Source organism: Oncorhynchus mykiss, chromosome 1, assembly GCF_057628025.1.
Source record: "Oncorhynchus mykiss isolate SJ-2025 chromosome 1, ASM5762802v1, whole genome shotgun sequence".
In the NCBI taxonomy this organism is placed as follows: Eukaryota; Metazoa; Chordata; class Actinopteri; order Salmoniformes; family Salmonidae; genus Oncorhynchus; species Oncorhynchus mykiss.
This window is the reverse complement of record NC_143022.1, coordinates 80,388,051-80,625,792: the sequence shown is the minus strand read 5'-3', so window position 1 is coordinate 80,625,792 and position 237,742 is coordinate 80,388,051. Positions and strand designations below refer to the sequence as shown.

At 43.1% G+C, this 237,742-nt stretch overlaps 3 protein-coding genes across 56 annotated transcripts; 2 read left to right on the top strand and 1 right to left on the bottom strand.

Annotated features, from left to right (window-relative positions):
* Window positions 1–22,642: 22,642 nt before the first annotated feature.
* On the top strand, window positions 22,643–30,089 carry tmem26a (transmembrane protein 26a). Its single transcript, XM_021612553.3, has 6 exons — window positions 22,643–22,920; window positions 23,642–23,738; window positions 23,840–23,929; window positions 24,686–24,894; window positions 25,326–25,405; window positions 26,523–30,089. The coding sequence occupies exons 1-6, from the start codon at window positions 22,727–22,729 to the stop codon at window positions 26,915–26,917; spliced, it is 1,065 nt and encodes a 354-aa protein (XP_021468228.1). The 5' UTR covers window positions 22,643–22,726; the 3' UTR covers window positions 26,918–30,089.
* A 3,869-nt stretch (window positions 30,090–33,958) lies between these two features.
* LOC100136692 (Cdc2 kinase) lies at window positions 33,959–39,868 on the bottom strand. 5 transcript variants are annotated; one of them, XM_021606416.3, is made up of 8 exons: window positions 39,666–39,868; window positions 39,140–39,182; window positions 38,776–38,932; window positions 36,863–36,986; window positions 36,121–36,291; window positions 34,949–35,112; window positions 34,570–34,711; window positions 33,959–34,325 (listed from the first exon to the last, which is right to left on the bottom strand). In XM_021606416.3, the coding sequence occupies exons 2-8, from the start codon at window positions 39,174–39,176 to the stop codon at window positions 34,212–34,214; spliced, it is 909 nt and encodes a 302-aa protein (XP_021462091.1). In that variant the 5' UTR covers window positions 39,177–39,182; window positions 39,666–39,868; the 3' UTR covers window positions 33,959–34,211.
* Window positions 39,869–69,505: 29,637 nt separating this feature from the next.
* Window positions 69,506–232,589, top strand: LOC110529831 (ankyrin-3). 50 transcript variants are annotated; one of them, XM_090241779.1, is made up of 50 exons: window positions 108,007–108,617; window positions 163,864–163,965; window positions 164,432–164,530; window positions 165,245–165,343; window positions 167,960–168,058; window positions 169,386–169,571; window positions 170,090–170,113; window positions 172,122–172,220; window positions 172,860–172,958; window positions 173,574–173,672; window positions 173,905–174,102; window positions 178,372–178,470; window positions 178,681–178,779; window positions 179,053–179,151; window positions 179,277–179,474; window positions 181,311–181,409; window positions 182,439–182,537; window positions 186,377–186,574; window positions 187,233–187,331; window positions 188,071–188,169; window positions 188,467–188,565; window positions 188,911–189,006; window positions 189,925–189,997; window positions 190,226–190,282; window positions 195,620–195,743; window positions 201,775–201,877; window positions 202,942–202,992; window positions 203,522–203,628; window positions 204,396–204,428; window positions 205,387–205,611; window positions 205,735–205,889; window positions 206,033–206,244; window positions 206,515–206,722; window positions 206,908–207,004; window positions 207,700–207,928; window positions 208,047–208,172; window positions 208,598–208,720; window positions 209,227–209,256; window positions 210,323–210,404; window positions 211,336–217,164; window positions 219,339–219,413; window positions 220,904–221,035; window positions 222,762–222,905; window positions 226,116–227,058; window positions 227,324–227,510; window positions 227,831–227,905; window positions 228,406–228,489; window positions 228,672–228,794; window positions 229,717–229,787; window positions 230,641–232,589. In XM_090241779.1, the coding sequence occupies exons 1-49, from the start codon at window positions 108,498–108,500 to the stop codon at window positions 229,765–229,767; spliced, it is 12,186 nt and encodes a 4,061-aa protein (XP_090097905.1). In that variant the 5' UTR covers window positions 108,007–108,497; the 3' UTR covers window positions 229,768–229,787; window positions 230,641–232,589. The 50 variants fall into 50 exon arrangements, with proteins under 50 accessions (XP_090097720.1, XP_090097716.1, XP_090097771.1 ...); XM_036985806.2 differs by having other exon boundaries at window positions 227,828–227,905; XM_090241526.1 differs by having other exon boundaries at window positions 211,336–218,496; window positions 227,828–227,905.
* Window positions 232,590–237,742: the final 5,153 nt, after the last annotated feature.

The window sequence follows — 237,742 nt, the reverse complement described above, 5'->3', positions numbered from 1 at the left end:
TCATGAGAAGTGGTTATTGCTGATTGAATGGGTCATTCATTCATCGACTCCAGCTGCCAACTGTTTTTTCATTCGTTATCCACCCTTGCCCCCCTCGCCGGGAATAAGATCAGAGCAACAGCGACATATGACAACGGCTATTTTTAAGCGCAGTTTTATGCAGTAAACTCTTTGAAATTATGGAGGCAGGGCGTATTGATCCCATTCCAGTTAGCAGCATTACTTTTGTCCTTCTCAGAAATTGACTGATTTGGGGAAAGTGACTTAAAGCTTTTAGTCAGTGAGTGCATAAAAAAGACACCAACAGATAAAATGACTGACATTATACAGTATGCAGTCCTACTTGTACTGTTGTTGACCCACATTGTTCACATTGTTCCCGTGACACAAAATTCTTTTTTTAAGTGTTGCTGTTAATTAGACAATAATAAACATGTTTATGACTACCTTTGATTTCAATGAAAGGTTGCAACTTCTCTGGGAAGACATAATGTGAGTTTTTTGCAGTGTTTTTACTACAGTGTAGGTTTAAATTGAATCATGCCCTCAGTCTCACTATTCACTATTATCTTTCCTGAATCTCCAACCATTTAAATGACAAAATCAATGGACCTTTATTAACGACAGAGGACATAATGAAGTTCCTGGTCAATCAATGAGACTACTTTGCCCCTTATCTAGTAATTGAATGTGCATGTTGTCAATAGAGATGACTCAACAGTGATCACCACAGTGTAAGACAAATTCCCAGTTTGATTTGCTTTGTAATGAAATTAGTCATAAATGTAAATCTTTAATCACAGTAGTTATGAATAATGACTTGAGAGGCAAGATACATTGAAGGGTACAATGCTGCCTTATAACACTTTTACTAATAGGATACATTCCAATCTTAATGTATTCACACTGCCTAGGGGTGGCATAGCGTTTAAGACAATCCCCGAGCCGACTAGGTGTAAAATCTTTCGATGTGCCCTTGAGCAAGGCACATAACCCTAATTGCTCCTGTAAGTCGCCCTGGATAAGAGCATCTGCTAAATGACTATAATGTAAATGTTTTTAAAAATTGTAACATAACACTAATGGTTATAGAGACTAATTGAATTGTGGAATCACCATTAGAGACATTGACTTTTGGACATTTCTACCATGCTGGCAGAACATATGATAGCAATCATACTGTATACACAGTGCATTCAGAAAGTATTCAGACCCCTTCCCTTTTTCCACATTTTGTTACAATACAGCCTTATTCTAACATTGATTTAAAAAAAAAAATCCTCATCAATCAACACACAATACCCCATAATGACAAAGCGAAAACAGGTTCTTAGACATTTTTTAAAATGTATTAAAAATGCTAAACATAAGTATTCAGACCCTTTGCTATGAGACTCGAAATTGAGCTCAGGTGCATACTGTTTCAATTGATCATCCTTGAGATGTTTCTACAACTTTATTGAAGTCCACCTGTGGTAAATTCAATTGATTGGAGATGATCTGGAAAGGCACACACCTGTCTATATAAGGTCCCACAGTTGACAGTGAATGTCAGAGCAAAATCCAAGTCATGAGGTCGAAAGAATTGTCTATAGAGACAGGATTGTGTCGAGGCACAGATTTGGGAAAGGGTACCAAAAACAAACTGTAGCATTGAAGGTCCCCAAGAACACAGTGGCCTCCATTGTATTTCCATGTCCTTGAGTGGTCTAGCCAGAGCCCGGACTTGAACCCGATCGAACATCTCTGGAGAGACCTGAAAAAGCTGCGCAGCGACGCCCCCCCATCCAACCTGATAGAGCTTGAGAGGATATTCAGAGAAGAATGGGAGAAACTCCCCAAATACAGGTGTGCCAAGCTTTTAGCGTCATACCCAAGAAGGCTTTGAAGCTGTAATCGCATCCACAGTACTGAGTAAAGGGTCTGAATACTTATGTAAATGTGATATTTCCATATTTTTTTTTGCAAAATTTCTAAAAATCTGTTTTGCTCTGTCATTATGGGGTGTGGTGTGTAGATTGATGAGGATTTTTTTTAAATACATTTTAGAATATGGCTGTAAAGTAACAAAATGTGGAAAAAGTCAAGGGGTCTGAATACTTTCTGAATGCACTGTATTCTCTAGAATAGAGTATGGGAGCTACCGAACCCCACAGTACCTTCTTCAGCATGTTTCACTACAATAAGATGGCACCGTACATACATGGTTTACAGAGTGGTTTATAAAGACGCATGATTTGATAGCCTACTTTATAACACATTTGGGAAGTTATTGTATGGTCTTTGTAGTGCCTATATATTTTAGATTGAACAACTCTTTCATTCAAGGACCCTACAGAATCGGAACATAACTTTAAATCACTTATGTCAATAACGGCGAATATGCTACTGCTACTGCATCTGTATCTGTGCTGGGTGTTGGAATAAGCTGACATTTGCATTCATGAATTATGAATGTGCGAGGTAGTTTAGGGCCATGCCCATGACACTAAATTGTTTGTCATTGACAGCTAGTAGCTGTTATTATACCAATAATAAGCATCACATAAATCACATACAGTACATTTACATCAATCTCGATAGTGATAGTACTGTGTTTACATGCATTGTGATGAATGTCAAATTATAGCATTTGACAGGTCTCCATTGTGAGAATAGGTTTATATTGGAGTTTGGTTTATAAGTATCTCCCTCTCCACACAGCCTCATTTATAAATGCACTGCTGATTAGATATCCCTTTACAATGGGCGCCTGTTTCAGTTTAGGACTATCATTAAAAATCCATCAGGCAAATTTGTTCCTCCACACACGTTCCAGCTGTAACCATAGACTTGGCTTTGTGCTTGCATAATTAAATGACAATGGCATGGGTCAGTAAGATGCATTCAGAACAGGTAACAGGAGACCTGAATAGCATTGCAGGCTAAGTTTAGCACATAAGAGCTTCATTATGAGGTGGTCTAGCATTTCTTACTCGATCATATAAGACCTGTGCATACAGTCTCACATTCCCCATCCTTTGCTTTGGGGGCAGCATGATGAATTGGATTGATATAGCTAGCATTTTCCAAGTGCTAAACATGTTTTGCACTGGGGTAAGGGGCGTGGTCTCATCCACCACCAAAGTACATTGCTACATCTGTGTGTTATCCATTTTTGCCAAGTCCTTCAACATACAAACACAAACCCACTCACAATCAAGTTGAATTATGTTTTGCCATTTTAGATTGTGTTTAGGTTGTGCTCCTTGTACAGGTGTTTAACCTTGGTTGACATTACATACTCATACTCAGACATTACAGATTCAAACAACTCAATCTACCATTTCCTACCTTAAATAATACATTACTTCTGCTTGCATTTCCTTTTCTTAATCATATAAATCCATCTCACTATATTTCTCTGTTAAATCCACCCTTGGAAGTCAACATGGACACCCTCCAGCCACATTTTCACCAACATGTGACCTTGGGTCTATAATGTTCTATCTGTGCAAAGCATAGTCCTGAGATATTGAGAATCCAAATTCTCACATCTCAGAACTGTTTTGTAGTAAATTATTTTTTTCATAACCCATTAAGGTACTCACTTTTTAAGTATCCAAATCCTGAGACATTTGTAAATCCTTTTTTTTAGAGGGTGCAGTAGCAGATAGAACCTTATGGCTCTGAAATGTCAATCTGGGTTCAAAATGTTCTATGTATAATGATCATCAGATTAATTACTGTCATCACTGAACAATGATGTGACAACATCATTTACTTTAAGATTTCTGCCGGTGTTGTTTTTTGCTTGCATGTCATTATTGCTGGCTAGTTTAGCCTAGACCATACGTAAGAGGGAGATGGGGTAACGCTCGTCCTCTTCTTCTGACAGAGAGATCGGACCAATGTGCAGCGTAGTAAGTGTCCATACCGATACTTTATTTACATGAACACTAAACTACAAAATAACAACGTGAATAACCGAAACAAACGAAACAGTCCCGTGTGGAAACAAACACTGACACGGAAAATAATCACCCACAACTCAAAAGTGAAACCAGGCTACCTAAGTATGGTTCTCAATCAGGGACAACGATTGACAGCTGCCTCTGATTGAGAACCATACCAGGCCAAACACAGAAATCCCAAATCATAGAAAAAGGAACATAGACAACCCACCCAACTCACGCCCTGACCAATAATAAACAAAGACATAACAAAAGAACTAAGGTCAGAACGTGACAGATGGCAAAGACATGTGTTCTGATTGGTCCGTCTGTATTTGTTCAGGATTGTAATTGGATTGCAGATATAACTTTTTTTTTTTTTTTTTAACTTAAAATGTACTTTAAAAAAAAAATCTAACTTCACAGACATACGAATATCTATTATATGTGACTAACTCTTTCGACACAAATATCAGATAGAACCTTATAGTCCTAACATCTCAAACAGGTCATTGCATCCCCATTAGGGGCCGTAGTCAATGTTGTACGTCTAAATGGATCTTACTTATCATCATTTATAACATAAACATTGGATGAAATTATTCTCAAATGTGGTCTGAATGGCTTCCATTATAATGAATTCATTGACTGCAAAATACAATTTAATATTCACAGCCCTTATTACAGCTGAATTGTTTGATAATGTCAAGTGAGTCATTTTATTAAGCGTCACAGGAATGTAATCATGCATCACAAAACACATATTCTAGTGAATATAAGTGTTAACATCACTGCAGATGTATTGCAGCGATATAATATGCAAATTACATCAGGAATGAAAGCACTGCGTAAATCTGAATTTGCTAACTACCTACAGAATACTACCCAACCATACACAGTGTCTCTCCATCTGAAATTGGGATTAGCGGAATAATGAATAATGTATTATGCAAATATCTGGTGTTTAACTCTAGAAGAGGAGAATGATTGAAGAAGGTTGTTGCCTTGATTTACAGCTGCTGGTAAATTGATAATTTACAAGACCCTGATGACTCAAAGACTTCTACTGTGAAAACATCATTAAAAGGAACCATCAAAGTTGACTTCTGAATGCTGCCTTAGTTGTATATATTTAGCATTTTTATTACTCTCTGGCAGCTAATATAATACAGTATACTGTGTATAGATCGTCAGTAGTAGAACCAAAGTCCTGGTGAACTGGTAGGTTGTGGGATTTGAATTGGACTTTAAATGGGGTCACTGGTGGCGAGATTCAATGTCTTTTCATTTCTACACTGAGTGTACAAAACATTAAGAACACATGCTCTTTCCATGACATAGACTGGCCAGGTGAATCTAGGTGAACTATATGATCCCTTATTGATGTCACTTGTTAAATCCACTTCAATCAGTGTAGATGAAGGGGAGGAGACCGGTTAAAGGAGGATTTTTTAATCCTTGAGACAATTGAGACATGGATTGTGTATGTGTGCCATTCAGAGGGTGAATGGGCAAGACAAAATATTTGAGTGCCTTTGAATGGGGTAGGGTAGTAGGTGCCAGACACACTGGTTTGTGTCAAGAACTGCAACGCTGTTGGGTTTTTCAGGCTTAACAATTTCCCATGTGTTTCAAGAATGGTCCACCACCCAATGGACATCCAGCAAACTATATGTGGGCGATGTGAAATGGCTAGCTAGTTAGCGGTGGCGCGCGCTAATAGTGTTTCAGTCGGTGGCGTCACTCGCTCTGAGACCTAGAAGTAGTTGTTCCCCTTGCTCTGCAAGGGCCGGGGCTTTTGTGACGCGATGGGTAACGATGCTTCGTGAGTGACTGTGGTTGATGTGTGCAGAGGGTCCCTGGTTCGAGCCCAGGTTGGGGCGAGGAGAGGGACGGAAGCTATACTGTTACATATACACAACTGTGGGTAGCATTGGAGTCAACATGGGCCTTGTAGAGTAGTCCATGCCCTGACAAATCAATGCTGTTCTATGGACAAAAATATTAGGAGGGTGTTCTTAATGTTTTGTACACTCAGTGTATATTATACATTATGTTCAATAAAGTGCAAGTGATAAAAATGAGTGGCCTCCTCAACTTCAATAGTCATGTCACACCTCTGTAGGAAGTCTTTATGCAGAATCAATTAAGGTTTTTGTAATAGGTTTAATGAAGGTGGTACATTTCATAGGGAGTGACAGTGATGAGGAAACAAGTTATGAATTATAGCTATAGTCCAAATGCAGAGGAAATGTGAAAACAGTGTTCAGAACAAAGCACATAAGCAAACCACTCAGCATTAATAATTTATCCATTTTATATGGCAATTTAGAACTCACTTGAAGTTGCTATGGTGACAGGGTATTTTGAGACAGCTAATGACCTATGCAAAAACCATTCACTGTAAACTTCACTCAAGCTAAATTAGATGGTAGTACTGCTGTCTAATTGGTTGAGAAGAACATAATCCCTGCTAAGCTTCGGTTTTTCAACAGAGGGCAAATTTAGATCGTTAATATCAATGTTAAACATCTGTGAGCTGTTTACTGTGAGGGAACATGAGCCAAGTAGCAACCCTGAGCCTTGTTTTGATTTCTAATGCTGACAGTATAAGAGTTGTCAAATTCATAATGATTCAACAAGGAGTAAAGGAAAAATGTACATGGAACGAAATACATGGAACACTATTCTTTACAGCAAATCCCCTCTCTGTCTCTTTATTTCAGATCCCACATTTGAAAAGCTTTGAGGAATAGCTTTGAGGCAAATTATATTTGTCCAATAACTCTGGAGCCAATGCAGCTGTAGGGCTCGACGAATGAGTCATGTGTTAACCATTTATGTCCAACTTCTCCCATGCAAATGCTTGACATGTGTTACTTTATACAGTTTAAACAGAGCCCTGTGACTAGGCAGAAGATCAAGGCCAGTGCAATCAAACCATTAATGCCACCTGCTACCCCTTGACCCTGCTGTTTAAAGAAAGGCAATATAGAAGCAGCCTATTATCTTTACGATGTTTATTTCAGGACATCTATCATGAACCTAGTTCATATAGAGCTAGACAAACGGATAGATGGTTCACTGTAAGGATCATCATTATGACAGGGTCATGTGATCCTTTGTAGCTCAGTTGGTAGAGCATGGCATTTGTAATGCCAGGGTAGTGGGGTTCAATTTCCAGGACCACCCATACATAAAATGTATGCATGCATAACTATAATTCGCTTTGGATAAAAGTGTCTGCTAAATGGTGTTTATTATTATTTGTTGTTATCATTTTCAAACGTGTGCTCTAATCTAGATGTCCTTCCCTGAGAAACAGATGTTGTTCATAAATATGTCCTCAGAGAGCTTATTGCTGGCACAACAAATTCGCATCAAACCAACTGGCAAATGTGTTGTGGAGTGCTTTGCTGACTATTACATGACAATCAATAGAATTTAAATGAAATAACTCCCATTTAACAACCACTCAATATCTACATGTTTCAAGCAGACAGACCGTCATAGTCCCTGTGCCCAAGAACACCAAGGTAAACTGCCTACATGAAATGCTTTGAAAGGCTGGTCACATCAACAACATCATCTCAGACACCCTTGACCCATTCCAATTCGCATACCGCCCTAACAGATCCACAATGACGCAATCACTATTGCACTCCACACTGCCCTTTATCACCTGGACAAGAGGAACACCTATGTGAGAATACTGTTCATTGACTACAGCTCAGCGGTCAACACCATAGAACCCACCAAGCTCATCACTAAGCTAAGGTCCCTGGGACTGAACATCTCCCTCTGCAATTGGATACTGGACTTCCTAAGGGGGCGCCCCCAGGTGGTGAGGGTAGGCAATAACACTTTCCCCAGCGTGGTGCCAGGACAACAACCTCTCCCTCAACGTCAGCAAGACCAAGGAGCTGATCGTGGATTACAGGAAACGGAAGGCCGAGGACGGCCCATTCACATCGAGGGGGCGGTAGTAGAATGTGTCAAGAGCATCAAGTTCCTCGGTGTCCACATTAATAAGGATCTATCATGATCCACACTCATCAACACAGTTGTGAAAAAGGCACCACCATGCTTCTTCCCCTTCAGGAGGCTAAAAAGATTTGGCATGATCCTTGAAAAGTTCCACAGCTGCACCATTGAGAGCATCTTGACTGGCTGCATCACCACTTGGTATGGCAACTGTTTGGCATCTGACCGCAAAGCGCTACAGAGGGTAGTGCGTACAGCCCAGTACATCACTGGGGCCGAGCTCCCTGCCATCTAGGACCTCTATACCAGGACATGTCAGAGGATTTCTCTAAAAATGATCAAAGACTCCAGCACCCAAGTCATAGACTGTTCGCTCTTCTACAGCATGGCAAGCAGTATTGATGCACCAAGTCTGGAACCAACAGAACCCTGAACAACTTCTACCCTCAAGTCATAAGACTGTTAAATAGTCTGTTAAATAGTTGATAAAATAGCTACCCAGACTTTCTGCAATTACCCTTTTTGTAAAAACTTCTTAACTCATCACATACGCAGCTGCTACTGTTTTTGATCTATCCTATTGCCAAGTCACTTTATTCCTAGTTATATGTACAGTACCAGTCAAAAGTTTGGAAATACCAACTCATTCAAAGGTTTTTCTTTATTTTTAATATTTTCAACATTGTAGAATAATAGTGAAGACATCAAAACTATCAAATAACACCTTTGCCTTGATGACAGATTTGGACACTCTTGGCATTCTCTCAACCAGCGTCACCTGAAATGTATACTACCCCTACCTTCTGTATAGCACATCTACCTTGTCACAACACAACTGATTGGCTCAAACGCATTAAGAAGGAAAGAAATTCCACAAATTAACTTTTAACAAGGCACACCTGCTAATTTCAATGCATTACAGGTGACTGACTACCTCATGAAGCTGGATGAGAGAATGCCAAGAGTGTGCAAAGTTGTCTTCAAGGCAAAGGGTGGCTACTTTAAAGAATCTCAAATATGAAATATATTTTGATTTGTTTAACACTTTTGTGGTTACTACATTATTCCATATGTGTTATTTCATAGTTTTGCTGTCTTCACTATTATTCTACAATGTAGAAAATAGCAAAAATAAAGAAAACTCCTTGAATGAGTGTATGCAAACTTTTGACTGGTACTGTACATATCTACCTCAATTACCTCTGTATGTCAATTACCTCTGTACATCTCTATTTTCTGTCTCTCTGCATTGTTGGGAAGGGCCCGTAAGTAAGCATAAAATGTTTCTTGATTTGACCTTGCAGACCCCTTTCCTAAAAGTCAAGGAAATCACTGCCAGCTGTTTGATCACAGAACAGAATTGTATGCCTACCGAGTGGCGCAGCGGTCTAAGGCACTGCATCGCAGTGCTTGAGGCGTCACTACAGACTTGGGTTTGATCTCAGTCTGTGCCACAGCTGACTGGGAGACCCATAAGGCGGTGTACAATTAGCCCAATGTCGTCCGCTTTAGGATAGGGTTTGGCCAGACGGGATTTCCTTGTCCCATCGCTCACTAGCGACTCCTGTGGTGGGCAGGGCGCATGCTCGCTAACTTCAGTCGCCAGTTGTATGGTGTTTCCTCTGACACACTGGTGCGGCTGGCTTCCGGGTTAAGAGAGTGTTGTGTCAAGAAGCAGTGCGGCTTGGCAAGGCCATGTTTCAGAGGACTCATGGCTCTCGACCTTCGCCTTTCCTGAGTCCGTAGGGGAGTTGCAGCGATGGGACAAGACTGTAACTACCAATTGGAGAGAAAAATAGTACATAAAAGTGAAGAGAATTGTATGTATTTTTTTATGTTTTTTTTTTATGTTATGTATTTACATTCTCCAATCATAATCGGATATGCTATTGAGAATTTGTCATCAGAACTCTCCCTGTAATATACCAAAATATAATAATTTAACAGTTACACAGTTATAACATCAGTACAAAAACATCTGTGCAGATTGATAGATTCTACTGCAATTCAAACCTCAACAAGTATATTTTTCTGAACTACCCTGGCCAATTCCCCAGAGTTCACACAGTATCCCACAAGACCTCAATAAGGTGGAATCTCCCAGGATTTTTTCCTTGGGGCAGAAGCCCTTGCACACAAAATAAGTTAGGTGGATGCCCTTTGCTCCTTTATGCAAGATCATTCAGTTTTTTTTCCCCTGACACAGCAAATGACAATCTTCATTAGTGTCATTATTATTAGTAAATGAAGCACAGAAGCCTTGTTATTGCAGGCGGGAATATTGGCAGCTGGGAAACCTATCTCTGTTTACATATCAGTGGTTTTGTTTCTTTGCTCCGCTCACGATCTCTCCCAAGGAATTATCTGGTCCATTCCAATGGAAAGTACATACCAGTGCTAAGTAGCTACCAGACAGGGAATGGGATATCACTTTAGACTAAAGCTAGATGGGGATTTTGTTCACTAAACTGTAACATACAGTACATTTCACAATCCAAAAAGAATCTTGCTGAGATCCTCTATACAAAACAAATTGGAGCTTTAATATTTCTTTTCATTTACAAAGCATTTTACGTTTATTCTCAACCCTGTTGTGAATATTAGCAGATGGGTAGTTTGAATGCTCCCATCCTCGTGGTGTTGCAATTATCATTGTAATGTCATATTATGGAAGTTCAAGCAGACAGACAATTTGGAACAAAGACAGGAAAAGTCTGTCCCGTTTCCAAGGTCACTACCCTTCCTACTGTTTCCTCTTTCACTGGCAGGGAATTGATTTGAATTAGAATCAGCTCTGCAGCCAAATAGGCAAAGAGAACATTGCATCCTGTGTGTCTTACCATCCCTCGCTGAATTGAAAGTGGTGAATAATTTTCCTTGGGAGCTCTACCGATATTGAATTTGTGTTTGAATATATCAAATTGTAATCACAGTCAGAAATATCCGTTTGTATATATTATTCAAATTTGGCTTCAAATATTAAAGGTTCAGATAGAGACATATTTTGTTATTGGAGGAAAACCCATCTAACCAAGGGTATATTTGTTGTGTTATAAGTGGTTTAAATATGTAGGCCGTATACAGAATGTTCATGCATAAAAAAATCGAATTAATCCAATGGACCAAAGGGACTTCATCACTTTAAAATAATGATTGCAAGCCGTTGATTTGAATCAAAAGTCTGTGTCTGGTGCATATATTTACGGATGTCTCAGTCTTGCATGTTGTATTTTGATGAATGATTGTATTTCAGGCTCTCAAGGCTGGAAAAACATGAATATTCTTGCACTGTAACGGTCGTCGTATGAGGAAGGTGTGGACCAAAGCGCAGCGTGGTAAGTGTTCATGTTATTTTTATTTAAACTGAACATAAAACAAAATAACAAAGAGAATGAACGAAAAAGAAACAGTCCTGTCAGGTGCAGAAACACAAAACATAGAATGCCCACCCCAACTCACGCCCTGACCAAACTAAAATAGACACATAAAAAAGGAACTAAGGTCAGGACGTGACAGTACGGGAGACTCCGGCAGTGTCGGAGTGAAGGGCGACTCCGGCAGCTCTGGAGTGAAGGGAGGCTCTGGCAGCTCCGGGGTGACGGGCGGCTCTGGCAGCTCCGGAGTGACGGGCGGCTCTGGCAGCTCCTGACTGACGGGCGGCTCTGGCAGCTCCTGACTGACGGGCGGCTCTGGCAGCTCCTGACTGACGGGCAGCTCCGGCAGCTCCGGACAGGAGGGCGGCTCTGGCAGCTCCGGACAGGAGGGCGGCTCTGGCAGCTCCGGACAGGAGGGCGGCTCTGGCAGCTCCGGACAGGAGGGCGGCTCTGGCAGCTTCGGACAGGAGGGGGAACCTGGAAGCGGCAGACAGGCGGGAGAACCTGGGGGAGGAGACGGAGAGACAGCCTGGTGCGTGGGGCTGCCACAGGAGACCTACAGGAGGCCTGGTGCGTGGAGGAGGCACCAGATGGACCGAGCTGTGGCGGAGCACTGGCGCTCTGGTGCGCAGCCTTGGCACCACTCCTCCAGGCTGGATGACCACTTTAGCTCGGACCCTCCAGAGTGCAGGCACAGGTTGAACCGAGCTGTGGGTGAGCGCTGGAGATCTGGTGCATACCGCTCGCACCTCTCACTTAGGCTCAATGCCCACATTCGCCCGGCACGGGCGGAGCGCAGGCATAGGGCGCACTGCACCCTCCCAGTGCCCCGGAGACACAGCACGCGGAGCCGGCGCAGGATACCCTGGGCCGAAACGGCGTACCGGAGACCAAACGCGCTGAGCTGGCACAACACGCCCTAGCTGGATGCCCACTCTCGCATGGCACTTGCGGGGGGCTGGCCTATAGCGCTCCGGGCTATGAGCGTGCACTGGCGACACCGTGCGCTTCACCGCATAACACGGTGCCTGACCAGTACTACGCCTCTCCAGGTAAGCACGGGGAGTTGGCTCAGGTCTATCGCCTGACTCCGCCAATCTCCCCATCTCCCCGTCTCCCCGTTTTTTGGGGCCTGCCTCTCGTGCCTGTTGCGCTGCCTTACCTCATATCGCCGCCGCTCAGCTTTCGCTGCCTCCAGTTCTTCCTTGGGGCGGCGATATTCCCCAGCCTGTGCCCAGGGTCTCTTAACCGGCCAATATCTCCTCTCAAGTCCAGGAGTCCAGAACCCTCTGCTCCTGGTTACCACGCTGCTTGGTCCGTTTGTGGTGGGTAGTTCTGTAACGGTCGTCGTATGAGGAAGGTGTGGACCAAAGCGCAGCGTGGTAAGTGTTCATGTTATTTTTATTTAAACAGAACACAAAACAAAATAACAAAGAGAATGAACGAAAACAAAACAGTCCTGTCAGGTGCAGAAACACAAAACATAGAATGACCAAACTAAAATAGACACATAAAAAAGGAACTAAGGTCAGAACGTGACAGTACGGGAGACTCCGGCAGTGCCGGAGTGAAGGGCGACTCCGGCAGCTCTGGAGTGAAGGGAGGCTCTGGCAGCTCCGGGGTGACGGGCGGCTCTGGCAGCTCTGGAGTGAAGGGAGGCTCTGGCAGCTCCGGGGTGACGGGCGGTCAGAACTAAGGTCAGGACGTGACATGCACATCATGAGCTGGGCCGACTGCAGGTGTAAGCAACATCAGCAGTCGCTTAGGGCCCTATTTTCACATAGTATGCTCAGATAGCAAATACAGCCTGATGGTCACAACGAGATCCAGTTGTTTAAGTCGTTCATTTCATAATTTAACAGTAAATAGGCCAGTTATTTTCTTCATTTATAAAGGCATTGACTGGAAAAGGCAAGTTTAATCACACACACTAAAAAGGAATACTGTGCAAACATCTTCATTAGATTATTTTAATAAGTCTGTAATACCAACATGTTTTAAACAGACCATCATAATTCCTGTGCCCAAGAACACTAACGTAACCTGCCTAAACGACGACTGACCCGTAGCACTCAAGTCTGTTGCCATGAAGTGCTTCGAAAGGCATGTCTCACACCATTATCCCAGAAACCCCAGAAACCCTAGACCCACTCCAATTTGCATACCACCCCAACAGCTCTACAGATGATGCAATCTCTATTGCACTCCACACTGCCCTTTCCTACCTGGACAAAAGGAACACCTATGTGACAATGCTATTCATTGACTACAGCTTAGAGTTCAACACCATAGTGCCCTCAAAACTCATCAATAAGCTAAGGACCCTGGGACTAAACACCTCCCTCTGCAACTGGATCCTGGACTTCCTGACGAGCCGCCCCCAGGTGGTAAGGATAGGTAACAACACATCCGCCACGCTGATCCTCAACACAGAGGCCTCTCAGGGGTGCGTGCTTAGTCCCCTCCTGTACTCCTGTACCCCTCCTGTTCACTCATGACTGCATGGCCAGGCACGACTCCAACACCATCATTAAGTTTGCCGATGACACAACATTTGTAGGCCTGATCACCGACAACGACGAGACAGCCTATAGGGAAAAGGTCAGAGGCCAGGACTACAACCTCTCCCTCAACGTGATCAAGACAAAGGAGATGATTGTGGACTATAGCAAAAGGAGGACTGAACACCCCCCATTCTCATCGACGGGGATGCAGTGGAGCAGGTTGAGAGCTTCAAGTTCCTTGGTGTCTTCATCACCAACAAACTAACATGGTCTATTCCCTCTCAGGAGACTGAAAAGAATTGGCATGGGTCCTCAGATATTCAAAAGGTTCTACAGCTGCACCATCGAGAGCATCCTGACCTGTTCCTGGTATGGCAAATGCTCGGCCTCCGACCGCAAGGCACTACAGAGGCGAACGGCCCAGTACATCACCGGGGCCAAGCTTCCTGCTATCCAGGACCTCTATACCAGACGGTGTCAGAGGAAGCCCCTAAAACTTGTCAAAGGCTCCAGCCACCCTAGTCATAGACTGTTGTCTATGCTACCACACAGCAAGAATGTACTGCAGCGCCAAGTCTAGGTCCAAGAGGCTTCTAAACAACTTCGAAATCCTGAACACCTAATCAAATGGCTACTCAGACTATACCTCAACTAACCGGTGGCCCCGCACATTGACTCTGTACCGGTACCCCCTGTATATAGTCTCGCTATTGTTATTTTACTGCTGCTCTTTAATTACTTGTTACTTTTAGTTTTTATTCTTATCCATATATTTTTTAAACTGCGCTGTTGGTTAGGGGCTCGTAGGTAAGCATTTCACTGTTATATTCAGCACATGTGACTAATAAAATTAGAATTGATTAGATTTTTATTAAAGCACAATAATGTATGTTTATATGGTCATATCCAAATACTTCCAACGTTCACTGCTAGAATCAATTACTTGTGGGTTGAATTGTCTGTGCAGTATATAGCATGTGTCTGCCTCAATCTCCCAAAGGTCCTGAAATATTCAGGCCTCAAATTATTGCAATATGTCTCACAGAACAGCTTGTCCTTTAATATAGTCCTATGCTTTTTCCTGTATATAACATTCTAAGTCACAGGAAATGAGCACATCTCTATTTCATAGTTGAATGTATCAGTGACTAAGATATGGAACATAGGCCTAATCATTTCTTAAGAACGCCATACTGCAGATGTAATCAGATAAAAACTTACATTTGGTTATTATGTTAGGTCTTTCTCAATGTCCTCTCTTCCCTCTGTCCATAAATATATTTCAAAATACACAGACATGGTCACCTTGAGGGGGCCTAGGCTACCTCACTGGAGCAGAGACCATGGCCATCGTTAATTAAACTCGTAGATGCCAAAGTTTAATTTACGTTCAGTAGTGTGTCTGTAAAGTGGTAAACAAGTCAATATAGATGTTTATTTATTTATTTTTATTGCATGTTAATTTTCAAAATCATCTGATAAGCATTTCCAGTGAATATCTTCTGTGTTATCGTATTTTCCTTTGAGCATGTGTATAGCCTAATTGAAATACATCTATCATAATCAAATAATTTATTGCCTAATATAAAATATATATATAACAGTAGGCATTTTACATTTTAAGCCCTGCAATGCTGCCCTCTTCAGTACAAAGTTGCACATTTAAATCCCTGACAATTCGATCAAATAAATAAATAGCCTTTTGGTTGCGTACACAACATGTAGCCTAATTGTGTTTGGCTGCATTGGATGTCACTATTGTCATGCAACACGTAAATCAAAAACGAGACCCCATTTTGGGGAGGAGTGTAAACTTTGGCCGCTGTGTGATTACCGTACTCCTAGCAGCAGGATATGCTGGCAGCACGATCGTGGAATTTGTTTTCTCAAAATAAGAGTCCCACAGCAAAGACATGGTAAACTTAGGAAATATCGATATTTTTTGCACTCTAGTTTTTCAGAGCACTGCAACTGTCTTTAAAAAAAAATGAATGGATAATTTGACCCAATTATTTGTATATATTGTATCAGCATTTATTTTGTAAGTTGAAAGCTATTGTGTAAGCTATATTTAAAGAAATACACTTCTAATAAAATACAAATATATGTTATTAAAATTACTCAATAGAGTCTGCAAAACTTAAATGAGTCTCTGGTGACTCCTTACTTCCACCCACACCTGTCAATGCTTATTGGCTTGTAGAGAGAACTTTTCTACAGGTCTCAACTAAAGCGGGGTATGACATACTCAGTAGGGTCTCTACTAACCAAATATGGTTCATTTTTTAAGGGGGCTGTGTTGCACATCCGCAGCAGCACTTTGTTCTCCAACCCCTCCATACAGACCCCAATGCAATACACTTTAATACACTGAGTATACAAAACATTAGGAACTTGTAGAAAATGGTAAAAATACCTGTCTCACTTAAAGTGGGGAGGGAAATACTCAGAAGGGTCTCTACTAACCAAATATTGTTAGTTTTGGAAGAGGACTGTGTAGTACATATCAAAGGCTAATGACTATCAAATCTCTATAGAATCTACAAACATTGAGGACACAGCAGGAGTTTTTATGAATAATGTAATGACGGCTTTCACAGAACCTCTGAAATCAGTGAGCAAGTACAGTCCTGTGAGTCAGATTAAGATATTTATGTCATGCATTCGGAAAGTATTCAGACCCGTTGACTTTTTCCACATTTTATTACGTTATGGCCTCATTCTAAAACTGATTAAATAAAAAAATGTCCTCATCAATCTACACACAATACCCCATGATGACAAAGCAGAAACAGGTTTTTAGAAATGTTTGCAAATGTATAAAAAATGCAAGACAGAAATACCTTATTTACATACAGTACCAGTCAAAAGTTTGGACACAACTACTCATTCAAAGGTTTTTCTTTATTTTTTACTATTTTCTACATTGTAGAATAGTAGTGAAGATGTTAAAACTGTGAAATAACACATGGAACCATGTAGTAACCAAAAAAGTGTTAAACAAATCAAAATATGTTTTATATTTGAGATTCTTCAAAGTAGCCACCTTTTGCCTTGATGACAGCTTTGCAAACTCTTGGTATTCTCTCAACCAGCTTCATGAGGTAGTCACCTGGAATGCATTTCAATTAACAGGTATGCCTTGTTAAAAGTTAATTTGTGGAATTTCTTAATGAGTTTGAGCCCATCGGTTGTGTTGTGACAAGTTAGGGGTTGTATACAGAAGATAGCTGAAGACAAATTCCATATTATGTCAAGAACTGCTCAAATAAGCAAAGAGAAACGCCAGTCCATCATTACTTTAAGACATGAAGGTCAGTCAATATGGAACATTTCAAGGACTTTGAAAGTTTCTTCAAGTGCAGTCGCAAGAACCATCCAGCTCTATGATGAAACTGTCTCTATTGAGGACCGCCACAGGAAAGGAAGACCCAGAGTTACTTCTGCTGCAGAAGATAAGTTCATTAGAGTAACCAGCCTCAGAAATTGCAGCCCAATAAATGCTTCACAGAGTTCAAATAACAACAGACAAATATCAACATCAACTGTTCAGATGAGACTGCGTAAATCAGACCTTCATGGTCGAATTGCTGCAAAGAAACCACTACAAAAGTACACCAATAATAAGAAGAGACTTGCTTGGGCCAAGAAAAATGAGCAATGGACATTAGACCGGTGGTAATCTGTCCTTTTGGTTTGATTTTTTTGTTACCAAGACGCAGAGTAGGTGAATGGATGATCTCTGCATGTGTGGTTCCCACCGTGAAGCATGGAGGAGGAGGTATGATGGTGTGGGGATTCTTTGCTGGTGACACTGTCAGTGATTTATTTAGAATTCAAGGCACAGCGAATTCTGCAGCGATACGCCATCCCATCTAGTTTGCACTTAGTGGGACTACTGCCAATTTGATTCAAAATACGACATTTCTGAATTTTAACAACGAAAATCTGAAATCAACCTTTTTTGTCATTTATTGTGTCAAAATTGGACATGTAATAAACAGCAACAAAATCTATTAAATTTGGGGATTTTTGTGTTTTGTTTTGTTCATAACTGGAAGTACACAGCCCCTCATCAAATATTCACGAGGCTTGAGGAGTGTGTTTACTGCTTAGTTTTGCAGCACAAAGAATGGATTCGATTGTGGGAGTGTCATAGGAAGATAAAAATACTCATGTTATCTAAGATGCAGGAGTTTTGAAGCAAGTTCTTAAAATATGAGCAAATTCACTGCCCATTTAACAAAATTCAAGCAGAAACTCACCCCCAACCTAAATGAGCATTTCTTTGCACTTTGCTAATAGAAACTAAAGACAGGAAAAGACACCCAGATACTAATCTAATCAACTAAATTGAAATGATAGGCGCGTACCCCTGTATTGCTCCTCTTTGAACTAGCCACCGTCCAACTAACAAAATAACACAGTTTCCCTGTAACAATACATCCATAGCACTTACTGTACAATAAAACATATCAAAATGCTTCCATCTGGCCACTCTACCATAAAGGCATGATTGGTGGAGTGCTGCAGAGATGGTTGTCCTTCTGGAAGGTTCTCCCATCTCCACAGAGCCCATCTCTCCGCAGAGCCCATCCCATCTCTCCAGAGTTCTCCCATCTCCACATAACTCTGGAGCTCTGTCAGAGTGACCATCGGGTTCTTGGTCACCTCCCTGACCAAGGCCCATCTCCCCCGCTCGCTCAGTTTGACTGGGCTCTAGGAAGAGTCTTGGTGTTTCCAAACTTCTTCCATTTAAGAATTATGGAGGCCACTATGTTCTTGGAGACCTTCAATGTTACATAAAGTTTTTGGTACCCTCCTTCAGATCTGTGCCTCGACACAATCCTGTCTCGGAGCTCTAAGGACAGTACCTTTGACCTCATGGTGTCACACCCTGATCTGTTTCACCCGTCTTTGTGCTTGTCTCCACCTAGGTGTTGCCCATCTTCCCCATTAACCCTGGTGCATTTATACCTGTTTATACCTATTGCCAGTTCCTCTTGTCTCGTCAAGCCGACCCGCTTTTTTCCCCGTACTCCTGTTTCTTGTTAGTTTCTGTTGTCTAGTTCTCACGGTTTTTGACCATTCTGCCTGCCCTGACCCTGAGCCTGCCTGCCGTTCTGTACCTCTTGACACTGCTCTGGATTACTGACCGCTGACTGCCCTGACCATGAGCCTGCCTGTCGTTCAGTACCTCTTCACTCTGCCATGGATTACTAACCTTTACCTGCCATTGATCTCAGTAACCAAGCTGTTATCAGCGTGTCTCTCCCGGCCACCCTGGCAACCCGGCTTACCTCCTCCGGAACACTTCGCTGGAGAGTCGGGAACCTGTCACGCGTTTCTCGCTCAGTGTTCCCTCATCTTCGAGCTGCAGCCCTCCTCCTTCCCCTCGGACTGCTTGAAGATAGCGTACCTCATCACGGTGATTTCCGGGAGTTACTCCAGCAAGACTCCAGCAGTGTGGCAGACTATGCTGTGGATTTCCACACATTGGCTGCTAAGCCTGGAACCCGGAATCTCTGTTCGACATGTTCCTGCACGGATTGTCGGAGGAAGTTAAGGATGAGCTAGCAGCCCAGGAACTACCAACGGATCTCGATCATCCGGATCGATGGGCGGCTATGGGAACGTAGGAAGGAGAGGAGGTCTGGACTCTGCCCTGGATTACTGACCTCTGCCTGCCCTTGACTTGTCATTTGCCTGCTCCCTGTATCATTATAAACATGTGTTATTTCGAACTGTCTGCATCTGGGTCTTATCCTGAGGTCTAATACATGGCTTGGTTTTTGTTCTGACATGCACTGTCAACTGTGGGACCTTATATAGACAGGTGTGTGCCTTTCCAAATCATGTCCAATCAATTGAATTCAGCAAAATGTATTGGTGAATTATATTAATCATGCATTGAACTGCATCCATCTATTCTGGCAACAATGCCTTACTATACATCATGGACTTTTGAGTAAAATAGAACCTATTTTTAGAACCTCTTGCAAAGTTTGCTTTGTAGCATAAACTGGGATTTTGATATTTTTTTACTGATATTATAATTGTCTGTTTCATATCTGTAAGTACACTGAAAAACAAATATAAATGCAACATGCAACAATTTGAAAGTCAGTTCATATAAGAATATCAACAAATTGAATACTTCATTAGACCCTAATCTATGGATTTCACATGACTGGTATAGATATGAATCTGTTGGTCACAGATTCCTTAAAAATATAGGTAGGGGAGTGGATCAGAAAACCTGTCAGTATCTGATGTGACCACCATTTGCCTAATCTCCTTCGCATAGAGTTGATCAGGGTGTTGAATGTGGCCTGTGGAATGTTGCCCCACTCTTCTCAATGGCTGTGTGAAGTTGCTGGATATTGGCGGGAACTGGAACACGCTGTCTTACATTTTTTTTTTTTTAAGTTAACTTTTTAAAAATGTAACTAGGCAAGTCAGTCAAGAATGGGCCAATTGTGCACCACCCTATGGGACTCCCAATCACAGCCAGTTGTGATACAGCCTGGAATCAAACCAGGGTCTGTAGTGACACCTCTGGCACTGAGATGCAGTGCCTTAGACCACTGCGCCACTCTGCCCAGAGCATCCCAACATGCTCAATGGGTGACATGTCTGGTGTGTATTCAGGTCACGGAAGAACTGGGAAGTGTTCAGCTTTCAGGAATTGTCTACAGATCCTTACAACATAGGGGCGTGCGTTATCATGCTGAAACATGAGGTGATGGCAGCGGATGAATGGCAGGACAATGGGCCTCAGGATCTCATGACGGTATCTCTGTTCATTCAAATTGCCATTATGCCTGCCCATACATAACACCACCGCCACCATGGGGCATTCTGTTCACAATGTTGACATCAGCAAACCGCTTCCCCACACAATGCCATCTGCCCGGTACAGATTCATCCATGAAGAGCATGTGGCCAATGAAGGTAAGAATTTGCCCACTGAAGTCGGTTACGGTGCAAAACTGCAGTCGGGTCAAGACCTTGGTGAGGACGACGAGCACGCATATGAGCTTCCCTGAGACGGTTTCTGTGCAGAAATTCTTTAGTTGTCCAGGTGGTTGGTCATAGATGATCATGCAGGTGATGAAGCCGGATGTGGAAGTCCTGGGCTGGCTGGGTTACACGTGGTCTGTGGATGTGAGGCCGGTTGGACGTACTGCCAAATTCTCTAAAACAATGTTGGAGGTGGCTTATGGTAGAGAAATTAACATTAAATTCTCTGGCAACAGCTCTGATGGAAATTCCTGCAGTCAGCATGCCAATTGAACGCTCCCTGAAAACTTGAGACATCTGTGACATTGTGTTGTGTTCCAAAACTGCACATTTTAGAGTGGCCTTTTATTGTCCCCAACACATGGTGCACCTGTGTAATGATCATGCTGTTTAATCAGCTTCTTGATATGCCACACCTGTCAAGTGGATGGATTATCTTGGCAAAGGATAAATGCTCACTAATGGGGATGTAAACAAATTTGCGCATAAAATTGGAGAGAAATAAGCTTTTTGTGCATATGGAAAATGTCTAGGATATTTTATTTCAACTCATGAAATATGGGACCAACACTTATCCTGTTGTGTTTATATTTTTGTTCAGTGTAGTTAAAACGCTGTCACTTCCACTTTACGTATTGCTTTTTGCGCTTCAGAGGGGGCAGAGTGAAAAGCCAGCAGCAGGCCGTGCAACACAATCCCTCTCCAAAACTACACATATTGGTTAGTAGAGACCCTCCTGAGTATTTTACACCCCACTTTAACTGAAACAGGTAGAAAAGTTTTCGATCTACAGACCAATATTCTCAACATGTATGTCAACATTGTATTTTTTCATTATTGGTCTATTTTGAAAACAATATTTTTTTATTTGCTTTCATAAATTACCTATAGCATTTTCTTGGCACAATTAAAGTGGCCATTGATTAAAATTCAGTATCATTTGAATGCGTTATCCACACTCTACTCAGCAAACTGGATGCAGTTTATCACAGTGCCATCCGTTTTGTCACTAAAGCACCTTATACCACCCACCACTGCGACTTGTATGCTCTAGTCGGCTGGCCCTCGCTACATATTCGTCGCCAGACCCACTGGCTCCAGGTCATCTACAAGTCCATGCTAGGTAAAGCTCCGCCTTATCTCAGTTCACTGGTTACGATGGCAACACCCATCCGTAGCACGCGCTCCAGCAGGTGTATCTCACTGATCATCCCTAAAGCCAACACCTCATTTGGCCGCCTTTCGTTCCAGTTCTCTGCTGCCTGTGATTGGAACGAATTGCAAAAATCGCTGAAGTTGGAGACTTTTATCTCCCTCACCAACTTCAAACATCTGCTATCTGAGCAGCTAACCGATCGCTGCAGCTGTACATAGTCTATTGGTAAATAGCCCACCCATTTTCACCTACCTCATCCCCATACTGTTTTTATTTATTTATTTTTCTGCTCTTTTGCACACCAATATCTCTATCTCTACCTTTACATAACCATCTGATCATTTATCACTCTAGTGTTAATCTGCATAATTGTAATTATTTGCCTACCTTCTCATGCCTTTTGCACACAATGTATATATAGACTCCCCTTTTTTCTACTGTGTTATTGACTTGTTAATTGTTTACTCCATGTGTAACTCTGTGTTGTCTGTTCACACTGCTATGCCTTATCTTGGCCAGGTCGCAGTTGCAAATGAGAACTTGTTCTCAACTAGCCTACCTGGTTAAATAAAGGTGAAATAAAAATAAAAAAAAATTGCAATGTTTTGGAATGCAGGCTTTTATTTTGAAGTTTTGATATTACCATACTAAAATGACGTCAATTTTTGTGCTGCTGCTGGAGTACAAGTGGCTGTGTGTGGGAGTTTCAGGAATAACGGGACACTAGCTGTCGAATCTTTACTCTTAAGTATTATGGCGTTTGTGGTCAAATTTTCGTGTGCGGTAGTTACTAGGTTGCTTTTCATTCTTATCTCACTCATCGGAGTTTGGAGAGTGACATTGGTTAAAGATGACAATATCTACTGGTTTATGACATTCCTCTTTCTACCTCTCGTTGTCGAAATGATAATAACTTTGAAAAGAAGAAAGGGAAAAGATTATAAATGGTAAGATGTTGTTCATTTATTTAGTCTTCTGAGTAGGCTTCGTACACTGTTTTGCACATCATCATACTGTGCGTAATTTGTCAAGTGCAGGCTATCCAGATATTTTAATCTTAAAGACATAACAGACTAATTAACAAGATAAAGTGATAAATTATTTTTTTCTGGGGAAGAACCCAATTCATTTCTTTTTTTACTGTACAACTGACTACATCCCCCTTCCCCCTCCCTAGAGAGTCCTTATCCAGCTGCTTATCCCATTGTGCTAATAAAATGTCCTGGGACAAATTAGGATAGGGTGGTACCCCTAGACTGAAGAATGACATGTCTGTCTCCCACATCTCCCTCTGAGAGAACACTTCCTGTGCTCCCAAAATAATATGTGATTGTTTTGTCAAACATTATGATAAAGTCATAAAGAGGATAAAGTGGTTAGGAATATTTTCATTCTGGCATGTGTTGGTTCTATTTGGTGTTAATTATTTTACCACTGTGTTTTTTTATTTGCACTTCACATTTTTTGTTGTAATTTTACATGCATTTTTTTTTCTCACTGCGTTATCATTTTTATGCTATTCTGTGGGCATAAGATATAAAAAATATATATACACAGAATATTGACCATGATTTGTGGATCACTTTGGATAGGTGCGTGAATCTCTAAAATGCATGTGAATGGAATAGAGAGTTAATAAATAAAGTTCATTTTCTCCTCCAACCCGAGGTTCTCGCCAGCCATTATGTTGTTCCTTGTCAGTATCATTCCATCCATCTGGATTCTGGAACTACATCATCAGCATCACAACTCTAGTGACCTCCAGGTACAGAAAACAGAGAAGGAGAGAAATCCCACAACTCCATGTTCAATGTATGCATGACAGTTATCAAACATTTACTTACAACTTCACTTATCTAATTTCAGTGCAAGAAACTGGACTCATGGGAAAATGTGAGAAGCATGATTTCTCTGAACGAAACGGTGGGGAATTTAACGGTTCAAACCTATCTAAAGGTAAATACTGGAACTGGTTTTAATTTCTTGACTATTTTGCCTTTTACCCTTTTGTATATACACTACATGACCAAACATATGTTGACTTGTTAGAAAAGTGGCATCCTGTGACGGTGCCACTTTGAAAGTCACAGAGCTCTTCAGTAAGGCCATTCTACTGCCAATGTTTGTCTATGGAGATTGCATGGCTGTGTGCTCGATTTTATACACCTGTCAGCAACGGGTGTGGCTGAAATAGCCGAATCCACTCATTTGAATGGGTGTCCACATACTCTTGTATATATAGTGTATATTCTGACCATTCACTCAATATTTCATCATAGCATGAATCAAGTGAGTCTTATGATGTTGACTGTATAATGGGAAGCCTCGTGTTTGTCATGATTTCTAACTAAATGTTTTTTGCCATTGTGCGTACCCAGAAATGCTTGTCTAGTGCAAATGTTTCCTTGCAATTAGGGCCAGGACCCTTGACCTTAATCGAGAAATAAACGTGCAAATATTCAGAAGACAAGTCCTTATGAAATCTATTCAGAAGGCCTTTCTGCACAGATGTATTTGGGAATACACAGTCAACAAGAGTGACATCTAAGTATACTTTTCGTTATTAACATATAAGGTTATTTCTATGGCAGTGACATGGCTCTTAGGGGGTAATTAGCGGACTCTTCTTCCCTTCATAGGCTTTCCAAAAGTACATTTTCTAGTGCTTATTATCTGTGGTTTGAACCTCTGTTCCTTCTCTTGACATTCAAGGGTCTTGACCAACTCTTGTCCACGGTTTGTCCCAACGACTGGATCCTGGCCCTCCATCAGGTCCTTCTAATCCTACTCATCATAGGGAAGTGGCTCCTCCCACTGGGGGGCGGGGTCACACGGGAGGAGCTCTCCCAGCTCCTGCTCATCTTCGTTGGCACAGCAGCTGACATCTTGGAGTTCACCAGTGAAACACTGTCTGATGTCAAGTAGGTGTCCGACCTTTCGATTGACTTTACTGACTGAGGCTAAAAGCTTGTCAGAGTATTTAAGAGCCTTTAGCAGACTTTACTAGATCCCAGTGTTCTCACATTAATCTGGTGACCTAACTGCCTTTAGTGGTGTGTTGAGTTTTTGACTCCATATAGATTTTTGTATCACAAGGAACGACAATACTGCAGTGCTACTTAAATATTTACTAGTTACACACTTACTAAGTTACTACTAAGTGCGCATGCAACGTTTTACTTACTAGCTACTAAATTGTAGCAGTAATGTAACAACCAGCGGTGGAATTCTCTCAAAATCACTCTGAGAATTCATCAATGTAAAATCCTAGAATTTACCTAAAGAACTAAAACCGTTAACAACAGTGGACAGGCATTGACTTGTTGAGCTGTATGTTCCGTATTCCTCCCAGGGAAAACAGCCCTCAGCTGGTGTACATCATCTTGGCAGTGTGGACCTGGAGCATGTTACAGTTCCCTCTCCATCTGGCCGGTGGGTCTCTACATTTCATAATATTATTAATATCAGCAGTGAACTTAACTATCCTTGACTTTTGGCCAACAGACACAGGCTATCGGGATCTGTCTGAATGTTGAGGTTCGTATTCTTTAGGGTGAATTACAGATTTGATGTATTTTATATGCTAATGCCAAGACGTTCATGGCGGGTTTGAGGGTTCATTTTGAGTGGTACAGCCATATCATAGACAACATTGTGGATGTCACATCTTTGAAGGCAAACCTTTCCTTCTCTGTCGTAGACATAGACCTGCAGAGAGCCTCCCCCCATGGCCCCACCAGCTTTCTCAAGTTATCTGTTTGTAGCATGACTGTGGCCAGAAAATACTCTTGTCAGTGGAGTATTGATAATGTTTTAGGTAAACTCAATATGGGATCTGTTTAGACTTTGGCTAAACATTTGAAAGGAGGCAAACTAGCTCTATCGTAGCCATGTTGTTACATAAACAGTTGAGCAGATTTGTTTGCTATCACCATTTTTACTTCCTACACAAACTGAAATGATCTCACCATTGATTAAAGCAAACTTTATTTAGTACAGTCGGAAACTCAGTTTTATCATCAGTATGGCTAAAATTGGAAAATGCAGCAACACATATGGACTTTTATATTGCGTACCGTACAGTGATTTGATCTGTCAGCTTTATAAACAGATTAAGGCTCACTTCTTCTTCGGTTCTTCATTGCTTGGCGGATGGATTAGGCTATTGACAGGCAAACTGCCAATAACCCAGACCTCCTGAAATCCATTATAGCCATGTGGTGAAACAATTCAGGGTTGAGGATCATAAAGAGTTCATTGCAGCCTCCCTTGTTCTCAGACCTAACCTTATCTACTGAATTATTCACAACCTGAAATGATTTACTAGAAGCGGATATGTAACCATCCACTCAACACACATAATATTAAGAGGTTGCACTTAGAATATGCAATTCTATATATCTACAATTAGCCTGTTGAAGAACTCAATGGAAAATACTTCAGGCCTTCAGCCCTAGTTTACAACAATATGTGAAAATAGTTTTTGAAACTCAACTCGTGTGTGTGTGTGTGTGCGTGCGTGTGTGTGTGTCTGTGTGTGTGTCCTTAGTGGTGAACTCAAAGCCAGAAAGCGAGGGTGAAGGCCAAGGCGATTCCCTCCTGACCAAGCACAGCACAGACATATGGAGCATCATTGAGAGCCTATTCATCCAGGATGGCCCTTTCCTTGTGGTCCGGCTCACCGTCATGACCTACTTTGATGTCTTCCACCAGATGTTGGTGTTCTTTACCATTAAAAACTTCCTGGTGGTCATCCTGAACTTCTACCGGCTGGCCGTCATATGCCAGAACTACAGACCTGTAGTCAGGTCCAGAAGCAGCAGTAACATCCCTGATTGTAGTAGGGTAGAGGTGGAGAGGAAGTATGGGGAGGGGAGGTTGGAGAGAGACAGGGTTCCTGCCTCTGCTTTGGAGGAAGTTAATACAGAAAGTACCATTACGTAGTGCACTGTTTATACAATGCACAAGTTCAATATTGGACAGGATTTGTGAGTTCAAAAGCTGGAATTAATTATCTGACTTGACATTTCCATGCGTAAAGAGAAGGAGGGACAGAAACCGTTTAAAAGTCACAAGCATATATTCAATTTCAGCTCAGCTGATTTTCTACAGTATTTTAACTTTTTTGTAATGTTTTTACCCCTTTGACAAAAATGACATGGCTTAGAAGTTTACCCCCAAAGGTATGTGAAATAGAAGAAGAAAAAAATTGTTAGCAAACAAAGAGTATGACTGTAAAGGTAGGCAGCCAAATGTAACTGTCCACAGCTGACAAAATCTACCCAATTTTGTTTTCCAATGGGTTGCTTTTGACGATGGGAAAAGGTGTGATTATGCAGTGGATTCGGAAAGTATTCAGACCCCTTCCCTTTTTCCACATTTTGTTACGTTACAGACTTATTCTAAAATTGATTCAATAAAATATTCCTCATCAATCTACACACAAAACCCCATAAGGACAAAGCAAAAACAGGTTTTTAGGAAATACCTTATTTACATACGTATTCAGACCCTTTGACTCGAAATTGAGCTCAGGTGCCTCCTGTTACCATTGATCATCCTTGAGATGTTTCTACAACATGATTGGAGTCCAAGTGGTAAATTCAATTGATTGGTCATGATTTGGAAAGGCACACACCTGTCTATATAAGGTCCCAGAGTAGACAGTTCATGTCAGAGAAAAAAATCAAGCCATGATGTCAAAGGAATTGTCCATAGAGCTCAGAGACAGGATTGTGTCAAGGCACAGATCTGGGGAAGGGTACCAAAACATTTCTGCAGTATTGAAGGTACCCAAGGTACAGTAGCCTTCATCATTCTTAAATGGAAGAAGTTTGGAACAACCAAGACTGAGCAATCAGGAGGGAGGTGACCAAGATGGAGATGGGAGAACCTTCCAGAAGGATGGTCACTCTGACAGTGCTCCAGAGTTCATCTGTGGAGATGGGAGAACCTTCCAGAAGGACAACCATCTATGCAGCACTCCACCAATCAAGCCTTGATGGTAGAGTGGCCAGACGGAAGCTACTCCTCAGTGAAAGGGACATGATAGCCGCTTGGAGTTTGCCAAAAGGAACCTAAAGGACTCTCAGACCATGAGAAAAAAAATTCTCTGGTCTGATGAAACCATGCCAAGCGTCACGTCTGAAGTAAACCTGGCACCATCCCTACAGTGAAGCATGGTGGTGGCTGCATCATGCTGTGGTGATGTTTTTCAGCATCAGGAACTGGGAGACGAGTCAGGATCGAGGGAAAGATGAACAAACAAAGTACAGAGAGATTCTTGATGAAAACCTGGTCCAGAGTGCTCAGAACCTCAGTCTGGGGTGAAGGTTCACCTTCCAACAGGACAACAACCCTAATCACACAGCCACGACAACACAGGAGTGGCTTCGGGCCAAGTCTCTGAATGTCCTTGAGTGGCCAAGCAAGAGCCGGACATGATCCCAATCCAATATCTCTAGAGAAACCTAAAAATAGCTGTGCAGCGACATTCCTGATCCAACCTGACAGAGCTTGAGAGGATCTGCTGAGAATGGGAGAAATAAAATACATCTGTGCCAAGCTTGTAGCGTCATACCCAAGAAGACTTTAATTGCTGCCAAAGGTGCTTCAACAAAGTACTGAGTAAAGGGTCTGAATACTTATGTAAATGTGATATTTCAGTTTTTTATTTTTAATACATTGGCAAAAAATGCTAAAAACATGTTTTTCTTTGTCATTATGGGGTATTGTGTGTAGATTGATGAGGGGGAAAAAAACAATTTAATCAATTTTAGAATAAGGTTGTAACATAACAAAATTTGGAAAAAGTCAAGGGGTCTGAATCCTTTCCGAATGCGCTGTATGTTACTGTACTGTAATACGCCTGGTTGAATTGAGCTTAGAATTTCATAGGGGTGAAATGGCAGGCAGTTTCATTTGTATTTTCTTCGTTTAAATGTATTCATATTCTTTATTTCCATGCAGGTAGATTGAAATAACGTAAAATACAAAAAACAATAATTGAAAAAAATGTATTCAGTGTTTTATTCAATGAACATATTTTAGACTTGACCATTTGTACTATCTGGGTAGTCAACATACAGCAGATTTGGGAGGTCTTTATTGTTTGCATTCATTTTTAACAAAAGCTGCAAATCAATCCAACGTCAAGACCTTATCAATTAAGCCTCATTGTTGAGCATTGTTTCTGGGTGCTTGTAAGTGTCTGTCCCTATTCTTCCACATCGCCTAAGAGCCTGTACGTTATTTATGATGAGGGATACCTGGAGAATGTCGGACCTCTCTGAAATAATAATATATGGACTAATAATTAAAACATAAACTTGACAGCAAAATACATGCCTATTGTTTACCCTCAACCCTAGGACAGACCAGAGCATTAGATATGCAGTTTTAGAACTGTTTTTGTTTTTTAAGCATTACATGGCAAAGTAACCAGAAGGTTGTGGAGCTGGGACACCAGGTGGGTGCAAGTCATTATCATGTAGAACAGAAACCCTATGAGGGCTGGAGCCTGCTGGTTAAGAGTTGAATACACATGGCCTATAGCATCGGGCACACATTGAGATATAATAAGCAACTTTGAGCAATATGACATTTAATTGATTACAAATTACATGACCCTCCCCCTCCTCTGACTCAAATTGAGAAAGCATGACATCCCCCATTTTCCTCTGGGTAACAATGTTGTACATTTCGACCACTCCCTAAATGGGGTCACAGCCTGGGTTATCTTTACATCACATAATGACTGTACTCTCTCTCTATGGTGTCCTCAGTGAGAACATTGCAGTCAAACTAGGGGCTCTATTCAATGCATATCACGGAAGTTCAGCGTTACAGCGTGATTGAAATTTAAAGCCAATGTTCTCGGCAAAGGCTGTATTTGTCAGCTCAATTGGAAATGATCTTAAAATATCTATCGCGCAATCTGTAACGCTTCTGGGTCTGAAGTCCAGATACTGTATGATAAATGTAACGTTGTAGATATCGCTTCACATTACATTCATGTTAACGGCTCGTCAGAATGTAGGTCAATGTATAAATGGCATTTTATTCTGGGTGAGGATGATTTATGAGAAACAAACGGAATATATTCAATAGAAATACATTATTCTATGCCTCATGCAGCAGCCTTTTGTTTTTAAATTGAAAGCCTGTTGTTTTATTTTCAACACTTGCCATTTATAAACAATGAGTGACAGGCCAAGAATACAAAAGACCAAGCATCTAGAATGCCACATAACCAATCAGTATTCATGTGAATTCACTTCACTCCCACACAACTGTGCTTCTTTGTTGGAAGTGCCTGCAGTTTAGCCCAATGCATGAAGGAAACGAAGAAAATACCTCTTCCTGCACAACAGTGATCAATTAGGCACAAGGGGAGCGTTCCAGATAAACAAATTCTGAGGAAAATCAGAGATTATTTTATAAAATTCCTACACTTCTCTAGGCATTGTCCAATAACCTGCCCAGTCAGGCACAAAATGTGTATCTGGAAGACAGACTATTTAATTTATCCTGATATCGGAATTACACTAGCATCACTTAACTAAATATGGTAGGATACAATGAGCTAGTCCACTTTAGAACATTGCTTAACCCAGTGCAGTCAACATTCTGTATCATATTGTACAACAGCTGATGAAACACTGTAAAAGTGTGAAAAAAATGTGATCTGTGTTATTTTGCATGGATGGCGTTTTGGCTTGCCAGGTGACATCACCAGGTGGTATAAGTTAATAGGCCAATAACAAATACAGTTCCAAACCGCTCTGCCAATAGAACAATTTCACGGCCGTGTCATGAAAAGTTGCACCAGAAAGGGGTTTACATTGATGTGAATAGAGAATCCTCCAACCTCAAATGCAGCTGGTGCAAATTAACACTTAATTCGATGGTTATGGTCAACATCGCATATGTCATCGGAGGATTGATTACCTAGCAAGTTAGCATGCCAGCGAGGCAAGAAATCACTAACAGAGGTAGATAAACCCAGAAAAATAATATACTTGAACATACTGTAGCTATAGTCATCACTCACTTAAGTTTGTGAAGGTCCCGCAATCAGCATTCACTATCCTGCTAGTTTAGTGAGAATGCGTGCTTGTAAACAATATCACATTTTTATAAACAATTACGGAAAAAACTATTAGAGTAAGGCACTTGTCATCCAGAAACTATTTGATATTGAGAACCGCTACAATGGGCATTTGATGCTATTAAAATCAAATGTGGTCATTTCCTGGTCTCCAACTCATCCTTTTACAGTTTTTTTGGATTGCTTAAGCACGATTTTCAAAACAGGGCCCGTGTTTTCAAAACACTACACACAATTAGCACAACCACACACCCAAGTAGCAAAACACTACAGATCCTTTGCTAAATTAAACACTCTTGTAAAAACTATACACTTCTTTTTAAAAACCACACTTTGTTACCATATGAAACACACACGTTTCACATTACTATACTCTGTTGACACGAGTTACACTCTGCTGTGATAAACCTAAAACACTTTTAGCACTTCTACTTCCCTATGACTAGAGTAGGCTACTATCAACAAAGTACAAATATAATGTAAATTCACCAAACACTACACCAGACCAATGTTGCAGACTGAAGAAACTCATTTATTTCTCAACACGCCCAAAATGTTGACATGGAGATTCATAATACTGTAATCAAACGTCACTTTACATATTGTAAGTTCAAAAAAATAAATAAAAAAATAACTAGACATTGTCTCTTCGCCTAGCTGGATCTGGCCAGAGAATTTCATCAACATCGCAGGCAATGTTGTCATTAGCAAGACACCTTGGAAAGAAACGTCTTGAATGACGAATCCATCCTTGCATTGAAGCTACCGCCATCTGGTCACAGCCCTCCTCCATGGCTTGGATGAGGGGTACCTCAGCCTGGAGACGGAGATCATATACCTTCCACCGCCATGCCGAGAAAAAATCTTCTATAGGGTTGAGGAATGGAGAGTATGGTGGAAGATATAGGACGGTGAAATGTGGATGTTGCTGAAACCAGATCTGAACCAGAGCAGAGCGGTGGAAAGACACATTGTCCCAGACAACAATGTATTGCATATGATCGATTTGATTTGCTGCTGTTATGTTGTGCAATTGGTCCAAGAATGTAAGTATGAGGGCTGTGTTGTAAGGGCCCATATGAGCATGGTGGTGGAGGACCCCATTCTGGGTAATGGCTGCACGTTGCCCTGGGACATTGACTATAGCCCTGTGGCCAATGATGTTTCTTCCCCTCATTCGTGTTCTCGTCAGGTTGAACCCAGCGTCATCTGCGTAAATGAACTCATGCTGGACCTCCTCTCCATCCATTCGTAAAACAGTGTCAGGCAAAATTGTGTAGTTCAGTGTAGATCTAGTATACATATTACAGTACAGTAAAAGATTGTGAGACAATATGCAAGATCACACTGCTAAAGTGAATACAAACCACTGCATAATCATGCTGCAGTCGTTTCACCCTTTCGGAATTGCGCTCGAAAGGCACTCGATAAATTTGCTTCATTTGAATATGTTTTTTTTTAGGATGCGTGCCAGTGTTGAAAATGGCGTGGTTATTGACAATGTTAGCTTGGAGCTGCTTGAGTGTTATAGCATTGTTGGCCAAAACCATGTTTACTATCTCCCTCTCTTGCTGTTCTGTGAACATAGGAGGCCTTCCCCCTTGTCGTCCCTGACCCTCAATCCTATGTAGAAAAACAATACAATACAATACCTATTTTCCAGTCGAAATGTTCTCATCACACTTGCCACTGTATATCGGCTTAGATTTGGCTGTACTCGCAGTCCAGCCTCCCTCAGTGTCAGGCCGTGGTTGAAAACGTGATCAACCAGTGTTGCGCGGATCTCATTTGTCAGATTCGGTCCTCTATGAGCACCTTCTTGTCTTCCTCTTCCTCCTCGTTCTTCTCCTCGTCCTCCTCCTCATCTTCCTCCTCCGCCTCGTCTTACTCTTTCTCTGACTCTTTCCATTGTGCTTGAAGACCGATGAACTCACCTGCTGCTTTTTATAGTGCCTGAGTGGTGTCTACAATTAAGCAAACGAGTGTTTGCACACCTGATGACTGTGTTGAACCAATTGGTTGGACGGTGTGGTAATTTGACAGTCAGTGCTTTGGTATTGCAAGGACGTGACTTCATGATAGATTTTTGTGTGTAATGTATGTTAAGTGTGTTTAGTCTTTTGCAAATCACTGTGTGTATAGTTTTGCAACAAGTGTGAGGTTAACAATGTGCTTATAGTTGTGCAAATATGGGCTGATGTTTTGATTCTTGAGTGTAAGGTTTTGATAATAGTGTACTACTTTTAATTTTAGTGTGTAAGCAATCCAAAAAAACTGTAACATAGGGGACCCTCCCCGGGGGAACCCCCGTCCTGCCAGGGAAGACATCCACAACTGACCACCGTTAAGTGCATCGCTTAAGGGCACAGACAGATTTTTCACCAAGTCGGCTCATGGATTCGAACCTGCAACCTTTGGGTCACTGGCCCAACACGCTTATATATGCCGCCTCAATGGAGGACCATGCATGACATCAAGTAAAACCATGCAGGATGCACACAGACTTAATTCCAGTTTGGGAATATATGCAACTGTCAAGAAAAGCATTACACAACTTTAAAACAAATGCAGTATAGGTTGGCCAACTAAAACTCGCTCTAAAAAGGAATCTAACAGAGTTTCCTTCTACCAGCCAGACAAAAATACTGTGTTGGAGGAACAGGTAAAAAAAAAATTATCCCAGTATAATACATTTTCTTACTCCAGCTCTTAAAACAAATGGTTTGGTACTGGTTTTAAACAAGTCTAGAGGAAGAATGTTAAAACCTGATACGGTATGCCTGGTATGCCTACGGTATACACTTGAAAGCATCAAACAACGCAGGAATCCTGCAACAGTTATTATTCCCAAATAAAAAAAATTACAAACACACAACTTAAAAGTAACAGATCTAGAAAAGTGCACTTTATTGAAAAAAATACTACTTTTGAATGTAACCTTTAGTACATGTCACTTTAGATCCAAACCGGTTTTGGTTTTTTTAAACGCTATTTACAGAATAATGATTAATATTACCGGTAGACAGAAAAAGGACAAACAAAGAAAAAACATACAAACAAAACCAGACGATCAATATGCTTCCATAATTGTACTATTTTTCAGGTCCTTTGAGTCGAGCTGTGTGGCGTTTACATCTTGACCGTGCTGGCAGGTAGAGTGGTTTTGTCCAGGTCGTCAAAGTATGGATGGCTCATTGCCTGTCTGGCAGAGATCCTCTTGGGTGGGTCATAGATTAGTGTTTTCTTTAAGAGAGGGAGAAAAAACTAAATCACTTCATAACCTTCTACAGAAGGTGGGACATGGTCATATGTATATGTATCCTAAAGGTTACTGCTGGGCTGATGGAACAATAGGTCACTTCAATATCACTAATGCTATCCAAAATAAAAACACAACCAGCCGCTTGAAAAAGACACGTGAGCACAGGGCTTCTACAGCAACAATGTTTCAATCTAAATAAAATCAAGGAGAATGGTGAAATCTTACAGCGAGCAGATCAATGCCTTTCTTGTCCAGGTTCTTCACCATGGAAGACAGGTTCCCAGACTTCCACTTGGGGAACGTGTTCTTGTAGTCAGGCAGAGACTCAACCTCTGGCCAGATGTCATTGTTGGGAGTACCAAGGGTCCTGAAACAGGAGGAGACAATGATGCTTGATAAACACTTCACCCAAGCCAATGTGGTATGTCCATCATGGAGCAATCGTCTGTTGACTGTCTGTGTGTCAATAATTTGGGATGGCTCATTGCTCACAACAGATCAAGCAAATGTCCTAATCTAGCATCAAACATTGATTAACCAACCTAGATGTTGCTACTAGTAGGATTGGGTATATTACAGATGGTATACTCGTATGCAAATAGACCTGAAGATCCTGAAAAGCTGGTCTATCTCTGAGTCTCCGTGGAAAAGTGGTTTCTTTGTAGCCAACTCTGCAAAGATGGTCCCGATACTCCAGACATCCACAGGGGTGGAGTACCGTGGGGCCCCCAGCAGCACCTCAGGAGCCCTGTACCACAGTGTCACAACCTGGACACAAAGACACAGTTAATGACCTTATTAACGTGTGCATACACCCCTTATGATAGCATTGTAAAGTTAAGCTACCTGCTAATTAGTGACGTGCAGCTGGCGGACGATTCATTCTTTTTGAACAACTTTTTAATGACTTGAGACTCCAAATTAATTTTTCAGAGTAACTTGTTCGTTTCAGTTTTTTCGTTGGACCTGCTGGCCGCAATGAATTCTACAACAGGGTTAATATGCGCTCCTCCGCCTCAGTGTCTCCGGAGACATGCTCCGACCAGCAAATGTCCATCATGCGCGCTAGGGGAAATAGATCATGATGCAGGCAGCATAGAGGAGAAAAACATGTTTAGAACTGATACATTCTTGCGCCATGCTATAAGTTATGATATTAATTGATTATTGAATTTTAACTCGATGGACACAGCTTTGTAGAACCAAAATTCACAGCCTGCCTTTGCGCAACACTCGGTTAAAATCTATACTGATTGTGGACACAACTAGACCTCATTTAAAAAAGGTATCAGTAAACAATATATTTTGTATGCCTAGCAATCACAAATGTACATTGTCTGAAGCAAAGACATACAAGTCTGTCACAAATGACAGGTCCAATAACAAGCCACCTATGGTGAACGAGAGGCTTGTAGAATCATGATTCTATCTAGTTTTTTTGTTCATCCTTTGCCAGTAGGGGCTTCTGCGTGCTCTGGGTATTACTAAATCAAAATTGTATTTATTTAACTGACTTGCCTACTTAATTAAAGGTTAACAAATTCTTATTTATAATGACCGCCTACCCCGGCCAACACTGGGCCAATTGTGCGCTGCCCTATGGGACTCCCAATCATGGCCGGATGTTGTGATACAGCCCAGATTAACGAAATTAGTCGAAAGATCTGTTATTTTGACCGAATGAGTTGAAAAGATCTGAGCCAGTAAAAATAGCCCAACTTCCCATCACTACTGCAATTGCTCTTTGGAAATGAACTACGTGGTGTTCTGGCTTACCTCGTGGGTATATACCCGGACTGGCACCCCGAAAGCCCTGGCCAACCCAAAGTCTGCCAGCTTGATCACTCCCTTGTTGTCAATCAGCAGGTTCTGAGGTTTCAGGTCTCTGTGGAGGACCCTTCTACAGTGGCAGAACAGGATGCCTTCCAAGATCTGGTACAGATAGCTCTGGATGGACGGGAGATTGCAACAGAGGGTTAAAATGAACCTACGAGCGAGAAACAATTGGTTTAGTCTGACAACTTGGACTAAAACACTAAGTTGGTATACCGTAAAACTTTCAATGAATAGCCTGGGCATTTATTTGCTTCAATCACTGAGCACAACCGGTACCTATTAAAAGAGTCTTCTAGTTGAGCTAGGTGTCTGGTTTCAACAGTAGGGTGCAGTCTGACTGAAAGCCCAATTTGTCAAGCCAGCCTGTACTAAAAGCAAAGTCAGAGGCCCTACGGTCACTTAGTGGTGTTCCATCTCCTTCGCTTTCACCCTGATAATTTTGTGAGAATATCCGAACTGTGTTCATGGTAACCTCGCAAACAATTCATTTCGACTGTGTTTATTTGCCTAATGTGTGCAGATACCCGGCTATTAAAAGGATCAGGTGGCTATTTGAGACTTTGCGTTTAATTGAAGTTTCACAGTACTCAGTAGTATCAAGAGCAGATAGTGGGGGGAAAAAAAAGACATCAAAACAGGATTGTGTGCCTCATGGCTGTCATGCCCTCAGTTGGGCCCATACCTTCACAAGCATGGGGTCCATGTACTGGCCCGAGGGGATAGAGTCTAGGTATTTCTTCAGGTCCATGGACAGGAACTCAAAGATGAGGTACAGTCTGGACTCCTGCATCAGCACATCTAGAAGCCTGTTTGGAAACAAAACACATGGGAAACATAAACATAGGCTATTTATTTACAGTTGAAGTCAGAAGTCTACATACACTTAGGTTGGAGTCATTAAAACTTGTTTTTCAACCACTCCACAAATGTCTTAAACTAGTTCTGGCAGGTCGGTTAGGACATCTACTTTGTGCACGACACAAGTAATTTTCCCAACAATTGTTTACAGACAGATTTCACTTATAATTCACTGTATCACAATTCCAGTGGGTCAGAAGTTAACATACACCAAGTTGACCGACTTTAAACAGCTTGGAAAATTCCAGAAAATGGTGTCATGGCTTTAGAAGCTTCTGATAGGCTCATTGACATCACTTGAGTCAATTGGAGGTGTACCTGGATGCATTTCAATTCCTACCTTCAAGCACTCTTGGCTTGACATCATGGGAAACTCAAAAGAAATCAGCCAAGACCCCAGAAAAACAATTGTAGACCTCGACAAGTTTGGTTCATCCTTGAGAGCAATTTCCAAATGCCTGAAGGTACCACGTTCATCTGTACAAACAATAGCACACACGTATAAACACCATGGGACCACGCAGCCGTCATACCGCTCAGGATGGACGTACTTTGGTGCCAAATGTGCAAATCAATCCCAGAACAGCAAAGGACCTTGTGAAGATGCTGGAGAAAACAGGTACAAAAGAACCTATATCCACAGTAAAAATGAGTCCTATATCAACATAACCTGAAGCCCCTCAGAAAGGAAGAAGCCACTGCTCCAAAACAGCCATAAAAAAAGACAGACTGCGGTTTGCAACTGCACACGGGGACAAAAATCTTACTTTTTGGGGTAATATCCTCTGGTCTGATGAAACAAAAATAGAACTGTTTAGCCATAATGACCAGCGTTATGTTTAGTGGAAAAAGGGGAATGCTTGCAAGCCGAAGAACACCATCCCAACCGTGATGCACGGGGGTGGCAGCATCATGTTGTTGGGGTGCTTTGCTGCAGGAGGGACTGGCGCACTTCACAAAATAGATGGCATCATGAGGGAGGAAAAGTATGTGGATATATTGAAGCCAGACAGGAAGTTAAAGCTTGGTCGCAAATGGGTCTTCCAAATTAACAATGACCCCAAGAATACTTCCAAAGTTGTGGCAAAGTGGCTTAAGAACAACAAAGTCAAGGTATTGGAGTGACCATCACAAAGCCCTGATCTCAATCCTATAGAAAATGTGTGGGCAGAACTGAAAAAACATGCAAGCAAGGAGGCCTACAAACATGACTCAGCTACACCAGCTCTGTCAAGAGAAATGGGCCAAAATACACCAAACTTATTGTGGGACACTTGTGGAAGGCTAACCAAAACATTTGACCAAGTTAAACAATTTAAAGGCAATGCTACCAAATACTAATTGAGTGTATGTAAACTTCTGACCCACTGGGAATGTGATGAAAGAAAAAAAAGCTGAAATAAATCACTATTATTATTCTGACATTTCACATTCTTAAAATAAAGTGGTGATCCTACCTGAACTAAGACAGGGGATTTTTACTAGGATTAAATGTCAGGAATTGTGAAAAACAGTTTAAATGTATTTGGCTAAGGTGTATGTAAACTTCTGACTTCAACTGTATGTATACACTAGACAGATAAATATGATATGACAAATACTAGACTTGACCTGGCCTTTTTGGCATAACGATGTCTAAGTCTAACTGATAAGACAAACCACATGTTTACTTCTCTTGCTGCCTGGCTACTGTAAACACTTTAAGAACCCCACAGACACAAACAGGCTGTTACATACTGTACGACATTAGGGTGCGCTAGCTCTTTGAGAAGAGAGATCTCTCTAACAGCCGTGCTTGGCACTCCCTCCTCCTCGCTCTCCAGACGGATCTTCTTCATTGCCACCACCTGGCCTGTCGTCTTGTGTCTGCCTTTATACACAACCCCATAGGTACCTGGAAATCACAGGCACAACTCATTCTTTACTATGGTGTGTAGCTAGTAATTGACGTGATGAATAAGGTAGTGAATAGGTTGTCATAACTAAAGAAAGACAATCAAATGACATGCACATAAGTCTAGCTAGAGTTGACTCCGAGTGGAGTTTTGGGGAAAACAAACGAAAGCTTATTTTTTTAACGAACCAAAGTTACACAACTTACCCTCTCCGATTTTCTCTATTTTCACGTAATCGTCCATTGTTCCCTGGAAAAAAACAGGCTAGGTTTGCTACAAAACAAACCAATCATTCCATTTCAAATGAACGACAAGTCAAAAATAGCAAACTGTTTGTTTTTGTTAGCACTAACGTTAGCTATGAAACGTGTTAACTGTCCAACTTAAAAGTGATAGGAAATTAAGCATGCAGTCTGCGAATGTAAAAAAACAGATCTAGCTAACACGTTAGGTGGCTAATTTAACTAACGTTACCGTAGCTAGCTAGACAACTCAACTAGATAGACATTTCATTAACTAGCATCATTATTCGATAGCAAAAACTAAACAGTAAAATCATGCATTACTTTGTGACGCGACACCTTTAGTAATAATTTTAAATATCCTTGTTTTTACATGCTGTGCAAATGTTTCCTCAATGCAAGCGCGTTAGCTAAATTGTAAATGCCATGATGACAACTGCTACAATACAATCGACCAAACAAACCTTGTAGCTAAAAATGTGACACATACATATATAGCTACCTTCCAATATCGTTGTGTAGCTTGACTGTAGCTAAATTAACTAGCTGGGTGGAAAATGAGTGTGGCTCTCTTGCAGTCAGCTACGTTACAGTACTGAGTGGGTGCATTCTTTTCGAATTGGCCGCGGCGCTTCAAGCTTTCAAAACCAAGCAATCACGTCGCTCGCTGTCTTTCAAAAGCACCAATCGGGAGGAGTCCAGCTCGAAGCGGGATTTTATGGTTTCAAAGCGCGACGGTGTCGGGAAATATTTATGGGTTAATAAATAATTCGGATTTTTTTTAGGGGAATGTACCTTCATTTGCCTGATTATTGAAATAACTTGTTAGCAAAACAGTTTTCACTCAAAAGCATTTTGTCAGACATTTCAAAAATAAAAAGTCCATATTGGTTCAACTTCAAATCGTTTGAAATGTAGATTGGTTACCAGTATATTCATTAATTGTTAAAAAAAATATATATAATAATCATCACTGGTCATAGTAAAATCAAATATTTTTTATAAATAACCTCACTATTCTATTAGTGGAAATAGGCTACAACAGCGTTTCCCAAACTCGGCCCTTCCACGTAATATTTTCAGTAGAGGACATGTATTTAGAGCACACAGATGACCCGGAAGTAGGCATACTAGGGATGCACAAGTATGGAGAGCACCGAAATAATTTTATGCTCTGGGATGCTTTTATGGAATTTTTACTATGTTACTATGTTTATATCTTTGCTGCTAATAAATGGACAAAAGACCCAACCAAACAGCTACTTGCATTTATGAACATTTGCAAATTGAAATTCCGTGCTAGAGTGGCTATAGGAGCTTTTGACTAGGTAGCCACTGCAATACCAATTCAATTCCCCCTGAGCTCTTTTGGGTTTACCCTTTTTAGACTATGCACCCTTTTCAAGTAGTCAAAACTATGGGTCAAACACTAGGGCCATGTCCTAACTTGTCAAAAATGCCTGGCTTCAGGAAGTTTAACAGTCAACAAATGGAGAGAGAAAAATGTGACCTGAGTTTCCCCCCATATTTTGAATAATTATTAATCTCTTACAATGACACAAAATGTGAACAATTACATGAAAATAACACTCCATCTGCAAATAAATTATGTTATGCATTTTAGAATGAAGGAAAACATCTTAGAGTTAATTACAAAAGAAGATGAATAAAGGAGTTCAACAGAGCATAAATTATTGTTGCTTTTGGGGTTACATTAATTATGCATAGTGAAGTGCTTTCGAATAACTCATTATGCAAAATGCTCAAGGATAAAACATTAGCTAATGATTAAAACACTCCACACTCAGCCATATGAATAATGGAGATTAATCTTCTGGCTGGGAGCATAGTTAGGAAAGTTCACAGTGGAACGTAAATTATTGTCACTGGTTACCACAGCCACAAAGTCATAAACCCCACCATATTGTATTTGTAGAATTGATCTTCTTAAAATCCGTTTTTTTTGGCCTAACCCTAACCATAAATGAAGACCAAAAAGTACATTTTTGTTTTCATGAATTTGTACGATTTAGCCAATTTCGACTATGACTGTGCTATCTAGTGGAAACAAACATCACATCTGTGTACTCATCAATTTTTCCAGTGACTTTCAAAGTATAAACAACAAGATGGAAATTCAATCAGCAGCATTAGTAGGGTAGTGATCAATTACTTCCAATTATCTGCTTGTTTCTTTATGTAATATGCAGTATTCCTAACCATTGATATAGGTTTCAATGTGTCATGTTTCAGTGGGGATATGTCATATTTCTCACATTCGATGATAATTATCTTATAGGAGGGAAGGACCAAGTATAGCTTATAGGCTAGTGGCCAATCCTCAAAAAGCACAACCATGTTTTTCCATATCTCGAAGGTCTCCCATATATGAAATGGATGTTTGTATAACCATATTTTACTGCAAAAGTGGTTCAATTGATAGATATTTTGGCACACTCCATTAACTCAAAACGTGCACAATGATGACTGGCTGGAAGGGGGTGGGCAACCTAAGCTCATGTAACCCAATATTGTAACCTCTGATATTGCTCAAATGTAGAATACAAGTAGTCAGTTGTCTGTCCTACATACACATACAAACATTAGGATATCTTAATGCACCTTGGAAATGTAGACCTGTAAAAACATCGATACAATAGTTAGAAATACCAACTATGTATATTTTTGGTAGCTGTTCAATAGACAACTTTCCAAGTCAAGTTTGCTCTCAATAAGTGCTGTATGCTCCTGCCTGGCAAAAATGCATACATTTATTCAACTAGTGTGCCCAAAGACAGAATAACACAATCAAAATGAACAAGGGCTACTTAGGTGCTACTAAGGTGCAATCATGTTGGCCATATTGGATTCAGGATCAAATTGATTAACACCAACAGTCTTTAACCTCCATCAAATGTTATTATGGCAGCCACATTTGATTTTGGACAACATATTAGATTTGAGGCAAAATATGAAGAGATTTTATGATTGCCCCTTTGCCTTTATTGCAAGACTAGGGGCTAAAGATACAAAATCCTTCAAAGAACCATGGACCCCAAAACATTTCATTTCGATGTCTGAGCGATCCGTGTACCGTTCATTCAATCAATATCCCAACTTAAACAATGAAGACAGATAATCATTTTGACTGCATTAATAGATTTTTCTAATGTCATCCACAATATTTAATTAATGAACAGAGACGTCTGGGCGTTGAGAGGAAGGGCTGCAACAGGATACGTGTGCTATTGGTTTTCAAAGTAAAAACTGTGTGACTATCTGACTATACCTGACCATCACTCCAGCTAGTTAGCTTTCGCCGGGTTAGTTATTCCCACTGGGAATGTATAGTTATAATAAGGGCCACTAACAAGTGGGAGGAGGTCAGCTTATAGGGAGGAGGTCTAGGTCCAAAAGTTCTAGGTCCAAACAGTGTCTACCCCCGAGCCATAAGACTCCTGAAAATAGCTAATAAAGGGCTAGCCAGACACCTCTTTTACGCTGCTGCTGCTCTGTTTATTATCTATGCATGGTCACTTTAACTTGACATACATGTACATATTACCTTGACTAATTACCTCGACTAACCGGTGCCCCCACACATTGGCTCTGTACCGGTACCCCCGCTATATAGCCTCACTATTGTTATTTTACTGCTGCTGTTTAATTATTTGTTACTTTTATTTTCTAGTTTTTACTTACAGTTGAAGTCGGAAGTTTACATACACCTTAGCCAAATACATGTAAACTCAGTTTTTCACAATTCCTGACACTTAATCTTAGTAAAAATTCCCTGTCTTAGGTCAGTTTGGATCACCACTTTATTTTAAGAATGTGAAATGTCAGAAAAGTAATAGAGAAAATGATTTATTTCAGCTTTTATTTCTTTCATCACATTCCCAGTGGGTCAGAAGTTTAATACACTCAATTAGTATTTGGTAGCATTGCCTTTAAATTGTTTAACTTGGGTCAAACGTTTTGGGTAGCCTTCAACAAGCTTCCCACAATTAGTTGGGTGAATTTTGGCCCATCCCTCCTGACAGAGATGGTGTAACTCAGTCAGGTTTGTAGGCCTCCTTGCTCGCACACATTTTTTCAGTTCTGCCCACTCCAATACCTTGACTTTGTTGTCCTTAAGCCATTTTGCCACAACTTTGGAAGTATGCTTGGGGTCATTGTCCATTTGGAAGGCCCATTTGCAACGAAGCTTTCACTTCCTGACTGATGTCTTGAGATGTTGCTTCAATATATCCACATACTTTTCCTGCCTCATGATGCCATCTATTTTGTGAAGTGCACCAGTCCCTCCTGCAGCAAAGCACCCCCACAACATGATGCTGCCACCCCTGTGCTTCACAGTTTGGATGGTGTTCTTTGGCTTGCAAGCCTCCCCCTTTTTCCTCCAAACATAACACTGGTCATTATGGCCAAACAGTTCTAATTTTGTTTCATCAGAACAGAGGACATTTCTCCAAAAAGTATGATCTTTGATCCCATGTGCAGTTGCAAACCCTAGTCTGTCTTTTTTATGGCGGTTTTGGAGCAGTGGCTTCTTCCTTGCTGAGCGTCCTTTCAGGTTATGTAGATATAGGACCTGTTTACTGTGGAAATAGATACTTTTGTACCTGTTTCCTCCAGCATCTTCACAAGGTCCTTTGCTGGTGTTCTGGGATTGATTTGCATATTTCGCACCAAAGTACGTTCATCTCTAAGAGACAGAACGCGTCTCCTTCCTGAGTGGTATGATGGCTGCGTGGTCCCATGGTGTTTATACTTGCGTACTATTGTTTGTACAGGTGAACGTGGTACCTTCAGGCGTTTGGAAATTGCTCCCAAGGATGAACCAGACTTTTCTTCTGAGGTCTTGGCTGATTTCTTTTGATTTTCCCATGATGTCAAGCAAAGAGACACTGAGTTTGAAGGTAGGCCTTGAAATGCATCCACAGCTACACCTCCAATTGACTCAAATGATGTCAATTAGCCCATCAGAAGCTTCTAAAGCCATGACATAATTTTCTGGAATTTTCCAAGCTGTTTAAAGGCACAGTCAATTTAATGTATTTAAACTTCTGACCCACTGGAATTGTGATACAGTGAATTTTAAGTGAAATAATCTGTTTGTAAACAATTGTTGGAAAAATTACTTGTGTCATGCACAAAGTAGAAGTCCTAACCGACTTGCCAAAACTATAGTTTGTTAACAAGAAATTTGTGGAGTGGTTGAAAAACGAGTTATAATGACTCCAACATAAGTGTATGTAAACTTCCGAATTCAACTGTATCTATTTTTTACTTAACACTTATTTTTCTCAACTGCATTGTTGGTTAAGGGCTTGTAAGTTAGCATTTCACTACACCTGTTGTATTCGGAGCATGTGACAAATAAAATTAGATTTGATTTGATATTGACCCCACGCACAGTGAGGAGGAGGGTTTAAGAGGCCAAAAAATCTCCAAGCATCACAGCTGGAGAATTGCAGATGTTAGTTGTGTCTTGTGGTCAGAAAGTCTCCAAAACTACGATCAGACGCCACCAACATAACCACAAGTTATTTGGGAGAGTTGCCATAAAAAAGCCTTTGATGTCATCAAACAACAAACTCAAGCGCCTACAGTTTGCCAAAAGCTACTGGAACTTTCAATGGGACGGGGTTCTATGGTCAGGTGAGACCAAAATAGAGCTTTTTGGAAACAAACACCAGAGGTGGGTTCGGCATAGACAGAAAGATAGCCATGCAGAAAAGTACCTCATCCCCACTGTGAAGTATGGTGGTGGATCTTTCATGTTGTGAGGCTGTTTGTCTTCCAAAGCCCCTGGACAACTTGTTAGGATACATGTTATCATGGACACCATCAAGTACTATCAGATATTAAAACAAAACCCGACTGCCTCTGCTAGGAAGCTTAAACTGGGCCGTGGTTGGATCTTCCAGAAGGACAATGATCCAAAGCCCACCTGAAAATCAACACAAAAATGTTTTCACAGAATCAAGGTTTTGCCATGGCCATCCCAGTCCCCTGACCTAAACCACATAGAAAACCTGTGGGATGAGCTGAAGAGGAGAGTCCACAAACATGGACAAAGAGATCCCTTGCCGTGTGTTCTCCAACCTCATTACGCATTATAGGAGAATACTCAGAGTTGTTATCTTGGAAAAGGGAGCACAAAGTACTGAACATATTAATGAATTTTTCCATTATTTTTTCAACTTTAAAGGTTTGATTTTTGTATATATTTTGAATGAAAGACCAAGAGGATAAACAATAAAGAAAACATTTTCACAGCCGTTTTGCTCATATTTACCAAGGGTGCCGATATTAGTGGAGGGCACTGTAGACAGGTGTGTGCCTTTCCAAATCATGTCCAATCAATTGAATTTACCACAGGTGGACTCCAATCAAGCTGTAGAAACATCTCAAGGATGAAAGATGGAAATAGGATGCACCTGAGCTCAATTTCAAGTCTCATAGCTATGGGTCTGAATACTTGTGTAAATAAGGTATCTGTTTTTTATTTTGAATACAATGCAAAAATGTATAAAAACCTGTTTTTGCTTTGTCATTATGAGGTATTGTGTGTAGATTGATGAGGATTTAATTTTATTTGTAACATAACAAAATGTGGAAAAAGTCAAGCGGTCTGAATACTTTCCGAATGCACTGTACATACCCTCTAACAGAGAACATCAGAAAACACACAGAAATAAAGCTTGTTATATTCTCTGTGCAGACTTTAAGCTTTTCTATGTGGAAATTATGAACGTGTGTGTGTCTGTGTGTCATCCATGTCTATGGATGTTACCTGTAGGATGTGGTCTACCTGCTGCAGCAGCTCCATGTCTATGGATGTTACCTGTAGGATGTGGTCTACCTGCTGCAGCAGCTCCATGTCTATGGATGTTACCTGTAGGATGTGGTCTACCTGCTGCCGCAGTAGTTCCATGTCTATGGATGTTACCTGTAGAAAGTGGTCTACCTGCTGCAGCAGCAGCTCCATGTCTATGGATGTTATCTGTAGGAAGTGGTCTACCTGCTGCAGCAGCAGCTCCATGTCTATGGATGTTACCTGTAGGAAGTGGTCTACCTGCTGCAGCAGCAGTTCCATGTCTATGGATGTTACCTGTAGGAAGTGGTCTACCTGCTGCAGCAGTAGTTCCATGTCTATGGATGTTACCTGTAGGAAGTGGTCTACCTGCTGCAGCAGCTCCATGTCTATGGATGTTACCTGTAGGATGTGGTATACCTGCTGCAGCAGTAGTTCTATGTCTATGGATGTTACTTGTAGGAAGTGGTCTACCTGCTGCAGCAGTAGTTCTATGTCTATGGATGTTACCTGTAGGATGTGGTCTACCTGCTGCAACAGCTCCATGTCTATGGATGTTACCTGTAGGAGGTGGTCTTTCTGCTGCAGCAGCTCCATGTCTATGGATGTTACCTGTAGGAAGTGGTCTACCTGCTGCAGCAGCTCCATGTCTATGGATGTTACCTGTAGGAGGTGGTCTACCTGCTGCAGCAGTAGTTCTATGTCTATGGATGTTACCTGTAGGAGGTGGTCTTTCTGCTGCAGCAGCTCCATGTCTATGGATGTTATCTGTAGGAAGTGGTCTACCTGCTGCAGCAGCTCCATGTCTATGGATGTTACCTGTAGGAAGTGGTCTACCTGCTGCAGCAGTAGTTCTATGTCTATGGATGTTACTTGTAGGAAGTGGTCTTTCTGCTGCAGCAGCTCCATGTCTATGGATGTTACCTGTAGGATGTGGTCTACCTGCTGCAACAGCTCCATGTCTATGGATGTTACCTGTAGGAGGTGGTCTACCTGCTGCAGCAGCTCCATGTCTATGGATGTTACCTGTAGGAAGTGGTCTACCTGCTGCAGCAGTAGTTCTATGTCTATGGATGTTACTTGTAGGAATTGGTCTTTCTGCTGCAGCAGCTCCATGTCTATGGATGTTACCTGTAGGAAGTGGTCTACCTGCTGCAGCAGCTCCATGTCTATGGATGTTACCTGTAGGAAGTGGTCTACCTGCTGCAGCAGTAGTTCTATGTCTATGGATGTTACCTGTAGGATGTGGTCTACCTTCTGCAACAGCTCCATGTCTATGGATGTTACCTGTAGGAGGTGGTCTTTCTGCTGCAGCAGCTCCATGTCTATGGATGTTACCTGTAGGAAGTGGTCTACCTGCTGCAGCAGTAGCTCCATGTCTATGGATGTTACCTGTAGGAAGTGGTCTACCTGCTGCAACAGCTCCATGTCTATGGATGTTACCTGTAGGAAGTGGTCTACCTGCTGCAACAGCTCCATGTCTATGGATGTTACCTGTAGGAAGTGGTCTACCTGCTGCAGCAGCTCCATGTCTATGGATGTTACCTGTAGGAAGTGGTCTACCTGCTGCAACAGCTCCATGTCTATGGATGTTACCTTTAGGAGGTGGTCTACCTGCTGCAACAGCTCCATGTCTATGGATGTTACCTGTAGGAGGTGGTCTTTCTGCTGCAGAAGCTCCATGTCTATGGATGTTACCTGTAGGAAGTGGTCTACCTGCTGCAGCAGTAGCTCCATGTCTATGGATGTTACCTGTAGGAAGTGGTCTACCTGCTGCAACAGCTCCATGTCTATGGATGTTACCTGTAGGAAGTGGTCTACCTGCTGCAACAGCTCCATGTCTATGGATGTTACCTGTAGGAAGTGGTCTACCTGCTGCAGCAGCTCCATGTCTATGGATGTTACCTGTAGGAAGTGGTCTACCTGCTGCAACAGCTCCATGTCTATGGATGTTACCTTTAGGAGGTGGTCTACCTGCTGCAACAGCTCCATGTCTATGGATGTTACCTGTAGGAGGTGGTCTCTCTGCTGCAACAGCTCCATGTCTATGGATGTTACCTGTAGGAAGTGGTCTACCTGCTGCAACAGCTCCATGTCTATGGATGTTACCTGTAGGAGGTGGTCTCTCTGCTGCAACAGCTCCATGTCTATGGATGTTACCTGTAGGAAGTGGTCTACCTGCTGCAACAGCTCCATGTCTATGGATGTTACCTGTAGGAGGTGGTCTCTCTGCTGCAACAGCTCCATGTCTATGGATGTTACCTGTAGGAAGTGGTCTACCTGCTGCAGCAGCTCCATGTCTATGGATGTTACCTGTAGGAAGTGGTCTACCTGCTGCAGCAGCTCCATGTCTATGGATGTTACCTGTAGGAAGTGGTCTACCTGCTGCAACAGCTCCATGTCTATGGATGTTACCTGTAGGAGGTGGTCTCTCTGCTGCAGCAGCTCCATGTCTATGGATGTTACCTTTAGGAGGTGGTCTACCTGCTGCAACAGCTCCATGTCTATGGATGTTACCTGTAGGAGGTGGTCTCTCTGCTGCAGCAGCTCCATGTCTATGGATGTTGCCTGTAGGAGGTGGTCTCTCTGCTGCAGCAGCTCCATGTCTATGGATGTTCTTCTCTACTGAACATAAGCAGGTTGTAAAGGACTGTAATTCTGCATCCAGCGTCTCTATGGAGGATGAAGATTATATACACACAGAGTCAAATGCAAAGCCAATTTAGTTAATTGCACATTACACACTGTCCCTGTCTAGAAAACAGAGAGAAATATGTCATTATACTCTAGTATACACAGAGCCATACCATGCAAGGCAGGGAAGGGCAGCAGTGTTGTGCCAGCCTATATGTCACTGAGTGCCAACACTGCCAGCTTCAATCTCACCCAGTGGTGCAGGTGTAGTGGTGGCCATACGCAGGCATGCGCAGTATGTCCACCTACAGTAATTCTCTACAGATATACTCACCTATACTAACTAATTGTCATTGAGAATAATTGAATGATTGGATGATTGAACATCCATCTTAATTCCTTTAATCTCTGCCATTGTTAGGTGGAGGGAAGGTCCAGCTATAGCTAGCTACAGACACCATAAAGACAATTGCTGATAATTAATTAGTTCTTACCTGGTGGCAGAGAGATGGTTATGGTCAAAACTTGGTACAGTATGTCAAGCCGTGTTAGCTGGGGCTGGATAGGCTTGAACGATCCTTGGACAGTGTGTATATATATATATGTACACACACGCACACGCACACACACACAGTTACACATTTTTCCTAAATGCTTTAAGATATCATAATGTTGTTTGTTTCTGTTTGTAGGGTAGTCACCTGACTACTTGTTTTCCACATTTTAGCAATATCAGAGCTTGCAATATTGGGTTATGTGAGCTTATGTGGCACCTCCAGCCAGGCATTACTCTGTACTCTTTGAGTTAAAGGGGGTGTGTCACAATACCAATATATTTAACCACTTTTGCAGTAAAATATTTGACACAACCATCCATTTCATATAGGGAAGATCTTAGAGATATGAAAAAACATGGTTGTTTTTGTTATACCTCGGGTAGGGTTATCAAAAAAATTGTGGGCCTTGCCAATGGCCTATTCTTATCCAACACTGGTTTCTTCAGTAATCAGTACAGCTTTCTAACACATGGTGTCACCATTGTACCATCAGGAGTTTTGTGACATGTCTGATGTATCATGCTCGATTGGCTATCACTCAGCCATAGCTGATATTACTGTCCTATAAAGGAGATTATAAATTGGGTGGTTCAATCCCTGAATGCTGATTGGCTGACAGCCATGGTATATCAGACTGTATATCACGGGTATGACAAAACATGTATTTTTACTGCTATAATTGCATTGGGAACCAGTTTATAATAGCAATAAGGCACCTCGGGGGTTTGTGGTATATGGCCAATACACACAAATATAAGAACAGCCCTTAGCTGTGGTATATTGGCCATATACCACACCCCCTCGTGCCTTATTGCGTAAATATAGCATGTCATTTGTGCCCACACCTTTAATTAAAATGTGTTTTATAACAGTCTATTCAGTTTTATAATAGCCTAGCAGACAATTTGTTTTGTAGGTGTACATATTGTCATGGGAGAGGGAGGAACCTCAACACAAATCCCAAGGTAAAATGAATATTCTCTACTGTCCTATTATTGTCCTATTAAAAACAACAACCCCAACCCTTTACAAGACCTTCATATGTTATTTCTACCCTCCTGACAGGTCAATTCACTGTTTGATGGAGCCCTGCTGGACAAGCCTGCTAGAGAGAGATAGAGTTTGTTTACCTAATATCCTATTCAGAGAGTGTGCTGTACCTCTCCATCCTGACAGAGAGTGTGGGTGAGTGGATAGCCTTTGGTTAAAGCACAGCTAGAGAGCAAGCATAACATTATGCTGAAGCTAAAGGTTGAGCTGTCAGGAGATCAGATCATTAATGAAGACACAATGGGCTTTGTGTACACAGACAGAACAAAAAAACGCCACATTTCCTACCAAACGTTACTTTTTACTTGTTGATATTCTATGGTAATGAAAGACGCATGAGAAATTGAACGATCAGGAACCAAATGTTGTCAGCCAGACTGCATCCATGTTACATTTCATAGACATTTCATAGACAGGTGAAAATAAAAACACAGGAGTGTAAAAAACTGCCCCTCGACTGAAACTATGTGAGCTCCTCATCTGTTGAATCTCACAGACTGGGACCATGTCATTCCCTCCTCTTTGGAGCTATGTGCTTTTCCTGTTGAGGCAGTAAATCTCACAGACAGCAACAAGTGAAAAGAAAACATGATTGTTTGGTCTGTGTTTTGATCTGCTATTTCACACATTGACCTCTCCACTGGTCCTCTTGTACTGTTCAGCCTCTTACAGCCTGTGGTATTTGTCCTAGACCTCTTTCCCTGGAAGACACTTAGTAGTCTCCTCTTGAGCTATCTGAGGGTCGCGTCAGAGTTTTCTTGCTATGTTGTGTATTGTTTTTGTTTTCTATTTACAGTGTGAGTAGGTTTTTCCACTGTGTTTCCAGATACTTATAGCATATTCATATGGAAAGACCAGATAACAGATAACCCTTTAAACTGTTAAAGGGATATACCTCTGCTAATATCTTCATGATCAAAAATGTATTAAAACAACATGTAACTTAATGTTAAACTCAAATAAAGAATAAATAAATTCAACAACAGTCCTGCGCTACATCATTGAAGGGTGAATAACTGCATGTTCAGTTCCTCTCTGTTTTATGGCATAGATTTTCAAGACCATGTTAAAGATTAAAATGGAAAATGTATTACTGCCAAGTGAGAGCCCATTAGTTATATTGAAATGGTACAGTCTTGGTAAAAGGTGACTAGTCAGAGCGATTAAGTCAACAAAACAATTTTCCCTCGCTGAAGCTAGATGGAGACATTGAGTCGAGTTGGCGTTGTTGTTAAAGTTAGCTGGGCGCAGCGGTCGAAGGTACAGCATCTCAGTGCAAAAGGTGTCACTATAGTACCTGGTTCGAATACAGGCTGTATCACATCCGGCTGTAATTTGGAGTCCCATAGGGCGGTGAAAATTGGCCCAGTGTCGTCGGGGATTGGTCGGAGTAGGCCGTCATTGTAAATAAGAATTTGTTCTTAGCTGACCTGCCTAGTTAAATAAAGGTGAAATAAATAAAAAGGTGCCACACCCACTCAGTCACTACACTTAAGCAAAAAGGCACAAGGGGGTGTGGTATATAGCCAATATACCACGGCTATGGGCTGTCCTTATGCACAACGCAACACTGAGTGCCTGGATACAGCCCTTAGCCGTGGTATATTGGCCATATACCACAAATCCCTGAGGTGCCTTATTGCTATTATAAACTGGTTACCAATGTAATTAGAGCAGTAACAAGAAATGTTTTGTCATACACGTGGTCTGCGGTCTGATATACCACATCTGTCAGCCAATCAGCATTCAGGGCGCGAACCACCCAGTTTATAATAATGTATAAACCCTTACGTTATACTAGAGAAATTGTGTTTGTATAGCTAGGGCTGACAGTGAGACTTGTGAAGAGCAGAATCAACAACCTCTGCATAAAAAAACAGCTGCTTTGTAAGAAGGTGTTAAGTTAACCATTGTTATGTAAATCTAAAAAGTACCAGTAGCCTGGCTTTGGCCCCAAGTGAGAGCAAGTCCACTGGTGCCAGCCCACGTAGATCTAAAACACCGGGGTCAATCATGTATGGAAATGTACCTCTGTAGTGTGGCACCAGACACTTTCTCCACAGTGACTGGAGAATAGATCAGAGGAGACTTAAGCATTCTAGCACCTCCTCAGATCTCTTCTTCTACCTGTGGAAGGGAAATGGCACTTGGAGTTTGTTTTATTTTAGTTGTTCAATGATACTGGACTGAAAAGATGATAATGCTATCCAAATTGAAGATAATGCACAAAAATAACCATTTATACTGTACCTGCAATGTGGTGGTGTAGAATGTTGTAACCTTATGCTTTGCTTGTAACCTTATGTTATGTAACTTTCATTCTTAACTCATTACTTAGCTAACCAGTCACCTTTAAATGCAGGTGTTTTTGTGCTACTGCGAGTTTAAGCCGTACACTTCAAATTACTCAAGAAGACAACTTCATGCCAGCTTTACTGACAATGAACTCAGCCAAGCACTACGAGCTTTAATGACTGTTAAATTGAACAGGCTTAACTAAGGCTGATAATATCTCTTTGTTTAAATGTGCCTCTTCTGTATTCTGTTTAATTAGAAGCTATGGTTAAAAAGCCTTAAATACAGTCATGCTCATTATGAGTTCTCTTTAAATGGAATGTCTGGTTGATATGAAACTAAAAACGCAAGTCATTGCAGGTACTCTAAGTAACCAAATGAAGGAGCTTTTTTAGAGGGTGGGGAAGTATTTTGGCATGGAGGTACAGTATGTGCCTGTATAGAACAACAGTTGGGAGCTTTTTGAAGTGGTGGATTGGTGTAAGGGTTATTGCAAAGACCATTGTGGATTTTTAAGCCTGATCGGCAGCTTTATGAGTGTGAGATATTGTTGTGATTGTAAACATGTCTAGGCCACTCTGTGTTGATATACACTGAGTGTACAAAATATTAGGAACACCTGCTCTTTCCATGACATAGACTGAACAGGTGAATCCAGGTGAAAGCTATAATGCCTTATTGATGTAAGGATCCGCCCCTTTTTTCAATTTTCACCTAAAATTACATACCCAAATCTAACTGCCTATAGCTCAGGACCTGAAGCAAGGATATGTATCATCTTGATACCATTTGAAAGGAAACACTTTGACGTTTGTGGAAATGTTACAATGTAGGAGAATATAACACATTAGATCTGGTAAAAGATAATACAAAGATTTGTTATTATTTTTTTGTATTTGTTTTTCTACCATCATCTTTGAAAGGCCATAATGTATTATGCCAGCCCAGGCACCTGTTTAGATAAAGTCCACTAGAAGGAAGCAGTGTATGTGCAAAGTTTTAGACTGATCCAATGAACCATTGCATTTCTTTTCAAAATGTTATATTAAGACTGCCCAAACGTGCCTAATTGGTTTATTGATACATTTTCTAAGTTATTTCAAGTAACTGTGCACTCTCCTCAAACAATAGCATGGTATTCTTACACTGTAATAGCTTCTGTAAATTGGGCAGTGCAGTTAGATTAACACAAATTTAAGCTTTCTGCCAATATCAGATATGTCTATGTCCTGGGAAATTTTCTTGTTACTTACATCATGCTAATCACATCAGCCTACGTTAGCTCAACCGTCCCGCGGGGGACCCACCGATCCTGTAGAGGTTTTAAATCCACTCCAATCAGTGTAGATGAAGGGGAGGAGACAGGTTAAAGAAGGATTTTAAAGCCTTGAGACAATTGAGGCATGGATTGTGTATGTGTGCCATTCCGAGGGTGAATTGCAATGCTGCTGGGTTTTTCACACTCAACAGTTTCCCCGTGTGTATCAAGAATGGTCCACCACCCAAAGAACATCCAGCCAACTTGACACAACTGTGGGAAGCATTTGAGTCAACATGGGCCAATATCCCTATGGAACACATTCGACACCTTGTGGAGTCCATGCCCAGACGAATTTAGGCTGTTTTGAGAGCAAACGTTGGTGCAACTCAATATTAGGGCAGTGTTCTTAATGTTTTGTATACTTACTGTATGTTACAGGGGTTTCTCCTTACCTGCATGAAGAGTGTACTGCATGCAGTAGGACAGCCTTGAAGCAGCTCTTCAATCAGATGGGCTCTTTCTTCCAGGCCCACTGTCTGTAGCTCTATTAACCAAGACCTATCATGATACATTGTGTCTGGTGGACAACCAAGGCTGTGTGATTATGTGCCTGTATTGTTATTGTAAATTATTTTACATGATTATAAACATCACTTCTAAGCATTCAAAGGTATATTTGGACTCACTTTTAGTTAAACACCCAGTCATGTTTCTAATTTCCTCACAAAACATGTGACAATGGTAAAATGTTTGAGTAAATATTCTTTATTCCTGTCTTTCAGAAAGCCAGAGGCCAGATGGCGTGCACCAGTATTCCCGAGTCGTTTTAGTTGCCATGGAGAGTGCATGCCTTTGAAATGGTTAACCGTTACCATGGGGACTCCCTATCACAATATACCTCAAGCAATGTTATTTTTTTCATTTGAATTTTTATGCCTCTCTTGTTGTTCATGACTCAGGGGACAGTCATTTGAGATCAAATGGAAAAAAAACTCTGTAGGCTTCCCTGACACTGATTTCACTATTCACTCAACGCAATGACACATTCTAATTTCCATGATACGTTTAGGAAAGCTGATGAACAGTTATACAGAACAATCTGCCTCATGCTTATTAATGAGTAGTTTGCCGGGGGCTGCCAGAAAGCTATAAACACCCACTAATATCCAAGAAAATGATTTCATTTAACTTGTTGTTCCATCCAACAATAGTCGTCTGTACATCTCTTTCATATTCCCAGGTTACTGTGTGTGTGTGTGTGTGTGTGTGTGTGTGTGTGTGTGTGTGTGTGTGTGTGTGTGTGTGTGTGTGTGTGTGTGTGTGTGTGTGTGTGTGTGTGTGAGTGTGTGTGTGTGTGTGTGTGTGTGTGTGTGTGTGTGTGTGTGTGTGTGTGTGTGTGTGAGTGTGTGTGTGCATGCTGCTGTGGTTGTGTAGGTGTCATAATGGAATGTGCTGCTCTTCAAACAGAAAGCAAGCAAAAAAAAGTGATGTTTTCTCCAGTCATTTCAAAAGGACTGCACTGATAATGTGGTAGAGCAATTCCCTTCAGATCTGGGGCTTGACATTTACTATTGTCTGCTAGCTTCTATAGTATGTCTGGGTTAGAATGGAGTTTCTGTCAAACCTAGCATCAATAATTAATACTGTACAATCTAATTCTTATTTTGAAGACTACATTGATCTTTAGATAGACCTACATGGTTTATCGCAGCTCTTTGAAGGACCTGACCAGTTAATCCTTCCTTATTTTCCTGACATCTCTCCCCAGTCCTCTGTTCCAACCTGTTACGGCCTAATTAAACAAGCCCGAGTCCCCAGAGGCCTTGTCAAACCTGGCACTTATATGTGCCTCCAATCAACAACACTGACAGGAGAGAGATACAGATCTGGGCTTCACCTTCATCAGGGTTTCGTTGTAGACCATCCTACAAGTGTTCTTCTTCCTGAAGTTTGCATGTTTTACAGTGTGCTGCATTCCTGGCCTGGTTCTTTTTTTTTTTTTTTTAAATGGCCATGTATAGAGTAAGTGAACCATGAAAAGCCATTTCTGTTGACAGGAATGAACATGGCCCTGTATGCCCTTCTCCAATATAATTCCCCTACTTAAACAAGCTCTTACACACAATGGAATGTCCTCGTGTCTTCTGACCTATTTGAAAGGGTGACTTCCTGTGTAATAGTACACACGCGTGGTATGGCATGCATGCATGTTGAGTGTGCTGGTAGATGTATTTATACATATGTGTATGTATATGAGTGGCTGAAAGGGAGCGTACAGTTTCCTTCCTAGGACTCCTCTTTAAGGCGAAGGTGCTAAGCTGACTAGGTGTGGCTTTCCTCTCTCTACAGTGAAGTTGATAGCATCTTCTACCTGCCACACGGCCATTACATCCTTACTGACCACTCTAAACACTTTCCAACATTGACTTGACTGTGGAATTGTCCAGCTGGTAGACATTTATCACACAGCTTATAGCTGAGTCCCACTGACTTTCTGCAGTGTTCACATGGCAAACCACAGGACTTTTCCTTGACTCAACAACTGGGGTCAGCCCATTATCAGAACCCTAGTCTCTCCCTTTCAGACCATTGCTAAATCATGACCCCCCCCCCCCCCCCCCCCTCTTTCTCATTAGCGTTAGCTGTGCTTCTCCTCTGTGGCTGCAGTTCTATTCCGGTCAGCCGTAGTGGACAACACTAGCTCAGCAGTACTGCAGCTTAGATTGGGGGAAATGGTCAGGCACCAATATTGTTTATGGTTTTAAATGGAAGGTCTCGCTGCTTATGATTCCCTTGAGTAAGGTGCTTTACCTGGAATGGCGTCAGTGGATGGATATATCCAGAAATAGAAAGAACAAGGGTGTAAAATGCGAACCATGTAAGTGGCTTTGGGTAAAGGCAAGAGGGAGCGCAAGGGAGAGATATAAAGGGACTGAGTTAGTGAGAGATAGAGGGACTGAGTTAGTGAGAGATAAAGGGACTGAGTTAGTGAGATATAGGGACTGAGTTAGTGGGAGATAAAGGGACTGAGTTAGTGAGAGATAGAGGGACTGAGTTAGTGAGAGATAAAGGGACTGAGTTAGTGAGAGATAAAGGGACTGAGTTAGTGGGAGATAAATGGACTGAGTTAGTGAGAGATAAAGGGACTGAGTTAGTGAGAGATAAAGGGACTGAGTTAGTATTACAGTTTTCTTCCTGGGAAGGAGAGGAGGACCAAAATGCAGCGTGGTTATGGTTGAACATCTTTAATAAAGATGATAATGTGAACAAAATACAGATACAAAACAAGAAACCGTGGAAAAACCGAAACAGTCCTAACTGGTGCAAAACACAGAGACAGGAAACAATCACCCACGAAATACTCAAAGAATATGGCTGCCTAAATATGGTTCCCAATCAGAGACAACGATAAACACCTGCCTCTGATTGAGAACCACTCTAGGCAACCATAGACTTACCTAGAATACTACACTGAACACAACCCTATCAATCTACAAAACCCCTAGACAAGACAAACACATAATCACCCATGTCACACCCTGGCCTAACCAAAATAATAAAGAAAACACAGAATACTAAGGCCAGGGCGTGACAGTTAGTGAGAGATATAGAGGGACTGAGTTAGTGAGAGATATAGAGTGACTGAGTTAGTGAGAGATATAAAGAGACTGAGTTAGTGAGAGATATAGAGGGACTGAGTTAGTGAGAGATATAAAGGGACTGAGTTAGTGAGCGATATAAAGGGACTGAGTTAGTGAGAGATATAGAGTGACTGAGTTAGTGAGAGATATATAGGGACTGAGTTAGTGAGAGATATAGAGGGACTGAGTTAGTGAGAGATATAGAGGGACTGAGTTAGTGAGAGATATAAAGGGACTGAGTTAGTGAGAGATATAAAGGGACTGAGTTAGTGAGAGATATAAAGGGACTGAGTTAGTGAGAGATATAAAGGTACTGAGTTAGTGAGAGATATAGAGGGACTGAGTTAGTGAGCCTGGGTGAGAGAAGTCAATAAGATCCTGCTTCCGTAATGGAGCGGAGATGAGAGTGGGAAAATTGTTAATTTCTCTTAGCCCCAATAAACTATACAACCAATACACAACCAACTATAAAAGAAGAATCCTATTTCTGCCAGAAATAATCTGCTGTCTAATAATGTGACTACTGAATAATTTGGGCAGTGACCACAATACACACTCTTTCATGTTATGGAAACAAACATTACAATGCTCAGAGGCTATATCTTCCTCTGTCTGCCCCCCCACCCCCCCCACCCCCCACCCACCCACCCTTTGTATGACCCCTTCTTTCCCATGAAGCCCCTCTTCCCGGATTCTGTGTGCTCATTCACAGCGCTCTAGAACCCAGCCGGCCCTCTGGATGCCCGTCTCCATGGAGACAGGGGTAGGAAGGAGAGTGATGATGTCGTGTATAACAGCACAGCAGCCTGCCTGGGTCTGAATTAACTGTGTTGTGTGATTGCTTCGCTTCTCGCTCAAAGAGGGCCGGATAATTGGCCCATGGTTGTCTAGCACCATATGTAAGCTACTTCAATCCAAAGACAATTGTTTAACTTGTGAATGCTTGAAATTGAAAACTGAATCATTTTGAGAAGCACTTCACAATTTCTGTCATTGTAGACATGACTGGTGACCCCAGGCATGAAGTAGCACTCATTTTGAAAGAATTCTGTATTCTGAGATCTCAATGCACCAAACAAAACAAGATTGATCAACTGTGTCTTGACGGACCTACCGTGAAGAAGAGCTGTCATCACTACAACACACGCAGTATTAATTTCAGTACCAGCTCTCCCACTGTCATATTAGACAGTGATGACCCAGATACAGGCAAAGATGTGGTTTAGACACGGTGCACCAGTAAGTACCAGAATACAAAGCCCAGCCATTATGTGGGATGATGATGCTCTTCTGTCTTCATTCCTATAATACATTGTGGCCATCAAACGCAGTGCAGAGGAGTCTGAGTCACATAAATAGGAGACAGAGGTTTTATAACGACCTGAAATTGTTGTCAATGATGACCTACCCTCGACCCAGACAACCAAACTGAGGCACTGGATACCATGGCGACAGTGGCTCTGTACATAGAGAGAGGTGATAATAGAGATTAGAGAGGTGGGGTGAAAGGGGGGAGAGAGGGGGGTTACTGGCAGGAGTGGACTGGGACCAGGAATCATCCCTGGCATTTCTAACACACCGTCCCATTTTTTCCTCCAAGGCTCCCACACCGGACAATTCATTTCCTTAAAGCCCCACACTCAACGAGTAATTTCCTCAAGGCCCCACACCGGACAATTAATTTCCTTAAAGCCCCACACTCAATGAGTAATTTCCTTAAAGCCCCACACTCGACGAGTAATTTCCTCAAGGCCCCACACTCGACAAGTAATTTCCTCAAGGCCCCACACTCGACAAGTAATTTCCTCAAGCCCCCACACTCGACGAGTAATTTCCTCAAGGCCCCACACTCGACAAGTAATTTCCTCAAGGCCCCACACTCGACAAGTAATTTCCTCAAGGCCCCACACTCGACAAGTAATTTCCTCAAGCCCCCACACTCGACAAGTAATTTCCTCAAGGCCCCACACTCGACAAGTAATTTCCTCAAGGCCCCACACTCGACAAGTAATTTCCTCAAGGCCCCACACTCGACAAGTAATTTCCTCAAGGCCCCACACTCGACAAGTAATTTCCTCAAGGCCCCACACTCGACAAGTAATTTCCTCAAGGCCCCACACTCGACAAGTAATTTCCTCAAGGCCCCACACTCGACGAGTAATTTCCTCAAGGCCCCACACTCGACAAGTAATTTCCTCAAGGCCCCACACTCGACAAGTAATTTCCTCAAGGCCCCACACTCGACGAGTAATTTCCTCAAGGCCCCACACTCGACGAGTAATTTCCTCAAGGCCCCACACTCGACGAGTAATTTCCTCAAGGCCCCACACTCGACGAGTAATTTCCTCAAGGCCCCACACTCGACGAGTAATTTCCTCAAGCCCCCATTATTAGCCAGATAATTATAATTTTGCACAAAACAACTAAACAAGTTAGACAGACCCACTGGGCAGAAAATGGACCAGCCCACCAGTCCGCCCCTGGTTACAGGGAATTGGTTAGTCACACTGTCAGAGGTGTTTCTCAAAGAACTGAAGAGGGTTGGGGGGTATAGCTGTGAAAACGTCCACTGATCAGAAATGAGCCAGTCAAATGTCTGAGTTACAGCAATGACAGACTTATGGTTACAGCAACACTATTGAATGTAGCCTCTTCTGTACCATTTGTCCCATTGTCAAAAGATTTGTATTAGAGTCCCATGATATAATGCATTTCATTATCATTTAAGACCAGCCAAACCAGAGGAATGTCATGCTGCCAGTCAGGGCAACAGCTGCGGTTAAGTTCTTGCTGGTTTGTGGTGGATCATTTTTGTAGCGTTCCGATGCTGTTGAAGAGATGAAACCTGGAATGATGTGTTGTGATTGCTGTGGTTTGTCTCAGTCACTCTCATTACTGGACTGTATTCTGTCTGTTTGATCACAACTTATTTATGAATACCACTCTCCTCACCATCCTCCGCTTCCCCTTATCTCTCCTCCATCTTACTAAAATAGTTGACTGACATTAATGTTCCACTTTAGAAGGTAAATGTAATGTTGTCAGTTTTCCAAATAAAGTTATGTAAAAATGTAATAGCACATAATGGGTTGTATGGCATGCTGAGTCAGAGTGAGACGTTATCTTTTGTTTCCCAATATAGCATGCCAGGAGGAGTGGCCTAACATTGCCTGATATTTCATGCAATGAGACGAGTAGGCGCTAGGCAACAATAAAGTATCCAATAAATACATAACGCCTTGGTTATTATTGGACACACCAAATTGTTTTGACCAATGGTTTATTGGTTTAAGCATTAAAAACCCCTAACATGAGTGGCTGGTATCCAACAGACATCAACAATAAAACACTGCAGCTCGTTATCCCATTTTGTAATTATTATTTTATTTTGGGGTGGTAATGAATTATCACAGCAGATTCTCACTGTTTTACAAGTTTACATGAGGAAACTGGTGGTGACTCACACTTCCAATAGATCGTGAAGCAGATATTTTGGCTCAACAGTGATTGAAATTCAAAAAGGCTTAGTGTGCTGTTACCTTTCTCTCTCAACAGAGCTCAGGGTCAAAAATAAAATAATGCTAAGCCATTTGTCTGTCTTCTTGATTATGATCCCTCATTTGGTTTGATAGAATGTGTTGTCTGTTTGTGTTGTTGACTTGTTTGTTTAGAACTGTGAGGCGAGGGTGGGGTTGCCAGGAGTTAAGGTTGTATGTGCTGAGTGATGGCAGTTGCATTACAGCTATTATTGTCTTCCAGAGCTTCATAAGGAAACTCTAACACATTAACATTATGAAAAACTAAAAACCAAGAGAAAAGCTTCACTGATCTCATGAGCTACTGCATCTAGTGCTGAAAAACAACACAAACATATCTCAGATGAATGCACTTCAACTGCATGCAGTTGCATTCGTCAGTTTCGCAAGGCCACCTGCACGTGTAACAGTATAACTTTAGACAGTCCCCTCGCCCATACCCGGGCGCGAACCAGGGACCCTCTGCACACATCAACAACAGTCACCCACGAAGCATCGCTACCCATCGCTCCACAAAAGCCACGGCTTTTGCAGAGCAAGGGGAACTACTACTTCAAGGTCTCAGAGCAAGTGACGTCACCGATTGAAACGCTATTTCGCGCGCACCGCTAACTAAGCTAGCCGTTTCACATCCGTTACACACGGTCCAAGAAAATGTCCTTTGCCAAATGTTTTTTTAGTATTTTTGGAAACCAGTTAACCTCCTGCAATTCTACACATTTTGCCATGGGGCAGAGAGAAAAAGTAGCAGTTTTATAGCTAACCCCCTGCAATTCTACACATTTTGCCATGAGGCTGAGAGAAAATGTTGCAGTTTTAAAGTACATTTCCTGCTATTCTACACATTTTGCAATGAGGCTGAGAGAAAATGGTTGTAGTTTTAACCCTTTAACTGTCTTCTGGCCACATCGATGCGTGCGCATAATTGCCTTTCTCTCTTTTTGAGTCAACTACTCACCACATTTTATACACTACAGTGCTAGCTAGCTGTAGCGTATGCTTTCAGTGCTATGTTAATTATCTGATTCTTTGACAACATGTCAGTTCATGCTGCAAGATCTCTGATAGACTGGAGGACGACCATTATTTGGTATAGTTTTACCTAAAAAGGATAACTTTTTAAATGTTTTACAATTTACATTATGAAATTGACTGAGGTGGATTGTCCTCCCCTTCCTCTGAGGGGGTAATTCAGGGGTACTACTGGCAGAACAAATTCATTTGGTGGTACAGTAACCAAAACGTTTGGGAAACCACTGGTCTGGCCCAATCAATACTTTCAGAACTAGGAAATATGTCTCAGCGTCGCCAAGCTATACTCAATAGTTACTCAATACTTTCAGAACAGCAGGAAACCTCCTCACCCTAACAGTGTTCCGTCTTTTTTCAATTCTCAGACAGTAGGTAGTTGGATTTATCATCAATTTTCACCTTTTTGGCATCCCAATGATTTGCATATGGAATATGACTTCCTGTTTCTCAGCTGTCAAGGGATACTCAAAATAATAGTTTTTCTACCACAGCGGGAGTTGTTCATATGCCAATATCCAGAAAAGTACCTTTTTGGTTACTTTTTCCCTTTGTTTATGGAACTTCAGTACACGTTCCCCAGGCCTGTCTAATCCCCACACCTGCAACCATTTTGGAAGGCAGTGAGGCAGACAGTTCTATGCTGTTCCTCTTGGCACCTCTGACACTGGGAGACTGTAGAGTACAGTCAGTGTGATGCTGGACATTGCTGAGTCAGCTGAGTGCACGGTTTTCCTGGTCCCAGATCTGTTTGGATGATTTATCCATAGAGATCCTATTGAAGTGTTCTAATTCCTAATTCTATTGATTTAGCCAACTCCTATGATCATTGTCATTGTCACACCCTGATCTGTTTCACCTGTCTTTGTGATTGTCTCCACCCCCTCCAGGTGTTGCCCATCTTCCCCATTATCCCCTGTGTATTTATACCTGTGTTCTCTGTTGGTTTGTTGTAAGTTCGTCTTGTTTGTCAAGTCAACCAGCATTTTTGTGTTTCAGCTCCTGCTTTTCCCAGTCAAGCTTTTTCTCGCCCTCCTGGTTTTGACCCTTGCCTGCCCCTGACCCTGAGCCTGCCTGCCGACCTGTACCTTTGCCCTACCTCTGGATTATTGACCTCTGCCTACCCTGAGCCTGTCTTCTGTCTGGTACCGCTGCCCCTACTCTGGTTTACTGACCCTTGCCTGCCTTGACCTGTCTATTGCCTGCGCCTGTTGGATTATTAAACTACTGTTAATTCGACGTTGTCTGCATCTGGGACTTACCTTCATACCTGATAGTACAAACTGTCCATGACTGACCCAGCAGACTCGTCCAAGCTGCGCAACGCCATCTCCTCCATTGGTAGGCACAAGGAATTGCTTCGATGTTTTATGGAGGGGGAGGGGGCATTTTCGAACTTCATCCCTCCTCCTTCTCCTCGGATCGCTCCAAGATAGCCTACCTCATCACGCTGATGTCTGGGAGGGCTCTCACCTGGGCTACCGCTGTATGGGAACAACAGCTGGCCATGTGCGTGAGTCTGGAGGGGTTCATAGGAGTGGCGAGAAAGGTTTTTGATGCCCCGTTCTCTGGGAGAGAAGCCGCCCGGAAGCTAATCCGGCTCTGTGTGTGCTAAGACGCCTGCAGTGTGGCCGAATATGCAGTGGATTTCCGCATGTTGGCAGTGGAGAGTGAGTGGAACCAGGAAGCACTGTTCGACATGTTCCTGTACAGCGTCTCGGAGGAGGTTAAGGATGAGCTTGCTGCACGAGAGTTACCCACGGATCTTGACTCCCTTATCGCTTTGACGATCTGCATTGATGGAGGCAAGGCGGCTGGAAAGGAAATTCGATTTCGCTCGCACGTCCAGGGATTTCACCTTGCCTCTGAGTCATCCTAGAAGTCCCTGACAGTCCCATTGCCGAGAGCAGGTTGAGTTGAGTCACCCATAACACCACTCCCATCAACCTACATGTGTCAGTGAATAACAGCGAGACTATTCAATTCCTGCTCACCCGACTCCGATCCCCTCATCAACTGGTCTATGGGTGCTATCATGGGCTGGAGTCCGTTCTGCCATGCCCATTGTCTGAAGTCAGCACAACCTGCCCCGGGATGTCCGCCTGGAGGCTTAGATGTTGCTCAGGACTTCTCCGCCATTCCTGCGGAGTACCAGGACCTCCGGAAGTGTTCAGAAAGTCCCGGGCCACTTCCCTTCCACCGCACCACCCCTATGACCGCGGGATTTACCTTCTCCCTGGCCCCACGCCGCCGCAGGAACGTCTGTACTCTCTGTTGGGACCAGAGACCAAGGCTATGGAGGACTACATTGGGGACTCCCTATCTACAGGATTTACGCGTCCCTCTTCCTCTCCCGCTGGCTCAGGTTTCTTCTTCGTGGAGAAAAAGGACAATGCGCCCGTGCATTGACTACCGGGGACTTAATGATATTATGGTGAAGAACATTTATCCGCTACAACTCATTTCCTTGGCCTTCGAGCTGCTCCAGGGGACCACTGTCTTCTCTAAGCTGGATCTACGAAACGCCTATCACCTGGTGCTGATACGAGAGGGAGACGAGTGGAAGACCGCCTTCAACACGGCCAGCGTCCACTACGAATACCTGGTTCATTTCTGACAGGTTCTCCAGCGCCTTCTGGAGAATCAGTTGTTTGTTAAGGCGGAAAAGTGTGAGTTCCATCGCTCCACCATTCCATTTCTGGGCTACATCATCTTTGTTGGGAGTGTCCAGATGGATCCTGAGAAGGTGAGAGCGGTAGTGGATTGGCCTCAGCCTACATCCAGGGTGCAGCTGCAATGCTTCCTGGGGTTCGCCAACTTTTATTGCCGCTTTATCTGGGGTTACAGCACCCTGGCCTTCCCCCTGTATGCACTCACCTCTACCAAGATTCCGTTCACGTGGTCCTCTGCCGCTGACCGGGAGTTCCGGGACCTTAAACACCACTTCAACACCGCTCCTATGCTGGTTCATCCTGACCCTTCCAGTCAGTTCGTGGAGGGGGTCAATGCTTCGGATGTCGGAGTGGGGGCTGTCCTGACCCAACATTCTTCCCTGGACCTTAAGCTGCATCCCTGTGCCTTCTCCCACTGCCTCAATGCCATGGAGAGGAACTACGATGTGGGGAATCGGGTGCTGCTCGCGGTGAAGATGGCATTGGAGGAATGAAGGCACTGGCTATAAGGGGCAGAACAGCCGTTCATTGTGTGGACCGACCACAAAAAGTTAGTTTAGTTTACTTGCTGAATTGAACCCAACTCTGAAGGGCACTGACATATCAATATCACATAGATAGTCAGAAACTATACTGTACATACACAGTGTAGTACTGTATATGGATGCTTCTATATAGTGTATGCTGTACCGGATCTATCTACAGTATATACTGGTACTATGCTTAAAGTGAAATGAGAAGTCATTTTGAAGGCTGCCCTGGAAAGCAGTCTTTCTGCATGCTGAACATAATAATGCATGACTGTCCTATGGGGAAATACAAGAAAATCAATGGTACCTTTTTCATGTTTGCTTGTTGTATTAATTTACACACTACAGCCAGAACCTTTTTGATTCATACAGAGTGACAAACCAAAGTCAAATTTTTAGAACAATAGTCGGAACAATGGCATACAACAACAGATCAACTTGTCGAGAAATATGTTTCATGGGCTCATATTTACTGGCTTTTTTTCCCGTTGGGATGAATTTCATGAGCAGCTTATATGATCTTATCACTGACTATAAATGCTACTGAACAGGTTCTTAACCACCAGGAATTGTGTGGAGGATTTTGCAGAGATCTGAAGCTCAGGGGAAGCCCAGTATGGCGAGAACTGGAGATGTTTGTACTTTGACCATTGTGTGTATGCATGTGTTTATGTGTGTGTTGAACTGCATGCATTTGTGTGATTTTCTCAATTATGTAAGCTACTGTATGATGATGTGTTTTGACCCTTGTCAGTCTTCTGTGTCGAGCAGGCTTGGAGGGAACTTGAAACACAACAGTACTTGGTGAAGCCTCCTTTGTGCCGATGCCAAAAGCATAGTCGTGGGTTACCATATTGTTCATCAACCAGTCTTGAGCAAATGCATTCTGACTTATTAGAACATCTAAGGTGGCTGCAGGTTTCCTCCTCTCCTCTCTAACTATTATGTAGCTCATCATGTATCATTAATGAGTGCGTACATAAGTCATCCAGTATCGTTGAGAGCTGAGCTAATGGTCCTCAGTGTGCTCCTCTAACAGTCTGTAACTGTACCTTTTTATCAGCAGGGAAACACTTGTCAAGGAGTGACTTCCTTAGTGGGGAAAGTAGGTCTGAGTTTAACCTGCCTTGTGTTTAACTCTCAGTGAACTGACAGAGGCAAATTAACTCCTCGGCTGTAAAGAGCGCTAGCAGCTACAGTAATAGAGCTGTGTGAAGGGAGTGGGAGAGAGGTAGGCTGTACCTCTCTGGAGGAGCTGAGGAGCTGTGAATGTGTGGAGGTGATGGCGTATGTGGGGGGTCTACCTGTCCTAATATTGTTAGACTATGTCTGGAAGCCTTTCTGTCCCTGCTAGCTCTGCAGCTGAACTGTTTCCAGGGTTTCCAAGGGAAGTGCCATCAGATTTGACTTGAACTGCCATTTTCTTGGTCAAAGCCCTTTTCCCTGATTTCACTCACATTTACGTCGCTTAGGTTTAAACACCTCACTATTGAAACACAAGGTCTTAGATCAATGTGTGCACCAAGTCAAATCTTAAAGACATGCCATCTAATCAATACAATAAGTACCGTACAGATATAGGATCTTAATTTGATCACCCTTTTGCAGGAGAACTTTCCTGAAAGGCAGGAAATTTTAAACTTGTGGTGTATCTGAGGTTTAAAAAGGCTTATATAGTTTATAATTTCCACTTTGAAATTTCAGTCTTGATTTCCCCTTATGAAAAATGTGTCCACCACTACAAAAATGTCCATTATTATAATCCACATAATAATTCACATTTCCTGTTCCACCTGGATTATTTTCCTGCTGTAGGATCCTAGATCTCTATGTACTGCCAAGAAGTTATTCATCTAAGTAAAAGGACACAATGTCTCTGCCAAACAGCAGATAAAAGAGTTAAATAATTAGTGCCAATGAAGTGCTACCTTGGCCAATATTTGAGGTTCTCAGTACAGCTTTATGGGTCTTTTAAAAAGGGAGATATTTCATTAATTTGCTTATGAAGCCATAATAAACAAGATGCAGTGGTTGCAGTTGCCTTCAGAGAGCCATCTGATTTTCTATGTTAACACAGAAAAATTATAGTAGCTGGACAAAATTAATCAAAATAAATTTCAGATTAATATGGATTTCAGATAAGTGCAATTTAAGTGGATGTTAAACAAGCCATCTAAATATGAGATTGTTTTGTTGTTGATTGTGCACTGACATCCTCATTGACTTCAGGTTAGGTGAGCTTATTCATTTGAGTTTCATTGGGAGAATACAGTTAATCTAGTGTGATGATTGATTTGTAGGGAGAGCTTTGATTGTATTGAGCCCCTCCAGTCAGTGTTGACTTCAGGCGGTGAAATCCCCTAGTGGGATGTCTGCACCAATCTGCCTGAGTATCCATGGATCGATCTCTGGGCTTCGTTCTAAGCATGACGGATGGGAGAGGAGACTTCCTTGGAGTGGTATGGCTAAGTTTAATGATAACAGTGCACGCTCACAGCTTATGGGATACCTGCATTCAGCCGAAATGTGTCCTCCACATTTAACCCATTCCACATTTAACCTTTGGTTACTGGTCCAACACTCGGACCACTAGGCTACGATCATATGGATGCACTGTTCGATTGGAGTAACTCTATGTCTCTATCAGACCTACAGTATATGAGTGTTGTGTTTTGGTGCGTGGGAAAGACTGTATATTCTATATAGGGGTAAAGAAAAGGATGAAAAACTACAATGGCCTCCCGACAGGCTAAGACATGTAGTGAGGATGTTTTGTTTGTGTGATGGCACACTGTGACCAGTAGAGGGCAGACAGGAGAGTCAGCATAGAAGTGAGGGCACTCCCATCCACAACCAGAATTAAAGAGCAGCAGTACCATGTGACTGAATATATATAATAAATGATCATGACTACTGTAATCAATTACACATGTATTTAAACATTATGCAATATTTTAACATGATGATCCCCTTTAATTTGTGCCACATCATACAATCCACATGTAATGACCTCTAAATCATATACTGGTTGGTCAATTTAAAAATGAATATTTCCATATAGATAATATACCATGTAGTTTTGATAATCTCCTTCCTTTTGAGCAGAGAGGAGTCAGTCTATATTGGAGGGAGTCGCTTAGAGACGGCCTACTCAGTCTGTATGTAGATTAGTCTCCCTGTCTGTCTCTGTATTCCTTTCCAGCCTGCCACGTTATCTGAGGGTGCTACGCTGATTCCGCAATGCCAAGCTCTCACAGGATTACTGCTGTGTGGAAAAATCACCCTTTTGAAATGGAAATTAACATCAAAAACATAAAACCACATAAAATCATGGGATGCGTGTATGTGAGTGCCTGCAGGTAAAGGTAAACTGCCAGATGTATAGTTTTCATGCATCTTCTGCCAGTAAAATACAATTTGCTTTAAGAACTGGATGTTACTCAATAAGAGTAATTACTGGCCTTACGGCAAAATCAATAACCCCTAGTCCGTCTCCCTTGGACTCAGTAAGAGAGGCCACGCCCTTTGACATTAAAACAGTGACAGAGGTAAGATTATCGTCCAAAACACGGTGTAACCCAGCCCCTTTCCCTAATTCTGCCTCTGTCTGTCTCCCTTTCCACCTGAGCTCAGGTCAGCCACAATCTGGATGTAGCTGGCTCTGTGGGTAGAGGAGCGAGGTGGAGAGGGAGATGCTAGTGGTGGTGGCATTATGTCTGGTGTTGTTGTTGAGGGATGGCAGCTCAGTGTTGGCACACTCCCTCTGCTGGTGTAGTGTTTGTGATTAGGGGAGCATGGCTGGTGGAGACTGTAGTAGAGTCACAACCCAGAATAATGAACCTGCTGTTTACTGCCCACTGAAGGAGAACAATCACAACAAACCTATCTCTCTTGCTATCTCTCTCTCTCTCTCTCTCTCTCTCTCTCTCTCTCTCTTTCTCTCTCTCCCTCTCTCTCTCTCCTTTTCTCTCCCACTGTCACTTTCACTCTCCTCTGAGCCTGCGTGTATTTTTCTAACCTACCTTTTCTCTCATCACGCTCTTTATTTCTCTGTTACCTGGGACTTTGTTTTCTTCTTTCTCTCCGTTTCTCCTGTCTTATTAGATGTTTAACTGCTCAAATATGGCTTTCTTGAGGTTAAGAGGGTGCGGCCCCTCTTTCTTTCTCTTTCACTCTCTCTCTCTGTCTCTCCCTCTCTCTCAAGATGTTTTGTTATATGAACATTGCCTCCTGTTGTGGTCTGAGAGAGGGTGGGCTGTCTCTCTCTCCAGTGCTCTCCTCAGTAAGCTGATCCTGCTGGCACAGGGTGTGGGGAGACTTCCTTTTCTGGAAGGACCTGATGCGTCATGTTAATGATCCGCTTCTCACTCCTCTCTCCCCAGCCTGCCAAAGGAGCAGGGTTCTCATTTGATATCGCAGCCCCGTCTGGGAACAACATAAGCAGCCTCTTACCGCTCAGGAAGCACTCAACGCTGGAGTCAACCGTCCACTGATCATTTGGCTCTCTGTGTTCTCTGTCTAGCTTTGTTTAGCTCTCTGTCCTCTCTCTCTCTCTCACTGTTCTCTCTCTCTGTAACTGTGTGGATCACGCCCCCACTTCTCTCTCTCTTGCGTGAGCTCTCTGTCTCTCACTAACTCCCTCACTCCCTCACCCATCTCTCTCTCTCTCCCTTTCTCTCTCTCCCTTTCTCTCTCTCTCTCTCTCTCTCTCTCTCCCTTTCTCTCTCTCACTCTCCCTCACCCTCCATCAGTTTCTCCATCAGCTTCAGTCAGACTAGAAGGGAGTTGGAGGCTACTGGGTCTACTGTCAGATAGGCAGCACTAGATCCAACAACCCACAGGATTATTTACCTTTAAAGGAATATACTCTTTTCCTTGATTCTACCTCTTGGCTTTCTGTCTTCCTTCATCAACATCCACATCCTACTCTTACTCTTCTTCCTCCTCCCCCTCGTCCTCCTCCTGCCTTTCTTTCTCCTGCTTCCACACCCTGCCTCTGAGTGTGTTGGAGAGAGGCACTGTTCACGCGGCAAAGCGGTTCGAGTGGACCTCAGTGTGAGTGTGAGTGTGAGTGTGAGTGTGTGAGTGTATGTGTGTGTGTGAGCCTCTCCAGTCCACTCTCTCTCTCAGTGGAACAGCCCTTTTTAAATGGACTTTTATATTGGTTTGAGACTTTATCACCACTGAAAGCAACACCACTGCCGAAGCACTACTGTACATGTTGGAATAAAAACTGATCAGAAAATCTTTAGTCCCAAGATGAGTGAGGAAGCTAAAGATAAAACCACTGGCAAACCAGCGCATCGTAAGAAGAAAGGCAAAAAGGTATGTAAAGGAACCAGCTTTTGGTTGTCTTTGTAAAAGCTGTGAAATGTGTTTGTATGCAGTGGTTGGTTTACACAAATGACTCCTGCTAGTTGTTTGTCTGGGATTTTAGAGTAAGTTTAAAGAGATCAAAGTGGTATGTTTCATAATAAAACAAGCCTCAAGTAGGATGGTGTGTGTGTCTTCACGCGTGTTCCTGCACGTTAACTTTGGTTAGACATTTGGAGAATGGAAAAATACTTTGTTTGTTTCTTGTTTCTTCAATGCAGAGATCATAAAATGTTAATAAATACATAGACTTATTCAACAACAGAACATATTGTACAAAGCAGTTCTGCATATAATTGTTTTTGTGTGTGTGTGTGTGTGTGTTTGTTGTAGTGTGTATTTGACTCACCAGGAATGCAAAGCCATCATGAAAGGTCTGACTCACAAATCACTCATCGTGACCACTGGTTGCTCTGGTATTTCCAGTGCACCTGATGATCTAAAGCAGCCTCATTATTACCTAAGCAGCCACTGTAAGGATGAAGGGGTAGGGACAGCCTCAGGGTTTGGGTGTAGGGAAGCATCTGTTGTTGTTTCTCTTCAACAGCGTCAATGTGAGTCCACTGCTGTACTTCTGACACTGTCCTTCTGTCCCCAGAGGCCGTGATCAAGCCTTTGGATTAAAGGTGTTCTTAGGCACAGCACAGTGTTCCTGTCATGAAAAACAATATGTTTTTGTGAGTGTGTGTGTATGTGTGTTTGTAAGCAGTACTAAGTGCTGTGCTGTGCTGTGCTCCTGGGGCTCTGTTGTTTTGTCAATGGGGTAAGCCCATGATAAATAGGATGCAGCAGGTTCCACTGATCCCTACAGGGCAGGACAGAGAGGAGGCCTTGGCCCGGGGCCGGAGGCAGGTGACTGGAGACCAGGATAGGGGAAAGGCTAGAGGATTAGGGAAGCTTTGAGGGTATGGCTTTGAACAGTGAACCGGGCAGGGTTATCAGGTTGGGATAATTGTGTTGGTATGAATCTTTTGGCAGGGCCATGGCTGATACTGGGATGAAGTAAGTTCCTTTGTTGCCCCCCAATATCTCTTAGTGTGTGATGTGAGAACTGATATCACTCTGCTTTGTTTTAATCAAAAATCAAATTGTTGTTTTTGTCCCCAAAATACATGCAGCCACATGGGAACAAAATTCGGCTGGCATTCTTCTTGCTCCCTCTAGGATGCGCATATCAATTGCACACACACACACACACACACACACACACACACACACACACACACACACACACACACACACAGGGCCTCAATTTGTAAAAAATCAATGGCCACAGCTCAAAGGGTTTCTAAATCACAGAATGTGAAAAAGCTGGTTACACAACTGAATCACAGGAGAACTATAACCTCTCCCTTTTGAATTTCATAAATGTACCACAAAACTTTCAACCAAAAGAACAGATGGCTTGTCTGCCTAAATTCCTCTGGCCAGGTATTTGATTTGTTTCACATAAGCAGTGATGTAATGTGTAGTAATCATCACAGGAAATACTGCCCTCACAGGAAAAACACATGATTTCGTTCCGTTTTTATTGTTATTGTTTAGTTTCTTATCCTCTTATGTTTGTTGTGTACTAAATATAAAAAAACTATGAAAATAAAAACTTTGATGAGTTGTTTTTCCTGTGAAACATATTGCGTTGCATTCCATGTCTGAAATGTGCCGTATAAATAAAGCTTGATTTGATTTGATCACATGAAAACATGTGTTTTTGGAACACTCCACATGTGAAATTCATTAGGTTTTTCTGTAAGTGTGGTGTTCTATGGCTAGGAAAGCCTTTTACTTCTTGCCAACTATGCATGTCAGTAGTGCTTTGGAGACACGAGCACCTCCCTTATAGCTAGGTTGGCGTCTCTATTCAGCTACTGCATTCCACTCCTTGCCACTCCTGTCATTTGCCAAAGAGACTGAGATTGCCGAAAGGTCAGCCTCTTTGGCAAATGAAAGGAGTGGCAAGGAGTGGAATGTTAGCTAAAACTGTTACCCAAACTCAGTGGCGACCAGTCATTCAGGGCAGGTGAGGCAGAGCCCCACATATTTTGAGCCCCACAATAAATACTTTTTATTTTTTTAAATATAGTTTTTGGTCTTGCCTGTTTTGCATGTTATTTTGGCATTAATACGTGTCACATATCAGTTTGCAAACAATGTAAAAAAAAAAATATATATAATTTATTTAATAAAGCCGCATACAAACATGGTCTCTCTTTTTTTTTTTTTTAACAAGGCAGCTCCAAAATGCAGGTGTGTCAGCCTAGCTCAGTGCTTTCTGTGGTAGAAAATACGGAGCATTGCACTGTGATTGGCTCAGTGTTCTGTCACTCATGGGGACACTATATCACCACCAAGTCTAAGGGTAGAGCTCGAAAATTCTAGTCCCTTGGGTGCTGCCATAGAGTTACATTAGAAATGCCCATCCAAGAAGGCTCAAGGTCATTGTCCACAGATAAAATGACGTCAAATCATGTTATGTACAGTAGCTTTGATTGGACTGATCATGTCAACATCATACTTCCTAAATCTTAGCTAGCAGTCATCATCATGAATCAAGTCGACAATCTACTGGCAAATAATTTTTAATCCTTTTCATATAAAGATAAATAATGAAGAGAAATTATAGATAAAACGTATCGGTGCTCATTGGCCATTGGACATAAACATTACACAACAAGTTGGATATCGCAAAATCAACTATGAGTGGTTTGGAAGGAATCAGTGACAGTGGCTAACTGCAAGCATTGTAAAGCAATCACTAGCCTGCTATTCAGTGGAGTGGCTGTTTGGTCCCAAATCTGGGATTAAGGGGATCTTTTCCAAGTTTAAAATTATAAGCATTCAACATTAGCCATGCTGTCAAAACAACTGTTAACTCGGAACTGCAAAAACTTGACTTCAGTGAGTTCAAGACAACTGGGAGACGGGAATAAACGAGCTCCGACTGGGAAAATACATTTTGTACGGTTATCCAACTCAGAATTGTAAATCCGGCCTCTTTCTAGAGCTACGACCTGAAGATCAATGACGTCATCATGATTCAACCTTGTTTTTTTTCCAAGTTCCCAGTTGTTTTGAAAGCACCATAAATCCTGAGAATGCCAGACTTTGATTACAAAATTTGCCCACGAAGGACTGCCATGCAACCTTCCTGTTCAAGTGAGCACAGCACAACAGGGTGAGTACAAAAATGTATTGTATGCTGTTGCATAAATAATTAAATATGCCAAGGAGATACGTATATGGTAGCTAAGAAAATAATAAAAAGTGCTTGTTGTGTAGTAAGATGTTAGTTGCCCATGTGCCTCACCCTAATAATTTACCCCTATTAATTTTGCCTACTGTTCTGACTTGGTGGTGCACATGTAGCCTATAACCTGTTTTAGAGAAATGTAATCATTGATTATTGTTAGAGCTTTCATTGTCTGCTTATATGCCCCCTTTATTTATCCTATGGTTCTGATTTGGTGTACAGGGTAGAGCACTGTAAGAACGGCCCATGTTCTGAATTCTGAATTCTGTTTTTTTTAAAGGCAGTAAATTAGGCTGAATGAACAGACAAGGCTTCGCTGATAGCCAACTGTAGAAGCGGTAAGATGTTGGGACTGCTGTTGGGACAGCTTTATGTAGGCCGTTTGTGGACACCGTTTGTTACTGTTAAAGTGCAATTAATGTATTTTTGTGTTGTGTTGTGTAGTGGCTTTGCTGGCATGCATCCCACTTTTCTTTTTTGCCCCACCAAGATGCTAAAACATGCTAAAATCGCCACTGCCCAGACTACCTCCCCTACTGCATCTAACCAGACCCGTCACTCCAAATCAGTGGAGGCTGCTGAGGGGAGGATGGCTCATAATAATGGCTGAAACGGAGGAAATGGAATGGCATCAATCACATGGAAATGTCATGTTTGATGTATTTGATACCATTTTACTCATTCCGCTCTAGCCATTAGCACAAGCCCATCCTCCCCAATTAACGTCCCACCAACCTCCTGTGCTCCCAATGTATTCTATGGTACAAGCAAACATCCAGTACAGCATTGATAACACCAGGACCTAAATCTAGAACATTGTCAACATTAGTTACCTCACACCTCAGGATCCACAAATAGGCTCTACCATTGGGAGGATAATCAGTACAACTACTGGTGAACGATCTCTGATGAGGGCATGATACTGAGAATACCTTCTCTACCATATGCATACAAATGTATTCCTCTGATGGAATGTTAAAGTGTGTGTGAGCAGCAGATAAGCATGCCAGATGTGTTAATGATTGTAGCCATGGCAACTACTGTTCAGAGAGCGAGGGATATAGAGGGCGAGAGTGAGTAGAGGGAGAGTGAGCAGAGGGGGCCGGTGTTCTAGTCAACCCTGTAGCGATCAGGCCAAATATATATTTCATGAGACTCCTGATGGGAAATATTCAAGGATGCAATCAAGTACAGTATATTTTAAACGAAGGCTGCTGACTTCGACGATTACGGAAATGTTATAAATCAAACTGAAATGTAATTTGTGTCTGTGTTTGTGTGCAGCTTCAGATCCTAATGCCTGTCATTCAAATGATGTAGGATCCTGGAGAGAACTTCAGTATACAGTAAAATAATGTGATTGATAAATGAAGATTACTAATATGATACTCCTCCCTTCTTCAGCATCTAGTTAGCATTTATTCAAAGTATATTCAATGTATTTGTTCATGTAAATATACTGTACATAGGTGAAGGATGTACATACAGCTGTGGGTTTGCTCCAGACACAGCTCCTATCATTGGAGGACAGTGGGGATATCCTGGCCTGTCACCTCACATTGCAAGAGGGGACAGCAGGTAATCTGTCTGTCTCCGTTGTCATGGCAATGACCCAACTCTGTGATGCTAAACTTCTGCAACTCAGTACTAGAAAGGTGTTCCTAATGCTTGGTATACTCAGTGTATGTTAATAATATAATAATAATAATATAATAATAAATGCCATTTAGCAGACGCTTTTATCCAAAGCGACTAACAATCATGCTGTATGGTTGGTTATTGTCTGACTTTGACAAAGGTAGTGACACTTGGAAATATGTTTATCTATGTGAGACAAAATTATGTTATTTTGTGAGGTCAAAGGTGAGGCATTGGTTTATTTAGGAAGGACAAATATGATGTAGGGGACTGGAATTACTCTGTAGAGTTTTGCCATTTCTTTCTTCCATCTTTTGTTTTAAATGATGGCCCAATGCCTTGCTCCGTGGCAACGGGACTGATAGTGCAGTGCTCTGGTATTTGTCTTAGTGAAATAACTCTGACAGTGACTAAGAGCCCTGTGTTTACAAGATTGGTGATATAATCCCATATCAGAGCATTGTCGATAACAACACAGTCTTACTGAAAGTGCTGACAGAATTCTCCCATGCAATATGTTGAAGTACCAGTCTGTGTTTTTTCTTCTAGATTAAGTTAATGGACCTGGCACAGAGTGTATCCTTAAGCGGAATAGGTTTACGCTTTAGATTAGAAAGTATATCAAGAGGAGCAGGATGTGTGTGTATGTGTGTGTAAGAGAGAGACAGAGAGAAAGACAAGAAGAGAGAGTAGCCCAGACCAATGGGAATAGAATAAACAAAGTGAGGGGGTGTGTGTGTGTGCGCACTGTGACATACTGATGTATCAAATTAATATTTTGTTTTAATGTGTAATGTTAGTAATGTTGTGGGAAAACATTGTTGGTGTGTGTGAGAGATTTTCCTTTTCCTTCTCCTACGTCACCCCTCCACCTCACATTTTTTAAGCTCATGGGTGTGGCATGATAATCATACACCACCGTCCTTAAACGTGTGCACGCAGACACACACACACACACACATCTTCTTCTGGGATCTTCCTTGTGCTCCTCCAGGCAGATGGGCCCCAGCACAGCTGCATGCCCTGGGGAGAGGGCAGAGGGATCAACCTGTCAGCCAGTCAGGAGAAAATCAGACACAAATGAACTGTATCCGTCTCCCACAGCGAGAGAACGAGAAGGAAGGCAGAGCATGGAGAGAGACAGAGATAGACAGACATAACGCACATTACATGGAGAGAGAGAGAAAGAGAGAGAGAGGAGGACAGCAAGATCATATGAGAGAGTGAAATAGAGTGAGAGAAAGAGAGCATAGAGAGAGAGAGAGAGTGAGAGAGAGAGAGAGAGAGAGAGAGAGTATTTATACAGCAGCAAACTGGCACTAAATCATCGTCACGGTGTGTGGGTCTGTTGCCATGGTTGTGGAAGCGTTTCTCTGAAGCGAGGTAGGGGGAGTTAAATAAATCAACATTAGCCTGACCCCCACCCAATGGCATTAGTGCCATTTTCCGCTGTTGATGTAAACCAATTCTAGATCAGCAGGATGGCTCTTTCCTTCTCCTGCACCCCAGGCCTTTAGGGTAGGAAGTGAGCATGAGGCGCTGTCGCTGGTAGCTCTAGAAACCAAACCCCTGGACCAGAAATATGATTATTGTCACACACAAACATACACATATGCACAGAGACACATATCAGACACTCTTAGAAAAAAGGGTTGCAAAAGGGTTCTTTGGATGTCCCCATATGAGAACACTTTTTGATTCCATGTATAACCTTTTTTGGTTCCAGGTATAACTCTTTTGGGTTCCATCTAGAACCCTCTGTGGAAAGGGTTCTACATGGAACCCAAAAGAGTTCTACCTGGAACCAAAAGGGTTCTACCTGGAACCAAAAAGGGTTATTCAAAGGGTTATCCTATGGGGACGTTTTTGGTTCTAGATGGCACCTTTTTTTCTAAGAGTGTAGGTATCCAAGCACATACAATATCAGATGTAATGAACCAGGAATTCCAGGAACAGGTGTCTTCCACCCACAACAGTCCACCTTTTTAACCTGGTCTCCGTTCTCTTCTCCATCAGTGTAGAACAATTCTGAGAAAATGTCACCCTTTTGTGAGTTTCATGGTCAGCACCTGAGAGAGTGAGTGTACCAGCTTGTACTCAGCTCAATAGAAACCAGTGTCTTTCTGTTCCTCTCTTTGTGCATGGTCACAAAACATTAATGCTGAGTCAAGGTATCCCCTGAAATGTTGCTGAATGCTTTCCAAATCCGAGAGCCACAAGGCAACTGAAAGGCCCACATTTCAACCTGTTCTGGCTCAGGCTTTGATGTCTTTGAGCCTATTCCAGAAAGCTCTTTACAGATGTAGGATCTTACTTTTAACCAGTTTGCTACAGCAGGAAAATAATCATACAGCAACAGGAAATAGGAACTATTGTGTGGATAATAATGAACGGATATTTTTGTAGGGGTTGATACATTTTTTGTAAGGGATAATTGAGTGTGAAATTACAAACTTCAGAAGCCTTTAAAAACCTCAAACCATGAAAGTTCTCCTGCAACAGGGTGATCAAATTAAGATCCTATATCTGTATGTGGTCCTTTGGCAGTGTTGCTGAACCTCTGGCATTGCCTCCGTAAGATCATTCTACAAAAATGTCTTCATGTTCAATGTCTTGCTTCTTGCTCACTCCGCCTGCCACCTCATCGACTCCAAAGAACTGTCAGTCCTGGTCTGAGTCACCAGGACGTAAAAACCCTTTTATCAAGTCTGAGATCTTATTTAAGCTCTCCTGAGTGTCACCATGGCAACTGTAAAAGCTATTGAAAAGAATATACTGAGCTCTACCAAAAAGTATTTATTAAACGCTGTACATTGACAGTGAATAATTTCAGCTTCAGTATAATTTAGCAGGGAGCAATGTATGTCATGATATTAGTCAACCTATGCTTTTTTTAAATAATTGCTTCCAACACTCTATGCCCCCCTCTTTTGGGGAAGAGCACATTTGGTTAATATAGGAGTAATATAGGAATGTAGCTATAATCTCGCAACTCTTCCCTGGGGGAAGCTCTTTGCCGACTAGGCCAAGCCAGACAGGTCCCTTCGCTCGGTCCTCAGGTTGAAGGATGGCTGTAATCCCGGTGGATCCCCAACCCACTCCAGAACATCACGTCACGTCTCTGCTTGGAGCCACAGCGTTTTTCCCAGGCTCTCTGGTGTCGGAGTAGGAACCCGATAGGCTGCTCCTGAGACAGGGGGCTGGGGGTGGAGAATGTGGTCTGGAAGAGCATTTAAATGTCCCAGTGCTACCGAGGGACGTAGATCTGGGGGTGACAGCGATGTAACATGACCCCACAGGGAATAACATCACCTGGGACAGCCAGCTCCCACACAGTGAGGGAGAGAGAAATGGTGGAGGAAGGAAAGTAGGGACAGAAAGAGCGAGAGACAAGCATACAGACAGAGAGAGAGCGAGAGAGAGCGAGGGGGGGATAGGGAGAGAGAGAGAACATCTTAAGCAGAGAGGGATGTCAGCATATAGAGAGAAAGGAAGCCGTGAGAGAATGTGAGTTCAGAAGTTGAATTGGAAAGTGGAAAGATAGTGAGAGGTCGATACTCACACCTAAAAAAAAAACCCTCAGTCATGCGATTCAAATTCCCATTGGATTTTATACAGAGCAATGCCATGACCAGCTAATGACACAGTAATGTCACAATATTCATAGTGTTATTATTGCAGACTGGCAGTAGTGATGCTGTTATGATATTTTTAGCTCTCTGAAAACTGAGTAGAACAGGAGAGGAGGTGCCCCTTGTCATAATTTATGGTGTAGTCTAAGTGACCGTTTTGAAGAGCCACACTGAGCCTTCACTGATTCAGCTACTTTACCCAACACTGTGTTTGGCCTGGGTTCACAGACACACACACTCACTCATGCATTACAATTATCTTCACCTCACTATTCATAATAGAATGTGTGTGTGTGTGTGTGTGTGTGTGTGTGTGTGTGTGTGTGTCTGTGTCTTTAATATTCTTTAAAAGGAAATGGATATTCGATTGGCAGATCCAAAAGTTCACTTACATAGCTAATAGAGGAATGAGAAACAGGGTGAGAGAGAAAGTGAGTTCTCTGGTAAGCAGAGATGGTGGAGAAATGAAATGAGAAATCAGAGTCATAGGTTCAGGGTTAGGGTGAACACAGTGCGCTACATCCACTCTATGCTGACATGCTTTTAGCATATAGATGTGATTCATCAGATTTTCCTTTGAGCCTGGGATAGTCCATTCCCCCACCATAGGCTTTAATGAGGAACCCAGAGACGGTTGGTTCTGTTCTGTCATTACTTCCCTCTTTTCTCAGCAACAAATTTGAGATTGTATTGCTTCTGTAAGAGTGTTTTGCAAAAAAACGTACCATTACAAATCTGTTTTAAACAGTAGAAACATGCAATACTGAACTAAAGGCTCAATCACAGAATAGATCACTGAGTACTTCTCCTTCAGTTTATTTTATAAGCCTGTTTTGTGTGACATAGCAGCCTTTTTGAAGAGGAGTAGTCGAGGTTGGACGGGGGTAGTCTCAGTCGGAGGGGGTGTGAAATTACTGCAGGGATAGAAGGCTAGGCCAGGGAGGGCTTTGGGGGGTTTGTAGAGGGCTAGTTTGGTAGTTAGTTGTTGTTGTCAGTGACACATTTCTGGAGCCTGTGGTCAATAGGAGTGTGGAGTGTAACAACCTCCCACCAAGACTGTGTGAGACTGTTAACGAGATACCCCAGAAAGCAAATCAACAGTGGGTGTAAATGCACGTGTGCGTGCATGTGGTGTGCATGTAGTGTGCCGCGAGCATGTGTACATGCGTGAGTGTTGTATGCGTGTGTTTGTTTGCTGTGAGGACTGTGCGGAGTGTGAGGACTGTGAGTATTGTGAGAACTGTGAGGAGTGGGAGGAGTGTGAGGACTGTGAGGAGTGTGAGGACTGTTAGGAGTGTGAGGACTGTGAGGAGTGTGAGGAGTGTGAGGGTGTGTGCTTCTCTATTTATATGTGTGTGTGTGTCAGAGAGATAGGCATCAAAAGCAAGAGGCCACTTTTCTAGGTACAAAGAGCACACCATAGATCTATCCTACTTAACAAATATGGATGCATGTTGCATGTTGGCGTCTTCTGTCAGTGTTCACTACGTCTGTGATCTTACAGACTCATAGATACAGTTTCATCTCGGGGTGGAGATGCCCCCTATTACCCTACATATAGAACAGGCCAGGGTGCCGGCAGGAAGGCATTAGCCCGGCCAATCCCTCAGCCAGACACTAATTGAAGACAGAAAGCCAAGCTGAAGCCAGAGCAACCAGAGCAGCCATCGTAGCTTGTTGCACCAAATGTCCTGAGTTGTGCCTCACACACACATACAGTGAAAATGAATTCTCTCTGACACTTAAAGGGATACTTTGGGATTTTGGCAATGAGGCCCTTCATCTTCTTCCCCAGAGTCAGATTAAGTCATTTATAAAAAAAAATTGTCTGTGGGTCCAGTATGAAGTAAGTTGCTAAGTATTGCTAGCACAATTTCAAACTAGCGTTAAAGCAATGAGTGGAAGTCTATGGGTATCTGTAGCACAATGACTGGAGGTCTATGGGTATCTGCTAGTACGGTTGCAGATACCCATAGACTTCCACTCATTGCGCTAATGCTAGTTTGCAATTGTGCTAGCACTAGTTAGCAACTTCCTTCAAACTGCATGCAGAGACATAAAAAATCTGACTCTGGATAAGTAGATAAAGGGTCTCATTGACAAAATCCTGAAGTATCCCTTTAATGATATGTGATTAATGCGAGCGGAGAGAACAGGGAGGGAGGGTTGGAGGAAACATCAGAGGGGTCTGAAGATGATATAATGGAGGCCGGGAGGGTAGAGTGGATGGGTGAGAACTGGTGGGGGAGGGAGGGAGGCTCTTATCCATTTGTGTCATGAATAAATCTCAGCAGATAGGAGCAGCAGCAAAGCTCAGTTTGGAAGAGAATGGTTGCCTTTTCCCCCCTCAGGATACTGATCACTTCTTAGACCGGCAAGGTCAGCTCTGGATGTCATCTCTTATTGGGATTGGGATTTGGGTAGGATAAACTGATCCTGGATCTGCATTAGACAGGTGACCTTTCCCCTAAGGCAGAGGCTATCCCTTTCCACAGGCAGGCCAAAGGGAGATCCTGGTGGTGCCCGTCTATGAACCTGGTAGAGCTCCAGAAGCGCTCCAGATCTGATGGGTGGCTCTCCAGACTCTGGGCAGAGGCGGTTGGTCAATGGGGACAACAAAAAAGTGAGAGGTGTCAGTGTGGCTGAGTAACAAGTGTAAAAACCTGAGTGGGAACATGGGGAGAGGTCTTTGCATTTAGAAGACCTTCTTGTCCAGTGTGATTTACAAAAATAAGTGCATTCAGGGAGGAGACAACCACAACACATAGCTTAATAATCACCCTCTTCAATATAACACAGAGGAAACACAATGGAAATCTCTGATCTCTGGAATTACCACATCGAAAAGGTGTTACATAAAGCTGTGTGGGAAGATGTGATCAACTCTGAAAGTCAGAGTCCACATGATGAAATACAGTCAGCTAGGAGTACTGCTGTGGAGGCTATGTATCTGCTGGGATTTGACTCTGGGTGTGTGTGTGTGTGCGTGTGTGTGTGTGTGTGTGTGTGTGTGTGTGTGCACGTGCAAGTACAAAATATATTTGGATCTCTCCCTCTAGATTCTCCAGACACGAACACTTTACTAGTGGAATTCTACAGGCTCCAAGTCTGAGCACTTAATAACACACTTACTAGACCGGCAAAGTCAGCACAGCCCAAGATCACTGTCCGGAGGCTGAAACCCCAACAGTGCACAATACAGCCACGACTGTGAGAACCATCCCATACACGCATGCACTCACATACACACACACACACACACACACACTCTCTCTCTCTCTTTCTCTATTACACTACAACCAAGCTTATCTTATACCTATTCTATTGAGTCAAGTACTGTATATCTAGACATGTGCAAATAAATAATGTAAAGGAATAATATGTCAGAGAAACCTCTATGTGATATGTTTTGGATATCTTGGTTTAAGGAAATAATTGCAATAATGGGTGGTTTTGTAATCCAAGCCACAGCTGCGATTAGCTGAAAACCACATTGCTATTGATGGGGCTTCGTCCTGTGAATTGGTAATGTAATGAGATGGTACTGATACTGAGACAGCCAGAGAGGAAATTGAGTTAGCATGAATTCTGCTCACTTTAAAATCAGTTTTAAGTTGGGTTTATGCAAAGAACCTAGGCAGATATCATCAGATCTTCAGACAAGGAAATGTGTCCTTTTAGTGGGTGCTTTGTAAAAATGTCTGTCTATTCCATAATGCTATCTGAACTCTTCCATCATCCTCTCAGTCTGTTTGGGAGGGGATATACTCTGGTCTTTCCAGGGATAAAGGAGGAGAGTGGATCCAGCTTCCATAGTGGGGATTTACCTTATTATTCTAACTATAATGCCAGCTAATTAGAGCTGTCGAGCTGCTGATCATTTGAATTAAGGAACACTGTCTGAAGAGCCGAACAAATGTCAGATTTTCTATAGAGAGACGGTTAGGTCCCAGTTGAGTGTGCTGCTGAGTATCAGGAGATTTTCTATAGAGAGACGGTTAGGTCCCAGTTGAGTGTGCTGCTGAGTATCAGGAGATTTTCTATAGAGAGACGGTTAGGTCCCAGTTGAGTGTGCTGCTGAGTATCAGGAGATTTTCTATAGAGAGACGGTTAGGTCCCAGTTGAGTGTGCTGCTGAGTATCAGGAGATTTTCTATAGAGAGACGGTTAGGTCCCAGTTGAGTGTGCTGCTGAGTATCAGGAGATTTTCTATAGAGAGACGGTTAGGTCCCAGTTGAGTGTGCTGCTGAGTATCAGGAGATTTTCTATAGAGAGACGGTTAGGTCCCAGTTGAGTGTGCTGCTGAGTATCAGGAGATTTTCTATAGAGAGACGGTTAGGTCCCAGTTGAGTGTGCTGCTGAGTATCAGGAGATCACACAAACACTGTTTCACTGTGGATAAAGGCAACCCCAGAATGAGCCTGACAGAACAGGTTATGTGATAGAATTAGATTTCTCCAAACAAATTCTTAGAGTTGACTCTTTCAAAGGAAGAAAAAAAGACATGGATAACAGCTGACGCCTTACGAATATTGTCAAATCTTATCTTAAAGCCCTTCTCACCACTTATCTTTGGCCTTTCACTGAATACAGTAAAAACAATCATCTAAACCTATACCCTCATTCACTGTGTGGGGAAATAAGGGGCAGGTTGCTTCACATCTTATGTATAGACCATGTCATAGAAATACAGTATAATTTATTTATTTATATGGGACCATGTATCGCTCTGCTCTGAGTAGTGCACTAATGAACCAGCATAGTGTTATGAGTCAGGGTCATGGTAGTTGTAGTGTAAGGAATGAAGCTGGATTAGAAGCAAACACTTCATCTATCACCCATCAGAGTGCCTCTGCCCTACTCACATTGACAGATAAAAGAGCGGCGGAACATTCAGCGGTTCTCACATGGGTTCTCACTCTCCCTCATCATCCCTCTCACTGTCTCTCTTGCATATGGTCCTTTCTCCCTCTATCACTCCATACGTCTCTTGCTTTGTTTACCTTTCTGCTCTATCTGTCAATCTCTTACTTACTGATGACTGGGTGACAGACAAGTGAAGTCAGAAGGCAGGATACTCCAGCCACCCTAGTCATAGACTGTTCTCTCTGCTACCACACGGCAAGCGGTACTGGAGCGCCAAGTCTAGGTCCAAAAGGCTTCTAAACAGCTTCTACCCCCAAGGCGTAAGACTGCTGAACAGCTAATCAAATAGCTACCCAGACTTTTTTTTACGCTGCTGCTACTCGCTGTTTATTATCTATGCATTGTAGCTTACCATTACCTACATGTACATATTACCTCAATTACATCGATTAACCTGTACCCCCGCACATTGACTCGGTACTGGTACCTCCTGTATATAGTCTCGTTATTGTTATTTTATTGTTGATCTTTTATTTTTTACTTTAGTTTATTTACTGAATATTTTTCTTAACTCTTATTTTTCTTAAAAACTGCACAGTTGGTTAAGGGCTTGTAAGTAAGCATTTCACTGTAAGGTTTACACCTATTGTACTTGGCACATGTGACAAATAAAATGACATTTTATTTTATTTGAGGCGGGTAGAGATTCTACACACAATCCTCCCTCTTTGTACACATGTACAGCACACACTGGCACACGTCTGTACATCAAAGCCTTCATTATCCTCTGCCTGCCAACAAGTAGGATCAGTGGCCTAGAGAGTGAGAGAGACAGAGAGAGCAAGAGAGAGAGAGAGAGAGAGAGAGGCAGAGAGAGCGAGAGAGAGAGAAAGAGAGAGCGAGAGAGAGAGAGAGGGAGAGCGAAAAAGAGAGAAAGAAAGAGAGAGAAAGAGAGGTACCCCCCTGAGTGTGTTGATAGCTTTAAAGCCTGAGCGGAAGCAATGAACACTTGCTGTTATGTCCGACTCTACATCTATTTCCTCTCCTGGAGACGCGCCACTGAACCCTGCATCTGGAGCATTTCCTGGAAATCTGCTTTAACAAGCTCCCAAGAGTGTATGAAAGTATGATTGTGTATTTACAAATGTGTGTGCCTGTTTATGTGAGTGTGTATGTGCTGAGAGGGTGCACACTGTGTGTGTTAAATGAGCCCTTAATTAAAACGAAGTGAATAGCTTGAGGAGTGATTTGGGTCAGACAGAGAATGGGCTCTCCTGCTGTTGACGAGGGAAGTCTCTCTCTATGACCCAGATAATGATAGTTCAGCTCAAAGCACTAATCAATGTGGGAGTGTCTCATTGCAATGGCATAACCCCATTAACAGCCTGTTTGAGTTGGATAAGTCATCTCTGAACCAACCAACCTCCCCAAATGGCACCTTCTTCATTTCTAACTGAAAGCACATGTCAACTATAACTATACGCATCAGTCTCAACTCTGGAGCAGACAAAAATACCTTAACATAATGTTGAATGTTAATAAGCAACAGTGCTCTTTATTTAATCTCTGTGTAGACAGACAGTCATGGCAGAGAAACACAGGCAAAGAATCCTTTATCATGCCAGCCAGCCAGTGTGTCTCTCTGACTGTGTCTCAGCACAGATGAATCCATTTAATCTTCTAACAGAACTCAAATGCTGGAAATCTCAGACATGAGTGTAGTTCCAATATCAATGTCTGTCGCTGAAAAATGCCAAACACACTGGAAAAGTCCGTTTGTCTTTAAGACTAAGATTAAGAACAGACTCTTTAAAACAAATCTGTAATCACAGGAGATTAAAATGACTGGCAGCCGGGCAGATGCATTTCAGATGTTTTTAAATCTGGTAGGTTTAGCTAAGAATGTGTGCCAAATATGTGTGAATGTGTTTTTTGTAGCTCAGTAGCCTGCCATTGAGGTAGTCTACTCTTCTGTCTTCTATTTGCGGCTCTGTGCCTGCGCGCCCCTGTCAGTTGCCTAGGAGACCGCGCCAGGCGCGCTGACCCCTCCAGACCAAAGCAAGCGCACGCAGAACGTCGGTGTAAACTACAGGTAGCCTAACCTCAATTTGATATGAATTCACAGAGCGAAACACGGCGCATGGATTCAAACTGTTTTACTATTTCTCAACATCTCCTTTTAGTAGATAAACAGGTGGGTCAACTGATTTGTTATATTAATTAATGTATTTTATCCCCCTACTGCCCATTGCTTCATTCATCTGACCCACTGTTGTCTCATGGGTTGCATCCTTTCAGGGTGAAGCTCATTAGTTGATCTCCTAACTAGATTATCTGAGCTGTTGGGTGATTAACTCACTGTAACCCTTATGTCACTTGTTGCTAAAGTGTGCTGAACAGCCTGCTTTTTCCATAATGCCATAGTTGTGTAGACCTTCCAGGTTAGGCTATTGTTCTGTTTGTAGCCTTGTAGGTCTTACAAACGTTGCTGTTGCTTTTCTGTTCTGATATGTCTGATACTGTTGTAGGGGATGTTAGATTATTGTCTTATCTTTTCAGATTCTATTCCCGAACAGAAATTCTCCCTTTCTGTTGTTAGTTTATCTAGAGGCCATACTCAACGGTAGAAGAACCAATGAGATTCCTCTGTGGATCTGTGTTTGAATGCTAAGCTTTGACCTCTCAGCTTTTCATTTCCCCTCTGGCTGAGTAGCAATGACAGTATGGGGTCAGTGGAGAAGGTGAAGAGACAGCCAGGGTGGCTGCGGTTATGGGGATTTAGAGTGATATACACATCGGTGCCCAAATGTTATCTCAGCGTTGAGGTGGAGATGATGACAGCTTTCATGTGGGGGTGGGAGAATGAGAGCGGCGGGGGGTCTTATCCCCCACCCCCACAATGACTCCACTGGAGTGACATTTGAAATGTCCATTTATGTGTGACTGAAGTAGCAGCATTTGAAAGGAGTAAGAGAGGGGGGATGGAGTGAGGAAAGGGAGGGGATGAGGAAGGGTGTTGCTTATGAGGTTCGCCCTGGATCTCATCTCAGCGCTATAAGGCTTGTAGGGAACATTGATAAGTGCCTGCATCTTTTCTCTGGGATATTGTGTTTCAGAGATGGAGAAGATGATTGCATCTCATTGATGTATGACTTGGTTTAATGTTGTTGCTGTGATAGCCCAGCTAGCACATTTGGATCCTTGGAAGTTGTGGGAATGTATGTTTTTCATTTCCCATTCAGGTAGTGACACTATAAGTTTCCTGACCGGTAATAGAATGTTCTCTGAATGTTACTAAAGTTCTTGGTACAATTTGAGAACATTACTTTAAATAGAACCATGAGGTAACCTGTATGCTGAAGTACTGAAATTTCCAAATGAAGAACCTTGTTTCTTGATGTTCTCTTAACTATTTGAGAACATTCCCAATGTCAAACCAGTTGGAGAACGTTCCTATAACATTACCATAATTGAAATGAAATGTAACAGTGTTTTGAACTTTTAGGAAACGTTCTTTTTAAGTAATGAAATCAAGAAAATTATAATATTTAGCTAAGTTCCTTAAATGTGCTGAGAATTTTCCAAAGTCAAGCAACTATCCAGGGCTGAGTTTCCCAAAAGCATCGTAGCACTAAGATCATCTTAATTCCATTTAAACTAAATGGACTGGACGAAAGATGATCGTAGTGCTACGATGCTTTTGGGTAACTCAGCCCTATTCCATTCCCAGAAAGTTGTATGCAAAATAACAAACCGTTATGTGCTAGCTGGGATGCATCGATCACACATTTTTGATCGACTGATGTTTACTTTAGGTCCGTTTTCAGATCCACGTAATGTGAAAACTAAAGTAGAATTGACAGCAATGTGTTTCTTGTAGACCTCAGAGAAGAGGCTATGCTGATTTGCAGTCATTTCTGAAGATCTCATGTCTGGCACTCCTCACTGTGTTTTTCTCGATTAAGGAAGTTGTCTGTGTGGAGATCCATAATTAGTTACCAAAGTGCATGCTGGGAGTTTATCCAATCAGCAGACTCCCTGATTAGGAGTCTTGTTTATCAGTTTTCAATCGTCAAGGAACAGGATAGTCAGGTAACAATTGCTGATACAATTCATACCACGGTAATTCTAAGCATAGCCGTCAAGTGCATCGCCCTGTATTTCATTAGAATAGACCTCTATGCTGATGCAAGGTCTTGAGGCGAAAAGAAGCCCTGCCTGTTCGATCAGAGGCAGAAAGGCAGTGAAGATTTTAAGGCACACACACCGTTGCATGACTTTGCGATACAGCTGGATTAACTTCTCAAAATTGAATTTACATGATTAACTGTTACAATTTATGATATTCTCATTTGTCGTCTATATGAATTATAAGGGCAGGAAGAGGCATAATGGATCCGTATCAGCTACAGTTGCATCGATTCAGTTTGTGTGGATTACAGCTGCAACTGGCAATTGCATTTTCCCTTCATCTGAGTAGTGTTGATTGACTGACACACACACACACTCTGATGTTTGTGTGTGTTATATAAATATGGCCCTCATCCATGGCTCAGCTCTGCCTCCATGTAGGGCTGTGTAGGACAGGGGCTAGAGTTCATGCGAGGCGTGTCAAGTCCCTGAGTCTGGAGGAGAGGGCACGACATTTATGCCACCTCTTGTCTCTCCTCTTATCTCCGTCTTAGTGTGAATATGAGAAAGAGGGAGTGTGTTAGAATGTTTATCACATAGGGTATGCATAACCTTACCCTTCTTAAACGTTGGGCTTGATTGTAGTGTGTTATGGCAACAAATGCATTTTTTTCAAAGAACCTGTTACAATATTGGAATGCATTTTTGTATGCGATATCATTCATTGGACCCTGTAACCTTATCCCTGTCAACGTAAGAGCTAACGTAGTAGTGGAAAAACTACAGCCAGCCTTGGATGGCCAATGTGTCCTTCTTGCCAGTCAGTGAAAACTAAACCTGCATGCCATAGGCTGTCCTATGTGAACAGAAACTAGAGTACAGGCATCTTATGAAGCCTTGGAAGACTTGACATGGCGCTAGTTGGGTTGAAGGTTGCAGGAGTTACTGCCTGGCTGTATTTTAGATGAGTTTGAGTGGTGTCTACCTGCATGTCATCTGCCAAAGACTAACACACAGAGTGATGACTCAATTAAGATCCTCGTTCTCCTACTGCAAATTTGGGGCCAAAGTGAAATCTTTAGGTACTCCCAACTTCTGCTTTCAACTCTTAGTCCAATAACATCACCCCACCCAACACACCCTTAATGGGAGCAGAGCTTTCCTTTAAGGAGAGGAGTAAATGTGTGTGTGTGTGTGTGTGTGTGTGTGGTTCAGGAGTTCTCTATGTCCCTACAGTGCTGCCCAGCTGTTTGCTGATACACTAATAAGGGACAGGACAGGAGTGGTACTTTAGAGGGGAGGGAGTGCGAGAGGCTCCCCAAGCTCTCAGGACTTGGCACCCCTCTGTGAGCCCATCGTGATGGGAAACTCGACACTCAGGATATTCCACTGGCCACTGGCTTAAGCACGCTTATAAGAGTAATAGGTTTGGTAAGGGTACGCCCGCACTTACACATACGCTCTGACATTTTCACAACCGCACACTCTCACAAACTAGTCTGTCTGCAATCATGCACAAGCACCTGCATAAACATGAGCACATGCTTCCACGTACATTTGTCAAATAAGTGTAGGTGCTTACAATTTGAAACACATTCAGACACACACACCATTCTGAACTCGTGACCACACCGTACGAATGAAGTGTCCCATCCACAAGCAAGATGATTGGCACAGAGAAAGCATTACACCAGCAGCAAAAGACATATGGCATTGCAACCCAGTGATGGGCATATGGCGCTGGTGGCTTTTGCTACACACAGTATGCAGGGAGGAAGGTTCTTGTGTTTGATGAGCATCCAAAACCCAGAACAGCGTGGCTAAAATCGACACGGTTTTACATTATGTCATGTAGCTACCAACGATAGTTATCAATTCAAAAGGAATGCATTTGCACAGCATACATCCTCCCCTTTGCAATAAACTGTGCCCTACAGCTTGACTGTGTCCAAAGGCTTGTTTGATCAACGGTATTCTACTGTATGAATTGATTGTCTGAAATGTTTTTGGTTTACTCAAAATAAATATTTTCCAGAAAGTTATTTGCGTAACAGATGTCTTGTTGATTGTTGAGGAACACTAGCTGTATTTCTACATCCACTGGATGGATAGACTGGACTACGGTCAGTTTTAATATGGATTCCACACAGTGGAGCGGAGGCGGTAATGGATAGATAGACTGGACTACGGTCAGTTTTAATATGGATTCCACACAGTGGAGCGGAGGCGGTAATGGATAGATAGACTGGACTACGGTCAGTTTTAATATGGATTCCACACAGTGGAGCGGAGGCGGTAATGGATAGATAGACTGGACTACGGTCAGTTTTAATATGGATTCCACACAGTGGAGCGGAGGCGGTAATGGATAGATAGACTGGACTACGGTCAGTTTTAATATGGATTCCACACAGTGGAGCGGAGGCGGTAATGGATAGATAGACTGGACTACGGTCAGTTTTAATATGGATTCCACACAGTGGAGCGGAGGCGGTAATGGATAGATAGACTGGACTACGGTCAGTTTTAATATGGATTCCACACAGTGGAGCGGAGGCGGTAATGGATAGATAGACTGGACTACGGTCAGTTTTAATATGGATTCCACACAGTGGAGCGGAGGCGGTAATGGATAGATAGACTGGACTACGGTCAGTTTTAATATGGATTCCACACAGTGGAGCGGAGGCGGTAATGGATAGATAGACTGGACTACGGTCAGTTTTAATATGGATTCCACACAGTGGAGCGGAGGCGGTAATGGATAGATAGACTGGACTACGGTCAGTTTTAATATGGATTCCACACAGTGGAGCGGAGGCGGTAATGGATAGATAGACTGGACTACGGTCAGTTTTAATATGGATTCCACACAGTGGAGCGGAGGCGGTAATGGATAGATAGACTGGACTACGGTCAGTTTTAATATGGATTCCACACAGTGGAGCGGAGGCGGTAATGGATAGATAGACTGGACTACGGTCAGTTTTAATATGGATTCCACACAGTGGAGCGGAGGCGGTAATGGATAGATAGACTGGACTACGGTCAGTTTTAATATGGATTCCACACAGTGGAGCGGAGGCGGTAATGGATAGATAGACTGGACTACGGTCAGTTTTAATATGGATTCCACACAGTGGAGCGGAGGCGGTAATGGATAGATAGACTGGACTACGGTCAGTTTTAATATGGATTCCACACAGTGGAGCGGAGGCGGTAATGGATAGATAGACTGGACTACGGTCAGTTTTAATATGGATTCCACACAGTGGAGCGGAGGCGGTAATGGATAGATAGACTGGACTACGGTCAGTTTTAATATGGATTCCACACAGTGGAGCGGAGGCGGTAATGGATAGATAGACTGGACTACGGTCAGTTTTAATATGGATTCCACACAGTGGAGCGGAGGCGGTAATGGATAGATAGACTGGACTACGGTCAGTTTTAATATGGATTCCACACAGTGGAGCGGAGGCGGTAATGGATAGATAGACTGGACTACGGTCAGTTTTAATATGGATTCCACACAGTGGAGCGGAGGCGGTAATGGATAGATAGACTGGACTACGGTCAGTTTTAATATGGATTCCACACAGTGGAGCGGAGGCGGTAATGGATAGATAGACTGGACTACGGTCAGTTTTAATATGGATTCCACACAGTGGAGCGGAGGCGGTAATGGATAGATAGACTGGACTACGGTCAGTTTTAATATGGATTCCACACAGTGGAGCGGAGGCGGTAATGGATAGATAGACTGGACTACGGTCAGTTTTAATATGGATTCCACACAGTGGAGCGGAGGCGGTAATGGATAGATAGACTGGACTACGGTCAGTTTTAATATGGATTCCACACAGTGGAGCGGAGGCGGTAATGGATAGATAGACTGGACTACGGTCAGTTTTAATATGGATTCCACACAGTGGAGCGGAGGCGGTAATGGATAGATAGACTGGACTACGGTCAGTTTTAATATGGATTCCACACAGTGGAGCGGAGGCGGTAATGGATAGATAGACTGGACTACGGTCAGTTTTAATATGGATTCCACACAGTGGAGCGGAGGCGGTAATGGATAGATAGACTGGACTACGGTCAGTTTTAATATGGATTCCACACAGTGGAGCGGAGGCGGTAATGGATAGATAGACTGGACTACGGTCAGTTTTAATATGGATTCCACACAGTGGAGCGGAGGCGGTAATGGATAGATAGACTGGACTACGGTCAGTTTTAATATGGATTCCACACAGTGGAGCGGAGGCGGTAATGGATAGATAGACTGGACTACGGTCAGTTTTAATATGGATTCCACACAGTGGAGCGGAGGCGGTAATGGATAGATAGACTGGACTACGGTCAGTTTTAATATGGATTCCACACAGTGGAGCGGAGGCGGTAATGGATAGATAGACTGGACTACGGTCAGTTTTAATATGGATTCCACACAGTGGAGCGGAGGCGGTAATGGATAGATAGACTGGACTACGGTCAGTTTTAATATGGATTCCACACAGTGGAGCGGAGGCGGTAATGGCCAATTCGGGCTTGGATTGTCATGGCAACCATTGTTTGCCTGCTGCTTCTTTGTGAGTAGGTTCCGGAGTATCCTGGTGACAGTGTCTGGTCCCTACAGTGACTCTGGGGTTTTGTGACAGTTTGTTTGGTGACTCTTGTCATAGAGACAAGTCACCATGGAGATATGCTCTCCGTGAGGTTCCTGAGTGCAGACGTGAACAGCGGTCCGCTGGGGTGTTGGTCATCTGTCGTGAGTGGCTGGAGTGGCGGGGGTTGTGACCCACCTCTCTACTGTACTCCACTCTAACCACTATACCCTTCAACCTCCCCATCGCACCCCTCACACCCCAGTGGCCATTTGGTCCATATTTAGCTTGCCTCCGCTCTCTCCTCTCTCGCTCTCTCTTCCTCCATCTTTCGCTCTCTCTTCCTCCATCTCTCGCTCTCTCTTCCTCCATCTCTCGCTCTCTCTATGAAAAAACCTTGAGCTCCTTGTCTCACAGCTTTTGTCCTTTTGTGGTTCCGACTCTAGTCGAAAAGCAATCAGACAATCTACTTTATGATCGTCATTAGGACATGACTACTGGAAATGACTTGGGTTTTAATGCACTCTGATGGTTTCTCATCTGAATCATCTCTTCCTGGTCTGAGAGCCTGTCCTGGACAGTAGGCTCTGATTTAATTGGACCCAACACATTACTTCTGTGCCATATGGAAATAAAAGTTGTGTAGATGACTTGCGGTTGACTACCACTTTCTCTCAGCCTATTTTATGTTGTCTCATGTTTTATGCATTCAGGTGGTGACAGATTATAGCCGGGTTACTTTATAATGATCCAAGGTATTGGTAATGAACCTCTGTTTCACTGCAGTAGGAACCGTTAAATAAACCTGCGTTTGAATTGGAATTCGACCGTGACATGTTTTATTCTTTTGCCATTTTCATGTGAAACAGACACAATTACCTACCATGCACAGCTAGCAGCAATGGATGTGTCATTTATATGGGCCAGACATGAGCTTTTTGAAGAAACGCTTTAATCGAGGAACAATTCCATGTTTTGTTATTCATTGACTATCCCTTGGGATCCTATAGCATCATACAGAAGCCTGGCTGCGCTAGGGGGAAAACATCTACAAACGGGAAAGGTTTTTCACCAAACCCATTAGACAGTATGACCCACCATCCACTGTCAAAAGACAAACTGTGCTGCTTCAGTTGTTCTTCTCTTCCTATTGACTCATTCCACCCACAGGAGTAGGATGTGGATAGTAACAGAAATCATTCACAGCTAGGCTATGACTTATTCCCCCCATCTGTCCTGTTGACTACAGCAGAGGAGCATCTGGGTTTTCAGATTGTCTGCGACTGTTGCAAATAAATAAGTGAATTCCGTGTCATGTACAACTAAAGATCACCTAAGATCACCTGCTGTTATGTTACACATGTTATGTTACACATCTCCAATATCTTCTTAACACATCTTTTGATGGTAATAATGCTTCAAGAGCCCTTTGCACTGACTACTCTTAGAAAAACGGGTTCCAAAAGGGTTCTTCGTCTGTCTCCTTAAGATAACTATTTTTGGTTCCATGTAGAACCCTCTGTGGAAAGGGTTTTTACATGGAACCCAAGAGGGTTCTACCTCGAACCTAAAAGGGTTCTTCAAAGGATTCTCCTATGGGACAGGCAAAGAACCGTTTTAGGTTCTAGATTTTAAAAAAAAAAGGTGTTAAGACTATAGTTTCTCAGTCTGAAACTTGCCAGAATAATACATTTTTAAAACTCTTCTTTTGAAGATGAGTACTTGTTTCATCTCATTGATCTAACAGTGCTGAGCTCCAGGTATTACGTATCCAGGTATACTAATTCTCTTAGAACATCCACCAATGTGTACATTTGGTCATTCTCTTGAATTATTCCTTGGCTATACAACTGTTAGTTCTGATCCTGGATGCTGACAGTCTGAGAGTCGATATGTCGGCCGGTCATTTTCACAGACAAACAGAATGTATATACTGTGCCTTCAGAAAGTATTCACACCCCTTGACTTATTTCAAATGACATTTTCATCCTGAATTTTAAAATGTATTAAATTGAGATTTATTTAACACTTGCTATATACAATACCCCATAAAGTCTATGTGGACTCATGTTTTTCGAAATTTTGACAAATTAATCAAAATAATTCAGCTGAAATGTCTTGAGTCAATAAGTATTCAACCCCTTTCTTATGGCAAGCCTCAATGTAACCTTTATTTATTTAACTTGGCAAGTCCGTTAAGAAAAAATTATTATTTACAGTGACGGCCTACCCCGGCCAATCCCTAACCCGGACGATGCTGGGCCAGTTGTGCGCCCTATGCGACTCTCAATCACGGCCGGTTGTGATACAGCCTGGAATCGAACCAGGGTCTGTAGTGACGCCTCTAGCACTGAGCTGCAGTGCCTTAGACTGCTGTGCCAATAAGTTCAGCACTAAAGAATTGCTTAACAAGTCACATAATAAGTTGCATGGACTCACTATGTGCAGTAATAGTGTTTAACAGGATTTTTGAATAACTACCTCATCTCTGTACCCCATACTTACAATTATCTGTAAGGTCCCACAGTTAAGCAGTGAATTTCATATACAGATTCAACCACAAAGACCAGTAGGGTTTTTCAATGCCTCACAAAAAAGGGCACCTATTGGTAGATGGATAAAATAGAAAAGCAAGTATTGAATATCCCTTTGAGCATGGTGAAGGCATTGATTGGTGTATCAATACACCCAGTCACTACAAAGATACAGGTGTCCTTCCTAACTCAGATGCCAGAGAGGAAGGAAACCGCTCAGGAATTTCACATTAAAGCCAATGGTGACTTTAAAACAGTTTAATTTCTGTGAGAGGAGATAACTGATGATGGATCAACAACATTGTAGTTACTCCACAATACTAACCTAATTGACAGAGTCAAAAGAAGCCTGTACAGAAAGAGAAAAATCCTAAACATGCATCCTGTTTGAAACAAGGGACTAAAGTAACACTGCAAAAAATGTGGCAAAGCAATTAACTTTTTGTCTTGAATACAAAGTGTTATGTTTGGGGAAATTCCAATACAACACATTACTGAGTACCACTCTGGCTGCATCATTTTATGGGTATGCTTGTAATTGTTAAGGACTGGGGAGTTTTTCAGGATAAAAATAAATGGAATGGAGCTACTGTAAGCGCAGGCAAAATCCTAGAGGAAAACCTTGTTCAGTCTCCTTTCCACCAGACACTGGGAGATGAATTCAGGCCAAATTTACATTGGAGTTTCTGAGTGGCTGAGTTACAGTTTTGACTGAAATCTGCTTGAAAATCTATGGCAAGATCTGAAAATGTTTGTTTAGCAATGATCAACAATCAATTTGACAGAGCTTGAAGAATTTTGAAAAGAATAATGGGCAAATGTTGCACAATCCAGGTGTGGAAATCTCTTACCCAGAAAGAGCCACAGCTGTAGTCACTGCCATAGATAGAATAGGTGAATACTTATCTAATAAAGATATGTGTTTTATTTTTCAAAAATGTTAGTTTTTATTCCACTTTGACATGAAAGTATTTTGTGTATATCGTTGACAAAGAATGACAATTAAATCCATTTTAATCCCACTTTTTAACACAACCAAATGTGGACAAAGTTGTGGGGTTTGAATACTTTCTGAAGGCAGTGTGTCTAAGGAGCTGACTACAGTGGCTGTGTGTAGGCTATACTGTGTGGCTGCCACTCTGTGGGGAAACCTGGGAAATACATTTTGGTCTGATTTCAAAGAGGCCAGTTGTGACATAAATGTAGGTAGGTTACTGGCTTTTAAATGGGTTACATTTCAATTGCATTATTCCAAACGGAAAGGCTCACATTAATAATTTGATATATACATTTGATATATGAAGCTAAGAATGGACTTCAGGAGAAAAAAAACACTTTTAGTAGAAGTGGACCCTGACCTACATTTAGTTCAAGATGACCACAGTGGAAGTGTTAATCATGGGAAAACAGCATAAACAGCAGTTTGCCCTCAGCATGGAGATGACCTGAATATTTCTACGTAATGTATACTTCGTCACTGCAAATGTTGCACCAGAGAGTTGGTGTTGACTGGGTTTTGATAAATATATATATATATTTCCCTCTGTCTCTCTTTGTTAGGTCCCTTCATTTTTCATCTGCCTCTTATTTTTGTGTCCTTTTATTTATTTTATATTTTCCCTTGTCATTAACTGCCCTCCCCCCACCCCCTCATCCTTTTTTTCTCTCCACCAATCAGGTCAGAGTGGTTAGATGTCTAGGTGGATCTAAACTCAGCAAAAAAACAAACGTCCTCTCACTGTTAGCTGCGTATATTTTCAGCAACTTAACATGTAAATATTTGTATGAACATTAGATTCAACAACTGAGACAAACTGAACAAGTTCCACAGACATGTGACAAACATAAATGGAATAATGTGTCCCTGAACAAAGGGGGGGGGGGGGGTCAAAAGTAACAGTCAGTATCTGGTGTGGCCACCAGCTGCATTAAGTACTGCAGTGCTTAGATTTTGGTTTTACAGGTCAGGAGTTTCCCTATAACGTCTTGCTCGGTGGTGGTGGTGGTGGTATAATTACAGCATACCTGAGTAGTGGTTGCTTCAAGCCAACAGCTGAATCGGTTGTTGAGTCTGGGCCAAACTAATTAATTAAGAAGAGTTCTGTTGAAAAGCCCAGTCCAAAACATATTATATAAATTAAATTGGCCAAATTACCAAGTGTGTAGAACTTCAGTGCTTTCCTGGATATCAAAGACAAAAAAACAATCTGGCAGCAGACAGACATGCTGAGGATGTTTACTATTTGCCAGCCTTTTTGACCTTTGACCACTAGAGGGACTCAGAGAACAGAGAGAACACAAACTGCCTTGTTTCAGAGAGCAAAATGTAGTATTTGCTATTACTCTCATTATGTAGTTGAAATAACAATAAAAGTCAATGACCACAAAATATGGTGAGGCATAACAATAGCCATTTAACTTATTTTAATTGAATGGAATTATTTAAATGAATCACACATTTAGTGTTTAATTTAATTAATTTTGAAATGTATGGCAATATTCAAGTGCACTTAATTTGATTTTAAGAAAGCTGGTGGGGGCCTGGAGTTTTTCCTCATGACCTGGTCAGGTAAAACTTTGCGTCCTATTCGTAGGCTATGACAAAATATTATTATTTTTAGATAGCTTCCCTTTTCATCAGGTCATGTGAATTGGAAACACTCCTGGCCTAAGGTGGATCAAACCATCACAAACCTTGTTACTATTCATTCTGAATCTGATATTAAAAGAGCTAGAGACAACAACTTCAATGGACAACATACTCTGTAGTTTAGTGAACTACTGTAGCAGGGCTGAGCGTTATGCAAAGAATGGTTACAATGTCTTTAAATATTAATTTCACTATACATTTAACACTATACACAGTAGACTAACAAAGCAGGGTTACATTTAACACTATACACAGTAGACTTTGTAACAAGGCAGGGTTACATTTAACACAATACCCAGTAAACCTTGTAAAAAAGTTTATTTTTTATGTGTACATTTTTACTTTGTGTTGTCCTGGTCTCCATCTGACATATCAGAGGCTGGTTCCCAGGCCCTCACTGTAGGAACTGATTGCCTGTAAAATCCATATATTTAATCATTAAAGGAACTACTTTCAACATTTTTATTGAGAATAATGTCCCCCTTTTCACAAAGTATATTTTATTGAATGTCACTCATTCTATTGTGTGCTATTCTAACAAACCTGCATTACCAGCTCTTATCAGTAGGTGTCACTACGCACTAGGTAGTCAAAAAAGACTGATGCCATGATAGCGGTCTGTCTCTGTAATTATGAAAGTTATGGTGGTTCTAGAATCCATCAATTTTGTCTTTCTGCATTAGCCATGCATCTTATGGTTGGACAAGTGTGTTCATGTTGTCTGTGTAGACTGCTCTGTGGCGGGATTTGTAGTTTTTAAAACTTTTAAGACTGTGAAATTTGAGTCACAGACATTTGTGAATAATCACCAGCAGTGGAAATAAAATAATATTCCAACATTACTGGACTAACAAACTGACTGACTAACCTTTTCAGGAACTTCAGTATCCGTTGGCCTTGGGCCTTGGGTTGCAGCAGTAGATTGTTTCATCTTCTTTATCTTGTGCTAAACCCATTTATTCAGTAGCTAGGTTTCCATCCAATTGGCAACCGATGTTCATGCGAATATTCAAAAATCTGCATAAAAACAATATGCACATTTTTTCCACCAGAGATGTTTTCATCAAATTTACTTACTGATAAAAGGCTGTGCGTGATGACGTAGTGCACATGAAAATACATTTTGCGGTTAAATACCCATGTACCGAATAAAAAATACAAGTGAAATGGGTTTCCATCGCATTTTAAACTCTACTGATGGTTATATAGCGAGTGTTCCCACTGCTATTGGCACGTGTGCTCTAGCCAACAGTTCACAATACACCTACATTAGTGGTTTCCAACCATTATTCGTTACTGTACCACCAACTGAATTTTACTCTACACAGAGTACCACCTCATGTGAATTTTACCAGTAGGTCTATGGTCTCATGAGTCTTCGTCAAGTACCCCCTGTGGATAGGCCAAGTACCCCTGATTGGGAACCCCTGGCCTACACAAGGAGATTATTATGGACAAAAGAACAAGATCATTTTTATTTGTCAAACGGTAGCCAAGCATTGATGATCATGTCACAAGAATAAGACCCTCAATCTTTATTGGAAAGGAGCATCAAGCTCATCACCTTGAAGTTAATCATAATTTATTTCATCTGAAGCCTAATAAAAACTCATGCTTTCCTGACCAGTCATAGTGGGACTGCACACAACATGTCTTCGCGTGACTCCAAGCTTGCTTCGATAAAATTGTTATTATATCAATATTTGTGCATAAAAACATTTCAACCGACATTTCTCGCATAATTCATTTTATCAACACAAAAATATCCCACCTTGTCTAGTGTATTTTGTTTTTAGACATTTGGAAAGTTTACCAGTAAATGTTCTATTTCCATCAGGCAAGTCCATGAGATGTTTTTATCTGACATGTACTTTACTCACATAAAAAGGTTGTATGGAAACCTGGTTAATGAGTCTAAATCATTAACGTTAGCTGTTTGATTGCATCAACCTAACTTGCCAATGTTAACTAGCTGGCTATCTAGCTAGGCTACTAAACCTAACGTTAGTAGTTTTGTTAGCTAGCTTTAGATTGGATCATTATACCTAATTTTAGATTACTAAACTGCTTTTATTAACCCATACCTTGTTGTCCATGAAAATGTGTGTTTGCCCTGTCATGAGGCAGGCAACCAGGCAGGAGAGGAGTGTGAGCGAAGAAGGAAACCAAGTGGAATTCAGTCAAGCAACATGCTGGTGCAACCAAACATACACTGCTCAAAAAAATAAAGGGAACACTTAAACAACACAATGTAACTCCAAGTCAATCACACTTCTGTGAAATCAAACTGTCCACTTAGGAAGCAACACTGATTGACAATACATTTCACATGCTGTTGTGCAAATGGAATAGACAACAGGTGGAAATTATAGGCAATTAGCAAGACACTCCCAATAAAGGAGTGGTTCTGCAGTTGGTGACCACAGACCACTTCTCAGTTCCTATGCTTCCTGGCTGATGTTTTGGTTACTTTTGAATGCTGGCGGTGCTTTCACTCTAGTGGTAGCATGAGACGGAGTCTAAAACCCACACAAGTGGCTCAGGTAGTGCAGCTCATCCAGGATGGCACATCAATGCGAGCTGTGGCAAGAAGGTTTACTGTGTCTGTCAGCGTAGTGTCCAGAGCATGGAGGCCAAGATTGGCAAATTCGCCACTGGCGCCCTGTGCTCTTCACAGATGAAAGCAGGTTCACACTGAGCACATGTGACAGACGTGACAGAGTCTGGAGACGCCGTGGAGAATGTTCTGCTGCCTGCAACATCCTCCAGCATGACCAGTTTGGCAGTGGGTCAGTCATGGTGTGGGGTGGCATTTCTTTGGGGGGCCGCACAGCCCTCCATGTGCTCGCCAGAGGTAGCCTGACTGCCATTAGGTACCGAGATGAGATCCTCAGACCCCTTGTGAGACCATATGCTGGTGCGGTTGGCCCTGGGTTCCTCCTAATGCAAGACAATGCTAGACCTCATGTGGCTGGAGTGTGTCAGCAGTTCCTGCAAGAGGAAGGCATTGATGCTATGGACTGGCCCGCCCGTTCCCCAGACCTGAATCCAATTGAGCACATCTGGGACATCATGTCTTGTTGCACCATAGACTGTCCAGGAGTTGGCGGATGCTTTAGTCCAGGTCTGGGAGGAGATCCCTCAGGAGACCATCCGCCACCTCAACAGGAGCATGCCCAGGCGTTGTAGGGAGGTCATACAGGCACGTGGAGGCCACACACACTACTGAGCCTCATTTGGACTTGTTTTAAGGATATTACATCAAAGTTGGATCAGCCTGTAGTGTGGTTTCCACTTTAATTTTGAGTGTGAGTCCAAATCCAGACCTCCATGGGTTGATACATTTGATTTCCATTGATCATTTTTGTGTGATTTTGTTGTCAGCACATTCAACTATGTAAAGAAAAAAGTATTTAATAAGAATATGTCATTCATTCAGATCTAGGATGTGTTATTTTAGTGTTCCCTTTATTTTTTTGAGCAGTGTAGTTGTTGAGAGGCGTGGTTGATGAGGCTCTGTAGGTTGTAGCTAGGAGACCACTGTGACCGACAAGTGAATCCACAGCGAGCGTGGGGGCTGCCGTGTGAAATCCCAGGGACAGGGGCTGTGGTTCAATCCCCTTGTCCACTTACCCTCGCCTTATGCCCTTGGGGGAATCACCGTCACCATCTTGGAGGCCGGTCCAAGTGATTAGCCAAGCAAGGGACGTTTGCAATGTAAGCAATGTAATTTTGCGAGTGTACAATTATGTTCAATTCGGGGCCTGAAACTCCCGTGATTGAATTCGTGCCGATTGTACATCCGCTAAGAAAAGCAGACAAAAAATAAAACCTCAACGTCAATATATGGAGTCAACATACAAGTGTAAGTAAAAACTAATGTAAATAAGTTTGAAATTGTGCCGTCATGTGCATTTAGTAACACAAACATGTCTCGTAAAAGTAATTATGTTTTTGTTTGGTTAGCTTTTGGAAATTGTAGAAATAAAGTTCCAGCTAGGCAGGCTAACGTTATTTAGCTAATTAATTTGCTAGCTATCATACAGTATGCGTATATTAATAATTATATATTTAATGTAAGTAGACATACAATCATAATTGACTGTAGCGCATATAAAGCACCCACATTCCTTCCTCCCTCGCCCCAAGCTACCGGTGGCTGAAAACATAATGAACAAGTTACGAATTTCTGGGCAAGGGCAGTCCATTTAAAAATCATTCTTTCGTCCCTCGCCCCTTACCCTGCAAGTGTATACTCGTCAGACGTCATGATACGTCATCAGAAGTTTCCACTTAATTTGAGGGCTGAGGTGATAGGGTGTGTCTTTTAAGTGTTTGGACTGCAGCCAGGGTTCTATTCACTAGACAAAACAGAGGCAAAAGGGCTGAAATTGGGGAGGGTACAGTGTCAACTTGTCCAATAAGAAACGTCTGCTTTCTTTTCCATTTTTCTCAGTTTTTCTATGATGTGGACTATTGAATATGTCTGGTAAACAAGTTTGGTGCTGCTGCTTTGAAAGTGGTGTAAATGCTGTCTCGCTGCACATTTTCTGTCGGCTCTGCACAGGTTGTGCAATAGAGTTACCACAATCCTGAAAGATAATTTCCCTCTGGAGACAAAGGAAACCTGTCATACTAAAGGACTAATGGAACATGTGTAAATGTGCCAGTTATCAATCTGTAGGTCTGTGCTTTAAGAGTTCTGGCATTAGACCAGAGAACAATGACCCTTTCTTCCTTCAATTAGACCTTGTGAACGTATTCAGTGTCAGAAACAAACTTTCTGCCTTTGAACAGTGTCAGCACCACTTTCTATTTAGAGAATGTCTCTTAACCTCAGTTCGACCTACTTCAGTCTCTAACAGATGCACAGTGTTGTTGGATTTATCTTAGCCTGTGGGCTTGGTGTCAAACAGGACAAAATGTTGTGGCTGTGGAGGTCAAAAGGTCAATGCGACTGAAAACAGGGAACAGGGAAGGCTTCTGTTACACCCAGGGGAGAAATCACATGCATTCATTATTAATCAAAAAAAAGGGGGAAAGCAAGCTACGGCCTAAACACCGCTGTCACTCACTGAGGTGCATGTTCCGGTAAGCCTAGATGGTCTAACATATTGGCTTAACCCATACTAAATGACAGGCTGGCACAATTTGTGTCTAGCTCATCAATGGGGGTGCAACTAGTACTTCAGCTGGACACTTTAATTTGAGATCCATACTAATGTTGCCAAGGAGGGCTGTAAAAATATGCACTCATTTATAACAGTGGCTTTCCTGATGTTCAAATCAAGAGATTTTCTTCAAATTATTCTTTAAAGTTTTTCTGTACATCAAATTTATGTTTTCTGTCATAGAGATATTTAGCTGTTCATAACTTCTAGTTAAACTGCCAAAACATGGCATCATTGATTATCCACAAAGCAGCAAGTATTTCCTGTATTTTTTGTTTAGTCGTTTACTGTCCTATTAAAACTCTTCAGTTCAGTTGCTGTATTGATATGGCTTGCTGCCTGGAACGAAGGTGAAATGGGCCTTTTAAAAGTCCATTCCTGGAATCAACCCAGCTCTGTCCAAGGTTGTTTTAGTCTGGACACATTTAGTCTGATGCCAACTATAGACTAATTGGGATTATTGGAGCCCCTATGTGTGACTTTGACCACTGAATACGGGTCTGTGTAATGGTTATGGATGTCATTGTCGATGGTTGTGAAATGTAGGCTAATACAACATTAAGTTCAGTTATTGACTTTTAGCAAGCATTGCATTCAGCAATATCCTCTTTACGCTGTATTAGACTATATTACAAAATATCCTTACAAATGTTATTTATGTTTCATATATCATTCCAGCGCAAGGTTTTCACTGTATGGATGATATTTTCTTCTCCATTGAGAAACATTTTATTTTGAGGCAGGATTTTTAGGAATGGCGGTTGGTTGTCTTGTGATTTCCAAAATGCAACCCCCAACTAGTGTTGTTACCTTTCCACCAGCATCCCCGAGCAACACCATTGGTCCTCACCTAGCAACAACATGATGATTTGACACCCCCTGATGAATGATGGGGAATGAGGGCCCCGCCCCTGAAACTGGTGTCTGCGTTGTTGTTTAAAAATAAAAACATTTTAAAGGGATGAAAGAAAAATTGATTTCACGCTCATATCGTTACATGGCTGGTGTCTGGAGAAAAAACCTGTTCTGTGTCCCATGTGTGTGGCAGCTCTTTCCTTGACAAGAAAGAGGAGTGATCCTTTTCTCTCTCTTCTACTCATCCTCTCGAATACACATACGGTCACACACACAAAGCAGAGGCAGAAACTGCCAGGCATGCGCCGGCGCAAGATCCATGCAGCTACTCAGGTGCTGAAGCACAGACAGAGAAAACAAAGATGGCCGTTCCTTTTCCACGTTGCCATGTTTGACGTGAGCAACGGACGTGAATAACATTGTAAATAAGATGTGACTCTACTCGCTCACTCACTCTTTTTGATCCCTGAAAAATCTAACCCAGTCTATTGTCGTTTCTTACACTACTCTGGATATCCTCCTCTTTTATTCCTTTTCTCTCCCTCCCTCTTCCTCTCGGTCTTTTTAAACAAAGAGCCATTCGATTTGGTGAAACAAATGGCCCCCTGATACCATTTGACCCCTCCATTAAAATGTCACTGGCCTCAGATGAAATAATGACCACAGTATAGGGACCGAGAATCTCAGCTATTTTATAAGCACATTTGATTAACTGATGTAGTTAACTGCTTTCATCAATTTGTTTTCCTCTCAGCATTACCATTAGTATGTAGGTTTTCTCTCAGCATTAGTATGTCAGTTTCCTCTTAGCATTAGTATGTCAGTTTCCTCTTAGCATTAGTATGTCAGTTTCCTCTCAGAATTAGCATATTTTGTCAGTTTCCTCTGAGCATTAGCATTAGTATGTCAGTTTCCTCTCAGCATATGTATCAGTTTCCACTTAGCATTAGCATTAGTATGTCAGTTTCCTCTCAGCATATGTATCAGTTTCCACTTAGCATTAGCATTAGTATGTCCGGTTTCCTCTCAACAGTAGCATTAGTAAGTCAGTTTCCTCTCAGCATTAGTATGTCAGTTTCCTCTCAGCATTAGTATGTCAGTTTCCTCTTAGCATTAGTATTAGTATGTCCGTTTCATTTCAGCATTAGGATTAGTATGTCAGTTTCCTCGCAGCATTAGGATTAGTATGTCAGTTTCCTCGCAGCATTAGGATTAGTATGTCAGTTTCCTCGCAGCATTAGCATTAGTATGTCAGTTTCCTCTCAGCATTAGTATGTCAGTTTCCTCTCAGCATTAGTATGTCAGTTTCCTCTCAGCACTAGTATGTCAGTTTCCTCTCAGCACTAGTATGTCAGTTTCCTCTCAGCACTAGTATGTCATTTTCCTCTCAGCATTAGTATGTCAGTTTCCTCTCAGCATTAGCTGATGTAGTTAACTGCTTTCATCAATTTGTTTCCTCTCAGCATTACCATTAGTATGGAAGTTCTCTCTCAGCATTAGTATGTCAGTTTCCTCTCAGCCATAGGATTGGTATGTAATTTCCCTCACTGCATTAGTATGTCAGTTTCCTCTCAGCATTAGCATTATGTCCATTTCCTCTCATTATTAGTATGTCAGTTTCCTCTCAGCATTAGTATGACAGTTTCCTCCCAGTATTAGCATTATGTCCATTTCCTCTCATTATTAGTATGTCAGTTTCCTCTCAGCATTAGTATGACAGTTTCCTCCCAGTATTAGCATTATGTCCATTTCCTCTCATTATTTGTATGTCCGTTTCCTCTCAGCATTAGCATTATTATGTCCATTTCCTCTCATTATTAATATGTCAGTTTCCTCTCAGCATTAGTATGTCAGTTTTCTCTCAGCATTGGCATTATTATGTCCGTTTCCTTTCAGCATTAGCATTATTGTCAGTTTCCATTCAGCATTAGCATTAGTATATCAGTTTCCTTTCAGCATTATTATGTCAGTTTCCTCTCAGCATTAGCATTTGTATGTCAGTTTCCTCTCAGCATTAGCATTAGTATGTCAGTTTCCTCTCAGCATTAGCATTATTATGTCCGTTTCCTTTCAGCATTAGCATTAGTATGTCAGTTTCCTCTCAGCATTAGCATTATTATGTCCATTTCCTCTCAGCATTAGTTTGTCAGTTTCCTCTCAGCATTAGCATTACACGGAACCCAAACCGGCTGCACGCATGCGCCATCGTGCATACATTTATTTTGTCCCCCCACACAAAATGCGATCACGACATGCAGGTTAAAATATCAAAACAAACTCTGAACCAATTACATTAATTTGGGGACAGGGCGAAAAGCATTAAACATTTATGGCAATTTAGCTAGCTAGCTTGCACTTGCTAGCTAATTTGTCCTATTTAGCTAGCTTGCTGTTGCTTTCTAATTTGTCCTGGGATATAAACATTGAGTTGTTATTTTACCTGAAATGCACAAGGTCCTCTACTCCGACAATTAATCCACACATAAAACGGCCAACCAAATCGTTTCTAGTCATCTCTCCTCCTTCCAGGCTTTTTCTTTTTTGAACTTATATGGTGATTGGCATCTAAACTTTCATAGTATTACCACGACGACCGACAACAGAGTTCATTGTTAAATCACCCACGTGGGTATAACCGATGAGGAGATGGCACGTGGATATCTGCTTCTATAAACCAATAGGGAGATGGGAGAGGCAGGACTTGCACAGCGATCTGTGTCACAAATAGAACTGACTTCTATTTTAGCGCAGACCAGTGTGGATGCAATAATTGAAAAATATAGATTTCTACATTTAATTTGCAATGCTCACGCACGCTACGTGAGCATTGTAGTCAGGGTGTTAGAGTGTCAGTTTCCTCTCAGCATTAGCATTAGTATGTCAGTTTCCTCTCAGCATTAGTATGTCAGTTTCCTCTCAGCGTTAGTAAATCAGTTTCTTCGCAGCATTAATATGTCAGTTTCCTCTCAGCATTAGTATGTCCAGTTTCCTCTCAGCATTAGCATTAGGAAGTCAGTTTCCTCTCAGCATTAGTATGTCAGTTTCCTCTCAGTATTAGCATTGGTATTTCAGTTTCCTCTCAGCATTAGCATTAGTATGTCAGTTTCCTCTCAGCAGTAGTGTGTCAGTTTCCTCTCAGCATTAGTATGTCAGTTTCCTCTCAGCATTAGCATTAGTTTGTCAGTTTCCTCTCAGCATTAGCATTAGTTCGTCAGTTTCCTCTCAGCATTAGCATTGGTATTTCAGTTTCCTCTCAGCATTATTATGTCAGTTTCCTTTCAGCATTAGCATTAGTATGTCAGTTTCCTCTCAGCATTAGTGTGTCAGTTTCCTCTCAGCATTAGTATGTCAGTTTCCTCTCAGCATTAGCATTAGTATGTCAGTTTCCTCTCAGCATTAGTATGCCAGTTTCCTCTCAGCATTAGTATGTCAGTTTCCTCTCAGCATTAGCATTAGTATGTCAGTTTCCTCTCAGCATTAGTGTGTCAGTTTCCTCTCAGCATTAGTATGTCAGTTTCCTCTCAGCATTAGCATTAGTATGTCAGTTTCCTCTCAGCATTAGTATGCCAGTTTCCTCTCAGCATTAGTATGTCAGTTTCCTCTCAGCATTAGCATTAGTATGTCAGTTTCCTCTCAGCATTAGTATGTCAGTTTCCTCTCAGAATTAGTATTAGTATGTCAGTTTCCTCTCAACATTAGCATTATTGTGTCAGTACTCAGCAGGACCTTTTCTAGTTTTTTTCATAATGTATGACCCAATGGAAGTTGTCATTCTTTAATAGACACAGTCAGCAATTAGTATTCCAAAGTTATAGGATCAGCCGTCTGTTGTACATTAACAGATTTTATAGAAAAAAAGGATGGATAGGTATTTTGCCTCTTCCCTTCCCACCTGTGTGAGAGTGTGTGAGAGAGATACAGAAAATTACCATCAGCACCATCCAACCTCCCCCTTCAGTCTGTCCTCTACACTTTCTCCCCTATCCCATCTCTCACTTGGGCACTTCCAGCTGGTGGGTGGGGGAGAAGTACACACACACACACACACACACACACACACACACACACACACACACACACACACACACACACGTACGATCCCTCACATTCCCTCTATCCCCCCCCCTCCCTTCCTACCCCAGCTGGCTCCCTCACACCATTCATACACACAGACACTCACTTACACTCTCTTTCTCTCTCTCACACACACACACACATACATACACACACACACACACAGACAGATCCACGCGGAGCACCGGCCCAGGTACCGCCATGGACCAGGAGGGGAACCTGAAGAGGACGGCTAGAAACAGAGCGTGGTTACCGTAGTAACCGTTTCTCTTCTCTCCACCTCTGTGTCTGGTGATGCTCGTGGCTCTCTTGCTCCTGGATTCTACACTGACTGAGGTTGACACAGAAACAGGAGGAGACGTTTCCTCATCTTTTCTCCTGCCTACCCTTATCCTCCGACACTCTCCTTGTCAGCAGGACGGAACTCTTTTTCCCTTTCCTTATCTTTTTCTCTGAGATCGTTGGCTTCCACTTCCCTGGGATTTCTACCGTTTTTTTGTATTCCGCCATGGCTCACGCAGCCTCCGCATTGAAGAAGAACCGGGACGTGGATGTCAATGCTATCGAGGATGAGAAAGAAAAGAAAAGGAGAATTAAGAAACTAGCGTCCCGGGAACAAAAGAGAAAGGTACTTTCACTGGAGCGAGACTCCCTGCTCAGCCACATCCCCATTGTGTTCATATGGGCAGCACACACACACACAATTCTCTCATGTCACTAAGCTGCCATGCATTCAATGTAGTGTGTGTGCGCTCACGTGCACGTAACCTTGTTGAATTTCACCTGTTAGTTAAGCATCAGCCTGGGGCCTTGTTCATGGTGCGTAGTGGTAAGGTCGTACTTGGCATCTGGCACTTATGCTGTCTAACACTATTGTCTAATCTACAGCTAAACACGGGGCTCCCCCAAATACTACAGCATCTCCGCCACTGTTATACTCCAAAATCAGCATCTCTCAGTGTGCGGATTCAAAAGCCTTGATCTTACAGCTTATCAAATGGACAGGGGTATGGTACTGATCCAAACTACTCCTGGTTCATTAGTGATCCAAAGAGTTCTGTACTGTTCCTGGCATGTGGTTATGTTGTGGTCCAGTCGAGAGCATCTGTGTGCAGCTGGATACACAGACGTCCATATATAATGCATATTTCTGTTATTTATTGATGGAAAAGCTTTCCATATGATGGAGGAGAATACATGTGGGTTAATGCTTGCTCTTGTATCTGCTATATGCACATGGTTCTGGTTTTGCTGGACAAATAGGTTGAAGTCATAAATAGCTAGAGAATGTCTTGCTGGACGTAAAGCATCCACTGCTTGATGTTTACTGGATGCAAGTATTTCACCCATGAGATCTATTCAATAGAACTGACATTTATTGTCTTTGCTTCTATTTATGCACAATATATTGTTATTTGACCCCATCATTGACAATGTATTTTTTTACATCTATGAAAATATTATTTTTGAACAAAAACCTTAAAGGTGACTGATTTAATTTACTTGATTATGTACATTATCTTTGTGCGTGTGTGTGTGTGTTCCTGGTGTCCATGAGGGATATTATTATTATTATTATTATTATTATTATAGAGACTCATATTTCATGTCGGGCTGAGGGAGCTCTTCTCCATTTATTGATTGCCTGCAAGTATAGCACGCTCCATTCAGATAATCAGTTTCCCCTTTCTCCTCTGAGCTGTGTCCTTCCTCATGTCCTCATGCTTCTTCCTCCCTCCCTCTCTCACAAAGAAATGCACAGACACCTCACATGCTCATTTTGTTGCTAGGTAGAAATGGAAATGTGTTAATGCACATGTAATTTTATAATTGTATTTTAGTCATTTAGCAGACACTCTTATACAGTAGTGAGTGCACACAATTTTCATTTTTTGTACTGGTCCCATGTGAGAATCAAACCCACAACCCTGGCATTGTAAGGTCCATGCTCTACCAACTGAGACACACAGGACCCTCAAACCTTTTCTACACTACAGTATTAGCCAGTCTATCTCAGATCCTGTTATATTCTACATTATAAACTGGTTGGTTCGAGCCCTGAATGCTGATTGGCTGACAGCCATGGTATATCAGACAATATACCATGGGTATGACAAAACATGTATTTTTACTGCTCTGATTACATTGGTTACCAGTTTATAATTGCAATAAGGCACCTCGGGATTTTGCGGTATATGGCCAATATACCATGGCTAATAGCTGTATCCAGGCACTCTGCGTTGCGCCGTGCAATATAACCTCCCTTAGTCGTGATTATATTGGCTATACCACACCCTCTTGTTCCTTATTGCTTAAGTACCTGATGGGCTTGGCTGAGCTTGGCCTGCATCATTTACTACTGTCTGGTGGCCCTCCAACAATACCTGATGGGAGAGAGAAAAAGAAGGAAAGAGTGGGGGAGAGAGAAAAAGAGAAGGAGCGAGAGAGAGAAAGAAGTAGTGAGAGAGTTGGTGAGATAGAGGAAAATTGCTGACTGAGGAGCCCTTCTGCCTCTCTTATCAGCCTTCACTCAGTGCTGTACGGGCCTAATGGAATGGAGGTGTCTGGAGGATTGCTTTTGGCGGAGGGGACCACTAACCTTCCTCACCCCAGAAGGAGCTGCTGTGCATGGAGGTATCGTAGCCTGCCAGTGAAAAGAACACCTCCTACTGACACACAGTGAGGGGGATCAGGGGAGAGGTCAGGGTATTCAAGCCCGAGTTGGCACTAGGAGCTAAGGAGGTAGGAGAGGGGTCACTGTTTCCTTATCATACAGGTTATCATACCACCTTTACTTAAATTGTTATTATCTCTGAGACATAGCAAAAAGCTTGCGGATTCCCTAAGAGCTTGGCTACAGCAACAGTAGTAAGAAGAGACTGCTGTAGGTGTTAGAGAGGAGAAAGAGAGGAGGAAGCAGTCTTGAGGGACGACTGGAGGCACTCATCCTCCTCTTACCAGACTAAGCACGTGTAGCTCACAAAATGGGAGTCTCCAATCCTCTCTCTGTCTCTCTATCAGGAATCAAGGTAAGGCCCAGATGCAGACTGTCAAAGTAACACTGTTTATTGTAGCAAACGGGGCAGGCAAAGACAGGTCAAGGCAGGCAGGGGTCGGAAATCCAGGGTAAGGAAAAGGTACAGGACGGCCGGCGGACTCAGGGTCAGGGACAGGCAGGGTTCAGTAATCCAGAGGTGGAGCAAAGGTGCAGGACGGCAGGCAGGCTCAGGGTCAGGACAGGCAAAGGTCAAAACCGGGAGGACTAGTAAAGAGAGGCTGTGAAACGATAGGTGCTGACAGGAAAAATGCTGGTAAGCTTGAACGAACAAGACGAACTGGCAACAAACAGACAGAGAACACATGTAAAAATACACAGGGGATAATTGGGAAAATGGGTGACATCTGGAGGGGGGTGGAGACAAGCACAAGGACAGGTGAAACCGATCAGGGCGTGACAGATTTCTTGAGTTATTTTAGATTAATTTGAACTATTTTCTGTCTACGGTGTCTCAAAATGGACAAAGTACTATTCAGTACAAACTGAAGCATGCTGATGCCTTTACTCGCACACATTTCTCTGTGTTCTGGAACAGCGAAACAAAGGCAGAACTAGCATTCATTCCTCTCTGTCCCCCTCCCCCTCCCACAAGAGACTATAATATGTGTAGAGAGAGAGAATGGTCCATCCTTAACCCGCTATGGAGAATTGCTGTGTGTGTTGTGGCTGATCGAGGACCAGTCCCAGGGGGGCAATTGTGACCAAGAGAAAGCCCTCATCTGTCAAATGGGCAGGCCACTCATCAAACTAAATGCTAAACTGAAACTGCCCCACAGATACACAAACCTCTGTCTAGCACTGCTTTTCAGAAATAGTCTACTGTGCTAGTGTACTTCAACAATTCTGGTTAAAACGAAGGAACCCCTTTATTTGATCTCATCATTGATTGCTTTTGTTCAGTTGCATTCAATATGCTGGCACCTCCAAAGCCCTTTAGCCATTTCTTTACAGTGAACAGTTGACTGTTACCCATGGTCATTGAAATGCTGTTCCTCAATCCTTCAATCTACAATACATCACCCTATTCTGTATATGGCTATCTATCTCACTGCAATATATTCCGTCTCCAAGGGGCCTGTGAGACGCTGTAATAGGGATCATTTTAATTATCGATCGAGCGGCTCAGTCGTCTGAGGGGTCCTGGAGAGCTGAGTGCTGGGGTGATTTACCAGTAAAGATGTAACTGGATCTACACCAGACTGGTGTGTTTGTCCTACTGGGATGGTACGCCATAACCCATGTATTCTCTGTGGTACACTCGAGATTGGAAGTGACTAGAATTGGTTCTGGTGTAGTGGAATAGAACACAGAATATGTTACCATAAAAAATGGTCTATTGTGTGGCTTTCATGTTATCAAAATCCGCCATGTTCTGGGTCTTGCCTCGGAGATGGACAGTGAGAGAGAGGGAGAGCGCGATGTTACTAGGCCTTAAGGTCATTTGAAGGTGATTGGCGTCCTCTTCTTTCTTCTTTTCTCTCCTCTCTTCTCTCTGCTCCGTGGTACGTTGTCATTCTGTTGCTGCTGTCATCACTCTGTCTTGTAGAGGCTGCCTCTGTCTCGTAGAGGCTGTATTGAGCAGGAGATGCTGATGCTGTGTGCGCATAAACTCTGGATCTCTGATGTAAGTTTGGCGTGAGGTGTAGCAGATTTCTGTCTACATGAGAGAGCTTCAACTGCAAGATTCTCCATCTTGTCTTTTTTTTCTTGTTATTTATTAAGACATCAGCTTCCTGACATTTTCTCTGAAGAGTGAAAATACAAACATGAAGTCTTGGCATAATCCTTTAATGATGTGCCCAGGGTCGGACATGATGTGCCCAGGGTCGGACATGATGTGCCCAGGGTCGGACATGATGTGCCCAGGGTCGGACATGATGGGGGCAAGAAAGGAGAGGAGAAAGGAGGGATGGCTGAGGAGATGAGAAGGCAGGACAGGAGAAGAATGGAAAGGTGAAAAGATGAGGAATGAGGAAGAGGTGAAGCAAAGAGAAGTACGGGTGCGGTAGTGAACTGAGGAGAGTAGAAAATGGGGTAGAGGAAATTACTAGAAATGGGGAGTAAAGAGCTGGAGGCAGGCACTAGGAGGGGGCTGCTGAAGTACCATAAGGATGTTCTGCATTTGAAGAGTTGAGCTCCCACACACACACTCGCACTCACGCACACACACACACTCACACATATGAATTCAGTGATGAACCCCCATCAACAGTATCTACCAGCTAAACCCACCTCCCCCACAGCCTGTCTGCCTGCGCTTCCCGGCACGGGTCCCCCAACCCCCCTTTCTCCACCCGCCCTGAAACCCCCTCTCGTCTTCTCTCTTACAAGGACTGCCCTCCATATGCACTCGCTCATACACACACACACACACACACACACCCATACAGAAAGTAAAATCCCAGATCTTGGGGCCATTCATCAGCACCCACCAACGATAGAAGCAGGGCATGTGCACCGATGCTTGTGTTGTAAGTTTCCCTTTCTTCCCCCGCCCCACCATCATCACAAGCATTAATCCCCCATGGTGCATCAAGGCCTCCTCCATCAGGCTGCTAAACATGCTGGCCCAGCCCCAAACACACAAATGCCCTCGACCATGCTCCCCCCATCCCCCTCACTCTCCAGCCAAACCCCTCCGCTCTATTGTGTGTGTGTGTGTGTGTGTGTGTGTGTGTGTGTGTGTGTACAGAACATGATAGTCCCATACCCTCACCTCTCTAATAACCCCTCCTGTTGTAGTTATACTGTCCCTCACACCAGTATTCTGACCCATGGGACACATTCTATGTGCATGGGACACATTCTATGTGCCTGCATTGGTAGAGGCAACTCTATCCACCCCCTCCCCACACAACCTCCCTCCCCACACATACCCTATCCTCCCTCCCCACCAACACCCCACCCTCCCTCCCCACACATAGCCTATCCTCCCTCCCCACAAACACCCCACCCTCCCCCCACACACACCCTCCCCTCCCTCCCCACAAACACCCTCCCCTCCCTCCCTGCCCACACACACCCTCCCCATACACACCCTACCCTCCCTCCCCACACACACCCTTCCTTCCCACACACCCTACCCGACCCACCCCACATACCCTACCCCCCCCCCACACACACCATACCTTCCCTTCCCACACCCACCCTACCCTCCCTCCCCACACATACTCTATCTTTTCTCCCCACACATACCCTACCTTCCCTCCCCACACACACCATACCTTCCCTCCCCACACACACCCTACCCTCCCTCCCCACACATACCCTACCTTTCCTCTCTCCCCACACACACCCTAACATCCCTCCCTCCCCACACACACCCTACCCTCCCTCCCTCCCTCTCCACACACACCCTACCTTCCCTTCCCACATACACCCTACCTTCCCTCCCCACACACACCCTCCCCTCCCTCCCCACACACACCCTCCCCTCCCTCCCCACACACATCCTCCCCTCCCTCCCCACACACACCCTACCTTCCCTCCCCACACACACCCTACCTTGCCTCCCCACACACACCCTCCCCTCCCTCCCCACACACACCCTACCTTCCCTCCCCACACACACCCTACCTTCTCTCCCCACACACACCCTACCCTCCCTCCCCGCACATACCTACCCTCCCTCCCTCCCCACACATACCGTACCTTCCCTCCCCACACACACCCTACCTTCCCTCCCCACACATATCCTCCCCACACACACCCTACCCTCTCTCCCTCCCCACACACACTCCCTCCCAACACACACCCTACCCTACCCTCCCTCCCCACACATACCCTACCTTCCCTCCCCACACACACCCTACCTTCCCTCCCCACACACACCCTACCCTCCCTCCCCACACATACCCTACCTTTCCTCTCTCCCCACACACACCCTACCTTCCGTTCCCACATACACCCTACCTACCTTCCCTCCCCACACACACCCTACCTTCCCTCCCCACACACACCCTACCCTCCCTCCCCACACATACAGTGGGGAGAACAAGTATTTGATACATTGCCGATTTTACATTGCAGGTTTTCATACTTACAAAGCATGTAGAGGTCTGTCATTTTTATCATAGGTATACTTCAACTGTGAGAGACGGAATCTAAAACAAACATCCAGAAAATCACATTGTATGATTTTTAAGTAATTAATTTGCATTTTATTGCATGACATAAGTATTTGATACATCAGAAAAGCAGAACTTAATATTTGGTACAGAAACCTTTGTTTACAATTACAGAGATCATACGTTTCCTGTAGTTCTTGACCAGATTTGCGCACACTGCAGCAGGGATTTTGGCCCACTCCTCCATACAGACCTTCTCCAGATCCTTCAGGTTTCGGGGCTGTCGCTGGGCAATACAGACTTTCAGCTCCCTCCAAAGATTTTCTATTGGGTTCAGGTCTGGAGACTGGCTTGGCTACTCCAGGACCTTGAGATGCTTCTTACGGAGCCACTCCTTAGTTGCCCTGGCTGTGTGTTTCGGGTCGTTGTCATGCTGGAAGACCCAGCCACGACCCTTCTTCAATGCTCTTACTGAGGGAAGGAGGTTGTTGGTCAATATCTCGCAATACATGGCCCCGTCCATCCTCCCCTCAATACGGTGCAGTCGTCCTGTCCCCTTTGCAGAAAAGCATCCCCAAAGAATGATGTTTCCACCTCCATGCTTCACGGTTGGGATGGTGTTCTTGGGGTTGTACTCATCCTTCTTCTTCCTCCAAACACGGCGAGTGGAGTTTAGACCAAAAAGCTCTATTTCTGTCTCATCAGACCACATGACGTTCCTCCTCTGGATCATCCAGATGGTCATTGGCAAACTTCAGATGGGCCTGGACATGTGCTGGCTTGAGCAGGGGGACCTTGCGTGCGCTCAGGATTTTAATCCATGACGGCGTAGTGTGTTACTAATGGATTTCTTTGAGACTGTGGTCCCAGCTTTCTTCAGGCCATTGACCAGGTTCTGCCATGTAGATCTGGGCTGATCCCTCACCTTCCTCATGATCATTGATGCCCCACGAGGTGAGATCTTGCATGGCGCCCCAGACCGAGGGTGATTGACCGTCATCTTGAACTTCTTCCATTTTCTAATAATTGTGCCAACAGTTGTTGCCTTCTCACCAAGCTGCTTGCCTATTGTCCTGTAGCCCATCCCAGCCTTGTGCAGGTCTACAATTTTATCCCTGATGTCCTTAAACAGCTCTCTGGTCTTGGCCATTGTGGAGAGGTTGGAGTCTGTTTGATTGAGGTTGTGGACAGGTGTCTTTTCTACAGGTAACGAGTTCAAACAGGTGCAGTTAATACAGGTAAAGTGTGGACAACAGGAGGGCTTCTTAAAGAAAAACTAACAGGTCTGTAAGAGCCGGAATTCTTACTGGTTGGTAGGTGATCAAATACTTATGTCATGCAATAAAATGCAAATTAATTACTTAAAAATCATACAATGTGATTTTCTGGATTTTTGTTTTAGATTCCGTCTCTCTTTTTTTTGTATTTAAAAAAAATGTTTTACCCCTTTTTCTCCCCAATTTCGTGGTATCCAATTGTTGTAGTAGCTACTATCTTGTCTCATTGCTACAACTCCCGTGCAGGCTCGGGAGAGACGAAGGCTGAATGTCATGCGTCCTCCGATACACAACCCAACCAGCCGTACTGCTTCTTAACACAGCGCGCATCCAACCCGGAAGCCAGCCGCACCAATGTGTCGGAGGCTACACCGTGCATCTGGCAACCTTGGCTAGCGCGCACTGCGCCCGGCCCGCCACAGGAGTCGCTGGTGCGCGATGAGACAAGGAGATCCCTACCGACCAATCGCTCCCTAACCCGGACGACGCTAGGCCAATTGTGCGTCGCCCCACGGACCACCCGGTCACGGCCGGTTACGACAGAGCCTGGGCGCGAACCCAGGGACTCTGATGGCACAGCTGGCGCTGCAGTACAGCGCCCTTAACCACTGCGCCACCCGGGAGGCAAGATTCCGTCTCTCACAGTTGAAGTGTACCTATGATAAAAATTACAGACCTCTACATGCTTTGTAAGTAGGAAAACCTGCAAAATCGGCAGTGTATCAGATACTTGTTCTCCCCACTGTACCTACCCTCCCTCCCCACACGTACCGCACCTTCCCTCCCCACACACACCCTCCCTCCCCACACACACCCTACCCTCCCTCCCTCCCCACACACACGCTCCCTCCCCACTCACACCCTACCCTCCCTCCCCACACATACCCTACCTACCCTACCTTCCCTCCCTCCCTCCCCACACACACCCTACCCCCATCTGGCCTCTGTCTACCTCAGCTTCATTTGTAGCTAACCACCTGCCAGTATCCCATCAGTAGCACTACTAAAGCAAGACTGTTTGTCTTGTAGGTTTTCCTTTACATATTTCATGTGTTATAGCATAATTGGCTTCTCAATTGATCTGTTGTACCACAAGGCGGAGGGAGAAAATAAATCAAAATTGCACTCGCACCATAATACTTGACTAGCCGTCTGTGTTAGAGCCATAAAAGATGATGACAAAAATCCCAAAATATTTTCACTATCTTTTGTATCATTTGAACATTATTTAGACTCTAGACCTATATCTGATCATTTGACCTTGTGCTTCTAAAACCCTGGTTCTACCACCCACTTTTGGTCACCAGAAAAGCCTCTATGTGTGGGCAGAGTTAGCCAGTCGGAGCCTGACCCTGTGTCCTGACCGGGGCTGGAAATGGGTTGTGTTGAGGGCAGATCGATGATAATCATAGAGCAGACACTCCTCCACAGTCAGCTCCCTCTGGGGGGGGGGATCAGAGACTTTCATGCTTAAAGAAAAATGCATTCTGTCTCTTCAGCTACCTCCTTATCTATTACTCCCAGGTGTTTGTGTTGCACAACACTCAGGATGTCTCACACAATGGCATCCAATTTTTCAGTATTTATTTGGTTAGTCTTTGTTTCTATTTTACATATGAAGAGATTGCTTTTCAATTTGATTCTGTGATCCTAGTTCCTCCTAGCATTTGACAGCTTTAAAGGTCCATCCCTATTAATAGATGTTTATTTTTGTATATATTTGTACCACCTTATTCGTTGGTCCTTGATAGTCATGTTGAATAGCGAGCTGGGTCCATTCTGCTTTACATCTATCACGCCCTGCTCTTCACCAGACTGGCTCAATTGATTGGACATTTTTAGGCTATATCATTACCTGGTTTTGAGTTTGTCTCAGACACAAACTTCTGTATTACTGCATGGACAAAAGCTGCCTTTTGTAGACGACAACCCCCTCAGGGAATAAATCATGTTTTCTCTTGGGATACAATTGAGCATGGAATGGACAGAGTCTTTGTAGCGGAGTAATTTGATCCGGCATGGAAATTGTAGCATTTCTAGAATATGTGTCACATGAGAGTACAGCGATAGGTGGAGAAAGAGAAAAGCAGTGGGTTTTGTCGATCAGCAGATAACACTGACCACAGAACTACACTGTGCTCTTCTGCGCTGTAGTGTAGAGTCCCTGGCCAATGCTCAGATTACAACGTTTAAACTTCTCATTCTGTTTTAATGAGCACCAATCTGGTTTTAGCACTTTTCCAGCAGCTACGCTTGTCTATATTGTTTAGACCATAAAAATCATTGTGTTTCCTTATTTATTGACCTGTCGAAGGCTTTTGATACGGTTGACCACTTCTTACTTGTTCATAGATTGTCTGAAATACCCCAAGATCAGGCATCTTGCAATTGGTTCTAGTGCTATCTGCTTTAAAACGTTTAGATTCACTCAGCACTGTTTTTTATCACTGGGGACCATTTTCATACACATCACTGCATTTTGTATAGTTCCGTTGGCTAGAAGTCTCTGACTACCATAAGGGCCCAGCATTTATCTACGTTTTGTATATTAAGCAGTTCTTCAGAGAATCCCCCACTACCTCAGCTCACCTATTAACTGGAGAGCCAGACATTTTCAGTCCGGCTCTCTGGACTTGCTGCTTCTGGAGGTCCCGCGGGTCTCCACTGACCTGGGGAAAAAATGCTTGAATAGACTTCAGGCCACCTTGAAATCAGACTCGCTGGTCTCCATTGGACAGTTTAGGTGGAGGTCAAAGGAGGTGATATGTGAGAGTTGTTTGTTTTGGTGAATCTTGTTGTATTTTCTGTATTGATATTATTTATTGTATGCTCATGTTCACAGGGCTCCTTTGCAAATGAGACCCTGGTCTCGTTGGTGACCCACCCTGTATCAATAAAAGTTCAATAAAATAAAAAGGATTTACTGTTAGGGAAAGGTTGATTATGGCTTCAAGGTGGGAATGGTATTACCATTGTTGTGTATAACGTATTCTTCCTTATGTCATATATCAGTGAAATGAGCCTGTGGTGACTGCAGTGTTCGAGTCCTTACTATGCACACGCGCACACACTCATTCTCACAGTACAATAACCAGCGGGGCTGAACAAATTCAGACAGAGCCCCAGTCCAAGCCTCATCAGTTGTGTGGGAACAGCATCTGCCAGAGAGAGAGACAGAGAAAGCAAAGCACTCAGGCTAATTCATGTTTGATGCTGAATTATTCAATACCAGCACTTTCAACAGATGCTACAGAGCCTCTGGTCAACAGTCAGCGCTTATTGTTTGATGGTGTTGTATCTAAGAAGTGCAAAAACACAGTGAAATAGATGTGTGAAATGACTGTACAGAATCCTTTCTACAAAGTAATGACTGTTACTGAGTATTTACTAAGGAAGGGTATAGGTTCAACTTTTGTATTTTATTTTCATTACAGTAGTTCAAAACAAAGTGCCTGTGTAGACTGGTTCTCTGGTCTCCATAGGCTTGATGGATGTTTGGTTCCTTTGGCTTTACAATGACCAGAATGTATCTTTTGTCTTTGAGTTCAAATGCCCTCTGAGCTCACTGGTCTGTGTTAGGAATCAATCAATGATAGCAAGGGCAAGTATAGAGTGTGAAAAGAGGCAGAGGAACATGAAGGAAAAGACTTGGCAAGAGAAAGGATAGAGAGGGGAGAAACAGATGAAATACAGAGAGGGGAGATGGATAAAGGAAGGGAACCAGGTTGATACAAGGAGAAGGTGAGTATTCAGTATTGGACACCCATACATACAGTGCCTTGCGAAAGTATTCGCCCCCCTTGAACTTTGCGACCTTTTGCCACATTTCAGGCTTCAAACATAAAGATATAAAACTGTATTTTTTTGTGAAGAATCAACAACAAGTGGGACACAATCATGAAGTGGAACGACATTTATTGGATATTTCAAACTTTTTTAACAAATCAAAAACTGAAAAATTGGGCGTGCAAAATTATTCAGCCCCTTTACTTTCAGTGCAGCAAACTCTCTCCAGAAGTTCAGTGAGGATCTCTAAATGATCCAATGTTGACCTAAATGACTAATGATGATAAATACAATCCACCTGTGTGTAATCAAGTCTCCGTATAAATGCACCTGCACTGTGATAGTCTCAGAGGTCCGTCAAAAGCGCAGAGAGCATCATGAAGAACAAGGAACACACCAGGCAGGTCCGAGATACTGTTGTGAAGAAGTTTAAAGCCGGATTTGGATACAAAAAGATTTCCCAAGCTTTAAACATCCCAAGGAGCACTGTGCAAGCGATAATATTGAAATGGAAGGAGTATCAGACCACTGCAAATCTACCAAGACCTGGCCGTCCCTCTAAACTTTCAGCTCATACAAGGAGAAGACTGATCAGAGATGCAGCCAAGAGGCCCATGATCACTCTGGATGAACTGCAGAGATCTACAGCTGAGGTGGGAGACTCTGTCCATAGGACAACAATCAGTCGTATATTGCACAGTGGCAAGAAGAAAGCCATTTCTTAAAGATATCCATAAAAAGTGTTGTTTAAAGTTTGCCACAAGCCACCTGGGAGACACACCAAACATGTGGAAGAAGGTGCTCTGGTCAGATGAAACCAAAATGGAACTTTTTGGGAAGATGGATGGAGCCAAATACAGGACCATTCTGGAAGAAAACCTGATGGAGTCTGCAAAAGACCTGAGACTGGGACGGAGATTTGTCTTCCAACAAGACAATGATCCAAAACATAAAGCAAAATCTACAATGGAATGGTTCAAAAATAAACATATCCAGGTGTTAGAATGGCCAAGTCAAAGTCCAGACCTGAATCCAATCGAGAATCTGTGGAAAGAACTGAAAACTGCTGTTCACAAATGCTCTCCATCCAACCTCACTGAGCTCGAGCTGTTTTGCAAGGAGGAATGGGAAAAAATGTCAGTCTCTCGATGTGCAAAACTGATAGACATATCCCAAGCGACTTACAGCTGTAATCGCAGCAAAAGGTGGCGCTACAAAGTATTAACTTAAGGGGGCTGAATAATTTTGCACGCCCAATTTTTCAGTTTTTGATTTGTTAAAAAGGTTTGAAATATCCAATAAATGTCGTTCCACTTCATGATTGTGTCCCAATTGTTGTTGATTCTTCACAAAAAAAATACAGTTTTATATCTTTATGTTTGAAGCCTGAAATGTGGCAAAAGGTCGCAAAGTTCAAGGGGGCCGAATACTTTCGCAAGGCACTGTATCTGAGGACATTGGGAGATGACATGGAAATCAGCCACTAGGGGCAGCAGTGAGCACTGTTACCTTCAAGTAGGTTTCAGATTTGCTAGAGTGTTGGGGATGGCGGATGGGCGTAAGCATTTGCCTCTGATTCCATAGGTTGCCAGTTTAAATCCAGCAATATCACTTTTTTTTATATATATATTTTTTTTTAAGCCGATCCCAAACCTTAATCTTTACCTTAACCATTCAGAGTTAATGCCTAACCTTAATATTAGGGAGTTAATGCCTAAACTTAATCTTAAACACTCTTGAAATTTGACATTTGGAACAACTTTGAAATTTGAGCAACATGGATGAACGTCTAATTCTGATGTGAGACTGTGAGAGCTTGTTGAACTAAGCACATAGCCAGGAGTAACATTTACAGTAAACCACTCACTATTCCAGCATATAGGCCTAGATGGTGCATCATCTCAGAATGACAATCACGGATGCTATTTTCGGCCCATTCTTTGAGAGTGTGCTGTTTTGGGTGCTGTGGTGTAGCTGTTCATAGTAATGAGAGGGGAATCCAGTGTGAGGAGTATTTGAACCCTGGGCTCATTTATTTCCATTCTGTCCTGTACTCTTACATTGTATTTTCTGTTCCTCCCTCTGGTTATCTCTCCCTTAGCCCATAAGTCTTAAAGGGGCACACACTCATTTAACATGAACATCACAGTTGTTAGACTGTATGGAAGTTAGACTGTGAAGTCCAAGATGGACAAAGGGGGTGCTGTTGGGGCTGTGTTTCTGGACCTAAGGAAGGCTTTTGATACTGTTAACCATGAGATTCTCATCACAAAATTGTCCAAGTTCAACTTTTCCCCTGATGCCTTGAGATGGATGAAATCATACCTTGAAGGCAGAACTCAGTGTGTCAGAGTGAGCAATGAGCTGTCGCCCACTCGTAGCTATGATGTGGGCGTGCCCCAAGGGTCTATACTGGGGCCCCTCCTGTTCAGCCTGTACATTAATGATCTGCCTTCTGTCTGTACTGGGTCTGAAGTTCAAATGTATGCAGATGATACAGTGAAATATGTGCATGCAAAGAGCAAACAACAAGCTGCACAAGAACTCACTACTGTAATGGTCCAGGTTACAAAGTGGCTCAGTAACTCGTGTTTGCATCTCAATGTGAAAAAAACTGTTTGCATGTTCTTCACAAAGAGGGCAACAGATGCTACTGAGCCAGATGTCTATGTGTCAGGGGAGAAGCTCCAGGTGGTATCCGATTTTAAGTACCTTGGCATTATACTTGATTCCAACCTCTCTTTTACAAAGCATGTGAAAAAGGTAATTCAAATAACCAAATTCAACCTAGCTAATTTCCGATTTATACGAAATTGTTTGACTACAGAGGTAGCAAAACTGTACTTCAAATCTATGATACTCCCCCACTTAACATACTGCTTGACTAGTTGGGCCCAAGCTTGCTGTACAACATTAAAACCTATTCAGTCTGTCTACAAACAGGCTCTCAAAGTGCTTGATAGGAAGCCCAATAGCCATCATCATTGTCACATCCTTAGAAAGCATGAGCTCTTGAGTTGGGAAAATCTTGTGCAATACACCGACGCATGTCTTGTATTCAAGATCCTTAATGGCCTGGCTCCCCCTCCACTCAGTATTTTTGTTAAACAGAAAACCCAGACATATGGCAGCAGATCCACAAGGTCTGCCATGAGAGGTGACTGTATAGTTCCCCTAAGGAAAAGCACCTTTAGTAAATCTGCATTCTCTGTGAGAGCTTCCCATGTCTGGAATACACTGCCATCAGACACACATAACTGCACCACATATCACACTTTCACAAAATGCTTGAAGACATGGCTAAAGGTCAATCAGATTTGTGAACATGGTCCCTAGCTATGTGTTGCCGCTTCCCATGTTGTCTGTTGTTTGTAGCTTGTGAGGTGTGGAAACACTTTGTTGCTTTTATGAATTTTGTCTTGCTGCTTTTTGTTTTATGTTGCTCTGTCTGTATGCTACGTCTTGCCTGTCCTATGTTGCTCTGTCTGTATGCTATGTCTTGCTTGTCCTATGTTGCTATGTCTTGCTTGTTCTATGCTGCTATTGTCTATATTGTAATTGTTTTTAATAACCTGCCCAGGGACTGCTGTTGAAAATTAGCCGGCTGCCTAAAACCGGCACTTTTACTGAAACGTTGATTAATGTGCACTGTCCCTGTAAAAATAAAAAAGAAACTAAACTAAACTATTGTGACTGCTACAGCTCTCCCATCATCAATGTACAGTAGCCTATATTGAGTGACACCCTGCTGTGAGATAAACAACCGTATGCTTGGACAACAGTCACTACCACTGTAAGTATGGATGTCGTTCATACAGTGAGATTTGAGTGAAGGCGTTAGTGCGGACTCTGTCCGTGTCAGCTGTCAGCCATCTTGAAGAGTGTGACGGCTCTTGACAAGCAAATGGCTGGGCCAGTAGCAAGGGTTGCATTGAAGATGCTTTAATCACCTAGGTCCTTCTCAATTAAAACACTAACCAGGTTTCCAAGGGTAGAAGAAACACTATAGCCCTCGTGCTGCCAGGAGTTTCTTGTTGATCATTACTGTTGGCCTACTTTGTTGATTACATGAATTTCAAAATGGATCCTATTCTTTCAGGGCAATAATTAAATAATGGCCTGAGATGTAAGATATGAAGGCTGAACTGAATGATGGGGTAATGATCCTAGTGCTCCATGAGTGCCAATGAAACTAGTAACGTTGTTAGCCAGAAGGCTGCCATTTTGAGCACTATGTGTCTGGAGGCTGCAAATGGCTGATTGTATGCGAGGGTGCTGCTGTGTGTATTTCCTATAGGAGACATTTGAAGGTGAGCTGCGATAGGGGTGGGGTAGAAAACAAAACGTGACCTGACAGTTTGAGTGTCTGTTTTTCTGACAGTGACATTATGGTACCTATCTTGATTTAGCAATGATTGTTAAAATGTATGATTTATTGTCATTTCGTTTCTGAATGATGTAGATTTGGTGAGCAGACCCATATAGGCATATGAAGTACAAAAAAAACCTGATGTCAAACGATAGGCTTCATGTGCTTCAGCTGTACTATTGCATGCTTGGCTGGCTGGCTGTTATTAACATGTGAGGTAGTGTTTAATTATAGGCCATTACTCTTCCCTCTCTGCTGCGACCATGCCAGTGTAACATGCTATAGCAGACAGCAGGCAATATGGAAACACATACGCACACACACACGTACAGAGGCATCATACCCATAGAGGGCACCGGAGCATGAGGCCCCTCAGATTTTTCGTGTATGTGTGTGTGTGTGTGTGTGTGTGTGTGTGTGTGTGTGTGTGTGTGTGTGTGTGTGTGTGTGTGTATATGACCTAGAATAAGGCTGTAACGTAAAAAAAAATGTGGAAAAAGTCAAGGAGTCTGAATATATATATATATATATATATATATATATATATATATAGTGCATAAAGTATTCAGACCCCTTGACTTTTTCCATATTTTGTTACATTACAGCCTTATTCTAAAATGGATTAAATAAAACATTTTCCTCATCAATCTACATACAATAAATAACCCATGACAAAGTGAAAACAGGTTTTCAAAATTTTTGCAAATGTATAGCATTTTTTTTATTTTTATACCTTAGTTACATAAGTATTCAGACACTTTGCTATGAGACTCGAAATTAAGCTCAGGTGCATCCTGTTTTCATTGATCATCCTTGAGATGTTTCAGAAATTGCAGCCCAAATAAATGCTTCAGAGTTCAAGTTACAGACATCTCAACATCAACATTTCAGAGGAGACTGCGTGAATCAGGTCTTCATGGTCGAATTGCTGCAAAGAAACCACTACTAAAGGACACCAATAAGAAGTTGAGACTTGCTTGGACCAAGAAACACGAGCAATGGACGTTAGACTGGTGGAAATCGGTTCTTTGGTCTGAGTCCAAATTTGCGATTTTTGGTTCCAACCGCAGTGTCTTTGTGAGATCCAGAGTAGGTGAACGGATGATCTCCACATGTGTGGTTCCCGCCGTGAAGCATGAGGTGGTGTGATGGTGTGGGGGTGCTTTGCTGGTGACACTGTCCATGATTTATTTAGAATTTAAGGCACACTTAACCAACATTGCTACCACAGAATTTTGCAGCTATATGCCATCCCATCTGGTTTGTGCTTAGTGGGACTATCATTTTTTTTTCAACAGGATAATGACCTTAAACACACATCCAGACTGTGTAAGGGCTATTTGACCAAGAAGTGATGAGAGTGATGGAATGCTGCATCAAATGACCTGGTCTCCACAAGCACCTAACCTCAACCCAATTAAGATGGTTTGGGATGAGTTGGACCACAGAGTGAAGGAAAAGCAGCCAACAAGTGCTCAGCATATGTGGGAACTCCTTCAAGATTGTTGGAAAAGCATTCCAGGTGAAGCTGGTTGAGAGAATGCCAAGAGTGTGCAAAGCTGTCATCAAGGCAAAGGGTGGCTACTTTGAAGAATATAAAATATATTTTGATTTGTTTAACGCTTTTGTGGTTACTACATTATTCCATATGTGTTATTTCATAGTTTTCATGTCTTCACTATTATTCTACAATGTAGAAAATTGTAAAAAATAAATAAAAACCATTGAATGAGTAGGTGTGTCCAAACCTTTGACTGGTAGTGTACATACAGTTTGTTTTAACATAATGATTATGGCTCTAGATTGCAGGAAAAAGCTATTTGGGGTGTTTGTAAAATGCAAAATTCTCCAACTTCCGGACCGGGGCCCAGCCACCCTCACGCACTTTGTGCTCCCTCCGATTTTTGGGTTCAACACACACAACACACAACACACAGCTCAGCCTTGGTGACCAGTCAGTTCCCTGGGATGGATGAACTCTCCCAGGGTCATGTTGGGGCAATCTCTGCTCAAAGAGAGAGGGTGTAGCCTGTTGAGGATGTTACTCAGTCTCATAGACATACGGCAGGCAGTGATCCTAATAAATACTGTAGGCAGTCTCACAGAACCGACCCCTACTCTGGCTGAAGAATGGTACTTTCCACTCCTGTCTTATACCATGCTAGAGACAAGCGAGTGACTGACGTCATCTAGTTAGCACCATTATTAGGCATAGGCTAGTCAGCAGCATGTGAGCCTCCGCTTTACTGTGGATCAGGTCCGCTTTGCATTGTCTGTCTGCAAAACAACAGCCAAACAAAACATTGAGGAGAGACTATATTCCTGTATCTCTGTATCGATTTGATCTCAAGTATCCTGAGCTAAACTTGGCACATTTGCAGAAACATTGAACACAAGGTGTACACAGATTAGGCAGACGGATGAAGCCAGCAGAGAGAGCATTAATAATGTGAGACAGGAAGATTCATCCTGACCAAGGCTGTTTCCATTGAAGCTGATGGTCTGTTACTGTTTGGCTGTGGAAGTGCTGTTCAACTCATTGGGTTTCTCTAACTAGATGGAATAGATTGTCGTTTTGGTGCATCCTCTTCAACATATCAGAGTGAAGCTTAGTAGCTTCTTGACCTGACAACCCCTTGACCTGTCGACCCCAGGAATTGTTTGTGTAGATATAATGAGACATCACTGTTACCTCAATGGAGATTGACTGTAGCTTTCGTTTTTCTTTAATTTTTTATTTAACCTTTATTTAACTAGGCAAGTCAGTTAAGAACAAATTCTTATTTTACAATGACGGCCTACCTCGGCCAAACCCGGAGGACACTGAGCCAATTGTGCGCTACCATATGGGACTCCCAATCACGGCCAGTTGTGATACAGCCCGGGATCGAACCAGGGCCTATAGTGACACCTCTAGCACTGAGATGCAGTGCCTTAGACTGCTGCGCCGCTCAGGAGCAGCCAACCAATCAAGGTCTTCTCATATACAAAGGTCTTCTTGACCTTTGTTCAAGTCATGCTCAAAATAGCATAGGAATGGATCAAAATAGATATCTCATGATATGCATATTTGTTATGAGGACAATGCTGATGGAATCCCTTAAAATATATTGTTGTTCATTTTTTTTCTGCTCTTTTGCACACCAGTATTTCTACTTGCAGATCCTCATCTGCACATCTTTCACTCCAGTGTTAGTGGTGAAATAATTACAATTTAGCATTATGGCCTATTTAATGCCTTACCTCCTTACTTCATTTTCACACACTGTATACAGATTTTCTATTGTGTTATTGACTGTATGTTTGTTTATTCCATGTGTATCTCTGTTGTTGTTTTTGTCACACTGCTTTGCTTTATCTTCGCCAGGTCGCAGTTGTAAATGAGAACTTGTTCTCAACTGGCCTACCTGGTTAAATAAAGGTGAAATAAAAAAAATCTTAATTTATTAAATAAAAACTACTTCTACCCTAATAGAAGGCATGATGTTATTACACCTTTGTGCCCCTCCCATCCACAAGCTTATTGTTTTCTGTAGCTTAGGGGCAAACTGTTACAGACAGCCATTATCATACTTTTGTTGCTTTCTGTCCCAGCCAGCACTCATTTCCGTCCCAGGTTAATAAAAAAGGCTGATAACCTTGCCTATGCATTTATGAGAAATACATGGTCATGTAAAGCAAAGTATATGGAAGGTGTGGAGGATACGGTCCTTGTGATCAGTTTAAAGGAAGGAACAGATAAAGAAGATCAATAAGAGAGGTGAAAGGAGAGGTTCACCACAAGTTAATCATCTGTAGTCTGGATGGATAGGAAGAGCAGAGCTCAGAGACAATGCACAGTTGTGTTCACAGTGTACCTATTTTCTTTCTCTCTCTCTCTCTCTCTCTCGGTCTCTCTCTGTCGGTCCCTCCCTCCCTTCCTCCCACTGCCCCCCCTCTCTCACTCTCCCTCTCGCTTTCTATCTCACTCTCTCTCCCCCCTCTCCCACTCCCTCTCTTTCTCTATCTCGCTCTCTCTCTCCCTCTCCCACTCCCTCTCTCTCACCCACTCCCACTCACTCTCCCCCCGTCTCTGTCTAACACACTGAGATAGTAGGCTAAACACACACAGACATGATGTAGTAATTATCTAAGACTAGGCCTAGTTAAGAGCAGTTGAGCTGTTTTGCTCTATGAAATTATTAAATATGATGTAATATCATGGTTTAATATTGGATGCAGATTTTTTTAGCCATTTTGAATGTGTCTTTGTGATGGTAGTGTTAGTCAGTGAGACCGAGACAAAGCAGATTAACTGTGGTGGTGTTGTGGTGAGACAGAGGGGGACAGATGGCTCACAAACCGCTCCCGTCTGCTGCCATATCCCTGCCAAAGTTCAGGGAGAAACACTTGCACACACTCCACTTCATTCACTTTCACCGATCCACATAAGCAGATTTCCACATAGTCGCTGACATGTGTAGGGCCCTATAAAATCTATGTTGTGGACGGAATCACGGAATCCAAATATTTAAAACGGAATTCAACAATATCAAAGAAAAAATTTGAAAATACTAGGAAATCAACTAAATGTATTGAACTTAATAGAAAATGTATTCATTTGCCCAAGTTAATAATTAGACATGAACCAAATGCATCAGTGATTTCTCGAACTCTGCAATCACACGAGCGCTACAGAAACATCGCTAACCCAACAACAGTCTCTAGCTGGTGCGCACTTGAGTTAAAGGGTAACTACACCCAAAAATCTAAATGTCAAGAGTTGTCTCCTGATGTGGTTTAAGCATTGTGTACTTAGAATATCTAATGTTGATGTTTTTCTTTAAAAAAAAACGTGTGATTTTGACAGCGAAAACCTGGAAAAAACTGTGAAAAACGGAAACCTTCAAAATCTCAACAGAACTGAATTTTGGAAAAAATGCAACAGATATTTTAGGGTCCTAGGTGTGCGAAGATTAGCCAGTGTTAAAAGTGAAAGGGTTTTTGGTGGTGGAGTTTCAATGTTCCTATTCTGCTATTATAAAATGTATTAAGCAGTAATTGTACTCAAGGAAAAAGCCTTCAGTCTGTACCTAGATTTTTAGACTGTCAATATCTCAGTCCTGCGCATCTATTTGTCTACTCTATGCCTGCCTTATTTTAGTGGGGAGGCAGGTAGCCCAGTGGTTAGAGCGTTGGGCCAGTAACCGAAAGGATGCTAGATCGAATCCCTGAGCTGACAAGGTAAAAGTCTGTCGTTCTGCCCCTTTTATTTATTTATGTTTTATTTCACCTTTATTTAACCAGGTACCTGGCCAAGATAAAGCAAAGCAGTGCGACACAAACAACAACACAGAGTTACACATGGAATAAACAAACATACAGTCAATAATACAATAATGTCATTCTGCCCCTGAACAAGGCAGTTAACCCACTGTTCCTAGGTCATCATTGTAAATAAGAATTTGTTCTTAACTGACTTGCCTAGTTAATTAAAGGTGAAATCATTTAAAAATGGTGCTGTCTCACAAGAGACTGCTGTTCTGCAACTCCAGACACAGTCGCAGACTTGACATTAAGTCAGAATGCTTCTCATCGTGGCAGTGAGAAGCACGTGATGTTATTTTATGTTGTCCGCATTTTTTTCCACCCCCACTTTCATGCTGGTAGATTCAACCAGAGAATAGCTTTCATTTTTCTGTTTTCCAAAAGGACCAATCATCTGCAACATCACACAGGCTCAAAACAACACAATGACACATTTCTGCATGGTCATTATAAGCAGAGGTTTGATTTTTCGCAGGCTCTCAAAGTTTTTGAAGTTCCTTTCATCCTTGTTTCCAAATGGCATTTCAAACAGAGGAAAATGCCATGCTCTGATGTGGCGTCCTAGACAGCTGTTATGCTTGATGTGAGATGATTGACAGTAATGTGTGATTTGGCACATCCATTTAGCGAGAAGTGATACTCTTGCTTGGCTCTCCCAGTTTGAGTTTCCCCATTAAAACCAGCCAGAGAGGAGCTTTCTTGTTGGCTTTAAAGGACAAGTGATTAGCACCAGACAGACACTCTCCAATAGGAGATAATTGCAGGAGATAATTGTTGCACAATTAGACGGAAAGCCTTTAGATTATACTCTAGTCTGTATGTAGTTAAGTTAGTTCTCTTAATGAGTCTAATGTACAACACTAGAGAGTTTAAGGCTGTACTCTACGTCAACTCGAAGAGGTAAACGGTCTGTTGTTTGACAGAAACAGAGAGATACTGTCATCCTGTAGAGCAGGTATTCCCAAACTGGGGTATGCGCAATGCCATCGGAGGTACGCCAAATAAAAATGTGTTTCACATGTTTTTTAATTTTTTTAAAATCTTCACATTTTTAAACAGTCCATTTCGATTTTCCAACGGGGCTATACATTTGGGTGAGGTTTTTTTCTCGCATGAGTAGCCTCGTTTCTCTGCCAAAAATACAATTAAACCGTCTAGTGTTCAGCAAAATAACAACACAATGTCAAATACGGGTAGCCTAGTCAAATTATTAACAATCAATCACATTAACCGTTACTCTCTCGCGGGAATTTCACTAACGGTCCTTATGTAGCCAAACGTAGCTGCTGCGCATTCCATTTGCTCAAATGGATAAATGGTTTTAAAAAAGTAAGGCTCGCGTCCATAGAGACACATACCAGCTCTACTGGTAGTACTGCTACTACCAGCAGCACTACACCTGCACCTGTCGATGACACAAGTTGTTCTGCTTCCACGAGCACATCCAATGCTAGCATCAGTAATTCTACATTTGTTGTTAGCCCAGCTAGCTTGGACACTGACAGTTGTGAATCTGATGCAGCTGAAGAGCTACTGGCCCGGGAAAGCACCGAACAACAGACATGGACGTTGGACCATCGAAGAGGCATAAATATGATGAGAACTACATTGATTTGGGGTTCACTTATATTGGGAGTAGTGCCTTTCCTCAGCCACAGTGTGTTATAAGTGCAAAAGTACTATCTCACAACTCGATGAAACCTTCACTCTTGCACATACATTTAGAAACAAAACATGCCAATTGAAAAATAAGCCACGCAATTTTTTTGAGTGAGAATTAAGACAACTTTTGAGTACTAAGACATGTATAAAAGCAACAGATACCATTAATAAGAGGGGCTAGAAGCGTCTTATATGGTGAGCTACCGAGTGGCCAGGACAGGCAACCCCATACTATTGTGGAGGATTTAATTATTCCTGCTGCTGCAGATATGGCTGGGACAATGCTGGGAGAAAAGGGCCAAAAAACTATACAGACAATGACTTCATCAAACAAACACTGTTTCACGATGCATCAGTGACATGGCAGGAGATGTTTTGAAACAATTACTGCTTCTCATACAAGTCAGTGTTTCTATGCGTTACAGCTGGATGAGTCAACAGCCTGGCACAGCTCCTGGTATATGTCCGTTACGTTTATGGGGGGTCAATTAAAACATAATTTTCTGCAAACCACTAGAAACCAAGACAACGGGAGAGGATATTTTTAAAGTACTGGACAGCTTTGTGACATCAAATGAACTTGGTGGTCAAGATGTGTTGGTATCTGTACTGATGACGCAAAATACATGACAGGGAGACATAGTGGAGTGGTAACGAGCGTACAAACAGTTGCTCCTGACGCCACTTGGGAACACTGCAGCATTCGCCGAGAGGCTCCTGCTGCCTAAGGAATGCCTGACTGCTTGAAAGATGTTTTGGACACTACATTGAAAATGGTTAACTTTGTTAAAGCAAGTCCCCTGAACTCTGATGTATTTTGTTCGCTGGTTATCAAGGGGCAAAGTATTGACACGTTTTTTTTAATTGAGAGACAAGCTTAAAGTTTTCTTTACTGCCCATCATTTTCACTTGTCTGACCACTTGCATGATGACGAGTTACTCACACGACTGGCCTATCTGAGCGATGTTTTTTCTCGCCTGGATGATCTGAATCTAGGATTGCAGGTACTCTCTTCAACTATATTCAATGTGCGGGACAAAATTGAGGCTATGATTTATGAAGTTGGAGCTCTTCTCTGGCTGCAGTAACAAGGACAACACACAGGTCTTTCCATCATCGTACCATTTTTTTTGTTTAACTGAACCTATGCTTACGCACAATGTCAAATGTGATATAGCGAAGCACCTGAGTGAGTTGGGTGCACAATTACGCAGGTACTTTCCCGAAACGGACTACACAAACAACTGGATTCTTTATCCCTTTCATACCCTGCCTCCAGTCCACTTATCGGTATCTGAACAAGAGAGCCTCATCGAAATTGCAACAAGTGGTTCTGTGAAAATTGAATTTAATCAAAAGCTACTGCCAGATTTCTGGATAGGGCTGCGCTCAGAGTATCCTGCCTTGGCAAATTGCGCTGTTAAGACATTGATGCCCTTTGCAAGCACGTACCTATGTGAGAGTGGATTCTCGGCCCTCACTAGCATGAAGACTAAATACAGGCACAGACTGTGTGGAAAATAATTTAAGAATGAGACTCTCTCCAATGCAACCTGACATTGCAGAGTTATGTGCATCCTTTCAAGCACACCATTCTCATTAACCTGTAGTAAATTACTCACAGTTTTCGATGAACAAATAAAGTTTCATATGTATAAAGACCTAATTATTGATTATTATTATTATTATTACTATTATATTATTATTTGTGCCCTGGTCTTATACGAGCTCATTGTCACTTCCCGCGAGCCGGGTTGTGACATAAAATCTCACATTCATTCTTAGGTTTAATAAATGTATCGTATAGTGTGTGTGTGGCAGGCTTACAATGATGGCAAAAAACAACAGCTGGAGGTTGAATGTTTGAAGGGGTACGGGACTATAAAAAGTTTGGGAACCAAACCACTGATGTAGAGAGTTTTGTCGCTGAGATTGGAGAGCCTGTTGATGCAGTTAGCAGACCCAGAGACGGACACAAACCCTGGAGTCAACACATGTTTTTGCACCTTGACTCACACATTAATTTGACCGTCATACAGTATCACATGTAGTGTGTTGAATACTTACAGGAATTATGGTCAAACTTGCACTCAGACTCAGTTCAATCTGCTGCCACGTTGCTGGGTAATAAAGCCAGAGAGAAGGATGTGGCATCCTGTGTAGGTTAGCTCCTCTACTGGAGCTGGGACCATTATCCACACCTCACTTATGGCAGGCATTTTGCTGATATCTTTCATTACAAATAGAAGTAGCCTAAACTAGAGAAATGTGAAGTTTGAAATGAAATACGTTTGCTAATATGGGTGATTTATTAATGGGACAATTGATGACTACAACTATCAACTATCAAACTATCAAACTCACCCTCCATCACCTTCCACCACCCTCCACCACATCACCCTCCATCACCCTCCACCACATCACCCTCCACCACAAAGTTAAGAAAAAAAATAAACTTATCGTTATCGCATCAATTTGCGATTATGGATTTATTTGTGTTTTTTATTTTGAGCTCTTTTTCTCCCCAATTTCGTGGTATCCAATTGGTAGTTACAGTCTTGTCCCATCGCTGCAACTTCCGTATGATCTCGGGAGAGGCGAAGTTCAAGAGCCATTCGTCCTCCGAAACACGACCCTGCCAATCCGCACTGCTTCTTGACACACTGCTTGCTTAACCCTGAAGCCAGCCACACCAATGTGTCGGATGAAACACCGTACAACTAGTGACTGTGTTAGCGTGCATGAGCCCGGCCCGCCACAGGAGTCGCTAAAGCGCGATGGGACAAGGATATCCCGGGACGGCCAAACCCTCCCCTAACCCAGACGACGCTGGGCCAATTGTGCACCGCTTCATGGGTCTCCCAGTCACGGCTGGCTGCGACAAAGCCCGGGATCGAACCCGGGTCTGTAGTAGTGCCTTAGACCGCTGCACCACTCAGGAAGCCATGCGATATGGATTTTTGTCCATATCATCCAGCTCTATACTCTACTGTATTTTATTGCACCTGGTCCATCTATTCTACCCTGACCTCTTCCTCCCCACAACATATTGACAGACCCTCAACATCACCCTCCACCACATCACCCTCCATCACCCTCCACCACATCACCCTCCATCACCCTCCACCACATCACCCACCACCACATCACCCTCCACCACAAACTAATCAGCCTGAAGTTATCATATGAATACTACTGATGAAGGACTACTATTGCTGTACTCTAACTCTGTCTTAGGAGTGAGGAGTGAATTGTGAGAAAACACTGTGTCTGTGAGTGTTTTAGAGTTTAATGACCTTATCAACTCCACAGGGTCTCAGCTGTGTTGAAGACTGAGTCAATAAACAACGAATGTCCCTGACAGATTGTTGTGCGTGTGTGTGTGCGTTTGTGTGTGTGTGTTTGGGAGGTGGCCTCTTGTCTCCACCCCCTATCTTCCATAACCTCCCACTGTCATCATCCTGGCTGTGCCCCATCGGAGAGGCAGCCGTCTAGGACAGAGAGTGCCAAGAGGGCCCTGGATAGAGACAGCAAGAGTGGATCCAGGTGTGCCATCTGTGCAGATATGGCCGGGGTGGGTTGGGGGGCGTAGTTAGGGCATCATCTGGAGTTGGGCACATCACTGATACACCACTGCACTTCCATTCGGGACAGCCAATCAGCTGGGGGATGAGTAGCACGGTATCTCTAGGCTTGTAGCATATCTGAATGGCGAACTCATCTGCTGTGTTCTTGTCATGGCAAACATATATGGCAACGAGTGGAAAAAGACTTGGCAAATGCACACATACAGATCTGAGACCAGGCTAGGTTATATCTGTGATCTTGATTGAAGTTGTCCGTAGGCTCAGATCTATAGGATCAAGATACACTTAATGATATCATGCTTAGATCACTGTTTAGGGGCATCTTCTTCCAACTCCTGTCTCAGCTAGAGCGATATCGCACCTGCTGAACATTAGGATTTTAGGATGGCCACTGTGTTAGAAAGAATAGACCGTGAAACCTTTTTTTAAATACATTTTTCCAAAATTCCCCCTTTTTCTCCCTAATTTCGTGATATCCAATTGCGATCCAATTACCATCTTGTCTCATCGCTGCAACTCCCCAACGGGCTCGGGAGAGGCAAAGGTTGAGTCATGCGTCCTCCGAAACATGACCCGCCAAACCACGCTTCTTAACCCGCTCGCTTAACCCAGAAGCCAGCTGTACCAATGTATCGGAGAAAACACTGTTCAACTGACGACCGAAGTCAGCCTGCAGGTCACCCGGCCCACCACAAGGAGTCGCTAGAGCGCGATAAGCCAAGTAAAGCCCCCCCCTGGCCAAACCCTCCCCTAACGACGCTATGCCAATTGTGCGCCACCCTATTGGACACCTGGTCACGGACGGTTGTGACAGCCTGGTGTCAAACCCGGGTCTGTAGTGATGCCTCTAGCACTGCGATGCAGTGCCTTAGACTGCTGCGCCACTCTGGAGGCAGTGAAAAGCTTTTGATCAGAAGTTAACCACAGTGCTCCATCTAAGCCCTGCTAAAGTCTGGCTCTGCTGTGAAGTTATACAGGCATGATAATGGATCTGGGAGTGAGTAGATGAGTGCACCTGGAAGATGATCTTCTTGCTGTGGAACACATAGCGTTGATAGATATTACAGTCCCCCACTGTAGTGCTGTTTTGGTATAGCGCAGTACAGCAATCCCCTCAATGGCTCAATTGACTTTTGATTCATAATTATACTGCCATTAGGAAATACAGTCAAATGTATGGGTCAAGGTTTATGTACCAACAGGCCATGCCAGTTACCAGACTGAAAACAAAGTCATGTGTTGTGTGTAGTTGTCGGCCTCGCACCAGAGCGGACAGTAGTGTAGAGCAAGGGTTCCCAAACCTTTTCACTTTGGGCCCCCCTCCCAGAATTGGGGAACATCCGGCACAGTTTGGGGAAGGCCCTGTCCTGTTCCAGCATGACAATGCCCCCGTACACGAAGCAAAGTCCATAGAGAAATCGTTTGTTGAGATCGGAGTGGAAGATCATGACTGGCCTGCACAAAGCACTGACTTCAACCCCAACGAACACCTTTGGTATGAATTGGAACGCCGACTGTGAGCCAGGCCTAATTGCCCAACATCAGTGCCCGACCTCACTAATGCTTGTGTGGCTGAATGGAAGCAATTCCCTGCAGCAATGTTCCAACATCTAATGGAAAGCCGATGTAGAGAGCCAATGGGGGAAAAGGCAGAGAAGGGAGAGGATGTGTGATGCTCTGAGGTGTGTCATGGGAAAAGGAGTCGGCCGCTGCAGCTGTGTGATAGCAGAAGGACTCTGTCTTTTTCACTGTCTCCTCTCGCTCTCTCCCACACGCTCTCTCCCAACAGACACATACGCACAAACACATGCTCAATTGCTCCCTTACATTCCGTACTCACCCAAGATTGGGTGTAATTATTGTCCCTGGTTAGAAGTAATTTCCTTTTATGTAGTGCTCCAAACCTTCATGGTTTTGCAATGTTATCGTCACAGTTATGTGTGGACCTCCTTTAAAAAGATACAGAAAGCTTGTTTGCCCCCTAGGGAGTATCATACATGGCACCATCAAGCCTAGTAGGAGCAGTCAACAGCAGCTTTGTTACTTCCGCATGGTACCTGGCTGACTGGGAGAGGATGATGCATTTCCATTGGCAGGTTGTTATGTTATGTTAATGACGGCATTGTCATGGATCCTCCACTAGAGTCCGGTGTTCCTCCGCTCAGCACACACACTGCCCTGCAGGTCACTGCACTGAATGTGATGATGTCACTGGATTCCAGCCATACCGTACCACTATGCATTCTAGGCTAAATCTTCTCTCCCATTCTCTCCGGCTCCTGATAAGAGTCCAAAAATGCAGATCATCCATTCTCTGTTTCTCTCTCTCTCTCTCTCTCTGTCTCTCTCTCTCTGTCTGTCTCTCTCCATCTCTCTCTCTCTCTGGCTCTCTGTGTGTGTAAAGCTACATAGTGAGTGATGTGTGAAGTTTTGAAATAATATGACGCCCATGTCAGCAGATTTCCCCTCTACTCCCACTCAGCCTGGATGCGTAGTGACAGTAGAACAGTTCTTCCTGACTTCACGTTTTCTCCTGATACAGAATATTATTTTGCTTCTCTATCATTTGCTCTCTGTTGTTTTGCTGTGTTGCTTTGTACCCCTCCAGCTTAGTACAAAAGGGAAAATAAATCAACATAGGTTGTATTTACAATAGTGTTTGTTCTTCACTGGTTGCCCTTTTCTTGTGGCAACAGGTCACAAATCTTGCTGCTTTGGTATTTCATCCAATAGATATGGGAGTTTATCAAAATTGGATTTTCTAATTCTTTGTGGGTGTGTGTAATCTGAGGGAAATATGGGTCTCTAATATGGTCATACATTTGTCAGGAGGTTAGGAAGTGCAGCAATGTTTCCACCTCATTTTGTGGTGCACAATCTTCATCAAACCATTTATCATTGTTGTTAATTTTCTTAGGTTGTCTGCTTGACATTTTTTGATTTGATAGGGAAGCTGAGAGGTCAATTATACCGTTTAGGTTTTCTAATGCCAAGTTAACACCTTCTCTATTACAGTGAAAACTTTTGTCCAGGAAATTGTCTAGAAGGGATTGATTGGATTTGCTGTTGCCTAATAGTTTTTTGATAGATTTCCACACTATTTTCCTTCCATCTAAAGCATTTCTTAATATTATTCAATTCCTTTGGCTTTGATGCCTCTTGATCGAGCATAGCTCTGTTCAAGTACAATGTGATTTTGCTTTGATCTGATTGTGAATGCTTTAAGAGACTTTGGGTTGATGTCAGTGATAAAGTAGTCTACAGTTCTACTGCCGAAAGATGAGCTATGTCGTGTCTTTACTATCATTAACTGCAGACTGATAGATTTTATCAAAGATTCTCTGTAATTAGTTATTACGCGATTAGACTGATTAATCATGTAACCGTAATTACTAGGAAGTCGGGGCACCAAGGAAAAATATTCAGATTACAAAGTTATCATTTCCTAAAATAACTTTTCAGATATTTATCTGATCAATTAGTCTTCGAGTTAATGAATTATTTACTTTGCCTCACATTAGTCTCATTCCAAACGTCTTTTTGTTGGCTATCTGCACGAACCCAGTCTTCACTATGAGTCATCCAAACATCAATTGTCTTAAATCATTTATTTATTACTAACTAAGTAATTCGCAGAAATGCATAAACAAACAAACAAACAAGGTAAATGTGGTTACATGAAATGATAGGAGAATGTGCCCTAGTGGGCTAAACCGGCATGGCGGCTTGTTAGACAAAAGGGGAAATGGGGGTCGACTAAGAAGTCACTACAGAGTGATATTTATAACAATTGAAATGCTAATCCTTTGTTCCCGAACGCTCACACATTCGGGAACAATTGCAATCAATATATATATATTTACGTTCAGTGTGTCGTCTTGATCGCTGGTGAAAAGTTAATTTATTTTATAGAATTGTCCGTCTCTCTCCCTCTCTCTCTCTGTCGTGGTTATAGTGGATAGTTCAGAGTGACATTTGTTATAGAATGGATGTTTCGGCGGTTGTCGTTCTTCGCATTCAATGATACCGAATTCCTAGCTGCAGACTAGTCAAAGACTTGTTCTTATTCTGTCGGTATCGATAGTCTAAGAGTTTAACCACGTGGTATGGTTAAAAGATTCAGTAATGGTCTACAACCTTTGTCCCTCCTAATGGAGAAAAACATGGTCTGCAACCTTTAGCCATCTCGTAATTGAGGTAAGCTCGGTCTGCTGATAATTTCTCAAAGTTGGGTTTTATTCGGAATTGCAGAAAAGGGGCTGTCCCAGGATGTCTGACCCTAACTGGGCTCAGGGGAGGTCATCTGATTTAGTTCAACTCAAAAGGGAATTTAAGTTTTCTTCATTAAACAGTCCAAAATCACATTACACAATTATACAAACAGTATCATACTCACTCATTCATCTTATACAACAAGATGTAAACCTCATATCTGAGGCTATTATATAAACAGCGTTATGGTAATGTGGCCACACCGTCTCCCATGAGCTTTCCCAAGTTGTGACTAACGGACCAGTTCGTAGCTGGATTCTTCACCGGTCTTTTATACTTTCTCCGGAACATGAAATTTGTTCGTACCTCAAATTCTGTGGGGTGGGATTTCCTTTGTTCTCCATCCAAATCTACTCTCTCTATACTGTGTGTCCATGAGGAGATTCTCAGGAATTCACAACGTCTCTCTGACCACAGCAACCTAGTTTAAGGAGGAAAGGGGGAGGCAGGGAGAGGGGGATGGTCTTGCTATACCCAAAGAGGCCAACGTCATGACACCTACCATAGGAGTCCCCTCGAAGCCTACCATTGACTATGTACATAACCAACGTCCAACAGAGCTGCAGGAGTTGTGATCCGTTTTTGTTGGTTATGTTGTCACCTCCATGTAGGTGTTTGTCCCCCTGTGTGCTGAGGGTGTCGGGTTCTTGTCCAGTTCTGCCATTTAGATCGCCACAGACTAGTACATGTCCCTGAGCCTGGAAATTGTTGATCTGCCCCACTAGGAGGGAGAAGCTGTCATCGTCAAAGTATGGGGATTCTATTGGGGAGGATATAGGTAGCACACATGTGGACATTTTTCTCTGTTGAGATCATTTCCTTATTAATTTTGTAACCAGATGTAAAATGTTCCTGTTTTGACTCATTTAATAGAGTGGGTTAGGTCTGCTCTATACCAAATTAGCATAACCCTGAGTCTCTTCCCTCTTTCACACCTGGTAGTTTGGTGGATGGGACTACCAGCTCTCTGTAACCTGGTCTGTCTATGTTTCTTGTAGGATGACAATGTCTGTATTTAATTTTTGGGGGAAAAAATTGAAATAGCTCTGCTCTTTAGGCCAAATGCAGATGACCTCAGACCTTGTATATTCCAGGATGAGATAGTAAAAGCTTTGTGTTCCATAGTGTCTAGTGTTGTTTGTGTGTGGTTTAGGCCCGGACCATCACAGTAAGTGTGAGCAGAGCATGTTGAGCATCTGATACATACCTCCTAAGGTTGTAGGATGGGACTTTAATAGTGGGGGTTGGGCCTGTTGCTCTGCTCATGGCTTGGGCATATGTCCTGCTGTCATGTTGAGGTCCTTGCCGCAAGGGCGGCGGGAATGGGGTGGGCAGAAGGGACATAGGACTGATATGGGGGGGTATATAGGGTTTGGCCAGGGTTTGGTTGGGGTGTGGCTGGTGATGCTATTGTCTGGGTGTAGGTCCTCTTGGCGTGGGTTCTCTCGGTGCAGGTCCTTCGGGAGGGCGTCTTTCAGGTCTGGACGGGGTGTCCGTTGCTCTGTTGCTCCTGTGTGAGGTGCTGAGGCTACGGTTGAGGGTGACGTCCTTCAGGGTCCTGGCGAAGGTGGGCACTGCTGCCATGTAGAGGTGGACCTGGTCGTAAAGCCTGTTCAAGGCCAGGGTGCACTGGTGGGCCAGGTAGACATTAGGTTTTGAGGCACAGTCTCGCAAAATGCTTGCTTTCACCTAATAACCATCCCAGGGACTGCGGTTGAAAATTAGCCGGTTGGCAAAAAAAACGACACTTTTACTGAAACGTTGATTAATGTGCACTGTCCCTGTAAAAATAAACTCAACTCAACCTGAGTTTTTGTGGTAACAGGGTGGAGATAACCACTTGTGCGTTGGGGAAAGTGGAAGAAGCTTTTTCAATCACTCCCTTGAGTGCTGTTGCCACCCTTTCCTGCTGGGCCCTCAGGTCATTTGTGCCCGTGTGAATTATGATGTGGCTGGGGGACGCTAGTCTGTCCTCTGACAACAGCTCCAGGGCATGCCTAGTGTCTGGGCACCAGAGTGTAGCCACTTTGTGTTTGGGAAAAAGTTTATCCTCTTGAATGTAATTACCATTTGAGTCAATGAGGAGCACAATCTCTGGCTTTTGTGTGTCCTTAGTGGATGTCGGGGGGTTGTCAGAAGGACTATCAGGGGAGCTGATAGGAGGGGATGGAGTCTGTTGGGTTGGTAGGTCCTGTGTTGTCTGTCCCATTGTGAGTTGTGATCCGGGCCGGGTATGAGGTGGGCTGTTTTGCTGGCTTGTCTGGGAGAGTATCCTTCTCTCTGTCACACCTCAGCTTTCTGACCTCGTCCTTCAGTGCCATGTGTGCCTCTAAGTTCTCTCACCTCAGTCCATAGAGCAGCCAGCTCTCTTAGACAGCCGTCCATCTCCACCTTCTGCCCTCTGGGTCTTGTTAGGGGGGGGGGTTGTGCTGGTCTGTTTTGTGGGTTTGTCCTGTCTGGATTGTGTGGACTCGCTCTCTGAGCTCCACCATGACTCTCTCTAGCTCTGTGAATGTATCCCTCTCAATGATGGAGAAGCAGTCAGTTGTGGGACCTGGGTGTGTTCAGTGCTGGGTGGGGGGGGGGGGGGGGTGTGACTATCCTCGTCTGCAGGGCAGTTTGAAGAGGTGTGATCAGAGTGACTCTGGATGGGGGAGTCGTCACACGGAGAGAGAGAGAGATTTTCCTGCTGTGCTCTCTCTTTGACGTAAAAGTCCTGCTGGAACTGCATGAGGATTCCCTGCACCATTACTGTCCCAGACTTGTACACGTTGAGGAAATTGAAACAACCTCTGTCAATGTCTAGTGTTCTGAGTTTCCTCTCTCTTGAAATAGGGGTTGTGTGCTCTTATAGCACTGAGCCATGCCAGGGAATGGTCTGTGGCTTTCTCCTCTCCTCTCCACCCCCATTTCTCTGATGGGTTCATGTCCCTGGTGTATTAGTGTTGTTGTGCCCTTCAGCCAGATCCCTGCATTAAATATATTGGTCCTCTGGTTGGTTCTCTACACAAGTCCTGTCCAAGAGTATTCCTCCTGGATGGCTTCTATGTTTTATTTTATAGCCTATATCCCTTTCTATAGTTTGGATTCATGTTTGTTAATCCGAGGGGTAAAAAGATCCCTATGAACAATACTATAACTGACTGATGTTTTTCACAGATGCTGTGTTCTAGAATTCAATGATGGAAGACCACACTGGTAGAACCTTTATTAAAAGAGGTGCTTTACGGTGAGGTTAATATCATGTTGGGTATTCTCGTAGTTTTGGGTTTTGTTGTCTTCATATTGAGCTGCTACCAGTGAGATCCAAGATGGCGTAGCAGTCAGACGTCTTTATCCTGTCGTGTCCCTTGTATATATAGTTTTTTACATATTTTTCTTTGCATATCTTTTAAAATATTTTGCTAAACCTCAACATCTAAATACTCTCCTGCAACCCGCCTCACCCAATGTAGCGTGGATCTGCTTTTTTTCCCTAAAGTATCTATATTTACTTCGGATCTGGAATCCCTCAACTGAAGCTAGCCAGCTAACTACCAGCTATCAGTCAGCAAACCATTGCCAGCGGTCATCAGCTAACCTTCAGCTCGAATAGCTCTCGCCAGTTCGAACAACGTGACTCTAACAGAGCATAACGGGCCTATTATTTTTATCCCCGGATTCCCACCGCAAACTGAACATTTTCATCTGGATCTTCACAACTAGCTAACCGCAACCGGATGACTACTCCTGGCTAGCGTTTCCATCCACTTGAAGCTAGCCCGTCCAGAGCTCCTGTGCTACCACAGAAGTATACTCCTGGGCTACAATATCCGGACCCCTTCTACAGCCGGTACGGGGCATGGAACCCCGCAGATCCCCTACGACTGGAATACCGACATAATCTGCCCGAGGACTCCAACAGGCCCCTCAGACGCTCGCTGAAGGACCATTATGCTAACCAGCTAGGCCTGCTAGCTACCTAGAGCTACTTGGGACCCTACTAATTCCACGACTGGTCTATTGACGTCACCGCATGAAGAGGCAAAAACAGACTTAACCCCATCGCGACGTCCCCCAAAGGCTAACTTTATAGCCCCTGCTATCTGCTTGCTTAAAAACCCGGCCTGCTAACTGCTAGCCTGCCCCGGTCTACTAACTGCTAGCTTGTTTAGCCCCGGTCTGCTAACTGCTAGCTTGTTTAGCCCCGGCCTACTTACTGTTAGCTTGTTAGCACAGGCCTGCTAACTGTCTGAAACGCCGTGTCCCCAGCCAGCCCAACCACTCACTGGACCCATATTTATTTTCAATCTCTTTCCGATTTTTAATTCGATTATACCTTCCGGTAACCTGCCTCACCCAATGTGATACAGAATCGCTATTATTTTTTATTTTAGAATACATTCAAGAACCTCCAGAAGCTAACCAGCTAATTAGCTACAAGCTGTTTAGTCATTGTTAGCCACTGCTAGCGGCTTTTACCTTCTGCACAGCCAGCCCTGTTTTTAGCCTGGATAATACTCACCAGTCTACCAGTATCGAACTGTCTCTCCACAACAACGCCGAATTCCTGCCCTAATCCCTGGACCACTACTTCTGATCTTCACAGCTAGCTTGCAACCAGTACCGAAGCTATCCCTGAGGCCCACCTCCCGGCCTACTCAGCTGTTCACTCGAACCCCACTCATACACGGCTAGAGCCCAATACTCCACCGGATCCTTGCTGTAAACTCTGGACCTTGGCTAACGCCACTGCCACGAAGCTAGCACCAGTTAGCCGTGAGCCAGGCACATCTCCCTGCTAGCAAACTAAATTCTACAATACCTCTTTTGCCATCTGGCTTGGATTCTCTGTCGACACGGCCCCCCACCGGCCTCCGTCTGAGCAGACCCACCCTACCACCCCCGTGCTACTAACTTTAAACGTTGTGTCGCCCGCTTCCCTGTTCCATCTGCTGCTGCCCACTGGACACTATGATCACTTGGCTACATAGCTGATGCCTGCTGGACTGTCCATTAATCACGGTACTCCATTCTGTTTATTTATTTTTTATCTGTCGGCCCCAGCCGCGAACTCAGGCTCTATGTGTAGTTAATCTGACACTCTCTGCCTAGTCATCGCCATTTTACCTGCTGTTGTTGTGTTAGCTGACTAGCTGTTGTTGTCTCACCTGTTGTTTTAGCAAGCTCTCCCAATCAAGACCTGCGATTACTTTATGCCTTGCTGTATGTCTCTCTCAAATATCAATATGCCTTGTATACTGTTGTTCAGGTTAGTTATCATTGTTTTAGTTTACAATGGAGCCCTAGTTCCACTCCTCACACCTCTGATACCTCCTTTGTCCCACCTCCCACACATGCGGTGACCTCACCCATTATAACCAGCATGTCCAGACATACAACCTCTTATCATCACCCAGTGCCTGGGCTTAGCTCCGCTGTATCCGCACCCCAACATACCCCTGTCTGCACATTATGCCAAGAAAATATATTCTACCACGCCCATAAATCTGCTCCTTTTATTCCTTGTCCCCAACGCTCTAGGCGACCAGTTTTGATAGCCTCTAGACGCACCCTCATCCTACTCCTCCTCTGTTCCTCGGGTGATGTGGAGGTAAACCCAGGCCCTGCATGTCCCCAGGCACCCTCATTTGTTGACTTCTGTGATCAAAAAAGCCTTGGTTTCATGCATGTCAACATCAGAAGCCTCCTCCCTAAGTTTGTTTTACTCACTGCTTTAGTGCACTCTGCCAACCCTGATGTCTTTGCCGTGTCTGAATCCTGGCTTAGGAAGGCCACCAAAAATTCTGAGATTTCCATACCGAACTATAACACTTTCCGTCAAGATAGAACTGCCAAAGGGGGAGGAGTTGCAATCTACTGCAGAGATAGCCTGCAAAGTTCTGTCATACTTTCCAGGTCTATGCCCAAACAGTTCGAACTTCTAATTTTAAAAATTAATCTCTCCAGAAATAAGTCTCTCACTGTTGCCGCCTGCTACCGACCCCCCTCAGCTCCCAGCTGTGCCCTGGACACCATCTGTGAATTGATCGCCCCCCATCTAGCTTCAGAGTTTGTTCTGTTAGGTGACCTAAACTGGGATATGCTTAACACACTGGCAGTCCTACAATCTAAGCTAGATGCCCTCAATCTCACACAAATCATCAAGGAACCCACCAGGTACAACCCTGAATCCTAATTGACATGATCGTGACCAACTTGCCCTCCAAATACACCTCTGCTGTCTTCAATCAGGATCTCAGCGATCACTGCCTCATTGCCTGTGTCTGCTACGGGTCCACGGTTAAACGACCACCCCTCATCACTGTCAAACGCTCCCTAAAACACTTCTGCGAGCAGGCCTTTCTAATCGATCTGGCCCGGGTATCCTGGAAGGATATTGACCTCATCCCGTCAGTTGAGGATGCCTGGTCATTCTCTAAAAGTAACTTTCTCACCATCTTAGACAAGCATGCTCTGTTCAAAAAATGCAGAACCAAGAACAGATATAGCCCATGTTCACTCCAGACCTGACTGCCCTCGACCAGCACAAAAACATCCTGTGGCAGACTGCAATAGCATCGAATAGTCCCAGCGATATGCAAATGTTCAGGGAAGTCAGGAACCAATACACGCAGTCAGTCATGAAAGCTTAGGCTAGCTTTTTCAAGCAGAAATTTGCATCCTGTAGCTCTAACTCCAAAAAGTTCTGGGACACTGTAAAGTCCATGGGGAACAAGAGCACCTCCTCCCAGCTGCCCACTGCACTGAGGCTAGGTAACATGGTCATCACCGATAAATCTGTGATAATCGGAAACTTCAACAAGCATTTCTCAACGGCTGGCCATGCCTTCCTCCTGGCTACTCCAACCTCGGCCAACAGCTCCACCTTCCCCCCCGCAGCTACTCGCCCACGCCTCCCCAGCTTCTCCTTTACCCAAATCCAGATAGCAGATGTTCTGAAAGAGCTGCAAAGCCTGGACCCGTACAAATCAGCTGGGCTTGACAATCTGGACCTCTATTTCTGAAACTGTCCGCCGCCATTGTCGCAACCCCTATTACCAACTTGTTCAACCTCTCCTTCGTATCATCTGAGATCCCCAAGCATTGGAATGCTGCCGCGGTCATCCCCCTCTTCAAAGAGGGATACACCCTGGACCCAAACTGTCCCAAACTGGACCCAAACTGTCTAAGGTCTTCGAAAGCCAAGTCAACAAACAGATCACTGATCATTTCGAATCCCACCGTACCTTCTCCGCTGTGAAATCCGGATTCCGAGCCGGTCTCGGGTGCACCTCAGCCACGCTCAAGGTACTAAACGATATCATAACCGCCATCGATAAAAGACAGTACTGCGCAGCCGTCTTCATCGACCTGGCCAAGGCTTTCGACTCTGTCAATCACCATATTCTTATCGGCAGACTCAGTAGCCTCGGTTTTTCTAATGACAGCCTTGCCTGGTTCACCAACTACTTTGCAGACCGAGTTCAGTGTGTCAAATCGGAGGGCATGATGTCCGGTCCTCTGGTAGTCTCTATGGGGGTACCACAGGGTTCAATTCTCGGGCCGACTCTTTTCTCTGTATATATCAATGATGTTGCTCTTGCTGCGGGCGATTCCCTGATCCACCTCTATGCAGACGACACCATTCTGTATACTTCTGGCCCTTCCTTGGACACTGTGCTATCTAACCTCCAAACGAGCTTCAATGCCATACAACACTCCTTCCGTGGCCTCCAACTGCTCTTAAACGCTAGTAAAACCAAATGCATGCTTTTCAACCGTTCGCTGCCTGCACCCGCACGCCCGACTAGCATCACCACCCTGGATGGTTCCGACCTAGAATATGTGGACATCTATAAGTACCTAGGTGTCTGGCTAGACTGCAAACTCTCCTTCCAGACTCATATCAAACATCTCCAATCCAAAATCAAATCTAGAATCGGCTTTCTATTTCGCAACAAAGCCTCCTTCACTCACGCCGCCAAACTTACCCTAGTGAAACTGACTATCCTACCGATCCTCGACTTCGGCGATGTCATCTACAAAATAGTTTCCAATACTCTACTCAGCAAACTGGATGCAGTTTATCACAGTGCCATCCGTTTTGTTACTAAAGCACCTTATACCACCCACCACTGCGACCTGTATGCTCTAGTCGGCTGACCCTCGCTACATGTTCGTCGCCAGACCCACTGGCTCCAGGTCATCTACAAGTCTATGCTAGGTAAAGCTCCGCCTTATCTCGGTTCACTGGTCACGATGGCAACACCCACCCGTAGCACGCGCTCCAGCAGGTGTATCTCACTGATCATCCCTAAAGCCAAAACCTAATTTGGCCGCCTTTCCTTCCAGTTCTCTGCTGCCTGCGACTGGAACGAATTGCAAAAATCTCTAAAGTTGGAGACTTTTATCTCCCTCACCAACTTTAAACATCTGCTATCTGATCAGCTAACCGATCACTGCAGCTGTACATAGTCCATCGGTATATAGCCCACCCAATTTACCTACCTCATCCCCATACTGTTTTTATTTTATTTACTTTTCTTCTCTTTTGCACACCAGTATCTCTACCTGCACATGTTCATCTGATCATTTATAACTCTAGTGTTTATTTGCTAAATTGTAATTATTCACTCCTATGGCCTATTTATTGCCTACCTCCTCATGCCTTTTGCACACAATGTATATAGATAATTTTTTTCTACTATGTTATTGACTTGTTTATTGTTTATTATTTACTCCATGTGTAACTCTGTTGTTGTCTGTTCACACTGCTATGCTTTATCTTGGCCAGGTCGCAGTTGCAAATGAGAACTTGTTCTCAACTAGCCTGCCTGGTTAAATAAAGGTGAAATAAAAAATAAAAATAAAGAGCTCTACAATACCTAGAGAACAACCTTATCTTCTGAGTCCTGGACGCTGTTATACAGTGCATGCTCTCAACTCGTTGTGAAGGCATATTTTCTTTATACATTTTTTAAATCTGGGTTCAGCACACGCAAAGGCCACCAGTCAGTTCAAATTCATTTTTTAAAAGGCAATGTTCTGTTTTTGGCCTGATTGCCCTAAAAAAGGGTTGTGCGTCATGTAATTTTTATTGATCACTATTACATGATTTTCTATGTAATTTGATCAGACAGTAGGCTACAGTAAATTGAAATCATATGACATGATACTGCATGTTGTCTTCAAGGTTGCTGTGCAAAGTTGATTCACTCGTGTAATGGTTGTTGATTTACAGTGAGTGTGTGTGTGAGATAATGTCTTGAAAGTAGGCTCGACTCTCTTCCTCCTCTCTTCCTCCTCCACTGACTCTCTTCCTCCTCCACTCCACTTATTTACAATGACAGCGTAGGAACAGTGGGTTAACTGCCTTGTTCAGGGGAAGAACGACAGATGTTTACCTGGTTAGCTCGGGGATTTGATCTATCAACCTTTCGGTTGCTGGACCAACACTCTTACCACTAGGCTACCTGCCGCCCACCTGTGATCTACAAGTTACGTGTTCCAGCTGACTGTTCCATGGCACACCACAGTCTGTTACTTACTCCGCTGTGTGCTTTTTAAGCAGACATTGTACTTACCCAGAATGCATGGGAGGCCATTCTTCTAGAGCTGTGACAGCCAATGACTGCCCAGCTGAAGGATTGGACGTGTTGGGGGGGATGTGTCTTGTTGGCAGAACAAAGACTTGCTGGCCTATAAACAAGTGTCTCTAGTCTCATGTTTATGAACTGCGTTTGTCAGAGGTGGACCAACAAAATCACCTTGGAGAGAAGATCAAGCGGTATTCCATCAGTCTGATGCTCTCCAATGTTTTCCATGGCTCTGATGGTATCCGCTGAGCAGAATGAAGCATTTATGATCAGAAACATGGCTTTCAAAAGGGGTACATTTCCCTTAGCTCTTGTTAGTGCATCTTGGAGCTGTGCACTTACACATTGCAATACAGTATTGATGCCTAACAAACTAAATCATCCCCAAACTATAAAAAAGGAATGTTCAAAGCTGAAACAAAACCAAGAATCATTGTTTGTAGCATCGATATGGAAACATATATAGTATGGTGATGGGGGGGGGGGTGGGGGGTAGTGATAGAGATCAGCCTGGGAGTTGATAGTGGGGCACAGGCTGTCTCCTGGCTGATCTACAGTATGTGGGGTGTGTGATAAGGGGTTGGTGGGAGGATGGTGTGTCCTTAATACCGGGGGAAAGCCCCTTAATCCTACCTCAAACTGTCCCCATTGGCTACTTGTGCCTCCCAGCCCCCTAAAATAGCGTCTGGCAGCATTGTTCTGCCCTGCAGGTCCCCACCAGTCCCCCCCACCTCCCTGTTGTTTGGATAGGGAGCCCCCTGATACACACACACATGCATGCACGCATGTACACACACTCCCTTTGTGGGGAAAAAGAGCTGATAAGCAGGATGACAATAAAGAGCCTCATGCTGGCAGTGACGGAGGAAGAGGGAGAGAGAGTGACAGAGTGAGGAGAGTGGGTTGACATGGCCCAGTCAACCCCTTTTAGCAAAAGTATTTGTTTCAGCTGCTATTTTCAGTGTTTTCCTCCCTCCCTATCCTTGGATATCACGATTCCATTTACCCCCCTCTGAGAGAGCCTTAGAGAGAGAGAGAGAGACAGGAGGAGGAAGTGCTATCTACTAATATGGTAAGTCAGGGTGTACCTCCTGTCCTCTACCCTCCCCTCTCTAGGGTACATTCTGGGTGAGCTCTGGGAAGCAGAAGGGATTTGCCCTTGTTTACATAGAAAGAGAGGGGAAGAGGGAGGGAGAGGGAATAGGGGATTTGACGTGTGTCCTTTCATATGTCAGAGAGAGACAAACACTGACAGAGGGGATTGTTTACTTCTCCTGAAAGGTTAGATACAGAAGCCCACCTCTTCTCCTCTCTGCCTCCATCCTTTCATTCTATGGTGCATCGACCACGCGGTGGAAGGAAGCATTATTTTGGGTTTTGCTAGGTTGGCTATTTTTTGTTTTTTTACTTGGTCACCTGACACAATGGTACCTTGTTCTTCCGTGTCCCACTCCCTGTTCTGTGTACTGTGTGCTGTGTGTGGTGCTGCCTGGGCCAGAACTAATTGATAGCTCAGGTTTCACTCCTGAACTGCAAAGCGAGAGGGGCAACATGGCTGTGGAAGAGGCAGCAGACTTCCTGACAATAGTAAGTGTTCCCTGGAATTTTCTCAATACATTTTGCAATCACTACTGCCTTGTGAGGAGTTGTGAAGGGGAGTTGTGGAGAGGAGTTAGTATGGCTAGTATTGATTTGATTTGATATCCTGGACTGTGAAGAGCTCAGAGGTCATCAGCCCCTGTAGTATAGCCTAGCGGTGCAGCGGTAGTGGATAGAGGATGGTTACAGGACACAAATATGTCTATCTGTGTTGGAGAGGCTGATTCTCCTACTACAGAGGACATCTTGGTTTTCTGGCATCAGTGTATAAGTGAAATATCCTGGTGACAATATGGGTTTTTGTAATTTACTGTGTGTGTTTGCACTAGAGCGAACTTTCTAAAGGATGCTGTGTGTCAGGTTCCAGTGCACAGCTGCTGACCTTGACAGGTAATGTGATAAGGGGAAATCAGATGAGCAGCGGAGAGCGTCCTGCTGCTTGCGCAGGGGATTTCCCAAGTCTTTTTTTGGATCGCTGGAATTTGGTGGATAATCTCTCCACACTGATAATTGTCCTCTGATCTGCTATAAGTGTGTGCGTGTGAGTGCGTGTGAGTGCATGTGAGTGCGTGTGCGTGCGCGTGTGTGCACACATACCATTGTAGCACTGACCTGGGGAGAACTTCCTTCCCAGTCTTAACACTTATATACACTGATCAAAAATGTAAACGAAACTTGTAAAGTGTTGGTCCAATGTTTCATGAGCTGAAATAAAAGATCCCAGAAATGTTCCATAGCATGAAAAGCTTTAAAAAAAAGAATTGCACAATTTTTTTCAGCCCTGTTAGTGAGCATTTCACCTTTGCCAGGATAATGACAGGTGTGGCATATGACCTGACAGGTGTGGCATATGCAGAAGCTTTAACAGCATTATCATTATACAGATGCACCTTGTGCTGGGGACAATAAAAGGCCACTCTAAAATGTGAAATTTTGTCACACAACACAATGCCGCAGATATCAGAAATTTTGAGGGACCATGCTGACTTCAGGAATGTCCACTAGAGCTGTTGCCAGATAATTTTATGTTAATTTCTCTATCATAAGCCGCCTCCAATGTCATTTTTTAAAAATTTGGCAGTGCGTCCAACCAGCCTCAAAACCACAGGCCACGTGCATGGCGTTGTGTGGGCGAGCGGTTTGCTGATGTCAAATCAAACTTTATTTGTCACATCCCCCGAATACAACAAGTGTAGACCATACCGTGAAATGCTTACTTTACAAGCCCTTAACCAACAGTGCAGTTCAAGAAGAGTTAAGAAAATATTTACCAAATAAACTGAAGTAAATAACAAAAGAAATTAACACAATAAAATATCAATAACAAGGCTAGAAACAGGGGGTACCGGTACTGAGTCAGTGTGCGGGGGGTACAGGTTAGTTGAGGTAATGTGTACATGTAGGTAGGAGTGAAGTGACTGCATAAATAATAAACAGTGAGTTGCAGCAGTGTACAAAACCGCTTGTCGTGCGGTAGCAGAAAAAACAGTCTATGACTTGGGTGACTGGAGTCTCTGACAATTTTATGGGCTTTCCTCTGACACCGCCTATTATATAGGTCCTGGATGGCAGGAAGCTTGGCCCCAGTGATGTACTGGGCCGTACGCACTACCCTCTGTAGTGCCTTCCGGTCAGATGCTGAGCAGTTGTCATACCAGGCGGTGATGCAACCGGACAGGATGCTCTCGATGATGCAGCTGTAGAACTTTTTGAGGATCTGGGGACCAATGCCAAATCTTTTCAGTCTCCTGAGGAGGAAAAGGTTTTGTCGTGCCCTGTTCACGACTGTCTTGGTGTGTTTGGAACATGATAGTTCGTTGGTGATGTGGACACCAAGGAACTTGAATTACATCTTAATCCTGTATTGACGCTTTGCTTGTTTGATGGTTCGTCTGAGGGTATAGCAGAATTTCTTATAAGCGTCCGGATTAGTGTCCCACTCCTTGAAAGTGGTAATCCATGTCTTCTGGTTGGGATATGTACGTACTGTCACTGTGGGGGTCGTCGATGCACTTATTGATGAAGCCGATGACTGAGGTGGTATACTCCTCAATGCCATTGGATGAATCCCGGAACATATTCCAGTCTGTGCTTGCAAAACAGTCCCGTAGTGTAGCATCCGTGTCATCTGACCACTTCCGTATTGAGTGAGTCACTGGTACTTCCTGCTTTAGTTTTTGCTTGTAAGCCGGGATCAGGAAGATAGAATTATGGTCAGATTTGCCAAATGGATGGCGTGGGAGAGCTTTGTATGCATCTCTGTGTGTGGAGTAAAGGTGGTCTACAGTTTTTTCTCCTCTGGTTGCACATGTGACATGCTGGTCAAAATTTGGGAAGCTGATTTAAGTTTAAGTACCCTGCCACTAGGAGCGCTGCTTCTGGATGAGCATTTTATTGTTTGCTTATGGCCTTATAGAGTTGGTTGAGTGCGGTCTTAGTGCCAGCATCGGTCTGTGGTGGTAAATAGACGGCTATGAATAATATAGATTGTCGTGACGTTGTATTAGTTAATGTGACGACTGTTGCTCATCGAATGATTAAAGGTTTCTAATTGCGTGATTAACTGAATCAAGCAATTATTAACTCATTAACTTGGGGCACCATGGGAAAATTAGTTTTATTGAGTTTCTATTTCCCAAATTAACTCAAAGAATATCAGAATATCGATTTTACAACAGCTGCTAATTAATCAGTTACCTCTACAGTCTCGTTCTGAATGTCGCATAATCCGGGAATCTGCACTGACCCGAGTCTCACCAATGAGTTCGTACCACACCAATCTTAGTTAAGTATTTATTTACTAGAAAGCTAAAATTATGATAAAAGATACACATACACAAAAACACATTCTAGGCTATTGATTAGAACTTAGAATAACGGGCCAACACAATATGCCACGTGTTACCCAAAATGGGGATTTAAAAGAGAGAGAAAAAGAGAAAGTACACGAGAGAAATATACATTTGGGTGAATTTGTCAGCTATGTTTATTCTAACCCTTGCCCCAAACTGCCACTCTTATGGGTCAAAATATAATGATGTAATTACGTGGGGAAGGTCTCCGTGGATTCTCCGCGTGGACCGTTCAGGCTGCTCAATGACACACTTCTCCGGCGCAACTCTCTGGTTGTCCTCACGATGTCAGTGTCCTTTTGGCTTAGGAGTCTGTTTCCTCGCCCTTGCTCTGGAAGGGCTCTTCTGAGGACAGACAGCTCTGTAGCTCAGAGCTCACAGCATAGGAATGAAACAGTGTAGATACCATGATTCGATGGGGAGTGGAGGCTAGGTGGTTTTTATACCCTTGGGTCAAAAGTGGGCGTAACCGCCTTTAGGGAAATTCTCTGGGCGTACCAAATTAAGGGCAAGGTCTAGATTTTACTCAAATCCAATTTTAGACAACTAACTTCCCATTTCATCTTTACCAAAACATTCTCTTTGATTTGGACATTTTCCACACAATGTACAATGTATAAACATCAAACATATACTAGGAAAACTTTTAACGTTAAAATGTTTTCGTAAAAACGTCATCTATTAACAAAACAGAAATTACATACATTTTCATATTCCATCTATCGTCATGACCCCACCATTGTGGCTGACGGAAATCATTGTTCCAAAGTCCCTTTATTTCATGTTTAATGTTCTGAGGCTGGTTCTCCATAGTAACAGGACAAAGGAATTTGTCTGTGGCCTGAGATTTACCAGGGGTGTGAGGGGTCATAAAACCCCCTCACATCTTCAGACCCCTAGATCGCTCCTCCTCTGTTGGGGTTGACAGATAATCTGTAGGGTTGTGGTCTCCTGTAACCTGACCTGATCAGGACAGTCATGACAAGATGATAACTCTTGGTAGATAGTGTGGTTTACAGCTTATCATAAGGTACTCTACCTCAGGCAAGCAATACCTCGAGACTTCTTTAATATTAAACATCGTGCACCAGCTGTTATTAACAAATAGACAAACACCCATACCCCTCGTCTTATCAGACGTAGCTTCTCTGTTCTGCCGGTGCATGGAAAATTCCGCCAGCTCTATATTATCCGTGTCGTCGTTCAGCCACGAATCGGTGAAACATAAGATATTACAGTTTTTAAATTTTTATAATGTCTTAATAATGTAGGTCATCAATTTTATTTTCCAATGATTGCACTTTAGCCAGTAGAACGGATGGCAGTAGGAGTTTACTCGCTCGCCTACGGATTCTCAGAAGGCAGTCCTGCCTGCATCCCCTTTTCCTCCGTCTTTTCTCCACGCAAATGACGGGGATTTGGGCCTGTTCCCGGTAAAGCAGTATATCCTTCTCGTCGGACTCGTTAAAGGAAAAAGCTTCTTCTAGTTCGAGGTGAGTAATCGCTGTTCTGATGTCCAGAATTTATTTTTTCGGTCATAAGAGACGGTAGCAGCAACATTATGTACAAAATAAGTAAAAAAAAATCAGTTACAAATACTGCAAAGAAACTAACAAAATAGCACAGTTGGTTAGGAGCATGTAAAACGTTGGCCATCTTCTTTGCTCTTCGGCGCCATCTTATCTAATTGTCTTGTCACAGCCTAGGGCCACATCAACGTTGTGAACAGAGTATCTCATGGTGGCGGTGGGGTTATGATATGGGCAGGCGTAAGATACAGACTACGAACACAATTTAATTGTATCTATGGCAATTTGAATGCACAGAAATACTGTGACGAGATCCTGAGGCTTATTGTGAGGCCCATTTTTAAAAAAAGGTTTATGTTACCAACAGACGCATATCTGTATTCCTAGTCATATGAAATCCATAGATTAGGGCTTAATGAATTTATTTCAATCGACTGATTCATATCAGCTGCATCTCAGTAAAATCTTTTCAATTGTTGCATGTTGAATTTATATTTTTGTAAAGTATAATTATCTCTCCCCTATATTTGGTTCCTGGGTGTGGGCTCTCAGCCTACATCAAGCCTTAAGACAATTGAGATGGATTGTGTATGTGTGCTGGATATGTGGATGTGTGTGTATGTGTGCCATTCAGAGGGTGAATGTGCAGGACAAAATATTTAAGTGCCTTTGAACGGGGTATGGTAGTAGGTGCCAGGCGCAAAGGTTTGAGTGTGTCAAGAACTGCAACGCTGCTGGGTTTCTCAACAGTTTCCTGTGTGTATTAATAATGGTCCACCACCCGAAGGACATCCAGCCAACTTGACACAACTCTGTGAAGCATTGGAGTCAACATGGGCCAGCCTTCCTGGTCACATACACATGGTTAGCAGATGTAATTGCGAGTGTAGCGAAATGCTTATGCTTCTAGATCCAACAGTGCAGCAGTATCAAACAGGTAATATCTAACAATTCCACAAAAAAAACTAATATCTAACAAATTCCACAACAAAACCTGATGCACATTGGGATGAGAATATATGAGTATAAAATATATGGATGAGCAATGACATAGCGGCTAAGATGCAATAAATAGTAAAGAATAGATAGTGAAGGATACAGTATATACATATGAGATTAATAATGTGAGATATGTAAACATTCTTAAAGTGGCATTATAAAAGTGACTTGTGTTCCATTTATTAAAGTGGCCAATGATATCAAGTCTGTAGGTAGGCAGCCGCCTCTCTGTGCTAGTGATGACTGTTTAACAGTCTGATGGCCTTGAGTTAGAAGCTGTTTTTCAATCTCTCTGTCCCAGCTCTGATGCACCTGTACTGACCTCACCTGCTGGATGGAAGCGGGGTGAACAGGCAGTGGCTCAGGTGGTTATTGTCCTTGATGATCTTTTTTGCCTTCCTGTGACATCGGGTGTTGTAGGTGTCCTGGAGGGCAGGTAGTTTGTCCCTGGTGATACATTGTGCAGACTGCACCACCCTCTGGAAAGCCTTACGGTTGTGGGCGGTGCAGTTGCCATACCAGGCGGTAATATAATCCTGGCTTAGGAAGGCCACCAAAAATTCTGAGATTTCCATACCCAACTATAACATTTTCCGTCAAGATAGAACTGCCAAAGGGGGAGGAGTTGCAGTCTACTGCAGAGATAGCCTGCAAAGTAATGTCATACTTTCCAGGTCCATATCCAAACAGTTCGAACTACTAATTTTAAAAATTACTCTCCAGAAATAAGTCTCTCACTGTTGCCGCCTGCTACCGACCCCCCTCAGCTCCCAGCTGTGCCCTGGACACTGTGAACTGTGAATCTGTGAATTGATCGCCCCCCATCTAGCTTCAGAGTTTGTTCTGTTAGGTGACCTAAACTGGGATATGCTTAACACCCCGGCAGTCCTACAATCTAAGCTAGATGCCCTCAATCTCACACAAATCATCAAGGAACCCACCAGGTACAACCCTAAGTCTGTAAACAAGGGCACCCTCTTAGACGTTATCCTGACCAACTGGCTCTCTAAATACACCTCTGCTGTCTTCAACCAGGATCTCAGCGATCACTGCCTCATTGCCTGTATCCGCTACGGGTCCACAGTCAAACAACCACCCCTCATCACTGTCAAACGCTCCCTAAAACACTTCTGCGAGCAGGCCTTTCTAATCGACCTGGCCCGGATATCCTGGAATGATATTGACCTCATCCCGTCAATTGAGGATGCCTGGTCATTCTTTCAAAGTAACTTCCTCACCATCTTAGATAAGCACGCTCCGTTCAAAAAATGCAGAACTAAGAACAGATATACCCCTTGGTTCACTCCAGACCTGACTGCCCTCGAACAGCACAAAAACATCCTGTGGCAGACTGCAATAGCATCGAATAGTCCCCGCGATATGCAACTGTTCAGGGAAGTCAGGAACCAATACGCGCAGTCAGTCAGGAAAGCAAAGGCCAGCTTCTTCAAGCAGAAATTTGCATCCTGTAGCTCTAACTCCAAAAAGTTATGGGACACTGTAAAGTCCATGGAGAACAAGAGCACCTCCTCCCAGCTGCCCACTGCACTGAGTCTAGGTAACACGGTCACCACCGATAAATCCATGATTATCGAAAACTTTAACAAGCATTTCTGAACGGCTGGCCATGCCTTCCTCCTGGCTACTCCAACCTCGGGCCAACAGCTCCGCCCACCCCCCGTAGCTACTCGCCCAAGCCTCCCCAGCTCCTTTACCCAAATCCAGATAGCAGATGTTCTGAAAGAGCTGCAAAACCTGGACCCATACAAATCAGCTGGGCTTGACAATCTGGACCCTCTATTTCTGAAACTATCCGCCGCCATTGTCGCAACCCCTATTACCAGCCTGTTCAACCTCTCTTTCATATCGTCTGAGATCCCCAAGGATTGGAAAGCTGCTGCAGTCATCCCCCTCTTCAAAGGGGGACACACCCTGGACCCAAACTGTTACATACCTACAGTACCTTGCGAAAGTATTCGGCCCCCTTGAACTTTGCGACCTTTTGCCACATTTCAGGCTTCAAACATAAAGATATAAAACTGAATTTTTTTGTGAAGAATCAACAACAAGTGGGACACAATCATGAAGTGGAACGACATTTATTGGATATTTCAAACTTTTTTAACAAATCAAAAACTGAAAAATTGGGCGTGCTCGTGTTGTTACAATTACACCATGAGTCGTTAATCATGAAACATACACCTCCACCCTTCTTCTTACCGAAGAGATGTTTGTTCCTATCGGTGTGATGCACTGAAAATCCTGTTGGCTGTACGGACTCCGACAGCATGTCCCCAGCTAGCCATGTCTCTGTGAAACAGAGTATGTTACAATCCCAGATATCTCTTTGGAAAGCAACTCTTGCCCTAATTTCGTTGACTTTGTTAACTAGGGACTGGACATTAGCGAGTAATATACTCTGAAGTGTTGGGTGATGTGCGCACTTCCGAAGCCTCACTAGAAGACCGCTCCAGGCACCGCTTTCAACACCTTGTAGAGTCCATGCCCTAATGTTTTATACACTCTTTGTCTGTGAGCTTCCATCAATTAAATTAATCTAAATAGCTATTCTACACGTCATTGTCCATGTGCAATATAGATCTACACTGAAACCGCATACCATCCTCTGCATGAAGGTCACTAAACTGATATTACATGTAGCATAGTCACTTATCACTCATTTCTCTTGCATCCTTTACACTTCAACATCATCCAGGCATAATGATATTCTGTTTTTGGCTTTGACAGTTTTTACCCGGGGTTAACCATTATGTAGCGCCAGTAAATGTCTTTGAGATCTATGGGGATTTGTATTGTAATGGTTGTTCACAATCGGCCAATGTGAGTTAATGCAAACAAATGGAAGTGCTTCCAATCCTGCTATCAATACAACCCCATTATAATTAATTCACTATTCTAGTATGGGTCCACATCCATCCACACCAACAGGCCTTTAGAAAAACATCAATTTGTAACGATTTGCAATTATATCTATCTAACAGCTCCACAATGTATGCATTAACCTGTCAACCGTGTTGTTTTTCCCCCATGGAAAGTGCATGTCTGTGTGGTGGGGCGATGCTCTTTGGCACTGGTGGGCGTTCTGAGCTCATGTGGCCCTAGGCTGTGTTTTTGTATTGATGGGGGGCCAGGGATAAATGAGACAATGCAACGGGTTCTGGGCTCCAACTGAGCTAACCAGCAGTCTGGAGCACTGACGTGTGTGTGTGTGTGTGTGTGTGTGTGTGTGTGTGTGTGTGTGTGTGTGTGTGTGCGCGCGCGCGCAGAATCTGTAAGGTATCGGTCTGTTGATGCGTTGCGGTGCCTCTGTGTGGGGGTGTGTGTGTTTTTGTTCCATAATACTACCTACCTGTCAGTTTGACATCATGTCAGTGGGAGATATTGGAGAGAAAATCACTCCACACAAAACAGTAATCCCCGGACTCAATGATGTCATAAGTGAAATCTGGGCCAAACACTAATTCAGCAAAAAAATCTTTGCAGCTCTACTCTGCCTCGATACAGGAGGATACACACAGCAGAGCACATTCCTAATAGGCATACTGTACATGAAGATATTGATTGTCATTTTTACAGCAGCTTAACATTAAATGTGCCACATGGTTGCCATTGTGAGATGCTGTAAGTAAGTAAAGCTCTAATTTAGACTGAATCAGTAAATTAGAGCTTTTTCTTTTAACAGGGAATCAGAACGACGGAGCCTCCGTTCCTTTGACATCCAGCTTTATCTAACTGTAGATTAATGTGATTCCTTCAGGCTTAGCCTACTCTTTAATGGCCTAATTTCTTTGAACTTCTGCTCTGCAAAGTTTAATCATATTTTCAAAGATAATCTGTCTCCATCCTCTGTAAGGCTTCATACACAAAGACGGTTTTCTCTCTCCGACTTGAATGTGATGGGATGATATTTGAAATGACTGTCACTCGTGTCACTAGTCATTTGCCTGGGATAGAGCGAATGCTTTTAAATGACTGTTGCCTAGTTGCCTTTGTATACTGAGTGTACAAAACATTAGGAACACCTTCCTAATATTGAGTTGCACCCCATTTTGCCCTCAGAACATACACAATTCGTCGGGGCATAGATTCTACAAGGTGTCCCATAAGAATGCTGCCACAGTTGTGTCAAGTTGGCTGGATGTCTTTGGGTGGTGGACCATTCTTGGAAACTGTTGAGCGTGAAAAACCGAGCAGCGTTGCAGTTCTTGACACACTCAAACTGGTGCGCCTGGCACCTACTCCCATATCTCTTTCAAAGGCACTTACATATTTTGTATTGTCCATTCACCATCTGAATGGCACACATACACATTCCTTCTTTAACCCATCTCCTCCCCTTCATTTACACTGATTGAAGTAAATTTAACAAGAGATCATAACTTTCACCTGGTTAATCTATGTCATGGAAAGAGCAGGTGTTCCTAATGTTTTGTACAGTCCATGTACATCAGGGGCGGTCAGTGCCGTTTAAGATAAGGAAAGACGATTATTTATTTTTTATGCGCATGGCCTTATTTCTATTACAGCATGTTGGATGACTGTCACTCATATTCCATTCACCCAGCTCAATGTAACAGCGATAGGTTTAGGCAACTACATGATACAAACATTTTCCCTATCCCATCATGAGGTTGCTACAACCTAGCTTATTAGTGAAAGTTTACCACGTAGGTGTAAAAATGTGAGTAATCAATGTGACAGACAGTGACACATTCACAATACCGCCTTGCACACTCTTGCCTGCATCTAGCTGATCTAGGGTGTAATCATTTCTATTGCACAAATTCAGGTATTTTTATCCCCGTTTTTGATCTGTTTGCTTCCATTTAAGAATGTTTTTTCAACAGAATCGTCGGAATGAATACTCCCCTGATCACCATCGCATACAGTTCACTTTCATAGCAGCAACATACAAACAGCATGATCACTTTGCTCGTTGTTTAATTATTTCCCACATCTACGCGCTCTCCTCCTCCCACTCCTCCTCCCACTTCAATTTCCTTGAGAGGTTATCCCCTTTAGATACGTTACAGCAGAATGTTGAAGAACAACGGGGAATCTGAGTGATTCCCTTATGGTGAATGATAGACATAGCAAAACGTCTTCAGGGAAACACTGCACGTGATCACTTCATCAATGTCTTGGTGAGAGTGGTGACCATGGAGAGAGTTTATAGCTTGTGAAATAAATGTCTGACGAACATAAGTCAGTTATATAGGCTTAAATGGGCGGGCTCTTCAATTAATGTGGCACAAGGCTTCAGAGGAGCACTAGCACAGTATCCTGCAAAAACACCATCCATGATCCTGTACTTTTAAAAACTCCAAATTATATTCTGTATAATGAAATTGCATAGGCTACAATAAGTACATTTAGCCTGGTGTGCTTGTCTAGAAAGTAAAAGAAGGACGGTACTTAAAAATGCATGTCTTGCGTTTTGTATGTTGACGTCATGGCTTGACAAATAAATTAATGTGTCGTTTTCTGACTGTCAACAGCAATGAGACAGCGGAACAGTAAGAGGCCTCACATGTTTATGTCAGAAGTCTGAATCAAGCATCTGACACTGAACAAATACGCTATTCTCAGAGATCCTTGACAGTCACTTACAGCCACCATACACTGTGGGAAAGTTTGTATGCTTGTGTATTTGCACAAGAAAAAAATAAATCTGCATGTTTTGTTTTGGATATTTTGGTGTCCAGAGCTCAATGTCACTACAAATCATCGAGATAATGTGTTGTCTCTAACTGATAAAATACCAATTGGCGCAAGAGTTCCAGGGGTAATTTAATGACGTGGTCTGGAGTGGATGGGATAGTTAAATGGGCAAAGGAGTCTGCCAGCTGGCTGAACAGTTCACGGTGAAGGACAGGTGTCACGTAGTGTTTTAGGCTAAGGAGGAGTTGTCCAACACTGGAGAGGTCATAGGATGGTCATCACTTTTGATATTAGCCCTCCTCAGATTCACATTCACAATTATTGCCTCTGTTATGTACAAAACAATGCTCTTTAGCTATACTAATATACATAGTCACTGCACTACAGTTTTATTACTGAAAATATTTAAATGAGAAACATTATGGCATTTTTCCATACAGTATGTACCACTAATCTCTTCAATGTCGAAAGCAAAGAAATTACATGAATAGCTTACTGCCACTGTTCTGTCCTAGGGGCTTGTGTTTGGAAAAGGAAACAGGCATTTATGTATTCTACAGCGGAGATACTAAGATACTACTAGATCTCTGCTAATGTGTTTTACTTCAAGGAAATGAATAGGTTCTCCACTCACTTGTGGGATTCACACACACACGCTTCTTCTGAAATTGCTCCCACAGTCCACTCTGATTCCCTATCACTGGAGCAATCTGGAAAAATGTCTTGGTCATTTATATTTTGGCTGTTTGTCAAGCCAGCTTTTGCCCATCAGTTATTCCTGGAAAAGTATGTGGGTGTGGAAAAGGTTGTGGCATTCATGTTGTTTGGGTCTGCCAGTTTACTGTAAGTGTCTCTGGAAATGTGCTAAAATTAGAAGGTCTGGGACTTGGTTTAATTCAGGGGTATTTTAGCTCTGAGCTCCTGTTATGTAGCAGTCTGTCTCAACTGCATGCTCTGAGGACATGTGCACTGGTGCTGGGTTTTAGAAATCAACTTCATACAATTACAGCCAGCAAATATGCAGACTCTGCTATGTGTCGGTCTCTGTCAAGTATCCCAGACACAAACAGAACAATCTGACGTGAGCTGATAAGACGGATTCACACGCGCACACACACAAATACACACACGCACACACTCACTCATACATACGCATGCACTGACACACACTCACGCATGCACACACACACAATTGTTTAATGGGCAAAATCAAAAAATTGCTTGTTGTCATTTATTTTTGTGCACAAAGCCCTCTTTCTATTTTAAATTAATGAAGAACCAAGCAGAAGAAGGATAATGCAGTTATTCCACGGCAACAGAGTGACACTGAGACTCTTATATTTCACATTAAAATGTATGTCAACAAAAAATAATGACTGCAAAGTTAAACACACCATGCAACTATATGCACAGTGTCTAATTAAAACATTTTCCAAACACATTTTTACAAAAACACATTTACTTTGAAGAACAGTGCAGATGCAAAATTTGGTAACAGAATGATAGCACAAACATTACAAACCGTCATTCTGTTACCAAACTTTGCAACTGCATTGTTCTTCAAGTAGATGTGTTTTTGTAAAATGTTCCGTGGAAATTGTTAAAACTAGTCCTTGTGCAGATTTTTAAAATTTTATTTAAACTTTACAGCCATTGGTTTTTGTTTGACATTCATTTTTATAGTGAAAATTCAGAGTCTCAGGGACACAGGGAATTGCCCTTCTCTCTGTCTAGAGGAGGTCTTCTGAGTGTGTCTCTCTTGTCTGTACCAGAAGAGAGAAGTCTCGGTAGTGACAATCAGGACCACCCACCATTGTGTTGATTCAGGAGTCATGGGATATAATGTGTTTGACGCTGCTGGCATCACAACGTCCTGGTATGGGATAAGAAGAAAGGATGACGTAGAATAACATCATTTACTAGGATAAACGCTCAATTGGTTTTGCTTGATCTTTGGGATGTCTGTGTTATTTTATCTACTGATACAGTATTTTACAATACAGTTGAAATGTAGCTATAATTCTACAGAAGGTCAAGGACATTTTGAGAAAAACATGACTGGTCCAGTATCTGAGATTTTGTTATATACTTTTTTGTGTGTGAGTGTTTATCGCTGTGACTACTGAGAATGTGAACCGGTGCTTTCGTTCTAGCCCTCTGCTATTCAGCAGTAGGAAAATAGATTGTATGTACACTACAGTATGTGGCCTGGATTTGACCTATCTCTCTCTCTCTCTGTATCTCCTTAGTCGGACAGCAATGCCAGTTACCTGCGAGCAGCGCGGGCTGGGAACCTGGAGAAGGCCCTGGACTACCTCAAGTCTGGGGTAGAAATCAACATCTGCAACCAGGTGGATTGCTATTCATCCAACATCTGCTCTTCAATTCATTCCCATTTTGTACACAATATGCACTTTTAGAAAATAAAGGTGCTATTTAGAACCTAATAGGGTTCTTTGGTTGTCCCCATATGAGAGCCTTATGTAGAACCCTTTTTGGCACTAGGTTCCAGGCAGGTTTCTACCTAGAACTCAAAAGGGTTCTCCTATGGGGACAGCTGAAGAACCCTTTTTGAACCATTTTTTCTAAGAGTGTATCAGTCAATGTAACTTAAACTATTTCCATCAAACACATTTAATCCTGTGGCTGTGTGATACATTTGTCAAATTTAAATCAAGGTCACAACATCAATTAGTAATTTGAATGTACTTGAAAGTCTGAGTAATCTCACACCATGGGCACAACCTGTCTCTCTTTCAGAGAATGTAGGCTGGGTGCCATAGATGTATTTAAACTACTTTCTTTCATTTCATTCAGAATGGGTTGAATGCTCTTCATCTGGCCTCTAAGGAGGGTCATGTAGAGGTGGTGGCTGAGCTGCTGAAGCTAGAAGCCAATGTGGACGCGGCGACCAAGGTGCGTCCCACTCTGCTTCTGTCACTGCTTTGTTGCTGTCAGACAACACCGAGGGGATGATTCAGTGAACTACAAGTATGATGAGGAACCTTTTCTCATGGTAGCTCCTAGGGCTGATATTCAGTGAAATGTGCAGAGGACCCAGGTTCGATACCCAGTTGGTCACAAACACAACATGAGCTTAGCATTCAGTGGTCAGCATCAGTGTGGTCAGCATCAGTGTGGTCAGCAGCATGTCCATGTTTGTTCATAGAAAGACTTTAGAGACTATAGCTACCATTAGTGTTCAGTGTTCCCTCTCTCCCAATGGAAGCAGACACTAGTTATATGTCAATTCTGCGCACTATGAAGAATGCAACACTAAGGAGAGTCTTCAAACTACTCAACATCAAACTCTTCAGCTCTTCAAATGAAACCTCAGACACTAGTCTAAGGAGGCACAGTAAAGGTCATGTTTGGCTGAATGGGCATGATATCTGCACTCCTGCTTTTTTGTTTTAAATGTTGTAATCAAGACACCTGTCTTCAACTCATTCCTTCTCTACCTAGAGTGGAGGGATATATCTATGTCCTTTTAGTAGACACAGCATATGCCACTACTGTCATCACAATGCAAACAATGTGCCGGGGGTGCAGCCATGAGGTACACGTGGACACTGGGACATGTGGGGGAGGGATTAACTGACATGCCTCTCATTCTCTTCTCTAATCCAGAAAGGAAACACCGCTCTTCACATAGCCTCCCTGGCCGGCCAAACGGAAGTGGTGAAAGAGCTAGTGACCAATGGAGCCAATGTGAACGCACAGTCTCAGGTAGGATATCCATAACACACACACACACATACTATACATAAGCTCAGGTCATAGATACAGAGCACATCAGAACCCATCATTATACACACATTCTAATGATAAGGAATCTGTACAGGATTCACACTGTAGGCCATCCCCTCACATAAACATTTAAAGGCCCAGTTCAGTCAAAAATGTGATTTGCTTGTGTTTTATATACACTACCGTTCATAAGTTTGGAGTCACTTAGAAATGTTCTTGTTTTCGAAAGAAAAGCACATTTTTGGTCCATTAAAATAGCATCGCATTTCTGTGATATGAGTAGTACGTAGTGTTGTACGAGATCTTCAGTTTTTTGGCAATTTCTCTCGCATTGAATAGCCTTACTTTCTCAGAACAAGAATAGACTGATGAGTTTCAGAAGAAAGATCTTTGTTTCTGGCCATTTTGAGCCTGTAATCGAACACACAAATGCTGACGCTGCAGATACTCAACTAGTCTAAAGAAGGCCAGTTTTATTGCTTCTTTAATCAGAACAACAGTTTTCAGCTGTGCTAACATCCTTGCAAAAGGGTTTTCTAATGATCAATTCGTCTTTGAAACCGATAAACTTCGATTAGCAAACACAAGGTGCCATTGGAACACAGGAGTGATGGTTGCTGATAATGGGCCTCTACGCCTATGTAGATATTACATTAAAAATCAGCCGTTTCCAGGTACAATAGTCATTTACAACATTAACAATGTATACACTGTATTTCTGATCAATTTTATGTTATTTTAATGGACAAAAAATGTGCTTTTCTTTCAAGAACAAGGACATTTCTAAGTGACCCCAAACTTTTGAACGTTAGTGTATATTTCCACACTATGAGGTTGGAATAATACTGTGAAATTGTGGAAATAATAATAATGTTGTTTTACTGTAAGAGCTGTTTGAAATGACTGCCTGAAATTTCTTCCTGTTTTGGTAGGATGATTTTGGCCTGCCTGGCAGTCACCAGGCGGTATATGTTAATAGACCAATAACAAAGAGAGTTTCAAACCACTCTGCCGATAACAGCTACACTACATGGCCAAAAGTAGGTGAACACCCCTTCAAATTAGTGGATTTGGCTATTTCACCCACACCCCGTTGCTGACAGGTGTATAAAATGGAGCACACAGCCATGCATCTCCATAGACAAACATCGGAAACGTCTAGGAGCAACAATGGCTCAGCCGTGTAGTGGTAGGCCACACAAGCTCACAGAATGGGTTTCTATGGCCAAGCAGCCACACACAAGCCTAAGATCACCATGCACAATGCCAAGCGTCGGCTGGAGTGGTGTAAAGCTCGCTACCATTGGACTCTGGAGCAGTGGAAACACATTCTCTGGAGTGATGAATCACACTTCACCATCTGGCAGTCCAACGAAGGAGTTTGGCGGATGCAAGGAGAACACTACCTGCCCAAATGCATAGTGCCAGCTGTAAAGTTTGGTGGAGGAAGAATAATGGGCTGGAGTTGTTTTTCATGGTTCGGGCTAGGCCCCTTAGTTCAAGTAAAGGGACATTTTAATGCTACAGCATACAATGATGATCTAGATGATTCTGTGCTTCAAACTTTGTGGTTTGTCGGGATTGGTGTGGAAGAACTTGACTGGCCTGCACAGAGCCTGGACCTCAACCCCATTAAACACGTTTGGGATGAATTGGAACGCCGACTGCAAGCCAGACCTAATTGCCGAACATCAGTGCCCAACCTCACTAATGCTTTTGTGATTGAATGGAAGCAAGTCCCTGCAGCAAAGTTCCAACATCTAGTGGAAAGCCTTCCTGGAAGAGTGGAGGCTGTTATAGCAGCAAATGGGGGACCAACTCCATATTAATGCCCATGATTTTGGAACAAGATGTTCGACAAGCAGGTGTCCACATACTTTTGGTCATGTAGTGTAGATTCTTAATTAAAAAAATTCCACCAGAGTGCTTATTTTCACTAAGCACAGTTACTGTGGAAGTTGTGTAATATACTTTGTATGGTACTATATAATTCTCTGAGCTCTGGTACGATAAAGTATGATATATTTTTCTATGTAAGGGATAATCAACGAGGGGCAATGCTTTTTATGGAAAATAATGAACTAGGTGTGTTTCACGATGCGCTAGGGAACCCCTTCCACAGAGTTGCATTATTTGCCAAAGAACGCATAGAGCACCGAGTTGATTATCCGTTTTATACCATGGTTCTAATCTAATGTGTTCACCATCCACTGAAGTATCTAGCAAGTTTACTAGATACAGTAGCTACAGTAGTTGCCTTGGTAACCAAAGAAAAATACTTGATTGTTTAGCTAACCAGGCCTTTAGTTATAGCTTGCTACTATGAAAATCTAATTCAACCATGCCAATAATGTATTCAATTCGACTTTTGCTTTCAAAAGCAACTCAAACATTGAACATTCTAGATTTAACTATAGACATTGAATTCTACATTGCTGATAAACTGTACCTTGCATTATTTGGAAATAATGCCCTCAAGCCAATCAGAAACGAGTATTCAACAATGCCACGTTATAACATAAAATAGGCTACTCTGTGTGCTTTATGGTTGATTGTTGCTGTTGTAATGAGTTTTCTGTTGGTCCTCTCTTGTAGAATGGCTTCACCCCGCTCTACATGGCAGCCCAGGAGAACCATATTGAGGTGGTTCGCTTCCTCCTGGAACACAACTCCAGCCAGAGTATGGCCACCGAGGTACCTGTGTGTCCCCTCCATCCCTCCCACCCTGCCTGTTATGTTGTTTACTGCCCTCTCTCTCTCTGTCTCTCTCGCTGTCTGTCTCTCTCTCTCTGTCCTTTGCTTTCTCTCTTGCTCTCTCTCTCTATCCCTCTCTCTCTCCCTTCCTCCCTATTATCTCTACGTGTAAACTGCCTCCCTCCCCTTCACTCACTCTCTCCCAATCTGGTTCTGTCAGTCTCTCTCTCTCTCTCTCTCCCTCCATGCTGCATTCAGGGACTTCAGCAGGCAGCGCTTCATTGATTGGTAGTGTGTAGTAGAGCTGAATGACCTTGAGCAGGCCGGAGATAAAGTCCTTTATCCCCCTGCCAGCCTCTATGGCCCATTTACACTAAGAGCTGCCTGCTGCTGGAGCCAGGAGCTGCTGCCTCTGATGAAAATCCACCAGTAAAAACCACTGGTCTGGTCCACTGGTCCAACATGAGAAAGAAAACTGTCCTTGAGAAAGCAAATGGTCCACACACACACACACACACATGCACATACATTTTGTAACATGTAAGTGATGTATGATTGTGGGAGAGAAGTGTTCTTTACTGTTATGTAATGTATGCAGTACATGCTCCTGCTTGCTGTCAGATGTAATGGATATTGTGTGAAATGTACATCTTTATGTTTTAAGTACAATACATTTTGGAATGTTGGTGTTGTCAACAGATTTTTTTTAAAGGATATAAAAAAGGAAAAAAGACAAATATTTGGTTGGACTTTGTGTAATATAGATTTTACAGCTGTCATTAAAATGCAATCGAGCTAATCGTAGGATCTGCTGTGATTAATCACGATTATTGAGCTGTAATGTAAGATTTGTTTATACAAAAGCATTACAAGAATATTGACGTCTTGATTTTATCCTAAGTAACGGTTAGCAAAATCAGGTACATTTATAAAGCACTCTTTCTTTAACCTCAATGTCAACATATATAGGTATTAATTATATTTTTTTTTTTGAGGGGGGGGGTTGCGGTTTTTAGATGTATAGATCATGTATTTTGGATATTTTCATTGTATTTTCAAGGCTTTCAGACAATGCGATTAATCAAGATAAAAACATTTTTTGCACGAAAATGAAAAAAAAAGTGAACTCATGGATTAACCCTACTAGATTTCTGTAATATTTTCAATTTGCATGAGGTTCTATGACGTCATCTATCCGAAACTGATCTAAATGGCATACAGACATAAAAAAGCATAGCAGGCATAGCTGTTCCCATAGCGATACCCCACTGTTCTTGTAACACATTGTCTTTAGTAATACAGTACTACCCCTATCCCCCTCTAACAGGACGGGTTCACCCCTCTGGCGGTGGCGCTGCAGCAGGGGCATGACCAAGTGGTGTCTCTGCTCCTGGAGAATGACACCAAGGGCAAGGTGCGTCTGCCCGCCCTGCACATCGCCGCTCGCAAGGACGACACCAAGGCTGCAGCATTACTGCTCCAGAACGACCGCAACGCAGATGTGGAGTCCAAGGTGACCACTACACCACATTCTGCAAATGTTGTCTCTCTCCCTTTGTTTCTCACCTCTGTCTTTCTGGCTCTTTTCTTATATGAGTAGGATCATACGTTTGAATCAAATTGTGTGTCTTTGTTTATTTAAATGTTTTCTTATGTTTTTTTACTTTGAGGTTTGTGTGTAATAATGTGTAGGTGCATGTGTGATAATGCATTACATTATTCTCAGTAAGACAATACAGAGAGGAGAGAAGGAAAGCTGGATATAAAGAGACATAGCTGATTTTGTACTGTGACCTTATATCCTGCAGAACAATTTAACCACAACTGACAGTTTTGTTTGGAACTTTGCAACTTTTACTCTTAACATTAACAACCGTTTCTGGATAAAGTTGAGCGATTCAAAACCTCTCTGGCCAACTAGAGACCTACTCCAGTAACTCCACCTGTAATCTCTCCTCGTTGTGGGATGTTGTGCACACACTAACCACCCATTCTCTCCTCTCTTGGCCGGCCTTGTGCCGTCTCCCCTAGATGATGGTGAATAAAACGACAGAGGTATACCTGTACACTGTACTGTACTTATTCTATCCATCATAGCTTAAACAAATCCAGAAAACAACCTCCTGTATCATGCACTAGTGTTGTTGCAGCCCCATATCTCCCTTCTTTTTCTGTTTCTTTTTGTATTTTCCCCATCACTTCATCCATGTAGTGTGTCTCTTATTACTGGTAGATAGAGATAGCTCTGTAATATTGCATCATGTCTTACTAATACTGATGTGGACTGTGGATATCTGTAGCTGGAGGCTAGGAAGGTTCCATGGGTTCCAAGACCAATATCCTGCCATAACATGGTTAATGATAAATAATGTTATGACACAATACTTACAATACCTAAGTGTTACTGTTTTTCATACTGTATTTTCACCATAATCTGGCCTATTAGGTTTGTTAAAGAACCCAGCCTCCCAGCAGCAGAGAAATGGTCTACTTGTTAGTTTATTAGATTGCATTTACAGTACCAGTCAAAAGTTTGGACACACCAACTCATTCCAGGGTTTTTCTTTATGTTTGACTATTTTCTACATTGTAGAATAATGGTGAAGACATCAAAACTATGAAATAACACATATGGAATCATGTAGTAACCAAAAAAGTGTTAAACAAATGCAAATATATTTTACATTTGAGATTCTTCAAAGAAGCCACCCTTTGCCTTGATGACAGCTTTGCACACTCTTGGCATTCTCTCAACCAACTTCATGAGGTAGTTTTGCAAAGCTGTCATCAAGGAAAAGGGTGGCTTCTTTGAAGAATCTCAAATATAAAATATATTTTGATTTGTTTAACACTTTTTTTGGTTACTGCATGATTCCATATGTGTTATTTCATAGTTTTGACGTCTTCACTATTATTCTACAATGAAGAAAATAGTAAAAATTAAGAAAAACCCTTGAGTAGGTGTGTCCAAAATTTTGACTGGTACTGTATATCTTAACCTCCCCAACCTCCATAGTGCATGGGACATGAGTTACCTCTTGTTGGTAAGGACTCCACCACGCCAAATTATGGCAGAGAGGACTGCCCTCTCAGAATGCCTATTTTGGCCGGCATGGCTAGTATCTTTACTTGGCTTTGTACATGTAGATATTTGAGCCTTAACCGCACTGCATGATAGTAGATGCTAAAAGCATTGCCAATCAATAGTTTGGATAGTTGGATTAACTCCTAATGTGTTTTAAATGTAATGGAATCATCTGTGTCGTATGGTGAATGACAGAGATATTGACACAGTTCTGTATTAAACACTTCTTAATCATATCAATCTCTTATTTGTATGAAACCTCAGAGGTCAAGCTGATTTGTTTATCCTTTTAGAATAGAAATAGAACAGTTTTTATAATGCTCACAACTTTAGTGGTTTATGTGCAGGAAGCTTTGGTGACCACCTGCTTTGTGCAGGATTATTGGCTTTATCTTAAATGATATCCCTCATTAGATAGCTTTATCTAAAAGTTCCTCCCTGATGTGCCCTTTCCCATTATATTCCTCTTGCTTAGACAGCTGTTTCCCTCTAAGCCATGGTTTCATTATGAAATCACCATTGAACGATATACGTTACATTGACATGTGAAGACGTAACGTATTTATGGTACGTTTGTGCTTTGACACGACAAGGCCTCTTGGCTGTTGTTGAAATTCTACATAAACTACAGTCTGTAACTGGGGACTTCCTGCCACTGTGTCTAACCTTATTGTGTGGTAGGTAACGTGTTATGGTCCAGTATAACACTGTGGTAAGGGTGAAATAATCATGAAAGCTCATGATCTCTTTGAATGGTATGTCATATGAACGTCAACATAGGCTACTATTCACATTCTAGTCGGCAGGATCTGTGTTTGGGTTTTGAAAACAAAGAGTTGCTCTGCCACAGTGAGAATTGTTGATGTGTACAGTAGCAGCCTGTAAACTTACGCGAGTGTAATTTGAGAGAGTGATTACCAGTCCCGTGGTCGTCTCTGACTCCTGTGTCGTTGTGTTTGTGTGCTCTGCTCTCCTCAGAGCGGCTTCACTCCTCTCCACATCGCTGCTCACTATGGCAACATCAACGTGGCCACGCTTCTGCTGAATCGGGGGGGAGCTGTGGACTTCATGGCCAGGGTAATGCTGCTCCGCCCTCTGCTGGACAGGAGGAGCTACTAGCAACAGTCCACTACACTCTATGGAGCAATACCCACAACAGTCTTACACCACAACCCAAATTACTCACACAATGCTCAGATCCTCCCCCACACACCCCTCCCACAGCCTGTACTCATGTCATATTGTGATAGTATTGCAATCATAACAACACATAACAACGAGTGTAACAACAGACCCAACAGCGTTAGAGGTTAGCTTAATGGGCATCAGAGACAGCCTGTAATTATATGAAACGGAAGCGTCTGGCTGTAATGTTTGTGTTTCTGTTTGAAGTCGACAGTAATTAATGATTAGCTCCACAGTAAATTACACAAGAGATGGCTTATAAATAATACTGAACAATGGACAGCTTTACACCCCCTTAGTTATACACACCACACATACCATTCAGAATACTTTGAATATCAGCTTATCAAATGATTGTTTGTAAAATTATGTTTTTGTAACAATAGATGGCTGGCATCTTTCTGTTACTGGATTCAGACGCTGTTTAGTTTTACTCACAGGACTAAGTATTACCATATGGACGACATCCAAATAATATTCACAGTTCTGTATTGTGTGGCTCACTCCTACCTCCTCTCTGTGTTGTAACAGAATGACATCACACCTCTCCATGTGGCATCTAAAAGAGGCAATAGTAACATGGTCAAACTGTTGTTGGACAGAGGATCCAAAATAGATGCCAAGACCAAGGTGAGTGCCTTCACAGAATTAAATGCAGGTTGGCATTTATTGAGATGACTCATGTACTGGAGGCAGCTCTGCAGAGTGGTCACTAGCTGGCACAGCCACAAAGTCATACAATCTGTTTTTAAACCTGACCCTACCCATAACCCTTATCACACAGCTAACCCTGATGCCTAACCCTACCCTTAAATTAAAACCAAAAAGCAAATTTTTGTTTTCATGAATTTGAACAATAAAGCCAATTTTGACTTTGCAGCTGGCCCCTCTAGAGGAAATCGCTCAGTTCTGCCTCCAGGGCAAGACTCATGACAATAAACGTCAACCTGCAAATGAAATACAGCACTGTGTATATATGTCTATATGATGGCCTTCCCTTCTATATTAGGCCTACAGGACTTGTTGTTAGTGGTAGCAGTAGGCATGTTGTCATGTATATACCTAACTACCTAACATGCACTACTTTGTCATTGTTATATGTTTTAATTCTGTTCTATTACAGTATGTATGCGTTCACTTAAATATTATCAAGATATGCGCTTTTCTGCATTCAGTCCATAGTGGGCTGAATGTTTCATAAGCTCCACCGCTCTGTGTTCTTATTGACTGTGTTGTTGTGTGTAGGACGGACTGACACCTCTTCACTGTGGAGCGAGGAGCGGGCATGAACAAGTGGTTGAGATCCTGCTGGACCGCGGAGCCCCCATTCTGTCCAAGACAAAGGTAGCGCCTTCTCTTATCATATACTTGGTTACTAAAATGATAACACTTGCATCTACCTTATTGTTAGACACATGTTCATCCAGGTAACATTTGCAGAGCATTGATCTAAAGTTGTGTTTGCAAATATCTCCTACCACTGATAGAATTGTGATTGTCACAGAACGTTGCTGTAATCTAATATTTTCAGCTGCTACAGAACATTGACATACCATTATGTCTGTAACCCTTTCAGAACGGGCTGTCCCCCCTGCACATGGCCACTCAGGGCGACCACATCAACTGTGTCCAGCTCCTCCTTCAGAACGATGTCCCCGTTGATGATGTCACCAATGACTACCTGACAGCGTTACACGTGGCCGCCCACTGTGGACACTACAAAGTGGCCAAGCTCATAGTGGACAAAAAGGCCAACCCTAACGCTAAAGCACTGGTGAGAAAGGGGTGGAGAGAAAGTCATGGTGTCAGTTCAAAATACTATTGTCCATTTGAGTTAGAAATTGACATTTATTAACAGCATAATAAATAGAGCACCACCGTAAGTGTTAGTTAAAAAGCAGCTTTCAGTGCCACATGACACATGACACTGGTCCACTGGTCTCCCTTTGTTTGCTATTTAGCTGTGTAATTGCTGTGGGTATCTTTCATAGCAGCATTTCCGTGCACACAGAACCGTGAAACTGCGACCTGAGAGGTGGGAGAAGGTGGGACGGATTCGTCCCGTCATTCTGCTGACTGCTCTTGTTTATTGTTCCGGGAGTTGTGTCTGTTTGTGTCCTCAGCCCCTGGGTGGGGTCGGCAACTGTCTTTTTCTTCAGCCAGGCTCACTTCCTGACTGCAGTAACTTCCCCTTTTCATACTGATAAAAGTCATCAGAGCTGTGACAATGCACGTCCGTCCTTCAGTACTGTACCATTCACAACAACACAGTGGATAGATTCTTAGAGTTCGCATTATTCTAAAGTTGATTAAATAAATAAAAAATTGTCATCAATCTACACACAATGACAAAGCGAAAACAGGTTAAAACGTATTTACATTAGTATTCAGACCCTTTCCTATGAGACTCGAAATTGAGCTCAGGTGCATCCTGTTACCATTGATCATTCTTGAGATGTTTCTACAACTTGATTGGAGTCCACCTGTGGAAAATTCAGTTAATTTGACAGGATTTGGTAAGGCACACATCTGTCTATATAAGGTCCCACAGTTATCAGAGCAAAAACCAAGCCATGAAGTCGAAGGAATTGTCCGTAGAACTCCGAGACAGGATTGTGTCGAGGCACAGATCTGGGGAAGGGTACCAAAACATTTCTGCAGCATTGACAGTCCCCAAGAACACAGTGGCCTCCTCCATTCTTAAACAGAAGAAGTTTGGAACCACCAAGACTCTTCCTAGAGCTGGCCACCCGGCCAAACTGAGCAATCGGGGAAGAAGGGCCTTGGTCAGGTAGGTGACCAAGAACCCGATGGTTACTCTGACAGAGCTCCAGAGTTCCTCTGTGGAGATGGGATAACCTTCCAGAAGGACAACCATCTCTGCAGCACTCCACCAATCAGGCCTTCTTGGTAGAGTGGCCAGATGGAAGCCACTCCTCAGTAAAAGGCATGTCGTGGAAATTCCTATACAGGGACACTTGAAGTCAATCTTAAATAAATCACCCTTTATTTGTCATCACACTAGAGAGGTTCCAACCAACTCAATGCACCATAGTACACATGTCAAGCAGAAGCTCTGCTTGGGCAGTCCCAGCAGTTGTCTTGTATATGGCTATACACAGACAAGTTACAGTGCCTTGCGAAAGTATTCGGCCCCCTTGAACTTTGCGACCTTTTGCCACATTTCAGGCTTCAAACATAAAGATATAAAACTGTATTTTTTGTGAAGAATCAACAACAAGTGGGACACAATCATGAAGTGGAACGACATTTATTGGATATTTCAAACTTTTTTAACAAATCAAAAACTGAAAAATTGGGCGTGCAAAATTATTCAGCCCCTTTACTTTCAGTGCAGCAAACTCTCTCCAGAAGTTCAGTGAGGATCTCTGAACCTAAATGACTAATGATGATAAATACAATCCACCTGTGTGTAATCAAGTCTCCGTATAAATGCACCTGCACTGTGATAGTCTCAGAGGTCCGTTAAAAGCGCAGAGAGCATCATGAAGAACAAGGAATACACCAGGCAGGTCCGAGATACTGTTGTGAAGAAGTTTAAAGCCGGATTTGGATACAAAAAGATTTCCCAAGCTTTAAACATCCCAAGGAGCACTGTGCAAGCGATAATATTGAAATGGAAGGAGTATCAGACCACTGCAAATCTACCAAGACCTGGCCGTCCCTCTAAACTTTCAGCTCATACAAGGAGAAGACTGATCAGAGATGCAGCCAAGAGGCCCATGATCACTCTGGATGAACTGCGGAGATCTACAGCTAAGGTGGGAGACTCTGTCCATAGGACAACAATCAGTCGTATATTGCACAAATCTGGCCTTTATGGAAGAGTGGCAAGAAGAAAGCCATTTCTTAAAGATATCCATAAAAAGTGTTGTTTAAAGTTTGCCACAAGCCACCTGGGAGACACACCAAACATGTGGAAGAAGGTGCTCTGGTCAGATGAAACCAAAATGGAACTTTTTGGCAACAATGCAAAACATTATGTTTGGCGTAAAAGCAACACAGCTGAACACACCATCCCCACTGTCAAACATGGTGGTGGCAGCATCATGGTTTGGGCCTGCTTTTCTTCAGCAGGGACAGGGAAGATGGTTAAAATTGATGGGAAGATGGATGGAGCCAAATACAGGACCATTCTGGAAGAAAACCTGATGGAGTCTGCAAAAGACCTGAGACTGGGACGGAGATTTGTCTTCCAACAAGACAATGATCCAAAACATAAAGCAAAATCTACAATGGAATGGTTCAAAAATAAACATATCCAGGTGTTAGAATGGCCAAGTCAAAGTCCAGACCTGAATCCAATCGAGAATCTGTGGAAAGAACTGAAAACTGCTGTTCACAAATGCTCTCCATCCAACCTCACTGAGCTCGAGCTGTTTTGCAAGGAGGAATGGGAAAAAATGTCAGTCTCTCGATGTGCAAAACTGATAGAGACATACCCCAAGCGACTTACAGCTGTAATCGCAGCAAAAGGTGGCGCTACAAAGTATTAACTTAAGGGGGCTGAATAATTTTGCACGCCCAATTTTTCAGTTTTTGATTTGTTAAAAAAGTTTGAAATATCCAATAAATGTCGTTCCACTTCATGATTGTGTCCCACTTGTTGTTGATTCTTCACAAAAAAATACCGTTTTATATCTTTATGTTTGAAGCCTGAAATGTGGCAAAAGGTCGCAAAGTTCAAGGGGGCCGAATACTTTCGCAAGGCACTGTATATTTGCATGATTTAGTAAATTAATTCATCATTACCGTTTTGTCATTTCATTTGACCGACCAATACTGGTTCGTAACATTTGACAAACCAACACCTCACAAGGCTTCTCCTCTCTAAGCTGAGACCATGAAACTAAGATATCTTTAGTTCGTTTACAAAACAAGGTCTGGGCGTACTGCCAAATTCCAGATACTGATAAGTATTGTTAAATCAGTCACTTGCATGAACACAGAATTTGATTATTAGAACACCACATGAATTGAACACAGAAATTAGTTATAAGAAAAGCACAAACATTACAATTCCATTACAGGCACGTGACAGCCTGCTTGGAGTTTGCCAAAAGGCATCTAAAGCACCAACAGACCATGAGAAACAAAAATATGCTCCAGAGCACTCAGGACCTCAGACTGGGACGAAGGTTCACCTTCCAACAGGACAACGACCCTAAGCACACAGCCAAGACTACGTAGGAGTGGCTTCGTGACAAGTCTCTGAATGTCCTTGAGTGGCCCAGCCAGAGCCCAATCGAACATCTCTGGAGAGACCTGAAAATAGCTGTGCAGCGACGCTCCCCATCCAACCTGACAGAGCTTGAGAGGATCTGCAGAGAAGAATGGGAGATACTCCCCAAATACAGGTGTGCCAAGCTTGTAGAGTCATACCCAAGACTCGAGGCTGTAATTATTGCCAAAGGTTCTTCAACAAAGTACTGAGTAATGGGTTTGAATACTTATGTAAATGTGATATTTTTTATTTTTATACATTTGCAAAAATGTCTAAAAACCTGTTTTTGTCTTGTCATTATGGGGTATTGTGTGTAGATTGATGAGGACATGTTTTTATTTAATCCATTTTAGAAGGCTGTAACGTAACAAATGTGGAAAAAGGGAAGGGGTCTGAATACTTTCCGATTGCACTGTACATACTCCCTTCAAATGGCTTAGGTTTGATAATCTGCAGAGCTACGTTGTGTGTGTTTGAGAGTGTATGTGTGCACGCCTGTGTGTATGTGTGTGTGTTTTGAGAGAAAAGACTGTCTTGGCACACATCACTAAGTATGTTGTCATGCTTTGTGGTGACTGAAACCATGGGTGTGGTGACTGAGGTTTACTGGCAAGAAGAAACTGTGTGGACAGTTGTAGCACTATTGGGGCATAAAACTCAGTTAGGTTAACAATAAGATGTTCCTCTCTCACATGTTTATACTACAGACAAAATAGGGGTAAAAGGAAACTGCTGTTTTCCTTAGAAACTAAAACCTGTGCCAAAATACCTGAGGAGTTGAGTGGTTTTTGTTTCTAGAACGGTTTCACCCCGCTTCACATCGCCTGCAAGAAGAACCGCTCCAAAGTGATGGAGCTGCTGCTGAAACACGGAGCATCGATCCAGGCTGTGACAGAGGTACTCTAGGGTCAGAGGGCTGGGCTGTGCCTGGGGTAACACAGGGCGTTAGGGGTAGGAAGAACAAACTGGGCTGGGAACTTCAAAGATCATAGACAATGAATCATTTTGTTTAGGTACAGCTGTGTGTTTCCCTTACTCTAAGACATACTGTAGGTACAGCTGAACCCAGGCTATTGATTATTGACTATCATTGTGATTTTCTTGCAGTCTGGACTCACTCCTATTCACGTGGCCGCTTTCATGGGACATGAGAACATTGTCAACTCACTGACGCATCACGGAGCTTCGCCCAACACCACCAACGTGGTAGGTGTTACACTACACTCAGCTCTTCAGAAATTAAACCCAAAATAATTAGCTAGTCAAAATAGAGTAATACATACCATGCAGGTTAAGTGTGTGTGTGTGTGTGTGTGTGTTTGGTTTTACTCTCCTAATTTAGGGCAATTTTAGGGTTAGGAGTTTGGGGTTAAAGCTATGGTTAAGATTAGTTTTAGGGTTAGGGAAAATAGGATGTTGAATGGGAATCATTGTCCCCATAAGGATAGTAAAACAAACGTGTGTGTGTGTGTTTTCCAGAGGGGGGAGACAGCGCTGCACATGGCAGCCCGGGCAGGTCAGGCCGACGTGGTGCAATACCTGCTGCAGAATGGAGCGACGGTGGAGACTAAGGCCAAGGTGAGCAGAGGTTAGGGGTCAAGGAGTCCTTCATTGTCTAACTGGGCTGTGAAACGATGTGGTGTCACATATTTTTACATTGTGAAGTGAATAGACAGAGTATAATAGTATTTGTCTCCCTCCAGGACGACCAGACAGCGCTGCACATCTCCAGCCGGCTGGGGAAGGCTGACATCGTCCAGCAGCTGCTGCAGAGGGGGGCTTCTGCTAACGCTGCCACCACGTCAGGCTACACACCCCTCCACCTGGCTGCCCGCGAAGGTCACGAGGACGTAGCCGCCATGCTGCTGGACCAGGGTGCATCGCTGTCAGCCTCCACTAAGGTCAATGTGATTGAGTTAAGGTCCAACCAGAAAATGAAAAGCCAGCAGTCACAAATAAAGAATTAAATGTATTATTATCAGTTCAACCATGGTGGTTGTGGTTTAGTCAGTTGTTGATCAGCAGAGTCAGGCTAAGGACAGTGTGGATTGCAGATTACTACTATTGATTGGAGAATAATAGTAATTTGAAGTCGCTGTTCCTCACCACTGGTGTTTCTTGTTGATTTCCTAAACCTTATCAGGATGAAAATGACATGGAAGCTAATTTCCTTGCGCTTCCACACACATAATTAAGCTACAGATGTAGGATCTTATTTTAACCTATATTGTTACAGACAAATAATCCTGCAGTAACAGGGTTTGAATGTTTAGTCCATAATGTTGCTTGATCGGTGGTTAGGCTATTAGCTGGCTAAAACAGTCTACATGAAAAGTGCAATACTGTTAATATAAACATGTTAGTAGGGGTTTTCAGTGAATTTATGTAAATCCCAAAGCTCATGCGGTGCAGGAAAATTCTCACCAACAAAAGAGTGATCAAATTAAGATCCTACATCTGTATGATCTTCTTGAAGGTCAAAGAAGAGTGTTTCGTAGACTTTGGGGAATTGGTGTGTGCGCATGTATAATGTGGCAGTGTATATTGCAGAAGGATGTCCTTGAAGGTGACACCCTGTCAGAGGAATAGATAAATGAAGGGTAAACCCCACTGTGCCTCTCACTCTCTCGCTCTCCCCCACTCTCGCTCTCCCCCACTCTCTTTGTCTGTCTGTCTGTCTGTCTGTCTGTCTGTCTGTCTGTCTGTCTGTCTGTCTGTCTGTCTGTCTGTCTGTCAGTAAGTAAGTAACACACACTGTATATGAGGGGACAGTACCTTAGACAGCTGTCCAGAGAGATGACGTCAGGTCACAGCTGTCCAGTTGATTGGCTGTGTTGGTACTGCACAGTACAGTGACTGCAGAGGGCACCAAACCGAACACAGTAATTTTGTTCCATTTGGCTTTTTCAGTGTAACAACTTGTTTTAACAATAACACCATGGAGGATCCTCTTTGGATCAAGAAGTAGAATACCTTTGGAGATGTTAGAAAATAAACAATGGCATCTGAAGAAAAGTTGGCCATAACGGGATATCAAAATCACATGGCAGTATGGAGCATGAATTACGACATAAGGATAATTAGGCCAAACGTTGCTGTGTGTGAAATGGGAGTTATCTGTGGGAGTTCCACATCACTCTGGAAAATATGACCTAATGTCTTAAAATACTTTTCCTAACACAGAGAGACTTAACAAAGAGGGACGCCAAGATTAACATGACCACATTATGCGCTATCCTTTTATAGATGAGGAATAGGATATGAGAAACAGACCCAGTGACATATTCTCTCAGGGTGAAACATCCCACTGAGCAAGACAAACACCTTGTCCACCCACCATACTTTCTTTCACATGGCCATGAAGCTAATGTGAACGAGACCCTACTCTAAGGTTATTTAACTTCTTATGGTGTCCCGTCCTTTCCTGTTATTGAAAGGTTTGCAACGTTGCACATCTTGAATGCTCTCAGCTCTCCTTTATAACAGATAGTGCTGTCAGTTAGGTTAGAGCTACCCGGGATCCTTGGGATGTCCCTAATCTAAACCCCAAACTTAACCATAACCCTTACCTAACCTGAACCTTAACCGTTTTAAATGTAAACTTCAATGGGATGATGTCAGAGTTGAATGTCCCAAGAATCCCATTTAGACTTTTCCCTGTCAGTTAGGTTGCCAGAGCAGCTCTGTTCTCCCTGGCTGTCTCAAGTTGATGATGTGTCTCCTGATGTCTTCTACAGAAAGGGTTCAGTCCTCTTCACGTGGCAGCCAAGTATGGGAAGATGGAAGTGGCCAGCCTGCTTCTTCAGAAGAGAGCAGCTCCGGATGCAGCTGGAAAGGTGGGATGTGTGAAGAGAGCAAATCCTGAAATCCAATAACATTCGCTTGGCCATAGAATTAGAGTTGCTTCTAGTTCTATGAGATTGGTTGTGATATTTGAGACAATATCATTAATTCTAATAGAGTGAGTGAAATAGTAGAGTTCCACCCTCCCCTCCCCTCCCCTCCCCTCCCCTCCCCTCCCCTCCACTCTCCCCTCCCCTCTACTCTCCCTCCCCTCCCCCCTCTGTTCGAATGGATGTCATACGTCATCCTGTGGGCCTTTGGCCTCCTTTCCTAGTCTCATCCCCGTCCCTCTGAAAAGGAACAGAACACTACTGAAGCTAGATTGTAGGAGCTGCAGCTGGACTGAGGGAAATCATAACTTCTCTCACGATGGCACAGCTTACAGATGCTTTTCCTCCACTAAAACATTATGGCATGCACTCGTTCACCCTCTTCTAAGACACACAGATGCGTACAGACACACACAAACACACACACACACAAACACACACACACACACCATACTTACTGTATGAGGAGCCTACTGGTACTAATTATGTGTCAGATCAGTGTCTGTCCAGCCATTTGAAAGTGCTTAACATAATGGCAAGCAGGTATGGTAATGAAGATGGAGGAGACTCGTAAAAAGACATGTTTGTGGTTTAACAGTTCTTGGTGGTGTCACGCTAAAACAAGTCCCCATCTAATGGTGTATCCAAACTGCAGCAAAATAATATGCAGGCTGCCAGGCACACACAATTACATCATTTGGTTTCCAGGGTGCCTATGTCACTAGAAATACCTTTTTCTGTAGAAAATATTTCTGTTGAAGTGTTCTGCATTTTGCTAGTTGTGTGGATGCGCTGTAGATGGGCTTAATTCAGCGTTGTGTGCTCATTGGTGTCATGCTTAAACTGGTCCCCGTCTGATTGGGTCCCATCGGCTCCATGGCTTTTCCTCCTGTTCTGTTTATGTTGTGGCTTCCTCCCTTGTCTTTGGTGTTTGGGCTCCTTCTAACGTGGTGTTGTTTGTGTGTGTTTTAGAGTGGGCTAACTCCACTGCATGTAGCTGCTCACTACGATAATCAGAGAGTGGCTCTACTGCTTCTGGATCAGGGAGCATCTCCCCACGCCGCCGCCAAGGTACTTCACTCCGACACACACACACAGTGTCATACACCGTGTGTCACACACACACACACACACAGTGTCATACACCGTGTGTCACACACACACACACACACACACACAGTGTCATACACCGTGTGTCACACACACACACACACACAGTGTCATACACCGTGTGTCTCACACACACACACACACACACAGTGTCATACACCGTGTGTCACACACACACACACACACACACACACACACACACACACCAGATCAGGCATAATGTGACTAGTACCATACTGGTTTGGGTTCATTGATCTGATTAAAGCAGGCATGAGGTAGATTTTTGACCTTTTGGCCCATAGTACCAGCTGATTAACATTACGGTATCAGCTGATAACACACTGATTAACCATTAACTCATGTGTGTCTCTTATATGCTTTTTCTTTGTCTCTTGTCCTTGGCCTGTTTGGATTGGCTTAACATCCTGTTACATACTGAATATTTTAACCAACGAGGTTGAGAGCAGAACAGGAGAGGATAGAAGTGATTTAACTTTCATTGCTGTCTTTCAAAGAGGAGCCATGGATGTACTGTAGACTAGCCTAGTATGTGCTAGTGTGTGATAGGATTTAGTGCTCGTGTTTGATAGGATTCAGTGCTCGTGTGTGATAGGATTCAGTGCTCGTGTGTGATAGGATTCAGTGCTCGTGTGTGATAGGATTCAGTGCTCGTGTTTGACAGGATTCAGTGCTCGTGTGTGATAGGATTCAGTGCTCGTGTGTGATAGGATTCAGTGCTCGTGTGTGATAGGATTCAGTGCTCGTGTGTGATAGGATTCAGTGCTCGTTTGTGATAGGATTCAGTGCTCGTGTGTGATAGGATTCAGTGCTCGTGTTTGACAGGATTCAGTGCTCGTGTGTGATAGGATTCAGTGCTCGTGTGTGACAGGATTCAGTGCTCGTGTGTGACAGGATTCAGTGCTCGTGTGTGATAGGATTCAGTGCTCGTGTTTGACAGGATTCAGTGCTCGTGTGTGATAGGATTCAGTGCTCGTGTGTGATAGGATTCAGTGCTCATGTGTGATAGGATTCAGTGCTCGTGTGTGATAGGATTCAGTGCTAAGTCGTCTGCTTCATACTGCTTTTTTGTCATGACTGTCATAGGCTTCTGTGTGGTCCAATAGAAAAGCATGGTAACTTAGTTACTGCTGTTGTTAAACTGCATAACAATCAGACAAAGCTCTAAATGTGCCAGAGTGGACCATGCCCAGTGACTAGGGTCACCTTGTTGTTGGCTTGCGGTCTTACAGGCCCTGTTGTAGTGTTAAAATAATGCTCAGGTTATCCAATCACATCCAATAAAACTGTCTTGAATGTGGAAACCTTGAAACCTTGTAAAAATCAATCTCTCCCCCCACCCCCTCTCTCCTTCTATAAAGCTATGTTTGCAGGCTACAGTCGGTGTCTCTCGTTTACTTTCAGTGTGCCAGTGTTTTGGAAATAGACTAAATCTTCTCTTTGAGGCCTAGGCTTGGTGAGATGTGGAGATGCAGAGTTATAAGTCAAATGATGGGAAACAGTCAATGTCTTTCACAGCTGCCTGTCCCTTTGTCTTCAGTCATGACAGACAGACAGACAGACAGACGGACAGACAGACGAACACAGACAGAGACAGACAGACGGGCGGACAGACAGACAGACAGACAGACAGACCGAAGGACAGAGACAGACAGACAGACCGAAGGACAGAGACAGACAGACAGACTGAAGTACAGAGACAGACAGACAAACACAGACAGAGACAGACAGACCGAGACCGACGGACGGGCAGGCAGACGGACAAAGACAGACAGAGACGGACAGAGACGGACAGACAGACAGACAGACAGACACAGGCAGACAGACGGACACAGGCAGACAGACAGACACAGGCGGACACAGATGGACAGACAGACGGACAGAGACGGACAGACAGACGGACAGACAGACGGACAGAGACGGACAGACACATGGACAGAGACGGACAGACACACGGACAGAGACGGACAGACACACGGACAGAGACGGACAGACACACGGACAGAGACGGACAGACACACGGACAGAGACGGACAGACAGACAGACAGGCGGACGGACGGACGGAGACAGACAGACAGACAGACAGACAGACAGACAGACAGACAGACAGACAGACAGACAGACAGACAGACCGAAGGACAGAGACAGACAGACTGAGACCGACGGACGGACAGAGACGGACAGACACACGGACAGAGACGGACAGACACACGGACAGAGACGGACAGAGACGGACAGACAGACGGACAGACGGACAAAGACGGACAGGCGGACAGAGACAGACGGAGACGGACGGACGGCAAGATGAAAAACTGGAAAATTATACTGTCTGGAAAAGCTTTGTCAATGACCCAAAACAGTCATGCATGAAATCGCACTGTGTCAACTGTGGTATGATATGCTTGTTATCAAGGAATGAACTAATATTACAGAGGAATGGCTAAAGGCACATTTTCCATGTTCTGGACTCCTTGCTCTGAGTTATCTTATTTATTTTATGACAGTTGAAGTAAGTGTCAAGAGCTTGTCTCGCTTTTCCACATCTGCCTACTGTCTCTACCCATGGTCTCAGCTTTGTAGATATTTATTAAGGGCAGTTATGCATTAAAGCTGTTAAAAATCATGTTTTAATCCCACAGGACTATTACACCCCACCAAACCCCACCACCCAGGACTATTACACCCCCACTGCCCTGCACCCCCAGGACTTTTACAAGTCCACTGCCCTGCATCCCATGACTTTTACACCCCCACTGCCCTGCATCCCAGGACTATTACACCCCCACTGCCCTGCATCACAGGACTATTACACCCCACTGCCCTGCATCCCAGGACTATTACACCCCACTGCCCTGCATCCCAGGACTATTACACCCCCACTGCCCTGCATCCCAGGACTATTACACCCCACCGCCCTGCACCCCCAAGACTTTTACAAGTCCACTGCCCTGCATCCCATGAATTTTACACCCCCACTGTCCTGCATCCCAGGACTATTACACCCCCACTGCCCTGCATCCCAGGACTATTACACCCCCACTGCCCTGCTTCCCAGGACTATTACACCCCCACTGCCCTGCTTCCCAGGACTATTACACCCCCACTGCCCTGCTTCCCAGGACTATTACACCCCCACTGCTCTGCTTCCCAGGACTATTACACCCCCACTGCCCTGCTTCCCAGGACTATTACACCCCACTGCCCTGCATCCCAGGACTATTACACCCCCACTGCCCTGCTTCCCAGGACTATTCATGGAGTTAAAGCCCCACTGTAGTGTCATACCTCCAGTGGAGCTCCACTAAAGATCCTCTCCAGGGAAACCCTTTGGGAATGTTGGGATGGATCCGGCTTTAAAACCCAGCCAAAGACTCTTTCTGCCTGCCTGGGGCTTTTGTTGTTTAGTAGTGTGTCCAGTGAAGGGAAAAGAGGGTGAAACATGTTGTTTCTGTTAACCAAGGCCTTAAGCTAAACCATGCATCTAGCTAAGACTATGGGATGTTTACAGTGTACTGTGTGTTATCATCTCTTTATCTAGAACCCTAATGAGAGTAGAATAGACTAGAATATAATAGTTGTAGAATAGAGTAAAGCAGAGCAGAATAGAGTAGAATAGAGTAGAGTAGAATAGAGTAGAGTAGAATAGAGTAGAGTAGAATAGACTAGAATATAATAGTTGTAGAATAGAGTAAAGCAGAGCAGAATAGAGTAGAATAGAGTAGAGTAGAATAGAGGACACATAGAGTGCTGAATACATGTTCTCTGTGTCTCGTCCTCTCAGAATGGCTACACACCCCTCCACATAGCTGCCAAGAAGAACCAGATGGACATCGGGACCACCCTACTGGAGTACGGGGCGGACACCAATGCTGTGACCCGCCAGGGCATCAGCCCTGTTCACCTGGCTGCACAGGGGGGCAGTGTGGACCTGGTCTCTCTGCTGCTCACCAAGAACGCCAGCGTCAACATGGGCAACAAGGTAACACACACACACACTGTGTATACACAGCACAAACGGTTCACTATACTACATTCACATAAACACATACACACACGCACACACACTCTCACCTGGCCTCACAGGAGGGTTAACTTATGTGAAAAGGATAATTGTATAACTCATAGGCCTTAAGACCGGACATCATCAACACTGAAACTAACACACTCATACTACTGTTCACATACACACATGCACAACCACAGACACATGTGTTACCAAAGGCGCATACACCAATGGCCAGGCTTTTCAGAGGCTGATTTAAGCCCACTGATATGAGCCTAGAGGGCCTGTGTCATCCTAATGAGTTGAAGGCAGATGACACTTCTCAGTATAGCGCCGTCTTTAGCATGGCGGATCAGACCACAGCTGAGTCTCTCATTTTCACTGACACTTTTCACTGAGTTCAAAAGGAGCCACTGGATTTACCAAGTCCTTTAAAAACAACCTCCTAGCTAGCTAACTATCCCTGTGACTCTTTAAAATCAACCTCCTAGCTAGCTAACTATCCCTGTGACTCTTTAAAAACAAATATGAATAAAGAGCCATTGCTTTGACATGGCTATGATAACCCCCGGCATGGAAAATGAATTCTAAATGTGTGTGTGTGTGTGTGTGCGATTGCGCCTATCTCTTTCAGAGTGGTCTCACACCTCTCCACTTAGCGGCGCAGGAGGACAAAGTCAACGTGGCGGAAGTCCTGCTCAACCAGGGGGCGGACGTCGACCCCTCGACAAAGGTGAAGGTCACGCTGTTTCCACGGCAACCACAGGGAACAGACTATCAGAGTGAAAGCCTGTGGGACAGAGAGATGCCCTTGATTTCAACTCTCCTTGTCAATGATAGACCAGGGGTTGTAGATGGTTAATTCATGTGTTTAGAATAGTGATAAAGACCCACAACACAATGAAGTTACAGACATAATGTATTGATGTTGCGTGTGTGTATGTATTATCTCCACCATTCTATACACTGGTCGATAAAATGTTGAAGGAAAGATAAACACCTGCCCCCACACACACTTGACTGCAGCACTGTGTTCTCAGGTGTAGGATGAATAAAGGATTAGAAGACACCTGAGTGGCAGGTGTTTGTGTCTGTATGTGCGTCACTACCAGTAACCTCCCCAGCTTGATGCAGCAGGCTGCCCATCGGCTGCTCACGTTCACTAGACAGGGACACAGACAGAGAGAGATCTGCAGTAGCACAAGGTCACACACTGTGTTTTGCTGGCAGCACACTGGTTTACAGCCAAGGCTGTTCATTCATTCATATTTTCTATCAGGTGTCTCCATTAGAGAAGTGTTATGATGTTCTTGTTGTATAATAGGATTTTTGTGTCACACTTGTGTAAATGTTATGTTAGTTACTTCCTGGTCACACAAGGGCTATGATGTCACAGGACGAGAAGTAAAAAGCTTACATCTTCCTTTCTTCTCTCTCTCTCTCTCTCGGTTCCTTGTCCTTGGGTAAAACAGATGGGATACACTCCGCTGCATGTGGCTTGTCACTATGGCAACGTGAAGATGGCGGACTTCCTCATACAGAACCAGGCCAGAGTTGATGACAAAACAAAGGTAAACTGAAAGTCTGTCCCATGTGGTGTTCATGTGAGCTGAACTTATTTACCTTTGTCAGTTTGTGTGTTTTTCGCTGGCTCTCCCTAACACTCTCTTTGTTTTGATACCACTCCCTCCTTCCCCGTCCCTCACTCCCTCTCTCCCTCCGTCACTCTCTTGCTATCCTCCTGTTTATATCTTCTCCCTCATGTTTTCACTTTGCATCCCCTTTCCCCACTCCCCTCAATTTCTCTCCATCTCGTTCTTCCTCTCACTATCATCCCTCCCTCTCGTTCTCTCTGTCGCTGTCTGCAGAACGGCTACACGCCCCTCCACCAGGCGGCGCAGCAGGGCCACACCCACATCATCAACCTGCTGCTGCAGCACGGAGCCTCTGCCAATCAGCTGACCGTGGTGAGTGAGGCATGATGGGAAAACCTGCTGTCTCAGCAGCTCTCTTCCAGAGGCCTGGATCAGCAGGGCTACACAGAGCAGCAGGACACATACAATAGTATACAGTACATACATAGTAATGGACACACAGACACAGACACACGCACACACACTAAAAACAGACTTCTACACAGAAACACACACACATACATATACAGTATCATTGTACATTCACAAAGCACAGAAATACACACCCACACACAGCACTAAATACACCCCCACACACAGCACTAATGTTGCCACACTAACAAAGTAAAAACAAACACATATTATAACCTACATCATTTCTTTCCCCCCTCTTCGCAGAACGGGAGCACAGCCTTGTCCATCGCCTGTCGTCTTGGTTACATCTCAGTGGTCGACACTCTCAGGCCAGTGACTGATGAGAATCTGACCTCTGTGGTAAGACGCCATGCCATGTCTGTCTGTCTGTCTCATTGGTCTGCATATTTAGGTTTCTGTAGGTTTGTTTGTCTGTCTGTTTGCCTGCTCGTCTATGTAATTTAATGTGGACCAGTGGGGCCTAACCCCAATGTTACAGCTTGTCTTTGTCCAGTGAATATTGCTTCTGGCGCTCAATTTGACTGTAACTCATGAAATGGAGAGTCCACTCACCTGGCATGAACACAGGCCTTTATCTCAACTGACACCGCAGCGGTGGAAGACTTGATTTGTGTTCCATTGCTGTACAGGTAGTAGGTGTTGATCACAGGGTCACACCCAAACAGTAGGCCGGGTACCACTCTTGAGGCAGTTTGCAGTGCATAGCATGCTGATCTCTGCGTGTGTGTTATGGTGACGCAAAGCAAACGGTCGATCTGCATTCCTAGTGGATGAAAAAACATGTCAATCCAGACTAGTGGTCTGTCTCCATGTACAGTATGTGTTACTGTCATCTGACCATGTGCTTGCAGTTCACTAACCTCATGTGTGTATCTGTGTGTGGGGATCTGAAAGTACATAATAAATGAATAAACAGTTGTTTATTCCTCTGATGACATGGGGCTGAATCCTAACATGAAGTGTGCACATTGTGTACAACTCAAACCTTGACATCACTGGATGAGTTACTGTATGCATATCTCAAATTAGTACTTGGCCCTGAAACGGTATACAAGAGTAACTGCATGTGATTCCAGGAATGTTCTCTCACATGCTTAACTGTGTGAAAAGCCCAGGTTGAATATCCTGATGCTCCTCAAATAGATCTGTCGACGTGTCAGGAGGGATTTAATAATAGTGACCCCCAGGGCCAATCAGGGGCCACTGGGCACAGTAGCATTCATTTGCATTATTCATGCCGGACTCTTTTATCAACAGACTGCGACAGAAAAACACAAAATGAACATCCCCGAGACCATGAACGAGTTTCTGGACATGTCTGACGATGAAGGTATGAGTATGAGTGGTTGATATGACTGTATCAAAACTTCGCTGACAACCTAAGCCGTGCATTACCCCATAAGCTGACAGTGAGTTGACCGGTTGGGGTTAACCTGTGTTTTGTGTATTCAAGGCATGTGAATCATATAGTATGCGTGGCTGCATCTCATATTAGTGAAAGTGTGCCATTTGATGCCTTATTAATATTCCATTAACTGTATGTATTCAAATCACACAGCTAAGGCTAATGCGCCGGAAATTCTCAATGACGACTGTATTTCAGATGTTGACGAAGGTATTTGCCCCATTTTTCTACGCAGTAGTTTTGTTTTTGTTTCACTCTTTTCACGTAACCCCATTCCTTCACCTGCACCTCACCTGTTGGAAAGCTAACCATCTCGCCATCATTGCTGATTCGCTGCTTCACTGACTGTCCGCTGTTGCTAGGAGTTTGCCTGGCAATCTGGAACACGCTAGCCAGAACCCACCTCTTTCTCTCTGCTTCCTACACTGAAATGCAGCTTTCTCTGAGTATCTTGTTTGATCCACATATCAGTAGTTGATGTCAGCAAATGTAAATCAGCAGAGAAAGTAAGCCTCGGACACAAATGACATTTGTGTTTGAGCTTTTGGACTTTTATTTTGCTTGTGATAAGATACTGTTGGTTTGGTGTGACTTATCCACAGTCATTCTGGTTACACTGCATGTAGCTAAGTATTCGAGCCCTAGAGCAATTTGTGCTTTGAGGGACAGGCCTTCCTTTTACATTTTATTTTTTACATATTAGTCATTTAGCAGACACTCTTATCCAGAGCACCTTACAGTTAGTGCATCTTAAGACAGCTTGGCGGGACAACCACATATCACAGTCATAGTAAGTACATTTTCCTTCAATAAAGTAGCTATCAGCAATGTCAGCTATCAGCAATTCCCCTAGAAAAGGGGAAAAAAGTGAGAGTGTCAGTTCACAAGCCTTTTTTGGGGGGGGGGGGGGGGGGTTATCGAAGAGACTTTTTGACGAGGTAGGGTTTCTGGTGTTTTCAGAAGATGGGCTTCCTATTGTAGTAAAGATGAGTTTCATGGTGCTTTTAACTTTGTTGCCACAATACCATGCATGGTAGTTACATGGTATTTCAATATCTTGGGTAAAAATACAGTAATAAATTACTATACATTACTTGTAACTATACAGTTACACTACTTGTAACTAGTAAAGTGTGTGGGACAAGTGTTGCTACAGGTTACCGGTCTCAAATTGCACTCTTATGCTGACTGTTTGAATACCAATGTATCAATAGTTGTTAGGAACAACTTTGTTATTCATTGCTTCAAAAACACTGGGTGACAACTGAAATGCACTGCAAAAGAGTGAAATCTAAGCCAGACTAAATAGCTTATATTGAGTGATAATTCGTTTTTTTCTTATCAAGCTAAATTATCCAATGTCATTGGCTGTTAATATTTATTTTTTTTATCTTAAAAAAAGGCTTAATACAAGAAATGTATCTTATTTCAAGATATTTTTCAAGATATTTTACCTTAATATATTTTTTTAATTTTTATTTAACCTTTTTAACTAGGCGGGACAATAAGACAATATAAGATATTTAATCTTGCTTAGATTTCATTTTTTTTGCAGTGCATTTCAGTTGTCACCCAGTGTTTTGGAAGCAATTAACAGACACTACTGTAAAATGGATACATTTGTCCATGGAGTGTTGCTTAGGTAACTGTAGAGAGGGGTGTGGAGTTTCTGTGTCAGATGATACTGCTGGACTCAACAAGTTCCACACACTCACCTGCTCACTGATCAGAGGTAGTGCTTACGGTGTCTACATCGGGGCTGATAAACACACACTGCAATGTTTACTGCTCTCCATGTTCAATGCTTTCCACATTGTAATGGCCTCTCATACAATACTGTAATGCTATAATCAAATTGGTAACAAATAGTTTACCTCATGTCAGCTGTTGAGGTTATCCTCACAGTTTACTACATTGCTATATGGCCTTAGGTGTAAGATTGACAGAGGCAGATATGGTCCCATGTGGCAACGTTTGTAACACATGGCGCTTGCAATGCCAGGGTTGTGGGTTCGATTCCCATGGGGGACCAGTACATAAGAGCACAAAATTGTATGCACTCACTACTGTAAATGGCTCTGGATAAGAGCATCTGCTAAATGATAAAACATGTAATGTAAGCTAAATGCTGAAAACCTATCGTCTGGGAATGTGTCATTGACAGTCTTACTGAATAATGGCGTTACATTTGACCATGCATTACACCAGTAATCTGTCACAGTGCATGCCATCTCGCTTATGGAGGGCAATCCAATTGGCCATGACAGGTCATTCCTGTCCTGCTGTAGTCAGTGCAGTGGCATGCTGATCCCACTACGCATTCCTTAGATCACCCTGTCTAAAAGAGATCACTAGTCATGATTTTAGAGGAGTAATGGTTTAGGGAGGTACAGTGGGGAAAAAAAAGTATTTAGTCAGCCACCAATTGTGCACGTTCTCCCACTTAAAAAGATTAGAGAGGCCTGTAATTTTCATCATAGGTACACTTCAACTATGACAGACAAAATGAGAAAAAGAAAAAACAGAAAATCACATTGTAGGATATTTTATTTATTTATTTGCAAATTATGGTGGAAAATAAGTATTTGGTCAATAACAAAAGTGTATCTCAATACTTTGTTATATACCCTTTGGCAATGACAGAGGTCAAACGTTTTCTGTAAGTCTTCACAAGGTTTTCACACACTGTTGCTGGTATTTTGGCCCATTCCTCCATGTAGATCTCCTCTAGAGCAGTGATGTTTTTGGGCTGTTGCTGGGCAACACGGACTTTCAACTCCCTCCAAAGATTTTCTATGGGGGTGAGATCTGGAGACTGGCTAGGCCACTCCAGGACCTTGAAATACTTCTTACGAAGCCACTCCTTCGTTGCCCGGGCGGTGTGTTTGGGATCATTGTCATGCTGAAAGACCCAGCCACGATCAGTCGTCCTGGTCCCTTTGCAGAAAAACAGCCCCAAAGCATGATGTTTCCACCCCCATGCTTCACAGTAGGTATGGTGTTCTTTGGATGCAACTCAGCATTCTTTGTCCTCCAAACACGACGAGTTTAGTTTTTACCAAAAAGTTATATTTTGGTTTCATCTGACCATATGACATTCTCCCAATCTTCTTCTGGATCATCCAAATGCTCTCTAGCAAACTTCAGACGGGCCTGGACATGTCTGGCACTGCAGGATTTGAGTCCCTGGCGGCGTAGTGTGTTACTGATGGTAGGCTTTGTTACTTTGGTCCCAGCTCTCTCCAGGTCATTCACTAGGTCCCCCCGTGTGGTTCTGGGATAATTTTGACCCCACGGGGTGAGATCTTGCGTGGAGCCCCAGATTGAGGGAGATTATCAGTGGTCTTGTATGTCTTCCATTTCCTAATAATTGCTCACACAGTTGATTTATTCAAACCAAATTGCTTAGCTATTGCAGATTCAGTCTTCCCAGCCTGGTGCAGGTCCACAATTTTGTTTCTGGTGTCCTTTGACAGCTCTTTGGTCTTGGCCATAGTGGAGTTTGGAGTGTGACTGTTTGAGGTAGTGGACAGGTGTCTTTTATACTGATAACAAGTTCAAACAGGTGCCATTAATACAGGTAACGAGTGGAGGACAGAGGAGCCTCTTAAAGAAGAAGTTACAGGTCTGTGAGAGCCATAAATCATGCTTGTTTGTAGGTGACCAAATACTTATTTTCCACCATAATTTGCTAATTAATTAATTAAAAATCCTACAATGTGATTTTCTGGATTTTTTTTTCTCATTTTGTATGTCATAGTTGAAGTGCACCTATGATGAAAATTACAGGCCTCTCTCATCTTTTTAAGTGGGAGAACTTGCACAATTGGTGGCTGACTAAATACTTTTTTGCTCCACTGTATATGTAGGCTACTTTCTTTGAGAGACAAAAAGATGAACCAATTATCCATTTTGGGGGGCAGTTTTGGTCCACCCATTTGGATTGCAGCCATATTTCCACTGTCCACCCCCCTCCTCAGGAAAAAAACCTAGTGGGTTGTTCTTCAAAGACTCTTTCTCTGGTCATTCTCCCCAAACTGTTTATCCTGTGTCCTAAAATAAGTATTTGTTTACATTCTGGAATACACTCAGATTACTGCGCAACAGACAAACCACAAACATTATTCAAACGCGACCTCTCTATCCCTCTGCCACTGTGTTTTCGGTGCAATTCGGCCTGAATTGACGGAGATGCTATCCGGACTGGTGGACTTTCTCTCCAAATCCAATGCTATGAGCTTTAGCTGAGCCGACAAGCAAAGAAACCTCTTATCGCGAATTTAAATGGCTTCTACTTTTACTTTTTCGCTCAGGGATGTGCTCTACCCGGAAAACTCCGCATAGTTTAAACTTTGTTTGCAGCAAGAGACGGAACGGCAGCGGCAGAGGTGCAGTTGCAGCAGTTACAGTAGGCTTTCGGACAGTCCCTGGCTGGAAGGACAGACAATCGGGACAGTTCGATTTCGAGTTCTTTCAGCCGCAACCACATGAATGGATTAGATTTTTTTTACGCCTCTCGTCTCTCTCTGGATTTATTGGTGGGAGTTAACTGTTCTGCAGATAATTAGAAAATAAAGACAAACACGGGAATATAATAAGAGTGGTGACGGACATGGCTGTTTTTCTATGTAAGTCATAAAGGCCATATTTCATGGAGAAGTGCTGTCGAATGGAGGTGATACAGGGAACTGGTGCATAAAGCCATTTCGTACGCAATCGAGTTATTGTAGGCTACAGCGTAGCTGAGGCGGGAGAGAGCCGTGTGTGAGTGAGAGAGAGCTGGGAGAGGGAGAAGAGAATCGCTTGCTTGCTATGACGTACAGTATAGCCTTCAGTACTGCATTGGCTTTGAAAAACATTACTCACCTTTGACGTTCTACAGTCAGTGTGTGAAAGCGAGCGTGTTTGAAGGAACCAGTGTTGCAATGTAGCAAAGCGCTGTAACGACATTGTAGCCCATCCGAGCAAAAGTGCGGCATTATCTGAGGTACTGGGGCTGCCGGGGGAGGGGCTGCGGTGGAAGATTGATGTGTTGCAGGCTGGGGTCGGTCAGAAGGGGGAAAGGGGATACATTGTCGCGGAAAGGATTGCTGTTTTTTTTCACCTTGATAATCTAGGTGCTCTTGCTGCTTGAGTTCTGCTAGCGTCTAATTACACCCAGCGCTTTTTGGCCTGAGTGTCAATACAAACTGCGTTTTGTTTTACTGGACAGAAGAGCTATGCTGCAAGTAGCTTTTGTCTATCTCCAAGCTAGTGGACTTCGTTAGCCTATGAATAGATTGTAACGGATTTCTTACCATGTCATTCATTTCAAGTAGCCTAGACCTATGAGTGTTGATGCTGCTATTTAGCTTCACTATAGCCCAATGAGTAGCCTACCAACTGAGCATAGGGCCTAGTACTCTGGCCCACTAGTTATCAGAGTGACACTGATTAATTATCCAAGGCCTGTTATAATGAAGTGGTGGTAAGATTTTTCTAGGAGTACTGTAACACTCTTCTTGCTCGGATTGCCTTTACAGTAATGATTGGGGACTTTTCCACCAGGTGAGGATGCAATGACCGGCGACACTGACAAATATCTGCGGCCCCAGGACCTCAAGGAGCTGGGGGACGACTCTCTCCCGCAGGAGGGCTACATGGGGTTCAGCATTGGAGTCCGCTCAGCGAGGTATGTGACACTCTTATGGCATTATATGCTCTTGACCGCGATGTCATGTTTGGCATTGCCAGTGCGTTTGTTTAGCCCATATACACAGGTTTAAGATGTGCTGATATGTTGATGATACTGTATGGGAGCAGTGAAATTGTAAGAAGTTGTGGTGAGTTAAGTGTCCTTCATAGAAACATATGTAATGAAGATGTAATAGAGATGTTATTACCACTTGGTTCAGCATGTTTGAGTATTTTACGGGCCATAGAATGACTATTGATCAACGTCACTGATACCTACACGATACCTACACCTATACATATGGCCTTTGGTCAGATATGTATACGTTTTTGCCCACTACAGTATTCAAAGAGAGGATGACCAGCTGTAGGCGAAGAGTTGAGTACCCAGTAGAAAACTGGCAAGCTTGGGTGAAAATACATAATCACATTAGATCAGTATTGTATAACCCACAGCACATCATTGGCCATCTATTGTGGAGCCCCTGACAGCTGGCAAATGCATGAGGATGGTCGACTGACTAAAAACAACGACGGTGTCAGGAAGCAGCACACTATGGGGAAAAACGGCCTTAAAACAGAACCACTGTTTTACAAATCAAGAAAGAGGAGTTAGATCCGCTTTTAGGCTGTAATGGATGGTGTGAGATGTTTAACACATCATTTCAATATGAAGCGTGAACTCATTTCAGCTGTTCCTGGTTTGATGAATCAAGTCCGGGTGTTTGAATAAGGCTGTGTCACTTTTATCATCTCTAGAGAAGCTTTCGGAACTTCATGTCACCAATTCCCAAAGCCATGTGACAAATGTATTGACGGCTGCTTAGTCAGTAAAAGTTAGTGATGATGTCTAAATCAAGGACTTTCTCTGATAACGTTTTGCATCTATAAACTATGTTACCATGCACTATCCTGTATACTGTGCTATGATACACCTGTGCCATTATGCTGTTATTTGAATCGCAAAGTTAACTGGTTGAATATGTGTGGTGAAAAGATATTGCTGACATGATTCTTTGCAGTGCTGGAATTGTTCTGCTTTTGTATTGATTGGTTAATGTATGGTGCCGAGCAGCTGCTTTCTTTTCCCCTTACCTTTCTGTTCATGACATCGGCCTTGCATGGTTTGCTCTCGGACTGGGCCACACACTAGTCTATACACACTCACATACATTCGTAAAGTATTCAGACCCCTTCCCCTTTTCTACATTTTGTTACGTTACAGCCTTATTCTAAAATGGATTAAATACAAGTATTTAACCCCTTTGCTATGAGACTCAAAATTGAGGTCAGGTGCATCCTGTTTCCATTGATCATCCTTGAGATGTTTCTAAAAGTTGATTGGAGTCATTGGACATGATTTGGAAAGGCACACACCTTTCTATATAAGGTCCCACAGTTGACAGTGCATGTCAGAGCAAAAACCAAGCCATGAGTTCGAAGGAATTGTCCGTAGAGCGCCGAGACAGGATTGTGTCGAGGCACATATATGGGGAAGGGTACCCAAAAAATGTCTGGAGCATTGAAGGTCCCCAAGAACACAGTGGCCTCCATCATTCTTAAATGGAATAAGTTTGGAACCACCAAGACTCTTCCTAGAGCTGGCCACCCGGCCAAACTGCACAATCGGGGGAGAAGGGCCGAGAACCCGATGGTCACTCTGACAGTGCTCCAGAGATCCTCTGTGGAGATGGGAGAACCTTCCAGAAGGACAACAATCTCTGCAACACTCCACCAATCAGGTCTTTATTGTAGAGTGGCTAGACAGAAGCCACTCCTCAGTTAAGGCACATGAAAGCCCGCAAAATGGCACCTATAGGACTCTCAGACAATGAGAAACAAGAGTTTCTGGTCTGATGAAACCAAGATTGAACCCTTTGGCCTGAATGCCAAGTGTCACGTCTGAAGGAAACCTGGAACCATCCCTACGGTGAAGCATGGTGGTGGCAGCATCATGCTGTGGGGATGTTTTTCAGTGGCAGGGACTGGGAGACTAGTCAGGATTGAGGGAAAGATGAATGGAGCAAAGTACAGAGAGATCCTTGATGTCCTTGAGCCCCAGAGTGCTCAGGACCTCAGACTGGGACCAAGGTTCACCTTCCAACAGGACAACAACCCTAAGCACACAGCCAAGACAATGCAGGAGTGGCTTCGGGACAAGTCTCTTTATGTCCTTGAGTGGCACAGCCAGACCCCGGACTTGAACCCAATCGAACATCTCTGGAGAGACCTGAAAGGAGCTGTGCAGTGACGCTCCCCATCCAACCTGACAGAGGTTGAGAGGATCTGCAGAGAAGAATGGGAGAAACTCTACAAATACAGGTGTGCCAAGCTTGTAGCGTCATACCCAAGAAGACGCAATGCTGTAAGAGCTGCCAAAGGTGCTTCAACAAAGTACTGAGCAAAGGTTCTGAATACTTGTGAACATGTGATATTTCAGTTTTGTTTTTTACATTTTATAAATGTGCAAAAATTTCTAAAAGCTGTTTTTGCTTTGTCATTATGGGGTATTTTGTGTTGATTGATGATGGGGAGGGGGGGAAACATTTCATCAATTTTAGAATAAGGCTGTAATGTAACAAATTATGCAGAAAGTCAAGGTGTCTGAATACTTTCCGAATACAGACACAGAAAGAAAGAAAGAAAGACTATAAGCCCAGGCTTGGAGCATACCCCATGCAAAAGCAGAGCATCAATGTCACATGAAAATAAAAACACCTCTCTGCTTGGACGTTTTCAAAATGCTTTGCTCTTCACCACTCTTCTACTTTCCTTTTCCTTTTTTTTTCTTGCACTCTCTGTTTCTCACTCTAGCCCTAGGATCAGGTAAGAGCAGAAAGCACATTTCACCAAACATATTCCCCTCCCCTGACTCATCCTCTGTGCGTTGTGACTCCATGAACCATAGTCAGTCTTTCTGGTATACTTTCTCTGAGTTTTTTGGTGACTTTATTTGGGGAAACTTTTTCGACCTCACTAATATTTTTCATCACCTTATTTTCTCATCAGTCAATATAAACCCCTCATCATTTGCAAATAAACCAAGTAATATTTAATACAAGTTATGAATAGAGTACATTAGAAAATGAATGTGACTGTTTTGTGTTATGTCTTTATAATGGCAGGTGCTTTGGTTAGAGTTGATTAACCCATCTTTTTGTATGGTGTGGTTCAAGGTGACACCCTTCCCTTTGTAATTTCTTTGAAGGTGTCACTTTATGTAACTTCCAGGGATCAATATGTTTCAGTCCATTTTCAGTCAGTAACAATCAAACAGTACTGCAGTATTGCTTACAAAGGGATTGGAGATATTATAATCCTTAAAATGACACATTCTGGTATGCAGAGATGGAAACCTCAAGGCCTTAATGGCTTATTGTCTAAAAATCCCGCATTGACTTATGACAGACACGTACACACACACACACACTTTACCTTGGATCTATCTGATGAATGACAGAGCAATCATCCGCACAACCAACTCTTTAAACTGACACAGATAAGCAAATGTTAACTTTCTTTCCAGATCAAATAACACATGTAGGCTATGTGGAGAGACAGTAAGAGTGAAATAGAGATGGTGAGAGAAGGCAGAATGCATTGAGGGAAATAGGCATGGCAGTGTTTAGAATAGCAACGAGGGAAGGGGTGAGGGACAGAGGCAGATTGATCAAAGCGACTGAGAGGCATGAAATGGTACAGAATGAAGCCGGAAGGAGAGAGTAAGGGAGGAGGGAGGGAGGGAAAAGAGAGGAGACTTCTGGTAAGTGCACCCATGAAAATGTAACTGTGAAGCAACTCTGCACAAATAAAACAAAATGGAATTGAATTGGCAAGAGAAAGATTGGGGGAGAGGAGGAAAGAGATTAAGGGGTACTAAAGAGGGAGGGAGGAGAATTGTGAAGAGCAAACACAGGCATCAACACAGAGAGAGTAGGCAAAGCAGGTTTGGGATGCCAGACCATTCAGGCTGAGTAGAGTTGCTTAGAAACTTCAGCTGCAGTGCTGAATAAAGGGCTTCTCTCTGTGCTGAATAGCATGCTCACTCAAACACGCTGAGCTCTGCGTTTTTGCTCTCTCTTTCTCCGCACACAGTTCATACGCATGGGCACACAGACAGAGTGCAGTCCCACACTCGTGACTAGGTTAAACACACATTTATTCTAAAAGAACATGGCTACATTGTTTAAAGGCCCAGTGCAATCAAAAACATGTTTTCCTGTGTGTTATATATATTTCCACACTATGAGGTTGAATAAATAATTCTCTGAAATTGTGGAAATTCTGATAATGCTCTTTTAGTGTAAGAGCTGTTTGTGTAACGGCTTTCTTCGGTAGAAGTAGAGTCGGACCAAAATGCGGCGTGTAGATTGCGATCCATGTTTATTTAAACTGAAGCAACACGAATCTAAATACAAACACTACAAAACAATAAACGTAACGAAAACCGAAACAGCCTAATACTGGTGCACATACACACAGAACAAGGACATCAAGACACTAAGGACAATCACCCACAAAACACCCAAAGAATATGGCTGCCTAAATATGGTTCCCAATCAGAGACAACGATAAACACCTGCCTCTGATTGAGAACCACTTCAGACAGCCATAGACTTCACTAGAACACCCCACTAAGCTACAATCCCAACACACCACATACAAAAACCCATGCCACACCCTGGCCTGACCAAATAAATGAAAATAAACACAAAATACTTCGACCAGGGCGTGACAGTTTGAAAGACCAATGAGCTTTTTGAAAGACCAAATTTCTGCCTGTTTTGGTCGGACAGAGTTTTGGCCTGCCTGGTGACATCACCAGGCGATAAATTAGTTAATAGACCAATAAGAAAGTTCCAAACCTCTCTGTCAATAACAGCTAGTTTTTCGCTCAGATGTATTTTTTTTTACACCCAGACGACTCAGAATTTTATTTATCCCACTCAGACCACTCCCAGACATTCCTAGCAAAATTCTTGATTGAGAAATTGCTCTTTGCTAACAAGCTATTTTTGTTACTGTTTGACCATTTTAATTAAAAACAATCACATTAAGGAACTTAATTGTTAACCAGAAAGGATTTTTAAAGGATAGTTGGATTAAAAAAAAAACAGCTGCGTTGGACCTTTAAAACAATCAAGTAAGAAGAGTTTGAGAAAAAGCCAAAGGGGAGCAACCAACTGCATTCAGTCAGTATGTCTGCAACACCAGGAACACATCACAGCACAGCTGAGTGCAGTAAGACCGAGAGGACCATCATCTCTGTAGCACCCAAACTAACACAGATAAATAGTACACATTTGGTGGGTGCTTATATTTGTCATATTTCAAACGTGCAGGTGTGTTTTGCACGTGCAGGTGTGTTTTATTACGGATGTGTGAATTGCCTGCCGCCCTACCTGCCGATCCAAGTCTTTTGAGAATTTAAAGACACAGAACTTTGCCCATCCTAAAACAAATATTTAATTGAATGAGCTACATTACTTTAACTGAATACAAAATAGGATACTTCAAAGTAGTTTGAGATTATTTTTAGGGACCGTTACAACTAGATCTTTATTTAATAACCATAACGAATCTGGATGTTTTAGTTATTGAATTGAGTTAGTTCCAAACTCTATGTAGTGTATAGTTACCACCTTATTGTTTGTTAGAAGATCAAAAGTGATTGTTCATCCAGTGTCCTCTCTGAAACATCTAGTCGGGCTCTATTTGACCTCTTATGTCTGTGTTCGTGATAAACAGACACACCTACAACTCCTTTACCTCTCTCTCGCTGTCTCTCTGTTAAAACTGACTGACCTCACTCTCATTTCCATCTCTGAATAACTCCTACCTATCCGTCTATCCCCAGCTGTGGGACTCTAATCTTGCTCTGCACTATATACGGTACGTTGTACAGTCCAATTCAGTTCCCTGGAGGTTGCATGTAGTAATGGATTTGTTTTACTTTTGCTTTTCTTTTGGTTTGGGCCTGCTGTTCATTGTCACCCGCTGTGTTGCGTGGTAACATTTAAACACCCCAGCCTCCGCTCCTTCAGTTCGGATAGGTCCAACACCCTCAACCGCAGCTCCTACGCGCGAGACAGCATGATGATAGAGGAGATCCTCGCCCCGACCAAGGACACGGTACGTACTCCTAACATTCCTTTACCCCTTTCTTGTATCTCTCTTTCTGTGGTCTCTCTCTCGGTTTCTCTGTGTCTGTCTCTTTCACCTCTCTTCTCCTTGCTCTGTTTCTGGGTATTGCATGAAACGATTAACATTTTTATGTGAACTCTGAGATGGGGTCAATGATGGATTTGGCCTCCCCCAGGATTGTGGTAACAGTTTATTTCCAGTGCCTATTTTTGTATTTTTTGTCAATTTGGTTTATGTTGGGCACTTGTAGTGCTGAGTCCATGTAAGACATTTTCTGTAAGAGCTGTTTCAAACTTCCCTGTGGCCACTGAAGGTTTCCAGCTGCCTTGGGAAAACCAAACTGCAGTGTCCTGATTTGTCCTGTTTTGGTGATCACTGTGCAGGATCTAAAACAGGAACATTAACCTGATGTACCGTAAATAATATTTGCAACTTCACTGACATCATGTTCGACAAACAAATTCCCAGGATTCGCGACTATAGAAAGCGAAAATATGCACAACTTCCACCACCTCTCTTGCAATGTAAGCAAAGATGTTGGGTCAAAGAGGAGCCTTGTATTGGAATGCGTGTAAAATCTTGTTTTCTCAAATAGTAAAACATTTGTTTCCTCAAACTTGGTCGTAAAAACTGATTAAAGCGACGTGTCCTGTGCTTTTTCCACGGCTTGAGGCATCATAGAACGATCTGTCGTTTATCTGTTTCATTATGATGATCACATGTTGCATTCTTGGTGTTTTGTGATGTTTGTGGCACAATCAGATCTACTTATCAGAAATAAGGTTGTCTTTATGAAACCTTAAAAGGCCACTCTTTGCTAAAGACAATCTTGTGGTAAAAGCTACTGCAACATCTTCTCCATGTTTGAGTTGTTAGCCAATGACTGCCAACTGGGCACACATTGGCTGAATTGAAGTTGTTTCCATGTAATTTCAATGAAATTACGTTGAACCAACGTGGAATAGACAACGTGTGCCCAGTGGGTAGGGACTGGTAGAAAAATCTCAAGGCTCTTCAAGTCCCAATTGTGATTTCTCATCTGCCCTCTAAAGCTTCAGAGTGTCTGTAAAGACCTGTCCTACTTGATTGACCCTCTCAATAAGGTATATGATGACATCAATAGAGGGTTACCTCGCTCTGCTCATGCTCTATGACCATCTTTCTGGTTTCAATCATGTTTGTTTGTTTGAGCTCTGAAATTCTCATTCCATTCATTGGTCCTCATCTCAGTGAGGTAAATAGTAGTTTATTTTCCCATGCGACTTCTGGTCACTGTAAATTCCCATGATTCATTTTTATACAAACAAATTATTGTTTCATTTGGACTTTTGCCACTTGTTGTGGTTAAATGGATCATCCTATTTTGCATGTTTCATTGAAGTGATGTTGAATGTTTTAGATGACAATAACGTGTTTCTGTGAGAATGTATGAGTCCTGTTAGATCACTTGTCTGTAAGGGTAAGGTGTTTTATTCTCTTATTGTGTGTTAGAAATGTAGACGGTCACAAAAGGTATCACTTCTTCTGTCTGTCTGTAGATCAGTGAGTGTCACCGTCAGGTTAGGTCGTAAACCATTAAGTCTCCTTCACAACTCACCCAGTGACCATCCTCCTGCATGTGCTTTTTCACAGCACCTGGCTGTAACCCGGGACTACGATGCAGAGTGTCTGAGGCGCTACAGCTGGACCCCAGACACAATAGATCACAGTAACACTGTGTCCAGCCCCATTCACTCAGGGTAAGAACCAAGCCTCTGCCAGCCAGTCTGACACCCAGCCACAGTTAGCTCTAGCCATGCCAGACTACAGCTAATCCAGACACAGGAGAATGTTACTCTTCATACTCCATTTCACCAGCCCAAGAAAGACCCAGCTAGCAGTTGTCTGCAGTGAAATACTGTTATGAGGTTTTCCTTTCTGCAGTCTGTTGTGAAATTTTCATTTGCTGAGCCACAGGGATGAATAGTAATGAACTTGCACTGTAGACTACATGATTTAGTCTTATCAGAAATGTACTTGACAGTCCAAAGTCCTGCCCTGGGCTCAGTACCGATGGAAGATACCGTGTTTAGGGTTTTGTCAGGGCTCATGTACTGGGGTTGAGTGAAAAGATGACGTCTTCCTTTCTAGTTGCTTTAATTTGAATACAAGCTAGGCCAATCGCTGTTGTAAAAGTGAACTTTGGTCTTTCAAATGAACCCTGCAGTGTTTGCTTAGAATTTCATGTGAAGTACATATGATGAAGTGTATGTGCAGGAATCTGTCTTCTTCTTTTTGTTATACTGTCCTTTTTCTGTTATCTGTTATGCCATAAGCGTTTATTCATTTCTGCCCCTCCCAATGCCCTCCATTTTTCCAGTTCTCTTTGATTTCAGTCCCACCCTTTTCATCCTCTCCTTTGCCTTACATGACGAAATACGTCAGACCCTGACAAATTAAATTGATTGTGCTGTATTACTAAATCAAGTTTTTTGCCTCCTGCACTGTTTTGGTTTTTATTTTGCAGCTTGTCCTCCCCGCTCCCTCAGTATGACTCCAGGTGATGATTGTGTCTGGTGATGTCACCGTTTCCACCATTTCCTCTTTGCTCTCCGTGCTCGTGTCATCTGTGCGGTCTGGTCTCTCATCTGCGCTGTGTAGCTGTAGTACTAGTGATGTGTTTGGGATTTTCTCACTAAGGTGCCTCTGACATTGCATATGTGGATAAAGCCGCTCGAAAATGTATGAGCAGGCCTGCCGAGTGAACACAGACAATGCCGAGCTTAGGCAAACATACAGTACTATGTAGGCAGTCAAATACTCCACTGCACTGTACATAACATTGTGTATGGTGTTAGGTTAGAGACTATTCCTGTAACAGCTCCGCCAGATCAGCCATGTACAGTATCTTTATTATAGTGCCTTTATCTTAGGTAAGGTTTTATGGCTTTATTGCACCTAAACAGCTGGCATACTATACGAGGCATTTCACTTTAGCATTCCCTTGTTTCCTCTACTAATAGCTTACTAATACCGGTGCCAGTTTCCACGATTCATGGGATGCCCAAACTGCATTTATTTATCAGAATGTAACACGTCATGTATTAAACACATTCTTTCATTTGTGAATTAATTTAGTTTCTACTTGGGGTGAAACATTTGTAACAGTGTTTAATATCAGTCACTAATCACTGCTTCAGAGGGATTGATCTTGGCAGGAAGTTCCCCTTTACCCTCTATTACATCACCTCTTAGTTCTTTACAGATTCAGTGTCTTAAAGGTTGTTCTAAGACATTGTTAAGTGTCAGAGGTGAGACCTGCCAAGTTTGAGAATTCGAAGCACCATATCCTATCTCTGTCTCTCTCTCTCTTGTATTTTCTTTCAACTCTCTCTTTTCGGAGTGTTTGGGTGTAAGGTGGTCACAGCATGGGATTCGTCCGTCTCACGTGTCATTGGTTATAGCCTCTCTCTCTTTTCCCACTTCCTGGTCTAATATTTGTATTTCTGCGCCGGCAGATTCCTGGTCAGCTTCATGGTGGATGCCCGTGGGGGGTCCATGAGAGGAAGTCGAAGCAACGGCATGCGTATCATCATCCCGCCCCGGAAGTGCACGGCTCCCACCCGCATCACCTGCCGCCTGGCCAAGAGGCACAAACTGGCCTACCCCCCACCCATGGTGGAGGGAGAGGGCCTGGTCAGCCGCCTGGTGGAGGTCGGCCCCGCAGGAGCCCAGTTTCTGGGGTAGGTTTTTCCTTTCCCGAAGCCACGGAACTCTATTTCATTTTTGCTCTTTGAATGTGAAGATTCACCATTTTGGCTCTATGGGGGCTCTGAACTAGCTCTGGGTGTTCTGCTCCCTTCTAGACCTGTGATCGTGGAGATTCCTCATTTCGGCTCCATGAGGGGAAAGGAGAGGGAACTGATCGTGCTGAGGAGCGACAACGGTGACACATGGAAGGAACACCAGTACGACTGCCATCCAAGTGACATCACAGACATTCTCAACGGGATGGACGAAGGTACGTTACACACAGGTCAACATTGCTAATGTAATTGAAGACCCTCTCTGACACATCCAATCATTCCTTCGTCATTCACACATACATAACTTATTGGATATATTCCTTCATCCATCCATGTTTGTTAATGTGTTTTCCAACAGAACTGGACAGCAATGCTGAGCTGGAGAAGAAGCGTATCTGTCGGATCATCACCAGGGACTTCCCCCAGTACTTTGCGGTGGTGTCCAGGATCAAGCAGGAAAGTAACCACATGGGTCCAGAGGGCGGGACTCTGACCAGCCTGACCGTGCCCATGGTCCAGGCCTCCTTCCCACAGGGGGCGCTCACCAAAAAGATACGCGTTGGCCTGCAGGTCTGAACACCAAGTCAATCAGTTAGCTGTAATGTTTAGGAACTCCTTTAGTCTCTGTTTTGTGTTATGCTTTGACCTAATTTTGCAACGTTTTGGCTAAGAGCATGGTTTTGATTCATGATGAATTGACTACTTTCATTCTATTGCAATAACATGACATTCTTGTAAACGATAATGGCTTTTCTCAGTTCTACAGGTATTATGCTAATTTAAACAAATGAGAGAACATTGATTCACTTCTTTCATCCCTCGTTTCCCCCTTCCCTTCAGGCTCAGCCCGTCCCAGATGACATGGTGAGGAATCTCCTCGGCAACAGGGCCACCTTCAGCCCTATCGTTACTGTGGAGCCCAGGAGGAGGAAGTTCCACAAGCCCATTACCATGACGATCCCTGTACCGCCCCGATCGGCAGAGGGCCACCCCAGTGGACCCAGGGGAGACTCCACCCCCTGCCTGCGCCTCCTCTGCAGCATCACAGGCAAGTCCATGTTCTGAACAACCTCTGTGGCTGAGAACATACCTCTATTCAAATTGGTTCAGACCTTCAATGATAATAAGGTTCACTCCTACTTGGAGACAGGATGGGAGGACAGGGTTTGCAGTAGGTGGATGAAAGGTTAACCAGGGATGGGGATTTGTCTTTTCCCGTGGTTTTCCATCCAGGTGGAACATCTCCTGCCCAGTGGGAGGACATAACAGGAACCACTCCGCTGTCCTTCGTCACAGACTGTGTTTCCTTCACCACAAACGTGTCGGCCAGGTAAGGCCATGCTTTCTCACATGCTCCCAACCAGTTAACACGCCACCCAGGTATTGATTTACCTCGCTAACAAGTCTTAACCAAGTGGCCACAGTGAATTCTGGGTTACTGTAAATAAGGTCCTGTGTATTCTAACAGGATGGGAAGCATGTGGCCAGTGTAGAACCTGATATTATCAGAGAGCACTGCTTGGCTTTAGTCAGTAGATTATTTTAGTCATGTGCCTCAGCACTTTTCAATGTCAGACCAAACTGATACGATTTACACCTTAGACCTTCATTGAGAGGGTTGCTAGGCTGCAGAATGTCCTCTGATTTGATAAACATGGAGATTTGAAATATGTAGTGACTATTTTTGTGCGAGCTGGTGAAGATATTTTAGAGCATAGAATGGAGGTGAACATTTCAGCTCAGAGCAATATACTATCACCCATCTAAACATTACGTGCCATTTGATGTAGTAAGCACCAATTCTTCTTACTCCAAGAGTAAGCTATAATACGGCCTCTCTATTGAAAGTCTAGCCATCCGCTCATTGGCAAGTCTGGATTTAGGTCAGTAGTTATCAACAAAGTTTTGTGAAGCTTTTTTATGCATTATAATTATTATGGCCCTATCAACCAAGCTCTTGCCAAAAAGACACTGGTTGGCTTCAACAAATTAAGCTTTGCCCTCTGTTTCTTCCTTACCTCCCAGGTTCTGGCTTGCAGACTGCCACCAGATTCCTGAGACGGTCGGTCTGGCCTCTCAGCTATACCGGGAGCTGATCTGTGTGCCGTATCTGGCCAAGTTTGTGGTGTTTGCCAAGATGAACGATCCTGTGGAGTCACGCCTCCGCTGCTTCTGCATGACGGACGACAAGGTGGACAAGACTCTGGAACAACAGGAGAACTTTGAAGAGGTGGCCAGGAGCAAAGACATTGAGGTGGGTCTCACTTGCACCAACACACTCGTCTGCACACATGCGCAAAATATGTTGACACAGGTCACAGATATATGTTTATTTCTGAATTGACATGCTCTTGTTGATAATGATTTTACAGGTCTTGGAGGGCAAGCCTATCCATGTGGATTGCTATGGCAACTTATCTCCTCTTACCAAGAGTGGGCAGCAGCTGATCTTCAACTTCTTCTCTTTCAAAGAGAACCGGCTTCCTTTCAATGTGAAGGTAGCGTCACATTTTCCTCCTCTTCTTATATGTAATAGGGTCACACTTTTCTATTATAGAGGTGTGCCAGAGTTTGATCGTCCTTCAAACCTACTGACATGTTGTAAGCTCTAATGCTCATTTCCATTTTTAGCACGTATTACTTTTTTAAGCACCGAAAAAAGAATGTCAGACTACTCTAGGGCTGTTCAATGTCAGTCCTGGAGGGCCGAAACACGTCAGGTTTTAATCCTCTCCTTCTAATCAGGGATTGATTCAGACCTGGGATTCAACACATGAGTGCAATTAACTACCAGGTAGAAACAACAAACAGAAGTGTTTTGGCCCTCCAGGACCAGAATTGAATAGCCCTGATCTACTCTATTGTATATATTGTATAGAAATCAATGAATGTTTTTATTGGACATGTTGTTGTTGATCCTTAGGTCAGAGACATGGGCCAAGAACCATGTGGTCGACTCTCATTTTTGAAAGAGCCGAAAACCACTAAAGGTCTTCCACAGACTGCCATATGCAATTTGAATATCACACTGCCAACTCATAAGAAGGTAGGTGGATATTTGAATGATATCTTCTCTGGGCCATATCATGTCATCCTCATGTAAATGAATTGAATGACCGAGTACAGAAACAGCAGCGATACCAGAGTGGAGAGGTTGATCTCCGTTTGGTTAGAATGCCTGCTGCTTGTGTCTTTTATTGCCAATGCCAATTATATTCCCCCACAAAACACACATTCAGTCATACACAGGATATTCCTCATTTGCCTGGCTCAAATTGTGGGAGAGTAATAGACCTACATTATGGAGGCATTTCTCTATGTGGTGTTCAAAAACTCTGAATTACATTGCTGTGCTTTTTGCTGCTTTTCTGGATCTTTGGTGGGCTGTGGACTATTTCATTCTATGGTTTTGTCCAAGCCCATATGGTTTGCTGCCCTCAGCTGCTACATTTTCATTTCCTGATGTTTATTTCCAACCACACCCATTATAAACCACCCGCTGTCATTGTGTCATCTTTCCCCTTCTCTGCAATGCATCTTGGGAACAAACAGGACATGATGGAGTCTGATCCTGATGATGAGGTAAACACATGGTTGTTCATCGCATGGACTGCTTTGAGGTTTTTCCGTTGCTTTGTTATTGTGAACGCTAGCATCAATAGTGTATATGAATGTGTGGTGATTATTGTTATTTGACTGATGATACATATAGGCTTCTGCAGCCTAATGGATCTATATCATTGCTTAGAAGTCAGGTGACTTTGTGTAATGCATGAATGACAGTTCAATTCAACAGGTTTCATTATTATTGTCCTCATCCCAAGCCAAGTGGAGCAATTTGTGTACCACACCCTGGCTTATTTTCCATATCTTTTGTTCCATATGTGTTCAGTAGGTAAGGCTAGTAGGAAACACCATCCCTGCACACTATTTTCAGAGAGCGTGACATACAGTACATGTGCTTTCGAAATGGCAGATAGAGGATAAACCGCGCCGTAGTGCATAGTGCTCCAGCTTAGTTGTGGTTTCAGCCATCTTCTGCCAATTCTTTGTTCACACCTATACAAGACCAATGAGTTCTTCGTCGCATGAGGAAAACTCAACATAACCTAGTCAGCAAAAGAGGACATGAATGTTTCATGTTTTATAGCCATAGCTCAGAGTGTTTTCCTTCATTTACATTACGTCCCATGATCTCAAAAGAACATTCATCCATGACTATCGGAGTGAGTCCTCTTTAAATCATTTATTTTAGAGATCAGGTGCATTCTCAGTGTCAGCTTGTGGACATCTCACCAGAGTACTCCAAATCTAATAATCACATATTGCATGTGTTTCTTCAAAATTAGAGAGATAAATACACTTTAAATCGCACCACCAATGTCACACTTAATCTATCCAATCAGAGGAAAGCATGGATATTTTAGTCATCAGCCGAAGGTGACGTACAACACTGTGACCTGCAATGCCTACTATCTCAACAACATGGACTTCAGAAAATCTAAATGCATCATCTTGATTTTATTTCAAAACCCCAAAATTGCAGATATTCTGGCGGTAGTGTGAAAAAGGGGAAGATAACTTTTTGGCCTTTAAATCCAATCTATATTTTATGTTAAAACATCTTTTGTTGTTTTTGTTGTTGCAGACTGAAAAACCAGACCGACGTCATACCTTTGCCTCCTTAGCTTTGCGTAAGCGCTACAGCTATCTGACCGACCCTGCGGCGAGTGAGTTTAACATTTTTACTTTCATAAATCTTCAATTGATGCAAAATATCAGTCATGTTGTACAACTTCATATGCGGTGTAAGATATTGCCTTTACGATATATCCATACATCCATAGTGTAGAATTATGAGCACTTTGCATACTGTCATCATGGACGTCATGATTCATATCCATCCACGACAACACCTGCATGGTTTACTGTGTCTTATACTTTGCAGACCCTCTCCATTTTGTGAAATTTATTTTCTTGTTTTTTGTTGTCTCATCACATTTGTGGGAAAACAACTGGCATTGCAACGTCCAAATGTTAATGTATTATTTTTGAAATAGATTTTGAACCTTGTGTCAAATTAAATTATTGTCTTGTATCTTTTTCATTCTTTTGAAGAACACCTCACTCTTATGGGCTTTGCGATTGTTCTTTCATTCTGTGTGAACCAATCAATAAGTGAACCCTTGAGACAGTTATTGCACCAATAATCTACCAAAATGATTGTGGGATCATTGTTGGCATTGAAAACATATGATCATGAAGTGCACCAAGCATATAAAAGGCACTGTAGCAAAAAGGCAAACGGACAAAGCACACCGAAAGTCACACATGGTTAGAATGGTTGTTGTCTTGGTACATTTCTAATATTTTCTTCTCCACTGTTAGCTATCGCAAGCATTTCGTTGCCTCATATGCTTCATCATGTGTTAGCTTGTATCTTTTCTATTTGTGACAGATCATTAACCTCAAACAATCACTTTTCATCCAACCTTTGTTTAGATAGTAATTGACATTGCATAAATTCACCATTGTATTATACTTACTGCTTTGATTAATATTGGCCTACTGACGCCAACTTTCTCTCTCTGGTTTCTCTGTTTTATTATTTCAATTATTTTTTGTTGAATTTATGTTCAATCTTTGGTTTGGTTATTCAAGAAACAACTGATCGGAGCTCGCAGAGAACACAGCCTACTGGCTACGCTTACAAACCTGTCTTTTCAACGAGATCTTATCAGGCGTGGTCGGCTGTTCCTGTCTCCGTCTCTGAGCAAGCCAAGTCTGGGTTCGGTTCCCACTCCAGTTCATCGTCCAACACGCCCAATGCCTCTCCACTGAAGTCCGTGTGGTCCATCACCTCGGCGTCCCCCATCAAGTCCAACATAGGCGGTTCACCGGCCCATTCCATCAAATCAGTCAGCGACGTAGCATCCCCCATCAGGTCGTACAGGACAATTTCATCCCCAATTAAGACTGTAGTTCAGCAGACCCAGTACCCAGTTCAGGTCACCCCCAGTCTCCTGTCATCGCCAGTCAGAAGCGTTCCAGACCCCGTTTCCATCAAGGGACTGGCAGCATTGTCTTCTAGAACCTCTCCCATCACCACTGGTGTGGGGTGTCTGCTAGAGAGGTCATCAATCGCCATGAGCCCACCTGCTTCGCCCAAATCCTCACTGAACATGTACAGTTCAACTCTGCCATTCAAGGGTGTCATGGTGGGCACTGGCACCACAGCATCGTCCTCTCCTATAAAAACTGTTCCTGGCCTCTCCTCTGTCCGGTCCAATGCAGACCCCTTAAGTCTATTTTCCTCCCTTTCCTCACCAATTAAAGCCAACACTCCTCCTAGTGCTGCAGCTCTGATCAATGGAACAGTATCCCCTACAAAGTACCGCTCCTCCTCGCCCACGTCCCTACTCTCCAGCAGCTTACAGGAGAGGATACAGGCAACCACCAATGCAGCAACAACAAGCGTAAATGCAGCCTTTGACGAGGTTGAAAAGACTTTCAATTCCTGCTCTGCCTCTGGATATGGCACTCTGAAGTCCATGTCCTCCTCCGCGTCATCATCTTACCAATCCATAAGATCCTCAGCCTCTAGTTCCCTATATGCCACTCTAAGGTCCCCACCAAACTCTACCGCCACTGTCACATCTGGCACCATGACGGTCCCAGTGTATTCGGTTATAAATGTGTTGCCAGAGCCCCAATTTAAAAAGCTCCCTGAAGTGTCAACGCCAGCTGCTGCCCTCTCGTCCTCTCGAAAAACTGTGCCCGCTGAGACAAACTCAGCCCAGTCTTCCTTTGCCAGGACTCTGTCACCTATCAAATCCTCCTTATTTATGCCCCCGACTGCCCTGAAATCCACCACCTCATCCCCGCTGTCCTCCAGCCAAGAGATACTGAAGGACGTGGCAGAAATGAAAGAGGACTTGATACGGATGTCTAACATCTTGCAAACAGAACCAAGTTCAGCCTCCAAAGGTTTCCAGTCTGACTGTCCCAAAGAGGCTAAAATAGAGGACGAGGAGCCTTGCAGAATTGTAGAGAAAGTTAAACAGGACCTGGTCAAAGTTAGTGAGATACTGACCAAGGATAGCAAGACGGCTATTAAAATTAATAAAACAGATGAGGCACAGTGCTCTAAACAAGCACCAGTGGATCCCCAGCCAAGCAACTGGAGTTATCCACCAAGATATGAGACAGTGGTTCCACAAATCAAAACTAAGACTATACCAGACAGAGATTTTAATCTATTGAAGGTAGTAGACTACTTGACAAATGACATTGGCAGTGGCTCTATCTCAAAAACTGCAGATGCAAAGCATAGATCCGATGAGGTTAGAAGGGAAGGAGAGGAGAAACAAAAAAGAATGCTTAAACCTGAGCACAAGCTGAAAATGCCACCCGCAAACATGCGGTCCTCTGCCTCAGAAAAGGAGCTCTGTAAACTAGCAGATGTGCTATTTGGGCCTGATGCCATGTTAGAATCTCCAGATGACATCTCACATGACCAGGACAAGAGTCCCCTCTCAGACAGTGGCTTTGAGACGAGGAGTGAAAGGACACCCTCTGCCCCACAGAGTGCGGAAGGCATGGGACCCAAGGCACTTTTCCAGGATATTCCACCAGTAATCACTGAGACAAGGACTGAGGTTGTCCGTGTTATTAGGAGTTATGAGTCTCCTGAAGATAACAAGCAACCAATGATGGAGGATACAAGGGCAGTTCGATACACTGATGCAGAACCCAAAGATCTGAATGCATCCAATGTGGACCAAACTAAATCATTTCAGATGAAAATCAGCCCGGACGATGACTCAATGGGCAAGAGCATGCGTGTGAAGGAAGAGACCCACATCACTACTACCACACGAATGGTGTACCACAAACCCCAGAGTAAAGAGAATACATCTGAGAGGATGGAAGAATCAATGTCAGTGCATGATATCATGAAAGCTTTCCAGTCCGGCAGGGATCCCTCCAGAGAACTTGCTGGACTGTTTGAGCACAGGGCCAGCAATGATGACACATCGCAGAGGGATATAAACTTAAAGCCCAAAGTTGAAAGAATAATCGAGGTTCATATTGAAAAGGGCAACAAAACTGAACCAACTGAGGTCATCATCCGGGAAACAAAAAATGACCCAGAGAAGGAGATGTACTTCTACCAAGGGAACAGTGGCCTGTCACGACAGGGAGAGGAGGAGCCTGAAGAATCGCTCCCCTGTTACCTAGAGTCTTCCAGAGTAAACACGCCCATGTCACAGGAAGACGATAGTCGTCCAAGCTCTGCACAGCTCATGGCAGATGACTCGTACAAAGCCCTGAAGCTTCTCAGCCAGCAGTCGGTGGAATATAATGATGATGAATCATCAGAACTCAGAGGGGAGTCCTACAACTTTGCAGACAAAATGCTTCTCTCTGAGAAACCAGACTCTTCTCACTCTGACACCGAGGAGTATTTGAGGGACAGGTCTCATTTTCACTCCCCAGATAGGAGTAGTTATAGTCAGGAACGGTCTAGTGGATCAAGGCAAGAATATATTTTGAGGTCATCAAACATTGACAAATCAGGTCAAATTGCCAATGTAGATGATAACTTTGACAAACTAACATTATTGCAGTATTCCTCAGAACCTGGTAGCCCAAAGCACTCTGTTTGGATGCGTGTCACTGATGACAGACAGAGTCAGAATAGAGAAAAGCTAATATATGAAGACAGAGTAGACAGAACTGTTAAGGAAGCAGAGGAAAAGCTTAGTGAAGTCTCTCAGTTTTTTCGTGATAAGACAGAGAAACTGAACGATGAGCTCTCATCCCCTGAGAAGAAGTCCCGCAGGTCAGACTTTAGGGAAACACGATCTGGGCCTAGCTCTACGCACAGCAGTCCTGAAAGATCAACCTATAAGAATGGGAGCAGTGGTGAGGAATGTAGAGAACGTTTCAGGGACAGGTTTGGCTCCAATGATAGAAAATGTGCTAGTTTACCGAGCAGCCCAGAGAGGAGAGTGCTGCTACAGTATAATGATGACAATAGAAAACCAGGTGATGGCACTTCACAGGGCAATGCAGGTGACGCCTCTAAACCATTTCAAATGTCATCCTCCAAAGTCAGCGCTGTTAGGCTAAAATTTGAACAAGAGGCTCAGAAGCAAGAAAAGGGTCCACAATGGGGACAAACATCAAATGCCCCAGTAAGAAAACTCCAGGAAAGTACACTGCCTGTGTTTCAAGTCTTTGCTGGCTCAAATATCCCCAAATCACCAGACAGTCCAGGAAGTACCAGGAAAGTTCTAGAAAGTGAGGTTAGAGGATCTAGTAGACCTAGCCCCAGTGCTAATAGGTATATATGCTCATCTCCTAAACATGACACAAACGGAAATGAACAGGAAGAAAAAAAGTCCTTCAAAACTTGGGAATGTCATGGAAATGGAAACTATAAACCCCAAGTGTCAAAACTAGCTCACACGTTAGTTCAAGATGCGCATGGCAATGACAGAAATTCACAAAGAGAACTGCAGGGCTTTAGAGATGGAATAACCAGTAAAGAAGAGACAACCAAGAAAACTATTTACACAGAGCTTGTGGTTCGAGAAAACCCAAATAGTAGTGATGTACGTACCGGTAGTCAAAAAAAAAACTCGGAATCGCAAATTCCTGTTAGAATGCCGTGTAGTTTTTCAGAGAATGATCAATCCACATCATTAAAGTTAGATACCTCTGTTAAACTGTGTGAAAGGGCAGGATCACAAATACCTACTTTAGCTAGAAATCGGTTGCATGGCAGCTCTGAAGCCAACAAATCTACAAACGACTCATCGGTAGAAAAATCCTCAGATTCTTATGATAGTAGTCAGTCAACTGTAGTATGTAATGGTATAGATAGCGACCAAGTAGAATACTTGGGAAACATAACCCCTGTAGTTGTCACTGAGGGTTTCAAAGACATCAAACCATTGCCAGTTTATGTAAACATCCAAGTGGGCAAGCAATATGAAAAAGAAACATCTGGACTGCTGGGAACGTACCAAAAAATAGTGAGTCACGAGAGCCGAACAGTACACGAGACACGGGGAGCATTTTATACTGTCAAACAAAAACAGCCCCCATCTCCTCAAGGCAGCCCAGAGGATGACACTCTAGAGCAAGTAACTTTCATGGACAGCTCTGGAAAGAGTCCTGTTACTCCTGAGACACCAAGCTCTGAGGAGGTGAGCCTTGCCTCCAGAAAGACAGATTCCGTGATTGGATATATGGCCGGCATGCCCAGTCCAATAGCAGAGGAGTCTGAGGAAGACGAAGGAAAGACTTTCATCTACAGGGAGTCTCTGCCAGAGAAAACCAAGCCTGCCTCATCAGAACCCTCCAACAGAAACCAGGAAACATTGAAACGACCCAAAGAGAAACGAGTCGCTTACATTGAGTTTCCCCCACCTCCGCCTTTAGAGGCAGAGCATTCTGACCCTGAGAAGAGGGGGTCTTGTGCCTCCTCAGAGGCTGAGACAGAGATGATGGAGGTGAACCTCCAAGAGGAACATGATCAGCACCTCCTTGCAGAGCCCATCATCAGGGTTCAGCCTCCGTCTCCAGTTCCCCCTGGAGCAGATGACAGCAACTCTAGTGATGATGAGTCTATCTTCCATCCCATCCCCAACAAAAAGTACACCTTCAAGATGAAGGAGAAGGAGGAAGGAGAGAAGCGTCTGAAACCCAAAAAGCCTGAGAGGAACGGAAACAACAAGGAGTCAGGTACTAATGGCGTTGTTAAAGCAGAGGAGGAAGACTTGGAGCAAAATGACCAGTCAATCACAGACTGCTCCATAGCCACAACTGAGTTCTCTCATGACACAGATGCTACTGAAATAGACTCTCTCGATGGCTATGACCTTCAAGATGAGGATGATGGGTTGAGTGAACAAGACCCTAAGACATCCAGCCTGTCCAATGATGGCAAGACATGTGATCGTTCCTTTAGTCAATCAAAGCTTGAAGTCATAGAGGAGGAGAAAACACCAAGTGAGGATGGAGGGGATAATGGGAAAGCAAACTCAGATCAAAACATTGGAGATGAAAAAGACTACACTCTCGAGGGAAGACATCCAGATAGACAGGGCGATAGACAAGGCTTTGCAGATAACTTCTTTGGCTATCAACTCGAAGAGGAGTTAAACTCTACCTTCAAAACTGTTGCCACGAAAGGCTTAGACTTTGACCCCTGGTCAAGCAAAGGGGGTGAAGGAGTTTTTGATGCCAAAGCGAAAGAAGAAGATCCCAAGCCTTTCGGTTTGTCTGTGGATGACAAGTCGCAAGCCACCACTCCAGACACTACCCCTGCTAGAACCCCGACTGACGAGAGCACACCGACTAGCGAGCCTAACCCTTTCCCCTTCCACGAGGGGAAGATGTTTGAGATGACGCGCAGTGGTGCAATTGACATGAGCAAGCGGGACTTTGTTGAAGAGAGACTTCAATTTTTCCAGATTGGTGAGCATTCCTCTGATGGGAAATCAGGGGACAAGGGGAGAGGGGGTAAGAATCCAGGGGTAGTTACCTCTCAGTCAAAAACAGGGGAGAGGGGTGAAGGGGTGAAGGTAGAGACTGCCACAGACAGCAGCACATCAGCAAAGTGCAGCCCTGCACAGACTGGCACTGGCTGTAGCGATTCTCCTTCTGGTGTCACTGTAGCCGAGACCACATCCTCATGCACCATTACGGCCTCTAAAGTTGACCCCAAATTACGCACCCCCATTAAGATGGGAATAGCCGTCTCCATTACAGTGAAAAAAGACTCTGGGGATCTCAAAGAATGTAAGGCAGAGAGGTCAGAAAGTCAGATGGCAGAGTACATTAACTTGGAAAACCAGTCAGTGGAGAGTCAGTCTAGCGGATACACAGACCAAAAGCTGTTAGAAAGAAGAGATTACCCTGCAGAGAACTGCAATAACAACAATAACCTTGAGTCCTCAAGCGTGCAGGCTAACTATATACAGTGTGGCAGTGTCGTGTTTAATTTGCAGTCGTCTTCTGAACCCACACTTCAGAAAGCCAGTAGGATTGAAGCTTTGTTCTGTAGTGACTCTGTAGAGAGAGTAGAAGAAAGCAGTGTTCAGGCTGAACAAAGAGAAAGTGAAGCCGTCAAGGAAGCTGAGACGAAGCAGCAAAAGTCTAGGCTGCCTGTCAAAGCGCCAGGGTGGTCTTTTCGTACACAAGACACAGCAATAGGGAAGCAAAAACCCAAACAGGTTGTCAAGGCTGAGGTCAGGAGAAGTGCAGAGCCTGTCATTGCCAAAGTAGAGCCCAGGTCTAGAATCCCAATCAAAGATATTAAAAAGAGCAGCACAACCAGCTGCCCAATATCAGTGCAGGTAACAGCTCAGTCTACCAGGGAGAGAGTAACCATACAGTTACCCTCCAGGTTCCCCATTAAAAACAGATCTCAGGTTAGCTCGGCAGGTGAGACGAGTAGGGGAAACGGCAGCGAGGTTTGTAAACGCACCATCGAGTACTTTAAGGGCATTAGCGGGGAGACGCTAAAGCTGGCCGACCGCCTGTCAGATGAAGAGAAAAAGACACAGGGAGAACAGTCCGAGGAAGACAGCACCTCCAGGAGCACCTCTCTGTCGGCCCCCTCTCAGCCCTCCCACTCGTCGAGGTCTGGTAGAGGCTCGAGAGCTGAGGCCGGGACCTTGTCCGTAAGGGCTAAGGTCGACAGGGCCTCCGGCAGTGAAAGGAGCAGGAGGAGTAGGCGGACTGGTGGGAAGGAGGGCAGTCAGGTTGCGGGGCCTCGGGCGCCCCCCGTCGCGGAGATCAAGCCTAGTTTGTAAAACTTTCACACTTGTTAAAACCTTAGTTGCATGAAGTCGTTGTGATTGATTGCCTGTGGCGTGTTTATTCTCTTAAAATAGTAGCCGTCATTCTGTCATCGTCATCTATGTACTGTGTACTGTACTTGTCCTTGTCAGACTCTCCTCCTTCTCCCCCCAATCCCTTAGTTGTCAGATACCTCAGCATGCCAGAGTAGTGACTGGTGCACTGGCACAGCCAGTTTCCTGTTGACGGCTACTGAGTCTGTCTATCTGTCTGTCTGTGCAGGGTGGCTACTGAAAACAGCAGTTCTAGTTTATTCTATTTCATGTTCAAGTTGTGTCACTGAGCTAATAAGCCTTAGCAGAAACACAAAGGTTGACCGCATGTGTACTGTGTAGTCCCATTAAGAACTGTGAGTCCACTAGAGCTCCTACGAGTACATTACTCTTTTGACCGATGTTTTTACTTTATTTTGTTTGTATAGTTCTTATGACAATTACTGCCTGCTTTGAGGATACATATTCACAAACATTCACAGAGCACATGTGTCCAAATAACACACTATAGTCGGTCATATTGTGTCTAGTCTGCCTTTTCTTGCCATTCTGGAAACCAAATCTGAAGTGTTGTCAGCCTAACCAACCCATTGAGTAATACAATTGACATTCACAGTAAACCTGTTGATTAAACATGTCTATATCAAACCCAGAGGAGAGGCTGCATAACACTCCGTATGAATTTGGAAAATTCCACGCTTGGCCAAAAAAGGAATGAGTCCTCTGTACTCCAATTTCAGTCAGTAGAAAAGATACTGAACAGTGTTGATTAATAGATGTTCTCTAACCCTTCAGGTCCTCAGAGTCCCTGTGAGCGAACAGACCTGCGGATGGCCATCGTGGCTGACCACCTGGGACTTAGCTGGACTGGTAAGAAAATGGTGCTCCATGGTCTTAGTGCCATCTGGCCCTCTATCCTCCTGCTTTCCCCTCTCTCAAGAAACCAACACGGTATTATTGTGAGGAAACAGTGCCCTCTTCAGAGTGACACTTCCTGCACTGCAGCTCTGCATACTAGTGTTTATTTTTTTATTTCACCTTTATTTAACCAGGTAGGCCAGTTGAGAACAAGTTCCAATTTATAACTGGGACCTGGCCAAGATAAAGCAAAGCAGTGTGACAAAAACAACAACACGGAGTTACACATAAACAAACATACAGTCAATAACAGAAAAGAAAAATAGAAAGATCTATGTACAGTGTGTGAAAATGTAGGAGAGTAGGGAGGTAGGCAATAAATAGGCCATAGAGGCAAAAATAATTACAATTTAGCATTAATACTGGAGTGATATATGTGCAGATGATGATGTGCAAGTAGAGATACTGGCATGCAAAAGAGCAAGAGGGTATGTAATAATATGGGGATGAGGTAGTCGGGTGTGCTATTTACAGATTGGCTGTGTACAGGTACAGTGATCGGTAAGCTGCTCTGACAGCTGATGCTTAAAGTTAGAGAGGGAGATATAAGACTCCAGCTTCAGAGATTTTTGCAATTTGTTCCAGTCATTGGCTGCAGAGAACTGGAAGGAAAGGCGGCCAAAGGAAGTGTTGGCTTTGGGGATGACCAGTGAAATATACCTGCTGGAGTGCGTGCTATGGGTGGGTGTTGTTACGGTGACTAGTGAGCTGAGATTAGGCGGAGCTTTACGTAGCAAAGACTTATAGATGACCTGTAGCCAGTGGGTTTGGCGACGCATATGTAGTGAGGGCCAGCCAACGAGAGCAGAGGTCACAATGGTGGAGTGGATAGTATATGGGGCTTTGGTGATAAAACGGATGGCACTGTGATAGACTACATCCAGTTTGCTGAGTAGAGTGTTGGGGCTATTTTGTAAATGACATTACTGAAGTCAGGGATCGGTAGGATAGTCAGTTTTACGAGGGCATGTTTGGAGGTATGAGTGAAGGAGGCTTTGTTGCGAAATAGGAAGCCGATTCTAGATTTAATTTTGGATTGGAGATGCTTAATGTGTGTCTGGAAGGAGAGTTTACAGTCTAACCAGACACCTAGGTATTTGTAGTTGTCCACATATTCTAAGTCAGAACCGTCCAGAGTAGTGATGCTAGTCGGGCGGGAGGTTGCGGTCAGCAATCGGTTGAAGAGCATGCACTTAGTTTTACTAGAATTTAAAAGCAGTTGGAGGCCATGGAAGGAGTGTTGTATGGCGTTGAAGCTCGTTTGGAGGTTTGTTAGCACAGTGTGCAAAGAAGGGCCAGATGTATACAGAATGGTGTTGTCTGCCTAGAGGTGGATCAGAGATCACCAGCAAGAGCTACATCAGAGAAAAGTAAGCCTGTATGATATAGAAATGGATGTCTTGAACTGATGTGATGTAATGTGCTTTTTGATGTGTTTGCAGAGCTAGCTCGGGAAATGGACTTTTCTGTCGACGAGATCAACCACATCCGAGTGGAGAACCCCAACTCCCTGACAGCGCAGAGCTTCATGCTACTAAAGAAATGGGTCAGCCGGGATGGTAAAAACGCAACGAGTGAGTGTCCCTCTTTCTCCCAAAAGTATTTATACCCCCTGTGGCTTTCTATTAACAGTTATTATATCACGTCTCACTCTATTGCACTTGTATGATTGTGTACCACAGAGCTTCACAACCCGGTTTCATCCCACTCTCCTTCTGAAATCTCTCTCTCTAGCTTAATTTGTATCTGTGAAGGTTTCATAGTAAATTACATTCTGAGATGACTTACAGTACCAGTCCAAAGTTTGGAAACACCTACTCATTCAAGGGTTATTTTTAATTTGTATTATTTTCTACATTGTAGAATAATAGTGAAGACATCCAAACTATGAAATAACACATATATAATCATGTAGTAACCAAAAAAGTGTTAAACAAATCAAATATATTTTAGATTCAATAAAGTAGCCACCGTTTGCCTTGATGAAAGCCTGTCACTCTCTTGGCATTTTCTCAACCAGCGTCATGAGGAATGCTTTTCCAACAGTCTTGAAGGAGTTCCCACATATGCTAAGCACTTGTTGACTGCTTTTCCTTCGCTCTGTGGTCCAACTCATCCCAAACCATCTCAATTGGGTTGAGGTTGGGTGATTGTGGAGGCCAGGTCATCTGATGCAGCACTCCATCACTCTCCTTCTTGGTCAAATAGCCACAGTCTGTAGGTGTGTTGGGTCATTGTCCTGTTGAAAAACAAATGATAGTCCCAGTAAGGGCAAATCAGATGGGATGGCGTATCGCTGTAGAATGCTGTGGTAGCCATGCAAGTTAAGTGTGCCTTGAATTATAAATAAATCACCAACACCATCACACCTGCTCCTCCATGGTTCACGGTGGGAACCACACATGGGGAGATCATCCCTTCACCTACTCTCACAAAGAGACTCTCGCAAGTCTCTTCTTATTATTGGTGTCCTTTAGTAGTGGTTTCTTTGCAGAAATTCGACCATGAAGGCCTGATTCACGCAGTCTCCTCTGAACAATTGATGTTGAGATGTCTGTTACTTGAACTCTGAAGCATTTATTTGGGCTGAAATCTGAGGTGCAGTTAAGTCTAATGAACTTATCCTCTGCAGCAGAGGTAACTCTGGGTATTCCTTTCCTGTGGCGGTCCTCATGAGAGACAGTTTCATTATAGCGCTAGATGGTTTTTGCGACTGCACTTGAAGAAGCTTGAAAAGTTCTTGAGATTTTCCAGATTGACTGACCTTCATGTTTTAAAGTAATGATGTTGTCGTTTCTCTTTGCATCTCAAATATAAAATATATTTTGATCCGTTTAACACTTTTTTGGTTACTACATGATTCCATATGTGTTATTTCATAGTTTTCATGTCTTCACTATTATTCTACGATGTAGAAAATAGTAAAACATTAAGAAAAACAGTTGAAGGAGTAGGTGTGTCCAAACTTTTTACTGGCACTGTGTGTAGAAGCAGAATGGCCTCTATGTTTATTAAGATTCCAACAGCTGCATATGAAGTCACCTATCCTTGTCATGCTCCAACATTCTTTTAGAACTACTAAGTACATTATGTTCAGTACAGGAAAAGGACATTTTACCTATTTTCCTGGTACAAGAGAAGAGGACAACGGCAATCCTCTTTCCGTCTTCACACACTGCAGTGTGATAGTAAACTATTTATATTGATTACCTCGCGCGTATTGTACAAACAACTGCCATATTGTACAATAGTGTCTTGTCTTTGTTTGACTGACTTTCGGGTTGTCTGTTTTTCTTACAGCGGATGCCTTAACTGGAGTGCTGACCAAAGTCAATCGGATGGATATTGTGACTTTACTGGAGGGGCCGATATTTGACTATGGTAACATTTCAGGCACGAGAAGTTTTGCCGATGATAACGCTGTTTACCTGGATCAGGCTGATGGTAAAGTTTAGCTCCATCTAGCTGACCTCTTACCTCTGCTGCCACTCTTTTGTTTTTGCATTAGAACTGTAGCAAAAATAAGAACAAATTGCCTGGCTATACTATTGAATGCAATTTGACTATAGAGACTACAGTACCCTATCTTAGATAGGGTGATGTATGACCCTTTGTTTTATGGCTTTATTTCCAGCTTGAGTATACCCATTTTCTGACATGCACTCAAATGAGTGTGAGGAAATGTTAGCATGCAGAGTACCATGGGTTCACTTTTAACCTAGTCAATTCAGAAAATGTATTATAATTCACGTTATGAAATGACTGGGTTACTATTAAATTGACATCAACCCTGATGATGAAGGCAGCATGTCAAACCCAACACGTTTCTAGAGGTCTTAATTGCCATGACCTGATCACCACTTTGATATTATTTAAGCCCTCTAAAAATGCATTTGCATTTGTGCATGAAGGATTTTGAAAGATGAATTGATGGCAAACACTAAAACAATCCATGATGCTAACCAGGTGCATTCTGTAAGACACTGCTTTTACCTGATTACCTTGTACCTTTAACAGGACACTACTGTATAAACACCTTTGTTCCCTAATGCATGGAGTAGCCATAGACTCAACCGTCTGAATTCATCAATACCTCTAGATCTGTTTAGTTCTCTAGTCTCCAGTACCTCCAGTTCCTCTGAGCCGTCCCTGGATATAATGACAGAGCTTCCTCCTCTGTGAAACCAGACTACCTTCCTCCCCTCATGCTCTCGTCCATCGCCACAGCCCAACCTCCAGGGCAGCTTATAACAGCTCTTAAGCGCTTATTAAGAGTCTTGTGCTGTCATCTCTGCTCTTCCCAATCCCTTTTCCTTCCCAGTTTCCTAATCTCTCAAAATCACATCTGTCCTCTCATTCATAATTGTCTTGTGTTGCTAACACGTTTTTGTATTTTGTTAGATTTTTTTTTAATGTCTTTGTTTCTCTTTAATCGTCTTTCCTCACCTGTAGCATGTTTTCTTGTTCCTGAGAGCTCCTCCATCTCTTCATTCCCAGTTTCTCCCTCGATTGAAAAATTGAGAATCATTCCCTCAACCCTGATTCCCCCTTGGTCTTGCAGACCTCCACACCCCACTCCCTTACTAAGTCCACACCCCCACATCGTCCATTATCTCCCAGCCGATCCCCAAGTTAATGGTCCTCTGTCTTACTCATAGACCAGAGACCTTTATGAACCAGAGACCTCAGCAGACCTTTATCCCCGTCCCCACCGCCTGATCTAGCAACCTCTCCTCTTCCATGTCTCCTCTTCGACCCCCAGTCTTCAACTCTTCAACCCACTGGGGACCCCAGTAAACCCACACACCTGTCCTCTACTCCTATACCCCAGCTAATTCCCTCACCTCCTGCTCAGTCATCAAGTCTTAAACCTACTGGGGATGCCACAGCCCTCTCCTCTACTCCCACCCCCCAGCTGTCTCCCGATGTGACCCCATGCCAGTCCCAATTTCCCCCTTCGTCCCACCCCATCTCCTTTGCCGTCCTCCCCCTAATATCAGCTGCAGGGTCTCACTGCCCAAGTCCTGGCCCTTCCTCCCATCCATTCCCAGTCCCCCTTTCCTGTGTGTCAGTGTCCCCATGTGTCTCCCGTACCTTCTTCTCCTCTCCCTTGGGTTGGCATTGACACCTCTATCCTGGAAATATGAATCTAGGCCCCCTCACCCTCTCCTCTCTTCTTTTATCTTTCTGTGTGAGCATGACTGAACACGCACTCAAATCTTAACTAATAAAACCCACTCATCGCACATATGCAAAATCGTATTCCTGGCATGCCTCACATACACTACCGTTCAAACGTTTGGGGTCACTTAGACATTTCCTTGTTTTTGAAAGAAAATAACGTTTTTTGTCCATTAAAATAACATCAAATTGATCGGAAATACAGTGTAGACATTGTTAATGTTGTAAATGACTATTGTCGCTGGAAACGGTTGATTTGTTATGGAATATCTACATAGGCGTACAGAGGCCCATTATCAGCAACCATCACTCCTGTGTTCCAATGGCACGTTGTGTTAGCTAATCCAAGTTTATAATTTTAAAAGACTAATTGATCATTAGAAAACCCTTTTTCAATTATGTTAGCACAGCTGAAAACGGTTGTTCTGATTAAAGATGCAATAAAACTGGCCTTCTGTAGACTAGTTGAGTATCTGGAGCACCAGCATTTGTGGGTTCGATTACAGGCTTAAAATGGCCAGAAACAAAGCACTTTCTTCCGAGACTCATCAGGTTATTCTTGTTCTGAGAAATGAAGGCTATTCAATGCAAGAAATTGCCAAGAAACTGAAGATCTGGTACAATGCTGCGTACTACTCCCTTCACAGAACAGCGCAAACTGGCTCTAACCAGTATAGTCCTTTGTTTCTGGGCATTTTTAGCCTGTAATCGAACCCAGAAATGCTGGTGCTCCAGATACTTAACTAGTCTACAGAAGGCCAGTTTTATTTCTTCTTTAATAAGCACAACAGTTTTCATCTGTGCTAACATAATTGCAAAAGGGTTTTCTAATGATCAATTAGCCTTTTAAAATTATACATTTGGATTAGCTAACACAATGTGCCAATAGAACACGAGTGATGGTTGCTGATAATGGGCATCTGTACACACATGTAGATATTCCATAAAAAATAGTAATTTACAACATTAACAATGTCTACACTGTATTTCTGATCAATTTGATGATTTTTAGTGGACAAAAAAATTGCTTTTCTTTCAAAAACAAGGACATTTCTAGGAGTCCACAAACTTTTGAACGGTTGTGTATATAATTACTTATGTTTTCTTATCTCATCTCAAAGGCTGCATATTAATTCATCCCTTTAACAGAAGAAACTTGTCATAAAACTGTTCAAAGCTGCCACGGACATAACTATTGATCCTTTTAAATAAATATATTTTGTTTTATCACAATTTTACCTTGAGTTTCTCTAAGATAGCTCTCAAGTGAATCAAAAGTGCTGAATATTGTGCTGGTGATTTGTGACACCAGTGTCCCCTCTGAGTGTCACCACAATTAGTGGGTGTTTTTCGTTGCATGCTCTATTATCCGTCTCTGTGCATTTGTCCATTTCACTCAGTCCATGTGGTGTGTGTTTTATGTGGGATTTCTTGTGTCAAGTGCTTCCATGTGCTTATATCATCTCCCAACAGATTATCACAGCATCCTAGCGGAGCTGCAATCCCCAGTCCAACTGCACTCTGACCCTCCCTTCACGGAGCTCCACTCTGAACCCCCTACCCTCACCATCGACCCCACCCCTGTCCAGCTCCACCCACACCCCCCTACCCTCATCCTCACCCAGTCTGAGCCCTGGACTGGCCACATGGAGCCTAGTGTGGAGCCTGACACCTCCACTAGAACCCACCTTAGGCCCTGGGAGCTGTCCCTGTCCATTCACACCCTTCACTTAGATCCCACCGCTGCCACCAACACAGGAATGGCTGAAGGTGACCAGGTGCTGATGGTACAAGTGGAAGAAGAGAAAAAGGAAGTGGACATAAGCCTCCAACAGCAGGAGGACAGCAGACAGACAGGGGCATCAGCGGTGGAGGCTGAGGGGGAGGCTGAGGACGTCGTAAAGGGAGGTGGTGAGGAAGGGGTAGAGGTGGGTGAGATGGCAGAAGAGGGGGATAAAGTGGTAGAAGCAAAGATCGGGGCTAAGGTAGCGGAAGAGGGGACTAAGGTGAGGGTGGAGGGGGGTAAGGTGGGGGTGGAGGGGGGTAAGGCAGTAGATAATGGGGCTGAGGTGGTGGAAGAAGGGGGTGCATATCTCTCCCCCCAGGCCTGGGCTGAGGCTTTGGGGGAGCAGGGTGTGTCTGGTTCCACCGAGGAAGAGGATGGAGACGAAGACGAGAAGACAGAAGATAAGTTAAAGTCGCTGTTGGAGGATATTCATTTGGAGGAAGGCTCAGAGGAGGAGGACGAGGAAATGACGGAGGCCAGGGTTCAGGAGATTCTTAGTCAGGTGCAACAGGCAGAAAAAGACGTGTGTTCACTTCCAGGTTGGCACAGTGACACATCCAGCGTCAACGTGGAGCCCCCCACACCCGGCCGCAGTGTGAGCTCAGACCTGCTAGACCGCCAGGAAAATAGGTACACAAAACTGAATTATTCCATCACAGTTATGGATTAAGTATAAATACACTTTCATGTATATCTACAACTGGGATTTAATATCTTCGCCTCAGTCTTTCTGCCTTCGTCACAATTTATTCATTCAATTTGATACGAATCCCATCCTATTCTCAATCGAACTCTTTATCTTAATCAATGTGGATCTCAATCATAATCCTAAACCATTCATCTGAGATTTAATCTCAGTCTCAAATTGACCCTTTTTCCTAATCTCTCCCCACAGCCAGGAGAACTCCAGTGACTCCATCACCTCTTCCTCTAGAGGAGAGCTAGCGAGGTCTAGGCACAATGGCGATAACACGGAGCTACCACCTCAGGACGGGTCACTTCCTGTATCGCAGGACTCAGCCAACGGAAGAACTGGACGTGGGAAGGAAGAAGGCACGCTTGTATCTGAGAGGAAAGTCCAGGTAATTGCAAAGAGTATGCAAGATAGTGTACTGTAAATGTTTTTTTTTTAATGTGTGTCTACTACAGTGAATACTGCTCATCAGGTGCATCGCTGTTCCCTTTTTACAGTGACACATGAAGTGGATGTCTATACTTTCAAATCAACTGTAAATTTAACTGGACCAATTTTTCCAGATGTGCCATTGTTTATTTTTGTAGGTGTTAGAAGAAAGATCCTTGGGATTGTGTGAAGCAAAAAAGATTCTCTACCACCTACGCATTTTGTGTTTCCATCCCCTTTTCAATATCTGTAATGTTACTTAACTGCATTCATCAGCAGCGTTTTAGTGAGTCCGGCTCTGACGAGGAGCGGACTGTCACCACCAGGGTGTTTCGGCGCCGGGTCATTCTCAAGGTACCCTGCTGAGACTGGGTGAAGTTTGGTTTGGGTTGGCGGTAGACAGTTCATTTGACTTTGCCTCCTGGTGTGCAGTGGACTGGTGTGCAGTGGACTGGTGTGGCTCTCTTAACTGACAGCAGGTGGTGGGAGAAAAAGGAAACGCCTGAAATGTGTGTTTGCAGACAGTGTGTGTACAGTGTTTGAATGGTGTGCGTGCGAGCGTGTTAGCGTGTCCTGGCCTGGTAACCTGCTTTCATGGCTTGACTTTAAATCAAGGAACATTCTGTGTCTCACTGTTGCCTCTGTGATGCCATTTAAAGGGACACTTCATTTTGAGTTTGAGTTTGCTTGACTCAACAACTCTTGGGGAATTCAAAGATGTTCTCTCTTCTCTAGAGGTTTGCTTGCAGTTTGATGGTGCTGGTGATGTAAAGTGTGTTAATGGTTTGCTGTTACACTGGCTGAGGTGAATTTGGACCAGTTCTGATTGTAGTCCTAACCATGACCACTTACAGGGAGAACAGGCAAAGAATATTCCGGGCGAATCAGTGACAGAAGAACAGTTTACTGATGAAGACGGTAACATCATCACTAGAAAAGTAACTATCTGCCTTCACTCTGATTCACCCGTCTTCCTAAGAACACACCTCTGAATTATCATACCCACCTCCTCTAAAGTCTCCTCCCAAAATGACCTAAACACTCTCTTTGTGTTTGTGCGTGTATCTCAGTCATACTCTCTCCTTCTTGACCATGATCATTATCTCCCCCCATTTCCCAGGTCATCAGAAAGGTCATCCGCCGGGTGTCCACGCCCACGCCTGACGACCAGGGCGGGGACAGGGGGAGTTGGGACCGAGGAGACCCCTGGCCCTGCCCTTTCTTACTGGAGGAGGAGTTAGAGGTTGGCATGACGATGGAATAAGCTGCATAGAGAGTTGCCCCAGGGGGGGTTCTAGGGTTCTGAGCCTGAACAGAAAACAGGCGGGTCAGAACCTTTGGACCTTAACTCAATATGGGGTGCTGTGATCTGATGTGGAGTGCTGCGACCAATGCTACCAGTGTGTGTATGTCTGTTTTGAGTGTCTGTGTGTTTGTGCGTCTTTGTGTGTGTGCGCATTCAATGGGTGCTCAGTGACTAGGATGTTGCCCCAGCTATTGTTGTAGGTTGACATTTATTGTCATGAGTCTTGTCCTGGAGGCAGAACTGAGAAACTTCCCTGTAGATAAGCCAGCTGCGAAGTCCAAATTGGCTATATTGTAAAAATGTATGGGGATAAAATGAGCTTTTTGGTCTTAATTTAAGGTTATGGGTAAGCATTAGGGTTAGCAGTGTGGTTAGGGTAAGGTTTAAAATCAGATTGTATGACTTTGTGGCTGTGCCAGCTAGTGACCACTCTGTAGAGCTGCCTCCAGGGCAAGATAAATGATGTTAACTTGCGCTATTGTTTGTGGCCCACATTCAATTGGAGAACTGATTGTTCTGACATGAACCAGGTGCACACTGCCTCAACACTTTATTTTTTCTTGTTTCCGGTGATGTAACTCCTCTGGGCTATTCTTTTATTTCCAGGAATTTGCCTCTAGTATGTTGTGTGCTTTCACTTCATGGTATCCTGCTAACTGTGTGTAATGCTAACATTTGCTTCTGTGGTGGGGTTTACTGCTTTCAGGTTGATGGTTTCAGGTTGCTATTGTTACAACATCTCACCTCTGATCTAGCTGCACTCGGGTTGCTGTTTCAGGTTGCTGTGTTGGGTTGCTGCTTGTCAGGATACGGTTCTGAGATTGGCTTTGCCTCACTCGTATGTGTATGTGTGTTTCAGCAAGGAGATGGAGCTAAAAGCAGGTCGGGAGAAAGGAAGCTTCAATCGTAGGGGTAGCTGTGCTCCACCAGGTACTTTACTCCCCCCACTTCTCTAATAAAATCATAATTTTTATACCCCACACTGTTCAGTGGTAGTGCTCAATATTTTCTGATCCATTCCATGTCTAAACCTGGTACAGCTTTGCTCCATTTCACTATACTTGTTCTGTTTTCCAATCTACATTCCTGCTCTGATTAATGTACTTCATTTTACTCCAAACAGTACACACACGCGAACAGACCTTCATGTTTTTAACTGAAAGTCTGACTCCTGTCTGTTTTGATTCTGGCTGCGTTTTGTCCTGTCAGCTGTGTGTGTGGGTGATTAGTCACAAAGGGAACATGGATGATGTTCAAAACACACCTATTGTCACACAGATACTCTCTCTAACTCTCTCTTTGTCCATTAAATCCCCCCCCCCCCACCCCACAGGCCAGCTCATAGACAGCCCATTCTGTAGGAATTACATTACAAAGAGAGGTGGCTATCTGATTGGTTACTGTTAATCCCTGTAAGGTGTTGTTAACTATATGCATCAGTGAATTATTCAGTTTAAGCAAACCTGAGTAAAAAGAGTAGTGGCACTCTAATGAACTGTGGCTCAACTGATGATTTCCATGACAACCAGGGTGACCATGACAATTGTAGCCCACAGACCTCTTGATGCTCTCTAGCATCGTTGGGTGATTGCTCCCGTAGATTTGTGGGTGGCTTGCAAAATGGAACTTGTAAAAGTCAGTAAACTGAATTAGTAGAAACTAAGGGACTCGTAAGCATTAGTGAATGCATGGGCTATGTCCTCTATAATGGCTACCTTCTTTCAAACAGCTGCCCAAAATGCTGCCAATATCTGATATATTGTAATATTTTCTTAATTTTCAGGTGTGCAGGAATTCTTCTCATCTGTTTCCAGGGCAGAAAGTTACAAACTGAAAAACTCAAGAAATTTCAGCCAGGACTTGATCCGTCTGATTTCAATATGAGCATGAAAAACTCACTCCCTGTCAATTGAGGGACCTGGAAGTTTCTCACCATGGAATCTGAATTCTAATTGTATGGCTCTCACTTCCTGTGGTCTATGGACCAGGAGAATTCTGCTTCCTGTTTGTGACTCGTAACGTGCCATTGGTGTCGTGAGAGCTTTTGAGGAGTATTGTGGTGACAACAAAAAGGACTCCATCACAGAAAAACTACAGGTGCAACTGAACTTACACCTGTGACCAAAGATGGCACAAAAGCTCAATTCTAGTAGTAGGAGAAAGAAAATCAACAAAATTACACAAAACCTAGAGGAACACTTCTGATCCACCTCCAACACTCGCCTTATAGTTTTTTCTTGGACCCATAAATGTCAGGTTGTAAATTGCTGTGGGGTTTGTTTTCCTTTTTAAAACTAAAAATAATACACAGCTTTTTCCTGTACATAAATTACAATGTGTACAATAGAAAAATGATGAGTTACAGGATGATAATGCACAGGAGAGAACTTTACAAGTGCTTTCAACATTATTATCAAAATGGTTCCACTTTTAAGGAAGATTTGAGTGTAACTTCACACGTTCTTGTATAATTCATTATTATAGCAGGTATAATGTTTGTATATGAAAAAAGCTGGTTAGATTTTAACAGAGGACATTTCCAGAAAATCTTCTGCAAATTTAAGTGATTCCTAAAAAGGGGATGTATCTAATTCTGCAAAAGCAGAGTACTCATATTTTCATGCATGCCGTTCACATTATTTTAAGTACAATTTTTACAAGTTTGCAAACACTGTATTAAAATGAGAATTAAAACCCTTTATCTGTGTACACATATAGTCCTTACATTTGTCACCAGTTTTATATTTGAAATGAAAAAAAAATACCATAAAAGCATTTATTGTGTCGGGGACTAGGAACAGTATGAAGAACATTTGTTCTATAGCTTCTTGAGGGTTTAATGTAGTCTACCGTTTGTCTATGTAAAACTGAACGGCACCTTCTGCTGGCATTAGCATAAATGCTATGAGAAAGAAGTTATCTGAATGTATATGCTAGTAGACTGGCTCGCCGTAAAACTATAACTGTATTCTGTGTATTGGCTATAAGGTGTAGAGGTCTCTGTACGCTGTAAGACTGTTTGTAATCATTTTAGCGGTGTGTCATTTGGTTTTATGAAGGCTGCTGTGGTTTTAAAGAAAAGGTGTCATTTCCTTTTGGGCTTTGGTGAAGTACTTCCTTAAATTTAATCTACTCACATAAAGACATAAGACATTATTTGATTGTAGCTCTTAATAGAATATGTATGACAAAAACACTGGATGGTCAAACGATTATTTAAGCATCAAATGAATTGTGTGATCTTTCTTGGCTTGAGAATCTGTATGCGGTGTCTAACTAGCATTCATTTGATAGCTCATTGGCGATTACTTTGCATTAGATCTTCTCTTTGTATTGGTTTGACTAGAGGCCCATGTAGTTAAAGTGTGGTGTTATTCTGGTGTGAAGGCTCAGACTTAGTGTGATGATGTTTATGCTGTGGACATGACAACCAAGTAAAGGACTTTATTTTCAGACAAGTGAAGTCATTTAGGGTATTGTATCATATCTCCCATCCTACATGTCAATCAGGGGGTAGAGGCTAATTTGATCAATTTTGTTTGATATGTGTTTTCACCTGAGCTAATTTTTCGATGTACAATTCTTACTAACAGAGTGAAGCCATTGAAATGTAACTATTCTAGCACTTTGGTTATTCAAAGTATTCTTTTAGAGGCTATAGCAGTAATGACGCCACCACAATGTTTCAATTTAAAAACAAAATAACAAAATAAAAATGCATTGATTTTGCAATCAGTTGTTTCTGTTTTATCTTTGTGTTTGTTTATTTGATGTTGAATCTCTTATGTTTGGAATAAATTCCAATGGATTGTCAAATGTTTAGGCTAAGGGATAAGAGGTTGGCAGATCAAGTCAAATTTTATTGGCCACATACACGTTTATCTATGATGTAATGTATGATTGAACAATTAGCCGGACACAAGAAGAGGTGGTACATCAATAACAAAATAACATTTTCAAAAATGTAAATCTTCTATAAAGTGTATTTCTAAGCCCCGTTAATACAACACCACAGTGAAAACCTGCTATTAGCACATTCATTATCCTTTTAAAGAAGTTAGCCTAAATGCAGAAAAAAATTGCAAAAATCAGTAGCCAAGCCAGAGATGAACACGTCTTTCTCAAACTATCATAGGTGGGGTAGGTTCTCAGGCTATAGTCTTTTCAGATCTACAAAACCCAAGAAGCCATCAAGAAGTGTCTATTATATGGGGACAGGCTAGAGGGTGTTTCCACTATTGTTAAATCCATGCCAGAAAGTGTGGCAGTGCACGCTTTGGGAGAAGGGTGGAGAATTGGGACTCTGAGTTTATTTAAAATGTTGTCGCAGACATGACTGGTAAGACCCACACTGCAGAAACATACTGTTCATGCATTGTGCCTTTTTGTTAGACTACTGTTGGATAAAGCTAAACATCAGTGGTTTTAGTTTCCCCCAGTAATATTGTCCACTTAATTGCAATATACTACACTTTTACTTTTCTTGATATACTTTTCTGTATCCTATGGCATCAATGAGCATTGGCACAAAATAAGACAGAGCTAGCTCTTCTTCTTCAATGAGGTTTAATGGCGGTTGGCATCCAATAAATGTTGCATTACCGCCACCTACTAGACTGGAGTATAACTCCCTTATACTTAGCTTATTTTTTTTATATCAACACATTTTTTTTAATACAACAAATACTCTACCATCTAACACTACATTAATAATAAATACAGTACTCCACTATATAAATCTATTTAGTCCTACTTCAGGCCAACAGCCTGAAAGGATGAGACACCACCACTTACTACACCCTGTAACTCTTCTGATGTCAAGTCTTGCACACCCAAATACCTCTCTGCAGCTGCCACCACAACCTCTATTTTCTGTGACTTATGTTCCACCCCTGCAGTACAGTTGATAACCATTACAACAAATGCCAAAAATCCAATATTATAGAAACATATCACTTGTTGGTTTATCCCTATGTACTCCTCTCAGGATCCCTCCCCCTTGACCCATCTTCCTCTATTTTCTTCACTGCCTCAGCATATGACAATTTCTGCTCTTCTCTAACCCTGGAAACATCAACCTGCCTCTCTTGCGCTGGACATTTCTGATCTCCAGCCCCATGGGGCACCCCTACCACTACTTTCCCCAATGCTACACATTCCTTTGTCTCATTCCCTTCTGCACACTTCTCACACCTAGGAACCTCCCTCCTACACACTGTAGCCACATGCCCGTAAGCTTGACACCTGTAACAACGTAATGTAGTCGGCACAAAAGCTCGTACAGGATAACTTATACAGGTGAAGTCGGACGTTTACATACACTTAGGTTGGAGTCATTAGAACTAGTTTTTCAACCACTCCACAAATGTCTTGTTAATTAACAAACTATAGTTTTGACAAGTCGGTTAGGACATCTACTTTGTGCATGACACAAGTCATTTTTCCAACAATTGTTTACTGACAGATTATTTCACTTAATTCCCTGTATCACAATTCCAGTGGGTCAGAAGTTAACATACACCAAGTTGACTGTGTCTTTAAACAGCTTGGAAAATTCCAGAAAATGATGTCATGGCTTTAGAAGCTTCTGATAGGCTAATTGACATCACTTGAGTCAATTGGAGGTGTACCTGTGGATGTATTTCAAGGCCTACCTTCAAGCACTCTTTGCTTTACAATATGGGAAAATCAAAAGAAATCAGCCAAGACCTCTGAAAAAACATTGTAGACCTCCACAAGTCTGGTTTATCATTGGGAGCCATTTCCAAATGCCTAAAGGTACCACGTTCATCTGTACAAACAATAGCACGCAAGTATAAACACATGGGACCACGCAGCCGTCATACCGCTCAGGAAGGAGATGCATTATGTCTCCTAGAGATGAACGTACTTTGGTGCGAAAAGTGAAAATCAATCCCAGAACAACAGCAAAGGACCTTGTGAAGATGCTGGAGGAAACGGGTACAAAAGTATCTACAGTGGGGAGAACAAGTATTTGATACACTGCCGATTTTGCAGGTTTTCCTACTTACAAAGCATGTAGAGGTCTGTCATTTTTATCATAGGTACACTTCAACTGTGAGAGACGGAATCTAAAACAAAAATCCATAAAATCACATTGTATGATTTTTAAGTAATTAATTTGCATTTTATTGCATGACATAAGTATTTGATCACCTACCAACCAGTAAGAATTCCGGCTCTCACAGACCTGTTAGTTTTTCTTTAAGAATCCCGCTTGTTCTCCACTCATTACCTGTATTAACTGCACCTGTTTGAACTCGTTACCTGCACAAAAGACACCTATCCACACACTCAATCAAACAGACTCCAACCTCTCCACAATGGCCAAGACCAGAGAGGGTGTAAGGGCATCAGAGATAAAATTGTAGACCTGCACAAGGCTGGGATGGGCTACAGGACAATAGGCAAGCAGCTTGGTGAGAAAGCAACAACTGTTGGCGCAATTATTAGAAAATGGAAGAAGTTCAAGATGACGGTCAATCACCCTCGGTCTGGGGCTCCATGCAAGATCTCACCTCGTGGGGCATCAATGATCATGAGGAAGGTGAGGGATCAGCCCAGAACTACACGGCAGGACCTGGTCATTGACCTGAAGAGAGCTGGGACCACAGTCTCAAAGAAAACCATTAGTAACACACTACGCCGTCATGGATTAAAATCCTGCAGCGCACGCACGGTCCCCCTGCTCAAGCCAGCGCATGTCTAGGCCCGTCTGAAGTTTGCCAATGACCATCTGGATGATCCAGAGGAGGAATGGGAGAAGGTCATGTGGTCTGATGAGACAAAAATAGAGCTTTTTGGTCTAAACTCCACTTGCTGTGTTTGGAGGAATAGAAGGATGAGTACAACCCCAACAACACCATCCCAACCGTAAAGCATGGAGGTGGAAACATCAGTCTTTGGGGATGCTTTTCTGCAAAGGGGACAGGACGACTGTACCGTATTGAGGGGAGGATGGATGGGGCCATGTATCGCGAGATCTTGGCCAACAACCTCCTTTCCTCAGTAAGAGCATTGAAGATGGGCCATGGCTGGGTCTTCCAGCATGACAACGACCCGAACCACACAGCCAGGACAACTAAGGAGTGGCTCCGTAAGAAACATCTCAAGGTCCTGGAGTGGCCTAGCCAGTCTCCAGACCTGAACCCAATAGAAAATCTTTGGAGGGAGCTGAAAGTCCGTATTGCCCAGCGACAGCCCCGAAACCTGAAGGATCTGGAGAAGGTCTGTATGGAGGAGTGGGTCAAAATCCCTGCTGCAGTGTGTGTAAACCTGGTCAAGAACTACAGGAAACGTATGATCTCTGTAATTGCAAACAAAGGTTTCTGTACCAAATATTAAGATCTGCTTTTCTGATGTATCAAATACTTATTTCATGCAATAAAATGCAAATTAATTACTTAAAAATCATACAATGTGATTTTCTGGAAATTACAGATCTCTACATGCTTTTTGTAAGTAGGAAAACCTGCAAAATCGGCAGTGTATCAAATACTTGTTCTCCCCACTGTATATCCACAGTAAAACGAGTCCTATATCGACATAACCGGAAAGGCCGGAAGGAAGAAACCACTGCTCTAAAACCACCATTAAAAAAAGAGACTATGGTTTGCAACAGCACATGGGGACAAAGATCGTACTTTTTGGAGAAATATCCTCTGGTCTGATGAAACAAAAATAGAACTGTTTGGCCAGGAAAATTATATGGATATATTGAAGCAACATCTCAAGACATCAGTCAGGAAGTTAAAGCTTGGTCACAAATGGGTCTTCCAAATGGACAATGACCCCAAGCATACTTCCAAAGTTGTGGCAAAATGGCTTCAGGACAACAAAGTCAAGGTATTTTAGTGACCATCACAAAGCCCTGACCTCAATCCTATAGAAAATTTGTTGGCAGAACTGAAAAACGTGTACGAGCAAGGAGGCCTACAAACCTGACTCCGTTACACCAGCTCGGTCAGGAGGAATGGGCCAAAATTCACCCAAATTATTGTGGGAAGTATGTGGAAGGCTAGCTGAAACGTTTGACCCAAGTTAAACAATTTAAAGGCAACGCTAATTGAGTGTATGTAAACTTCTGACCCACTGGGAATGTGATGAAAGAAATTAAAGCCGAAATAAATCACTCTCTCTACTATTATTCTGACATTTCACATTCTTAAAATAAAGTGGTGTTCCTGACTTAAGACAGGGAATTTTTAATAGGATTAAATGTCAGGAATTGTGAAAAACTGAGTTTAAATGCATTTGGCTAAGATGTATGTAAACTTCCGACTTCAACTGTATATCCTAACATCACTTTGTCGGGGAAAGACAACCTCAAAACTCAAAAGAAGTGACAATGACTCTGTTTCACCACTCACGCCACCCTGTCCGCGTCACACCAAACGACGTGCATCACAACCACCGTGAATCTTCCCCTTCAGTTGGTCTGCTTTCACATTTACCGCTACCCCAGCAATCACTCCTCTCAATGGCGCCCTTTTCTTGAGAGCAAAACAATTCAAATTTCTTGCCCCCATTAGTTTAACACTGAGCGCCTGCTCCCTCTGACCAGCAAAAACACATACAATTATCACAAGATCACTTCTCGTTACCCTCACCGATTCCACAGCACCCACCTCTGTTTTCACCCACCCTGAAACCGCAAATGGATCAGCCAAAAGGCAAGGGTCGACTTTTTCCAAAAACGTTCCCCCTCCGGTCACAAACTCATGTTTATCCCGACCCTCGGTGCAAGCCTCGGGCTCCAAGAACTTCCCCACTACCTACCACCTCCGATGCCTTTCCCTCATTCACTTTCATTTCTCCTGTCTTCAACTCACTCTGCTTACACTTTCTACCATTCTTCTTTAACA

Bases quoted from the DNA above. Each gene is read 5' to 3' on its own strand.
- LOC110529831 (XM_090241526.1), top strand. From the start codon at position 108,498: ATGGCTCACGCAGCCTCCGCATTGAAGAAGAACCGGGACGTGGATGTC. The intron at 186,575-187,232 runs GTAACACACACA...TATCTCTTTCAG, and splicing joins GCGTCAACATGGGCAACAAG to AGTGGTCTCACACCTCTCCA. The intron at 188,170-188,466 runs GTAAACTGAAAG...CGCTGTCTGCAG, and splicing joins GAGTTGATGACAAAACAAAG to AACGGCTACACGCCCCTCCA.
- tmem26a (XM_021612553.3), top strand. From the start codon at position 22,727: ATGGCGTTTGTGGTCAAATTTTCGTGTGCGGTAGTTACTAGGTTGCTT. The intron at 22,921-23,641 runs GTAAGATGTTGT...CTCCAACCCGAG, and splicing joins AAGGGAAAAGATTATAAATG to GTTCTCGCCAGCCATTATGT. The intron at 24,895-25,325 runs GTAGGTGTCCGA...TATTCCTCCCAG, and splicing joins GAAACACTGTCTGATGTCAA to GGAAAACAGCCCTCAGCTGG.
- LOC100136692 (XM_090234004.1), bottom strand. From the start codon at position 39,663: ATGTGTCACATTTTTAGCTACAAG. The intron at 36,292-36,862 runs GTATGGGCCCAA...CCGTCCATCCAG, and splicing joins TGGACCCCATGCTTGTGAAG to AGCTATCTGTACCAGATCTT. The intron at 35,113-36,120 runs GTAAGCCAGAAC...CTTTGTGTCCAG, and splicing joins TCCGGGTATATACCCACGAG to GTTGTGACACTGTGGTACAG.